The sequence below is a fragment of the Eretmochelys imbricata genome, chromosome 6 (genome assembly GCF_965152235.1).
Source record: "Eretmochelys imbricata isolate rEreImb1 chromosome 6, rEreImb1.hap1, whole genome shotgun sequence".
NCBI lineage: Eukaryota > Metazoa > Chordata > Testudines > Cheloniidae > Eretmochelys > Eretmochelys imbricata.
Window position 1 is genome coordinate 51,994,737 of NC_135577.1, and position 212,692 is coordinate 52,207,428.

Genomic DNA, 212,692 nt, shown 5'->3' on the forward strand with positions numbered 1-212,692 from the left:
TGTACATGGCACTGCAAAATAGGTAAAATGGAAAGAAAATGTAGCACAATGGCTACCTGGAATACCTGATAGTAAGAATGGAATTCACTGGCTTGAAACCTGGAATAGCCACAGCATAATTGTGACATAATGAAAAGGAGTACTTGTGGCACCTTAGAGACTAACCAATTTATTTGAGCATGAGCTCTCATGAGCTACAGCTCACTTCATCGGATGCATCCGATGAAGTGAACTGTAGCTCATGAAAGCTCATGCTCAAATAAATTGGTTAGTCTCTAAGGTGCCACAAGTACTCCTTTTCTTTTTGCAAAGACAGACTAACATGGCTGTTACTCTGAAACCTGAAATGTGACATAATTGTGTTTCTGGATGTATGTTACAGGCACTTGTACCAACTCCACAGACTTCCTGAAAGACTCTCTTCCCATCATCTTAAAACTCATCCCACCCTACTTCTCACCTAAACGATAGCCAAAGGGTTAAGGCATGCCATCTGTCATGTGGGATTTTGTACCCTTGGGGGAGTTCATTCCTGCACTGTCATGCTTTCCATGTGTTCCGACAAGGAAGTTACAGAGTGTCACTGGACTCCTGCTAACAGAATTTGCTGCACAATTTCTATATTTTGAAGCTGTGTTGGCTAGCTCTGGGCTTCTTGGCTGAGACAGGCTTGTGGGCACTAGACAGTGCTGCTAACTGTAGCTAACTAGTGCCAAACAATGACTCGCCTCCTCTCTCAGAAAGGGCCCTATGAATAAATGGTTTAATCCTATCCTGTTTTGTTCCAAGGGTCCTTAATCCATTTTGTATGATCTGTTTTTCATGCTATTAGAGAGCATCTTCCATTATCTAGACTATGGCATACAGAGTTCATTGTAGCACCTGAACTGATAGACTAAGAGGACTGTTTTTTTTCCCCTCAGGGAGATTTTTTGTTAAATTCATACAGTAATTACATAAAGCAATCAGGGTGGCAACGTGGTTAAATAAAGCAGTCTGGGTGGAGTATGATATGCCAGCTTAATCTCTCTATATGTATAAAGGTCTTTATTCTAATGTCTTCCTCAAGGTAGGGAGAGAGGTTTTCTAAAAGACAGTGACTGCAGATAAATTTCAGAGATATCCTTGATTACTCTTCTCAACCCCCTTAGTATTTTACAGAGATCACTGAAGTGGTTCTCACACAATATTTTTGGAAAAGTTGATGACTCAGACCTGGATCATTTCTTGTACATTCAGCATGGATAGGCTACAGCTTTAATTTCCTGAGGAGTTTTAATAATACTAGATTTGACATGTTCAAAATGCTGTACAAACTTGAACTATTTTATCCTTCCAACACCTCAGTGAAATAGTTACAGTAGGTAAGTAGCATTATTAAAGTCGAACAAATAACAGTAACTTATTAATTGCCACGTTCCACCTCTTTTTCTGCAAATGAAATGTTCATAAGCAAATTGTAAATTTTTTCGGGCACTCATTATTCATTTGTAAATTTCTTAGCATATATTTTCCTCCATACTAATAGCTCAAAGTAATGGGTTGGAAAAAAAAAAGAGGGATATGCAAACATCCCTGTTCCCCCTGTTGTATTGCTTAGCTATCCAGGTCACATGATACTGTTTCTGTTCCCTGATTGGATGATTTACATAATTAACCAACAGGGTTTTTTTGTTTGTTTGTTTGTTTTTTACAACTCAATAAAAAATGAAATTCACTTGATGGCTATTGGAGCATAAAGTTTACTTTCTGTGTGTATATCTGCTGATAATGCCTGTAAGCTCAAATGTCTGTAAAAAGCAAACCTAAAGGTTGCATCCACAATTGACTAGAGATGCATTTTCAAATTTAAATTAATATTCATAGGAAATATTTTCACTCTTTGCTCTGCTATAATTATTATCTCTGTTTACATGTGGGGAACTGAGGCTGACTTATCCAAGGCTACAGAGAGTTGGTGCCAAAGCAGAAACTGGAACTCCAGCATTCCTGGCTCCTATTCTTGTGCAGTCCATTGTGGATCTGGAACTTGCCCCTCAAATTCAAACTAAAATTTAAAAGGGTTCTGCTGTCCCAGAGAACTAAGAAAAAGATAAGACAGGTAAAATATAAGCTTCAGCTTCTATTGAGAAGGACACTTACTATAACAGTGCATTGAAAATGAATGAGGTATAGTATGTGGCTGAACTCTTTCCCATCATGGTATCATATTGCACAATGAGGTGCAATATGAGTGTTTTCTTCTCTCTCTGAAGTATCTGGCACTGGCTATTGTTTAAGGCAGAACCTTGGACTAGAGATATGATTGATGTGTTCTGATGTGGCAATTCCTGTTTCTAAGATTAGTTCACCATCTTATGATAGTATTCAACTCTCACTGTCCCCACACCTATTTCTCTACCCGTCTGCAAAATTATGTGCAAAACTGTGGAAATTCCCTCCACTCGCATAATTTCATGCCACTTGTTTTTCTGCCCACCCACCCAATTTAACAAAACACTGTCTTTAGAGACATCCACAATTATGCAGTTTTGTCTGTTTACACAGTGAAAAAAATTCACTCGTCAACCATATTTATTTCCTCCCAGCAATTTCCGTATCAAATGAAGGTTACAAATGTGTGAAGGTTACAAATAAAAAGATGATTTTCTGAGTTGCAAACTCAGACTTGGCTATAAGAACCAGGTTGGGTTCTTTCCATTTTGTGCATCATCTCCAATAATAAGGGATGGGCCGCCTGCAACATCTCTGCAGGCTCACTGCCTTCTAGTTGGACTTTTGGAGACACCAGTGCAGTCCCATTGCCCTCAGTGGGTTTTCAGAGGTGTAAATGATTAAAGCTAAGTAAATAATCTCTCATTGTTCCACAAGAAGGAATAGAATCTAGCTCACTCAATCTTAGCTGTGTTAACTCTGCAGGGCTAATAGGAATAAAAATCTGGACAACCCTATTGTCACTAGAGTCATCAGATCTGACTCTGAAAATGAAAAAGGAGCTGTTCTGGTGAGGAAGAAGCAGAAATGCACTCTTCTAGTGGACAGCAAAATGGTTTAGGACACAGGAGACAAAATTGCTGCTGGCCTGCTGGGTGACCACAGGCAAATTACTTCATCTTCTTCATCAGTTGCCCCATCTGTAAAACAAGGATAATGATACTGCTCTTCTTTATAAAGCACTGAGAGATCTCCTGAGGAAAAGTGCTATATAAGAGCTACGGATTATTATTATTCTCAGAGGAGAACCAGACTGAATGTAAGAAGACAGGCATATTTCCTCACATTAACTTACTTGGCAAAACATAACTGTTCCAAACCAGCAGTCAATGACTATGCTTCCCGCAGATGCTGTCTCTCATATGCAATGCACACGCCTGCACCTTCCCTCCCAATTCCCACATGGAACCAGCTATTACCTTAGTCACTGAAAACAAACACATGCCTATTATGGTCTATAAAAATATCATGCTTTTCATTCATATTTACTCTGCACTGGGATCACGTACTGATGGTTAAATACAGGTTGGCAGCCAAACTGCTATTGTGCCTGTTTATATACAGAGTATGTATGGTTTAGGACAGGGGTTGGCAACCAAAGATGGCACGCTAGCCGATTTTTAATGGCACGCTGCTGCCTGCCGGGTCCCAGGCGCCGGCCCCACTCAGCCTGCTGCCGAAACCAGGCCGGGATCCCGGCAGGCAGGAGCATGCCATTCAAAATCCTGCCCGCCCCAGCCTGCTCTTCTGCACCCCCCACCCCCATCGCAGGGGCAGGGTGAAGAAGCTTGGTCCTGCTGGCTGCTGCTCAAGGGCAGGCAAGCTCCCCCCTCCCCCACCTCTTCCCCCAGCGTGCTGGGTTCCTGCCCCTCCTCCTCTCCCTCCCTGCCACCCATCAGCTGATGGCCCTTGCGAGGGAGGGGGACAAGCGGAGCTGCAGCACACTCACTGCTCCAGGGAGGAGGCAGAGACGAGGTGGGGATGGGGCCTTGGGGAAGGGTGTGGAATATGCCCTCCAGGCCCCTGCTGTGAGCCGCTCTGGGCAGGGGGCTGGCAGCACCCCCATGACCCTAGCCCACACCTCCAGCCCTCTGCCATGACCCCTACCCCCCCCCACACCTCAGCCTCCTGCCCTGACTCCTGCATCCCCCCAACTCCCAGACCTCGTCCCTGACCCCCGCACCCTGCCACAACCCCAGCTTTGACTCCAGGACCCTCCACACCCCATGCCCTGACTCCTGCACCCCCTCACATGCCCCGAGCCCTCTGCCCTGACCCCGGCACCCCCCACACATACCTAGCCCCCCCACACCCCATGCCCTGACTCTTGCACCTCCCACATTCTCACCCGCACCCTGAGCACCAAATGGGAGCTCCTGCACCCCTTGCACCAAATGAGAGCTGCCTAGGTAAGCACTCCACACCTAAACCTCCTGCCCCAACCCTGACCCCCCTCCCTCATTCTAGCTCCTGGCCAGACCCTACACCCCAACCCCCAGCCTGCTCCTTCACCCCCAGCCCTGTGCACAGTGCACTCCCACCCTCAGCTCAGTGCAGAGAGAGAGGACGAGAATGGGCTAGAATCAGGTAGAAGGTAGGTACCCACTCCATGTGGGCAGGGCTGGGATCCCAAACCGGCAGTGGGCGGAGCACGGCCGGCAGCCGTGACCCTGGCTGACAGGAGCCAGCGGATGGAACCCCTGACCGGCAACGGGCTGAGTGGCAGCGGGCTGAGCCGCTCAGCCCACAGCTGATCTGGGGTCCTGGCCACTGGCCCCACTCAGCCCACTGCCGGTCTGGGGTTCTGGCTGCCCGGCCCCTTGCTAGCTGGGGTCCCGGCCGCAGGCCCCGCTCAGCCTGCTGCCGGCCTAGGTGAACGGAACCCCAGGCTGGCAGTGGGCTGAGCAGGCCAGCGGCATAAGATCAGCATTTTAATTTAATTTTAAATGAAGCTTCTTAAACATTTTGAAAACCTTGTTTACTTTACATACGACAATAGTTTAGTTATATAATATATAGACTTATAGAAAGAGACCTTCTAAAAAACGTTTAAATGTATTACTGGCACGCAAAACCTTAAATTAGAGTGAATAAATGAAGACTCGGCACACCACTTCTGAAAGGTTGCCGACACCTGGTTTAGTAGGTTGTTTGTTAATGGAAAGGAAAGACTTGAAAATTCATTCCCGCATGTTTGTATTTGGTACACAACATAAATGTTGCTGTATAAGTAACAGGGGCGGCACACATCCAGCAGTGTTACTGTGCAAACAGTAACTGTCACACAGATGAATCCAACATGATTTTAGCTTCTGTTTTTTTAAAGTAGTAACGTATTTTGTGTTTATCACTGGCTGTGAATCTGACCATGCAATGCCACCTCTACTCTCCACACAGACAGAGAAAAATGTTCATGCAACAGGTGAGCCACGCACAATGCATGTGACTGGACAAAAACCCACATTTGTGCCAAAACCTGGATGAACATATGGCCTGATCTAAATCCCATTTAAATCAATGGAAAGATTCCCTTTGACTTCCAAGGGCTTTGGATCAGGCCCATACTAGGCAACTGAGGACAAAAAACACCTATTTGCACATGCAGCTAACATTTTGCATATGCAAATGTAGAGTTTTACTCAGGCAGCAGGAATGTGTGCATTTTATTTGGCTCATCCGTTGTGCTAGGACTGTATAATTTTGGCCCATCCATTCAAATACACAGTGTACAAAGGAGGAAGGGTAGATGAGAGACAGGACAGAGAGGTCTGGGAGAGGGGAAAGAGTATGAGATGGGGGGAAGAAAGAGAAGAGGAGGTAAATGGCTGAGGGCTGGAGAGGCTATGGGTGAGGGAGAGAGGAGGGTCTCAGAGGAGAGGAATAGAAAGGGAAGAAAAGGCAGAGAGGGAAGGAGAGAGAGAGACAAGGGATAGAATAAGACACATTGAGAGAGAGACCCAAATGTGCATGTTCCACCTATTACTAAGCTGGAAAGGAAAGAGGGACAAGAGGATTATGCAAAAAGGAAAGAAGGACTTGTGGCACCTTAGAGACTAACAAATTTATTTGAGCATAAGCTTTCGTGAGCTCAAATAAATTGGTTAGTCTCTAAGGTGCCACAAGTACTCCCTTTCTTTTTGCAAATACAGACTAACATGGCTGCTACTCTGAAAAGAGGATTATGGCAGTTTATACCCTGAGACATACATTTTCAAGTTCTCATTACTCCACATCAGGCTTTCCCGAGGTGGCAGAGGGAAAGATTCCAACCACCTACAGAGAGAGCTTATTTCCCCCCTTCCCCCGAAACTCCACATAATGTTGACTTGGTTAATAACTAATGCATTCAGTATGACTCTGCTGCATGCTAGCACACACTTCTGGCTTGTGACTGCATCTCTAGTGTGCTTTGTGTAGATCTCCCACTATGCATCCCTGTCTCAAACACACATGTAGGAAGTGGTAGATGGTGGGGAGATTATAAAGTGGGATGGGCAATCTGACTACTCTGTGCAGTGCTGCAAGCTCTATGGGCTGGCCAGGGACCAAATGCTTTGATTAAACATTAGCTTAAGGAAACTGGTGGAGGCACGTGTTCTAAAGTAGAAGGGCGTTTGTAAAGTGTCCTTGATAATAAATTTGAATATCTGAAGCCATTGCGGTTTTTGCTCTGTATTGGTCTAACTTGTGTTCGGGAGAACTGAGGCAAAGCAGCAACACAGACTGAGAGCTGAGGAGGCTGAACATGAAGGTACCGTTCTGGGTTGCTTTTCTTTTTAGAAGTAAACGGCTGGGGGCCATTGTTCATCTTCCTAATGCTGTGCAGGACACAGGCTGTAAATTACATCTGGGAACAAAAGGTTGATGGGAATAGAATCAGGTGCCCAACTTCCCAAGGGAGTGCTTTGCCCTCAAGCCAAAGAAGCAGCTTCTCCAACTACTCAGCACAGATTCTGTTATTCCCTCCCTGTCAGCTCCTGGAGCCCAAGGAAAGGTGCACTCAAGCAGTGTTTGCTACCAGGAAACTTTAGGACCATTTCCATTATAAAACCTTGTTTCAGGATTAGCCATGACAATTAAAGCTAGGCTGAAATTTAGCAAACAAGATTTCAGAGTGGGAACAGAGGAGCAAAACAGATTAACCATGAATGATGAAACAAAGAATGAGTTATTCAGGTGCTCGAATGAATGGTAAAACTTCTATCTATACCATATTCCAGATGTTTTACAGAAAAGCCATTTTAGAAAAAGTTTGAGAGAGTTTAACATTTTTAGTTGTGTTATTTTTGATGTTTTTCTGACTTTGTAGCCAAGTTCTTTTAATTCCATGAATCCAACTGTACAGAGGACTGAGGGAGTAAAAAAACTCTAAGAAATATATTTTAGAAACTTCTAATATTTTCCTATAAAAATATCCTTTTGGTACCTAATAATTTCATGGGTCCAAATCCTCAATTCTGGTAAATCAATGGCATTGTGCTGATTTACTTCAGTTGAGGATCTGGCCGAGGGTTTTTATGTGCCTATGTCATGGTGTTGTCTCAGGTTAAACATAAGTGCTGCATGTTCCACTAAAACGATAGGCAATTCCTTTCTCCAATGTCATAAAGCTCCCTTTTCTAGCCATCTAGCATTGTGGACCCTAAATCTGAGCTAAATTATGATCAACCTACCCCTCAGGCCAATGTATTTTGGGGGGAGAAATTCCACATTTGGGTGGAAAAGGAGGAAATAGTTTTGTGTCAGGTATTGTTTAAAGACAACTGTTTGAAGCTGCTTAATAGTTTGGAATGTTAGAATAAGTCCTAGGGAGATGAATTAGTGGGCAGAGGGCAGGTGAGGTGGAAAAAAGTACATACTAAACGCAATTTATCACCTGGCTCTGCAGTTTATCACATGGGGTGACATCCATGTGATAAATTGCGTTTATCATGTACCTCTGACTGCCTCTCTTGAACTATGCACTAATCCATCTATGCACCTGGACTACTACTAACATTCCAAATCCCTGTACAGTCCCATACAACAATCTACCAAAGAAATATTTTCTAACCAAACCCCACCCCAATGTGGAATTTTCCCCAAAATTACACTATTTTGAGGTGCAGGATTATATTCAGTCCTGGATGAGTGACGGGTTTATGATCTGTTGCCTTGGGACCCACAGAGACTAGAAGTGGAAGCTTTATTCCAGTAGAAAGCCAAGAATTCCCATTTCCAGAGGGGAAAGGCTTTTGAGAAAGATCCTCAACCGCTGTAAATGGGCATAGTTTCTTTTAAGTCAATGGAACTCTCCAATTTACATCAGCTGAAGAGCTGGCTTTTTGTTTCTAAAGCTGGTTGGGCCTTAAAACAGTGATGTCTTATGTGTAAAAACAGCTGTTTCATGTAGTTTTTTAGAGTTTTACAACACTGGTTACATGTTTTCCTTCCAATGAGTGAAGTCCAATAGACACATATGGCCAGATTTCTGAAAATCCCAGTAGGTGCCTATACACATCCTAGAACACCTAAACCTTTCATAATCTGGCCCATAGTCCAAAGGTAGTCTAGCTTTACAAGTGGAGAAATATAGGCTATAATACACTCACAATAGGCTATAAGCCTATGAACAATACAAATTTTCTTTTGAAACAATAAGGAGTAGAGAGGTTATTTTACCTCTGCATTTGATACTAGTGCAACCACTGCTGGAATACTGTGACCAGTTCTGGTGTCCCCATTCAAAAAGGATGTTGATAAACTGGAGAGTGCTTAGAAAAGAGCCATGGGAATGATTAAAAGATTAGAAAACATGCCTAAACGAAGAGAAATCATTATATCCACTCAGTGAATATGTTTTAAGTGTGACTTTGAAGTTGTAAGCTACATAAGAAACAAAACTCTGCATGATTTGAGGAAAGGCTTCCACTTTGACCATGTCCCATTAGATATTCTAGAGCTGCTGCTAAAATTGGGGCTAGCCGAGGAAGGGGGAGCCAACCATCTTTAAGTATGATTTATTAGAAATGTTTACAAAAGCAGTCACTGCTCTCAGTAGATTCATTATGTCTGCATTGTAAATACTCCCAGAACCTAACTTCACTCTGGATTTTCTATTTCATATAATGGAATTAGATACTGGAAAGACCTATTAGATGATCCAGTTCATCCACTGTCTCTCACCATCCTGGCCTAATCCAGTGCTTTATAATACATTTCCTAGAGATTTGTCCAATCAAGTTTGAAAGGTGCCCCAGATTGGGACCTTCCATCACTTTCCTTCAGAGACTAAGAGTGTCCTTGAACCCGCCTCTATTCGCCAGTTGAAAACTTACTGTTCCCCTGTATGTGAAAGCACTGGGTCTCCTGCTAAGTTTTACAGGCACATCCTGAAACACTATGTGTTATTTCCCAAATCACATTCAAAAGTGAAAGTCCTGAAATTTCCTTAGTTGTGTAAAGATTTAGTGCCTGTGGCTGGGAGAACCTGTGCTCTATACTTTTCCATTGTTTATCTTATGCAAAACTAAAAATGTATATAAAAGATCTTTAATGTGTGGAACGGATGGTTCAACAGTATCAATAGTAAAATGATATAGAAACTTTAATCTGTAGGTTGCTCATTGAAATCTAGCCCTGATCAATCATAGAATCGTAGGACAGGAAGGGACCCCGGGAGGTCTTCTAGTCCAGTCCCCTGCACTCAAGGCAGGACTAAATATTATCAATAGTGACTGAAAGCCATTGCCATCTCCTCGTTGTTAAAGGTTGATGTGTAATGGGCACTGTGGTCTCTGTCCAGTGCCAAGTGAAGCGATGTCTACTTCATGTAAACCACCACTATAACTGACATCAGCTGGGATGTCGAGGTATGGATGGACCGTGAAGCATGAACAGGACAGGGCAGGATGGCGGGAGTTTACACTTTTAGTGCCCATGTTGTACCCGCCCATGCATAAGCAGTGTCCAAGTCTTTTCACTGGCACCTTTCAACAGCATTAAATTAACATAAAACCCAACACTGCAATGAATATATGTACATATAGAAAACAAAAAATGTCAAACTTTCACTGACTCTTACATTGTCTTTTTGGAATAAAGTAAATAAGTCCTTCCCCTCTTACACCATAAAAATAAGGAATCATTGGTTTCAACCCAGCTCCCAGTGAGCATCTGATGTCTCTGACACAAAACAACCCACCATTATAACTGGTGCTATTTACCTCTCTTGTTGGTGATGTCTGCAGAGAGGCCACGAATTCAATGGGCCATGGAGACTGAGCTGTACCCTCATACTTACTGCAGTGGTGGTCTCTCCAGATCAGAACAGAGGCATGTTGCCAGAAGGTAAGTGTGAAGGAAATCTAATCTACCTGTGCTTCACCTGGACATCGTATCCCTGTGCTGTCACTGTAGTGCTTTTTCGCCAGCGCTTAATTCATTGGAAAATGAGGGAGAGAAAATGGAAAGAGAAAAATATCATTTAGAAATGTTTTTGGAGAGTTGCGGATGCTTTGGTGGGTTTCTAAAACTCAGATATTTTATGTTCTCCTGTCTCTTATAATAAAGAGGCTTTTAAACAGGCTAAGGGAGTGGATGCTGATAACAGTCAGTCCCTTTCTAAGCTAACTTGTGAGACGTTGCAGAAACTTTCCAGCGAAGAAGCAGTAATATTACACTCATGAGTAAAAGAGTCTTGGTGCCTCTTAAAAACCCTGCTGTAGCTGCTTACTCAGAAGGAGTAGCTTCCCCCCACCCCCGCCCCTTGCTCCCTCTACTTTTGTTTCGACATGGGTGTGACTTTTGATTCAGCTCCCCCTCCCTGTTATGTCACTGTTTCAATTTCTTTAGAATCGGAATAAAAACTGCAGCAAACTTCAGAGCTCATTGACTGCAGGCTGAACAAGGCTTTTTTGATTTGTGCACCCTTCAAGGATCTCCTTAGTTTTGGCAAAGTAACTCTAAGAAACAATGAGCAAGTTTTTGTTGTGTGCAACTTTTGGATTATGCTTGCTGCAGCTTTGTTTAGCAGAGACACGTAAGTAGTGTATGAATGAAAAGTCTAATGTTTGCTAATAAGTTTATGCTTCAAACAGCAGCTGCTATCCAGCCAGCCAGCTAGCAGCCTGCTTGTCACACCAGCGCATTTTTGAGGAAAGTTTTATTATCTCTATGTTTTTTTTCCAGTGAAAATCATACCAAAATATACTTGTGCTGTTTTTCTTTTTAACATGCAAGGAAAAAAAGTGCATGTTAAGTACAGCTACAAATACTCGAGAGGTTAACTGTAGATCGTCAAAGTTAAGTTTAAACTAAGAACTGAAGTACAACAGGCAACTGAGCTTCAGCAGAGCTGTTCTAAATTAAACTGTAGAAACAGCTATTTATTTATTTTGCTATACCAATGCTGTAAAACAGACAGTTGGTGGTGGTGGTGGGGAGGGACCCAACCCTCCTGGCGTACAATAGCTGTATTATTAGGTTCACACAAGCTGAACTAAAGGCTAATGAATACAGGGTTGAGATGCAAAAACTAGGACAGGCATGCTGAAAAGAAACTTAACTGCTATGAACTGTGACTGAAATCTGGAAGAGCTTTATGGCAATGGTGCATTTTTCTGACCTATCTTTAAAGCTTTCTTTTGGGGTTTTCTTTTGTTTTAGAACAAACAAAGGAGTTTGGAGATGAGCAACCCGCTTTCTATACTTGTATAGTGTAACTACCAATACCAGAATAAATAACTTATTTTCAGAAATAAAAGCACTAATTTTTTCAAAATCGGAAAACCAGGTGCCCAGGATGACAAAATGACCTTAAAATTTGGTGTGGTGCAGGCACAACAGTGTTTGGGGAAAATAGCTGCGCCCGTAACAGAGTCTCATTGTAACAGCAATTGCCTTGAGTTGCTTTGGAGGGAAACGATTTATCCTTCCACCTCAGTTTTCTACTAGCCAGTTCTTGGGAATCTAACAAAATCCATTTGTCATGGACACTGTCACCTCAGTGCTTTTATGTTTACTTCTTGTTTACTCGAGCACCAGTACATGGCTCCAATTGATGGAGTGGTGCCAGAGATCTAAGATGCAAAGAAAAAGGAGAGCTGGGAATGTCATTGAGAGAGAGAGGCAGAGTGCCCATCGGCGTAGAAGTGGTGGCCAAAGTTGCACCACAAGAGGAGGTGAAAAGAAAGGGATACTATAATTTATCAATCAGTCAACGAGAGAAAGGGATCCTACCTGCCATTTAGGCTACATATCTCTTATGCAAACCTGTACGTAAAACAATTTGAATAAGCCTTTTGTGCTAGTTTATTTCAGAAAGGATATAACATTGTATACGTTGGCTATTCTCCCAAAGCTCTCAGTAACTAGATTTTAATAAAGATTGGCTTGAACTGCTATAGTCGTTTAATGGAAAGGTACAAATCTGCCCTTAGGCTCTCTGTGCCAAGCCAACAGACTGCAGTTGGGGATGGTATTGCATTGTCTGGAGTGGGTGCTGTTAGTTCTTTGGCCAGTGGTGGCTTCCGCAGTGGCAGCATATACAGAGGGAGCGGGAGTGAGGCTTAAATGAAGGGGAGGGAAATGGCATCACAGTGCTGAAAACCCTTTAAGCTAAGCTCTCTTATACACATGGTGTGTTGTTGTGTGTAGTGTTGTTGAAGCAACTCATCATTTCAGTTAAGATTAAGTGAAGGATCAGAACCATATCTGAGATATGTCCTCCTCTGTGGGACTACGCCCTGCACTCTTAAGGACCTGGACTTGAAACATTATTATTATTAATTATTATTATTATTGCTGCTGCTATTTATAGTGCACCACAAATGGACACAGGGTTCTTCAGTCGTTAGAGTGTGCCAAAAAATGCTCAGAATCCTTGTGCAGAAGAGCTTCGAGACCATACAGAACAATAAGGTGTAGACCAACATACGGCCATTCCAGCAAGTTTGCTTTGTGGAACAGATCAGTTCTCAGGCCTATTTTCAAGGAGCAAAGGGAAGTGGGTTGTTGTCCTTAGCAGTAAAATAAGATGGATAAGAGGGATGAGAAGCAGAGTCCAGAGAGAAGAGAGGTTGCAGTAATACAGCTGGGATATAGCTAGAGCATAGTCTACAGATTTGACAGTTGGGTTAAAGAGAAAAATATTTTTTGTAGACACTGGATTTGGTGAAGGTCCGGATATGAGCAGATTCACAGGCAAAAACTAGGTAGTAGAAAATGTTCGTGTTGTTGCCAGAGAAGAGATGGTTTCATGGAAACATAGTTAATTTTGAGCATGTTAAGCTTCAGAAAACATCAGAGAAAGCGGCAGACTAAACAGAGTGGAGAAAAGTAATCGTCAGCAGAGAAGTGATGCCCATAGCTTTGAAAAAGATGGAATCTACAGGGACAAGACTCTGGGGGATTCTGACAGTTTTTTAGCAGCCCTTTTCCATTCCAACTACTGTTCTCTTGTATATTCTGTGTTTCTGGCTGTGATAGTGAGTGATCCTTTCAAAATACAGAATCAGAATTGGGGAAAGGAAATCTATACCTTAAACACTTGCGTTTCCATTTCCTATATCAATATGTATATCTATCTATCTATATTTAACCTAGACTTCCATTTTAATTGCTTTATACATGTCCATAATTGAATTTGCATAATTACCTACTGTGTAATGTAATTTCACAGAGAGGATAATAATGTAACAGGCACTGCCCACTGTAATATTCTTTCCTAAATTTAAAAAGAATGCAACAGTGCATTGGCCCGAGAAATCACAATTGTCCGTCACCCATAAAGAAGCAATAATCCCTCCAAAGCAAGCCTTACCACCTCCAGTAAGTTGGTATGTAATTTATAATGGCCACTGTGGCTGTTGTTACAATCCTAGTAGCAAATGTAAGTGGGGGAATGGTCGCGCTATTGTGGGGAACTTTCTGACTTCTGCACTACCCCGGTGAAATGGGCTAGCAGAAGGATCTGAGTCCTCGCTCCCACTTCCTTTACCCAGAGGCCTCCTTGCCCTCGAGGACTCCCCTTCTACTCTTTTGTCTGGGAGAGTCCTTGTAACCCCAACAAGGCTGGGCCCAGGATTCCTGGGGGGCTCGACCCACAACCTTGCTGTGGTCACCTAGGACAGGGGCTAGTGTGTCCCCACTCCGGGGTACTCTCTCTGCAGTGGACACTTCTCTGACCCACTGATCATTACATATGATTTAAAGCAAATACAATTTATTTAATCAGCAATTAGTTTAAAAAGGAATAAGAAAAATTGGAAAGGTTAAAGGAAAACACATCACCCCGCTCTGTGGCAGGGAACATTACAAACAGTGTCTCTGTAACGTCAGGGCAGTTCACAGTCTGTTCCTTGTAGGTCCCAGGCCTTCTTCTCAGGCCCTGGCTGTGCAGCAAGGATGCTGCAGGTTGGACACTTGCTCTGGTGGTGGCCACACACCTCCGGGCTTTGGGTGGTGGGACCCTTCTTCCCAGCGTCAGCCCCCCATTCGGTTAAGATCCCTCTCACAGTCTGGCATGCAAGGACCTTTGGCTGGGGGTGTCTTTCTGCGCTGGGCCCTTTGCCCAGGGTCCCTCCTTGGCTCTCCCCAGCTGCTCACAGCACCTGGCTCCAGACTGCTCCAGCCCCAGTTCCACCACTCCGTCTCAGCTCCAGCTCCACTCTAACTCAGCACTGCTGCTTCTCTGGCCCCTCTGGCTCTGGTTGCTACAGCTCTGCTCCCAGGGCAGGTCTGCTCTTTCTGGGCTCTGTCTCTTGCTCTGTGGCTGCAGCCCTGCTCCCAGCACAGGGTCTGCTCTCTCTGGGCTGCTTTTCTGGCCCCTCTGGATCTGGTACATCTCTGCTCCCCAACTAAGCTAAGGCCCCTGCTTTCTCCTTAGCTCAGCCCCACCCTGTCTGACTCAGGCAAATACAGCTCACATGGAGGACGGGACCCACCCTGGCCTCCTGACTCCCTGATTAGCCTGCCCGCCCTGTCAATGAGGCTGACCTGGAGCGTTGGCCTCTCCCCATTGTTCCTGGGGACTGTCAGTCTCAGGGTCCTGATTACCCATCAACCCTTCCCCTTTTAGTACTGGTAGCTAGTCAACCAAAACAGCCCCACTGAATGTCAGTAAGGGGACAACAGTCCCTTTACACAAGGCAGTGAGGGTCAGATTTGATTTCTTGTCACTTCCTTACCCTTCAAACCACAGTCTCCCTTGCAGTGGTATCAGCTAGAACAGTAGCAGCTGGCTGTGATTTTCCTGTGCCTACTGAAGCAGACCCCACCCAAAGCATGAAAGGGGAATTTCCGCATATGAATGAATTGGAGAAGAGTAACAAGAAATGACACAGAGAAGGAGGTTTCTTAGAGGAGCTTCTCTCAAATTGAAACCCCAGCTAATTCCAGTGTATTTGGTTGATGAGTAGTTCCATGACTTGGTTTCCTTTCTAATGATGTCTGCATCAGTATTTAGGGTCTGTGGGTAGTATTAACAAGGGAATTGAACTCTCTTATGCACCAAAGAGATACAGATCATGTCTCTGGGGTTTTCCAGTCAGTCTTCGTTACAATGTCGGTTATGTTGTACAATGCAGTTTAACTTCTTTGTGTACAACATCCTTTATCCACTGTGTCACAAAGCAAAAAAGACAGAATTAAAACAAGTTAAAGGGCAGGCTGTAATTTTATTATTCACTCTGAAGCTGAAGCAATCACACCAATTCAAAGTAAAACTCACAGGGAAGACCTGAATTTTAAATATATCCACAGCTGGAAAGTATCTAGGTTGGCTTTTTTTACTCATGACTGAAGTCATCTCAGTAGGCTTGGAATCTCTGTGATTGTTGGAACTCCATGCATTATCAAACTACGGTTGCACACTGATACGCTGTGCTGTGTGTTTGCAAAAATAATATCAGACTGTGGTAAAACTTCCATCTCTGTTGCTGCAAATAAAGCTGTTTGAAAAGCAGCTAGTAAGCAGTGATAGTCAACTACACCAGTGGTTCTCAACCAGAGGTGTGTGTACCCTGGTTGGTATGCAGAGGTCTTCCAGGGGGTATGTCAACTCATCTAGATCAGTGTTTCTCAACCTGGGAAGGTTGTGGGACTGGTTGGGGAGGGGGAGGGGTTGCAAGTGCAGGCTGGAGTTGGGGGGTGGAAAGCAGGGCAATTGTGTGTGGCCCCATGCCTCCGGGGGCCCTGTGAAGCTAAGATACATGCTTCAACCCTGGGTGACAGGGCTCGGGCTTCAGTAAAGGTTTACAGTGGTCTGGAAAGGTTGAGAAACACTGAACTACACCATTAATGTCTGGTTTTGTAAATATTTAAATTGCCGCAGAATAAATTACAGTCAAGTGCCTGTTATAACATTGTTTTTGGAGACAGGTATATGTTTCACTTTGGGGAGCTGCTGAACTGAGTGGGCCCCAATGGGAAATGCATTCTTGGTACTGGATTTCCATGGAATATTTTTGTGTTATTGGATGGGTGCCTTTAAATCAATAGGGTGTGGCATATGTGGGTAGATGTGCTAAGTATGTTCTTTCAGCGTATTCACATTCAGCAGTGAGCTATTTCCAGGCACTTGGGGATGCTTAGAATGTGACCTGTATTTGAATAGAACCCTGTTATCCTTTCTGTGAATTTAACAATAATAACGTTTAGGGCTTTTCATCTGATCTCAAACCACTTTACACAGATGGGTAAGACTTAATAGCCATCATTTGCCATTGGGAACATTGTGATTACAGAGATGTGAAGTGACATGGCAACTCAGTGTCAGACAGGAACAGATCCCAAGTCTCCTTACTCACATTCCAGGCCTCCACCTACTAGATGAAGTTGCCATATTGGGAATATGAATAGTTAGCAGGGAGGGTTCAAGGAAGCGTGTCATTATGCAAACTGTAGAGGGAAATGATTCATTAATACTGAAAACAGCTAAGGTGTGGCCTGGTTGCTTCTCCCTTTCATCTTCCTTTCCCATTTCACTTTCACTCACTTTCCTGTTCCTCCTCATCCTCTTCCCATTAGATAGCTACTGTTAATTTTTCTGTCCCTTCCCTTTCTCGTGGTTTATCTGACCAGTTATAGAATGTATAGAGTACTTTAATGTTCCTCTGTTTTGCTGAAGCTTCTTCAAATTTTCAGTAACCGTTTTTGTTATTCACCCTTCATTAATGTTTTTATGCATAAAATGTAATGATAGGAATAAAGAATATATTTTTAACAGGGAAAGAGAAACTATATATATTGTGAAGTCAATTCAGATTAATTTCCTCTGCAGCAAATTTGTAAAAAAACACACTTTGAATGAAGCGTTTGTCCCTTTTGTTGACATTGCTGTCCAATTTCCTGTTTCATTGCATAAATGCTACCTGCACATAATCCTAAAACCTTTCAGCTCTTACCATTCGCTGTCATTCGATTTTTCTTAAGTAGAAGTGGACACAGGTTGCAGTTTCCTATTTAAAAGTGTTCAAATCCAAGGTTTTGATTCAGATTTGTCATTTTTTTTTAATTAGGGATGTTCAAAACTATTTGAACAAAATAAGAGCTGACCCAAACCTTTGCCCCAAATTGATGTTAAAAAAATCAGTCTTAAAATTGATTTAAATTAATTTTAAAATCATGTATTTTTTTTTATTTTTCATTTTCTAGTCCAGATGACAATTCCTAGAATGTTACAAATGTAGCAGCTACTTATATTGTTTGGTACTCATGGATTTTCATGGGTAAATGACATTAAAATATCATGCCTCCCCAAGCAGATTAAAAATTGCAAACCTTGTCCCTCCTAGACTGCAGACCACCATTACATGGGCCTCATTATTCTCAGTATGCAGAAACATCTATCTTTAATTTTCTGTGCTTCTTCAGAGTAACTTGCAGCTGCTGTTGGTATTCTGTTTAACTAATTCCTTTGTATATGATGATCCCAGAAGTCTGCTTCCTTTACATTTCTTATTTCCATCATTGTCATTATGTTTTCCTCCTTTGTTCATTTTCCCTCTCTCTGGTATCTGGCTGAAGCAATCTGACAGTCTCTGTAGGTTCCTATCTGTCTAAATAGGTAACAGAAGGTTAAATCCAATTTGTCTAAATTTGGTCAGTACTCTCGTCATCTTCAGAAGAAATAAAAATCTACCCCACCAATTGCTCTCAAGAAATGGGCCTTGGGGGACACTTGAATGAAAGGAAAGTTTACAGGAGCAAATATGTTCTGGTTCTGGACTATATTTTTGTCCCTCACAACAAATATTTCTGTTCCTTTTAATTTCAGCCATCCTGTCCATGTAGCTCTGACTTGCGTCCCTGTGTTTTTAACCATACTGATGTCATTCTGGGATCCTGGCTCCCAGTGCTGTCATGAGAATGGTACTAATGAAATGTCTGTGTCAGCCAGGGCAAGGAAGATCAGAGTCGTTTTGGACACCTTTGGAGATAAGTGAAATTTGAACACTTTCAGTTTTTAGTGCAGGAAAAAAGATCCTTGTGTGAAATAAATTCTTCAGTCTCTGACTTCATATGTGCTACCAACCTGTAATGGTGCCTCTCTTCATAGCCAGGATGCAGACATTTCATTTTCTAACCTGCAGGGAATAACTTTCTGGAAGTTACAATTAACCACCAGAGGAGTGCAGTGACCTTTCAGGTGAAAAGACATCCAATGCTGTTGAAGAAGAAATCCTTCTTCACCTCTAGAGCGGTGATGCTCAGACTTAATGAGAGCCACTTTCTCACTGAATGGAGAAACAATTACAGCAGAACATCCTTTGTGCTTTTGTGATGTGTGTGTTGTGACAGCATCATCCTACACTGAATCCAGCATCACGATGACAATAGTGGAATCCTTTGTCAGCATGTTGCACCACGCTGATTTTTGTATCTCACTGCAGTTCTCTCTTTTCCCTGTAGCCCCATTCCCTCTGTGCTTGGTGGGATGGGAGATAACCTTAGCATCGCTAATCTATTTTCTTAGTGTGTTCCCCACTCAACAAGCTTCAGACGTGTTGTGTAGCAGTAATATGAGTAGTGTTCTCCATGAGATCAGGCAGACTCAGAGGAATGCCGCACAGATCTAAGGATTCTAGGAGAGCTGCATGGAGGGCCCTACCGAGACTCACGCAGCTGTTGGGCACAGGTTGAGTATCACTGCTATTAAGTCTCTTTATATCATCCCAGGGCTACTGAATGTAGCAGGCCATTCTCTTTTTCTAGTCTGAAACTATTCAGTATATGGATTGAGGCAGACGGCCTGGTCCCTTTCCTTTCATAAAGAGGCATGCTCCACAACTTAGAGGTTATCCACATTCAATATGTCTATAACAGAGTGAGAGAGACTGTGTCCAGTTTGCAGCACATTAGTGGTTTTGTTCTCTATTAACCTTTGACTGAGAGTTCAGTTTTACCTGTACAGTTCATACCTCAGGGGGCTGGGTTGAACAAAGTCTTTATTACATTCAATGAGTATTCACTTGGAGTCAGCACTGTAGTGGTAATTGTCGATGAAAGTGTACCGTAAATACATATACTACAGTTGAGCAAACCATTGCATCTCACAGCAACCTTCCCTCACTGTGCAAGCAATTAGTAAACTTGGAAACTGGAAGCCATCTTTCTGTCTACTTATACATTATTACAGTGCCTGTTAATATAGAATATAAGCCAGAGTGGCTTTCCCAGCTGCTGCTAAGTGGGCACACACTTGCTTCAAACATATAGAATGGCCACACACAATCCAAGATCCAAGACACTGTTGTGTTGATATGGGGATGCTTTGGGCTCAACAAGGGATAAGTTAATATTTACTTCATACAACAATATTTGCTGATATTGCCAAATAGATGTAATCTAACCATATCTCCCAAGGTAAATGGGCCGGAGAGCTCTAGCAGTGTGCTAATAACAGAGCTGATGATGAAGTAACACACCCTCAGTGTATCCTATTACACCCAGAAAATGTAAACTGTACACTACACTACATCGTGCATGATATGTACTTAGCCTCACCTGTCTTGATCCTCCCTGGAACCATACATCTGAAGGAAAAACTCAGATGCCTGTACTTTCTTAATGGACACAATATGATATCTCCTCAGAAATGGCTGGAGTATAGGATGCAATTTTGCTGATATGATCCAATCTGAAGTCAGCATTTGGATATTTCCTCTTTTTTTCTAGCACTATAAGTGATTCTGTGTAACTGTTACATCATTTGAGCTAGAAGGGAAACTCTGACACAATAGCAGGGTTGGGACCAGGTTGTAGGTGAATAAAGTACCAAGGAGCTTGGAATTTCATCACTTAAGTATACACATATCATTATGTAACACAACACAGATGAGCCTAGACAATGAGAAGCAAATGAATTAAACTGTTGAAGGATGGCACATCATAATACCTCTCTCTCTCTCTCTCTCTCTCTCTCTAATGGCTTTCCATCAGTAGAACTCAAAATACTTCACAAAGCAGATCAGTATCATGATCCCTGTTTTACAGGTGGGGACACAGAGGCACAAGTGACTTGCCCAAGTTCACCCAGCAGGCAAGTGTCAGAGCCAGGAATAGAACCCAGGTCTCCTGAAATCCCAGTCTAGTGCTTTATCCACTTGACCTATTTCTTTTGCCTGTTTTCACAGAGGACAACAGTTATGAATTCATATAGCAGCTGTTTCAGAAATATGAGAAGGCTGTGAGGAAACTTCCTCCTAATGCTCTCAAAGTCAACAATAGCGCATAGGGCCAGGGATGTTTTCTGGAATGTGGTGTCTTAAAAAAATTCAAACTAGGAAGGAATCCAGGAAAAAGATCTATATTAAATAGATCTTTATAACCTTTTTCGTTGGCTTGATTATGCAACCCTTGCTGATTTCAGTGGGACTATTCGGGTGAGTAAGTGTCCACCAATGTAAGTAATTTTTTTTTCAAAAGCAAGGGAAGTGCAAGCCGACATTCAGAAGCAACTCTACAATAACAAGCTACTGGTTGTAGACCAGCACTTTAAGTGTTAGCAATATCAGCCAGCTAAGTTATTAACAGACTTTATCACTTACACTGTGGGAGTTCAGATTAAACTCAGTTTATCAGCATTACAGCACACTATCATCTACCCACTGACTCACACAGGAAGTTCAGGTTGAACTTCTGCAAGATGACTCATTAACCCCTGAAACACACTGTTTTTTCCCAAGAGAAAGGAATATACTCAAGACAAACAACCCCCTACAAACAACAATAACCATGGTAACACATGACTATGCCAAGGTGAGACAAGGTGGGGTGCGTGAAGTAATATGTCTTTTCTTGGACCAACTTCTGTGGGCGAAAGAGACAAGCTTTCAAGCTTACACAAAGTTCTTCCTTCACTCTTTAACTTACTGGTTTGGTGCATGAAGTTGATGAATGCCCATTTAGTATCTTCCAACCTTGCAGAATAGAGTTAGTCACCTTGATTAGGAATTTTTTCATGCATCTTCACTAATAAGCAATTGTCTGAGACAGACTTTCAACATGTGTCATTTCCTGGTGGATAGGCAAATCTTTCCCATCTACAGTTACTGATCTTGGATCCTCTGGATTGATTGTTGTACTCTGAATCAGCTGTTTCTGTAGGCCCGACAAGATGTCTCTGGTTTCTGTGAAGAACTTGCCCTTGCTTTGCAAGAACCTGACAGGATCTTGTCACTTTCCTTTTAAAACTCTTTCACTGACTTCTTCTCCCCTTCAGCATCAACATGAAACTTCTTGTCCTCACCTTTGAAGCTCTTTATAACTGTGCTTGACTGCGTCTCTGCTCAGTTCCTCCTTCCCCCCAAAATCTCTTGAGTCCGTCTAAACCTCTCGCCTAACAACTCCCTTCTCCGACTTACTTTTAACTTCATGCTTTTTTCCTATTTCATCCTCCTTTACTTCTGGTGGATGTAGGTGGATGTGGCCCATTCCCAACAGTTGACAAGAAGGGGTGAATATCAACAGAGGGAAAATTACTTTTTGAAGTGCTAACGAGGCCAATTCAGTCATGGTGGATGTGGTACATGCCCAACCGTGGCCCATTCTCAACAGATACTCAGAGACTTGTCAACTGTTGGGAATGGCTAAAATCCACCCTAATTGAATTGGCCTCGTTAGCACTGACGCCCCCATTTGGTAAGGCAACTCCCATCTTTTCATTTATATTATTCCTTCCTGTATATTTATTCCTTCCTTCTATATTTTCCACTCCATGCATCTGATGAAGTAAGTTATAGCCCATGAAAGCTTATGCCCAAATAAATTTGTTAGTCTTTAACGTGCCACAAGGACTCCTCGTTGTTTTTAGATGAAATTGGTTGATCCTAGCATTTCCAAGGGACAACAGTGGTTCTCCGTTTGCCGATCCCTATATTTGAAGCAAATAGTACATACTCTTGCAATAGTTTCAGTGTTTGTTTCCATTTGTACATAGCCAAAACAAAATTTCTGTGCTCTCCCGGATATTTTAATCCCAATGTCCTTCATGGACAAGCATTTCCCAACATTTAAGCAGAATATTGTCATCCTAGATAATTCTTCAGAATATGAAGAGTCAGGGAGGGTAGCACTTTGTTTCTACAGCAATTCCTGATTACTTTGATCCATGTTTAAAACATGGATTGCAGCAGTTTTAGTTCTCTTTTTCACTTAGTTCACTTCCACATTAGCTGAGAATCTTGACTTAATTTCCCCTTCAGTTGTCAAGAAGTCAATTTAACTTAAAATATTGGAAAAACTAATAAAGTTTAAAAAATGAAAAAAAAACCCCTGAAATAAACAACAACCCAGCATTGTATAATTATGCCTGCATATTGTAGATGGGCAGAGTGTGAGATGGGGCTCTGTACTACTACAGCAAACCTGTACTGGTGTAGGGTCCCACAAGAATTTTTCCATTGACCTCAGTGAACTCTGGATGAGGCCTTTATTCATCAAATTGAGCTAATACACATTATGTGATACATTATTTGTTTACTCCGCAATGCCTTTTTCTGTGACTTTCTATACTTTTAGGTCCATCAACACCAGCTGAATTCAAATCAAGACTTTTAAGCTGCTGAAAACCAAGTTTGTCTTTAAGCACTTCTATAGTTAGTTTATGCTCCATCAGCAGCCAACACTGACACGTGTATTTCACATGTTTCAATTTTAAGTGGTATGCGGTGTGCTTCCAGTTGTCCTAAAGAAATATCATTGTTTCCTTCCCCAAATTGGAAATGTTCACATGACTCAGCACCTCAAATATCTTGGCTTGCTGTGGTGAGAAGCAGCTTGACTTTCAGCCCAGGCTTCGTTTTTGTGACTGCAATGGCTTGTAGGTACATCTGGAAATCAATCTTAGCTTTTCCCCAGATTCCTTTAAGACTGTCTGTGAGCTTGGTTTCAGAGTAACAGCCGTGTTAGTCTGTATTCGCAAAAAGAAAAGGAGGACTTGTGGCACCTTAGAGACTAACCAATTTATTTGAGCATAAGCTTTCGTGAGCTCACGAAAGCTTATGCTCAAATAAATTGGTTAGTCTCTAAGGTGCCACAAGTCCTCCTTTTCTTTTTGTGAGCTTGCGCTCTGAGGGGACTTCTGACCTTTTCCATGATCTGCACCTTGGGAAAATGCTGTCTTCCCTCCAGTATCCCATTTGCTTATTTTCTCTTCTATGTCCAGCATTCCTGATCTCTGCAAAGTTGCCATTCCTGGTAACATGTGTTGTTAACAACAACCAGACTGCTAAATTATTAGCAGAATTTATTTCCCAAAATCAAAGGACTCAAAATAAGCAGAGCTTCTCAGCATTACTCTACACAGACAGCTAACTGCCTGCTGCTGATAGGCAGGTCCCTTTAGTTCCAGATCAGAACTGAGCTGATGCAAGCTGAATCCTGCACCCCATAGCCACATAACACTCATGAGAGTCCCTACAACAACAACACAGTGTGCCCAGCCCAGCATTCACAAGTCGCCTTTAATAACAAACCAGCAAGTATGAGAAAACCTACAATAACAAATCAGGGTGCGTATACCATTGTTCACAAGCAGCCAGCGTATGTCGCCCAGAGCTCAGTCACAAGGCAGTATCCTCACAATAACAAACCAGTTTGTGCAGCCCAGCAGTCTTGAGTATCTGTGGGGTAATAAACAAGCTTGCAAAGATCTGTGGCCATGAGCAACCTTACAGTAACAAATCTGTGCATGCATGGAAAGAAGGGTAAATGTTTTGGTAAGAAGAAACGTAGTGGTTTTACATTTCAAGCTTTGAAGGAGCAAAAGTAACAGTGAGGCGGAAAATGTCTTTTAAAGACTTGCTGATAACTTGCTTGTGTCTCATTTTAAGACATGGTATCCAGATAATATTTTCTTCCCTTCCTCAGGTTTTGATAACATTCATTTCTGGGAAGCCAGGGTTTAAACCATTAAAGGTTGTAGTGCTGAGGTGCCTGGCCATAAATCGATCCAGTAATTTATTGGACTTGTAGCTTCTCAAGTACACAAATAGAGCCATGCTTATTCCTCCTGTGTATTCTGTACGAGACAGGAATGCAAATGTTGCCATACCTATATCAATGGCACATTCAACCTAGTATTTTGCCTCTGACACCTCTGAATCTCCTGACCACTACACATATTCATCAGGCCAGTTGTACAATATTATACAACAGAGAAGATTAATTTTTTTCTGGTCCTAGTAGGTGACCAGCATAAACCCTAATGGCATAGATAGTTTAGTATACAATTTAATATTTTTGAATGATAAATGATTATTTGATTCTCAAGTGAATTTTTTCTCTCATATTAAAAAAAATAAGGGTGAAAATTCACAAGACCTCCAGACCCCAATGCACTTCAACTTCAGGAATGTTTGGATCGGAATCTAGACTGTATCTCTCACACCCAACAAATATAATGTTGAATCTAATTATTAAACTTGGCAGTTCAATCCCGCTCCCAATGAAATCATTTGATGACTTCTATGAGAGCTGTAGCAGGTCCTAAGTCAGGGCTTCCAGTTGTGAACTTGGGAGCTCCGATTGATCCTTTGGCAACTAAATTAGATCACTGGGCACCTACGTGCTCAGATGAGCACACAGATGAAGAACCAGATTCTTAATTTCAGTGGATAATTCTGTAGTAGATTGCAAGAAAATAGTACAAAATGGGTTTTGATTTCATGTCTTTATTTTCCAGACACTTGAAAATAGGAGAGAGAGAGAATTAGTCTGTCCATGGTGGACAAACTGTGTTTGGAATGAAAAATTTTAAAATAGATCTGTTGTTTTGGGGGATTATCTCTCTTCCTGCCATTACTTGTTGGTAGGAGGTCGGAATGGGTTGCTTGTCTTTTGGCATGTCTTCCTTTGTTGGGCGTAGTCTAAGCAGTCTTGCTCTACTTAGTATCAGAGGCACCAACTTCCTGAGTTCCTGGGGGGTGACTGACCTTCGCTCAGCCCCAGGCCCCACCCCCACTCCACCCCTCACCCAGACCCCCACCTCCACCTCTTCCTGCCCCTGCTCCACCTCACCTCTTCCCACCCCTGCTATGCCCCACTTCTTCGGGCTCTGTTCCATCCCCTCCCCTCCTCATCCTGCCCATGCTGGCCTGCTCCTCCCTCTCCCCCCCCCAGTGCCTCCTGCACGCTGCTGAACAGCTGATCATCAGCAGGCGGAAGGCGCTGGTGGGGAGGAGGGTTGATCGGTGGGGCTGCTGGTGGATGCTGAGAACCCATTAATTTGTTTCCATCGCATGGAGTCAGCGCCTATGCTTAGTATAGTTGTTACCTTAATGTTGTGTGAGTCTATGTTAATTTGCTGGTTTTCAGAATGTTTAAAAAGCTTCTTGTGGTTTCCTTTTTCTGTTGTTATTTGTGGTAAAATGGCTCTACCGTTAAAGTCAACAGACGCTTTTGTATTCAACTTTTTTTTTTTTTTTTTACTGTTGAGTTTTCTTAATAAACTTTTTAATAAACCTGGTTTTTCTTAATAAACTTTCCACTTAAGCTAGTTTAAAACAGGGAGAATGGTTATGAGAGTTTCATGTAATACTGGGAGAAAAAATGTAGTAACTAATGTATTTTATTGATTCTAGTTTGGAAATTATCCATTAACAGATCATGATTATTTTAAATTTATTGTGTCAAATTAGTGGAAATAATTCTTAGTCTCATCAACTGGAAGCACACTGCAAGTATTTGGAATTCATAATCTGTGCCATTTTAATTGGACATGTGGATCACATATCTCACATGGCATGATTCTCTTATCTGACTGAATGAGCATAACTCTTTGGTTTCTCATGTGATCAACTTATGATTTGCATGGAAAGTGGGGAGAACACAATAAAAGAGGATTTGTTTTAAAGTTCAAACAGACATTGACATGTTTTGCATCCCCCTGCCATTCCCTCCCAGTTATTCACCCCACTCTAGTTTCCTGTAAATATCTTCACCAGGACTGCATGTAATTAACAGCAACAAATGTGACCTCCCTTATTCTACCTTTGGGATTACAATTATGTTTCTTTCCTCACGCCGTTGAGTTATTCTAGTGTCAACATTCATGATTATGTTTTGCTCACCTCAAGGTGGTGTATGGCATGGTTGTCTAATTCCAGAACAATGATTTCTCTGCCTGAGCTTTTTGGTTTTCTATTGAAGTATTTGGCTCTGCTGCACAGCTGTACCACATTCTGGTGCAGGCTGAAGACTGTCATTCTGCTTTTGGGTGAAGCAACTGAAAATAAGATAATATTTAATGTAGAGAGTAAGGAAGTTAAACATGAGTTATGACAGTGTACAGACTATCTCCGGATGTTTACCACAACAACTGTTGCCAAGCAGATAAACGATGGTTGGAAGTTCCATTTGCAGCTTTTTTTTGCTGCAGCAGCTGCTGAGGAGTGAAATAAATGGCTTGTTCTGACTTGTACTTTCACAGCGAGTCTAGCCTGCTCGGTTCAACGCTATTCAATTTATTCCTATTTTTAATAAAACTAATTTACTCATCATGAAAGTTGCCAAACTAAGAGGTTGAAGCTTTCTGTCTACCTGCAGAACAGGTGCACAACAATGGCTTTGGAAGCTGGTGGGCAGATTCCCTAACGAGGGCAGACCATATAGTCACATGCTCAAGTCTCACTCCACATTCCCTTCTTCGAGGTGGGCTTATTAAAAAACAGAATAGACAAAAGGCTCAAAATAATGCAAAACAATGAGAAATACTTTTCTGCTTTCTTTCAGCTGGACAAATCCTTCCCCTACTACATAGATCTTCCTCGCTAACACCCCATCTAGGACCATTCCTGCTCCTGCCTTCCCCTGCTACTATTTAAAAGACAGCTCTATTTGTAGCAGGTGCTGCTTGCAACATTCAGTCACATGGCCAATATCACATGCTCCCTGAATTCAGTCCCCTCAGTTTTAAAGGGTCAGGCCAGGGTGCAGAGATAAGAACATGAGAATGGCCATACTGCAGTGGGTTCCCAAACTAGGGGCGCCGCTTGTTCAGGGAAAGCCCCTGGTGGGCCGGGCTGGTTTGTTTACCTGCTATGTCCTCAGGTTGAGCTGATTGCAGCTTCCAGTGGCTGCAGTTCACCATTCTTGGCCAATGGGGGCTGCGGAAAGCAGCTCAGGCCGAGGGACATGCTGGCTGCCCTTCCTGCAGCCCCCATTGGCCTGGAGCGGTGAACTGCGGCCAGTGGGAGCTGCTATCGGCTGAACCTGCGGACGTGGCAGGTAAACAAACCAGCCCAGCCCACCAGGGGCTTTCCCTGAACAAGTGGCACCCCTAGTTTGGGAACCACTGCCATACTTGGTCACACCAGTGGTCCATCTAACACAGTATCCTGTCTTCTGACAGTGGCCTGTGCCAGATCCTTCAGATGGAATGAACAGAATAGGGCAATTATTTAATGATCCATCCACTGTCATTCAGTCCCAGCTTTTGGCATTTGCAGGTTTAGGACACCTGGAGGGTAGGGTAGAGTCCCTGACCATCTTGGTTAATAGCCACTGATGGACCTATCCTCCATGAACATATCTAATTCTTTTTTGAACCCTGTTATAGTTTTGGCCTTCACAACATCCCCTGGCAATGAATTCCACAGGCTGACTGTACATTGTATGAAGAAGTACTTCCTTATGTTTGTTTTAAGCCTGCTGCCTTTAATTAAATTGGGCGACCACTGGTTCTTGTGTTATGTGAAGGGGTAAATAACACTTCCCTATTCACTTGCTCCACAACATTCATGATTTTATAGATCTCGATCATATCTCCCCTTTGTCGTTTCTTTTCTAAGATGACCTTTGCCAGTCTTTTAATCTCTCCTCATATGGAAGCTCTTGCATACTCCAATCATTTTTGTTGCCCTTCTCTGTACCTTTTCCAATTCTAATATATTGTTTTTGAGATGGGACTACCAGAATTGCATGCAATATTCAAGGTGTGGGCATATACCATGGATTTATATAGTGGCATTATTATACTTTCTGTCTTACTATCTAGCACTTTCCCACTGGCTCCTAACATTCTGTTAACTTTTTTTGACTGCCGGTGCACACTGAGCAGATGTTATCAGAAAACTATCCACTCTGACTCCAAGATCTGCTTCTTGACCCCATCGTTTTGTAAGTATAGTTGGGATTATTTTTTCTAATGTGCATTACTTTGCACTTCTCAACAGTGAATTTCATCTGCCATTTTGTTCCTTAGTTCCCCATTCTGAGAGAACCCTTAGTAACTCTTTGCAGTCAGCTTTGGACTTCACTATCTTGAATAATTTAGTATAATCTGCGAACTTTGCCATTTCACTTACCCCTTCCAGCTCACTTCTGATTATGTTGAACAACATAGGTCCCAGTACAAATCTTTGGGGAACCCCCTATTTACCTCTTTCTAGTGTGAAAATTGACAATTTATTCCTACCCTTTGTTTCCTATCTTTGAACCAGTTTCTGATCCATGAGAGAACCTTCCCTCTTGTTCCATGACTGCCTATTTTCTTAAGAGCCTTAGGTGTGGTACCCTATCAAAGGCTTTCTGAAAGTCCAGGTAGATTATATCAACTGGATCATGCTTGTCCACATGGTTGTTGACTCCTTCAGAGCATTCTAATAGATTGGTGAGGAATAATTTCCCTTTGCAAAAGCCATGTTCACTTTTCCCCAACATATTGTGTTTGTCTATGTCTCTGATAATTCTGTCCTTTACTACAATTTCACTAATTTGCCTGGTACTGAAGGCTTACTGGTCTGTAAGTACCAGGATCGTTCTGGAGCTTTTTCAAAAAATTAACATTACATTAGCTGTTCTTCAGTCATCTGGTACAGAGGCTGATTTAAGTGATAGGTTGCATACCACAGTTAGTAGTTCTGCAATTTCATATATGAGTTCCTTCAGAACTCTTGAGTGAATATCATCTGGTCCTGGTGAGTTATTTACTGTTTAATTTATCAATTTATTCCAAAACCTCCTGTATTGACACCTCAATTCCTCAGATCTGTCACCTAAAAAGAATGGCTCAGGTTTGGGACTCTCCCTCACATCTTCAAATACAAGAATTAATTTAGTTTCTTTGCAGTGGCTTTGTTTTCCTTGAGTGCTCCTTTAGCACATTGATTGTCCAGTACTGTGAACCCACTGATGGTTTGGCAAGCTTTTGATAAATAATTTGCTGTTTTTGCGTCTTTTACTACTTGCGCTTCATATTCTTTTTTGGTCTGCCTAATTATACTTTTACACTTGAGTTGACCAGAGTTTATGCTCTTTTCTATTTTCCTCACTAGGATTTGACTTGCAATTTTTAAAGGAGGCCTTTTTTTGTCTCTAACTGCCTCTTTTACGCTTCTGTTTAGCCATGCTGGCATTTTTTGGTCCTTTTACTAACTTTTTTTTTATTTGGTGTATACATATAGTTTGAGGCTCTATTATGGTATTTTTAAATAGTTTCCATTCAGCTTACAAGCATTTCACTCTTGTGACTGTTTCCTTTTAATTTCCATTTAACCAACTTCCTCATTTTTGTGTAGTTAAATGGTATTGTGTTGGGTTTCTTTGGTATTCCCCTCCCCTGCTAAAGGATGTTAAATTTAACTACATTATAGTCCCTGTTATAGAGTGGTTCAGCTGTATTCACCTCTTGGACCAGACCCCATGCTCCACTTACAGTAGCATGCATGCATGTGCTCCAGGGTTAGTATCCTGGTACAGGCAGGGCTGCATGGGAAATGGTTTTCCTGTCCCTGGAGAATTTTTGAGATATTGAAACATTTTCCCATCACAAATGGGACAAAAAGTTGAAATGTAAAAAATTTCACAAAACAATTATCTGATAACAATTTCAGCTCAGGTCAATTACAATGTTTTTGTTTTGATGTTCAACCTTTATTTTTAAACCTTTGTTAGTATACATTAACAAAAATTTCTAATTGAAAAGTAGTTTCGAACTAAAAAACTTAACTGTTTACTTCTGAAATGTCAGAACAGGATGTTTTTTCAATTTTGGAACTTTTTTTCCAAAATGTTTTGAATTGACCCTTTCCCACAGTTTCAGTTTTGACAAATCAGCATTTTCTGCTGAAAAATCCGTGACCAGGTCTAATATAGACTTCCTTAAACTCATCACACTAGTGGACCCAACTCTGTCCTGGTGAGACCATCTTCAGGGTAGAAAGGTAGATCATTTTACAGGCTTATTAAGCCTGGACGCTTCTGGCAAGACTGTTGTGGTGTTTTTTTCTAGTAGGTACTAAACTGAACCTACCAACTCATTACACTGAATCACTATGTAATATGCTAGATTGTCTAACTGATGTTGCCTATCTGTTTCTAGATCCGTGGAGATGATAAGGGACCTACATTTGTTATCTGCTAAAGGAGATCTCCTTAAGTCTAAGCGGTAGAATTCAGTGATTTTGGAACTAAAGGGACAGAGTTCTAGAGTTGGCTCCCCAGGTTTATACGTATGATTTACGTAGTAGCTATACAAGTTGTCATCAACATGCCTAACAACACTCAGTCCTTAATACTGACTTGGTTTGGATTTGAACCAATCATTCAGAACAAAAATATCAAACTTATATAATCCCTCAGCCATCTAAGGAAGCTACTCTGTTATGTGTCTATCTGTGAGTGGAAAATTCACAGGCTTATTTTTTGTTGTTATTTTTAAAGCTTAGGAGTTTTTCATTTTCTTTTGAATGTGGGTTGCATGCTTTTCAAAGATTTCCGTGCCTCATCTCATCTTGGCTGTACATCTAGCACGGAACAACGTACTGAAACCCAGTAAATCTGGTACCTCTTAGAAGTCCAACAAATGGAGAGCATCTCATGAGTAAAATATGGCTGAATTGGCACCTACTGTACAAAATCTTTGCAGGGAGCGCTTGGACTGCTTAACAATACTTTAGTGGGGCCACTCCCTAAGGAAAAAGCTAAACTCTGCTGGGCTCCCTTTAGAGCTTGAAAATCATATAACTTCTGCTTCTTTGAAAGAATCTTTTATGTTGCTCTATGATATCAGACTGGTATTTCTCTCTGTCTCCCATTCTCTATTGTCTGACCTTCTGCCCAGCTTTTTCCTATTTATTATTTTTCCATAATATTTTTATTTTAGTATTTTGACTTTACCTAGGTAGCTCCCACGCTTTTGCTCTACAGGCAAGTATGAAGACATGGTCCCTGCCCTAATGAGTTGCAATTTAAGTGTAATCTTGCTGTCTTCTTGGGCTAGTATATCACTGATAGTGTTGTTAAAAGATGGTCTTTCTGATCACACAAAGGACAGAACTTCTTGTGTCTTGGTGCACATATTTCACCACTTTAAAGTGCTGATTTAGCAAAGCACTTATGCACCTACTTAACTTTAAACAGACAAGTAATCCTTTCTCATCCCTCTTCAGCAATGCATTTTAGTGCGTGCTTAAAATTTATTAGGATTTATGCAAGTGGTTTAACCATGTGCTTTAAGTGCTTTGATCAGGTCCTAACTCAGCCCCATAGTCTTAGGTAAATTTGACACTCTTGTACTATTTTGGTGATACCAGTACTGTACTATGCCAGTCATTAACTGAGTCACAAATATTTGTGAAAGGTGTATTTCATCATAATAACAACACTGCACTGATATAGTCCCTTTATTAACATTAAGCCTTACAACATTCCTTTCAATTATGTTAATATTATTATCCCCGATTTTTGGATGGGAAAACTGGGAGAGAAGTTAAATGCCTTATCAAACACACAGTAAGTTAATGGCAGAGGTATGGGAATAGAACACACATCTCCTACCTCCAAGTCATCTTCACTGTCCTCTAGGTACATTTTGTTTTTGGCAATAATATGTAAATATTATTATTACTTTTCATGGGGATTTTTAAGTGAGTGTAATGCTGGTGAAAGTTGACAGATGTACGGTCCTAGAGTTGAAGATCTCTGTTTCTCTTCAAATATCACAGTGATGGGAGCAATATAAAGATCTAAACAGAACAGAATAGCTACAGGCTAGGTGCAGCATAGATAACAACAGTGAAGCTTCCCACATATTACCCTACTAGTGTGCCTGTGTTGTCTTCTGGAAGGCATCTCTCGGAGTCAGCTGGTGTTTCAATATTGAATCAGCCTTGTAGTGAGTAATGAGAAAGGTGTCACTTGTGGTGAAGCTGAATTCTTACGTGGACACCAGTCCATCAGTCGCTAGATGTAGAATGCCAACTCACTTCATATAGGCCCCTCTGAGTCCTACAATGAACTGAACCAGTGACCTAGAGATTAAAGCCTCCTTAGGCCTACCCCAAGGCACCTTTAATTAGTTGAACTGAAGTCAGGTACTGAATCTATGAAGGGTTTCTCTATAAAAAAAGTTCTTTGAATTTGTTCCCTTTTAATTCTGCTCTGCCACATTGTAGATTGGCAATTGGGATACTGGGAAACACTGGGTTTTTTTCTGTTGCTGTCCTGAATGACAGTTTAATTACTGATCATAGATATGAATGCCAAACTGTTCACGCAAACAAAGCAGATTATATTTGTTACATTTTTAGTGGCTGATAAAGGAAATCTGCTTCTTTGACATGTCCTTGTTAAATTATTGTGGGTTCTGCAGAATTTGACTTTTTAATGTTGATCAGAATTTATTCATCCTAGTAAATTATTTCATTCATCCCACTATAGACTGTAGTGTTCCAACTTTCTTTGGCCACAAAGCCTCAAAGAGTGTCCGTGTTGGTGTGGTTTAAAAACATGGACTCTTGTCTACTACTAACTACTTAGACTAATGACTCATTTTGCATAACTTGACAGTCATCAGTTATTTTTCGGGCACTACTGACCTGGGCTTTATTCTAGCCTCTGACATAGAGGTGGAAGCCTCTGTATTCTATTACCAGTTGGCTGAGCCATACATTCCTCTAGTGCATATGTTTTGATAATATAATTTAAAGAAATACTGTGTTACTCAGGAAATAATAAGGTAAAAGGTAGTGAAATGTCATGATGTAACCTTGCCTTAACTCCACATCTCAGTCTTTCTGATCTTAGTGTATTAATAATCACTGACTGATGGAGTTGTTTGTTCAGATTCTGCAGGAAGACAAAACTAGCTGACTTTAGAATCTCTTAGTGTTTGTCTTCTAATAATTCTTTGATTTTTTTCCTTAAACATCTAATGCATCCAAATAACATGAGATCCCGACTTCCAATGGCATTTCCACCAGGTAGGTGTGAAATAACCATTTTAATTTGGTTCCATAACTGATTCCCTGGTGTATTCTGACATTGTATATACCCTTGAAAAATATAAACACAAATTAGAGATGGGTTTGAACTGGGAGCTCCGCTCTGAATCCTGAAAACTCTGGGGAAGTTTGAATCTTGTCTGGCCCCATTTCTATAATTGGCTGGAGAGAAACCCTGGTCACAAAAAAATTGACATTTGAGGAAGTCTGAATATGGATCCAACACCCCATTTTGCATTTTAAGTCCTCCACTAGTGCAAATAAACACAAATACTTGAAATACAAATGTGAAAGCTGACCCCGTGCATCTTCCTTCTAGTATATGAGAACAAAACAAAATGATGTAGGGTACTATGACAGAAATGAAAACAATTATTCTCATAAGAATTTTGTATTTTTTTAAATAAAGAGATGATATTTGAACATGTGCAGAGCTGCATGCAATGAAATAACACAATCAACACAAGGCCTGTTTAATAACTAAGGACAACATTTGTAGCCATAGAACCTGAATCCTCTTGAAGTGTGTAGAAAGAAAATCATTCGTGCCATCAAAACCCTTGCTTCATGTCTTCTCACAGTCTTCATTCATCACGTCCTGGTTACCTGTCAATCATCTTGAACCACAAACCCAAAAAAGAAAATCCCCAAGAGAACAGTGAGCTGAGCACTTCCTGATTCTCCATGGCAATAAACATTGTGGTTTTACTGAGCAGACTTCCTGAAGACCTTGAGTGTCTAAACACCGTTTCACTTCAAGGTTTTCTGTGAAATGAGGCAAAGTTCCTGCAAATGGGTTGCTGCTCCTAGTTGCTTCCATGTGTCTGCAATTATCAGCATGATGTTTTACAGTATTAAACAATATCCCAGCTGACTATTACACTGATAGGAAGTGCATCTTGAACAGTAAAAGCAGAGAAAAAATAAAACTTCTACAGGGTTATCAATAGGCCTTATGGAAAAGAGACTACATCAGCTCACTTGCATGAGGAAGTGCTACTCACGGTCAGTAAGGGTTGTGAAAACAGGCTCAGATGTAAGACTGAACTTGGTTTGGTGGTTGACTGCAGCTAAAAAGCCTGTGGTACGAATGACTTGGAGGTATATCAAACCATGAAAAGGCAGAGCTCCTTAGCCTAGCTCAGCCCATTAGATCACTGTGGTGGGCACTGGATAACAGTGTGTGCTTATGGCTTTGGCTAAAGAGGTTCAGCTCTCACTATGGGCAATTGGTTCCAGAGATAAGCAAGCAAGGCAACTGCTAAGTGAAAGGAACAAGGCTGAATCAGATATAAGTCTTCTTGACAGGGTATGCTGACATATGGAGTGACAGGAGTGGTTTAGATTGGGATGGGGGGTAAGATTAGGAGAGGAGGGCTGATCAGGGAAGAATTTGCAGCTGCTTTCTCAATGCCTGTGGATGACAAGCAGAAGACAAAGGCTCCCAGGAAAGGCAAGGAGAAGAGTATCTGAGAGGTAGCTGTGTTAGTCTGGATCTGTAAAAGTGGCAAAGAGTCCTGTGGCTTAACAAACGTATTGGAGCATGAGCTTTCGTGGGTGAATACCCACTTCCAAGAGTGTGTGTGTGTGTGTGTGTGTGTGTTAATGTTTTCCATGCTCATTAAATCAGAAACATCCTTGGGGCATTCCATGTCTTCAAGTTGAGTCACCAAAGTCTCGTGGTCTGGGTAAGATTAATGATGATGACAATTAAGGCATGTTGTGTAATTTTTGCCTCTTTTAAGAATGATTATTAAACAATATTGTCTTTCAGCTATAGCACATCACATGGGTGTCACGGAAAGAACGTGGTCATGCCAGCTCTGAAGGGCAGAGTGAAAGGAAATATTTTGGTATTGATTCTGATCCTAATGTAAGTGGGTTTAGAATCAGACCCTTTGAGACTTCAGGCAAGTTGAAAGTGTTAAAAGTAGTTTGATGCACAGCATGAGTTACATGTTGGTTGGGTGGAAGTGGGCTAGAACTGAGGGCAAAATTCTCTCTTGGCCAAACACTGGTAAAGTCAATAGAGTTTTACTAACAAAGAATTTGACCCCAAAACTCTGGATCTGAACAGCCCTGAACTTTGGAGAAGGTGGAATCTCTAGATTTGGGTCTGGACTTGGCATTCCAGACTCTTCTTTAATTCACAAGTAGACTGGAATCTTTCTCACCATTAAAGAAAGATAAGGCCACTGTGTTGGTTTAGTTTAGAGCCTACATTTTATTTTCAATAGGGTTTTACATAGGCTAGTACGAATAGAAGCATTTTTATTAAATCAATTATTCGCTACATAAAGGGCAGCATTATCTAGAGATTAGGGTTTAGGATTGTAGAACAGGACCTGCTGAGCTCTATTTCTGATCCAGCCACTGACTTTCTGTGAAGCTTTGGGCAACCTTTGGTGTCTCCATTTTCCCATTTGTAAAATGGGGCTAATAATATTGACTTCACAAAGGTGTTAAGATAAATTAATGCTTGTACAACACTGCAAATGTAAAGCATTATGTGAGTGCTATATATTGTTTGTTTCATGCATAGTGTCTCCTGGGGAGAGATGTCTGCAATGCTAAGTAAAGTTGGTCTTCTCAGCTTCTGTAACAACATATAGAAGAGATACAGCAAAAGTAATATGGATTCCATTATGGGAAAGTTCTTTAGAAGTTAATAGGGATGAAAACAGTCCTGCAAATACACACATGAGTAACTTTAGGCATGTGAATAGTCCCGCTAAGTTGAACTGGGTAGTTGTTTGCAGGATCAGGGTCAAAGGGTTTCCAATCGGAATGAAATGAGTAGAGTGTTTAGCAAAATGAGGTTCCAAACATAACGGGGGCTTCTGGGTGCTACTATAATGTAAATAATAATGATCTGAAACAATAAATTAGCCCAAATTTGCTCACATCTGGGCCAAGGTTCACACCAAAGAGCTGTGACTTTACCCAACATTTCCGTGAAGCTAAGCTGAGTTTCAGGTTTGTAGCACAACCCAAAACCAGGCAAGTTTTATGTGATTTCTGATTTCTTAGTGAAAGTTTCCTATAGCCCCGGAAATGAATCCAAAATTAATAACTAGATCCAAAATCTCCAGGTTTGTTGTTCTTAATCTCCCTAATAGTTCTGTAGGATATAATAGCCCAATTTATTAATGAATCTTAGAGTTGATGGAATGTGTATTATTCACAGATTTAGCTAGCTCATTTGTGGAGGAAACTACTATAATTTGGCAGCTTGTGCGACAACTCCCCAAATGCTTTATCAAGTTTTGAATCCGGAGCCCTCAGATCCAAAGCTCCATTAGCTGATTGCAGTCGTAGGCTGTTGCCCTCTATGTGGGCCAGTCACTAAAGGGAGATGTAACACACACTTTGTGTTACGCCTACATCCTAAGAGCTCAAGGGGTAGAGTGGCAAGCAATGCCATTTCCCCTGATCACGCTGAAAGAAGCATTTTTCATCTGAGTGGAGTGAATGGCTATGGCCACATCTCTTGTTTTCAGCTAGCCTCAGGAATCAGCGCTGCAGAGCACCTGGGGAGGCATTATGCCTGTTTCTGCACTCTGTAGGAGTAATGCCTCTGACTGCCACTTCTAAGGCAGCCCCCCAGCTTCTCCCCTCCCAGCACAATTCAGGTGCCTTGAGCCATACTGGGAAAACGTCTTTGCTTCTTCTCCCAGTCTGCATCATATACAAGCGCTCATTCTTGCCATCAAAGGCCCACACATCATGGCTACCATTAAAGTTGGTTACAAAAACTTACATGGAATCATTTTCTGTCAGAGAATGCAGTCTGTCAAAGTTGAAACAATGCAAAATCATGTCTATTTTTGTCATTATTTCATTTATGAGAAAAACTGATCAAAATGTTCCGACAGTGTCGAAATCTCTTGTTTTGATGTTTTCAGTAAAATATTTTTGAATTTTTGTTTTCAAACAACTTTTGGTTTTGAATGTTTACAACTTTGAATCACATATAATATAAAAATTAAAAAAGGGAGAATTGAAATGAAATACTGAGATTGAACTGAAATACATTTTTTTTTTAATTTTCTGTTGTGGGGAATTGGAACCAAGAAGGTATCAAAATCTCAAAATCCTTCACCAAATGGAATTGCAGTTCTCCACACAGCTCTAGCTGCCATTTTGCTCTGATCTCATCTCCTTTCAAGTCCTTCTGCTCTAGCCAAGCTGAATAGCAAACCACCATCTTTGTTTGCTTCTCCCACTCTGATCGTTGTGCCTCCTTCTGGGTGGGCCCCTGAAATCAGCTTTTTCCTGACTAGTCTGCCATTCCTCCAGTCACCCCTTCCTGCTTCAGGTCTAACTGAAGAAACCACAATGCCTTCTTGTTAAAAACCACATCCTCCCTTTCTCCACCCCCTCCTATCTCCAGGATTTGGTCCTAAATTTATACATGAGATGAAACATGTACTACCTGGTGCAATGTCTGCTACCATAATTTAGTCCCACTGCCTTGGTAGTAAGTGTCTGCAGGATTGAGCCCATAGATTCTAAACTCTTCAGGTCAGGGACATTGTCAGTGTCACGTACCTTTATGGTGCAGTTACTCTTGTATAAATAATAAAAATCCTTTTACATACATACAGTCTGAGTCTGATTTACTGTTCCATTTGCTTATTTGTTTCCAACTTCCATATGGGAAGAAATATTCCATGTGGTTTACAACAGTGGTGATTATGCAGTACCCTTTGATTACTATCATTTATTTTGATGTGTGTGTTTATAGAATAACATCGGCTGTCTAGCTCATGGCAAAAGACAGGAGTTAAAGGAGAGTGATTGCCAATATATCCAGAAGAGGTGTCTATACAAATGTTTAGGGCTTGCATTCTGGAGCTCATAGGGGAGAGATTATTATGTGGTACCTTCTAGTTTTGTAGGCACCAGAGAGAAACAACATTGCAATGTGTGCAGGAGATTGGAACTGTTTTCTCCCTATGCATGTTGGAACTCCCACTAATGTTAATATGAATCATGCCCTGCACTTCACTGGGAAGAATAAACTGAGTTTTTGCATGATCTGGGATTGTCATTTTAGTCTGGGGCTGCAGTCAAGTTTCCTCTTGAAGGAAGGGTGGGGTCGGAGCTGAGTTAATTATTTTTTGCTTTGAAGTATATCGAGTCTTTCCCCACCTTCCAGAGCTGTTATTTTTTTTCCACGCTGTCAAAAAAGCAGTTCATTGTGTATGTTTGCTTTCTTCTTCCCCTCGCTCCTTTTGTTGTTGTCTGTGGGCATTCTTCGGATCATACAGTCTTTTCCGTGCTTTACCATCCATACCGCGAAGCCTCTAACTTGCCAGGCCGAAGAGGAAGGGAGAGGTGTTCTCTTTAGAGCCGCTCTAGTTTTACGCCTTTCGCCATCTCATGCAGCCTCTACAGCACAATTTGAGGCACTTTCCTCCCTTAGGAGCTGAATGTGTTACTTGTTCAGTGGTCCCAGGCCAGAGGAATGATCGAGGCTTTTAGAAACGGATACCTAAAGTTAGGGTCCTACATCCATATTTAGGGACCTAAATAAGTGTCCTCATTTTCAAAAGTCCTACAGTACCTCTGAAGCCAATGGGAAGTCAACAGTAGGGGAGACTGAGTGCCCACAGAAGAGATTTATGTTTGTTTGAATTTTTTTATTTTTGTTGTTTGTTGTGCCATTAGGCTTTCAGACATTTAGATCAAATTCAGAGGTGAGTCTAAGGGTTTGCCTACATGAGAAAGTTAGCGTGCAGCACTCTAAATTGTGACTTTTAAGTGCACTAGCTACTCCACACTAAGTCCCTGTGTGGACACTCTCGCTGTGCATTAAAGGGATGTCTATACTTGGAGCTAGGGTTGTGATTCCCAGATCATGTAGACACACTCACTCTAGCTCCAGCTGAGACAGTGCGCTAAAAATAGTAGCGTAGTCACAGTGGCATGGGCAATGATAAGTGGTGGTGCTGCCTAGCCTCCCTGAATAGAAACCCGCCTGGACCACCTGGATACGTATTCAGGGCAGCTAGCCTATGCCAACGCTACCCCTGCATGAGACACTGTAACCACGCTACTATTTTTAGCATGTTAACTTGATGAGAGCTAGTGCGATATGTATACATGCTCTGGGAATCATACCCCAGCTCCAAGTGTAGACATAGCCTAGGAGTGCTTTTGAGCTTAACACATCGCCAAAGTTCATTAACTAAACTGCACAACGGTACTCTTAGTGAACAGTGAGAGGGTCCACATGGGGAGCTAGTAAGGAGTCGCTAGGCTTACACTGGCTATTGCAGCCTTTTTCCTATCTAGACAAGCCCTAAATGACCCTCCCTTCAGACTAGGTTGATATAACTTAAGTGCTGAGAATCTGGAAGAAGACTTACATTGCACCAGAACTCACTCCTGACTTTTGCCCATTTGAGTTGTCACATAACAGTGGCACCTAGATTTTTCAATAATACATAATTGTTGTTGATAAAATTACTTAGTTCTAACAAAATATAGTGCTTTTCATGGGCAAAGCGGTTTATGATATTATTAAATTTTTAACATCCAGCATTCTTTACAATATTAGTTACATTGTTGTGTTGTATGCTGACATTGATATAGTGGTTCACAGTAGAAAACCACAGAGATGTTGACCATATCTCTGAAACCAATGTCCATAATGTGCTTCCAAATGAAAGTGAGTTAGGTGTATTCCAACCATTCCTAGCTGGCTGTATGGTTCCTTAGAGCTTGCCTGCCAGGGTATATTTAGCAGCTCAGCACTTTTATAGTTAGAAATACTGTTGCACACTGCTTACTTGCTGTCTACATCAGCTGTGGCATATGATATCAAACTAGTCTAACTAGTCTGCCCTGACCTAATAGATGCCAAAAGGAACCTATTCCTTGTGCTGATGCTAAAATAGTTTCAGATGTTATTTCTGCTTTGATGTATGTTTTCATGAAAAATGTTAAACCCTGAAACAAACAGAATGAGGTCATTTAATACAGGGACTGTATATTTCAGAAATGGTTAGATTATAACCATTTTCACCTTTTCTTGTTTATTCCCTTTATGAATGAGGTACTTAGATGGACCTGGATGGTTGGACACTGTTTCCTTAGATATAGGACTATGGCTGCAAAGACTCAAACAGTGTACTTTCTATATACTTTATACCAATGTCAGTGGAGCACCACTTATTTATGTGAATCTGGCACACATTGTATAAAAACTAGGGAAATCTGCAAGACTGCAGTTTTGAATGTGGTACATATTTATTAACAGGTTAGTTGCTAACTACAGCAGTTTGGAAAATTTCATTGACAAATGTTTACAGTGAAGCCAAAACTTTTCCAGACAGATGTGTTTCTAAAATATCTTGGCAATCTTGTCCCATTAGATCTTCTGCACCAAATTGTTGTTGTTGTTGATGATGGGTTTTTTTTGCATGTTCCCAAAAGTGCTAGGCACTTCACAGAAACACTATGCTACTGTTCTTGGACATTAATGTGATGTTTGAGCAAAAAGGATCTGAGTGTAGTTTGGAAAACCAGATTTATTGTGCAAGCCTTCTCCCCTAATGAACTGGCGGATGTTGATGGTTTTCTGTAACTTCATTGTACTTGGAAATGAAATCTTGCTAGTGTTTCAGTGAAAAAGCATGTATTATCATTGTAATAATTTCTGTTTTTTTTTCAATCAACAGAATTTAATATAAGTTGCAGATATGCAGGGGTTTTCCATGTTGAGAAAAATCGTCGCTACAATCTCACACGAAGTGAGGCAGTTGAACTCTGCAGAGCTCTCAATAGTACCCTGCCAACAATGGACCAGATGAAGAAAGCTCATGAATTAGGATTTGAAACTTGCAGGTAAGGAAACTCTAAAGAAGATAATATATAGTGAATATGCATAGCTATCTGTCTGTCCATCTGTGACTATGTGGTGTGCCAACTGCAATTACTTTTAAGTGGCTATTAATTAGATGGTCTATGAGTAGAAAAGGATAACTGAATTGTAGTTGTAAATGAAGTATCATAATCAAGCAGGTGTATTTCTAGTGGGATCCTGCAGGGACTGGCTCTTGGCCCTACACTAATTAAATTTTTTCAATGTCCTGGAAGAAAACATAAAATCATTATTGATAAAATTTGCAGATGACACAAGGATTTGGGAAGTAGTAAATAATGAAGTGGGCAAGTCATTGATTCAGAGTGATATGGATTACTTCGTAAGCTGGGTGCAAGCAAACAATACGTGTTTCAATACAGCCAAATGTAAAGTCCTACATCTAGAAATAAAGAAAGCAGGCCATACTTATAGGATGGGGAACTCTGTTTTGGAAGCAGTGGATCATAGTGGATAATCAGTTGAACATGATCTCCAAGTGTGGCACTGTGGTGAAAACGGCTAATGTGATCCTTGAACATATAAAGGGGTGAGATATTGAGTAATAGATGATATTACCTCTGTATTTGACACTGGTGTGACTGCAACTAGAATACACTGTCCAGTTCTGATGTGGACAATTCAAGAAGGATGTTGAAGAATTGGAGAGTGTTCAGTGAAAAATTGCATGAATGATTAAAGGGTTGGAAAACATGCCTTATAGTGATAGACACTAGGAACTCGATCTATTTAGCTTATTGTGAGAAGGATAAGGGGTGAATTGATTAGTCTATAAGTACCTACATGGGGAACAAATATTTGATAATACAGGACTCTTCAGTCTAGCAGACAAAGATATAACAATAGGAAATGGCTGGATGTTGAATCTAGACAAATTCAGATGGGAAATAAGGTACAAGGTTTTAAACTGAAGGTAATTAACCATTGGGACAATGGATCAACAGTTGTGGTGGATTCTCCATCACTGGAAATTTAAAAATCAAGATTGGATGCTTTTCTAAAAGATATGCTCTAGTTCAAACAGGAATTAATTCAGGGAAGTCCTATGTATGGTCTGTGTTATGCCGGAGGACTGACTAGCTGAACACAGTTGTTCTTCCTGGCCATATAATCTATGACTCTATGAATTATCCAGGTTATCCCAAACATGCAGCTGTAGAAAGGAGACAAGATTCAAGTGCAGCAGGAGCAGAGGGGATTCATTGTCAAGCAGTATAGACTCATAGCAATAAAACTCTTATTTAAGTCAAATGGATCAACTAACTTCAGTGGGATTTGAGCTTTAGTAGGAAGTGAGTAGGGATTTCAGGATTCATCCTGAAGTTTATTGGGGTAGAAAGCTCGGTGGGCATCTCTTCAACTCTTTAAATTTTGCCAGCTTGTACTTTTTATCAGTCCTCTAAAGAGAGTCCTAATATTTACCACCAGAAAAATTAAACCAAATGACACTGTTTAAAGTTATTATATGCGAAGGTGGAATTGTCTGTTGTAAATTTGACTCAAGGCTGTTTTGTTTTTCAAAAACCAGTCAGAGAACACTTCAATCTCTTTGGTCACTCGATTACAGACCTAAAAGTGGCAATTCTTCAACAAAAATCTTCAAAAACAGACTCCAATGAGAGACTGCTGAATTGGAACTAATTTGCAAACTGGATATAATTAACTTAGGCTTCAATAAAGACTGGGAGTGGATGTGTCATTACACAAAGTAAAACTATTTCTCCCTGTTTATTCCCCCCCCCCCCCCCCGGTTCTTGTCAACTACTGGAAATGGCCCACATTGATTATCACTACAAAAGTCACCCTGCCCCCCCTCTCCTGCTGGTAATAGCTCACCTTTTCTGATCACTCTTGTCACAGTCTGTATGGTAACACCCATTGTTTCATGTTCTCTGTGTATATAAATCTCCTCACTGTATTTTCCACTGTATGCATCCGATGAAGTGAGCTGTAGCTCACGAAAGCTTATGCTCAAATAAATTTGTTAGTCTCTAAGGTGCCACAAGTACCCCTTTTCTTTTTGCGGATACAGACTAACTCGGCTGCTACTCTGAAACTTGTTTTTCTCAGTCTTTTAACTGTTTTAATTTCCTTCCCTTTGCATTAGTCTGCAAATTCATGAGAAATCGGTAAAATTGCTTTCATGTTAGTGTAGTATCGGCAAAATCATATCTATGGAAAGTGATTAGTTTAATTAGTATCAAAGTAATTAAATTAGTTCATGTTTGAGCAGTGCTTTGAAAAAGTTTAGTGTGATGCTGTATAAATGTCACGCACTGCTAATATTAATTGCAAATGCGTGGGCAGATAATCTTTAAAGATCTCCTGCAGCCCTAGTTGCCCTTACACCAGGACTGTGCCTGTGCTCATTCACTGGTATAAATCAGAATAATATGTGTGCCTCTGCAGTGGGAGAATGATGCTCGCCATATTCCCAGGGAATATCAGGCAAAAATTCCCGATGGTGAGCGTTACATAACAGTCTCCCAAGTGAAGTGGAGGGATGATTTAAAATGCTGCCAAATGGAAGACTAGACTGGGACAGTCCTGCAGTGGTGGGGAAAGTATTGAAAGACCAAATAGGCATTTTCTATCTCTAACTTTTGAGTCTCATGCACTGGACAGAGTCTCTTATAGGTAAGATGAGAAGAAAATGGAAAAGAACTTAAAGGGTAAAAGAAATAGAGGGAACTATTTTTCACATTGGAGGAGAGCTGTGGTTTTGCTTTCACTGCACTTTCTCCCCTTATCCATGAACCTAGAAGAGGACAGATATGGAATTTGAGATATTTTTTAATAATTTGTGGGTGCTGTGTATTTGTATTCCTCTGGCACAGTACCATAAATCCAACTGTATGGGCTTGAGGGGAGACAAAAAGAAGAACTAGTACGTTATATATAATAGTCAAAGCACACAAGGAGTAGAAAGTGAATATGAATGAGTCAGCAGGCCATAAAACAAGAAAGATTTTTATTATAACACCGCCAATATGATAGTCTTAGCAATAGGATACCGGATCTAGGACTAATAAAAAATATGGCTGTGCCAGTGAAGTAATCTATTGTTCCACCCATATTAGAGATTTAGAATTGCAAATATCATTGCCATGATTTGATCCAGGTGGACGTGAATCATGGATGTGGACTGTAACAGGGCTTGGGGAACCACAACTGAGACAGAGTCCAAGCAGCTAACATACCACGCCTGCCCCTCCCTGACAAGTAGCAGCTCTTAAAACAATCCCCAAACCCTAGGGCTTTTTAACATTTAATCACCACTCTCATCTAAATAGATTTCAGGGAAACCAGTACCTTCACAGGAATTAGTCATTTGATATGAGATTGCAAAATAGTAATAACTTGTTACATAATTTTGTTAATCACAAGCTCACTTGAAATTTCAGCCTGATTTATGTGCCCCATACTCAAATAGCAGCATTATTTGCAACACATATTATCCAGGGGGATATTAAGTATTTTAGCTAACATTCTGTAGGCGAAATATTGCTACATTTGAACACTTTATTAAAGTTTTGCACTTCGCAGAGACTGGCATGTTATCAATCATCGCTGTACATCTTTGCTCACGATCTCCATCCATTCTTCAGATTTGTGGCATGCAATTCCAGTGCAAAATGGTACTGTGCAATTTATTAGGCTAGAAGTAGTGAAAATGTAGCTCAATGAAAGAAAATCAGAGCCTTGATCCTCTGTGTTCTATAATACACAACCCAACTGAACGAGAAGTGTTTACCCTTTTTATCCTTCATTTTCATTGCATCCCCATGCAGAGCAGTTGTCTTATTGAATAATTCACACTGCATTGCAATGGTTATTAGTTCAGAGATTACATGCAGAATGATTTTGGAGGTGGTTGCTGGTGATGTTAATGTGGATGTAAAAAAGGAGTAATCTCCATGACCAGATTTGGGATTATTCTTATTTCATGATATGAAATGCTCTGTCTCCTATTTGGCCTATTTGGCGGTATTGAAAGTCCTGAGGAAAGTATCTGTTGTATGCTGTGACACATAACATGGTGTTTGTCCGCCACCGCACATGGGGGTCAGATCTGGTGGTGGACATGCCAAGGGTCAAAGCCAGAGTCAGGAAACAAGCAGGGGAGCAGGGCCAGAGCAAGGAGGAACAAGGCTGGCACAGGAGCGATTGCAGCTGTGGGCACAAGCTGTTGAGCAGCCAGCAATCTTCTGATGTAGCTGGGTTTAAGAACATGCCCGCTGGTTCCCCTCAGCTAGTCAGGCAGGTTGATCAATCAGCCAGTTCTGCTTTAGTTGTGGTCATTAGTCAGCCTGGAGACCGAGCTAGCAGGCTCAGCTGCATGCCTTCCTTCCTGACAGTGTTGTTCACTCTGTATTCTTCACAGGTATGGTTACATAGAAGACAAAATTGTAATCCCACGAATCAAGCCATATTCTCTTTGTGCAGCAAATAACACTGGAATTTACATACTCACTTCAAATGTAACAGACCGGTATGATACATATTGTTATAATGCATCAGGTAGGTATTTGCTGTACTGTGTAAGTGAGAATTAAGATATTTAACAATAACATATGCTCTCTCTCCTTTAGGTTACTCGAACCAGAGCTTCCATATTAAATTGTATGTGTATTGTGGTCTTGTTTTCGCATTTGAAAATAGAACACATTTTGCCAGTCACTGGAGCTGCACCTGCTGATGCTATCAGTGACTTTGGCCCATTGTATTTTGAACTAAAAAAATGTCTGAGTTCATATTTAACTTATGATTCTAACCTCAAGAATTGTCATTTTAGTAGGGAAGTACCACAAGTATGGATCCAAAGAACACAGAATTGTTGAATGTGATGATTTCTACTCCTCACATTCTTTTACTCACATGTTTTTAGAGCTAATAATAGTGAAGTTTACAAGCGCTGAAAGATCAGGGACCCTGAAGACTCTTAGCTTGCTTTCTCTGCTTGCATGAGGCCTCTGGCAAGCACAAATTCAGGTGTTGCTTAGCTACATTAGTATTGTAGGTTCAAAGGCAGGCCACTTCTTTTGTGGAATTCTTCCATTATATGGAGTTACAGTTCTTAATAATAATTTTAAATGTTTCTGATTTTGTTTATTTTTCTATGCCACATGAGGACCCCTGCAAAATTAAAATTTTCAGAGTCAAATTGTCAGGGAGCCGTGGATAATTTTGCTCAGTGTTTGTGCTGCAATAACTGGGCACAGGAAATGTGTGAAGAGTAAGAGACTGGCTTGATTCAGTTGCCTAGATTTTGTTAAATTAACTGGTCATATTCAGAGCTGGTTAGATAGAGGCAACCCCACAAAAATCCTTAGGCCAAATTCAATGGTGATTTAAATAGAGGTGACATTTTGAAATTACAATTTGCTTTGACATAGAATATCTGAAGCTTTATTCCACTCTCTGGAACTCAAAGGGCTTAATCCTGGGTTGGGGTAGAGAGAGGCAAAGGGCTCTTAGCTACCAGCTCTGATACTGGAGCTGTCGGAGGGAGTCAAACTGGACCATAGAGGAGTTCTAATTTATATTGATTGGAATGATCCCTAAAGGACTGTTCCGCCAGCCCAGGATTAGCTTTGTATTCCGTAATAGATTTCCAATGTTGCCTAAGTGCTCTACCCCGGAATGCCCTCAGTGCAGAGGAATCATACAGTCCATCCCTTTGGCAAAATGGGGATTTGTCCTGCGTTGAGGATCTGACTCAAATTGAGAACACTGAGAGTAACTTTGTGAAATTTGATTAAAATACACCAATTTTGTCCCTTTAAAAATGTTTATAAAATTCTTAGTTTTCTCAAAGCCACTTTCAGACGAGACCCCAAGAAACTTTTCTAAGAAGTTGTTGTTAACACTATGAATCTAATAAATAGGGCAGAAAAGAATTTTTCTCACCACCCTTTGTCAAATTAACTAATTATTTTCTTCTCCTTTCAGAAACTAGGGATATGGCATGTGAACCAATCATAAAACTAAATGATTCTTGGCATGATAATCAAAGCCGAATAGGTAATGTATTGCATAAGTGAATGATTTAGCATTGATTCCATTTTCAGCTACCAGTTTTCTCTTCTGTATGTGAGTAATGCAAATGTTCAATATCACGCTACACATAAGAAAAGCAAGTCCAGAGATGGTAATATACTGAAAGTGAAGCAATCAGACCTCCATCTGCCACCTAGAATTAGGCTATATGTGACAGCATTTATCTTGAGGTGGTTCTAGCGTAGTAAATTTTCCATATTGACACTAGATTGTTTTTGATAAATAGAGGACTGATGTTGCTTCTTTGATGAGAGAGCTTTGTTGAAGCCTTCTATGTCCTACAGTTATTATGTACCTTCCACATCATGCCGAAGCCTGCTAGCCAGGCAAGGAACTAGGGATGGAACCGGGCTCTCAGAATGAAATCCTGGCCTCATTGGAGTCAATGGGAGTTTTATCCTTGACTTCAATGGTACCAGGATTTCACCCTGAAAGTTAATCCAGACTTTGGCCCACTTACCAGACTGGGCTCATTATGCTGGTGCATACACAAATTAGAACTACAATAGATAGATCAGTGAAGGATAAAACAGACAGACAGAAAACAAATTGCTTGATATCAGGTCTGACTACAACTGTGGCCATAGCCCTTTAGCCTCACCCCACAACTCCAACATTCATGATGCCTCAGCTATTTCAATTGATCTCTTTCTCCTTCCAACAGTCATAGATAATGCAGATGGCTCACGTTACGCTGATGGTGTGAAACAGCCTGACCCAACTCCAGTTACAGATGATAATCATGTGGGTAGTGGTTCAACATATGACGGAGATACAACAAACCCTACCATCATCAGAATTCACACGGCTGGTGCCCCATATTATGAAGATACAACCCCAGATGCACTGTCAACAGATTATTCTTCTGTGTCGGGCAGAAAGGAATATCATTCCACAAGTACCAGTAAGAATAATGGATTATATACTATTGTAGCTTAACTTGTCCTCTTAAAATAACTGTATGAAAACATTGCACTGTGATTCAATTCTTAGAATGCTAAGGGGCATCACTGGTGGACACAGTGTGTCTTAGGGCATCAAAATCTGCAATGGCTTTGTGACCACTATAGCCATGGAAAAGAGAGAGCACAATCTCTGCCCCATATTCCTAGTGCTCTTGAGAAAGAATTGGACGGAAAAAAGTTGTGTGTCTTTGTGATCATAGAAACTTTTCACTTTCCAGAGACATTTCATAATAACATGAGAGTGTAAAGCAATCACAAACCAAAAAAGTTCTGCTTTTCTTCCTCCAGGAATAATTTCACAGTATGTGTGATGATAGATCTTTCTAAGAGCCTGGTGTTGTGCCTACTGCAATCAATGGGAATATTATGGTTGATTTCACTGGCAGAAGGATCAGGCTCAATGAAATCTAGCAAAACATTATTTGTATAACAAAGAAATATCACAGGTGCAAAGGATAAACATAATTAAGTATTTTACCAGAAGAATCTGGAAAAGTAAGTGCAGAAAGATAGGATTTCAATACCTAGAGATCAAGCTGGAATAGTCTTACCTACCTAATAGTCTCCGGTATGATCATATTTGTGGAGTCCATATTAAATAATACATGCATAAGAAGAGATTTACAGTACAAATGCAGTTGAATCCCTTCTTTGCAAACTGTATGTTGTAAACTGTATTTGATAAGCATATCACAATATGCAAAAACAGTAAAAATGTTGGTGCTGTCAGCCTTCCGTTTATGGCTTTTCTTTTTCCAGGAGATAGGGAAGGGCTTTCTGTATAGACCAAAAACCATATTCTGCCCTGAGCTACATCCGGGAAGCCCTAGAGGAGACAAAATTGGGTCTGGGTTAACCATGGAGTTGTATAGGTGTGACCTAGGGCAAAATTTGTGTAGGTGAATAGAAGAGAATTAAATTGTTTCATTTTCTTGGTTTTCTTTTTCTTTTGACTTCAGGGCACATGTGGTAGAAGATTTTCTATTTAATCTCTTTATGCTGATGGTTAAGTACCTATTAGCTTTCATATTTGTAAGCACTTACATGGCCCACATCCTCAGAGTACGTGCGGGTCTCACAAATATTAATAAATTTGCCCTCACAAATTGGGAAGTGCTGTATGATCTCCATTTTAGAGAAGAGGAACTGAGATACAGGAAAACTAAGTGACTTGCCCAAGATCCCACAGGAAGTGTGGATTAAGCCTAGGTTTCCTTAGTCCTGTTTCAGCAACTTAACCACAAGATCAGCCATCCTTCTTCTGTAGCAGAGAGCATTCCTCTGGGCTGTGGACACAAGGTTTTATTTAACCGTTCACTAACCATTTACAAGTAGAGGATACCAAGAGATCATGCCATTGTCCTACCCATCGATGTTTAGTTAAAATGTTTAGTTAATTGTTTGTTGAGTGGAAGTGTTAGCAGAGGATAAATTTGATTTGCTGGTGGTACTGTACTTGTGGGACTTTGGGCCTGCTTCTCCACATGGCTTACCAGTGACATCAAAATACTATGGCAGGGTAATGGGAATTAATGTTGGAACAACACTCTTCTCAAATTTCATGAATTGTCTTTCCAAGAGGAAATTCTCCTCTTTTCTGCTTACAACTGTAGTCTTTGCCTGGACCAAAGCTCATAATATGTAAAAATAATGGCAGCATTACAAAAGGCCTCAAGCACTTTTGTAGGTTCCAGATCCAGAGTTGCCACAGCTACAAGAACATAAATCCAGGCTTCGGTGAGCAAGTTGTTGTCTTTGCCACCTTAGCTGCCATGCTCATTATCATTGGGCTGCTGCAAATTCACACTCCCATGAACAACCAGTGTTAGTGATTAGATACCAAGATTAGAAAATCAATTATATTTAATGACGAACTAAACAAGGACCCCAGTCTCCTCTCCTTTTATCCTTCCACTGGACCAACAAATGAAAGACCTAGGCTTCCTATAGTGTGAAAGCTCTAACAATGAGAACAGCAGGAGAGGTGGCTCAGCAAATGAAAAGTTACAGTTGATTCACCCTTCATCACACAGATGATATTGCAATACCTTTCGATGACAAGCGGGGTGAAGATTCAACCATGATTTCACTGATAACTGATGGTGCTCCTGGAAAAGACAGTGATCATCCTAGCAAAGGACAGCATCCCACAAGTACTAGTAAGGCTAATGAATTGTAATAACTTTGCCAACTGCAGACTGTATTTAACCTACTCTCTTATTCTGGCAGGATATTATGATAAGTAGCCAAGTACTTATCTTCAGCATTGGAACAACATTTCAGAACAGAGCTTTCTGGGGTAGTTAAATCAGAAATGAGATCTACAGCAGTCACTGGTGATCAGAAGGGACAAGTGGAGACAAGGGTTGCCTTGTAACCTGCGTTTAAAGTTAAGAAGTGATTCGTGGACTCTTTGGTGCATATCTCTCATGTTCCATTTCATCACACCTATTCACCCTATACCAAGCAACATAATTTAATTTGTTTTGGGCTACAGGTACCTCTGTGCATCATCACGTGCAGACACTGTATATGAGAATTAGAAGTGCAATTTCTGCCCCTTTATGCAGCATATGTGTGCTTTGATACTTGATTCATCAGTGTGTGGTTTTAACTCATTCATGGCTGTGAAGTAGGTAGCACAGATCAAAATCCTGACTTAACTCACTAAGGAGTACTTTGAGGGAGTGACAGAGTTAAGGTTGGAGATGCCATCTTGCTTGTGCACTGCATATAGGAATAGATTGTATTTCCAAGTGCTTGTTGTCATTTGCAGCATGACCACAATGGTACTGTGCTTACCAGGCTTCTTGGGCTTTGGGATACTTGAAGAGACATTAGGTGGTGACCTTTCCTCTAGTATTCAGTAGAACTCTAGCACTGTTTCCTGCCCTCTTCCTGAATAACTGTGCTAAGGTGTGTAAAAAGCAACTCCCTGTGATATCTTCCTCCAGCATCCAGTGCACCTGTGCACCATGGGGTAGGATCTTATGAGTAGTGGGACAGCAACATTAAGTAAAATCAACTTAATTTTTTTAAAATGGGTCTTTAAATATATTTGATGGAATTCTTCATTTTAAAGTTTTGGGATTTTTCTTTTGTGTTAAGAAAGTTAGGAACCATTAGGAAAGGGATGCCACAATGCCACTATATAAAGCCATGGTACGCCCACATCTTGAATACTGCTTGCAGTTTTGGTTGCCCCTTCTCAAAAAAGATATATTAGAATGGGAAAAGGCACAGAGAAGGGTAACAGAAATGATGAGAGGTATGAAACAGCTTCCGTTTGAGGAGAGATTAAATAGACTGGGACTGTTCAGCTTGGAAAAGAGATGACTCAGGGGGGATATGACAGAGGTCTATAAAATCAAAAAAGGTGTGGAGAAAGTGAATAGGGAAGTGTTATTTACCCCTTCGCATAACACAAGAACCCAATGAAATGAAAGGCAGCAGGTTTAAAACCAACAAAAGGAAGTACTACTTCACACAACGCATGATCAAACCTATATAGGGTGACCAGATGTCCTGATAAACTTGGGACTGTCCCAATATTTAACTCTTTGTCCTACATCCCGACCAATGTACGATTGGGATGCCATTTGTCCCGATATTGTAGGGTTGCCAGGCATCCGGTTGGTGCAGGGATGGCAGGCTCCCTACCTGGCTCTGCTCAGCTCCCTGGAAGCGGCGACATCTCCCTCTGGCTCCTAGTTAGAGGGAAGGCCTGGGGGGCTCTGGATGCTGCCCCCACCATGAGCACAGGCTCTGTAACTCCCATTGGCCAGGATCTGTGGCCAATGGGAGCTGCGGGGGCGGTACCTGCAGATGGAGGCAATAGTAGCGCATGGAGCTGCTTGGCCTTGCCTCCGCCTAGGACCAAGAGGGAGATGTCGCCATTTCCGGGGAGCCACCCGAGGTAAGCACACCTGGAGGCTGCACCCCCTCCCGCTGGGGGCTGGAGCTGGGGCTGTACACCCCTGACACGGGGCTGGAGCTGCTCGGGCCAGCCGGCCTGGGGTTCCTCTGGTACTGGGGGTTGGGTGGTTTGGGGTTCCAGCCACGGAGAAGGTAGGGGAGCTCAGGGCTCCTGCCGCGGGAGGCAGGACCTTGTGTAGGCAGGGGCAGGGCCATGGGGGTAGCCTTCCCGAAGGGGGGAGTCCACCCACCACCCATGCCCACCCATGTCCACCCATGTGTCCTGATATTTTATTCTTGCGATTGAGTCACCCTACACCTCTGGAACTCATTGCCAGGAGATGCTCTGAATGCCAGAAGTATATGTGGGTTCAGAAAAGAATAAATTCATGGAGGATCGGTCCATCAATGGCTAGTAGCCAAGATGGTCAGGGATGCAACCCCATGCTCTGGGTGTTCATAAATGTCTGACTGCCAGATGCTGGGACTGGATGACTCGATAATTGGGGATGGATATTCGATAATTGGCCTGTGCTGTTCATTTCCTCTGAAGCATCTGACATTGGCCACTGTCAGAAGACAGGATGCTGGGCTTAATGGACCATTGGTCTGACCAAGTGTGGCCATTTGTATTGTCTTATGTGTCCTTGGAAGGACATAGATGTTTCTGGAAGGGGAAACGAATGCAGTATAGGAGTTCTTGTTGAAATTCCCAAAGACTTTTTCCACTTGGCTCAACCAGAACACTGTGTCCAGTTCTGGGAGAACACTTTATCCAGTTTTATGGAATAAAAGAAATCAATTCAACTCTGGACTCATCACTAAGGTTTCTTTATTCGCATACAGTTAAACTACACTTCAGTTGATCAAGCTCGAGAGTAGAGGGCGGGTACAGGGTATACCACAAACCCAAGATACATAATCATGAATTAGCTTATCGACATACTTACACTAAATACTATTTGTTAATACATTATATCATATATTTTATGATTGATGCACTAATTTTTATAATTGATCCTGGTACAGATCATGAATTGTCCAAGAGCTACAAAGTATGCTAGTAAGCAAAGCTGCAGCTACAAGCTTATCACATGTGACTCTTCTTACAATTTCTTTATCAACTACCTATATATTATTGACAAGGCCACTTGTGAACTTATGCTTTGTCCATTGTTAACCTCTGTTTCCTTACCTCTCTTTCTTCATTCCTTCTTGCATTGTTCATGCAAGGCCTACATTTCTAATGGCTTTTTGTGGTAAACTGGTGGAGAAAGAAAATAATAGAATGATTTCTTTCTACCATCTCTTGCTTCACATTGATGCCAACGGAACGTAAGCATGCACCTAAAGTTAAGCATATGCTTAAGAGCTTTTCTGGACAGAGATAAACGGATGAAGGAGGCCCTGATCACCATAGGTATGGCAGATATTTCCCCAATCACACAGGTAATATAGCAGAGTTAGAAGAATAGGATTCCTTACAGTGGTATTAAAAGCTTTATGAAGATGGGGAGGCTTCTTATGTAAACAAATGTGACCTTCTGCCTGAGAAAATGTGAAAGAGGTTCACACCTTATGGACATCCTCAGATGGAGACATAAAAGATCAATAATATTCAAAATAAGAAACATGACAGTTAATTTTCTAGTTGTAGGTTTGGATGTGGAGCAAGACTTTCTCTACAGCATGGCTTCTGGAAACCTTAGTCTTGCTAGGGCCTAGTAGGGAGAAAAACAGTTCCAAAATGGCATAAAATCTTGACTTGTTTTGCAATTTTGTTGTCTGGTTGTTTCTACTGGGATTTTTTTCTTCTTCATTTCCTCTTTCTTTGCATGAATAGTTTTGTGCTGTTGCAAAATCTGTGTATAATCTTGGACAGGGGCTTCGTGATGAACGTTTGGTTTTCTTTTCCTTAATTGTTTATGAAATGCATTGACACTTAAGGCTGATGTCTTGCTCGTGTTCTCACACTCCTCCTTCACTGGCATGACAAAGTTTTGGGGTGAAAGTTAGAGTGGAGTGAAGTTTCAATGAAAAAAATGATAAAAAAAATCCAACAATTTTGTGCACATGTGTGTGAAAATATGTTGCTATTTCTTGATCAGTTGTCGTGTGAAAATATTGGCAGGATTGCTTAGTAATATATGGTGATGCAGTAACTCTTCAGGTAAATCTGCTGTGGGGATGCCACTTGTGGATTTTCCTGACAGGAACTATCATCCATTGTTCAACAGCATCTTCTTTAACTGAGAGCAAGGCATTGTGCGAATTATACCAGCAGGGATTTCATTTTACTGCATTACAAACTAGCAAAACCAATTTCAAAATAAATTGTTACATTTATGCTATCTATCTCCCTGAACAATCTTCTCCCAGATAATTCTGTGACATGGGAAAAATGACAGTTACAGAAGAGAAATCTAAGGATTGGCTCCCATTATGTAGTATTCAGATCACGCAGACACTGAGGCTTATTCCATAACCACGATTAGGGTCCCAGGGCAGGATCTCACTGATTGGTAAGTAAATCACACGGCTTAGGGTAAACAAAATGGGATCAGCTTTATTCCCATTAGGAGTTAAGCCCCAGAGAGAGCCAAAATATAGTTCTTAGGTAGGATGGGAAAATCGTAGCCTAGATATCACAGTAGCTGTATAGATACACGAGAAAGAGAGACCGAGAACATCGCAGGGCTAGCCAACAATACTGCATTAGTTTAGCTAATCTGAAGGCTTAAACCCATACAGTTATATATGGGTAACAAGTCACACTCTAGCTCTTCCAAGTGGATCTTTACAATGCATTTGAAATGGTCTGCCATTATTGCTGCTATTTCCTCGTCTGTTGCTGCAGCTGCATTGCACATTATCACTGGGATGTCCTCCATCAGTTTCACAACCCTAACCTCAGGATGTCGTGAATGAATGGATGAGGGAAAAAACAGTGATAGTGTTGAATAGAGCAGAGGGCTCTGTCTGCTGTCCCCTTTCTTTGCCCTTTGCACAAGAGAAAGAAAACGACCTGGTGTAAGAGGAACAAAGAGGTGAACATATTGTGAATAGTGGCTCATTAAATAAAATGTCGATAATTCATCCAGCCATCATCACAGCAGATGAGGACTCCCTACGTGGGGCACATCATGAAAACTCTACTCAAGGTCAAGAAATTCCTGGATTTATTCCTTTGCAGTGGCACTCGACAGATCACAAAGAAGAGCATCCCACCACTGCTATCAAGGGTAATACATTATAATCATTTTATCTAATGTACTTCTGTAAGATCTGTTAAGTAACCGGTGGAAAGGAACCTGGCAGACAACCAGCTTTTCTCTTGCTCACTGAGTTTACCATCTATTCCCAGGTTTTATTTCCCATTGACCAGATTCTGAAAGGAACAAAGCATCCACAGCACTCTACTGAAGACATTCTCCCATCATTTTCTCTCTCCAAGCCCAACTAGGCCTTTTGCCGGATCCTTTAGGGAAGTCATACTCTCCCTGTGGATGCGCCAGGGTATCAGGATAGCCCGGCTCTGCAGGTTCAGTGCCTTCACTGATCTCCGAGTTAGAGAATCCATTGATTGCTGCTACTGATTTTTTGCTTCCACTTTAAGTAGACCATTTTGTGCTCTTGTAGCTTCTTCCTTCTTCTTTGTTCACAATATTTCCCACAAAATCATGTCACCGAATAAAAGCAGCTTATCAAGTGCTGGTATGATGGTAGGCTCTCTTGTATATAAAAGAAACCCCTAAATATCGACTGACTGCTAAGCTAAATAAATCATTGAGGTCTGTTGTTAAAACAAAGAGTAAAGATGAGAATTATGCTTTGTGTTGGTACTAACTCAGAGGAAAAGTTCAAAGGAAATTAGCATATTACAACAGATGAGACTCACATGACAACGATGCTGCTGCTGAACACTCAGTACAAGAGCCACTAAAACCTAGGCTCTTTCCTGAGTGGGACAACAATGAGAACGATGATTATTAGTGAGGATAGTGATTAATTGTCCATTTATCTCCTATACTTCATTTAAGCCCTATAGATATAGCTTAGTGAAGAGTAGCATTGGGATGCCATTCACAAAATTTACCATATTTGGAAAGATGACATGTGATGGATGATGGCATTTCTGGTGATGCTGTGCCATTGCAAGACCATGACTTTGTGTGGCACTAATTTCAGGAATGGCATTAGCAACATATTGACCCCTATGATCGCTCACGAATGGGAACAGGGAATGAACATCCCTGCTCTACACCTGGTTTTCAGGTTTTAAAAAGCATTATATTCGGAGTTCTGTAATTTTCCTGAATTTGCTGGGTCCCCTACTATAGTGCACCATTTACATCATTTAAAAGAAATATATCAAGTAATTATCTCCTCTGTGAAATTATGTGTTCCTCAACTGAACTTGAAATGGGAGATGGGGTGTTCAATAGATCTCTACAGATCTTTATATATTTTCTTATATTTTCTTATTGTCTGACGTTATGGACACCAGATTTAATGAATAATTAGGGCTTATGATTTTAGGATTTCACTGATAAATGCTGATAAAACATGCCCAATGCAATCAATCAATAGGTGTTTATCCAATGAACATGGGAAAAACACCAGAAATGGTAACTTGAATCTCAGGGCTTATCTACACGGAGCTGTAATGCGTCCTACAGGGGTCTGATTTCTAAAGTGCACAAAAGTGTTGCACATTAATTGGTCCATGTAGACCCTGCTGGTGCTCAGTAAAGGTTCCCTAGGTGCTTTAACATAGTGCTGTTTGAAATAGTACCACATTAAAGCGCACTAGGGAAAAGCTTACAAAGAGATTACTCATTACAGTCTATACAAAGAAAGAGCCCCAAAACATCCTAATTTTTGGACATCTACATGAAACTCAAAAATTTCCTAAAAAGGGTCCCAAAAAGAAAATAATTAAACCATGATAAACAGAAGTCCGATGAATAGAGTTAGGTTTCAGAGTAACAGCCGTGTTAGTCTGTATTTGCAAAAAGAAAAGGAGTACTTGTGGCACCTAAGAGACTAACCAATTTATTTGAGCATAAGCTTTCGTGAGCTACAACATTGCATCTGATGAAGTGAGCTGTAGCTCATGAAAGCTTATGCTCAAATAAATTGGTTAGTCTCTAAGGTGGCACAAGTACTCCTTTTCTGAATAGAGTCAGTAATTAGTAGAAATGGGCCTCAGGACAAACTCCAGATCGCAACCCCCTGTACATTGGTGACACATGACTCCAAGAACATATCCAAATATGAATGCCCTGGTTTTCCCCTCTCTCAGTACTGGGATGAACCAAACGCTACATATCTCAACAACCCTGCAATTTGAGGAAGTAGGGATCTGTAGCTAAACATTGCCACTCCAGCCTGTATCTCATGGCTATTTGGGTGATAATCCTTCGCACTGATAATGAAGAGCATCTGAAAAGATAAGCATTTCTATATGAATTAATGTGATCTCTTACTTAAGAGACTATCGGTTGCTAAGTGTCCGTGTGGGTAGCATCACATGAAAGGAAGGCCAATAACTTATAAAATAAGAATTGTGGTGTTTTTTTTTAATGTTGATTGCATTATTAAAGTTGATTTTGCTGGATTAGGGGTGTGCATGTGCAGAAAGTTTTTCTCTCTGTCATTGGCATCATAAGACTTAATCAGGACATGATAGGAGACAAACATCTAATATTACTAGAGACCAAATTCTGCTCTCCTTTCTCAGTTATTACCAAGTCCGCTGATATATTTTTCCCTGAGGAAATGAATGCAGGATTTGACCCTAAAATCTTACTTTGCTTTGGCAGTTTGTTTGCATAACAGCTGGGTGTTTCTGGTGGGAATTCCCCTGCTTCATCTCTCTTTTGGCAATTGACTTTATGCCCATTGCCAATATCCTAGTCAACCTCTAAATCATCCTCTGGCCAGGGGCTTTTGTTCTCCTTACACTTATTGTTTATATAATAAATTAATACCAAAGGCTCATGTCCTTTTAACGTTCAGTGCACTACTGACATTATTATAGGCCAATACATAAAATCAAAACTTCAGTTGAAAAGCTGTGGTGGTGCTTCTTGTGACTTTGTTTTAGAACATGTCTGCAGTTCAAAAAGAAGGAAAGAACAAGAAGAAACAACAAATGGAGAATGAAAACAAGAAGTAACAACAATGGTTCCTTTAATGTAGAGCAGGGTTCTGTCTTTTTTACATCAGATGAGATATTTTATTTTGCTGCATCATAAACTAGATAAAGAAGTTGACCCCAATTCCAAATTGTTCTGAATGATCTTTTCCCAGATAATTATGTGATGTAGAGAGAGAATGTCACAAGTGAGTAAACTAGTGGTCACATCCCATTACATTGCAACCAGATCATGCAATCTCTGCAGATTCAATGTCATTCCTTAACTATGATTTGGAACCATAAGCAAGTCAGTCACAGTGCTCAGAGTATTTTCCCTTTAGAAGCTCACACAGAGACTTTTATTTCCAGCACACATCTTTGAGATAGGGATTATGGAACTTGTAGCCTGGATAGCACATGTTCCTTTGCAAGTGCATAAGAAAGACACACATGGCTAGAAAGCTTAAAGACACATGGATAGGGAACTCCACAATAACAATATATGCACTTCACTAATTTGCCCCTTGTGATATGTAGAATAAACAATTACCCTCCTGCGCTCCCAAGTGACTCTTTACAACATGATGGAAATGACAAGTTTATGCTGCTGGTTGGTCTATTGCTGAATCTACTTCCTCTTCTGTTACTACTGCTGCTTTGCTTATTATCACTGGGATGCTCTCCATCAAATTTACATCTTCTCATCCCAAGACGATGTGTCTGGATGAATGAGAAAAGAACAGTGGTAATGGTAAACAAAACCGATGGTCTTCTCTACTATCCTCCTCTTTCTTCACAATATTCACCAAAGAAGGACAAAGACTGTGGGTTTGACCGTAGGGGGACAATCAGGAAGGTTAATCCAAGTTAACTAAAGGAGTGAATTGAAAATGGATTAGTTAAATTGCATTAAACCCCTGTGTGGATACTCCCATTCAGAATTAATGTGGCCTTAATTTGGTTTAGTTTAATTTATTTAATTCTGAATGAGTGTCTGCACAGCAGTTTAATGCAATGTACTTAATTCACCTTAAATTCACACCTTTAATCAATTTGTCTTAATTTTCCCAAGTCTCCCCCATGTAGAGAAGCTCTGAGTGTCAAAAGAGCAAAAGTTGAAAATAATAATGGGGTGGTCTCATAGCAAATAATTCATTAACCCATCATCACAGCAGATGAAGATTCACACGATGGGGCAAATCGTGAAAACTCAACTCAAGATCATTGGATTCTTGGATTTATTCCTTGGACATGGCACTCTGCAGATCACAAGGAAGAGCGTCCCACCTCTGCCAGCCAGGGTAAAACCTTACAACAATTATAACTAATGTCCTTCATACAGAGTAACTTGCTAACACTGATAAACAGCAGCACATAAGAATAAACTCTCCACTGATAGGATCTGGCAGCTAATCACCTTTTCTCATGTTATCTGAATTGTCCATTTATTCCCAAATTCTGTTTCCAATAGGTGAGATCCTGAGAGGTGCTGAGCACATGTAATGTCCCACTGAATATTCTTCATCATTTTTCTCCCTCCATACTCTGTTAGTCCCACTTTCTCACACATAAATTAAATAAGTCCCAGCAGGACAGCTAGGCTTACTGTAAAAACAATAGATAAGAATTAAACCTTTGGTGGCTCAATAAATAAAAAGTTCTTAGTGTATTTAACTTCACTGTGACAGATATAGACTCACACAAAGATGGTGCAGCTGGTGAAGATTCAGTGCAAGATTTATTAAAACCTGGATTTTTTCCTGCAGGGGAGAACTAGATGATAAGGAACAGCAACCGCCTCATAGTAGTAAGGATAATAATGGATAATCCTTCTATATAATGAGTTTTATTTTAAGTCTATAGATATATCTAAGTAAAGAGCCACACTGGAATTACGACACTATCCTTGGAAGGATGACGTATGCCAGCTGGTCAGCCTTTCAACTGATGGTTTGTCATTCTGGATCAGGTGATTATGTTTGCCATTGATTCCAGAAATGGATTAAGCAGCATGATGACCTGTATGGTTGCTCGGAATAGGGAACAGGGAAGAGATTTCTCTGCTCTACTGTAGGGTTTTCATTTTGGAAAAACCCTGTATTCAGAGTTCCAAAAGTTTTCAGAACTTGCGGCATCTAGCTTTACTGGTGCACCATTAACGACATTTTAAAGAAACTCTCAAAAATATTTCTCATAAAACCTCATTGTGGTTCCTTAGTGTGACCTGAAGTGGGAGGCAGGGTGTTCACTAGATTTCTACAGACACAGCAGGCATTTCCTTTATCTCTGAGTTTATGACCACTTGATTTCATGACTAATGTAGTTAAGAGAGGTGGGAACCATCCAAACCCTCAAATCTGAACACCTCTGTTTGGTGAAATTTGATTTCAGAGTGGGTTTTAAATCTGAGCTTCATGGCTGACTTTTATCTGTATCATCAGCTTACCCAGAAGCTGTGTTCCAAACTTCCCCAGACTTTACTGGAGGTCAGATCTGAAATCAAGCACATTTTGACTCAATATCCATGAACAGACTATGATACCATATTAGATTTTCTGGCTCTGAGAGGAGCAATATACTCTTGGAGCAAAAACTCAGTAACATATCAGGTAAGGCAAACGTGATTTTTCTTTATTGTTATGTTAATACATTAACAATGTGGCTTTTGCTGAGGTAGGGTTTTGTGGAAACTGTAAACTCTTGCTCTGTGTACAGATCTCTGGCAACACAAATGTTTAGGATTAGAAGATGGAAAATATATTTTAAATACATTAGGGTATTTCCGATATTTTTGTTTTCTTGAATTTATTGGTGTTTGTGGTGATATTTTCTCTGGCTAAACTTCAGTTCTAGCAGATGGCTTTATGCCCATTGCCTATACTCTAGTTCAGCATGGTATATATTCTCTGGGCAGGGACTTTTGTTTTCCTTGCACTGGTAGTCCATTGTACCCTAGCTCATGTCTTCATCCTGCTCTCATAGATATGGCATGTTACTCTTGCTACTTGATCTGCCATTATTACTGCTAGTCCTTTTTGCTGCATCGACTTCCTTTTCTGTTGTTGCAGCTGCTTTGCCCATTAGTGCTGGGTTGTGCTCCATCAATCTCACTCCTCCTGATCTCAGGATGATGTGACTGAATTGATGAGAAAAAAAATGAACAGAACAGAAGGTGCTTCTGGCTGTCATCCTCTTTCTACTATGTAGAAAGGGAAAAGACAAAGATGTATAAGAAGATCAAAAGGTGAAAAAAGTATTGGAGGTGGTGGGTCAGTAAATAAGATGTTCAATGATTGATTCATCCAACATCGCAGCATACGATGACTCTCATAATGGAAACTCTACTCAAGGCCAACAGATGCCTGGATTTATTCCTTCACGGCAGCACTCTGCAGATCACAAGGGAGAGCATCTCTACACCTCCACTGCTGGCCAGGGTAATCCATTATAATAATTTTATCTTATGTGCTCCATCTACTGCCTGTTGAGAAACCTGAGCAAAAGAGGAACTCCAAACGGCAAACTCCTTGATGGCAAATGGCAATTAATTAGCTTTTCTCATCCTATTTGTGTTTTTTATTTATTACTAACTCTATATGGAATCCCCTCTTGCTGGAAGTTTTTAAGAACAGCCTAGACAAACACCTGTCAGGGATGGGCTAGATGTACTTAGTCTTGCCTAAGCACATAGGGATGGACTAGATCAGTGCTACTCAAAGTGGTGGTCCACGGACCGGTGCCTGTCCACAAGCCATCGGCTGTCGGTCTGCGTGCACATTGGAAAAAAAAAATTGCCGGTCCCCCACATCAGATAGCTTGAGAAGCACTGGACTAGATGACCCCTTGAGGTCCCTTCCAACCCTATATTTTTATGATTCTGTGATTCTATATTCTATGGCCAGATCCTGAGAGGATGCTGAACACTTGTAACTCCTTAATGTAGGTCCTCAGCGTCTCTCAGGATTTAGCCGAGTACAAGCAACCCAAACTTTATCTATACTTTTATGCTATCACCCATTCGAATTAATATGGTGAATTCATCATTAAAGGGATTACTCAAAAGGGGATGACTCATAGACAAAAGTGGTATCTCGGTACCATAAGCAATTTTCTTTATTAGTTTGTTTCTGGCTGAGTGAAGAAATATTTTGTTAGTGGATGACTTGAATAAGTGAACAGATTTAGTCATTTTAAAAAATTGTAAGTTATAGTAAGGTATTTATTATATTTATCCTGCTGAATCATACAGACAAAAAGAGAGGAAAATTTGTACTTGGTCTGCACGGTGGGTTTTTTTTTTTTAATTCTCTGTCATTGAAGATATTTTAGTCATGTATTTGTCCCTTCCAAACTATTCTCTCCTCCTTCTTGATCCTACAATTAAATCTTCATAATCCTGTACATATGACAACTGTCATGACTATCTCTTGACATAAAAATCATAATTATGCCACAAATTCATCTTTATTTCAGAGAAGGATCAAATCCAAGGAGGCATTATTTTGACTTTCTTTGCTAGTAGAATACAGTAATTTCTGTTACTGTGAATGCTTCACCATTATTCAGGGATAATTTCCAGCAAATCACAATTTCTTCCAGTAAAAGCATAAAATCTGTTGTAAAAACAAGAAGAGATGAAGATATAATTGTCTGTGTGCTGGCTCATTATCCAAAAGTTCATATCAGGTTTAACATCATCACAGCAGATGAGGACTCACAGAAGAATATTACACGTGGTGAAGATTCTAGGCAAAGTCCCCTAAACCGTGGCTCTCTTCCTGAAGGAGACAACAATGAGGCGAAGGAAGGACATCCCACAAGCACCTGTAAGGATATTGAATTATAATCCACTTGGTTAATTGATTTTATATAACTCTTATGGACCAAATCAGCTTTAAACTCATAAAAATAGCACTAAGCACCACATTTGTCTATAATAAGCATAGGACCAAATCCGAAGGATCTTAGTCTATTTTTTCTCAGACCTTACTTGGGCAAAAATTGACTGATTTTATAAGTCCCCACCCTTGACAAGATGTCAAAGGCCTCTTGCAAAGTACTTCTGGTGCAGAAGTGTCATTCCTAGAGAGATGACTTTGTGCTGTGCTTAGTCCAGAAGTATCAATGGCAACACAATGACAATTAGGGTTATTTATATTGGCAAGCAGGGAGTAAACTTCTCTGCTTTTTACCTGGGTTGACATTTTAAAAGCCCTGTGTTCAGAGTTCCATAGCTTTTCTGAACTTGTTTCGTCCATCTCCGACATGCACCATTTGTAACATTTTAAAGATGGAACTATAAAATGATTTTTTGTGTAAAACATTGTCACCATTTTTGAGAGAGTAATTCTGTAGAAGAGAGTTAAATTTGCCACATCTCCACAGATGCCGGAGGTATTTATCTTAACAGTTGATCTTTATTAGTGCCATATTTTTAGCTTGGTGGTATAAATCTCAACTGTAATTAAATGGTGTATGAGGAAGGTGCGTCTCTCGACTGAAATCAGTGACACGCCCTGCTTCAGAAGCTATGTCTTTTGCTGAGTGTTGCTGAGAAAGTCCGTGACACTGTGTTTAACTCATTTCTAGCTGTGAGAGGGGCAATAGCAGATGAAGGGTGTAATAAGTGTCTAGCACACAAGTATCTTCGTAAGAGACTGGTTTTATTTGCTGGCCTCAGTCACATGATATAGGTCAGGTTTACATAGCAGAGGTGGGAATGCCATGAGTCCACTGCTTCATGTTATGAGTGGGATGGAATGCATAAAAAAATCTGTAATGTTTAAAGTCAGATGCTGTTCAAACTTTTTTTAAAATTGTTTTTAAAATACTGAGTTTGATTTTACTGGCATAGAGTTATGTGTATGGAGATGTGGGTGTCCAATTTTGCAGTCTGGTCTTTGACAACATAACTTGAAGGGAGAAAATTATCTAAAAGAACTAAAGGCCAGATCTTGCAGTCCTTACCAAAGTCAGGGGCATCTCGCTTACATAAAGACTGCAGTATTTGGCTTTAAAAGTGTAACTTTGGGGTTTTTTTCTTGGTTTCTTGCTGTTTTGTGGTGGGAATCTTTGTGTCTTCATCTATCTTTGAGCTGATGGGTTTGCGTACAGCACTCTTCGCACATACTGTATATTCTCTGGGTTTCCTTGCACTAATCTTTTACAACATGCATTGATGCCAGATGCTCCAACCTTTATCTTGTACTCATATTCATTTCAATATTGTCATATTTATTGGCCAGTTCCTCTTACCATTTAATTCAGTGGCTGAACTTGTATTGATTTCTATTGATTTCAAAGGGAGCAGGATTAAACCCTTTGTTTTTTGATGGAAGTGTGCACAAATTTTTAGCTTCTATATGTAAGGCTGATATATTGGTAGTACTTTTGTACTTTTTCCTGATAAGCATATCTCTGTCATCCAGTAGTGATGGTGCAGTGTTTCTGCTATACTTGGAAGGTTTTCATTTCATTAGGTGACAAACTAGCTGGAAAAAATATGTTTTTTTGAATCTTTTGAATTTTTTTGCATTGCAGAATAAACACTCTTCTGTCTGCTTGTTAGAATTGGTTAGTTGTAATTACAAAACAGTAAGTGAAATACCACTGTGACTTATAGCGATTTAGTTTTTGAAAGCAATACAGTTTCAGTGTCATTAACAAAAGATGAGTTAGAGGAACAATCAAATAACAGAAAGGTTGCTGCTATGTGGTCTGCCACTGCTGCTTCTGTAACTTCCTTTGTTCTTGCTACTTTGCTCTGTATTACTGGAAGAAATTCCAGAAAATTCACATTTCCTGTTACCAGAAGTGGATGGATGGGAAAACCAGTGATACAGCTGAACAAAGCAGAGGGTCATCTCTATTTACCTCTTCTTTCTCCACTATATACACGAGTAAAAAACAAAGCCCACGTGTAGAGAACAACAACGAATGGGAATCATGTAAGTTAAGACTCATCAGTGAAGTGCTCTACATTGATTTCACTATTGTCCTAACAGCTATGGATCGCCACCATTACACACATCATGAAACCACCACCCACGCAAAACCATTTTTTTCCCCATGGTGGCATTCTGTAAGTTCCAAGGAACAGCACCTGACAACTGCCAGTAACGGCAAAGAATTTATATAATTTCACCTAAGCAGCTTTGCTTAAAGTCTGTTGATAAAGCTGAGTAGAAGGCAGCATGGAAGTATATATTGAAGTGGCAGCCAAACAGCCTTTCTGATACTGTGTTGGCTTCTTATGTGTTTTTCCTGTTTCTGTTTCAAATAAGAATAACTCATTCTTTTATATTCACTATGTATTCACTGGAACTAATCTGTTGCGTCTTGAGGTCCTAATCTAGTGCACTTTTATATAGCATGTGCAAAGGGCAAAGTTTATTGGAAAAACACAAGTGAAAATGTGCATACTAGATAGCTAGCTGCTGGAGTGATAAAAACATTTAAAATGTACATAATAATAAATATCTTGGCTTTAGAACGTAACTTATTTTAAATGCATATGTGGCATATCTGTAGCAACATAAACCCTTGTTTCTTACTGAGAAAGAATATATTTTGTTGGTAGCATCACAGGAATAGAATAACAAATATGATTATGTTTACAACTACAAATTATGTGAAAGGGATTTCTTAAGATTTCTTAATTGGAACTGTCACATTGAAATAGAGAATATATATATTAAATGTACTTGGCCATTATTTTCCTTGGTTTCCTAAGTTAATTTTTTAAATGACGGTATTCTTCCTCTAAGCCTGGATTCTCCATTGGCTTGATCCTACACTGAAGTCACCATAATCCTATACTTGTTACATCAAAGTCAGAGCAGGATTAAATTCAAGGAAGAATATATGGGTTGTACGAAGAAAAAATCCTTGATCAATCACAACTAGTTTTTAGCATAAGCCAAGATCTATTAGGCTTTGTTAACAAAGGGCCACACGCAGAACAAGTAGGGCTCTCAGTGACACCCGAGAGTGTATACTGATAGAGAAACTTTTCTGGTTGAATGACATCAGCCATCTCTTAGAGTGATAGGCTTCTACCTATGTTGACTTCCATTGTTAGCAGGATGCTTTCTCTTATTGTGGTTTATTGGTGGAGGAGTTTGTAGTGATTTTATGCCTGGTGAACAAAACTGTGATGTTAATGGATGTTTTATAAAAAAGTTATGTGTGCAGAAGCTATTTCTGTGCATAAAAAGAAAGGTCCCCAACTTTTCTTCTCCTCTTATTAGACATGTACCATTAAAAATGAGACCATTGTAAATGGCAGGAGAAATACAAATGAAACTGATAATGGATAGTAGTTTGGCAGATGAAAAGTTCACAGTACATTTAACATCATCACAACAGATGTGAACTCACATGACGGTGGTGCAGATGATGAAGATTCAACTGAAGAAACTTTAAAACCAATAGTACTTCCTGGATGGGACATAAATGATGTCAAGAACGAGTATCCTACAAGTACTAGTAAGGAAACTGAAATATATATCTGTTTTGCTCTATGTGCCCTATTCTTTATAGCTATATTGAAGAAAGAGTGGTAATGTTTTCAGTAGAATCCAACTCTGGAAAGTTGTCCTTTGGAAGGAATCCACCTGAAAAGAATTTCTAGTGCTGCATATTCAGGACAAATGACTATCTGTAGAATGAATAGTAGCCATCATTGCTCGGAATTGGGAACAAGATGGAACATCTGCATTCTACATATGGATTTCATAAAAATAATACTGTGTCCAGAAGAGGTCCTGAAGTCTGCACAGTTACTGTAGAATTATATGATTTCTACAGATGTGCATACTTGACTGGCATTATAGATCAAATGGGAGAGGAGTGATTTCCAGTAATTTACATGATGCTCTGTATGAAAACGTATTTCCTTTTTAAAATGTTCATGAGATCTGTATGGAATAATGATAGTTTATGTCTTGCTATTGGAGGACAACATTTTATGCATTGCATCAGCCAGAGGAAAAGTTCAATAACTTTTACTAAAAAGCGTTTGTTTCTGAAGTGGATTTTGCTGGTGCTTGTTTGTGTGCAACGTGGCTCTTGCTATAGGCCTGGTCTTTGGTAACATCAGCTTAATCAGGATCTCCATGGACAAAGAAGCTAAATTAACTCTCAGTTTTCTTGTGGGACATTTTTTCCCTTTCTCTTATCTGGATGGTTTTTTGTTTGCTTGGTTGGTTGGTTGGGTTTTTTTGTTTTTGTCTCTGTTGCTTCATCTGTTCTTGTGCCGGTGTTTGGGTGCTGGTTCCAACTGTGCTTTTAGTCACACTTATGCAGCCCAATGCAGACTACATGGACTTCTGTGGTGTTTGCAAGGACATGTAATTGATCTGGGCCACTGTAGCTGAGCACTGTGTATATTGTTGGGACTGGGACTATTGTTTTTTCTTGCAGCTAATCAGTTAGCAAACGCACTGATACCAGAGTTTTATGTCTTTAACGTGCACTCATATTCAGCTTATTGGCATGAGCATATTTATGGGTGAGAGTGTTGATGGATTTTAACTTTGCAAGGAAAAGGTGGCTCAGCACATAAAAAAGATCACCAGTGATTTAACCATAGTCTTAGCAGCTGTGAAGCCCATTTATGAGGAAACCTCTACCCAACCTCACTGGAATCAATTTGCTGACTCGTGGTGGTGGTGGTCCCATCCTGACCACAAGGAACAGCAGCCTACTCAGGCAACAGGGGGTAAAGATTTTAAACATTAAATCATGTACTTTGTCTACAGTCTGAATAAATAGCAGCACAGAAATACCAGCTCCACAAAAATATCCAGTCACCATGAATTTGTATTTCTGATGCCATATGAGTTCCATCTTTAATCTTAAATTGTATTTTGAATGGGAAAATATACACCCCACCCTTGCCTATAACCTGTAATATTACCCAGATGACCCTGGAAGACTTGATCTTGGCTATGAAGTAGTCATATCTTAAAAAGAAGGAATTCTGTATAAATTAAAGTGATATTTGGACTTCAGAAGTTCTCTTCTTTTCATTGTTTGTGACATGCCTGTGATGATATTTTTTAGCTTATTTCTAGCTGACAGGATAAATATTTTGTTCATTGCATGAACAAAGAAACAGAAATAGTCTTTTTTAAAATGTACATTGCAGTAAAGGATTTAATCTGTTTTTATATGTCGACTTTCACCGTGAAGATGATTTGGAAAGAAGAGAGCATTTATACTAAACTAAATGAACTTGAAACTGTACTTTTCTGCGACCCTTTGTTATTCAAGATAAAACTCTTTTGTCCTATCACCTCCACTGTAACCCAAGAGAATTAGGCCTTGCTAAAAACAAGACTATATACATCCCTTTAACTTTTATTGACATCTTGGAATATTTGTTCATAGCTCCAGAAACAACTGGTTGTGTTGGTTTTATGTCATCAATTATCCCTGATTTTAGGGGAGCATTTAAATGCTCTTGATTAGTTTTTACTCCCATAATCCCATTTCTTGTAGAACACATTTCCTTCTGCTGTTGTGGCTGTTTGGCCAATTGTAGGGGGTAATAATCTACATTCAGAACATTGTAGCTGCTAAGGGAAAGTCTGATGTTACTGAGCAGTTTGCCAGATTGAAAAATGGATGTTTTGTGCATGAGAAAGAAAACCCTGTCCCCTTTGCTACATTTCTTTAAGATGAAAGAGCTGACATTAGTAAAGACAGGAAAAAATAAATTTGAAAATGATGTGGATGGTTGCTCAGCAAATGGAAACTTCATAGTACATTTAACATCATTATAACAGATCTCAGCTCACATGATGATGGTGCAGATGGTGAAGACTCAACACAGGATCCGTTAATACCAGTAATTTCCCTCGGAGGGGACAACAGTGATGACAAGGAACAGCACCCTCCAAGTAGCAGTAAGGATAATGAAATAATATCACGAATTTAGACCACAAATCAGCAAAGCATTTATATGCACATGCTTAACTTTTAATATGTGCTTAAGTCCCATGGAATTCAATGGGAGTAGTCATCCTCTTGAAGTTTAGTATGGTGAACTTCTGTCCCATGAAGGGAAAAATTCTAAACTAACACAAACTCAGTTTCCTTTGGGATTTTTCTTTCCTTAAGGTCTGGAATTTCCTTTTGCTTCATATCTCTCTGTTCCCATGTTTAGTGTACATTCCACATGCTTGGCCAACTCTGCTCTCACTCTTACCCATGCAATTTGTGTGGACTTCTTTGGTGTTCTGTGGTGATTTCACAGGCACGTAAGTAATCTGGGCTATTGGAATTGAGCATTTTGGCCTTAAATTTCAAAAGTGACTGGTGATGGGAGGTTTCTCCATTTTTCGGTGCCCGATTTCAGATACCTTAAAGCAACCTGATTTTTAGAAAGTGCTGAGCAGTGCAGATCAGACCCCTGTAAATTGATACCCAAACTCACTAGACACTTTTGAAAATTTAGGTCATGATGTCTTTTTCTGGACAGACTATTTTGTTTTCTTGTACTAGTCTTTACACATGAATTGATGCCAATTCTGCACACACATTCATGTTATTATTGGCATGATTCTACTTTCAGGTGAAGGTGTTTCAAAGCTTTCAGCTTTGTGGTATGGTTTTGGTGCTGTTACTAGTTGGATTTTTTGAGCATTATCTCTTTGTGGTTCAATAACTGCACCTTTAACAGGAAACGTGGGATGTGCCATACTTACAAAGTATTTTACTAAGCACTGGAATGAGATCAAATTACATTTTCCCTCTCTATGTTCCTGAATTGGCTAACTACCTAATTCTCTAATATAGCAAAAAAAGGATACAATTACAAAATTAAATTAATGTCCCCACCTACAGTTAGATGGATCAGTGTAAGAAAATTCTGTAAGTTCATTGGCTACAGTCAAACCTCAATTAAAAGTGCAAGTTGTTGCTTCTGCCTGTTCAGTTACTGCTGCTGCTTTGCCATGAAGACTGTGGTATTCTGTAGCAAGAACCTACCTTCCAATACCAGGATGATGTGGAAGAAGTGGATTAGAAAATCGATTAACCTGTCAACAAACCAGAGTTCCCTCTTGACTCTGCTCCAGTTTCCTTGCAATCTGTATATTTGTAAAAGAGATATATTGGGTATAGAAAAGAGAAGAACAGAAGCTGAATATATTTAGGTTAGTGGCTTAGCCAGTAAAAAAATCACAAATGATTGAACCATTGTCCTAACAGCTGTGAACCCGGATCATGGTGCACATGAGGAAACCTCCAGCCAACATGAGGGGAATCCGTCCCCTGACATTTGGTGGTGGTCCAATACAGATCACAAGGAGCAGCATCCAACCACAGCAACTAAGGGTAAATCATATGTCTTTTTAACTACTAGTGTTTGATTAAGATCATCCAATAAATTAAGTAATAAGCCACTTTACAATTCAAATAATGACCTATTGATGTCTGGTGGCTGTTAAACAGCCTTCTTAATGCTCCATAAGGGAGAATAATATATTTTCCTTCAGAGTCTACTCTCTTAGAGCAGGACTGTGTCTGGAATGCACAAGTCCACACTGGGAAAAAGTGAAGTGACACTCCCCAATGAGAACACCTGAGTAGACCCTTCCTGATGAGGCACATACCCACTGCTATTCCCGTGCTCTTGATTTAGAAATCTCTCTTTGGCACATCACTTGTTCACTCCCAGAAACTCTGCAAGGTTTATGTGTTCAGTTAACCCTGATTCTATGCTCCTTTTTATTTTGACCCCCATTGTTAGCAGCACACAATATTTTTTGCCTTAATGGCCCCTTGGTCCGTTATAGATGGAAAAAATTACAGAAATCTCATGCCTGCTAAATAGAATCATGATGTCAACAGATGTCATAATGACCTGAAAACCCAGAGCTGGCTGAGGGTGAGATGACTTTCACTTATTGTGTCATGTCAGAATTACATTGTGGGTTCTTCAGGGAAGGGAGCATGTCTCTAATTGCTTTATGAGTTTTTGGCACATTTTGGGGTGCTCAATCATAAATGCTATAAATAAGATAAACAATAATAATAATCATCATCATAAACAGCAACAGATTTTCTTCCACAAAGAATGCACCTCTATCACATTCTTTCTTCTTTGCTAAATAAATCTCTAAAAAAGCACAGCCTATTATAAAGGCAAGAAAGAATAAAGATGAGAATTATTTGAGTGATGATGGTGGTGGGTCAGCAAATGAAAAGTTTACAGGCGGTTTAACATCATTGCAACAGATGAGGATTCACAAGAAAATGAAACAGATGATGAAGATTCACTGCAAGATCCATTACACTCTGGATGGGACATAAATGATGACACGGAACAGCACCCTCCAGTTACCAATAAGGGTAATGAATTCTAATAGTTTTATCTAACTTACTATATTTAAAGCAAAATGACATACCTCAGTAAAGAGTGGCATCTGGTGCCATTTGCACAAGTAAGCTAATATGTCACATAGACCAGACAGCTCAGAAATCTGTCAGGTGCCACCAGAAATGCAGCTATAGTCTATTAGTGTTTATGGAATAAAGGGATGAAACATCCCTGCTGTAAATCTGTGTATTCAGTTATCTACTGTGCAATATTTACAACAGTGTAATGATCATCTATCACATAATTAGTTCTCCTGTACTGTCCGTACTTTATGCCATGAACTAGGAGATGAAGCTTATATTTTACTGGGAGAAGACAGGAAAGTATAGGTGTTGAAAATAAAAAGCTCAGTTATGGTTATCAGTAAAGAGTTTTGTTGTTTATTTTAAAGATCTTATCAATATTTGTGTTTCTGAACTTGGTTTAGGTGTGTGGAGAGACTTTCAGTGGGTTCTTTTTTCAGCAGGGGATTTCATTAGGAATTCAATAAAGAATGCCTAATGAAAAACTCAGTTTGCTTTGGGATTTTTGTTGTCTTCATTGGCCTGAGTTTTGGGAGTTTCTGGTGTTATTTATTTATTTATTTTTTGCTTCATCTCTCTCTGTGCTGACTATTTATTATATCCTTACTACGCCTTCTGCCTTCTGTGATTTCAGTGATGGTTGAAAAATTGTGTCCCATTGCAACTAAGAGCTGTATTTAGTCTCTGATCACCTTGCATTGACCATTTATAAACTGCATTAATGCCAGAGGTCTCTGTCCTTATCTTGTGCTCAGATTCCTCCTAATTTTGATATTGAGCTATTGGTAGATTTTAACTCTTTTGGCTAAAGTTGGTGGTGGCATGTTACTTACGGACTTTTTGTTGACTGCATAGCTCTCTGGCTCAACAACAGAACGTTTCACACTAATCTCTGAGCTCAGTATTAGCACTTGGCAAGGATGCATTATTCAAATCCAAATCCTTCATGTTATTTGTTGCAGCATTATCCTTCAAACTTGAGTTAGAGGGGCAAGTTGTTACAACAACTGCGTTAGTTTTGTCACTGTTTCGGCTGTAGTTTATTCTTCTGTTGCTATTGTTTTTCCCAATATCACTGGGAAACTTCATAGAAAGAAAACAGCTCCTGAACAGTGGTGTGATGCAAATGGATGGATGAGAAAACTAGTGATACTACAGTAAAAACTATGCATCCATCTTCAATGCTCTTCTTCTACACTATGTATATTAATAATATATTACTGATGCATAGGAAAGAAAAGCAAATGGCTAATTGAGTGTGGGTGGTGGCTCAGCAAATATACATATCCCCTTTGAGACATCCATTGTCCTAGCACCTGTGGATTCCTGACATGCTGCAGTCCTGGAAACCTCCAGCTACCCTACTGAAAAAAATCCTCGTACATTTCCATTATTAAATGTCTGTTATAAGATCAATATAAACAAATGGTGAGAAAATGTGGTTGGTGGCTCAGAAAACAAAATATTTGCAATTATCCAAACAAATTTGGGTTGTCCATTACCATTGATATTCTTCTCAGCCAAATCATACTTCCTGAACAAAAGAAGATCTTGTTGGTTAGGATTAAACCAGAGGGCACCTTTTACTCTTTTCTCCTATCCATTGCACATTACACATATATAACTACACAGCTTCTTGCAGAAATAACTGGGACAGGAGTTGAGAATAATGTGAGTGGCAGCTCAGCAAATTTTAAGTTCACAATCTATTTCAAACATACCCTAAACAGATGTGGATTCCCATCGTGATCCCAAGCGTATAGAATCAACCCAAGAGCCTTTGTTGCATAATGTTTATCATGGAGGGGACAAACATGAGGACAAGTATCCCACAAACACTACTGTGGATAATGTGAAGCCTGAACTTTTCCCTACAAAGGAAAGAGATCATTCCTCTTCAAGTGAGATGGTGAATAATGAAATAGGACTCAACACATCTACTCCTACAGGTATCAGTCAGAATAATAAACTGTAATCATTTTATCTCCTTGTAGGCCAAACTCTGGGCCCAGATTCTCAGCTGGTGCTAATTGGCATAGCTTCATTGACCATGATGGAGTTATGCAAGTTTAAACCAGTTGAGGGTCTAGTCCCTAATGTCCATAATTGCAAAGTGGACTTTTTTGTGAAAGAGACTTTTGCCAGACTAAGGACTGACTATCAACAGAATAAAGACTTTAGGACTCTCGTCCAGTAGTAGCAGAGATACTGTTACTTTCACATCCAAGTCATTATACTACAAGATGTTAATTAAGTTTATTACTAAATTTGGGTGAGGGAAGTACTCAGATTTCATTTGCAGAGTTTCGGCCTCTGGAATTGTATTTTGAATTGGCCTATTTGGTGTTAGTGATGGTGCTATCCCAACCTTTGGCATATGTCTTTCAGTAAGAGTAACTTCAGAATCTGAGCATTCTTACAGGTGTTCAGAAAGGAGAGTAGAGGGAAATGTTACTACCTGAGAGTCTGAAAAAACTCCACGTTCTGTGTTCTTAGATACAACTGAACCTATTTGGGTTGTGGCTTTTGTACACTTTTTGAAAAATTTGATTGATGAATTTCAAAAAGCTAATTCTCAAGATCATTCAGTGTCAAAATTCCAGTTGCAGTCTGAATAGAAAAGTAACCACCAGGTCCTATGTTGTGAGCGTATACCTAGTCCCTTATTCTATCACCACTACTATTAGCTTGGAAGCAGTAACCAAATGAATCTCAAAGATCAGCAAAAAGGAGGCACTTTCTGCATCTATCCACATGTTCCTCTCCCTCAGAAACAGTTTCTTTGGCTAATTATACATTAAATGTCTGTCATCTGATAGGTTGTTCTAGGCTGTGAGATGGCCGGCATCATATGGATTGCATCAAGTGGAAACAGTGTGCATTTGATAATACTTTAAATATGAAGTTGTGTGATATATTTTACTGTATTATTACAGTTACTTTCTTTTAGTGAAGGTTGTGTGTTTGGAAAATGCCTCCTCTATGGTGTCTTGATTGCTGACAACATTGTGCCGGCTTAGAGAGTGAAGGGAGAAAAAAAATCTAAAATAACCAAAAATACACACTTTACTGTGTGATTTGTTTGTGTGCTGCTTTCTTGACTCAAGGTTATGTTTGGTGGGATCTTTTGTTGTCTGAATTTCTCTGGTGTGATTTTCCTGCTTATTTCTTTCTGCTGCTGCATGGGTACCTAACTGCATCCGGTGCAGTGGACTTTTATTTTTCAGTGGAAATGATTTACAAAATGGCTTTGTAAAGTGCCTTCTCCCTTTACTCTGCAATCATATTTAACTTGCCCTTGCAATCATGTTTTCTGGTGAAATGGTTGGTAGTTTATACTTTTGACATGGTGGTGGTACTCATGGACTTTTCTGGCTGCTTTTCTCTGTGGTATGTTTAATAAGGGGTAGGACACTTTCTATATTGCCTCAATGATTGGTTTATTTGTCTATATCATCAACTATGAATAAAACTATGATGTAGATTTTCAAATCTTCCCTCTTTTCCCACAATGCCTCAGCAAAATAACCTCTCTGCGTAGCACAAATATGAGCAGCTGTACGATAGTGAAACCGATACAACAAAAAATCAAAAAGTTGTTGGCACATCCACTTTTACCAATCCTTATCAGGGTCCTGGAAATGGATGATTGAGATGGCGGTGATGTGGCAGAGCAATAAATAGGGCTTTACTCCTAAAAGGTGCATTAAGGAGACAAGAACTGAAAGTAACGGTAACGGTGTAAGTGGTTCTGCAGATATTAAATTCAAAATTGATTCAACCATTTTTACAGCAGTTGTGGTCTCCAATGAAGGTGCCAAAAATGAAGATGCAACCGAAGATCCTTTCTTATATAATGTTTATCTTGGAGGGGACAAAGATGAGGACAAATATGCCACAAACACTTCTGTGGATAGTGTGAAGCCTGAATTTTTCCCTGCAAAGGAAAGAGATCATTCTTCTTCAAGTGTGACAGTGAATAATGAAATAGGACGCAACACATATACTCCTACAGGTATCAGTCAGAATAATGAACTGTAATCATTTTATCTCCTTGTAGGCCAAACTCTTGACCCAGCTTCTCAGCCTGTGCTAATTGGCGTAGCTTCATTGACCATGATGGAGTTATGCAAGTTTATACCAGTTGAGGGTCTAGTCTATAGGCGGGAAAACTTTTTGGCCTGAGGGCCCCATTGGGTTTCCAAAATTGTATGGACGGCCGACTAGGGGAGGCGGTGTTTCCCCAGATTTTCAGGTGTGGCCCAGCTCCCGCCTCCTATCCGACCTCCCCTGCTTCTTGTCCCCTGACAGCTCCTCCGGGACTCCTGCCCCATCCAACACTCCCCTTTCCGCTTATGGCCCCCCGGTACTGCTACCCCATCCAACCACCCCTACTCCCTGTCCCCATCCAACCCCCCTGTTCCCTGCTCTCTGACCGCCCCAACCCCTATTCACACCCCCGCCCCCTGACCAACCCCCTCTCCAACTCCTCTGCCCTCTATCCATCCCCTATGCTCCCTGCCCCCTTACCGCTTTACCTGGAGCATCAGTGGCTGGCGGTACTACAGCCATGCCGCCCAGAGCACTGGGTCAGACCACGGCTCTGCAACTGCGCTGCCCGGCCACCCATAAAATTGTGCCGGCGGATCAGTGCGCGGAGGTTGTGGGGATAGGGGGACAGCGGGAGAGAGGCCAGGAGCGAGCCTCCTGAGCCAGGAGCTCAGGGGCAGGGAAGGAGGATTCCACGGTCTGGATGTGGCACACGGGCCGTAGTTTCCCACCTCTGGTCTAGTCCCGAATGTCCATTACTGCAAAGTGGACTTTTTTGTGAAAGAGACTTTTGCCAGAGTAAGGACTGACTATCAACAGAATAAAGACTTATGACTCTCGTCCAGTAGTAGCAGAGATCCTGTTACTTTCACATCCAAATCATTATACTATACGATGGTATTTAAAGTTTATTCCTAAATTTGGGTGAGGGAAGTACTCAGATTTCATTTGCGGAGTTTCGGCCTCTAGAATCACATTTGAATTGGCCTAGTTGGTGTTAGTGATGGTGCTATGCCAACCTTTGGCATATGTCTTTCAGTAAGAGTAACTTCAGAATCTGAGCATTCTTACAGGTGTTCAGAAAGGAGAGTTGAGGGAAATGTTACTACCTGACAGTCTGGAAAAACTCCACATTCTGTGTTCTTAGATATGACTGAACCTATTTGGGTTGTGGCTTTTGTACATTTTTTTCAAAAATTTGATTGATGAATTTTAAAAAGCTGATTATCAAGATCATTCAGTGTCAAAATCCCAGCTGCACTCTGAATAGAAAAGTAACCACCAGGTCCTATGTTGTGAGCATATACCTAGTCCCTTATTCTATCACCACTACTATTAGCTTGGAAGCAGTAACCAAATGAATCTCAAAGATCAGCAAAAAGGAGGCACATTGTGCCGGCTTAGAGAGTGAAGGGAGAAAAAAAATCTAAAATAACCAAAATACACACTTTACTGTGTGATTAGTTTGTGTGCTGCTTTCTTGACTCAAGGTTATGCTTGGTGGGATCTTTTGTTGTCTGAATTTCTCTGGTGTGATTTTCCTGCTTATTTCTTTCTGCTGCTGTGTGGGTACCTAACTACATCCGGTGCAGCGGACTTTTATTTTTCAGAGGAAATGATTTAAAAAATGGCTTTGTAAAGTGCCTACTGCCTTTACTCTGCAATCACATTTAACTTGCCCTTGCAATCATGTTTTCTGGTGAAATGGTTGGTGGTTTATACTTTTGATATGGTGGTGGTACTCATGGACTTTTCTGGCTGCTTTTCTCTGTGGTATGTTTAATAAGGGGTAGGACACTTTCTATATTGCCTCAATGATTGGTTTATTTGTCTGTATCATCAACTACGAATAAAGCTATGATGTAGATTTTCAAATCTTCCCCCTTTTCCCACAATGCCTTAGCAAAATAACCTCTCTGCGTAGCACAAATATGAGCACTTGTACGATAGTGAAACCAGTACAACGAAAAATCAGAAAGTTGTTGGCCACATCCAACAACTTATCAGGGTCCTGGAAATGGATTATTGAGATGACGGTGATATAGTAGAACAATAAATAGGGCTTTACTCCTATAAGGTGCATTAAAGAGACAAGAACTGAAAGTAAAGATAACAGTGTAAGTGGTTCTGCAGATATTAAATTCAAAATTGATTCAACCATTTTTATAGCAGCTGTGGTCTCCAATGAAGGTGCCAAAAATGAAGATGCAACCCAAGATCCTTTCTTGCATAATGATTATCTTGGAGTGGACAAAGATGAGGACACATATGCCACAAACACTACTGAGGATAGTGTGAAGTCTGAACTTTTCCCCGCAAAGGAAAGAGATCATTCTTCTTCAAGTGAGACAGTTAACAATGAAATAGAACGCAACACATATACTCCTACAGGTATCAGTCAGAATAATGAACTGTAATCATTTTATCTCCTTGTAGGCCAAACTCTTGGCCCAGATTCTCAGTCTGTGCTATTTGGCATAGCTTCATGGACCATGATGAAGTCATGCAGGTTTAAACCAGTTGAGGGTCTAGTCCCTAATGTCCATAATTGCAAAGTGGACTTTTTTGTGAAAGAGACTTTTGTCAGACTAAGGACTGACTATCAACAGAATAAAGACTTATGACTCTCGTCCAGTAGTAGCAGAGATCCTGTTACTTTCACATCTAAGTCATTATACTACAAGATGTTAATTAAAGTTTATTACTAAATTTGGGTGAAGGAAGTACTCAGATTTTATATGCAGAGTTTCGGCCTCTGGAATCGTATTTTGAATTGGCCTATTTGGTGTTAGTGATGGTGCTATGCCAACCCTTGGCATATGTCTTTCAATAACAGTAACTTCGGAATCTGAGCATTCTTACAGGTGTTCAGAAAGGAGAGTAGAGGGAAATGTTACTACCTGAGAGTCTGAAAAAACTCTGCATTCTGTGTTCTTAGATACAACTGAACCTATTTGGGTTGTGGCTTTTGCACACTTTTTCAAAAATTTGATAGATGAATTTCAAAAAGCTAATTCTCAAGATCATTCTTTCTCAAAATCCCAGCTGCACTCTGAACAGAAAAGTATCCACCAGGTCCAATGTTGTGAGCGTATACCTAGTCCCTTATTCTATCACCACTACTATTAGCTTGGAAGCAGTAACCAAATGAATCTCAAAGATCAGCAAAATGGAGGCACTTTCTGCATCTATCCACATGTTCCTGTTCCTTAGAAACAGTTTCTTTGGCTAATTATACATGAAATGTCTGTCATCTGATAGGTTGTTCTAGGTTGTGAAAAGGCAGCATCATATGGATGGCATCAAGTGAAACAGTGTGCATTTGAAAGTAGTTTAAATATGGAGTTGTATGAAATATTTTTACTTTATTATTACCGTTAATTTTAATTAGTGAAGGTTGTGTGTTTGGAAAATGCCTCCTCTATGGTGTCTTGATTGCTGACAACATTGTGCCGGCTTAGAGAGTGAAGGGAGAAAAAAAATCTAAAATAACCAAAAATACACACTTTACTGTGTGATTTGTTTGTGTGCTGCTTTCTTGACTCAAGGTTATGCTTGGTGGGATCTTTTGTTGTCTGAATTTCTCTGGTGTGATTTTCCTGCTTATTTCTTTCTGCTGCTGCGTGGGTACGTAACTGCATCCGGTGCAGCGGACATTTATTTTTCAGTTGAAATGATTTAAAAAATGGCTTTGTAAAGTGCCTTCTCCCTTTACTCTGCAATCACATTTAACTTGCCCTTGCAATCGTGTTTTCTGGTGAAATGGTTGGTGGTTTATACTTTTGGAGGATGAAGTTGATATGGTGGTGGTACTCATGGACTTTTCTGGCTACTTTTCTCTGTAGTTCAAGAATGGCATGTTTAATAACGTGTAGGACACATTCTGTATTGCCTCAATGGTTGGTTTATTTGTCTGTATCATTAACTACGAATAAAACTATGATGTAGATTTTCAAGTCTTCCCTCTTTTCCCACAATGCCTCAGGAAAGTAATCTCTGTGTGTAGCACAAATATGAGCACCTGTACAATAGTGAAACCGGTACAACAAAAAATCAGAAAGTTGTTGGCCGCATCCACTTTTATGGATCCTTATCAGGGTCCAGTAAATGGATGATTGAGATGATGGTGATATGGTAGAACTATAAATAGGGCTTTACTCTATGAGGTACATTAAAGAGACAAGAACTGAAAGTAAAGATAACGGTGTAAGTGGTTCTGCAGATATTAAATTCAAAATTGATTCAACCATTTTTATAGCAGTTGTGGTCTCCAATGAAGGTGCCAAAAATGAAGATGCAACGAAAGATCCTTTCTTGCATAATGTTTATCTTGGAGGGGACAAAGATGAGGACAAATATGCCACAAACACTACTCTGGATAGTGTGAAGCCTGAACTTTTCCCTGCAAAGGAAAGAGATCATTCTTCTTCAAGTGTGACGGTGAATAATGAAATAGGACGCAACACATCTACTCCTACAGGTATCAGTCAGAATAATGAACTGTAATCATTTTACCTCCTTGTAGTCCAAACTCTTGGCCCAGATTCTCTCTCTGTGCTATTTGGCATAGCTTCATTGACCATGATTGAGTTATGCACGTTTACACCAGTTGAGGGTCTAGTCTCTAATATCCATTATTGCAAAGTGAACTTTTTTGTGAAAGAGACTTTTGCCAGAGTAAGGACTGACTATCAACAGAATAAAGACTTTAGGACTTTCGTCCAGTAGTAGCAGAGATCCTGTTACTTTCACATCCAAGTCATTATGCTATAAGATGTTATTTAAAGCTTATTGCTATATTTGGGTGAGGGAAGTACTCAGATTTCATTTGTAGAGTTACGGCCTCTGGAATCATATTCTGAATTGGCCTAGTTGGTGTTAGTGATGGTGCTATGCCAACCCTTGGCATATGTCTTTCAGTAACAGTAACTTCAGAATCTGAGCATTCTTACAGGTGTTCAGAAAGGAGAGTAGAGGGAAATGTTACTACCTGAGAGTCTGAAAAAACTCAACGTTCTGTGTTCTTAGATACAACTGAACCTATTTGGGTTGTGGCTTTTGTACACTTTTTGAAAAATTTGATTGATGAATTTCAAAAAGCTGATTATCAAGATCATTCAGAATCAAAATCCCAGTTGCAGTCTGAATAGAAAAGTAACCACAAGGTCCTATGTTGTGAGCGTATACCTAGTCCCTTATTCTATCATCACTACTGTTAGCTTGGAAGCAGTAACCAAATGAATCTCAAAGATCAGCAAAAAGGAGGCACTTTCTGCATCTATCCACATTTTCCTGTTCCTCAGAAAGAGTTTCTTTGGCTAATTATACATGAAATGTCTGTCATCTGATAGGTTGTTCTAGGCTATGAGAAGGTCGGCATCATACGGATGGCATCAAGTGAAACAGTGCATTTGATAATACTTTATATATGGAGTTGTGTGATATATTTTTACTGTATTATTACAGTTATTTTTTTAGTGAAGGTTGTGTGTTTGGAAAATGCCTCCTCTATGGTGTCTTGATTGCTGACAACATTGTGCCGGCTTAGAGAGTGAAGGGAGAAAAAAAATCTAAAATAACCAAAAATACACACTTTACTGTGTGATTTGTTTGTGTGCTGCTTTCTTGACTCAAGGTTATGTTTGGTGGGATCTTTTGTTGTCTGAATTTCTCTGGTGTGATTTTCCTGCTTATTTCTTTCTGCTGCTGCATGGGTACCTAACTGCCTCCGGTGCAGTGGACTTTTATTTTTCAGTGGAAATGATTTACAAAATGGCTTTGTAAAGTGCCTTCTCCCTTTACTCTGCAATCACATTTTACTTGCCCTTGCAATCGTGTTTTCTGGTGAAATGGTTGGTGGTTTATACTTTTGACATGGTGGTGGTACTCATGGACTTTTCTGGCTGCTTTTCTCTGTGGTATGTTTAATAAGGGGTAGGACACTTTCTATATTGCCTCAATGATTGGTTTATTTGTCTATATCATCAACTATGAATAAAACTATGATGTAGATTTTCAAATCTTCCCTCTTTTCCCACAATGCCTCAGCAAAATAACCTCTCTGCGTAGCACAAATATGAGCAGCTGTACGATAGTGAAACCGATACAACAAAAAATCAAAAAGTTGTTGGCACATCCACTTTTACCAATCCTTATCAGGGTCCTGGAAATGGATGATTGAGATGGCAGTGATGTGGCAGAGCAATAAATAGGGCTTTACTCCTAAAAGGTGCATTAAGGAGACAAGAACTGAAAGTAATGGTAATGGTGTAAGTGGTTCTGCAGATATTAAGTTCAAAATTGATTCAACCATTTTTTTAGCAGTTGTGGTTTCCAATGAAGGTGCCAAAAATGAAGACCTGACCCAAGATCCACTGCTGAATGGGGCTCATTCTGGATGGAGTGATAAAGTCAAGTATTCCACAAATGCTACTAGGGATGATGTACTACCTGGAGTTATTCCTTCACGTGGAAGTGAACATTCAACTACAGGTATCAGTAATTAAGTGAGAACTTGAGAGTTTTTCTTTGGCATTGAACATTATTTGTGCTTTCTGAACTCAGAGGCTAAAGGCCAATAAGTTTATTAGGTGTGGATACTCCTACGTGAACAGGAAGCATTGTTCAGGTGTCGCTGCATGGTGATTAAACAGGTCTGAGTTATAATTAGGTTTAAAGTACAGCTGGGTCTGAACTGTAGAGTTTGGAATATTTCAGATACATTGTTCCATTTCTTTCCATTAAAGAGAGACACCCAAATCCACAAAGTCTGGATCCAGAACCAACTTGCTGTTTCTATTTATTGTCTGTTTTAGGGACAGATGATACCAGATAAGCAGTACTTTTTTATGGGGCTTGTGGAGAGCCATCTCCTTCTCTCTCTTCCCCCAGCTTCCCTGCTGGAAGTTTGGGGATTAATTGTAACTCATACAATCTGGCATACAGAGAGACTATGCATGCTGCACCATCCATTTAGATGTACATGAGATGAGCCTAACACCCTGATAGCTTCCTTTTTGGTTGTGAGATAGTAAAGTTGCTTTTTTCTGGAAGTGAAGTATTATGTGAGTGGCATCAGGTCGGACAACTACTAGAACAATAAACTTTTCAGTGAGGATTAGTGTGTCAAGGTTTATTTTGTAAATATTTTAAAGCTGTTTTATTCTTAGATTTTAAGGCCAGAAAAGACTCTTATGAGCATCTTCTCCTTCCTTTGGCATAACAGAGGACATAGAATTTAGCTCAGTAATTCCTGCATCAATCCCATAATATCAGGGTAAACTAGAGCATTAGTCAGTGCAGGTCGTGTAAGTGTAAAACGGCCTTCTCTATGAGCATTGTATTGCTTGCAATGTGGAGCTTGTTTAAGAATTGAAAGAATAAATGCCACCTTCTCTAAATAAATAAATAAAATCCACACTTTCTTGGGTTTAGTTGGTGTACTTTGCTCTTGCTGTCGCTTTGTGCTGATGGTCATTGCTTATTGCAAAGGGTTGTCTATAATTTTTTCATCCTCTGGATATGGGCCCTTATTTAACCATGAGCGTTTCACTCATGGAATGCACCGATATCGAAGGCAATATTCTTAGACTGTGTTCTAAATCATCCTAATCTTACATACATCATGTTTGCCAGTGTGTTTTCTGAAAGGCTTTTAACTTTGAAGGGTAAATCTGGTGTGGTGGCGGTGTTTCAAGACATTTCTGACTGCATCTCCTATGTCTAAACAACAGCACCTTGAATAGCGAACAAGACAATTCATTTACTGTGTCAGCTGACATTTTAATACAGCACAGAATACCAATACGAATATATTTTCAACTTCAAATGTATATACACAAGTACTCCAAATATCCAACCATAGTATCCTATACCATTCTCACAAACAAAGGCAACTGGAGCCAAATCTATAATTATTCAGAGAAGTAGAGTAAATGGTGGATTCTCTGTAACTTGAAGTCTTTAAACCAAGATCTGAGGACTTCAGTAACTCAACCAGAGTTTATGGGCCTATTACAGGTATGGGTGGGTGAGGTCCTGATGGCTGTGATGTGCAGGAGGGCATCATGATGGTTCCTTCTGGCCTCGGAGTCTATGAGATACTATCTAAAAAAAATAATTTCCACTTATATGAATCCAGAAGCCACAGATTCTGCATATTAATTGGCATCTATCAAAGATGAGTGAGAGAGGTACAAGTTGTTGTTGTTACTTGTTCTGCCACTGCTGCAACTCTGACCTTTTCTGCTGTTGCCAACTTTCATTGGGACAATCTCCAGCAGACTTAAAGCTTGTTACTTGTATTGTTGTAGCACTTAGAGCCCCCAATCCCTCCAGAGATTGGCCCTATAAGTACTAGAATACCTAGTTTAAAATCTATTGATAAAGCTCAGTTTAGCATGTCAATATGACCTGGTTGCATGGAATCATCAGGTCAAAACTTCCAGTTTTTTGGCTTATTTTGATTATTCAGTTTATTATTTTGTTGTGTTTTCTTTTGGGTTTTTAAAGGTGTTGGTATTTTCTTTGGCTTCTCCGTGCTTGCTGAATAGAATAAACCAGGATTAACAAATGTTAGCAAAAATAATTATTCACCTGAAAATTCCCACTGGACATTTATTATTTGCTATTCATTTGACCCACCATTTGAAAGTTTCTGTGATCCACCCTGGAAACAGAAAGAACACCATGTGACTTATAGCCATTGATTATTGACTATTTTTTGTGTCATGTGGTTTGATATTCACAAACATTTCATAGATTCATAGACTTTAAGGCCAGAAAAGACCATCATGATCATCTTGTCTGACCTCCTGGATATCTCAAGCCACAGAACCTCACTCACCCAATCCTGTAATAGACCCATAACCTCTGGCTAAATTATTGAAGTCCTCAGATCATGATTTAAAGACTTAAAGTTATAGAGAATACACTGTTTACTCTAGTTTAAACCAAAAGTGACCCGTGCCCCATGCTGCAGAGGAAGGTGAAAAACCCTCAGAGTCTCTGCCAAACTGATCTGGGGGGAAATTTCTTCCTGACCCCAAATATGGTGATCAGTTAAACCCTGAGCATATCAACGAGATAAACTGTAATCAGAATAGGATTAGTTCAAACAATTCAATTAATACTTAAAATAACTCATATATTTGACAGGTAGCAGTTGTGTTAGTATCTATTCGCAAAAAGAAAAGGAGTACTTGTGGCACCTTAGAGACTAACACATTTATTTGAGCATAAGCTGAAGTGAGCTACAGCTCACTTCATCAGATGTATTTATTTGAGAAAATTGAAATGAAATGGCTTGTCTCAATTGTCAGAATCTGCCTGTCTGGAGACAAGCACTGTAATATATATAAAGCACTGAAATCCCCAAAAAAGAAAAATTATTCTACCCTGCCATATTTGTGATTCAGTCTTCATGCCATGTAACTGAGCTCAAACCTGAGTTACAAAGGCAAGCTGATACTGCTATTTCTTCTCTTCTCGCTGTTGCTTTTACCTCTGTTGTCAGAGGATTTCTGTTGAAAACATTGCCCCTGAACAGGAGCATGGCCAGGGATGGTGATAATGTTATCAAAAATAAAAAGGCCTCTCTGCTTTTCTGTTCTTATGCTCTAAAGCCCCATTCAGCAAACACTTAAGAAAATTCTTAACTTTGAATATGTGAGTAGTCTCTCACTGAAGTCAAATAAGCACATGATGACATGTTTGCTGCAACACCACCTAAATACAGCAGGATATCAAATTAAATATTGGCCATTTCGTTCCATCATTTTCTTACAAGTTGTTATGTGCCCTTTATGTTACAGAAGCAGGTTTTCTCCCACCCGTGATCAGACTGTACTTGTCTGGAGGGAGTGTAACTAAATAAAACAGTGAAATCTTGAAAGAGAAAATTAATAGTTGTTGTTAATGAGACATAGTCCTCATTCTGAGTGTCTGATCAAACCTGAATTATGGGACCAAATTCTTGGAGCTACTTCTTCTTTGTTGTTCTTGCTTCTGTGCCCATTTCCACTGCGTTTATGGTCAGCCAGGATACAGTCTTGAAAATTAGCATGGTGCTGGTAAAAAGGTTTAGAAAACTATTGATGTATCTTGAGTCAGAAGAGCATTTAAGTGTGAATTTAAGTCCTGTTGATGTCAGTGGGACAGTTTTCTGAACTGAGATAATAAAGAGGAGCAAAACCTTTATACTCCTTCTATACTACTAAGTGTAGTAAATATATAAAAGGACGAGGCCTGTTTTACAGAGAAGAACTGAAGAGGAGAATAATATAGAGTGGTTCTGTGTGTATTAATTTCACAATTGCTTCACCATCATCATAATAGCTGTGGTCTCCAATGGCGGGACCAAACATGAAGACTCAACCCAAGATCCACTACTGCGTACTGTTCATCCTGGTTGGGGCAATGCAGACAAGTATCCCACGAATGTCACTAGGGATGATGTGCTGCATGGAATTATTCCTCCAAGTGAAAATGATCAGGAAAAGGAATCTTCTCATACAGGTACCAAAAAGAATAATTAATTATGCATGAGAATTTCAAAAGCACTCTGCATTGACCTAAATCTGCTCTCATTGAAATAAGTAGGAGTTTTACTATTTGACTAGAGAAGAGTTTGACCAATGCTGAATTCTTTTCAAAATCCCACCCTATAGTCCATTTACTCCCTATTTGGAAGGAATAACACTACTTCTACATCTGTGTAATTTCATTATGATACTCTATTGAAAGTCTATTGATAAAATTTGGTTTAGAGTGGTACTGTGATAATCATTAGCATGGAATCAGCTGTCTGAAATTTCCTAGGTTGTGATTTCTTGTTTGCATTTTTCTGAGGTGATAGATTGGGGGTTTTTCTGACTATGCTGATTAAAGCTTGCTGAATAATGAAAAATAAGATTCACACATAACTTATAGGTAAACGCGAAATCCCAAATGAGAAAATTATTGGTCACTGTCATATTAATGGTCAGTCCTCAAACTCAGTAACTGAGCTAAGACTTGGATTACAACGGCAACTTGTGGCTGCTATATCTTTTCTTGCCATGACATCTATCTGTGTTATCAGCATGGATAAGTTCAGCCACATCATAGTGCCCAAATAGCAAGATGGTGTTGGTTAAAAGTTGAGAAAACCAATGATAATGTGGAGCAAAATAGAAGGTCTCTGCTTTCCTTCTCCTACAAACTTAATACAGTAGAAATATAAAACTGAATCCTGCCTCCAGATAATCAACCAGGATTGGGCAGTGAGGACAAATATCCCATAAATACCTCCAGGGATTATGTCATACCTGAAAATGAAAATGAGTCTTATACAGGAACCAGTAAGAATAATGAATTATATTCATTTTACCACCTTGTGTGTAATGAGACATTATTTCTTCTGCATACGATTTATTCACTCTCATACCTTGTTGGAAATCTAAATTCTCAGCAAAGAGGTGCATTGGTATATCTTTTTGACCTTATTGCATGGAAACAGGTGAACAAAAATTTTTATTTTTTAAATGTTCTTCTCTCTGTTTTTTTCTGGGTCCGTATATTGAACTTTCCTCTAGCTTTTTCTGTGTGCTGACTAGACCATATTGAATAGTGAAAATAAGATTCAAAAATGTATTTGTGAATCTGAGACTTGAATTGAATTTGATCGTATATTTTGCTTTCTCCTTATTCTGTGATGACCAGGGATTCACCTAAACCGGGGAAATCCCTAAATGTCTTGGCAGGTCAGGTTGCTAGACATATGTTGAACATAGAGCCTGGTAATTCCAAAATCCCATTTTTTTAATCCTGTACTACCAGCAGCCTAAATATTTTCTGTCTCGTTGTGCTTTAACGACATTCTGATTTACGGAGATAAATTTGGTGAGGTGCTGCTGTATTTGTGAGCTTATCTGACTGCTTCTCCCATTGGCTGAGATCAGACCTGAGTTCCAGAGACAAGTAGATACTTCTGCTTTCCCTGCTCAGGCTTCCATGTCCATTATCATTAGGGTTCTGTTAAACCACAGTAATCCAACAGTATTGGTTGAAAAGGTGAGAAATGTGGATCAAAAGCATTCTGTGCTTCTCTCCTCTGATACTCTAAATACAGCAGAAATTTTAGAGCAAGGCCAGGCATAGAGGCAAACACTGAAGATGAGACTAACGTGGCTAGTGCTTTTGCAAATATTAAGTTCCCAATTGCTTCACCATCGTTACAACAGCTGTGGTCTCCAATGATGGTGCCACACATGAAGGCTCAACCCAAGATCCATTGTTGCACAGTGTTCATCCTGGCTGGGGCAATGAAGACAAGTATCTCACAGCTACCTCTAGGGATGATGTGCTACCTGGAATCATTCCTCTAAGTGAAACTGAACATAAAAATGAATCTTCTCATACAGGTACCAGTAAGAATAATAAATTATAGTCTTGTTACTTCTTTTTTGGATGAGATCATTTTAATTGTTATTTCACCATTTATAATATGCTAAAAGTCTATTGATAACTCTTAATAAGTTGTGGCATGTTGTTGTACCTGATTACAGGAAATCAGCTAATCAAAAATTTCTGTAATACTGTGAAATTATTTTTTGTTTTAGTTTATTCTTGACTTGTTTCTTTTTGTGTTAAGAGTTTCCTCTTTGTGTTGTTGGATTGGTACATAATGAGCTTACATGAGGGCTATTCTTGTCTCCTTAGGTAATGCTAGGTGTTCTAATCATCATTCTTCTTAGCACTCTATCATTTTGCAAGTTGTACAGCTTGGTTATGCCAAGCGCTCTCATTTTTGATCTTGCATTCCTGTTAACCTTTAGATTATCATCTCTGAGTTTATATTCTGGTGCGCTTGTAATTGTGGGATATAAATCTGGTGCGGTGATGGTGTTTTTGGTGAGATTTTCTGTTGGCTTGCTCCTGTGGCTCACCAGTAACCTCTTTATAGAAGAGCACTGTCTAGAGGATCAGGGACAGGATTTTACAAAATAATTGCAATATCATAAATGCTCCATGCCATTCCATCAGACCTTCTTATGTTGCATGCGTCTTTTATGTCACTGAAGCCTGTTCTAAGCAGTATCACTTAAGGACAAGAACATAAAAGAAATTAGTGAAATTTCTAAAGAAAAAATAATTGCCATATTTATTGGACATAGTTCCAGTGCTCAGCATCTGTAATCACTCCCGATCACTCCTGGCTGCTTCTTGCTCTTGGGTTTGTTTGTTTTTTTTGGGTTGTATTTTTTTGGTGGTCTTGCTTCTGTGTCCATTGTCACTGAGACTGCTCTAAATTAAATCATAACCCTGAGGAACAGCAAGAGGGTGTCAGTTAAAAAGTTGAGAAACCAGTGACAATGTGAAAGAAAGCAGAATACCTTCTCTTCTTATGCTCTTCTTATGCTCTAAACACAATAAAAATGTAAAAGATCAAGGCCTGTTGTAGAGGAAAATAATGGTGGTGGTTCTACAAATATTAAGTTTAAAATTGATTCAAGCATCATTATAACAGCAGTGGTCTCCAATGATGGTATCAAACATGAAGACTCAACTAAAGATCCACTGGCACCGAGCATTCAACCTGGAGGGGATAATGAAGACAAATATCCCACAAACAATCCCATTGATAATTTGATACCTGGAGTTTTTTCTGACATTGAAAGTGGTCATGGCAGAGGACCAGCTTCTACAGCCACCAGTAAGAACAATGAATTATAATAATTGTATCTTATCCTTCACCCCTTTTTTAATGTCTCTGGATATAAAGGTAAATTTGTAAAGTATTGGGGGACATGTTATGATCCAAAAGTTTTTTCTTTTAACTGGAGTTTTGAAAGCTAGAAAATAGCCTCCTACCAATGTACATGAAAGAGAAAGTGTTTTAATTGTTTTAATTTAAGTGTTTTAATTTAATTAACTATGTGGAGTGGGATGATTTAACTCTAGTGTTTCCAGCAATCTTTCTTCTCAGAGAAGATGAGTAGCATTTCTTCTTTTCACCAACTCTGGGGAACCTCTCTAGAACATCAGAGAAATAAATGCATGAGAAAACATCTGATTGCAATTGCTAGTGTTCCATTGTCAAGCTGTGGAGATAGTATTTTCTATACTAGAGACTCAAACCACAGAACATTTTGTTCCATCTTCCTGATCATTTTATTTATTTTATTCTGTGTCATCCAACGGCAGTTATTTTGAATGCTAGCAAAGTAACACTTAGTCCAGCCAGCCCTCACCCCACCCTCCTGATATTATGGACATGTACCATGGAAGATAATTTCCAGTATGGCTTCCACCCTCCCCAGTAATTTTTGCTGTTAAGTAACCCATCAGTGATTATTGACATCTACGGGTGCTAGGAAGCAACAGGCTTTTCATTTCTCAGCTGCTTCAGTTTTAAAAGCTTGTTTCTGATAGAGCTAGTTTGCATAAAGAAATAACATGCATTGATCACAGTGTGAATTTTGTTGTTCCATGTTGCAACATGCAAGTAATTATTTTTTAAAATTAAGAGGCTTTCCTTGTGCCCAAATGTACTTTTCATTTAAATTATCAACCCAGAGGCTAAGGTTTTCCTAAATGGTACACCTTCTTATTCATGCTGCATCGAATTACCTGCTGGTATAACTCCACAGAAGTCAATACAGACATGCCAGCAGAGACTCTGTCCAACAATCTACAGCCATTTGTTGCACACAACCAAGAATATGAACTTGTATTAATACCACATCTGTCATCAAAGTATTTTAGAAGAGAGTCATGAAACATTAATAGTTTAAAAGAGTTAGAATTTGCATCAAATGAACTCTTTAATTTGATTTTGAAAGGAGCTTTGAATATGAAAAATGAGTTGGTTCTACAGTGGAGACACACTGATTTCGTTTCTATAGTTTCTGGACTCTAGCTGGGTTATATTAAAGGTTCTGGATGTTACTCTCGTCTCACACCAGTTTTACATTGGCATAATTCCATTGGCTTTGGTGGAGGCAGTGTTATTTACATTGGTTTAAGTGAGATCAGAACCCAGCCCTCATCTTTTCAGATCTTAATGAACAACATGATACAAACTCAGCAAAATAAACCAGATCAAAAAACTGCCTTTACAGGCCAAATTTTGTAGAGTCTAGATGCCTCAAGTATTATAAATTTAACAAATATCTTTTGAAAACTGCTATTTTATTTTTCTATTCGTAATATTTAAATGTGTAACTTGCAAAGGGGAACTCATGTGTCCTGACTTCCAGTCCCCCATTTTATTAGGCTGTCTCCCTAATTTACTGTGTGTACATTCGACGCTGTGTAGAAGGGTTTGGTTCCTTTCCTTTTTTGAATATGTAAAATCTGACAGAGCTGGTGCTGAGGTGACTTTCTGGGATCATCTGCTTAGATTCTTAGCAGAATCAAAGATGTGATGTTAACGGAGCAACGGAGTTCATGAGACCCAAATTTTCCCAACATTTTTCCGGCATGGCATGCTGTGTGTCTGTTTCTTTTAGTGCTGTGGCATCATAGCAAAGCAGAGCGAATGCTAGGTCACAACTCTACCACAGTGGAAAATGTGTGCACACGTTGAGGGAGGGAAGGAAGGTCTTTTTTTCATAAGATGGGCCCTGTGAAGCATGAATGGGATGACAAAGAAAGTTCACTTCACGTGTTAATAGAACATATTTAAAGGCTCATTCTGAAGAAATTCTTTGTTCAGTCTGCTATGCCTCATGTTTTGACTTGCTTTCCCTCTATAGTCATGTTCAGCTGTGGTCTGACATCATACATATGACTGATCTTTTGCCCAAAAGCCACAGTGGGATAGTGAAACCATGCACTGAAGAAATCCAACTACATATTTGATTCTTCACAAAGAAAGAATGTGGTTAAGAAGTCATAAGGTGAACCTCACGGAGGTCCCTAGAGCCCCTGTCTGTCTACTTACTGCAAGTGTCTCCTATGGAGTGGATAATCTGGGACTGTGATGTTAAGTTGCATAGTTGAATCCTAGATATTGTGAATATTTCTGTGGTGTTGATAATATAGTTCTAGACAGCTAAAATCTTTAGTTACTATCTGGGCTTTATTGCTAAACAAAAGTTAGCTGTTTAGTTCAAAGGGGTTGGAATATCATGCTAGGGCCCTTGATCAGGTAACTATGTCTCTTGAAGTCTGTGGGTACACAATCCACCATAATAGTCTAACCATCTTTGTCTGTTTTCTTGGAGATCAGGTCAGATCTCCCAGTTGCTAAATTCAGTGCTCAGTTCTTGGTGCTGAGCTATGAATTTCCCATGAGATAGCATGAAGTAGCCCATCAGACATAAGTAAAAACATCTGGATGTTTCACGAAGAGCCTGTTAACAGCAAGAAAAAAATGTGCTTCTTAGCTCTGTGTTTGCCAGCTATTATTAGGAAATGAGGTCAGAGATTCTGGCCAGAGAGGAGTCGTGAAGTGCCTTGAAGGTGAGGGAAAGTTTAAACAGGACAAGGGAGAATCTATGAGGCATTCAAAGGGTTTATAGGTGTATGTGGCGGGGTGGCTTGACTGGAAATTGGCACCAATGTGGGGATAGAGATGGCCAAGATGTTACCATACTCAAGAATTAAGTTGATCGGTGCATGGCCCAGCAAATGTTATTTTATGAGAAATAGGTCAGAGTGGGGGTATATGGTTGAATTGCAGACCTAATCCAACTTCACAACTCAATGTCAAGACAACTTGTCTTCCAGAGGGTTTCACTTCTGGAACATGAAAATTCTGAGAACTGTATCCATATTGATACCTAAACAGAGTCCCTAGGGTCTAGAAGGACCATTCACAAAACCAACACCAACCGACACGGTGATGTCGTGGTTCAGCACGAAAGAGATACCTGCTCCAAGCTTAACCCACTGGACCTATCTCTATAGTGTGATCAGTTGATGTCAATATAGCAATGTTTGTGACCTTACAGATTGATTTGGCTAACCCATACCAATGTAAAATCCACATGTAGCATGGATTATAAACTTACTCTGATCAGTAAATTGCTGTGTGGCTGACTCCACTTGATTCATGAAATCATGGAATCACTTGGGTCCTAGTACATCCAGTTCTTCTTTTGCTCCCCAGACAGAAGGCTTTGAGAATGCTGAGAGGACCGCGTGCTTGGCCTGATTGGAGAGAGTACCTAACACCTTGTCCAACAGCATATCCACTGGTTGTTTAAGGGCAGAGTCCCATCCAATATAAGGCCAGAAAAAAGTTGTAGCTGCATGATGGTGATAAAAAGACAAAGGGATCTATCTGCTTGTGGCAGAAGACAATCCTTTCATTAGAAACAACATTCTGATGTTTGAGACCTCTTCATGATAGTAGCTATCAGATTTAGAGCTGGCCAGTAAATGACAATTCTGTTTCATGAACATTTGAGGTTTTCAAATGTGTTTTTGTTGCATATTGGAATGAAAACAAAACGTTTAGAAAGTTTTCATGGAACAGATTTGTGTTGAAACCTCCATTTTTGGATCAAAAAGGTCATGATTTCAATTTCTCTCTGTCTCTGTCTCTCTCTCTCTCTCAAATTGACCAGACAGTCCTTCCTGGACCTCAGAAACCTTACTGTCAGAAATTTCATCAAAATCAATACATTTCTGCAAAACATTTTTATGTCAATGAAACAGCATTTTTTCCGTGGAAATTTCCTGACCAGCTTCATATTTTAACCCATGAAACAGTAGCATGATGAAAAGTGAAAACTGCCCAAAAACAACAACATGCTATTGTTGAGAAAAATGAATCATATTATTCAAGATAATGAGGCCAGCCCTAGTTATACTGATTATGAACGTATTTTGATGAGCTGTGGGCTGTGCAATGTTTTTCTATGCTACTTTAGTCTGAGATTTTGCAGGGTAAACTCTTTGTTTCTGGACTCAAGGTGAACTTTGTAGTCATATCATCCTTTTAATTGTGAAAGGGCAAGTCTGTAGTGTATAGCTTCCTGTTAAGTATCCTCTAGGCTTGTTGGTCATAATGGATGTTTTTGTTGTCTAGGTTCTATAACTAACAAACACGGTGGCAGAAGAGCAAATCCATCTGGACAGGTCACATCACCAAAAATAGCTTCACAGCCGAGATCAGCCCAAATACCAGGTTGGTATCTGAAGCGATTGCCTTTGGCAGGCTGATCACAGAATTAAAGAAATGGAAATGAAGAGGTTATTACGGGAGATCATAGCTAATCCACACTCCTGTCAATGAATTCAGTTTGTCAGCTCTGAAGCAAAATATTCAGGACAGCTGGAAAGGTGAAAATAGAGATCTAGAGCACTGGGAGGTTCTGCATATGCCACAGATGCTTTTTCTAATGTATTGTCTACAATGTGTATGATTATGTGTTAGAAAGATATCATACCAGATTCTACTCCCATTGTATCATGCCTAACACAATATCAATGGAAGTGATCCCATAAAAGTAGCTTCACTGTTGGGCCTAATTTTGATCTCACTTACATCTCCATTGATGGAGTGGATTTACTCTCAATTTACACTGGGGTAAATGGATTCAGAATAAGGCTCAGAATTTACAGTCAATGTCAGGTTCTCATGTACTAGCTCTATGATGCAATGTTTGGATTGTAAACAGTGTAGGGGAATTTATTTACTGGAAACAAACAAACAAACAAAAAAGCCAAAATATGCTGTTTCCATATTTCCATATTGCTGCTGGTATGATCCATTTTTTCTGAAACCAAAAACGGAGGGCAAAGTTTAGGATCTCACTTTAAATGGCAAAATGAAGAAAAATGTAGACCCTCCACTCTGCTTTTAAGTCATCTCTGCATATTGTTTCAGATATCTCAAAACCAGACCCCTCTCTCCCACTGAAGAAGTAAACAACTAATGTAAATCCTTTCCCTCGCTATAGGCCCAATCACTGTCTCACAGTATAGAGTTTCCAGATGTTAACAGTCAGCGACAGTTTCATTTAATTTGACATGCGCATAATTAAATGTATTTCTCATTCACATGCTCGGTAACTATCGGTAATATCTTAGCACAGTATTACTTACACTCTTGTGTTAGTACCGTATTATATTTACATCCTTGCATATTAGAAAAAACCCTGACAATAACAGGAGAGGTGTATTGTAAACGAATGCAAAAGTGTCCAAGTTCCTGCTATTGTGTCAAATTGCAAATTAGAATAGAAGATAAATTATTTCCCAATTCCACCCACAGAATGGTTGATCATAGTGGCTTCTCTTCTGGCACTGACATTGATTCTGGCAGTCTGCATTGCTGTCAACAGTCGGAGAAGGTAAGGAAGCCCATTTCTAGCTTTGATTAGAGGAGGTCATTGTTGGAGAGCATGCTGCTTTGCTGTCTTTATTGTTGGGACATCTGTGAAGCTTCTGGTAGCTTTGGAAAAGTACAGAGAAGAGTTTCTGCCAAAATGGCAATCTCTGTGAACAGCACACCTCTTCTTTTGTAATAAACAGTAGTTATTAGACTTGCTGAAGTTTGAGGCTCTGGTCCTGTGCTGAGCACTGTGAAGTGAACCCTTGCACTTAGGTGGAGCCCTATTGAAATCAGTGGGTCATTATTGTTCGTTTTCACAGTGACAAAAACTGAACTTATGCATGGCAGAGTAAGGGAATAATTTCTCTCTGTGTCTTACATACTAATGGCCTGATCCTGCTTCTTCTGAAGTTAATGAAAGTTAATAATATGCTAGATGGATGTGAACAGAAGCATGTACAGTAAATAACAAGCTGGTCCCCAGGTTAACTAAATATAAGCTGATGATGTGCATTGTATAGGCCACAAGAGTACAGTTACTCTGTGTGATAAGCTGTATACACCCCATCCAGAGGACTGTAGAGACAGGATTCACCTGCTCCCACTAGCTAAAGGAAGGGTCACAGCTGCCAATCCTGATTGCAGGAGTTTGCCGTGAGCCTGGCTGGATCAGCTGCAGAGAATCAATTCCCTAGCCCCTCCAGCAGACTATAAAGGGGTTCTGCTGTGGGGAATTTGAAGCTGGTGCTGAGGGCTGGAGGAAAGGTTCTTTAGTTAGAAAGCTGGAACTGGGAGAAGAATTGAATGGGAGAAGGGAGAAGGAGGTCCTTTGGATCTTGGCTGACATGAGCCACGGTTTTGACCTTTGTTTTAGGAGTGGTTGAGGGAAACCCTGTAGTAAGCAAAGGGTCTAATAATTTAGGAGAAATCTTTTAAGTATTCAGAATATTCCTTGGCAGTGTCAAGTTCACTACTTTTCTTCCTTGTTCTTTTTAGCTTATACTGTCATTTCTACAGCACCTTCCATATGAGGATCTCAGAATGCTTTTCCAAACATTAGTGAAAATATTCTCACAACACCACTGTGAGATAGATAAATGCTATTTGCCCCCATTTTACAGATGGGGAAACTGGGGCACAGAAAGGTGACATGACTTACCCAAGTTTAACCAGGAAGTCTGTGGAAACCAGGTCTCCCTATTCTAAGTCCTAAACACAAGACTGTCTTTCTTATCTTAGTAAACCACAGAACAGTTACTAATATTTGTTAGTAACAAATTGCGACTTTTATTTTAAACCTGAACTTTTCATCAGTGCAAATATTCCCATACACTTTTGTCATAGTACACAGTGAGCTAAATTAGTTCCTGGTTTACACTGGCCCTCCTCGAAAGCACTGATTACTTCGCCTCTGGGGCCTGTATGCCCAAGAAAGTGAGTGATGCTTAATAGGGAGGAGATATAGCCAGATTGGCCATTGAAATGTGATCTCCACTAGCAGGATACCATAGTGTAAATTAAAGCTGGAGGGAGGGAACCTTTGGTTAGATCCTGCACCAGACTAAAGCAGGCTTATGTGAGGCAGAGAAGTACAAATTGGGTGAACTCAGATTGTGATTTGAGGGTCAGGTCCTCAGCTGGTGTAAAATGATATAGTTCTGTTCAAGTCAACAGAGGTGGTGCCGATTTACACCAGTTGAGGTTATGGTCCTATGACTATATCCACATTAAATGTGCTCCTTGGATAGTTTAGAGTAGCAATTTCTCTAGACTATGTCACATGGTAAAACACACAAGAATCTACAACCTCCCTCTTGTTAGTTGATCTAGAAATTATAGTGTGAATGTTATGGTTTATTGATTTGTGTCACTCTGCTATGTCTACAAAGCTGAGACTGCCTTCTCCCCTCCTCCCCCCCCCCCCCCCCCGCCCCGCAAATCACCACAGAAACAGACAGGTCCATCCATGATCGAATACAGATTGTTTGTTTCATTTCTGGACAGATTCTATCAGAAAGCTATAAATTATGAACTACTTTTTTTGATTAAAAACATATTTTTAACTATGAAATTCAGGGACTTAAATGATATGTACAGCATAACACTAGGTGGGTACACACGCACACAGCCCCCTGCTAATTTGTACTGACTGGGAGGAAAATTTTGTGAACTAGAAAGTAGGGGTCTGCTCCAACACACATTGAAGTGAAGGGGAATCTTTCCATTGACTTTAAGGGACACTGGATCAGGCCTTACGTTAATAAATACAGGGCTTTAAAAAAGAAAAAAACAAAAAAAAACCATGGGTAACTTTTTGCTCATCTATTTGACAAGTGTAAATTAGTTTTAATTACTTAGTCATTTATACTACCTGATAAGTATACTGTAGACTATTTTCCAAAAATTATAAGTCTTAGAAATATGAAAATAGTAATTTATGATCTCACAATAGCAACTTTGTTGTGAGATCTTTGCTGAAAAGCAGGATGAAGTAAACTGAGGGTTTCGTGAGTGGGTTGTTAGAGAGTTAGAAAGTAGAATTTGGAAGGCTTTCACACATATATTTTTAAATGACCAGCTAAATTATGATGTGTTTCCAATACTTAATTGAACTTTTAACCAACCAATCACATATATTTTCAGTCTCCTCCTCATACACACTGGTCAGGATGGGCCCAGGAAGTATATATTGTAATGCTTCAGAATCCAATTTTCACAAGAAATCTTTGACTTGCCTAAAGCACCGAAATGTTTGATTCATTGCTCAAGAGACTGAGCCTCTCTAGTTGGGAGGTTTATGTGACACAGAATGTCTTAGAAATTCTAACCAAAGAAGTAGATCATTTTGGCGAATAGGGAATAGCTTTATCTTATTTAAATTTTCCTTTTTTCACGATTCCTACCTGGGTTATATTTTGAAACAGTGTGACCCAAGGCCCAGCATGGCTTGTGGAGCCCCAACAAAATGAATGAATATTTTATGTAAAGAATCCACCTTTCTAGTCCGAATAACCCCTCCACAATATTCATGGATTGTGGAGGGTCCTTCCCTCCACAATCCATGATGGGATGCAGCACAGTTTAGATATCATTTTGGAAAGAAATTATGCTCTGCCTTACATCCCATGGAATCCCATTACTGTGTACTATTTTCTGTACTGGTGTTGTGTGGGTGTAATTCAGGGCTGAATTTGCTCACATGTGTTGCATAAAGTAAACATAGTGAAACTGAGACAAGGCGGATCTGCTCTCTGTCACCTTGGCTAAAACAGCTGTCGTATGTCTGTCTGGCAAAAATATATATATATACTTGATTCAAACTAAAGATGGAGAAATAATTTAACTGCCAAATTAGTAGTTCAAATGGAATTCACTTAGCCAAAGCAGGAAGCATTTTAAAAGATGTTTGCAGAAACATTGTAGTTGTTTTCAAAGAATAGTGCTGCGTGTGTATGTCTTTAATTAATTATATTTAGCTGTGCACATCTTATACTTAACTGTGCATCATAACCAGAAAGCCAGTTTAATCAGCTCCATGAGATATCCCTGAATGGTATAGAACCAGCACAGCTCGCTTCTATGCCACTCCTCCTACAGCATAACACAGGGGTGTGTTAGGGGGAAGCAGTGACTGTTCCCACCCCCTTTTTCCAGAGTTCTGATGCATTATAATGAATGTCAGCTGACATATCAACCCCTTGGGGCCATAGTCTGCAGGTATAGTTTGTAGCTGTACTAAGGCTGCTCAGAACTACATGAGGGATTGGTCAGCATAGAACCAGTCCCAGGATCAGAAAGCCTCAGATGACTTACTTGTGACCTCACCCTTAGCTGCATCCAGGATGCAGCTAAGAATCTGAGGCATAATCTCTAAGCCCAGTCTTTATTTTCCATCCTCAATATAGCCTTTAACAAGCTAAACTGTTGATGATAGCATTGTGACCCCTTCCATAGCATGGTCAGCATGGTTCTAGTCCAGACACACGAAAAAGAGAACAGAAGAGAAAAAATGATCCTCTGAGATAACTGTAGATAGGTTGGAACCCTGGATTGAAATATTACCAGTTCCAAATGTTGAACCTTCAGACCTAGTTCTAAAAATAATTGAGCAATATATGAAGGAAGGGATTGTCAAAAGAACTGTGTTCCCACTTAAGTCGATGGGAGTAGAATAAGGGCAGTGGTGGATACTTTTGGATATCCCACCTGAAAAACTTAATATATCCATTAAAGACAAAAGCTTTATGTATTATATTTTAGCTTTTCTCCATTGACAGACTCAAGTTTTATTTCCTTTCCCCTCTTTCTAGAAAATCTACTCTGTATGTTGTGCTTCCCAGTTCCATAATCTCCATTTGTGTTGCTTATTTTTTCTAGATGTGGGCAGAAGAAAAAGCTAGTGATTAACAATGGCAAAGGGTCAGTGTCAGACAAGAAGATGGGTGGACTGAATGGAGAAGCCAGCAAATCTCAAGAAATGGTGCACTTGGTACATAAAGAACAGCCAGATAATCGAACAGGACCATGTGATGAATTCCTAACCACAGATGAAACGCAAAATCAGCAAGAAGCTAACATGAAGACTGGGATGTAGTAGTGTTGGGCCATCTTGTAGATCGAGAGTTGGGGAAATCAAAATCACATGGAACTGGGCCTGGAACTCACAGATGCAATGTGCTACTGATGTCTTTTGAGCATAATTAAGCGTACATTTTATTCTTCTTTTTAATATTTTTAAAAGTCAGGTCCAGATTTTTAAAAATTGACATTGCTTTCTGATATAAGTGCCTGAGACTTGCATAAATTTGGCAGTTCCCATTTCCTACCTGGAAGACACTTATATGTAAGGAGGGATGCTAGTTGAAATCATATTTTCCCCAGTTGCAGCACCTTCACTAAGTGAAAATACAGAAATATCTAGTCACTCCATCTCAAAGGCATTTATGGTAATAAATGTCTAGAGAAAAATAGAGTTAAAGAAAAAAAGGGCTTTGGTAGAGTCTGTATTACACCAGAATCTTTTAAAATCACCTTCCAGCCCTGAGGAGTTTGTCAGGTGCATTCAGGATCTGCAGGTATAGGCAAACTGTGACATTTTAGAATGATTACAACTAGGGTTACAATGAGAAACCCCAAAAGGACAAAACTATTTATCTCTGTTTTTTTAAATGCCCATGGATATATAATGCCAATAATTTTTATTGGAGTGAGTGGGAAAAGATACAAAAACTTGAGCTGATACATAATAAATGTCTGTTCTTTATTATCTTAACAATCTGTGCAGTTATCCTTCAGTTTCAAAACTGTCTGTTGCTGTTCCCCGATCAATCATATTTTGAGTAAGTTCCCTAGTGAACCTTGTTAGTTAAGTTGACAAATAAATGCAGTGACCACAACTCAAACACATATTTCAAAACCTAGCAGTAGGAAATGATCAAACAAGATGGCAATATTTTGTTTCTTACAGAATAGGGCTCTATCTATCCCTGCTCTCAGATATTATCGTAAGATGTTGAGCTTAGCACAACCTGTTTTTCCCCATACTTGTTGCATGTTACATTATCTTGCTGATATTTTAACAGTCAAATTAAAATTATGTGATGTTCTCTTTTGGATTCCATTTCATCCATCTTTTTGTTTAATCTCTGCTTCTTAAAAATGCCAAGAGAAATGTTATTCACTTGTTGAAACAAGAAATTGGAAAACTATATAAAGATCAAAGAAAACTATTCAAACAACATAAAATAGCTGCAGCTGCATTGCCTCATCTTTCCCTCCCTTTTGTACACCCCATTTATGTAAAGTATCTGTGTAAACTAAGATGGCGTGCAGTAAGGTACACTGAATTGATTGTACATATTATCAGCAAGAAATTGAATTACCAGCAATAGTCTATCCAACTTCACTTTAAGGAAAAATCTAAGTAAAAACAATTCATTATGTAATTATGATCAATGAGGACCCTATGCACCAGGGGATGGGAATTGTTAAATGGTTAGTCAGTTAAGCAAAATAGTCCCATTCACTGACCATGGATCCTTAATGAACTGAGACGAGCCCGCTAAAGTCATTTATTTTAATTCATTTTTAAAGAAACTTCAGCAGTTAAAATTTCAGCTAGAATTGTCTAATATTTTGCTTTATTCATACCACTATGCATGAGATTGCTGAGGTTGTGTTTCTCAATGTAGATCTTTAGCAGCTCACCGTAAGTGTTTGTTTTAATGACATACTGTAACATGGTAAGTTTTCTCAGGCAGATTGACATTGATGAAATTCACCCTTGTGCAAGAGGGCCAGCAAAGCGTGACTTATTTTGACTGCTTAAGTGGCATATGTGCTGGCCCACTGAACAGGGATGTTTCACACATAGAAAGTCACACGTTCGTGGGCTGAATATGATCATACGCTTTGAAGTCAATGGAGTTATACCTGTTTACATCATCAGTAAATATGGTCCAATGTCAACATTCTCATCCTGTCATGAACATACATAACTCAGTTATGCTGTGGGAGATCTGTTTCCTTCAGGCATTTTTCATTCCTGAAGTAGTTTTTGACAATGTTTTCCATCAGCCATTGTAAATCAGAATGGTTGGTCTCTTGAAGGATGCATTGAAATGGGCACTGTGCATAAAATTTGATCAAAGCAGAGGTTCAGAACAAGGCCTCTTCACCTCTTGAGTCCTAGCTGAACATAGGGTCTCTGAAAAGACCTCTTTAAGTACAGGCTTTGGCATGTTACACATTAGAATTCTTACTCTAAACAGGAGTATACCTATTCAGATATTTAATGGGGAAATCTGCCATCTCCTTCCCAGATTACTCAATTTCAGTATCTAGTATGGCAAGGATATCATGACTTGACTTCTTTGGAGGGGTTTTTGGTTTTGTTTTTGTTTTTTGATAGGGTGGCATGCAATCTCTCCTACAGAAGCCGTGCCATTATTTTATATCTGCAAAAGTGATTCTATATTAGATGTCATGTGCCACATGTGTAATTAATTTGCATTATAGTTTCATGCATATAACAATCGTTTGTACTGAGGTGGGGTTTTATTGTTTGGGGACTTTGTTTATTACAGAGCACCCTTGGTATATTTGTATATTTATTAACAGATTAATTAGAAGGAAGAAAGAATCATCTCTAAATTGTATCCAGAAACCTGGGGGGAAAAGTAAATTGTAAATTGAGCTTCCAAAAATAAATTTAATTCTAAATTAAGGGAAAAGATAAGACTGGTATTATTATTAGCTAGGGTTTTTTTTTGTTTTTTGCTTTGTCCCAATGAGCCACAGATCTATTTACCTGGTTGTAAACACTAGGCTACACCCAGCAGAAACTCCCTGTACTCTTGCATGCTTTACTAACATTGTGTGTGCGGTTTCCAAGCATTCATTCGTCTGGGGGAAAAAAGTCAGCTTGGCAGTTTGAAATGGGTGGTTTGGCTTCTCTAGAAATTGGATGATGAGTCTAATTCTCATCTCACCTAGAGCTGAATCCTGTAAGATACTGACCTCCCATTGAAGTCAGTGGCAATTGAGGGGGCTCAGCACCTAATGGAATCAAGCCCTTACATCTTTGTCTCACCAGTGAAATTCCACTAACTTAGACAGATTTGGTGTGTGCATGGACCTGATATTTTTTGCTGACTCTACTTAATTTTCCAGTGGGACAGGTTTAACTCAGAAAAAGCAAGGGTAGGGCAGCCTTGTAAGCAGCATATGGTGTTAAATTACCTCAGACAATGCTGAAAATAAGAAATATAGCCAATACTTGAATTTACATGGAAATATCTAAAGCACCGAGTGTATTAAGAGTGAGACGTGGCTGTAATCTCTCTTTTTCTGATCAATGACTTCACCCCTGTTTTCTGGATGATTTATAAAGAATGGTTTATTGAAGCAGAGAAGTGAGAAGAGTTACATTATGTTAAAAAGCTTTATGGCAAGAGAGTGTTTTAATATTTTCCACAAAGTCAGTGGGAATTGGAATTCCAGTATGATATTTCTATGGTTTTTTCTGGCATCTCAGGGATGTTCTGTGTGTGTAATTTGACAGTAACACGAACCTACCCCTGTATTAAGTAGTTTGGAAGGATTTAGCATGCTGATGGAGACTTCCAAGGAGATCATTACCAGGGACCTGATTACTAGAGAGTAATGGAGCTGTGCAAGACAGAGTCTTGCCCCTTGGTTAGGGGAGTGCCTAATTATCCTTTCTATGGCTCCAGGAAAGTACCTATTTCCCTCTCAGAATTAGCTGTTGGACCCAGGAGACTTAGGACTTGTCTACACTTACCGGGGATCAATGCTGTGGTGTTCGTAGTGAAGACCTGTTAAATCGACCACAGATCGCTCTCCCATTGATGCCAGTACTCCATTGGAAGAAGAAGAGTAAGGGGATGCTCTCCCGTCGACATAGTGTAGTGTGGACCCAGCGGTATCTAAAGCTTTGTCGACTTGAGTTACTCTACTAACATAACTCAAATTGCGTAGCTTAGATCGTCTTTCCCCCATAGTGTAGACAGCCTCAAAGAACTTAATTGAGCCAGCGGTTGTGGGGACTATTTTGATTTAGATTGGCTTCTTGGAGGAAGTTATTCAATATTGCAGCCAAAAGCTTTTACTTCATCTTAGTAAGCTACTCATCGCTCCTACTACTCTAGTTGAAGGCGATTAGATTGAATTAGATTTGATACTTTATATTTATCTAAATATAGACACAGGAGATAGATCTGGATATTGATTAGCTTTCTGATGTAGGGAAGAAGATGTTGAAACCTGAAGTTGCCCGGGGTGAAATCATGCCTCCATTGAAGTCAGTGACAAGTCTCCCATTCACTTTAATGGAGTAAGGTGTTTTGGGGAACAGAGCTTAACATGATGAGGATGGGAGAGAGAATGCTTTAGGCAGCAAGAAGTTTGTGAGAGAGTTAAGAGAAGGGGTGCAGTGAGAGTGAAATCTCTGTGTTACTCACTAGGAAAGTCCCTTCCCCAGAACTGGTACTTAGCATCTGACATTTGAACATGCTGTAATTCTAGGCAAAAAAACCTGAACTGATCTTTCCCAATGAGCTTTCCTCCCACTGTCTGTAAGCTGAATGTGAGATCTCTCCCACTCACAGCTCATCTAGTTATTACTATGCCAGGTGGCAAGTAGTACATACCCAGTGCACATGTCTGCTGTTAAGAACTGCTTTCCCTACTGAAAGTAAAGAAAACCAGAGTGTGAATTTGGCAAAGAGGAACAATGATGCCCGTTAAATATGGTTCAGATTATACTTTTGTCTTCATTATCTCTATTTAAAGCTATTGTTAAAGATGTACTTTCCCAGTGCTTAACATGAGGCTTCTGGAACTGTCCTATTGGCACCTATTATTATGTTTTTAAAGATTACGCAGGCTAAGCAGGTTTGTGGTTGTTGGTTTTTCCCTTTTCATGGAGGAATTATGGATTTTACCAGTTAACATGGAATGAAAATCCACTTTTGTATGCAGGTACATTGCTCGCTTTCAAGTCAGCTGTGAATATTGAATATTTTCCGGTACTGCGATTTTTGGAAAGTAGTGATGATAAAAAGTTGCTTTTTATCAAAAGTGTCCTCAGTCAGAGGTGGCCTTCTGTCCTCAAGAATGCTGATTGTTTTTTCAAGGGGAAAGGCAACTGAAGTCAATGAAGTTCTACTTTTGCCCTTACAGTCAGCGTGTGTTCCATGGTGACCTGGAGAATGTCTAACCAGTGGTATTTGCACTGCTTAAAGGGAAGTCACCATTTTATATTCTAACCTTTTCCCCTCTTTTCAAATTTTCTGTGGACAAGTGAATCCCTTTTATCTAATTTTGAACCCACTGGAATATGGAGGTTTGAAAGTTTGACTTAAAAATCACTGAGTTCTGCTTAGGAAAAAAGGAACAGAGAAGAAAATCCAATGATAAAATGAAAGTGAAAAATTGACGAGAGAGCAGAATGAAAACCAAAGGCAGAGAGACTGACGTAATGAACGAAGAGGGGAATGAAAAAAAATTCTCATAAAAAGTAGACATAGTTTTAATGCCATATATAGGAACCTCATTGTGACAGAATATATTTTTGGAAAGTTCCTCTATTCCTTATACATAGCACAGGCTTTCCTCTACCTAGGAAACAAATAGTTTCAAATAATTGCAGCATCTCTGGAAAACAGCATGTATTTTAACTTTCAGGGAAATAAGACTTGTGAATTAAAATAGGTTTTGAGTACCTTGTAAAGCTCAGTACAACTGTTTAAAAATTTCACAAAACTACCCTCCATAATGTTCACTAATCCCTATTTCTAGCTCAACCATAAAAATTTGTTCTGGACAGAAACTTGCTGAAAAGAAATCCAGAGACAATTAGAAGTTCTGCTTATTCCCCCACAAGCTTTTGAGAGGAAAATAATGTTTTAGCAATTTTAAGATAGAATTGTGAAGTTAAAAACCATATATATTTTTGTACGTATTTTAGCAGTTTGTTTCTTTTGGATTGCTCAAAATAAAATGTATTATTTCTTCCAGTAAAAAGGCCAAATTCTGATCTCGTTTAGGCCTTGATTCAGGAAGGTATGTAAACATTTGCTTAGCTTTAAGTGAAGAGATTTAAGCAGATTCTGAAAAAAATAGTTCACATTGAGCTTAGTTGTGGAACTGGACAGGTGTGTATGAACTGGGGATGGAATGAGGCATCTAATTTCTTCCTTACTTGGTTCACCTATCGCTAACGCTGCCTTAAAGAAGGAACTAAGCTCCCCTGCCCTGTGTAGCTTTAAGGGTCTAAGGTAAAATAAGATTACAATACCAGGCATGTTCAGAGTTCATGCTGAAATAATGGACCATGGAATAACAACTTGATAAAATTGATCTATTATCATTTATTCACTCTCTATACACCAGAAATGAGAGCCTGGTTCTAGCTCTGGTTCCTTTATACCAAGTAAAGGGCCAGTGTGTTGTAAAGGGGACCTAAAAGCCCTGGTTCTGTCTAGGAAGAATTTGTCTGGTGCAGAAACTGAGACAGACAGCCGTAAGGCTGCCCACGGGTGGCCCTCTTGTAAGTCCTGGCATAGGGAGCATAGTGGAGTGGGTTTGGAGGCAGGAGAGGTGTATTGGGAGTACAGATTGCAGACATGGGAGGGTGCCAAAAGTTAGACAGGCCTCTAGGGCTAAATTATGTTTGGGGGGGCCCCTCCAGCCCTCAGAGCAGCTCAGGACCAGGATGGTGCGAAGTTCACTTTAAGCCATCTTAGCTTCACTTCCCCCTGGGTTGTGAATTCTGTGCTGCTCCTCTTAGAATCTCTCTCCAGGACACCAGTTTAGTAGTAGGTTCCAACTTCCATACATACCAGAGCACAAGCAAGTTGGGTTAAGGATAGAGTTTCAGCTGAATTTTCTTGCATTTGTTGGTTTAATTGGAGCCATTGGCATTATTTTCTCACACGGTTTTCTTGGTGCTTTGTTTTCCTTCACTGGCTTAACCTAGAAAACACTTAGATCATTTTCAGTGACCCCATTTTCTCTGCAAGCAGGACAGTGAACGCAGGCTTCATGCCTTCTTTCTACCCAGAGCAGCCAGGGCTGAACTGAATACTTTTTACTCCTGTTCAAACCTTTAAACCTGGGGCTGTATTTACAGCTTTTGTCCACCTCTGGACAAACAGAAAGCACTTAGCTCTGGAATAGAAAGCACTTGGCTCAGGGCTGCTGTTTCAAGTTTCTGTCAGTGCCCTCACTGTGGATCCTGGGTGAAAAGTTTCCACTCCCAGTTTGTGGAATGTTTCTTCCCCACCCCCAACCCCAAGTTGACAGTGCTTGCCTTGGGTGGAAACAAGCCTCTACATCATGCCTTAGCTTCCTTCAGTGTCCCAAGTCAAAACGGTCCCAACAGACATTTGCTATGATTCCACAAATCCTGGGAGTGGGAGAGAAAATTCTTTTTTGCAAGTGCTCTGGATTAGAACCCTAAATGATGAGAGCCTCACCACAAAACTCTAGAGCAATGGGGTGGTTTGTTTTCCTTTTCAGATCCACAAGAGATTCAGTGTTTGGGCTTCAATCATGCAGTGATGCTTTGTGTACAAAACCTTTACTTGTCTGTTGTAGTTTGCAAATGTGGATGGTTTTTTATAATAAATGATCTGTTCTCAAATTATTAATTAAAATAAAAAGCTGGTTTTGTTTGACTGAATTGGCTCATCTTATTCACCAGAGGAAAAAGTGAAATTTGCAGCTAGAAGTCTGTTTCTTTTTCTCCTCTTTCCTTTTCTTCTTCTTTCTTTTGCGATTCGTTTGCTAATAACACATCTTCCATTAGCTCCAAAAAGTTGTGAATGAATTCTGTTTCATTTTTCTAAAAGCCAGTGATATAAACAGCAAAGTAGGTCAAAAATCACTTGTTCATAAGAGATTAAATTCACCTTTGTGCAGAAGGGCAATACAAGGCCTATGTTTCAGTTAGAATTTCCCTTATGTCCTGAAAATAGGGTGTAAATAGGATTTAATAATGGTAACACCACCTAGCTCTGATATAGCACTTTTCATTTTTAGATTTCAAAGTGCTTGACAAAGGAGGTAAGTATCATTATCCCCATTTTACACCTGGAGAAACAGGCATAGGGAGGGAAGTGACTTGCCCAAGGTTACCTAGCAGGCCAGTGGCCAAGCCAAGAATTGACTAGGAGTCTCCCAAGTCCTAGTCAAATGCCCTGTCCACTAGACTATAGTGCCTTCTTTTGTGGTGGCCTTCTGTAAAGGGGTGAATTTCACCCATGAGACTATTAATCATTTCTCGCTCACAAGGAATATTGTCTTTGAGAAATAATGTAAGATGACAAAGGAGAGAATGAAAGAATTCAAATCACTCACAAAGGCCATGTGAGGCCCAGTCCTGCAGCCCTGACTCATGGGAGTAGGTCCTTACTCAACCAAGTAATTATGGCCATGAGTAAGGATTATGAGCCAGATTTTCAAAGATATTTAAAAAGCCTAAATAGGGAGATAGGCACTTACTGGGATTTACAGAAGGACCTAAGTAGGTTAGGCACCTAACATCAATGATGCAGGTGCTTAACATGCTTAGGTGCTTTTGAATCATCAGGTGCCTGCCAGTGTCTTTAGACAGCTAAATACTTTTGAAATCTGGCCCTAAAGGACTAGGTTTGTGTTCCCTCTGGCTGAATATAGCTGAGGGTTGAGGGGAACGTTTTGACCTGAGTAAGCCAGCCCTTAATTTCCCTCTGCCCCAAATCCTGCAGCAATCAACACCACAACAGTTTAAAATCATTACCGCCATCATTAAACATTATTAAAGGCACTCCATATTCTACCCTTTGTGCACCTGAGCATCAGCCTCCTCCCGTCAGATCACAGCGGATGTTTTTCCAGAGGATGGAAGGGTGTAGGCAGGCAAGGAGAGCAGTGTATGTGTGATCCCTTTTCCATTTCAGAAGTAGTAACTGGCCTTACCTGCTTTTGAGCTAGTGACCAAGAAGTGAAAGGATAAAAGCTTACCAAGACATGGCTACCTTATGCACTTCCCAAATCCAGGACAGTCAGTAAAATCACCTTCACAGATACTGTATTACAATACACAGAGATGTCAGTAGCCAAACAGTGTTATTCCCAGGTTAGGTCCATCATACCTGGAAGATAGCCATACCTGCCTATCATCCCAGTGATAAAGTGCCACATCTGGAAATTGATGGTAAATATATGACAATGGACACACTGTATTTAGGTGTATGAATAATACCTCATTTATGAAATGCTTTGTGTTCTAGTCCAGGATGTTGAAATTTTTGCAAACATGCTCGCCTGTCTACAGTATCACATGCAAATTCTGTCCCTTGGACTAGACTTAAATCATGAGAGCAAAATCAGTTTCTATATTTGTTTAATTGTTTTCCTTAGGATAGCTGTAGCCCTCTCAGACCCTCTTGGAGTTTGAAGAGGGATCTCACAGATGTACCCTTTTTAATATTCCTCTTCTCCTTTTCCTCCTAAACCTCATCAGCAATCTTCCCTTTGATGGAGGAGGGCTGGAGCATCGCTCCTTTCAGAGCTTGTCAGTACAGTTTCCTGTGGGCAGAATTCAGTGTTCTACTTTATCTGTCTGTACATGTATGTCACGTGCATTACTGCAATACCTGAGTGCCTTACAAAGATAACTACAACCACAAGATGCAGACTTGCACATAGTCTAGTTTCCTCCCTACTACTTCTAATTCAGATGAGACATTTAATTTCATTCTCTCCACATAATGGCAAAGCCAAATGCCTCTATAATTCTCTCAACTCCTGGTAGCCCTCAAAACTGTCACCTAAACTCAGATGTCCCACTTCATAACAGAATTACTTCAGCTCCTGAAGTGGGGCCTCAACCCTGATTGGGGCCTTTGGCTGCTGTTATAAATAAATATTAATAATACTACTAGGCCAGTATGAGTGACTACACTTGGATCTATTATAGCTGACTAATTCTGCCTCAGGTCTCATGGTCACATCAGTTTTAATATTTTTCCTAAAGGTGTATTAACTTTGGGTGCACCAGTTTCTTTCAGTATGATGATGACTTCTCCTCCTGTTTACACAGCATCTAGTGCAAAGTGCATGGTAAAAGGATGTACATAAGATCAGGGAATTGCATGACATTCTCATTCTTTTCTGAGAACCTCCTCTTCACTATTATTTTCTTACATGCCCTCAGGGGATTGGGGGAAAAGGGATTAAAAAAACCCTCTTTTGTTGTTAGTAAATGATCCACAAGATACCCTTTTTTACTCTACTTCATACTTAACTCACCTGTTTCCCTGATAAAGAAAGGAATCACTCCATAAACAATCAGTCATGTTGGAAAGGAATGCTCCTCTAAGACTGGGGATTTTGGGGGCTGGGTTGGAACTGTGAGTTTTCACCTGGAGCACTTAGCTAGGCGTGTCCTCTGTTCTTTCTATATTTTTTCTTCTATGCTTCTAACATAACAAAGCTTTGGAATGTAATCAATGTAGATCTTGTTACAGTTCCTTTGATCCGAAAGGATCCCAAGTATAGTCCAAGCTTATCAAAGTGAGGTCCCAATATGGAGAAACCATCTCTGGGTTGGAGCATAAAAGGGGTGTAAAAGTGCACGAACACACCAGATTAGGCCAGAAAGTGAAGGAGAATCCTGAGTCCAACTAATCTCAAGAGGAATTTTAGGGGAGCAGAATGATTTGATACCCTTAATTCTTGTAAAAAGTGTTGTCAGGAGATATTTAATGACAGAGCAATCAGGACTTCTGTTTTAAGTTTTGTCCAAAAAATCCCCTTTGTCACCATATTGGGGTATTGAATCATGACTGACTCAGAGGAAAGCATGCCAGCTATTTGACTGCCAACACCACTTTCTGCCATACCCTGGGTTTTCCTTAGCAGTATCCCCCTTCGTAGCTTTGTAAGAGTTAATAAGATCACAGCCTGCAGGCTATTAAATCTCACAGATTAAAGGACTGATCATTTCATATGATAGAAATAATATAACTAACTGTAATTATTCCCAAAAAGAAAAGGAGGACTTGTGGCACCTTAGAGACTAACAAATTTTATGCTCAAATAAATTTGTTCGTCTCTAAGGTGCCACAAGTCCTCCTTTTCTTTTTGCGGATACAGACGGCTGCTACTCTGAAACCTGTCATTATTCCCACTTTGACTATAAAGATTTTAGCTTCCCCATCACACTTAGCAGCTGCAGCACCTGTGATAGTGAGTCATTCCATTGTCATCTTCTAATTATAACTCAGATATTAAAAAGAACAGAATGACTTGTGGCACCTCAGAGACGAACAAATTTATTTGAGCATAAGCTTTTGTGAGCTACAGCTCACTTCACTGAATGCATCGGATGAAGTGAGCTGTAGCTCACGAAAGCTTATGCTCAAATAAATTGGTTAGTCTCTAAGGTGCCACAAGTCCTCCTTTTCTTTTTGTGAATACAGACTAACATGGCTGCTACTCTGAAACCTGTCAGATATTAAACAGATTCCTCTGCAAAGAGCTCCAGAGGTTCAAAGGTACCTCTTATTTCAGCAAAACTAAAAAGGCAGGATTTAATTTTTAGTAGACAGCAGAAGGAGGTCAGGTTGCTAAAGCAACTGCATGTGTTCAGTGTTCGCCTTTATTTTGTAACAGGACTCTCAGGCTTCTCTAGAATTAGAATTTCAGTTTAAAAATATACATTGAAAATAGGACATAAAATATGCCACTGGGCTTCAAACCTCCCCGCCCCCACCAAGACATGCGTGTATCTTGGTATAACTCCACATTCTGCAGTGTGATATCAATAAAATAACACTCATGTTTCTTTACAGTTAATTACTATTTATGTACTACAAATATTGGGAGTATACAGCTCTGGATTGATATTTCTGATGCTTAGACAAATACAGATCCAACCTCTACAGTTTAGAATAGAAAGCCAATCAGATCAATCAATTTTATTCAAATTCATATCCAAGAAATGGTAAATAGTTCAGTAAAGGAGTAGCAGCTAGCAGAGGTGACTAGCAATAAAAATTGATTGAGCACTCAAGTCACATGGCTTTTTTTCTGTGCCCTGCAACACACAGCAAGAAGGCCACAAAAGGATTCCTGGCACCAGGTGAGCACATTCGCACGAGCACACAACTTTCCACCAGTCAATCGTTTGTGCAAACAAAATATCACTTGCATGAATGCTCCCTGAAACAACTCTAAAGGAGTCACGTCATTTCAAGCGATCACAGCTCCGGTGACAATTTTGTCTTAGGCCTTTCTATAGCTCCATGGCTGTGGTATAGAGACATTCAATTAAAAGAATAAAAATCACATTATTTTTTGCTCAAGGATTTTCAATGCTCCTGAGCCCTCCTAGATTTAGCAAACTGTAATTGAATTGGGGGTTGTTTGTAGTGGCTGATCTCAGTCCACCGCCTACTAAACAGCTGCCCACATCATGAGAATCACCTTCACTATTAACATTAGCATCTTAACCACACCCCTTTGTTGGCCAAGCATTGGATTAAATGGGCATGGAGAGTGAAGTTCAACCATAAAGATGACGAGTCCAGAGCTGGATGAGATGCATTAGCAGGGCAGGGAGGAGCTTGCTACTACCACTGTGCTATATCTGTTCTGTGCATTACTGGAGTACTTCAGATTCAGTTTGGTATTCTTTAGTGGAAAGGAGGAATCCTTTAGTCTGTGGTTTCAACAAATGAATTGGTGTGCGTTATATACAAATATCAACCATGAGAATTATGAATCAACATTTATTGAAGATATATACATAAAAGGTACAACACTTAGTGAAATATTGTATTCACGGATTATTTCCAGTATATAAAGAATGTCCAGTTTGTTTTATACATGAAAGTTACAGAAATCAGTTCACACAGTAAGAAAGCATTTAAAGCAAATGGCTAAAGTATTACTGTAAGGAAGAGAAGTTCTGAATTACTTAGGCATTCCTACTACACTATAAAAGAAAGGGGGAGCCCAGAGTTAGTAGAAATTTTATCATCTGCATCCATTAGTCTTCAAACAAAATGTGCTACAGATACTGTACAATACGTCACTTCAAGTCCCAGATAAACATTTACAATCGAAGGAAAAGATCAAGCTTCTTTTGTTTTGTTTCTTTTTACATGAAGGAGCCAAGCTAGTGACTGGGCCTCTCTTGAGAGGAAGCACGTGAGGAAGCACGTAAGGCCTAGAAGTAAGCAGGGAAGACATGGAGTACTGTGGAACATGCAGTTTGAATGGAAACATAATACATCTCATAAGAAACCACACATCCCCCACTGGTTGGGCCTGATTCTGAACTCATCCCAGTTTTACCCTGGTTTAACTCCATTGACTCTAATGGAGTTATTTTCAATTGTGAGGAGAATCAGGACCATTGTCTCCGGGAACTAATTGGCTTGATGCATCTCTCCCGAGGTGTCTCAGATCCACTGAGCATCAGTTGCACTTCATAACACTTTCAGTTTTCAGTCCAGAAATGAGGATTTCTTCCTTATAAGCTCATGGACATGACTTATAGCACAGGTTTTACAATATCCCTGCCATTATATATTTGCCCTATATGCATTGTATGGATGTATAATTCTGCAAATCAAATAAGCATAAATGAACACCAAAGACCATTTTTTGTCTTTTTTGCATAACTGACATGCATTTGGTTTTGTGCTTAATTCTCAATATCTATTAATATCCTTATTTGATAATGGAAACAGCATTAGTCAATCCATTTACTTATGGTTCTATAAATCTTATGCAGATTGTTTCTACAGAGGAAATTAAATGAAGGTTCATGCTTTGCATTCCAGGGCACATAATAGAGTAAGCAGTCAAGCATGTGCTTCTGTTTAAGACTAAATGTCAGGCTTAGTCATGGTCTTCTGACTTTAGTTTCTTCACTGGAGTCTGCAGTCAATGAGTAACTGAAAGTGAGTCAGAGGAATCCTGAAACTCTGCTGTGTGAATATGGATTCCTTGTTGTAAGCTACACATATTGCCAAAGATAGACATGGTGCCGAGAGGGAGAGTAAAAGTTAATTTTTCCTTCTGACCATTGTGCTAATTTACACAGTGACTTACTAACCTTATGTTGCTACAATTCCAACATGTCAAGTGTACAAGAAGCATCTACTCCTAAACTAAATGAATCATGCACATGCACATGAATTCATAATGTATTAACTATTGCATTCACGGTGCAGCATATCCATACTGCAATCACTTTCACTGAGGGCCAGGGAATTTCAGATGCAATGCCAGTTAGATAGTTGAAAACTCACAACATATCTACGAGTGGGCTGCGTATAGGATTTGACCATTATCAAAACAAGATATGCATTGACATGTTGTTTATATACATAAACATACAAAGCCAGTTATCAAGCTATGGAAATTATTCAGTTAAATGTCTAAAATAAACACAACACAGACAACCAAACCAAAAACAACCAGAAAAGAGGTTTTCAAAACAGAGATCAAATTTTCTACTTTATCTCAATGTACATCAACAAACTAAATTACATGAAAATACAGCTACCTGTACTGTATGCACCATTTCACTGAAATTACACATAGATAGCTATGTTATCTACGCAAAATGGGGAGAGGCACTGATCATCATGCTTAAGCAATGAGTAAAAACTGGTATTTATAAGTATGCCATGCTTTGACAGCTATTAATACTTCAGCTACACACTACGCTACCTTCAACTCCAATTAAGAGAATACCTGGTATGACTGATTTAAAAATATAAGGAGATTAAAAAATAAGGGCACATCAATACATAAATATATATCTTTTACCCACATAAACCTCAGGAGACTATCAGGGCCCTACAACAAATTTCTGAAAATGTATCTGCTTTGTGGACAGGTGGCATTTTCAATTCCATGTTCTTTTTTGTCTTGAATTGTAGGTCATGTGGTTGATTCACCACATAAGGAATTTTCCTTGATGTAATTTTTATTGTTGATTTTAACTAAGCAATTGACTGTATTCATTTTTATTTACTAATTAAATATGCTTCATTAATTTCATGACCTTAAGTCCAACAGGTATTTGCCTACCAAGAATTGATTGTTATAAAAGAAAAATAAATCCCACTTGTCCTGGTCAAAAATATATGGTTTGTTTTTCTTATAAATGTTTAAGAAGGCAGGAGGTATTTCTACAGTGCTACCCTATTAAAGTGGTCCCATTGTTGTGTCATTGGTCCATTTACATGAAGGCAAAGCTAAGAGGCCAAATACTGAATTCTTTACCTAGGCCAAACTCATACAAGTTTTGCCTGAGTAAGATTGACTGACTGAGTGGCTGATCCTTTACTCCTTGCACATGCAGCTCTCCAGCTCACAACCCAAGCGTTGTGGGTAAATCAGTTATTCAGGATCTGACCCTGAGAAACAACTAAGGATTTGGCCCAGGTAAAACCATGCCAAATGTCACACATAAGGGATGAGCAATCCGTAAAATTGTCAATCTAGAAGATTGTTTAGGATATAATAATACAGTGTTCCATAGTGAACTGCAGCATTTAAGGACACCTCGAAATTCTTAATTCCTAATTGCATTTTGTGCTTTGCTTATAATTCATCACTAAATTGCTTTTCTTAGTTCATTAAACAAAATACAGAAAAAAAAATATTAATCCTAAAATGTTGTTAGAAAACTGGTTTTGCTCTAAGGTATGGATCACCTGTAAGAATTTTTTCCCTTATCTTATATGGTCATATATAAAATATTATAAGAAAATATTTGTGTGTCTGTAAATTACAGATACTAAGTAATTTAGTTCCATCTACATTGTAGTTCTTTCTGGTTTCTGGAGAATAGGTACCCACCCATAAAATCTGTATTAATGGCTGTATCAGTTTTGAGCATATCATATTTAACAAGTGTAATTACATGTGTAATTCTTTTCTCATGCATTCTATAAATTACAGTTCACACTAGAGTATTAACTGAATACATTAAGAAAGAAAGCAGGATAGGTAAGAAAGAAGTCTATAGATTTTTGTTGCAATATTCTTTAAGAAAGAAAGACAACCTGCAGTTCATGAGAAGTTACAAGCCTACATGAAGCCAAAAATGGAAATACTTGAATCTATAGTATTGACTGCAAAATCTGTTTGTAAATATGCTTTGCAAATGGTCTTCCAAAACTCTAGAAAAGAATCATACAAAAATCCCCATGAAGTATCCTATTTATGTACAAAGCACTACGCAGTAATTAGACCATCTAGGTTATGTGATGCTATCTATGAAACACAATTTTGTAAGTTTCCTCTCTACTTAAAGGTGTATGTCTCAGAGTATTTATTGAAAATATTGAAGACTCTGCTGTCTTTAGTTACGAAAATCAGACTAGAAGCATTAAATACTCCAACAACGGCAGGTGACCGCTCTGTATAAGAACCTAGAATGACAAATACGTGATTTGGGGAAATAAACCAAAAAGCTGGGTGATGTCATAATATTATACCTCCCTGCCTCTCTAAACCCTTCATTAGCACATTGGTGAGTGGCATCTTTAACTAGCAGAAAACCTATGTAGTGCCTCAACAGTATGCTTAAACAATGTTACCATATGGAGTTCAGAGTTTATAAAGGACCATGGCTTTAAATGCATCACTGCCGTATCCATTAGGAACTGTAACTGTGGGTAGCAGAGAACTGCCAGGTTTCAACTTATCAGATGAAGATGTCTCTTGGGTAGGAAGAAAGGCTGGGGGTTGGGTCTAAAGAGTCTTGTGTCACTAAACCCACGCATTCCACAGATAAACAAGTTCTCAGTGCCTTGGCATTAGTGAAAATTAGCAGCATTGTGGCTCATTACAGCAACAGATTTCAATTCAATACCAAACAAGAGCCTAGGAAGAAATAAGGGGAAGCAAAGGGTAACTATTAGTGTGGACCCAATTCTGCAGTCCTCTCTCTGGAACAGCTCCCATTGACTTTAGTGGAAGTTTTGCCTAAGTAATGCCAGGATGGCAGAGTCTGCCTGAGAACTGCAGGATTGGTCCCTGCATGTGTGTGTGTAGGGGAAATGGAAGATTACTGGAGAAGTGAAAAATGTATGTTACAAAATATTGCTTCTAGTGAATATTGAGCAAGAATTTAACACTTGTGGAACACCATCTCAGGGCAAAGTTCAGCAAATTCGTTTCACATCTCCTCCTTATCCTCCCTTCCCTTTCTCAACCTTGCTGTGCAGGACAATTGCTTTTTGTAATGTCTGTAGCTATAATCTGTACGTCACTCTTCTGCAAGACAAAACTAGATAAAAGTCTTTTCTTCAACATCATCAGCATGACTGAAAAAGATCACTCTCAAACCTATGTTTTTTCAAAATATATTCTATGTGTAGCAGTAGTGTCAACACAAGATGGCCTAAAAATTAATAATCATGCTACTGCAGCAGGAGCAGAATTGCTCCCTGGTGTAACTCCATTCAGCTCAGTAGAGTTACACCAGAGAAGAATTTGTCCCAATGTGCTATATGCTTATGACAATAACCCACAAGGCAAATATTACAGTAATGGGCCAAGAATTCACAGTAATACGATCAGCTGTAGTCCTCTGGCTCAGTACAGTAGAATACTGCAGTGTATTTTTATAAGTTGCCTTTATTTATTATTCTGTGCTTCCTGGAGTAAAACCAAATGCAGTCAACAAAAATGGAACAAAAGGGACTTAATCTAATGAGAAGGAGATGTACTTTTAAATATTCATAATAGGGTTTTTCAGGCCTGGTACTGAAGCTCAAAGCCTTTCTAAAGGCATTCACAAGAGGCTGTGGAAGTCAGAGGGTAGACTGGCAACTGATGCTGTTTTCAGAAAACGGTTTGCTTTCCCAGCCTCATGCTGCTGTATGATGCCTGTTGTAGCAGCTCAGCAGCAATCAAAGAAAAGACAGGCAGTTGCTAGTGTAAATTAATTTGAGCTCTGTTGGGTTTTGCTGCCGCTTCTATTGATAAGACAAGTAGTTTGCTCTGCTAAACATCAGCATCCATCAAAGTACCAACCCAAGGATTGATGATGGAAAACAAATCAGAACTCTCTGTTGCTCATAGATCTTTAAAAACCCGTAATGTTTGGAATTCTGTGTTCCCAGAGGTGTTGGCAGAGTCCGCTTACGAGGATTCTAGACAAAAATGGACACTAGCTATATGTCGGGGTATAAACAGAGAAGAAGCTTAATGAGAGTGGTCTGAATTCAGATGCAGAGGTTTAAACTCACTGCTGGGATGGGAAATTATTTCCCTTTATTGGCAGAGACCTTTTGGATGGGGGAGGCATCGTCAGCTAGAGAACCAAGAAAAGATAATTCACTGGGATCAGACGGAAGGAATTGCACAGTATGTTTCCATTGGCTGAAGGAGGTGGGAGGGTCCACTGTTGGACCTTGACCCTTCTTAGATTCTTCTATATTGCAAGAGTTTAAAAAGCTTTCAAAAGGTGACAACACAGACCATTCAATCAGTTTAATCAGAATCCATATTATTGTTTGTTGCTTACCTGCCAGCATTGCCAAAACAAGCTCCCACAATAGCCCTATTTATGAACAAATTAATCCCTCATTATTTTAGCTTACAGCATTCATTGATTTTCTTCTGTCTCTGATGTTGTGGCCCATATTTTGGTCTTTGCAAGTGGAGGAAAGATGGTGTATTTATAATTATAAATGACTGAGATTGCTATATGTACAGAAACTGAAAACAGACCATTTCAAATAAGACAGCATGGGCCTCAACATGAAATACAGGCTCTGATGCTGCTCCCACTGAAATCAGTGATGAAACCCCACCTGCTTTCCAACAATGCAGGACCAGGGCTAAAGTCTCCAGCTAGCACTAAGAACAGACAATGTATTAATAGCAACTTCTCTGGAATGGTGCAGGCTGAAAAATAATAATCCTTCTCCATCTTAAAATTAACAGGAGTTTTTAATGTATATAGTTGGGTTGATCAGGCTCTGTACAGGCTGCCAGGTGCTAAGTGCTTCTGGAAGGAAGCATACATCCTCAACTCCCAAAGGGAATTCAGAGTGGTCCGCAACTTGCAGGCTGTTTTCAAAGAAACAAAAATAGTCTCTCTGTTCTCAATGACAGGGGCCCCCCTTACTGTAATACTGTCTAATTGGCATAAATATAGGGGCATCTTAATGCATGAGACCTGTGTAAACTTGTTTTATACAAAGTGCTGGTGAAGTCTTTGTTTTTCTGGAGGAGGAGTACAGAAGAAGGAACACATTCAGAAGCAAACTGTTTCCCCAAGTTAACTATAATGTGCACTGGGCCTTGAAGACTAGCACCAGAACAAACCCTAACAGAGTCATGGCCCTCATTCAGCAAAGTTCTCAAGCAGGTGCTTAAATACAGTCCTATTCAGAAAAGCACGTGCTGCTAAATTTTAACCTAAGGATGCTTACCAGTATCCAGGCTTCCCATGTTCCACTGATGATGTCAGTGTTCTAGAGGGCACATATATATCCTACTTCTATAAGCAGCAGAGCAATAGCTAAGAGCAGAGCAAAGCAAATGACTGTAGAAGGGAACTTCAGTTCATATGGAAATAACTCCAAGCATGTGCTGCTTTATTCTGTGCACATCCTTGAGTTTTGTCATCCAAACAATGGGGAAATGAGTAAAGGAAGAAAACATTCTGAAGGCCACATGCAAAATAATGAGAGTAAAGGAAGATGTGACAGTGACAAGCATTATCCACTCAAATGTGAAACTTGCATTAGCTCGAGTGGCCATTTCTTGGGTTTTTGTCTTGTTTGTTTAGTTACGCAGCAACCCAGCCTCATGTGGAATGAACAAATTACCAACTACAAGCCAAGTATGAGTTACATTTCCCCCCAAGAAAGCTTTTTGATGGTTAAATTCAGTACTGTGCCAGAGTAGCTACATGTTAAATATTACATGGGAGAATTCAGCCTGGCAGATAGCCAAATTGTTTCCCATAAGCAGCACATTTCTAAGTAGAAGAATAACATGATAATTATCTTTTGAAAGTTCCCTGAGTTACTGCAACTAACAAACTATAAAGTCTTAAAAGTCCTACAGTCTGCTTTTTTAGTCAAAACTAAAGCCCCAAATTTGCTCTCTGTACGTGGGTAGAGTTACTCTAGATTTTCACCTCCTCCTCCTCTAGTCCCATCTGAAGAATCACTTTTTAAAGGGAAATCTGGCCAAAGCCAGATACTCCATAGGTGTAAGGAAGGATGTCTGAACCCCTGTTTCTCAATAGGTAACTGTGTGGAGCGGCTTAGTCACATGGTGCTGGCTCTCCTACCTGTTTTCAGCTATCATATTGCTTTAAAAGACAGCTAAAAATAGACTAAACACTTTCCTAATGTTACCTTTCTCTGTAAGCAGTTGGTGTAGCTGCCACAGGAAAGTTAGATTATTATGAATAGGGTGGAAGTGGTTTAGGAGATCACCTCTCTAAAATATGGGCCAGGCTATGAAAGTCTTTGAGAACCCAAGCTCAACACTACAACAAACACTATGTTCTAGTCTGGTACGATTGCAGGGTGATCATATGTCCCGTTTTGGCTGGGACAGGCCCTTTTTTAAGCCCTTTAAGCTCTTGGCTGTCCTAACTTTTTTAAAGGAGGCATTTATCCCGTTTGCTCTTGATGACTTGATCAGTTGGCACGAGCAAATGGGACAAATGCCCGTTTTTGTCCAGAAAAAAAAAAAGCAGGGTGTGGTGCAGAGAGGGTGAGCAGAGATGCCAGTCCCCGGTTGTGGCGGGAAGGCAGAGCTGGGGGGGAGACAACATTCCAGCATGGGGGGGGCACCAAGGTTCCAGCATGGGCAATAGCCTTCTGAGTGAGCCCTCCTCCTCACAGGGTTCCAGCAAACAGCTTCCTGAGGGGGCCCCCGGAGGGCACCAATGATGGGGAACAGCCTTACGTGGTGGTGAGGGGGAAGGGGCTTCAGGTGAGCAGCTGGGGGTGTCCTGTTTTGTCTTTTGGAAATATGGTCACCCTATACAATTGCTACTTAGCTCTCAGTGACTTATGAGATGAGCCAACAGCCCAAATGTTAAATAGAGTTCATTTTAGAGAGTGTTAGAGCTTCTCTTGGGCAACTGATCCCTTTCTGTGGGGATCAGGGAAGTGAACTCTTCCTCAAATCCAGACTAGGTCCCTGATCCTGAGTTCTGCGTACCCACAATTTCCATTAAATATGTTGAACAAGATGGAACAGAATTCCATAGAATGGTACAAAAGACCTACAGAAAAGAACTAAATTCTCTATTAAATTCTTTAGGTTGTCAGAATAATGTCCATAGAACTCACAGTAATTTAATAGCTATTAAATTCGTTAGGACTTTTCATTTAGTGAGGCAGCAAGGGGATGTCAAAAGAGCACTAATATTCCCAAGGAAAATACTGCACAGCTACAAATATTTGAATGGTGAATTTGTTGACTATAGGTTTGATTCTGCAAACCATTAAACAGGTGAGTAGTCCTTACAAGCAGGGCAGGGGCCCATAGTGACTTCAGTGGAATAGCTAACACGAATACAAATTAGCAAAACCAGACTGAATTATTGTTTAAACTCTACATTCACACATGTTGTTCCTGTTTACGTCCATGGTAGCATTGCACTGTGCATGGACAGAGAGAAGCACATGTGCGTCATTTCCCATCTCACCTTGTAGGTAGGTTCATTATAAGCTCATAGGCTGGACAGCTCAGAGAACATTTTAAGAAACACTCACATCACAGAAGGTTTGTTCAGTGGGCAGGGTTTCCCACAGCTACCTGGCTCAGCTTTGCTGTAAAACATTATTAATTTCACCTATGTCTTTACACGCACTGGTTTTTAACAAGCACCTTTTAAACAACCTAAGAGAATTATTATTGCACCTCTACATCTTACAGATGAATGAGTTAGTTATACCGTGTCAACAAAACTCTGCCTTGTTCATTCATATGCCATGTGGACTAGAATCACTGCTTGTCTGACATCAAAGACATTTATACAAATTGTTGCTTCACAATAGAGAGATGGGGATTCAATTTATTGGACTGAATCCTGAAGTCCTGGTTTACTTTTCACTCAGTCCTAACTCTGGCAAAATTCCCATTGACTTCAATGCAAAATTTGACCAGGTAATGACTTCAAGATTTAGTTCATTGGCTCAAATCTAAGACGTACTTGAGAAGAAAAAATAGTTATCACTTCAAATTAAGTGTCCTAAATATACATTTAGTTTAGCGTAGTTAATAAACCGACGCATGCTAAGCACCATTACATTTTAACACGCTATTAGATATAATTGCTCGATATTGAAAAAGAATGTTCAATAACCATTTGGGGACAGATTCTGGTGCTCTTCCTTAAGTTAAATAACACCATTCTCCTTGAATAGTTTCAGTGGGACTACATGGGCTGTAAGGTCCTATTTGATGTGAAGAGAGCATCAGAATCTGGCGCTATCTGAGAGAGGCCCAAAATCTGGCCCTTTGTATTTACTCCACTGATTTTAATGAAGTTATGCCTGGGATGAATTTTGCCCCCAAAATCTAAATGAAATATTTATTTGAGAAACTTAATTTAAAGCGTACCTGGTGAAGATAAAAATTCTGAGTCCCCCCCATGCCAGCTGCTAATTATCAATAAAACTTATGGAAAACCTTTAGAGACACTTACAATAAATAGTGTAGTTACACAATGTTGACTGTACCAAAAGGTACACTGCAGTACGGATTTGTACATACATCACAAGAAGAGACACTGAGAACAATTTAAGGTTTATATGATACTATATGTTCATTACCCTGAGTCCCTGGAGAAAGCCATACCAGCTTTTTGATCTTTCCATTTTGCATCATCTACATTTTCTGCATTTTGAGCAAAAGGGAGAGGCTGGTGAGAATATATCTCTTAACTCAGAGTGTTCTCCAGCTGCATCCATTCAAACAGTAAAAGTGAGACAGATAGTTATGGATCACTGTTTGGCAAAAACACGGTAGCTACAATGACTTGATGAGATCATTGCTAAGTTTCAGTTAAATTAAATAAGCAGAAACTTTAGATGTTAAATAAATAGAGAAATATTCTTTAATCTTGATATCTTTTACCATAAGATAGCTTCAGGGGTTTATTAATGATGGAGATGGGACTCGCTTTCCTTAATTTTCAGGTTTCCAAGGCTCTTCCTCAACAACATTGAAGTCTGCAGATTTGCCATTGGTTGCCAGTGTCACCTGCAAGTAATTATCATTGACATCTAACTTAAAGGCCAAGGCACTTTGACAAGATAAGTTATGAGTTATATGGAGAAGCATGATATTTATAGGAATAACATACTCCATGTGTGAATATATATGTATTTTATATTTATTTATTCATAATTCACAGTGTCCCCAAAGTGTGGAGAGGTGTGCGGGGGGAGGACGGTAATTTTAATATTGGCTAGAAAACATTAGTGAACAATGAGCCATATTTTTTGGATTTTATTTTCCCTTCACTGTTTGAAGTCGTATAGTTTTCATAAATATTTTGCACATATAGACAGTCCTGTCACTTTCAGATTTTTCCTAATTTGCAAGAAGAGTTTAACTTGAACTAAAAAATTTTCCTATAGAACTCATCTGCATTTCAGGACATCTACTTGAGGACATTGAGGAATGTGAAAGGGACAGAATGATAGAGAAATGTGGATACATATATACACACACATTACAAAAACTTCAAAGAAAATAGCAGAATAGTTGCTCCACAGACATGTTGTAAAGCATCTTTCATTGTGCCACTATTTCTACTCATGCATGTGAAAGGTTCAGTTACAATCAGGCCAAACAATTCTTATTAATACTATATTTTATACACAGAACTACAAAAAGATCATTGTAGCATTTCAAGGTTCATGCTTCAATATTAATTTGATAAGTATACTGGAAGACCAATATTGGTTTATCAGTTCATGGGAAATGTTGGTCGCCAACAGTCAATATAAAAATAGCCATGTGAAATCCTTAACAGGAGATGTGTGGGGCTCTAGCTAAACTATTTTGTTTGACTGAGGAAAAATTAACTGGACCTTTACATAGTATATGAACCTTTGGTCTAATTCTAAATGGATGGCCTATTCTTTCCTAGCTTACCTTCCAAGTTACTGTCCTCAGCTTCATATGAAAACTTAAAGACAGGACTGATATTCCAAATGATGGGTAAACCATACGGTATGGAAGCATTGGGACAGGGAAACATTACAAAAATGCACCAATGTTTAAAACAAAGCCAACCTTTTTCACAGATAATTGGAAGGGAAACACATGCAGTTACAAGAATAAACAGCATATTTGGAACTGAAAACCACAAAAAGTTATGTGAAATGTGATCATAAAAATAGAGAAATATCATGTAATAAGAGCCACTATACTCCAACATAAAAAAATAGGCTACTTATTATAAATATACAGTGGCTGCACAAGACTATAAACTACTTGAATTATCTGGAGTATATTAAAGGAAGTAAATAGAGATGTCATGTTAATATATTAGCTTTTCAAAACTTTGATCAGAGTTGCAGCAAACTTTTCTCCCCTTCAGTGAATTCTGCAGGATAAGGAAATCTCTCTTCAAGCTCAAGACCTTGGTATTTGGAGCCTGATATGGTAACACTACATCATCATCATCACCACCAAAATATTTGGCAGTTGTAGAGCACTTTACATGTTCAAAGTGCTTTCCAAATATCAGCTAATCCTCACAACACCCCTGTGAGGTAGGTAAGTATTATTATCCCCATTTGGCAGGTGAGGACACTGAGCCAGACAAGTATTTGCCCAAGGCCAGTCCTGTGTTTACTCTACAAGGTCAAGGTTCCTCTCATACACCTGAATGTACTAATTAGGGTCCTAATGAAGAGCAAGCCTAAAACAATGACAAGTGTCAAATTTTGCTAGCTTAAGAGTCAGTGGTATCCAAACAAAAAAGGCCTGCTGATATAATTCAAGAATTGTGTTAAATTCATGTCTGGTAAACAAGAACAGTGTGGGACTGGAAAACAATGAACCAAAATTGGTGTGTTTGAAATTAGAGCAAACTGGTGAACAAAATAACGAGGGGATGGACTAGTGCATCCATCACTCCCTTTTGAGGTTCTTAAAAAAGACTTGGGGGCGGGGGTGAAAATTAGCTGAGGGAAAAACCTGGCTAGCTCAGCACTGGTAGAGTGCAAGAAAGGGGAAGGAGCAAACGTCACCATTATGAAAGACAAAATTAGGGAAGTTCTGTTTCCCTGGGTTCTGAGAGTTCCTGTAATGAGGAACCTTTGTAGCTCAATCCAGTTTCTCTGTGGATCTGTCCAACAAAAATCCCACCTTAAAAAGTTCCTGGCAGCAGTGTCACCAGAGCATCATCTGCAAGTGATGACCTAAACCTCAAAATCCCACTGTGTTTGGGACAATTTTGGCGATTGTAACACAGCCAGTAATTTATGGCTTGTTGGTATCTTTTAAATGAAAGAGGGACTGGTCCTGAAAAGTGGTACAAGTTCTGAACTCCTTTTAAAATCAAGCCCAGAGTGTATCTTCAGGTTAGGGTGACCAGACAGCAAGTGTGAAAAAATCAGGACAGAGGGTGGGTGGCGGGTAATAGGAGCCTATATAAGAAAAAAATTCCAAATACTGAGACTGTCCCTATAAAATTGGGACATCTGGTCACCCGACTTCAGGTGCTTCCTAGTAGCACTAAATCCAATAGAATCAGCCAGTAATTGTCAGGCCAAAAAACCCAGGACTGATTCTAACATCAAAGGTAATTGGTTCTTTCCACTTCTTTAGGAAGAGGAACAGTTTTATCAGACTGTGAAATGGTTTTTCAAAGGAAGTGATAAAAATCCAATCAATTCGGTCTAGAACTGGTAAAAAAAAAAATAGATTTTTTTCATGAAAAATGTCTTTTTAAAAGAAATGGATATTGCCAAACAATTTCTTTTCCTTTCAAAAGAAAAACACAAAAAATTGTATAAAAAGTTCATTTTGTTTCAATTTTCAAATTTTTATTTCTTTCCCTGCACCCTACTTCCCCCATTTCTTCTTGATTTTCCAGTAGAATGAAAGGGAAGAGAAGAGAGAGGGGGGAAATATCCCCCAAAATTGAAAACCAAAACAAAATGATTTTTTCATTCAAAATGAAAAGTTTCATTCATCTTAACTTCATCAAAACAAAAACCTGAAAAATTCCATGAAAAAAAAGTTGAACAAAATGAAAGCTTTGGTTAATTCAAAATTTTTTCAAACAAATCATTTGACCCTGGATAGGGCAAACCTCTGAAAAAATGTACTGTGAAGAATGGTCTTTGGCTTAGGGGTGGGGACAATGACATCATAAATCTTTTCCATCTCCATTGTCTACGATAATTTAGCAATTGGATTAGTAGAGATGGGACTCATGTCCATATTCTAAATCTGTTGTGGAGACTTAAAGGTGCCAGAGAAACCACAAGCTTTCTCTTTCTTTCTGTAGACAAATATCTGGATGTGGTTGACTCACTAGCCAATCTAGACATGTTTTGGTAAAATATGGAACAGGTCACTTGATATACAATCAGGTGGGAGGAGCAGGAGAAGCAGCTAAAGAAAAAATTGGCCATAACATGACAAGTTTTAATTTGGTTTTGAATTTTTCCCTTTTCAATTAAATATTGTCCTTTGACTTTAATCAGGCCTGTCTGAGTCCTGGTTGCCTTGTAAACCTTTATACACAAATCACTCAACCTAGCCTTTCATTCAACTGGTGGGGTTTCTGAAGTTCGCTTCACTCTAATCAGACATTTTTTTCTTTTTAAAATCCAGGTTAGTTACAGTGAAGATTAGATAGAAATTGCAAAGTTTGTATTTTTACAATGACTACCAAGAATGATGATGAAAGAAAAGCATACATGTGCTGTATGAGTGCTGGAGCGATCAGCTGATATGGTGCATTTAACACGTGTGTCTCTTTATGGCGTATCATGGAAGACTGCCATCAAATAACAATACTTGCACTTGGTTTGCAGCTAGCCTTCATCTGAGCAGCAATAAACTCTCTGTTAACAAAGGAAACTAAGTAGATAGCCATATTCTGTCTGTCTTGGAATATTCCATAATACGCTGCATAATCCCTTAGTTTTTGATATGTAAACATTGTATATGATTTTTCACCTCAAATACCATGTTTAAGAAGAGTGCAAAAAATCTTCGTAACTTTTTAAACTTACTTAATGTCTGAGATTCACAGAGACTGTCACATTTGTGAAACAATAAAAAAAAAATACATGCAGGTTAAAAAATGAAGTAAAACACAGCATGCACAGCTATATACAAGTCTCAATATCCATAAATGTGAAAGGTACCTTGCATTCATCTACTATGACAGAGTTGTGAGCTGCATAAACACATTGGTTTGAGTTGTTTTCCCTATGATTTTTCATGTCATCATAAATTGACTGAGTCTTGGTCATTTCAATGTCTTCATGCCCCTTATGCTGGGAATCCAGGTTTTCCAGCTCTGCCTTGGAGAGGTGATACACAATGCCAGCACCGAAAGAATCTCCTACAACATTTACTGATGTTCTCATCCGGTCTCTGCAGAAGGAGAGACAGACAGGTTTGATAGTTAATGATAAATCAGTCTGGAGTTCACTATTAGAGAAAGCGGAAAGTTCAGGATGAAAGGAGTGCCTAATTTTGCAGGTGCTGCTGCTGCTGTCATTTATCCTCTACAGAACGTTTATGGGATCTTTAGAGTGGAAAGGATTTTAGCTTTCAAGAGAAGTTGAAAAGAATTGCCTTCCCAGGGGACTATTCAAACAGAAACTATATACAAACTTCCATGGCACAGATGTCCACAGTCACAGATCTGGTTCCCTGATGTGGCAGAGTGATTGTCCAAAGAAACACCAAACTGTATTTTGTATTTTGCTGAGATCTGTAAAGTGCCTGCTTCTTGGGTTGGAGATTTCATATCGATATGCCCTTCCCACCTCACTGTCAGTAAATTAACCTGAATTCATCAGGGTCACGAATTCTCTTTACACAACCAGGGGAAATGATTTTTAGATTTAGTGATGTATTCCAGCTCTCGGGTGGTATAAATAAATAGCCTCTCCCCTTTATTCAAACTCAGGAAGCTATGGGAAGATGATGTGAAATCTCGCTATGGGACTCAAACCTTCAATGCTCCTATTGGATTCTGGTCACTTCGCACCATACAGACACACGGCCAGCTGTTACAGTGGCACTGTGCCCATTCATACTGTACTGCCAGTATTGATCGGGTGTATGTGCCAACAAAATATAGGTCATAACCTGTGAAATGATAAACCAGTGTCACTTCTTCAGTAATAAGAGCCTCCGGGTTGCAAGTTGATGCCAAATTAGGCCCACATGCTTCTTTACAAGGAAACATATTTGTTGGCACTTGCAGACATTAGACCATACAGTGGAGGCCCTACCTTTCTCCAGTATCCTTTTTACACTGCTGGTGATTCTGACCATGAAGGAATAGATTCTCCCCCACATCAGAACCCTGATGAGGTGCAAGTTTTTAAAGGGAGGTTGTCTGAGAACAGGTTTCAGGGCTCTGATTCCATGCCTCCTGCCTATAGCAGACACTAGAGCTGCTCCATTGCACCTGATGTAGTCATTTATGTCAGTGTAAATTAAGTGCAAGTAGATGTAAAATGCTTTCACTCTGGTCTGGTGCCACTTTACACTGGTTTTACACTGATGTAAATGACAACAACAACACTGTGGGACTGTTAAAACGTCACATTTCACCCCAAGAGGCAGCTGTGGTTCCGGGGCAGGGGAAGTGATCCATGTATAGTATTGTGAATGTCTATTTAACTTGAAAGGTGCTTTGAAATTCTTTTAGCGTCCAAAATATAAAACATAATAATAATAATAATAATTAATAAATCTGTAGCCCTCTACCGATATTAGCTGGACAGAAGCATCCTCAGAAAACTCTGTTAATTCTAATCTAACAAACCCACAGCAAGCAAGGGAAGAATCCTTGTGGTGTCCTGGTTTCTGCTTCATCAGGGAGTCACTCAGAAATGGGAATACAGAAAGGCTGAGGTGTATTTCCAAAAAACCCAAGTCTACTCAGGAAGATTGAGCAATATAAACTTTGATCAAATGACAGAAAAGCAGGCATGTACAATTCCATGCTGGTAGAATTCCTTTCCACATGACAGTCATTGATTTGACAACATTGCTTTTTCCCTGCTCTTTCTAATATTGCTGGTACTAGGTTTGCATTGTACTGCCGCTCAGCACTGTGCTAAAAGTTTAAATCTGATTTACAAATCAATTAACTACTACTAATCATTTTATATCCTTATGAGTGAAACTTTTGTTTAGTGCTTTGACAAAAAAATTCAGTGTAAACATTTACAAAACCCAATTGAATCTATTTCACAAGTGTTTTTCATTATTTTGCCATTGTATCTGACAATTATGGTGGAATTTCACAAGCATATCAGCAAATTTTTTGCAAAATATTCATCAAAATAGTACCAAAGTGTGAAAAACATTTTTCATTTATGGCCAATACTCACAACAAAACATTATAGAAGGAAAAATCCCTCCAGTTTTGCTTTGCTTGAGTGAAAGTTTTTACACAGTTATGTCATGCACGTATGATCCTAATTCTAGTGGAAGTGGTAGACTTGGAAAATATTACTTGCAGAGGGTTCATTTTTTAATAAAACCCATCAAATATACTGTACTCAGCAATAAGATCTCCATGGAAACATTATAGAACGCCTGAATAATTTTGAGTGAATAGTGTTACATCTTGAATGAATTCATTAATGCTGCTCCAGGGTGCTCAGAATGCCAAGACAGGAGGTGGAGACCAGAATCCACAAATATAGTTCCAGTATTTTTTATATTTAAAAGGTGAGGAGATGCCTCAATCTATCTGTGTCTGTTAGTAGACAAGAAAAGACATTCAACTAAGCAAACGGCACAATGTTTCAGAACTATTCACTTTAGACTGGGCTAGATTGACTTAACGGAAACACGGAGTGTAAAATCCTGGCCCCACTGACTCCCATTGACTTCAGTCAGGATGATTACATCCAGAGAGGAAGGATGGGTAAAGAGAGAAGGTTCCATTCATTCTTTTCTTAAAAACAATAGACCAAATTATGTTGATTACAGTGGTACGACCCCACTGAAGTCAACAGGGTTGCATCAGTGTAAATAAGAGGAAAATTTGGCCTAGTAAATTATTTGTGCAGCATATCGACTTCAGTGTAGCCTGAAACATGAATTCTGAAATGAAGACTGAGAAAGGGAGTCAACCTGGCTTCTGCTGAGATACAGCAAATATTTTGGGAACACAAGGAGTCTCTCTCTCTTCCAACTACCCAAAATACTTAGTAATGTCAAGATCAGAAGAATCAACACATGGTTGATGGCTGGGTCAGCAATGATGAAACCCAGAGATCTGAAGAGGAAAGGATTTCTCATACTTATGTTATTTCTCTTGTAGAATCAGATCCAGCTCCCATTGACTTTTATGAGAGTTGGATCAGGCTCATAGGGTCTGACTCTGTATTCCACTCACTCCAGTATAAATCAAAGTTAGCAGCACTGGAGGCAATAAAGTTATACCACTATATGAGTGAGAGGAGAAGCGGGTCCACCAAGTGGTGTTGGGTATTATTATTAATACTAGTATGTAAAAAGACGTTGTCCCTTCCAAGGAGTTTCTTGACTAGATACTCTAGATCCTAGAAATGATCCTAAAAAGGAGATTAAATAAATTCTTCAAGGCTCCCACTGACTCAAAAAGTGACATGCTTAACTTGCCTTCATCTTGTTGGCACTTAGGGGAATAGCTACTTCTGTTTTTCATATTTCATTCTACTTGAGTTTACATTCTAGAGACAGACCTAAGCAATAACATTCAAATCTCAACTTTCCCAAGGAATGTGGGCCTAAGCATTTTGAATTTAGACCCATGTTACACAAGCTACAGAAAAGATTCAGATGTCATGCAGACTTTACCAGTTGTGTTTCTGAATGTAGGTGTCTGCTTTAGATGTTGGATCTGAGCAGTTTTCCCAGTGCAAAGTACTTCTGCACCTGGGCCCATGGTATGGCATTTGCTAAGCTGGTCAGTCTCACAGCTGGAAAGTAGCCAGCTCTTGGCTACAGCTAATGATGCTGGATTCATTCCAGATGTTGGCATATAATGCTTTCCTATTAAATGTCACCACTGTGTTTTGTTTAGTTTTAAACTGAGAGAGTTGTGAAAGCTTGGTAAATTTGCCTGATAAAGTTCTGTGTGTCTGTCTTTCTACCCAATCTCTCTGTAAAAGAGAGGGACCAATGAGGATATGATCTGCTCTAGATTCAGAACTCCCTTAAGCCTCAATTTGAGGGGATGGAGAGTCAAGGCTGAGATCCAGTCAAAACTCAGGTTTGGATGTGAGTGTTCTGAAATTGTGAAAGCTGTTTTCTGTGAGATTTCAGCCTAATCCTGTCAAATCAGGTTATTTTGTGATCTTTCCTTTCATCTTGAACAATAAAAAGCTCACAAGATGAGCCATTTTTGCAAGATTTTTTCTAATTTGACCTGAAATGCCAGGATAATTGCTATTCTTAAAAGATTTCTACTGTATTGATTTGCATCCAGTTCCAAGACAAGTTCCAGATATCAGGCTCATCATGATTGTTTGTACCTGTATCCATCTCCTGTATTTATATCTATCACTCAGTCAGTTAATAGAGAGCCTGATTCTGATCTCACACAGAAGTTAATGGATTTACACTGGTGTAAAACTAGCATAAGCGAGGTCAGAATCAGGCCCTGAATGTTTCATTAGCTTTATCAGCATGACAAGATATACAGAACTTGCCTCCTTTTTTTCTCTCTTGAGCCTTGACACTAAGCCTGCTGAATTGGAATTAATTTGCAAACTGGATACAATTAACTTAGGCTTGAATAGAGACTGGGAGTGGATGTGTCATTACACAAAGTAAAACAATTCCCCCCCCCCCCCCCCCCGCTCCTCAGACGTTCCTGTTAACTGCTAGCAATGGCCCACCTTGATTATCACTACAAAAGGTTTTCTCTTCCCCCCACCCCCCACTCTCCTGCTGGTAATAGCTCATCTTAAGTGATCACTCTCCTTACAATGTGTATGATAACACCCATTTTTTCATGTTCTGTGTATATATAAATCTCCTCACTGTATTTTCCACTGAATGCATCCGATGAAGTGAGCTGTAGCTCACGAAAGCTTATGCTCAAATAAATTGGTTAGTCTCTAAGGTGCCACTAGTACTCCTTTTCTTTTTGCGAATAAAGACTAACATGGCTGCTACTCTGAAATAAGCCTCTGATATTATCACTATGGATTCCACTGTTGCTTTTCAGGCCAAAGAACCCCAAAGCCCTCCCAGTCTGGGAGAAGGTTCCAGGCTTGTCTTTCACTTGGAAACAATCCTGTAACATTCCTTTCAGAGGTTCCTTCTCTGACTCTGGCCTTGTCTATACTAGCAAGCTTCATAACTGGGATTCACCACCAACACAGCTTCATGGCACAGGCATTGCTACTCCCCTGTCGTTTAACCCTCCTCCGAGCAGGGCTAGATGACACAGAGGTAAAATCGTCTGAGCCCTGCCCACACTGTAGCTCCCACCAGTGGAGCAGCACTACTCATGAATTACGGCTCTGAGGTTCGCTAGTGTAGGTAGGGCTTAAAATGACATTTCCCTAAGAACCCAAACAAACCACATGCTGTATTTACGCATCCTCCTACCAGTAGCAGAATGCTATCTACTTGGCCTATTTTGAGTTCCAATGAAAACATATATTTAAAACCTGAACATGGACCTCTGCTTGTCCTTCCGCTCCTAGCTGCAAATTCCTACGCCACTTTCCTGTTTTGAGCCATGACTTCACCAATATATTTAAAACCACATAATATCCTCTTTTCCCTTCGCCAGCTGCCTGCTGAGCCCCACCCTGGTTCCCCATTCTGAGCTATGATTTCACACAATTACAATATATTTTTAAAAATCATGTTTTCCCTTTGCTTGCCCCAGCTGTAAATTCCTGCCTCATTTTCCCCTATAACTGGGACTGGAGCTGTGAACTGTTCTTAGACACTGGTGTGTCACAGACAGGGTGATACGCTGGCTGTAATTGAAGAAAATCCCTCATCTCAGATCTAGCAGATATATCAGAGAAGGATGGCTAAAGGAGCTATGTTACGGTGTGGATTGAGACCTTGAATGCTTCCCAATACGGCAACAAGGGCCAATGGCAACAAGGGATAAATAGCATATTATGTCACTAAAGTTTCAAAGCCAAATACTCAGCTCTGCTAAGCCCCTTCTGCATAACTCCAATGGCACAACACACTGAAGATGCGTCAGTTGGGCTACTGGGGATTCCCCTGGCCTGGGGACATCAGTAAGTGGTATAAAGCTGCATAGCTAGAGTTACACTTCTTCCCAGCATTACTGCCTGTAACCTCATAGCTTAGGCTGTGTAGTGGTGTGCTGAAGCAGGAAAGGCAGTGACCAGAGAGAACTGTGCTCCAGTAATTCAGGCTGATGTAAAGGTTTCTAGGGGTCTGTCACCAATCAGTGCAACTTAGAGGAGCCCTGGGACTGCTCTAAGTTGTGTTGATGGGCTGAACTGGTCCCTGGGAACTCTGTGGCAAGGTGGCACAAAGATATCTACACCTCCAAACTAAAATGCACCTAAGGATCTAACTCTGGGTGTATTATTATTGTTATAATTATTAATGGGGCTTCTAAATCCCAGAGGTGAGGGACAGAAAGCTCTGGGAGAAGGGTGGAACAGGTTGATGTCTCTTGGCTGACTATCTGCAATGGCACTGAAAGGACTCTAACTCCAAGACCCTGAGGTTGATAGGTAGGTAAGGTCATATTTTAGAGAATTTCCTGGTAAAAACTGACCAGGAATATCCTTCCATTTTCCAGTCTGCTTTCTCATTTCATTCAGTTTGTGGGCTCCTTTAGGACATTCATCCTACAGTGTCTTTGTTGAGAAGAATTTTATGAAGAAACCTGATTCTATTAGGAATGTAGAATTTGCTATGCTGGATCGATCAGTGGTCCATCTCATCTGTAGCTCCATAAGTACCTGATGCTTCAGAGAAAGATGTAAGATTCCTATAGCATAACAGACAACTATTATCATGGGGGTAGGGTGGGAGGATTTCTTCCTAACCTCAAGCAGTTGCCTGAAGCACTTTCATTCTAGCTAATGTAACTGGAGATTATATTATTAATACAAATGCCCAATGCCATATAAAATCCTTCTGTTCTAGACAGACATCATTGCCGTGTAATTCACAGACTCAGTACCCATCCCTCAATTTAGACAAGAATTATAATAGGGAAACATAAAAGCAGAGATGAATAACTGTTATTGAACTGTGTTTGTAGTTTGGAACAACAGCTTGGAAGGTTACATATCTCTAGGGAATGTAGTGGCTTTGGCAGGAGTCTGTGAATCAAGCCTCTTAGGGACAGAACGTCAGCTGGTATATGTTGTCATAGCTCCACTGAAGTCAACTGACTTCAATGTAACTATGGCAAGTTACATCAGCCACAGTTTAGATCTGCCCTTTAGGTTCTATTTCTTGTTCTAATGCTGACTTAAGTGGCCCGTATCAAACCACTTCACCTATCTGTGCCCCACTTGCTCCATCTGTACAATAGGTATATTGTAGAGTGCTTTGAGATCCAGGATTGAAAGGTAGCAGAGAAGAGTAAATCATTATTTGTTACTTGAAGTAAGTACATGATGACTTCTTCGGAATCATGGAGTCACTATTACTTACAAGAGCCAGTCAACAGCAACAAGCAGACTGATGTCCTGAGTGGGGAGACCCACCGCGGTGAGGATGAGAAGCATGGTGACCAGTCCTGCACTGGGTATACTGGCAGCTCCAACACTTGCTAAGGTGGCTGTCAGACTGTAAGAATAAACACATTATTGGGTAACAACAAAGAGGGTGTGACTTTCAACGTGTACTCACTTGATCAAAACAAAAGGTTGGTTTTCACTGACATTTCCCAGAAAATACAGGGCTGCATAACTACTAGAGATGAGATCAAGCCACAGTTTGGAGGATTCTGTTCCTCCACCAACTCCAATTTAAGAAAGTTCAGATCTGGGGGTTTTGTTCGGACTACTATAAAGATAAAGTCAATTTGCAACATTCCTACTGTTAGCCTGGTTTTGATTTTCAACCTTCTTCCCTACATTTCAGGGATGTTTGAATCCAGGGCTTTTGCCCAGATCCACATCCCCATTCCAACTGGAATTTCTGCAGTGTAGGGGCTGCAGGCTGAATTTCCAGTGCAGTTCATTAATGTTAATTTATGGAACTTGCAGTTTGTATTGTGAGATAACGGCGTGGGGGAATTGGTTGTTATCAATAAGGAAATGGTGAAAGACTATGTCTCCTACAGTCACATGCTCCAAACTCTGGGAGCTTGTGATAAACCAAGCCCAGATACAAAGCTCTCTTGTTCTGGTTTGCAAAACCAACATTCAGCCAACTAGGTTTTGCAAATCCAAAGCCATGTCTGCTTTTGCTCCAATTAGTAGAATGTGAAAGTCAAGTACAGTGAATGTCTATGCTACAAATGCTGGAAGTTTGAAAAACCAGGTTACAGAGACACTGGGCATTCCTTTGTAGAATGGAAAATACATTAGGCAGTGAGACAGCCAAGGAACAATAAAAAATATAAAAGAAGTCTCTGTCTTTCTGAAATAGATCACACAATTTACTACTAAATTTGAGATGCTGTGAGTTCACCAAGGAAGATTTTAAAGTGCTTCCAATAAAGGGGTGGGGGAATAAGTGCCTCCATGGGGTAAATACTTGGCTACAGCCATGGTGCTAATGTGAGGACACAGCATTTGAGCCCCTACCATTTCCAGGATTATCATCTCCAAGGGGTAGGTTGCTTTGCCAGGTCTGGTTGTTGGGTTAAAGCAGAAATGCCCAAAAGGACAGATATGAGGTGCAAAAAGGAGAATTGCTAAGCCTGCCTGAGCCTGCATTTGGGTCATTTGAACCTAACCCCAGCATTGCTAGTTGGGTTTGGCAGATATAAGAGAACAACCTTCTAGCCATTTGCATTGTCATATCAGGACATAATATGAGTGTCACAACACAAATGTCATCCCATCATATTGCACCGGGGAAAGAGTTGCTCTCTGCCAAACTCATTCAGATCTCAGACCAACATACATCAAGAATCATTCTGGGAAGTTCAGGGGGTCAACTGCACTAGTGTACAAATGGTGCAAGATCTGAATCAGTCACAGTGAGTCAATTCTTTAGAGTAGGAGCAGGAGGAATAATTCAGGTTCACCAAGACTTGTGGTCAACAAGTTCCAGAACTTCCTCTGGCAGCAAATATTTTATTAGCAACTCACCACTAAAAAGAATGTTCTTATTTCTAAAAACTAAATTGTATTATTCAAGGTCCAACTTTGCAGCATCTGCCTTTGAGAGAAGCAGCCTAACCCCTTTAAAACCATATGTTACTATTGTAAGTAACCTGCAGGAGGCAAAGAACTGGAAAATATGTTACTAATATAGTTGGGCAAGAAATGCAACACTAGAAATTCCAGTGCGGGCACTTCTTTATCCTGAAAAGGGGTTAGCTAAGACGAAGGTGGGTGGATTAGAGACACAAGGAAAAGGCAAACTTGGCAGCATTCATGTGTGGTTTGAATTATTATGATTCAAAATGTCAAGCTTGGTGCATCTGTCATATTTTCCATTGTAAATGAATTCAGCAGCAACAGTCATAACTTTACCATTCTCTTTTTTTAGTCACAGGATCAAATATGACTTTAAATTGGGTTACAGTAAAACATGCCAAAATTATACTAACCTAATTTAAATGTGTGTATTCCTTTGAGCTTCCAGATATTTCAACGTAGTTCTATATGTACTGATTTGACATAATAGGGATATATCTACTGTACTCAGGGTTAACGAAAGCACACTGAGGTAGAATTTAAGATCTACAATCTCCAGTCTATTTTGCTGTAATGGTAGCTCAGGGGTGTCAAACTCATTTCATGTGACAGGACTGATCTGATACCCTGCCACTTGGAACAGTCAGCAAAAGTTATTAATATAGAAATAGATAAATATAAAACATGTTGGTAGTTACTTACATCCCCCCTTAGACTTATCTGAAGTTTCCTTTTCTTTGACTTGCCTGGTTGGGGTACCTATTCTCCAACCAGCAGGTAAGCTGTCTTCAGTGCCACTTCCCCTCACCCAGACATGTTCCAGCTTCTACCAGACTTGTACCCCTCTAGTGCCTCTTGAACATGACCAAGTGGTTTTACACCTGCACGTGAGATTTTGCTGGATTGCTGTGCCAGAGTCTGGACTATGGGGATATGAACTGAAGAGCACACAAGTGTTTTCCTCTCCAACTCCCCTGAGTGGACCCTGCTGGAGCACACTAAATGTCCCTTAGTGAGCATTGATGTAGTCCGGATGGGGAGGACTGAATTAGGCCAGGCAGACCCAATTAACCAATTAAGTGGAGAGAGATTTAGGCTAGGAGGCAGCCACTAATTGGAATCTAGCTCACCTGTGAGGGAACAGATGGGGCTTACATAAAGCCAAGAGACTGGCAACAAAAAGGAGGCTGTGGGGTGAAGAGTGGTGGTCTCTCTTTTTGAGAGAAAGAGGGTGAGGAATCCCTGAGACCTAGTAGACCCTAGGAGAGAGGGACTTGACTAGTATGGGTGGAAGCAGAGTAGGAAGTAGTCCTAGGGCAAGAGCAGTAACGTTAGGGAAGCTGCAGACCTTGACTGCTTGGTAAAGAGCCCTGGGCTGGAACCCAGAGTAAAGGATAGGCCTGGGTTCCCTTACCAACTAATCCTGCCAGAGTGGTATTGCCAGGGACCGTGAGTTAGCAGACTGTTACAGGGGTAGGGCAGTGGATGTGAGGATTGTTGAATGCTATTTGTCTAGAGGTACCTAGAAAGTATCATACCCCGGAAGGGAAAACCACTTAGTGTCCTGTGCAGGAGGCTGAATCACAAAGGGGAAGCAGCAGCTCCTGGAGCAACAGAAGTGCTGCAGACAGAGAGTGAGGGAGTGCAGCTGCTGGAAAGGGGTGTTAGCTGAGCAGAACTAATCCCCAGAACAGCCTGGAGGAGGAGCTGTCAAGTGATGAGTAAAGTACCCTGTGACTCCTAGCCTTGCCTCTAGGAACTCAAGGGCTACATCAGTATTTGTGCCACAGCAACACTCATTGTAAATGTCGGCTGGGGAGGCATATATGGCCCTCTTCCCCCTAATCAAAGGGGCTGCCCAGAGCCAAACTGGCCCTAGGACAAGTTTAAAAGTGCATAAGGGCTGCTCTCATGTCTACTGGCAGATCCCAAGAAATCCCTCTGCTCGTCTGGACTATGCCAGAATACATTACACAGCAGCCATCTCTCTTTGTCACCATTGCCCACTCAGTCTGAAAATGCCTTGCACCAAGGCCATTATTTTTATTATTAATTGGCAAAATGAGAGGAAATAACACAAGCTAACCATATGCATATGGATACTTTTTATGGGAAAGTCTTTTTCTATTAGTACTCAGATGGACTTTCTAAATAATTAATGTCCTGTACCTACCTTGGAGCATCCCGCTACATTTAATTAAGTTTATTATTATGTTGGACAGACAAGACCATTGCCTTGCTCCTCATGTTGTCATTTACTCCTGTGCAAAATGAGTTTAAAATGTTACTAACCCAGAAGTCACAAATGATGACACACAGTGCAAGGCAGTGGAGAATCTCTTTGGGAAGTCTTATGGCCTGTGTTAATACAGGAAGTCAGATTAGAGGATCACAATGGTCCATTCTGGTCTTAGAATCCATGAATTGAGGCCATAGCTATTTAACAGTCTTATCCATTCAATACCACTGTGAGAAGTCAAAGTCCATACATTTCACTGTATAAGAATCCATAGGCATTCAGAAGCCATCACTGCATCTTCATACTATACAGCCTTCTAAATCAAAGACCCAGTTTGCAGAAACATATAGAACCCACCTCACAGTGACTATCTGCCCACCATCCAACACAATTCCATTCATCTGTGCTATGAAGATGGCAGCAACTGCTTCATACAGGGCCGTCCCATCCATGTTAATTGTTGCTCCAACAGGCAGGACAAATCTTGTTACACGCTTATCAATACCCAAGTTTTCTTCAAGACAACGGAAAGTGACAGGTAATGTACCAGCACTGAAAAAATGAGCAAAGACAGGGTTACGTGGTACACAATATTCTTGCATGATGGTCATAGCAAAATTGCAATAGTTCTGGTCTTGTTCCATTTCCTTTCTCAAATTCAATACATGCATTAAAGAACGTGCAACCAAATAGAAGTTACTGAATTCCATAGAAAAGACAAGCACAGCGCTTAATACGAGATTTTTAGTACCTAGAAAGCTGGCAACATTACATATTTCCCTTCCTTTGCCAAATTTTGGTTTTTTCAATCCTCCTGTGGCCATAAACCTTTTTTCAATCAAGACATACTTCAGTATTAACTGGAGGTCAGATTCTGGGTCACACAGGGGCTAGCTGGACTTTCTACCCAATGTATGAATTATTTCTTGGATTTTTTTTCAAAGCACAGAGCCAAATGGTTTTTTGCAATGGGAATTAAAACCAATATTGAAGAGTCAAATTCTGCATCTCTTCAGTTGAGGAGGTGTTCTTTGCAGAGGAACCAGTGGCCTGTGTACTCCTCGTTCACAGAGCTTGGGGGACAGCAAGGTTGGCATTGAGGAACAGGTGCTTGTGTGGATCTACCCTGCCACCCCTCTGTAGGGGGCAGAGCAGGCTATTTCACCCATTAGGCCTGAGTATCCTCAGCAGAGTAGTTCCATAACCACTCTTTCTGTCTAGTGAGTTGAGATTCCTTCCTCTGCTGCCTAAGTGTGCTTAGCTCAGCTGAAGGATCTGCCTCTAAATTAATGAATCCAATTCAATTACATATATTGATGTAATTTTCATTTTCAGTGTTTGACTCTGGTCCAACCCTTCACTAAATGAACTTGGTTACATCCTGACCAGAGTCAACTCTGAAAATGAACACTGTTCTGGGGAAATTCCTGTAGAGCAGTTGCTCAATATAAAGATAGGTGAAACATGTCTGTACCAACTCATTTGCATACCCCCAGATGAGCTAATGGAAATTTCTCAAAGGTCATCCTGACTACTGTACCAATACTAGTTTTGGTCTGACAAGAATGTTTACTATTGCTTATAGTGAGCAGAACAAAGGGCTGAATTCACTAAAATATACTACAATAAATCCTTACTGCATATTGCATATACTGCCTTGCAACTTCAGTTTTTAACATTCAGTACTTAGTCCCCACAGTGACTCTCTGAAGTACAAAAATATAGATATCTCCATTTTACAGAAGGATAAAATGAGAAACCAAAAGATTAAGTGACTTCTTCAATATCACAGATGGAGTAAGAGTCAGAGGTCAATTTGGTTCTTGTATTCCTGGCTCACGGTCCTGTGCTTATAATGCCACTCTGCTCTTCTCACTTGCTGAGGGTTTTTTAAAAAGAGATCCATGAACCTGGTAAATAGGTTCAGCCAACTCTGTTCCGGCACCCATGTGGTTTAGTTATAACATGCAATGTTTTTTACCACAGCCAATCAAATATTCATTCTGTGATGTGACACAACTAGAGTATATATAAAAAATCAGAATAATCTCACTTCAAGATGGGAAATGTAAGGCATGTTCCCCCATGAGCTGCTTTAGTAGTCCATGTATAAGACTGTTTGCATGTATGGAGATGGCTGACTGTATAAAGGAGTACTCCCTGTTTTTTCACTCTGCTATGCTGTGCTGGCTTCCATGACAAAGGGATTTCCATATCTTACTCCTTAGAAAGGGAAAAACAGTTCTCTGACACACCATTGAAGTTCAGTTAAATAAGCTTCATTTTCTCCTCTATGAGTCACTTTTCACAACTTGGAGCAGAGATGGAAGTGTGTACATGGTAGTGGCCTACCTAGGGCTGCTGTAATTGACTCCTCCTGGTTTTGCCATTTACACTGAGGTGTTGCTTTGTCATTTGGAGGACAAGCAAGCCTTTTTCCCCTTAATTTTACTCTCTTTTTTAGCATAGGTGAATTCCGTGCTCATGAATGGTGCCAGATTGACTGCCTCGGGGCTGGAAGTGATTTTTATCATCTCTGGAAGAAAGTGCAGGGTAGGTAGAAGCAGTACAGGATTCCCCATCTTGTCCTAACAATCTTAATCATGGTATGAGGAAGTGTTTGATTGTCCAAGAGTTTTGGCTTCTCAGTGGGGACCTCAAACAAGAGTGCCAGCTGCAATACTGTGATGTGATGTGGACACTTGTCTATAAGAATTTGGACTGAGAACTACTGAATCATTTCACACAGGCTCTGAATAGCTGTCAGATGTTAAAGACTTTCAATCACTGCTGACCCAGGTTATATGTGAACCAATGGGTGAGATCTGGCTGTAACACAGATTATTTTTCCTGTGGAAAATTGTGATTGTTTTGGTGATAAAACAAAACATTTTGGACATAACACAACAATTTTCAGCCAAAAACTTTTGGTTGAAAACTGAACATTTTGATTCAGAAATGCTGCCTGAGTGCCACATGGCTCCCAGGCCAGATATCTCCCATGATCCACCACAATCTCCTGTCTTGTTGAGCCATTGCAGTGCATCATAGAAGTCACCGGCTATGGTGCATCATGGGAGATGCAGTCTGGCTCTGGGGAAATAGGGACAAGACTTTATTTTAGTCAAACCCAATTTTCCATTGAAAACCAATGATCCCTAGCAAAAAGCACCATATCTTATTACCGGTTCCTGAGTCATCCAGTGTCCTACTCCCTTTCCGTTTACTGATTCACAGATCTGTGCTCGATGAAGGACTAAACAATTCAGATCCTTATCCAAAGCCCTTTAGCCTGCCAAACATGGCCAAAAGACACAGAAAAATAGAATTTTCAATGAGATTTTGAGTATCTCCTTCTTTCTGATTGGGCAACATTTAGTTCCCAGTCCTAATTTGCAGAGAGCTCATGGGATACCTGTTGTGTCCTTTTTGGTAGAGAAGAGCTGGGAGCTGAGTTCTTAAAAATATAAATAGAACTTTATTTAGGTCAAAATGCACAGACAAACTCTGGTTCTCTAGGTCTCAGACTAATTAAACGGCTTGTGCTATTCAATACCATCACTCAGGGTATTCCTAAATTCCAATCTGGAGGAAGCAGGCATGGGTGGAACTGCTGGTGAGAGTGCAGGACCTTCATCTACCTCTTGTGTTCCCTACTTGTAACCTAGCATTGCAACTTCATTTAGAAGCAGCAATGTGAATATTGTGACAAATGTGAGACCTTGAAAACGTGGAAAATTCAAAATATTTCTATATTGAGATGTGCCATAAGCTATGAGCAAAGGGATTACTCATAAATGTGTGTCTATATTTACCTTCATGAGATGGGGATTGTATGCTAGCTCCAAGGAGAAGGGTTACTGTGCCAGCCCAGGGAACTAAAATCAGCAGGGGTAACCACTGCAGATCCTGGGACAGATAAACAGCTCCAGAGAAGTACCATCTCTGGGGCAAATTGCACATACTGGTTCAGACCCAGTTCAAAAGGTGTGGCAGACAAAGTAAGGGCTTTTGGAACAAAGGGTCAGCCTGAACTGGCTGGGGGAACCTCACTTTGATCCTCAAACTTTCATGAAACTGTAACCAAGAGGCAAAAGCCCTGCTGGAAGAGTGGGAAGCAGTGGAACCTGCCAGGGTCTTCGTGTGGAAGATGGGTAACACCTAGTAAGCTTAGCTTGCATGCAAATTGTTTGTTTCAGGATATATTTCTCTAATGCTTTTGCCCTAAAATAAATGTACTTTACTTTGTGAAAGCTGGCTAGTGATTGGTAAACACTGTCATAGCCCCTGAGAGACAGCGGAACTGCAGGTGCTAAACTGAGATCAGAGCTGTTGGGATAGTCTACGTGAATTGCAGGGGAACAGCAAGGCTAAATCCCTGGTCTGGAGAGAGAGGGATGTGGGTATCCACCCACAGACAGGTGCTTCTGGAGGCCTGCAATGTAAAGGGGCGTACACCACAAAGGAGGGCAGAAGTGCAGTTAACCCCAGAACTGTGACAAATATGTAGCCCTGTGACAATTATGGCTCTGTACATTTCCATTTAATAACTAATAACACTCATAGCATTTCATCCACAGATCTTAAAGTGCTTAACCAAGGTGGGTAAGTAACATTATCCCTATTTTACAGGGCAGGAAACTAAAGCACAGATGTTACCTTGTTTGCACAGTGAGTCAGGGGCTACTCAGGGAACAGAAGTCCAGTCCCCTGACATTCAGCCTGGGGCCACTATCCAGCCTCTATGCCACTATCCATACTGCCTCTCTTTAAGTCTAGAGAATGTGAGGTAAAGATTTTTTTTTCAAATAGAAATAAGGTGATCAAAAGCTGTTTACTGATTGGTATTAATGACAAAATAACTTTCTGGTAAAGGTCAGAACAGCAGCTGCATAATGTCTAAATGGCAGCTAATGAGCTGCTAAAATATAAATAAGGTGGCAGTTCACATGGAGTACCTGGAAGCTGTGCCTAGAGCTGTGATCCATGCCTGGAAAATGCCAGCAAGGAATGTGAAGGGGCTTTTCCTTGTTATCACGAAGTACAGTGAAGGCAAGAAGATCCCACCGTGGATGAGAAGGCCCACGATCACTGTTACCATGTACATTCCAAGTTGCCTGGCAACCACTTCTAAGTCCTTAATTGCAATGATTTTCCCGCAAATAAGGCAGGCAATGCCGAAAGGAGAGTACCTAGAAAAAAAAAACAGAACAGATGGAACTGATCCTTGCAGCATGCAGCCATAAAACCTGTGCACAAAAACACGTGGGACTATGGAGAGAGATCCAGGCTTCTAGACTGAACACTTTGAGATGTGAAGAGGACACAGAACTACTGAATGATGGTGGTTCAGTGGCTGTCCTTCATGCCTCTCTTAATATAGTATGAGTAAAGCCTATACAGAGGAACCTGTCATACTACAATACTTTAGGGGCCAAATCCTAAGGTTTTTACTCAATTTCTACTCAATTTTTTTTTACTCACCACCATTGAATTCAATGTATGTTTGCAGAGTAAGGCTTTGGCCCTATAGTAATATCCCATAAGCAGGTAGTAACTGTACTATACATGCAAGTGTTTTGGATCTTTACTGAAGAATACTGTATTTTGGTTAAAATACTTAACTATTATGTAGCATTTTTCATCAAGTTCAGGTTTGAAATATTTGTTGAAGATAAATGATCTGACGTATCTAGCCATTTTTGCTGTGAGCCAATCTATTTTATGCTCATTGAATGGTTTCGACAAGCAGTTTTCAATCTATGGATTGTTCATTAACTATATGCTTTTGATGGGGGGAGGGATAGCTCAGTGGTTTGAGCATTGGCCTGCTAAACCCAGGGTTGTGAGTTCAATCCTTAAGGGGGCCATTTGGGATCTGGGGCAAAAATTGGGGATTGGTCCTGCTTTGAGCAGGGGGTTGGACTAGATGACCTCCTGAGGTCCCTTCCAACCCTGATGTTCTATGATTCTATACCTGTGGTGTGTGATTGGTCACCTAAGTTACATGGTATTTCTTCTGTTCCTTGATTTTAAATGAGAATAACACATTTTGGTACTACATAATTTATAAGAACATAAGACTGGCCATACTGGGTCAGACCAAAGGTCCATCTAGCCCAGTATCCTGTCTTCCGCCAGTGGCCAATGCCAGGTGCTTCAGAGGGAATGAACAGAACAGGTAATCACCAAGTGATCCCATCCCCTGTCATCCATTCCCAGCCTCTGTTTGCCAGAAGCTGGAAATGGACAAGAACACCATCCCTGCCCATCCTAGCTAATAGCCATAGATAGGTTTATCTTCCATTAATTTATCTAGTTCTTTATTTAACCCTATTATAATTTGGGCCTTTACAACATCCTCTGGCAAAGGGTTCCACAGATTGAGTGTGCATTGAGTGTGTTGTTCATTTATTATACTTCTAATAAATGACAAATAATGTGGATGAGGAATGCCTTCATGTCATGTGAATGTGAGTTCAGACAAGGTAACATTTACTCCACCTCAGGGGGATCAGTATAAAGTTTATAAGTCACTTCCATACATTTTTACCCTTGTTAGGAAGGTTTAAGTGGGACATAAATGTTGCATAGGTTTCGGCTGGGCTCCACTGCACAGGGATGAATTTAGTCCACATTGAAAAGCCTTTCCAAAACATTCATGTAAACAGTCACCGTTTGTGAAGATTCAATAAAGGGGATTTAAGAAAATCCTCATCATGTTTGAAGCAAGGAGACATTTTTCATTGTAAAGAATGTTTGCAAATGCTGGTTTGTGGTATTCATCTTGCTCAGCTTCTTTTTATAACATTCCTGCTGTGAGGAAACTGCACTTCTAGAGGAAGAGCAAACAATAAAATGTCCCTCCTGAATAAAATAGGGAGGGGTCTAAGTTTTCAAAAGTGGCTAGTGATTATGGGTGCCTAACTTGAGACGATTTGAAGGGATTTGAGGTTTCAGAGGGCAGGTGCAAAGGGCTTTCTGAAAATCATGCTCTTTCAGTTTTCTCAGGTGTCGCACCCAAAAAATGACACCCTACTTTACTAGTCACTTAAAAATTTAGGTGTAATATTTCAAACCATTTCACCAGTTGCTGTGTAGTCTGTTTTTTCTATAAGATTCACCAAGGATAATCCCTGTAGAGGAATATACAGCATCACCACTGTAGTAAGATGTGGCCCTGAAACATAAGCCTTGTATCAGAGGCCCAGAATGAGGCCTGACGCCCCAACTAATGTAATGGTCAAGACTTTGCTAACATAAAGCAAAGTTAAGCTCTGAGCCAGAGGCAGGCCCTGCTCACAGAAGTTGGCAAGAAGGTGGCTGCTAATTGCACATATACAAATCTATAAGGTATAAAGTCCTAAAAGAATGAACGTGTGCCAGGATGGCACCAGAACATTCTGGTACGAACACATTCCACAGAGATAACATGAGGAACAGGCTGAGCCATCCTAAGGACAGGGTCAAAAGGATAATATAATGGATAGAGTTGTTTGTTCGAACCATCATGTACCAGGAGAGAGGCAGCACCCTAACACATAGAGGGGTTGTACCTCAATACGTCAGGAGTGATGCATAACTTGTTTGTACCTGTGTAAAAGAATGCATCCCTGAGTGGATGTCTGGAGTGTCCTGCCACTGACTGAGCTGCGTCCATTGTCAGGAAGCACATATGTACTAGCAGAACCGTAGACATCTGATCGAGGGAGTTAGAGACTGTGTTTCGTTTGGCAATAAACCTGGCTGGGCGCCTTTGCACCTTATTGGAGTCTGTGGTCATTGGGGGTTCTCTTGAGATCTGCTGTGTCAGCTATCTGCTAGGGTAGCACACAGAGGGAACACACGCATTCAGCCGACTGTTATCAACATTGAACAGAGCAGAGCACCACAATGGTGATGTCTGACAACACTGGTGACTCCGACCACTGATCTGGTGAGTAAGCGAGCTGTCCGCTATAGGACTCGTGATCTAAGATGACAGAAAACCGCGAGCTAGGGAACCCCCTTAACCTCTCCCTGCAAATCCCCACAGAGTTTCAAAAATATAATGGGGAAGAAACATGTAATATAATTTGTAAGGCTAGGGCAGAGACTGTAGCCTTAAAATGTAAAATATTGCAAACTATAACCATGGCTGTTAAATGGTTAAAACAGCATGCCACAAAAAACACTGCATCCTAACTGAGGCACATGTTATTCAAAAACATTTTGTTCAATTGTCAGAGGTCACCGGTGTGGTGCTCTGCTCTGTTCAATGTTGATAACAGTTGGCTGTATGTGTGTGTTCCCTCTGTGTGCTTCCCCAGATATGTGTATATGTGCAATTAGCAGCTGCCTTCTTGCCAATTTCTGTGAGCAGGGCCTGACTCTGGCTCAGAGCTTACCTTTCCTTTATGTTAGCAAAGTCTTGACCATAACTTTAGTTTGGGGCCTCAGGCCTCATTCTGGGTCTCTGATACACAACTTATGTTTCAGGGCCTCCTCTAACTACATTCTCCCACTTTTTTTCTTTTTATGAAGAGGATGTTTACCTATTGTCCTGGAAAAGCATAATGCATGGACTAAAGATAACCCAGTGGGCTATTATCTGGTTACCTTATTTTACCATCCATACACTCATGCCCCACCTGTCTTTTTTAGTCTGCACATTCCCTCGTACGACTGATATAGAGATTTTATTATCCAATTATTTTTAGTCCCTTATGGTAGGCCTAGGAATGTTAGGCCCGGGACCATGACTGAGGAATGTAGTATGATGATTGAGCCTTAGAGGCACTCCCAAATAATTAATATATATGAATAATATGGATATGGCGTACATATTTGTAGTGTATATTTGTATAGTATGTATGTGTACATATGACACCACCTTATAGCCAAGCATAACCGTGTTTTCCAGTCTGGCATTGAACTCTGGCCCTTTTACTTTGGTGACACAGATAGAAACACACTCCTGTTACGGCATTGCAGTTATCACCAGTATCATCATTAGTAGTAGGCTGAGTGTTTTGAAAAACTGAGATAGGCATTGTTATAGTGTGTTCCACAGTATTATGTATATGAGAAGTAAAAACAGAAATTTGGAGTAGGGACACTACAAATGAGGCCTTTATATATAAATGTCTTGTAATTAGTTACTACCCAGTACTGTGCATTCATGTTATGGGTTACCCTTACTGCTGGCTGTCACCCTCTGGTAAGCTATGCTGGGCAGGAAACAGGAATGGCTAGCTTCTCTGTTCCATGGATTGCATTGCCCCTTGATACACCAGTAGTTGATGTATATCCAGTTGTTTTTATGGATGTTGTTTTTCAGAAAGCCTACTGAATGGACAGTAACCAATTTCTCAAATATTGCTGTGTCAGGATTTAGTATTGGTACCCAGACAACCAGATGCCCAACTTTATTTTATGTTCTTATGGCTCATAAGAGTCTCAAATCACTGGAATTGCTCGAGGGCCTGGAGCTTTCTTCACAAAGAAATTTTAAATAGCTGGCATGACGGCACCTCTGTATAAAGGAGGAAAGTTTTTATCTTTATGAACACAAAAAGCTGATTCTCGTCTCCTGCAACAATAACTTTAAAAATTCTGGGCCAAGATGAATAAGAGGTACTGCTGGTATCGCTCAGTCTCCCTCCTCTAGGACAGAGGAACGTGCATTTCATCAATGAAAAACTAATGTTGTTCTCCTGGTAAGGCTCTAGTTATTACAACCCTGAAACCAACAGAAGCTTTACATTACTGATTAGACCAACATAAGTTTTGCCCTGGGTGTGCTGGCCAGTACTGCTTAAATGGAATATTGGTAAACCCGGTTTCTTGGAGAATTTGAAGAATTATATTCATTGCTGGTCTATACATTAGAGAGCACCAGATTATAATAAATGCTGCAATCAAAATGTCTTTCCTCGCAAAAGCTACACTGTCGATTTGTGGTGAGGGACCAGACTGAAAAATAGATAGACTGTAGGAAAATGAGCCTGTCATTATCCACCGTCTCACATAGATAAGCATCATTCTTATATAGTGCCTTCCACCTGAAACCTCAAATCAGTTACATTCCAGGCCCTAATGAATAGCACCCCAATGAGCTTAATTCATTTAAACCACATAGGGAGGCATATTTTAGTGCTGTGACTAAAAGGAAGTCAAACTTCCAGGGGCACCAGGGGGTCATGGGGAGCAGGGAGTCTTGTTGCATATGTTGCAATGGTGTGGCCAGTTCTATTCTTGCACTTCACAGCGGCTGGCAGTCAGTACATAAGGGACATGGGACTAATCCTGACACAAACAAATGCTAACCCAAAGTGGTATGTGAATTAAAGCTGCCAGAAACCCTAGAGTGTTCGCTCCTGGCATTCCCCACCACTGCTAGCCAAGGTATGACATTGTCCTGTGCTGAGTGGGTGAGTGAAGGGGCTTTTTGCTTCCTCTCTCCCTCTGGTTCATTAGTGCAGGACCCACAATGTACCAAAAGCAATAGGTTTTATGCCAAATGCTGTGGAGCATGTTCTGATCTGAAAGGCTATCTGTAGATGACACAGGCATGCCTGGCACCTGTATATAAACAGTAAATAGCTCTGGGGCAATTCTCAAATAAGTGATACAAAAGGAAAAAAATCCTGCTCAAGAAATGTAAACAAGGTCTCCATCCCAACTGGCTGGAGTCACTCTGTTGCTGGGATGTGGAAGGGAAGTTGTTCTGAATGGGCAGGCCACACACTTTCCTAGCGAGACAACTCAGTTCAGTGCCTCTTATTCTGCTGATTTTATAGAATGCAAACTTTGCATGTGGACTCAGAGGCTATGGGAGGAGACTTTCGTATATTGACGCAAACCATTGGAATCTCATTTTGGTGGAATGCATATTTTGGGCAAGCCAATTTTGCTGTAGAACACTGGAAATAGAGCATGCCTCTTGGCTCCTCTGTAATTATACCTCTGAGCCTACGGTTTATTATTATGCTAGACTCACAGGAGAAGCTTAATGTTATGTTTTGAAGGGATGTTTGTTTTTTACTGTAGTGAACCACTCGAATAAATGTGATATTTTTACACTAGAGCTAAAGGTCTTAAGCTGGTGCCTGCATGTCTTGGAGCCCTGTATGCAGAAAATGACAGCATGCCTGTCATCTTCAGAAATGTTTCAAAATGCACCTTAATTATCACCCCACCCCACACCCAAAAGGAAACAATGTTATTCTAGTGGTGCCGTCTTTGTCATGGTTTAAAGAGCCAACCCAGTGAGCCGAAATCTTTAGTTGTACGGATTGCCAATAAAGTATAATGTGTCCAGTCTGTGGCAGGATTTGTCTTGTGTGTTTTTTGTATCTTAGAAGTTACGATATTGACTTACCACATGATCATAGTCACTAGTTTCATTACAATCTCATTCAGGATGCTGAAGAAATCCACCATCATTTTGGCCTGCTCTCCCATCTTCCCCATAGCAACGCCAAAAGCAATGAAGAACCCTATCAGGCCTGTCAGAGGAATCACACCACAGAGAACCACCAGTTAGGACGTATGTTTTTTGGTCTGAGTCTCTGCAGCTATGTCAGAATAAAGTCAATAAAGTCAATGTTAATTCAACCTTCAACCAACTGCACTGTATTTCATAGCTGAAATGCTTTATCTCTTGTTAATGTGATCTTGTGCTAAACTTCCACAATGAAAACCAGGAAGTATTCTTCATTTTCTACTAGCCTATACATTCCAGGGCATAGAGGTTGTTTTTTCTTATGTCATAATATAGCACCTAGATTAATCAAATAAAATAATAATTAATTAATTTACAGTATTTGATTTGATTCAGTTTGAAAGTAGGGGTACTGAGTCTCCATTGCATGGCCCCTTTACACTGCTCTTGTCTGTTCCTTTGGTTGACCTGTCCACCAAAGGAACACTCATAACATACGCTTCAGTATGCCATACAGACTGCAGAGGCCTCACAGGCCTGGCAAAGGGGTGTGGCCAGACTCCGATTAGCTCTGGCTGCCATAATACCTTCTAGGTGCCATGTCCAGCTTTACCTAAGTTTAGAGCAGCCCTGATGCGGTTCTACCTTGTACAGGGGCCAACCTCAGAATACAGTGAGGTTCAAAGGGAGCATCCCTTCCCCATATCTCAACACACACAATTTTTGTCACTAGTTCAATCAAAAGGAAAAATTGGGGTTTTATCTTTCCCTGTCTTAAAATATAGATATACATATTAAGGGACTAATGCTGCTCCAGATGAAATGATCGGGAGTTTTCCCTTTAAATCCAGTGGGAGCAGGAGCAGACCCTATTGTAATATAACAAAGGAAATTGTAACTGTTTTAAAAAAATGGAGGAAACTCTTGGATATTAGAAAACCAAACAGAGAATCAACTGAGTGAATGAGTATGCTAGGGACTATTTGATGATCTATATATGCTGTTTAGGATTAGTGTGCTCTGATGCAAGGCTTTGCTACCTGGGAATTTGCAGGGATCAAGAAAAAGTTCTGAAGCTCAGCAATCCTCAAGAGATTGAGCTGTGAGACATGATGAGAGTTTAGCATTTACCTAGTGTGTGAGCTCAGTTGGGAATTTCCCTTGTCAAAAAGCTAAGTAAGTCCCATTAGGATACAAAAACAGAGGAAGAAAGTGGTTGCAGATGTCAGAAATGACCAACTTGGCTATCTAAAAAAACTTACTCATTACTATGCGGGTGTTGTACTTGAGTATCACGAGTAGAAATAAAGGATGCATGTCTGTGTGTGCTGTAGAGCATGGAGGGATGTGTTGCTGATAAACTCTTAAATAGTCACTGACCAAGTAATTTCCTGGAATCCCAACTGTGGTCAGAAAATGTTAGTAGGGTTTTTTTGGTCCACTTAATGCCAAACTGGCAGTCACATTACTCATAGCACTCAAATTTGTTTGTGTTTGCTCGAATTTGCCCAGCAACTTTAACTCATGCAACTATGAGGCCAATCCCCCTACATTTTCATTTTCTTATAACCCCCCCGACATATTATGTCATCATGGGCCAAACTACTGTAGTAATGGTATCATGTAAGCTAGTGTTATTGGACCATTACTATATAAAACAGTAGTAGATTTATTTTCTTCTGCTTCAGCAATGTATTGGCCTTTCGGTCCCTCTTGTTGTTAATAAAAAGAACAGGAGGACTTGTGGCACCTTAGAGACTAACAAATTTATTAGAGCATAAGCTTTCGTGAGCTACACCTCACTTCATAGGATGCATTGTCAGTAGGATACAATTTCCTCCAAAACCTAGTACCAAATCTAATGTATCTCTCATATTATCCCTATTGTCTAGTGACCCCGGTAGCATTCTGGCTTGGAATTATATGTACACATATATAGTAAGTGTGGATATGTGTTCAAACAGCACACATTTATGGCTGGGTTGTTATCTGGACTATACACAGGGGAATAAGCAGGAGCAGGAACCTTCCTTAAGCCCTGGCGTGGCTAATAGGACCACGTGTCTCGGTGCATAGGAGTACGTAGGTGCAGGATGTCTGCCCCCTCTTTCTCTCCCACAGATGAGGTAAGCGGGCAGAGATGGGTGGGGAATGAGCAGAAACTTAACTCCATCTCTATTTGCTGGCCAGTACAGCTGAGATGGCATGCTGGGGGAGGTTTGTAATTTAGTGCTTTTAAAGGTTACTCTCCCGTGAACAAAGAGGAAGCAGGGAGGGAATTGTGACTCCGGGAGGAAATTATGACTCAGATGCATGTCAATGTCCAAGGGATTCTCCTCAACTGGTGCAGTTTACAACGCCCCAGACTCCTTGTTTAGGGCTGTCCCTAAAGTTACAACTTAGAACAAAGTGCCCAAGAAAGGGTGCCCAGCAGACTGAAATTCTTTGTCTCCATGAAACAGTTAAAGCCGGGGGACCAGCTGTTCAAGCTTTCCCCGTGCATAGGATATTTTGGGTATTCACAGAGCCTAACACATTAATAGTAACAATGTCTTGATCATTTCTCAGCCTTTCTATATGGTTGAGAATTAGTGATACTTGTGGTGGTTGAATCTGTGATGTGGGCACATGGGCACTAGGAACAGGACTGAGACCATCAGATTTGTATCACTTAGGCCAACAAACAGTCAGCAAGTGGTAGCCACTTTTGGTGATGCACTGCGTAGGCCAAATCTGGGCTCCAGAATGGATCAGACCAACCCGGCTACTCACTGAGTGTCACTGAAAAGCAAGAGCTGGTATGTTATCAATAGAAGTTTCAATAGGAAACAAAAAGAAAAGGAGTACTAGTGGCACCTTAGAGACTAACCAATTTATTTGAGCATAAGCTTTCGTGACCTACAGATCACTTAATCGGATGCATTCAGTGGAAAATACAGTCAAACAAATAGGAAACAAGTTTCTTTACCTAAGACATTCATTCCATCTTTAAATTCAAGCCCCTTTTTAATGACCAGCTGGGCTTCTGGTGGTGCTTCAGTCATCGTCTCGTTCATCAGAGCAAAGACAGAGTCAGTGACGTTAGCTGGTTCTTCAGTTTGTGGAGGCACCAACACTTTCTTAGTGACAGTTTGGATCTGAAGAAGTTACAAAATGGGATGAGAATGGAATCACAACTGGATTTAATACATATGGGGGATTAGAGAATAAAATAATACTCCCCTTTCCAAATAACCCCAGGCAGTGCTGTTTTTAGAGGATCAGACTATGCAACCCACCACCTCTAACCCCTCTTCCAAAAATAAGTTAGTTTATAATACTTCCAAGTTTAATTAAGTCCTGGAATCCTATTCCAAAACAGCAGCATAATGAGGATGGCAAACACCTTCGTCTTAATTGTTAATACTGTGACGGGGCAAGGCCAGATGGCTATAGAAAAGTAGTGGGAGATAGATCTATTAGCTCCAAGCTAAACAAATCCCTGGTACGAGGATAAGTGAAATGGAAGCTGCTCCAGGTCAATTAAGACACCTGGGGCCAATTAAGAACTTTCCAGAAGGCAGGGAGAATGCTAGGTTGATTGGGACACCTGAAGCCAATCAGGGGCTGGCTGAAACTAGTTCAAAGCCTCCCAGTCAGTCAGGTAGGTGTGCATGTCAGGAGCTGTGGGAGGAAGTTGTGCTGTTGGAGAGGCTGAGTAATACACACCATATCAGGCACAAGGAAGGAGGCCCTGAGGTAAGGGTGAAGTGGAGAATGAGGAAGTGAGGGCTGCTGTGAGGGAAGTAGCCCAGGGAATTGTACATGTCATGTTTCTAAAAGGTCAGCTACCATAGCTGATACTATTAGGGTCCCTGGGCTGGAGCCCGGAGTAGAGGGTGGGCCCGGTCTCCCTCCCCCACCTTTGCCCCCTGATTAATCACTGAGACTGGGAGACAACAGAGACTGTGCAAGGAAGGATAACTTCTCCTCACCTCCCTCGCTGGCTTATGATGAAAATGGCTCAGTAGACTGTGACCCTTGTCTCTAGAGAAAGAAGGGTTACGTGGAGGGTCACAGTGAGCCTCTGAGGCTAGCGAAATCCGCCAGGAAATGTGGGACCCATGAAGGCAAGGACAGAGCTTTGTCACAATACATAACATCTTACATATAGGCCCTTTCATCCAGAAGGATCAAAAAGTGCTTCAGGCACTGTATTCCGTACAGACGTTTGGAACAGGTGATAGCAGCAATTCTGCCTCAACAATGCTATACAACAAAGACTTTTACCCAGAGGGGCACCTCCGATCTAAGGTACCATGGTAGTTTGGTTTAAAAACATGTTCTGATATTTCTAACACATCTCCACCCATCATGTGGCTGGTTCCTTTCTAGATTGGTTCAAAGTTCCTATCTAGGAGAGTTCAAATAAAACTAGTATACATAGAGACCCTCCTGGCATGGTAATTAATGAATCTGAGAGCTGGACTGCAGAAGAAATATCTAACCTGCCACACACCTGTTGCTAGCACCACAGTGGATAATCCAAAACATCTTACCACGGCAACCTGGAAAAGCATCTGCTATTTCTATATGTAGAGATAGTAGGATCTCATTAATGATAGCACTCAGAAAAAACATTGCTACATAACAGCTGGATAAGTTACGGTGAAATTAAATTATTAGGGATATAGATGCCCAGATTCAAAGCCTTAACATCTTATTTTACCCCTGTTTAAAAATGTGCCTCCTCTAAATATAGAAAATAAAAATATTCAGCTAGAAAAGTACACTGACAATGTGTGAGACACTCTTCAGCAACCCTGAAGCCAGTGGACATTTTTTATCTGATTTCATTTTTATCTTGGTAATTTTATTGTCCTGTGACTTTTATGTGAGATAGATGTAATGTCAAATCTGTGTAGAGCTACAGAAATAAATAGGGGGATTCTGAGCACTCACAACTCCCACTGGAGTCAATGAAAGCTGAAGGTCCCCAGCACTTCCCAGGATCAGACCCATAATTACTAGTGCAGGTTCAGATAAGCATCTTGAAAGTAAAAAATGCTTATCTGGACGTTAGTCATCATTCTAGAGCACACATTTAAGTGAGATGTTGTAACGCTTTTTAGAGGTACATAAACTCACAAACTAAGCATGGGTGGGTAGGGAAATAATGGGTTTCATTACAGGAAAATGAGGTTCACAAATTGAACTGTTTTTAAACCCAAAAAATAATAATTCAAGAAGTTCACAAAAGTCCCAAACTCAATCAGATTCAACTCTCCAACCAAGCTGTACTTTCCATGCAACCTGAGAGCCTTTACTGTCATCTACCTGGCAGCAAGGGAAACTGTCTCTCTTCCTGGTGGATCATTACAATTCAGTGCTACTGCCATTAACATTACAAAATCATTCTAAAATACCTGGCTGGAGCTCTGCAAAAAGACTTCTTGCATCCAAGGCCACCAGGACATGTTGAATGGCCACTAAGCTATTCCCAATAACCATAGGAAGGGAAAGCAGCTTTTGACACCACCCAAACTAGGTGTGGAGGGGAAAGGACCCCAACCTCCCCGGTAACCAAGAGAGAAAACAGGTAGAGGCCAACTCCAAAAGCTGGTATGTGAGGGGCTACAGCTGAATAGTAAAAGAGGTGTGGCTTTATGGCAGAAGCTTTGGTGGAGGCTAGTTTGGAATTTGTTCAGATAAAATACGGGAACACTAAAAAGCTCATTTAGGCCCCCATCCAAAGCCCATTGAAGTCACTGGGAGTCTGTCCATTGACTTTGGTAGGCTTTGGACTGGGCCCATATGGGGCAATGTTAAAAAAGGGTCAGAGTGATAGCTGAGTCATAGGTGGCAAGATGAACTGTGCACACTAGCCATTAACACTATGCCGACTGAACAAGTCCAAGAAAAAAAAGTGTTGGATATTAGCAGCTTAATTCACCCTCACTCTTTCCAACTCATTCCCTGTTCCTACCTATGGATATTTGATCCATTTCCTATAGATCAAGGGCTGAATTCTCTTCCTCTCTATGATACAAGTAGGAGCAAAGAGGGAAAAACAGAACCCCACTTATTTTATGAGGACACTTCTCAATTTTCAAACAAAACATTGTGGTTTTTAGCCAGCCACGATTTGGCCACATGACCTCTATCTCCATGATGATTTGGGAATATTCTGAACATGCTCTTTTTAAACGCCAAGGACTCTGTGTTTTTATTTGAGAGTATGGGGAAGAAATAAAGCTCTCTGGGTCCTTTTGGCAGCTTAAGTCTGCCCCCTCTGTGTTCTCACTTTACTCCTCGCCCAATCCTCCCACCTGTAGCCACAGCTCCAGTTAACATTCTATTTCAAGTAGTACCATTTAGGAACTTCTAATAATGGGTTTGGCAACAAATCTTGTTTGGTTCAACAAAAATAGACTGCATGATTGCCAAACAATTTAACTTTAGGAAAAAGCATCTCACACACAAGAAAGCTGCTGACAGAGGAACTGGGAAGCATATGTTCTTTGTAAGCATTTCTTTTATCTCTTACCAACACTGTGTTAATTTAATGCTGGTGAAAAGTGATTAGAGACTGAAGTATTTAACTCCAGAATAGGCAACAGCAGTATAAATCTCCTCCCTTCCCAGCCACTGCCCCCACAAGATGCCTTACAGCTGACATTGTGGAGCCCTCTATAGGCAGTTCAGCCATTTGTCTCCATTATCCATATAGATCTTGGTCTCCAGACAGACAACGAACTTGTGGTATGGGACAGTGGGTTTTGTGATGTGGACACCTGATCACTGGGAACTGGCCTGAAACCACCAATACATTTCACAGAGGGCATTGGACAACACTTAGCACCCGGACTGAATTCAAATTCAACTAGCAGCTGAGAGGTGAAATGTTCCATGACTCAACCATCCAGAACCCAGCATCTTTCTAGAGCAGGGGTAGGCCACCTATGGCATGCCTCCACCAGCTGATTTTCAGTGGCACTCACACTGCCCAGGTCCTGGCCACCAGACTGGGGGGCTCTGCATTTTAATTTAATTTTATATGAAGCGTCTTAAACATTTTAAAAACCTTATTTACTTTACATACAACAATAGTTTAGTTATATATTATGGACTTATACAAAGAGACCTTCTAAAAACATTAAAATGCATTACTGGCACGCGAAACCTTAAATTAGAGTGAATAAATGAAGACTCGGCACACCACTTCTGAAAGGATGCTGACCCCTGTTCTAGAGCATTAAATGTTGTACATGAAGAATGAGGTGATTTTAAAAGATTACTTACTAGTGAACTGAAAAGACCTTTTTCAAAGAATTGATTCAAATAAAAGTGCTCAAGAACTGAAATCAGGAACAAAATTACGACATAGTAAAAGAAAATAGTTATAAACTATTTCCCTTCCTAATTTACCTGCCCAAAACTATAGTCCTGTATTCTCCCCATCAGTAATTTAATGCCTTTCACGAGGTGAAAGACAGAACTCTGAACACATATCTTGGAATGTAAAAAGGTCTTCGCATTTAAAAAGAATGTTGTGAGGAATAGGAATATTTACCTGCTGGAAGCATGCTTGGACTAGATTTTCAGGGAACAGGTTCCGGATGAGATCCAAGAAAGCATCCAAACTGGATACTTCATCATTTTTCTTTCCTTCTCCCAGCTGCTTCTTGAGTTTTGGATTTCCTGGGTGAATGGCTAAAACCAGAATCACCCCTAGCACAGCAGCAATGATAGTAGTAGACATGTAGTAGACCATGGCTCTTGTGCCCAGTCGGCCACTAGCTTTAGCATCCAAACCTGACAGTCCTGTGTTTAAAGAAATATGCAGTGGGACTAGTTATTATACAATTCATCAAATTATCACAAACCATCTGGAGACTCTGCCTATAGTTATTTCCATTTTAGTAACTATCTTGAGATGTTTTTTCTCCCTTAGGAATTCTTCACAATGTAGATGGTGCCATGAAGAACTTCCAATTTTTCTCCCATCTGAACAACACGTGTTTAAAGCTCCTGCTACCTGTGGAGAAATGGCTAAGACTGAATTCAACTGAATCCTTAATTGAGGGGTGTTATTGAGAAACACTAATCATGTTCATTAGGGCAAAGCAAACCTTGTAGTGATATCCTTTTGCCATTTATTTCCTGGAAGCTGGCCATTTCAAGGATGAGACACAGCTTTGAGCAATCCATGCTGTCCAAACCTGTGCTACCATTCATACCCACATCCTTAAGTGGGATTTGTAAGACAGTATATTAGGGAAATGGTGACATTCAAGAGAGTAGCACATGCTTATTTGGATACAAATTGGTTAGCAGCATCAACTACTGAAATCAATGAAGTTACACCAGAAACTGACTTCACCCATGAAATATGAATCAGCTATTATTAATTGCAAAAGACTCACTGCATCACATAATTATTCTTCCCTTCTCACTAAAGATGAACTATGTAATGTCTTTAGCTAGCATTTTAAAGTATTTATTGCTAATAGATCTCACCTGTGATTAAACTGGATATAATTAAAGGTAGGATCAACATTTTTAACATCCTCATAAGGATATCACCTGGAAAGGCTATTAACATGATGATGTCAGGATCAATAGGAGTTGCCAGACGAAGAAGACCCCCACACAATGCACCCATGATGACACCTGAAAGGAGAATTAAAAAGGAAGGGTGGAGAAAGGAACCAGAGTCATAGAAGTGGAGCACTGGAAGGGACCTCAGGAGGTCTAGTCCAGTCCCCTGCACTCAAGGAAGGACTACGTAATAAGGAGGCCATTCGTGACAGGTGTACATCTAACTGTTCTTAAAAACCTCCAGTGACACAGATTCCAGAATCTCCTGAGACAATTTCTTCCAGTGCTTACCTAACCTGACAGGAAGTTTTTCCTAATGTCCAACCTAAACCTCCCTTGATGAAATTTAAGCCCATTGCTTCTTGTCTTATTCTCAGAGTTTAACTAGAACAATTTTTCACCCTCCTCCTTGTAACAATCTTTTATGTACTTGAAAATTGTTACTATGTTGCCCCTCAGTCTTCTCTTTTCCAGACTAAACAAATCCTTTTTTTTTTTTCAATCTTTCCTCATAGGTCAGGTTTTCTAGACTTTATCATTTTTGTTGCTCTCCTCTGGACTTTCTCCAATTTGTCCACATCTTTCCTGAAACACAGTGCCCAGAACTGGACACAGTACTCCAGTTGAGGCCTTATCAGCATGGAGTACAGTGGAAACTTGAATCTTTATTCAACATACAGAAGAACAATCTTGAAGAAAAATGGTTTCAGAATGATCCTACTACATTCTGTCCAGTGTTATCTTTCATCTGACAATCCCACAGTAATTTGCAAATATTAATTAAGCCACAGTGCCCTGAGAGGAAGGTAAGTCTAGTTAGTATAATCACTGCACAGGTGGCTGAACTGAGGCACAGAGAGGTGAAGTGAATTATTCAAGACTATACCAGCAGTCAAAGCAAAATACAGTCAGTAGAAGAGCCAGAAATAGAACCCATCAGTCCTGAATACCACTCCTCTGCTTTCACCACTAGAACAGCGCCATTTCAAAACTCCAGTGGTATTACTTTGTCTTACCAAGCATACATTTTGCTTTGAGCTCTCTTCCTACAGAAGAATTGGCAAACAATATCACAGCTCAGCGAGAGATCTGATGGGAAAACTAGCAAGACTTTGTGATGAATATACATTCTACATTTTGTTACCAATATATTTAATATTAACGTTGAGTTCTCTGAATGGATTGCTATTAGTATCCAGTTCACAGACATACAACAGAGCAGAAAAGACCTAACAGATTACCCCCTATCAGGATTGCAATACACACAGTGCATCTATTCCAATCTGAAATTACTAAGGCAATGGGGCTGCCACTATTCCCCATCAGAAACTATTCCGTAATCCTGCACATGTCACTGTTAGATAACTTTTTTCAATATACAGCCTAAACCTTTGATTGCTGAATTTCATCCCATTGTTCTTAGTCTCACTATCTTAGATCGTCCTAAACAATTCCTTTGATTAGTTATTACTATTATTTATTTGTATTGCAATACTATCTTGGAGCCCTAGTCAGGGACCAGCACCTCATTGTTCTAGGTGCTATGTAAACAGAACAAAACAGTCCCTGCCCCAAATAGCTTACAATTTAAATACAGTGTTTACGTCTTTAAAATACTTGAATTTCCCTTTGCACTGTTACTGCATGTTTTTATCTCAGCTGTCTCTGTCTTTCTGATCTCAGGCCCTGTGTACAATCTCTATTGTAATAAGACACCACAAGACAATCTGAATTGTGCTTTGAAACTATTGTTGGAATAACTTATGGTTCTATGGTGATATCAGGTTGGTTCAATGAGAAATAAACTTATTTTATCATTGTGATCCTCTTGGAGAGTGAATCAGGCATCTTGGAGGTACTGGTCCAAGCCCAAACTTCTTGTCTATACAATTTCAGCTATGGGAAGGTTGAAAGTTGCACTACTTTTGAACTAAAGCTGCAGTTGGTCATTCAAGCAAAATGGACTGGGTCCATGAATTCACTGCATTTGAAAAAAAGTAGTGGACATGGGCCCAATAACCCACAAAAAGATGTCAAACTGATCCATATTTGGAGGGTTCTAAAACCAGAAAGCACTATTTCAAACTAGGTCACTGAACCCAATGTCTGTGGCAAGAGACACATAGGAGATAAAGCTTGAGTCTCAGCCAGGCTGAGTGGAGGAAAGTGTAAAAGATCAGGTAAAGGGTTTGTTTTTATATTTTCAAAGAGATTGAAAAGAAAATAGAGATTTTCTCTTTTTAGTGATGGTGAAAGACATCACTTAAGTCCTATTACAGCCACAAAACACATGCAGCATGGACATTAGCTCTTCAGGATTCCTCCATGCTACTCCATCCATGTGCCTTTTCCCTGAACTAACAGAACCATGCTTACTGGGGGAAAGGGTAAATTCAGTCTCCGTTGCCCATTCATTCCTTGGCTGCCCAGCTGAGATTGGCAAACTTGTAGGCATTGCTGAACACAAGTACAGTCTGTACACAAAGAACCATAGGATGCATACAAGCAGAGTATATCTTACCAAATACAGTAAGAGACAAGAGCAGGTTTTTTCTGAGTGATTGGCAGAACCGCAGGCATACATTCTTGGGCCTTGGCTCCACAGGGCTCAGTTGGCTTTCATGCATCCGCACTTCTACCTGCTTAGGCATATTGTTGGCACTAGAAGAAAAATGAATACCAGGTAAGCAGCTATAGTACCAGGTGCCAGAAGTGGGAGAAAACAGTTGAACTTTAAATGTACCACTGTCACATGTGTCTGGCAACTCTGATTCTGATAGCAAGATTTGGAACGTCCCATATCTTTGTAGGGTTTGAGTCCCAAAAGGCACAAACAGGTCAGCTGAGGTGGTAGTCTGGTATTGTCAAGGAAGTTCCATACAAACATGGCCAAATGCACAACAGCTAAAGTACTACGGCATTCTCAGTGGGGAAGGGGGAGGGGGCAGGGGAAAAGAGGCCTAAGCTCTGTCGATGGTGCCTTGTGATGTGCAGTGCCCAAGCAGCAGGGCTCTCAGTGTGTTGGGTGGATCCAGGTGAAAGACCACAAAGAGAAGCATGTTGAGCAGTGACCCCCACACTGGCGGCAGAGAGCTGCAGCCCGTGCTCTCTCTTGGAGGATGTGGGGCCCTGTATAACTGCCTGGGAGGAAGTTGCACACTAGCTCTGCTGCGTCTGTGCTCAGAGAATGAGTAGCAACAGTCTGCCCAGGTTCTGAATGGCTATGCTAGAGAGCATCCACGTAGGACAAGACAGAATGTGTCCCTAAAAATATTCAGATTAAAAGCTAGGTCTATATAGAGTAGACAGAATATGCTTACACCGTATGCAAAAGCTGGTGCAGTGCCGGAGCTACTGACAGTAAGACAAATTCCCCTTTCTGCTCCAGCCATTTTGCACTGCCCGCGTGATGCTAAGTGCTTGGTTCCTTGTGAAGACTTTCCATGGTAGAGTTCGATTTCCCCACTGGTGTAAAGTTAGCACAGCCAGCACAGGAAAGGCGTCAGGGAGGCAGGTGGAATGCCAAAGTGGGGGATCATGGTGGAGCAGAGCACTGCCATACATATGCTTCACTGGTGTAAAGTCCCTTCCACCACTCTAACTAATGCCAGGTCAGGTGGCGCCAAATCAGAGAGCTGCAACTGGCTCCCTCGGGCCCCCAACTCTTCTGTGCTGGGCACAGCTCAGGCACGGGAAAGAACTGGGAAATGCCTTTTATTTATCCAAAGTTTTAAAAAGTCAATTGTTTGTGCATTATGGCCCTCATTCTGCCACCCCGCTCACATTGCATGGTACCTTACACGCTGAGAGGCCCATTGAACTCAATAGGCCTACTCATGCAGTATAGGTACTCCTACTCAATATAAGGAGGGCAGATTATCGGGGTCCATAATGGGTCACATTCTGCCCTCAGTTAGATGTGTGCATCTTCCATTGATTTCCATAGAAGTTCCATACATTAGTGTGAGAGCAGAATTTGTATAGGCATTAAGTCCCAGGTCACTCTGGAAGACCAAATATCATTTACAAGGTAGAAATGGTGTCCCAAAAATTATATAAACAAATAACTCAGTCAGTCAGTCAGTCAGTCATCAGTCCATGTCAATGCAAATGCTATGATTCATAGAGAGAACAGATGTTTGGTTCTCAAGTAACCACAGAAAGATAACAAAAGTTGAACACTGCACTTGGGTCGTGATTTTATCATGTGCTACACAATCTATGTTTTGTTCCGAGATGTCATATACTATATGCAGCACACTGAAAACACTGGGGCAATATTTTCTCTGTCTGACGTGTGGATAAAAATCTCACGTCTAACAGCAATGTTAAAAATTCAAATGCTTAGATCATTATCCTTTGTGGCCTATTTTATTACATGCCGATTGTCATATAGCACCACGGCTTTTAACAGATATTTACACCTTACAAATTTTAGCAACAATGATTATTCTGCCTTATACAAGACTTATTGGTTAGAATTTCCAGAGTCAATGCATGCTGCCATCACACTTTTCACCCTAAGACATAAAATATGTAAAGCTTGTCTTCTGAATGCATTGCAAAGGCCTCAAGTGAAGCACAGGACACCAAAGTGGGACTTGATCCTGCTAGTTACTGAGAACTCCTCTGAGGTGTTTGCAATAATGTGGGGGATCTTTTCTTTTTGATTTTGCCTAAAGTTTCCTGTCAATTTATCTTCAAGGTTTCACAGGAATATAGGGTGAGAGAACACTGGGTGTGGGGTAGATATTTGGTCTAAAGTGAGTGACACATTCCATTTGGAGGTGGAGTGGAAACCAGAGATGAACCCTAATTGTAAAATTTGAGTCAGAATTTTCTCAGGGTGTTTGCACTTGGAGTTTTGGTTCAAGCCCCTCTCTAGCTAAAAGCTGGTGATGTGCATGAGTATCTGAAATTTGCAAACACTGGCACACCTTCTTTCTAATAGCTTCTCTCAAACAGACAATTCTGGCATACCATCCCCTGAAAGACAACAAGTTAGTGCAGGAAGGGGAGGTAGTGGCTGGCCCTCTTCCTAGTACAGAACAGAATGAATGCCCCAGCATGGTGGTACTGGCTACTATACTGATATTTTTGATGAGACTTGAAACTGAGACAAAACTACTTATGGTCAGCAAAGACCCACCATAGCACTTTGCACGAGAGTAGAGGCAGTAGGATCAATTTCCTCACTAAATTCCTATTCAAGTGTTTATTTGATAATAAAATTTGTTTTGGTGGTGGGGGAAAAACCATGTTTCCCTTTTATGAGTTAGAAAAAGGAAGAAAAAATTAAAAAGTGAGAAAAAGTGGAATTTTTCCCACAAAAAGGAAAATAAAAACTTTCAAAAAATTATACCAACTTTTTTGTTTTGATACCAATGGGAATTTTTGTGCAACGTTTCAATTTCACTGACCTGCTCTAATATAGTAAGGAGCACCCGCCTGGAGAGGTATATCTGAGGCTTCCATAAAGGCTCAATCTAGCCTTAATCTATGAGTTTGCTTTGGGATATTCATTTACAAAAAATAAAGCTAAACATTGCTATATATTCTGTTAAAACTTTTCTAGAAGGACACTTAGTAAGAGTCTGAAAAGCAGCTTGCAGTCCTATAAATCAAAGAAAAAGCCTACCACAAGACATTGAGAAATCCAACAATTCTGCTACATGTTATTCCAACTTCAGCAGCATGACTTTGTATCTGAGCCCAGCACTGTAAAATAAATGCATTATTTAAAGAGCTGTAAAATCAAAATCACATTTTCCTTTTTAAAAAAGTTTTGCTAACTGATTTTAGGTCAGTGTGAGCTCTTCATACAGTGACCTTGTGTTCAGCAAGCATTCTATTTTGCTTTGAATGAGATAACCATGAATGTATTCAATGGTTGATATTATTTGCAACCTAATGACCTACTTTTATTAGAGTTTCAATTTTCAACACTCTGCCATGAATTTACATTAAGAAGACCATAAACTGTCATGTATCTGATTTAGAAATTCTTTGCTTCCCTGGACACTTCAGCTTTTTGCTATTTGATGTTGTGGTATTTAACATCCTGACAGTGATATGACCCAGGGAAACCTAATATGCAGTAACAGGACCTCTTAGAAAAGAGCCTGCAAAGGGCTGTTTGTTCTGTTAGTTTTTAAACGCTACATATGTGTCCAGCAGTATATAAATGATGAGCACCAGTAGTCACCTGTGTATCTATCTTTGTTCTATAACACTCATCACTCCAGTATATAAACACTGAACAGGCAAATTTTATGGCCAGGATGGACTTTTTATCATAATAATATATTTGTCAAATGAATGTTAAGACCCAGTATCTGAGAAGGGAGTCACCCAATAAAGATTTCTTCTGGGAGGGAAAGTGGGACATCCATCCTAGCATGTGAGAGCTCTTTTCCAGAGTGTCTAGAGAAGCACAGGACTCAAAATCCTGTGTAAAATGTGGTTACATGGATATACAGTAGAGCTGGTCAAAACATTTTTCTATTAGAAAATATTGATTTGATAAAATCAAAATGCTTCTTGGGAACATATTGATTTTGTCAATATTTTTATGGGAAATTATCAAAATATTTTGTTTTGTTTTGACTTTAACATGCCAATTTGTATATTATTGTATCACATTATATTGAAATTGAAACAATAAATCTGAACAAAATGTTTTGATAAGGTGAAAAAATATTTTGGAATCTTTCATTTTGTGAAAAATCCTGAGATTGACATTTTGTCCCAATCTGGGACAAAACCAAATTTAAAAATCTCATCTTTTCCTATGGGGTGGAAATTCTATTTTTTGTCCAGCTCTAAACTATAAAAAGAGATGAACCCAAACTCTAACCCCAGGTACAGAGCTGTTTCATTGCTGTGTAGACTTCTGGGCTTGGGCTGGTGCCTGGGCTCTAGGACCCTGTGGGCATAGGCTCTGGCTTCCTCTGGGCCTGGGGGATGCTCACCACAAGCCCTGCCCCCACCCAACACCTTCCCCCAAGTTCCCACACTGTCCCACCTCTTCCCGCCCCAGCTCTGCCCCAAGCCTCGCTTCCACCACACCCCTTCCCCCAAGTCCCCACCCCCGCCTCACCTCTTCCTGCCCCATCTCTTCCCTGCCTCTTCCTGCCCAGTTCTGCCCCCTCCCCTGAGTGCACCCCATCTCCTCTCCTACCCCCCAAGCCTCCTACACGCCGCAAAACAGTTGATTGTGGCAGGTGGTAGGTGCTGGGAGGGAGAGGGGGAGTTGATCTGCAGGGTTGCCAGCAGATGGGAGGCACTGTGGGGAAGGGGGTAGCTGGCTGCCAGTGGGTGCTAAGCACCTGCTAATTTTTTTTTGTGAGTGCTCTAGCCCTGGAGCACCCCTGGAGTCGGCGCCTATGCCTGTGGGATTTGCAGCATTAAGGATATTATCTACAGTAAATATAGGGCAGTATATAAAGCATTATTGCAGATATGCAAGTAAATATGTCTATTTAGCTTAGGTAAATTGCAAATTTTAAATGGCAGTTTGTATTACTTTCTGGTTCTCATGCACTAATACACAAGTGCAAAAATGGTTTCTTGCTACCTCCCCATGTGGAAGGCTTCTATTTGCTCTCATTTTCAATTGTTTCTTTCCTTCTTGCATTTACATTAATGGGTATATACTTGAAACTAGGGAAAAGCTGCTTTTTCTGAGTCATCGAGTCATTACCAGCCCCACAAGTTAAGGGATAACAAATTGCATGTTGCTGAGAGTGACAATTACCCTGTTCCCCAGTCATGGAGAAGGGTTCAGTTCCTCAAAAGTATTTATGTGCCTAGCTCCCAAGAATCTGAGCCAACATATGAGTGCTCATACAGATGGCAGAAACCTAGAGTGGATGCACATGGAGAAGAGTAAATTATAATGTAACTGAAGCCTATAAACCAAGATTGTGATGAGGCTAGTAAAAGTAGATTCTGAGTGCTGGGTAAATTAGCAGAGGCTGCATTTAATTTAAGGAGCTAGTTCACCTGGGTCAAGTAAGCAATCAAGTATAAAATTCAGCGCTGGCTAAGCATGACTGTACCTATTGAGTTCCTAGGGGAAAGGGCAGGTATCTGAGGGCTGTAAGGGAAACTTAAAGCTTTTTAATAGCATGAATTATTGCTTTAGCATAGCAAAGGTTAGAAAGAGCACAGGAGTCAACTGACTTTAGTGGGAGTATTGGTTGTAATATGTTTGAAGCCTGATAGTATAGGCTTGCCTAAGGGCTTTACTACAGTATTAGCTTTTCTCTGGAAAGGAAGATAATAAAGAATTTAGGGCTTACTGAATTTTGTAACCGTTGTCATTTCAACTATCAGGCTGTTATGTTTATTCTCTAGAGGCCATTTGCAGATGATATGGTATATTCTGTTGGACTCTGAACTAAAACATCTCTCAGCTTAGATGCCCGTTAACAAATCCAGCGCCTTCTGATGCAGTCAAATCGTGTAAATGCCATCCCTCAATCGCAGCACTAGTTCAGGCCCCCGTCCTGCTTAAAAATGAGCCTAGGAAGAGGCTTTCTTGAACCCCAACACTTCTACTGGCAAAACAAGACATGTGAGAACAATGAAAATTTCCCAGTATGTCACCAGCTATCACTGGCTAAGAGGAGCAAAGTTAATGTGCACTTCTGCTCTGAAAAAAATCACTGTAAAAATGGCATTGTAAGGTTGTGTGTCTACTAGAGCTTAGTGATTTCAGGCCAAATTTGATCACTCTGACTATCAGTGGAGTTGTGTGTCTGCTACTGAGGACTTAATTTGGCCTGTATGATATTTATTAGTGGTATTAAGGCTCTTTTCCCACTTATCAGTATTTTGGCTTACAAATCCCAAGTGGAAGATAAAGGCTACAAGAGAAGAGCTCTAAAGTTTGTAGAAGAATGAGTGAGGAAAAAAGTGACTTTGCTCTCAGGGTATGAGGGTATATGGCAAATTTCCATAACCAACAATAATAAGTGACTAAGAAATTAGGGCTCAAGCACCACAAAGCCTGCTTATAGCGCAACTCCACTCTGTAGCTGAAAAAAAGTCCCAGACTGTTTCAGTGCATTGCAATGGTGTGACTACAGTTCAGCTTCTTTAAAGAGATGTTCTGTGACCAAATGTAATTTCACTATTGGGATATACACCATTGTCCTGTGTATATTTTGCTTTAGATAAGTTTTTCATTACTTTATGATTTTTGGAAAATCCATTGGCGCAGCCCCATGATCCTTGCAGGGGAAACTGAGCGCAGAAATGCTATTGTGTCTGTTTTCAGAGTAGCAGCCATGGTAGTCTGTATCCGCAAAAAGAACAGGAGTACTTGTGTCACCTTAGAGACTAACAAATTTATTTGAGCATAAGCTTTCGTGAGCTACAGCTCACTTCATCGCTGGATTTGACTATCACTGTTGCTATGTGTTGGCCAGTTATCAAACAGTGGATTATGTACTGCTAAAGCACATGGGTCAGGTTTAAGCCATATGCCTCTTTGCAAGTATCAAAAATAAAATAAAAACCACCCACCAAAACAAAAGCAGAATATAAGCATTAGTCTGCATTAAAGGATTTTTTAAAACCCCCTATGCCGTCACTGAAGACCTTGATGGAATTGCAATCTTATTATGTATGTTATTCCTTGTTATGTTTATGAGAACAAATAAGCCATGGCCCAAATACAAACCTCTGTTAAAGCACTTAACCCAGGGCTGGATCGGGCCCAGACGATGGCATTACCAGTGACACATTTTGAAACGTGACTTGTTTTTCATAGTGGGAAGAAGATCTGCTCTGTTTGGCTCAGCTTAGGAGCTTGTTCTTTCTTCTTGGTTTAATCTTTTCTACAAGCGTAATGTCCCACATGTAAAGCAACTAAGCTGCAGCACACATGGGTGCACATGGGTGTTTCCAAGGGACTGTGCAGTCATTTCCAAACTGAATTGCTACATCTGCTCACTCATCTTTTGTTTCCTATTGTTTCCCTGTAGAAAAATTAAAAAAAAAAAAAAAAACTTATTTGCAAAAAAGACTTTCACAATCCACTTGAGTTGGCAACGTTTGAAATGAAGCCCTGTTTGTTTAAAATCCTAGTGAAACTGCCAGGAGATTTTTTGCTGAGCGAATAATTTCTTTAACAGGTTCTCCAGCTTTTGAACCTGACAGGGAGTTTTGAACGCAGAGAATAAAATATTTTTAAGAGAACACTTTTTAAAGGAACAGAGAAAGGGGATGTGTTCTATGATTGCTTGCTGATGAGAGTGGCCTCCCTGGGTTTGACAAAAAACTAGAGCACATTGAGGTAGAATTTGGGAGGAGTCTATGGGTATGTCTTCAGAAGTTCACAGACCGTTGAGGAAAAGGGAAGATAGTAAAAAATTGCAGAAAGCTGGGAAGTATCTGATGCATTATCCTCATCGCTGGCTGAGTGCCAACAACATGGCACACCACAGAGCAATGGGTCTGCAAATGTCATACCATTGATTCATGACTTCTGATCCTTAATTTCGGGGCAACACTGAATATGCTGGAATCATTGTTTGTGCTTGTGTTGTGTAGCCATAAAAGAGCTAATGATGAAATCTCTTAAAGGATTTGTGTGTAAGTTTCTGGCATGGCAAACCTTGGTAGAAGTGAGCATGTTGTAGGGTTAGTTCCTAATGAACAAAACACAAATACCTAAGAACTTTACCATACTGAAAATTGACAATATGAAATGTGCCTGTTGTAGAACCATTTAAGAACCGATATATCCATGTTGTGTCTGCAAACTGCGGCCAGTCCTAGAGTGGCCTTAACTAACAAACGAATTATATTGTATACTCCAGTCTCTGTGGTATGAATTAAAGGTGCTTTAGTAGAAGCCACCTACCTCTTTTAAGAGACGAGAAAGTTATACTATATTTCACATATTGGTACCCAATGGCAAAGCTCCTATTGACTTTAATGATCCAAGATCAGGGTCTCATGAGTCACAAAGTATTTAGATGAACTTACGAAAGGTACATATATACATGAGGGATCTATGCTGTTATCTGCTAGCATAACAGAGCCTTAAATGATGATCAATATTATAGTTAGTGGGCCCATCTTCAGATTTCTACTTGCTGAAGATCTCACCCTTGGTAATTATTTAAAATCTTTAAACGTGACAGTGATATATATGTGTGAAACTCTGGGGATGCCCTGTTGTCATATCATATTTTCACTCTTTTTCCGTGAACCTTGTGCCAGAATGACTTCATATAGGAAATCCCAGTGCGATACTGCAAAGGTCTGCTCTGAACTCCAGGTCCTAAAGTGACTCTCAGTTCTGTTTTTTGTACAAGCAGGGTACAGAGCAAACTATTTTAAAACACACTTTGCAATAAATTGCAATAAAGTTTATGACATGTTTTATTTATTGGTGCATGGGTGGCATTCCCTTCTTACTGCCAGATTTCTGATGAAGCTTTATTATAAATGGTCTAAAAAATTAGGCAACACTCTACCACAGAAGATCAGGACCTAATGCTTAATTACTGTGGTAATTAAGCTTTGAGATCAACATGGAGACCAGAAGAATTAAACATGAATCATGTTATGACAAAAGGTGTAACAATGATGTGCCTCTTGGTGCAAAAATTATATACTCAAAAACTCAAAGGCAAATAGGTTCATGATGTTGCCTTGGCTTCTGAGGTGTGCCAGGTGGCACAGAAGAAAAGGCAGTGATATAATGCCTTATTGGTAATGTTTTCAAGAATAGTGACCGGAGCTCCTTAAAATAGTTGTGAGATAGGAGGGAAGTCAGAAATTGTGGAAACTCCTGGATATGCCCGTTGTGGATGGTCCCAAATTGTAGGCACTAGAAGCAGTGGTGTGGGTTTAAAGAGTCATGATTAAAAATGTTACAGGAAAGATGGACTGAGGAGCAAGGAGCACCTCTTGCTGTGGCCTATAATGATTCATTCTCTGACCATGAGTGGACACTGAATAAGAGCTCAAAGTTCTAAAACGTTTTTAATTCTAGAGTGTATGATGATCTTGACAGATCTAGACTGAGGAGTCCTTAGCATGCCTCTGGCTGGACACTTTGGAGTAAAGAAGATTGAAACCCAGTTGATCAAAGCTTCTTCTGTCAAATGTATAAAATGGCAGATTATTGCCAGATGTTTGATATGTGTCAAAGAGTATGAAAAATAGGGGCTATGGGGGAAACTGTCCTTGTTCTTACATTACGTGCACTGTTGGTATCCCTTTTCAGAGGGTATCTATGGCTGTCATAGCATCGCTGAAAGCCCCATTGAACTCAAACTATCCTTATACCTTAGTCGTGCAGTCGTCCACTATGTTGTGAGGTGCTGTGAGCTGGTGGGAGGTTTCACTAGCCAAGGAAAGGAAATAGAGGCCCAAGTATTAATCTTTTTAAGGCCCTTTCCTTGAGCTTGTTTTACTGACCTTAGAACAAAATAAAAAACAAAACAAAAACCAATCAACTGAAATAAACTGGGAAATAATGTCCAGGACCTTTTCCTGCTCTGACCAACCAAAAGGACAGAAGTACATCCCTTCCTTATCGGGGGGAGGAAGAGCTCAGTGGTTTGAGCATTGGCCTGCTAAACCCAGGGTTGTGAGTTCAATCCTTGAAGAAGCCATTTAGGAATCTGGGGCAAAAATTGGGGATTGGTCCTGCTTTGAGTAGGGGGTTGGACTAGATGATCTCCTGAGGTCCCTTCCAACCCTGGTATTCTATGATTCTCTTACATCCATCTTCCGCTTCCCTTTATACAGCAGCCATATGTCCAGCCAGGACCTATGATTAACCCTTAGCAAAGAGCTGCACCTTTACCTTGTCACAGGTACCCTGAGCCTTCTATGTGAGTATTTTTCCATTGTTCATAGCAATCTACCAGCAAAACTAGTAAAATTCAAATAGGGCAACACTTCAGGGTTTTTTTGCTACTGATATAATCCCAGAGAGAGCTGGACCTTTCTTGCCTATATAAGTGAAAACAATACTGTTATAGTCAAAGCTAAACACTGATGTACTCATAACAGCCCAAAGACAATAGCCCTTTCACAGAGTTGTTTAGAACCAAAGCATGCTCTTGTTTTTTAAAAGCCACATGGGTTAGGCTCTTAAAAAGCAAGAAACTTCATTATGAGAAACACTACCTTCCTGGAATATGTTAAAGGGATTGCAGAAATTAAGTGTAGCATAATAGAATCTCTTGTGACAAATTATTTTAGGTCCTAAAGCTTAGCATGTCCTGTTTTATCTTTTTTGACAGCTGTTCCTTGGAGCAATATTTATGATCACAATGCAGCATGCTTTGATGAGTGCATGCCATCTGCTGGAACCAAAAAGGCTTTTTACAAAGAAAATCCTAAAATGCTCCACTAGTTTTCACCCAATGCAGGGCATTTTTTTTCTGTCTGATTGTACTTTTTAATGGTCTCATTTTCTATAAACTCCCTTCTGACACAACAGAATGGCAGCATATGCACTGCTGATCATGCTGGAAAAGGAGAGAAAAGATGACTATCAGGATAGACAAACATTTGTTTTGGGTAGCTGGGTGAGTTAGGTTGGGCATTCACATAAGTAGGTTGTCCAGGTGGTCTATTTTTATCCATTCCTTCTGTTAGACATGTCAGAAATACACCCTCTAAGAACAGCAAGCTAAACCGGCTAAGGCATCAATATTTTAGATAGGAGTGTGTGAATGTTGATGTGGAGTGAAAATCTTCTGTTGTACACAGGTGTAAAGTTTATGATTTTCTATATATCTGTATATAGCTGGATGGTGGTTTGTTATTGTTACTCCTGTTTGGTTAACCAATATTTGGTGTGTTGTGCGTTTTTTCTATTATGAGAAGAAATTGATGATAGTCAGGTGTTCCTTTGATGCAATCCTCTTTACTTACAGAGGATGTCCACACAGTCCTGTTTCCCTGAACACAGTAGGAATCGAATAACCATTTCTTTGCTCACAATTCCAAGCCTCTTTCCAGGCAACACCCAAAAAGTACTCTTAGCTTCTTCTCAGGGCCCTGCTACAAGTGCTTCTCTGTCTGTCGGGCTTCCTTGCTGCCTTCTTTTTGTGCTTCTGTGGTGTTTCTCCTGCTTTTGTCTCCTGGTCTCTGGCTGCCTTTTGCACACACAGAGTATGTTTTCACTGCACAGGTAACCTGGGTTTTTACGTTGGTTTTTATCCCAAATATGCCTCCCATTCACACTGAAAAACCACTTTCAGCTCATCTGGCTTACTTGGCTGAGGGGTGGGTTTGAACCCATGCTCTGCTTTCACTTAGGCCATGTCTAAACTTACAAACTTACAGCAGCACGGCTGTACTGATGCAGCTGTGCTGCTCTAAGAGCGCTCATGTAGCCACCCTACGCTGATTGGAGAGAGCTCTCCCATCGACAGAATAAAGCCAGCTCAATGAGTGGCGGTAGCTATGTCGGTGGGAGAGCGTTTCCCATCAGCACAGCGCTGTGCACACGAGCACTTATGCCTGCAAAACTTATGTCGCTCAGGGGTGTGAGGTTTTTTTCACATCCCTGAGTGACAAAAGTTTTGTTGACATAAGTGCTCGTGTAGACGTGACCTTAAGGCTGGAACCTGCCCACTTTGCAGTAAGTTTCCAGGCAAAATTGCTTGAGTGCTGATAGTCATTCAATGTCCTTCTCACAATTCCCTTTGAAGGATAGACAACTTCTCTCACAGCTGACTAGGAAAGAATCCTAGAGCTTGTCTGTACAAAGAACTGTGGAATATTCCCCCAGCTGTATGTGGGCAAGTGCAGAAACAGTCAGTACACAGTAACGCAGGCAAGGCTTTGCAGTGGGAACCCCAGACCTGGGGTATGCTAACGTGGAGGTTCACACCCATGTGCCAATCACCTGAGTTAACTGTGTACTAAAGACCTATCCCCAGGCACACAGCTGAAATCAAATCAATGTCCTGCCCCTGTGTTTAGCAGAGCCCTGGAAACTTTTTGGACCATATGGCTTAGCCACTGCCTAAAGTGGTATGTGGTCTAATCTTTGGGGTGGTTTTTCATTGTTGCAGCTATCACTCAATAAAGAGACATTTAATTGTTTCCTCATTTAGCCTGAATGGAAGGCAGCTATCACTCCCAAGAGCTTCAATGAGGTGGTATGATTACCTAACCCCAGAACAACATTATACATTATTATGTATTATTTACACAGTGCCTTACTTCTGCTAACACTCACTCTACAACCTATCCTGGAAAACGATCCCTTACTCTCACAGACCTTGGGAGACAGGCCAGTCCTCGCTTACAGACAGCCCCCAAACCTAAAGCAAATACTCACCAGCAACTACACACCACATCACAGAAACACTAACCCAGGAACCAATCCCTGCAGCAAACCTCATTGCCTATTCTGTCCCCATATCTTCTCTAGTGGCACCATCAGAGGCTCATTCACCTGCATGTCTACTAATGTTATATATGCCATCATGTGCCAGAAATGCCCCTCTGCCATGTACATTGGCCAAACCGGACAGTCCCTATGTAAAAGAATAAATGGACACAAAGTGGACATCAGCAATGGTAACACACAAAAGCCAGTGGGAGAACACTTCAATCTTCCTGGACATTCTAGAATAGATTTGAAAGTAGCTATATTTGAACAAAAAAACTTCAGAAACAGACTTCAAAGAGAAACAGCAGAACTAAAATTCATTTGCAAATTTAACACCATTAATTTGGGTTTGAATGGGGACTGAGAGTGGCTGGCTCATTACAGAAGCAGCTTTGCCTCTCCTGGAATTGATACCTCATCTATTGTTGGGAGTGGACTACATCCACCCTGATCGAATTGGCCCTGTCAACACTGGTTCTCCACTTGTGAGGTAACTCCCTTCTCTTCATGTATCAGTATATTTATGTCTGCATCTGTAACTTTCACTCCATGCATCTGAAGAAGTGAGGTTTTTACCCACAAAAGCTTATGATCAAATAAATCTGTTAGTCTTTAATGTGCCACCAGACTCCCTGTTGTTTTTGACTCTACAAGAAAGAGTCTCTGTGTAACTTATATGCTGAGGAGGCAAGAAAAGGTTGTATCTTACAGTACAGGGCAGGCTATCATTAAATACCAAAGTTTTCCTGAAGTGTGAGAGAATTCCCAGCTTTGGTGGGAGCCAGGTGATTTCTGGCATCAACCTTCCCCAAATATCCATCCATAGTCAGACATTTTTCTGCAGCCCACAGACCATTGTCCACATTCCTACTGTAAGTGAGTATGGGTGAGCACACTTCTTTGTGAATGTTTGACAGTATCATAAAACTCCTGCAAACTTGGCAATCTTAGCCCAAGAAAAGCCTGGCAGTGCTTTCATGGTTCAGGATGGAGGCGCACTGGCTCAACTGTATGAGAAACTGTGTTTGTGGCTGTTCTTGTCCCATATTACAGATAGCTCCTTAAACCATAATACTGAGACCCAATAGTGAGATGCATAACTGTGAGCTGCAATGATTGATTACTTACACTGTATAGATATTCACACAATGCTGACTAAATTCCTAGTCCTGTCTCAGCATGGAATAAGATCTGTGGAAAACCTGGGATGGATTCCCTGGGCCAAGGTGTGTGTGTGTGTGTGTGTGTGTGATGAAGTGTTGGTGAGAAATTTGGAAGGGCTAATATACCCAGAGACATTACCTTGCCCTATAGTGTGTGTGTGTGTGTGTGTACATACACACACAAAGGCCAGTATTTGATCAATAGATACCTTCAGATTAGTTTTGATAAATATTATAAAAAGTCCCTATGCATGAAGCACTGAAAACCTGTCTTATGTAATGACTATTCTGATTGCCACCACTTCAAAATGAGGCTGCAATGTGTGACCCATGCACTGAGTCATGGAGTAAATACGTAAAGCTCAGAGCTCACTACAGCAGATGTCACAAACAGATGCATTTTCTTCTCCTCTGATCCCAAGTACTGTGAACTCTGGTGCTGCTGTAGCATGTTAGCTTTTCTGCTCTGACAGCATTTCAGCCCTGATATAGCAAAGCACTTACGCGTGTGCTTAACTTTAAGGACATGCTCAAGTGGTTGGCTGAATTGGGGACTTAACCAATGGAAACACATCAGGGTAAATATCAGAATGTTTTGCCAAAGAAAGGACCTAGCATCCTTGTGGTAAAAAGGGAACAATTTAATAGCTGTTGAATTATTCACAAAATTACCAAGGAAAGCAGACCTTTAGCCAAAGGCTTGGACACACCTTTGCCACTCTATTGTATGATAGGCTGAAAGCTTTGTGAGTCCTTCATGCTTGAAAGCCATAATACTGTGAACCATTGATATATTGATTAGCTAGGTAACCATGAACCTTAGCAGGATAGGAGCTGGGTTTTTGTTGTTGTTATATATAAGGCCATTATTTTGGTCATTTGAAAATGTTATTGGCTGAAAGAATATTTTTGAACAGTGCTTAAAAATAGCGATATCGGAGCAAAGAAACTAAAATTCTATTTACTGGTTCTGTTGCAGATTTCTAATAATCTGACGAAAGCTCTAGTTCCAATGCACCACACTCCAGACATTATTCAGTCAGAACAGAAGACCTCTGGATCATTTACATTTATGGTCATTCCCTGCCAACGGTTTTAGGGAAAGGATTATTCTGTCAAAAAACATGGTGCATGGATACTATGATAATGGACACATTAGAAATGTGATACATTAGATAATGTTGTGGTAATACCCACATTTTGGAGTAAGATTAATGCCCAAGTTAGGGTAAAATTTGTGGTGTCTACCCTTTTTTCTAGTTAATAGTTGGGTGGCTTTCCATAGAATCACTTTCCAAGTTTATTTTTAAAGCAAAATAGGATGACTGTAGTTTATTTAAATCTGTCTCACTGTAGAGAAAAACAACCCAGTAAATGACAGTTTATTGCTGATTTTGCAGCGGATATTATTTTATGTATTTAAAAGTCTGTTTTTTTCTTTAAACTCATTAAGAATTGTACAAGACAAAGTAGGATGGGGGTAGGGACGAGTTAAAGTTGACATTGAAACAAACAGTCTGATCTTTGAATATTCTAAAGTGACTGTCCCAAAAATCCTGCAGGTAATGATGTAATCAGCCAGTTTAATCACTGTACTTTTCTGCCTTATTAACTAGAAAGTTATACCAATCAAAGGACATCAGCCTATACCTGAGACAAGCTTTACATGCCCTGGGGCTTGAAGAATTTGCAGCCAGGCATTTATTGTGAACTATCTTCAGTTGTCATAGATATATCTCCTTCTAAGGTCAATGCATAACTATCAACCTATAAATCTCATACTCACTTCATTAGCTTCTAATACAAAGACCCTCTCAGTTATAAGGCTACAGATGTAGAGCTCTTAATTCTATAAGGACTGTGGTTACATTTCTGCTATAAAACCAATTCAATAAACAAGTTCTTGCTGTCTTCGTGGAATGTTTTAATCCGGCCACTTCCGCTCTATTATGTGTCTAACATGTCAGTACTGTCCAAGTTCCGTCACATTCTTCTGCTAGTGCGTAGCAGATCATTACCCGAGCCATTCTCTCCTGAGATAGTATGCATTTAAATCTGTGCTTCATGCACATAACCTATCTTGCTAAGCATTACAAAATAGGCAAATGTGTGTGCATTTAACAAGAGAACTGTGACCATTACCAGATGTGACAAGCAAGCTCCTTCAGCTGGAGGAATGGAATGGATAACGTAAAATCTAAGCGTTCCCCCCACAGGAATTACTTGAAGTATCTGATTTGAAAAGGAATGTTCAGCAGTTTCTTTGAAAAATCTTATTTTTTTCCCCCGCATCTGTTTCAGTTCCGTCTCATCTAATGCAGTTGTTATCAGTTTCTCATTGCTTGGTGGCCTGAAATACTGGGAGATGAAAAGTTAACTGCATTGTGCTGCACACTCTAGCTGTACTCCTGCCATTTAAAAAAAAATTAAAAATGTAAATTTCTGGATTAGTATAAAATCACTGTTCTGGGAAAATGTCTAAACCAAGCCTAAATCAATCACTCTTTTCTTTAATTTGATTAGATTGAATTAAAATAAGTTACATTTCTTGCCAAATTCACTTGACCTTAAGGGGATTTAGGAAAAGAACCGCTTAGTTCAATTGGTGTCAATAAGAGTTTCTCACCAGCCATGTAAGTGTGAAATATATTTGTTACAATACTGTCTGCTTTCCTGTTTAAATTGCAGTTATGCTGTTCTGAATTCAGGACTTGTATGGTAATTATCTAACAAAGAGAAAATCTCTTCTATCGTTTACCATATATTAGAGATGAACCTAAGGGGGTGTGGGGACTGATGTAAAATGGAATTGTACCAATTTATCCCAGCAGAGAATTTGGCAAAATTCTGATCCAACTTCCCCTCAAAGCCTACGGGGAGTTGGGATTTTGGATCAGAGATGGGAACCAGCCAGAGCTTCCTCCATTTTTGAGGTGTTCAGCTTTGGGCTTTTGGTTTGGGCTCTTCTCTATCACGATGTAATTAAACTATAATCACTCCATCCACTTTGTTTTAATAATGGGATCATGCTGACTCCGACCCCTCTTTCCCTATCCCCTGTACTTGAAACTTGTGAAAATGAATTTTAGAGTGAGTTGTAAAGGCCTTTCTAAGTCAGACAGTGTAGAAGCCAAGTTTCAGAGGGAAGAAAGCCAATCTGAACTAGTCACGATGCTCTGAAGTCATGCTAAAATTTGGCTTTAATGAGAATCCTTTCTATTTCCTGCTCTGTTTTTAAGTTAGTTTTGGAAGCTGTATGTTTAAAAGAGTAGTTCTGGAAATCCTTAAAATCCCCACTCCTAGTGTGGCTTCATTCTGATGTTTAGCTGCCTTAACTTCATTGACTTCAGTGGGGTTTTGCCTGATTTACACTGGTGTGAGAGCTCAGACACCATGTCCCTGTCTCGAGTGCTGAACACTTCCAGCCTGATTCTCCAGTTGCCATGCATACTGTGGAGTAACTTACGCCCACTTCCAGCTCTGTGTAAATGCTACCAGCTCAGAATTCTCACTTACATCAGTGATAGTGTTTTACACCCACTTTTCACTCATGCCAGTCATATTGTTGTGTCCAAAAATGTAGCAGGATTAAAAAAAGATGAGACATTTCTGTGAATAATAGGAATATCTACAGTTACTTTAGATAAAAGAATTTTTAGAAGGGACACCCTCATATTTTGGGGCATAAGCCAACCACTTAGAGTATGTCTACACAGCAAAGAACAATCTGCAGCTCCTTCCTCTGAAGCAGCTGCTAATGGCCACTGTCAAAGAGAAGGTACTATGCTAAATAGTCTGTTTTACCCAATACATCTATTCCTCTGTTCTTAGGTTCCATTTTGCACAGATGGAAATGATCTAATACATGCAAGGCAGCAGGGAAACAGGCCTTGACTGTACATTGTCTTTATTTATTTCTTCCACGCCCACTGGTGTCCTAGGTAACTCACAGAAAGACAGACAAGCATGGTACCTGCCCTAACAAGTTTACATTCTAGAATTCTGACAACAAATGAAAAGGGAGAGCTACCTAAACAAGATTACACTGTGATTCTGTTTCCTCATGTGTTCTTCTTTGTGAGCAGAGCTTTCTGTGGGGGGTGAGGGGTGTGGGAGGTGAGTAGTGAGTCCAATTCTACATTTCCTGGCAGAAGTTTTATTAAGTTATTTGATTTAATTTTTACATTTACAATGGTTGTCATTAAAATCATAACAAATATCTTTGCAAATCATTAATGTTACCATGGTATTCAGGATGCTGCTTTGGTAATTCCTATAGTAAGTCTAGTAAATACCGTAAGCACCATGGTAATATTATAGATTGCACTTGTAAAAGTGAAGCACAATGTATTTACTGGTGACCCTGTCACCTGTGTTGTTCTGGTATCCAGTTAGGAAAATATCTTGCAAGATCTTTAACATCTGATTTTTCCAGGCAAGCAAAGGATTCCAATGTTGTTTCTCCTTCCTCTGCTCTCCCCAAAACATCCTTATAATTGTGTAGGGAGACCAGATCTTGCTGTTTGCTACAATTGAGGGTGGTGAGAATGGGCAATAAGGCAGGAGTTGGTCAGCTTTAATCAAGTGCTGTTGATTTGAAGGGAATGGATATAGATAGACCGCATAGTGTTTACAGCTCCAGAGCCATCTGGGATTCTACCATACTGTGTCTATATACTGCATGTTCTGTCTGGCACTGGAAGAGTTTAGCTAAATTCCAATATTCATGGCCTCAGCCCATATTTTGAATGCAAATTAAAGTACTCTAGTCTCAGAAAATCTTCTTAGCATTAAGTACCATTGAAGCTGTCTTTGTTCATTTTCTAAATCCTCTTTCCACTCTCTGGGAAGGGTGATATGGTTTATTCTGGCTCATTACAAGAGACTAGAAGACTCTTTACTGTAGTCACAAAGAATCCTGGAACTGTAATAAACTTGGCAGACTTCACAAATGAAAAAAGTGTACTCTAGTGGGGGGGTGCCAAGGGAGGGAGCTGAAATACATAATGTCCAGTTTTTTATGGTGAGTGTGTGTACAAAAAGTGGTTGCTGAGTGTGATTCTCCTACTTGAGGTGCAATACTATTATGATACATCAAAATAATTATCACCTGGAATTACTACCAAAACCACTAACAATAAACCAGTGATTAACAGAAAGAAAGTGATCTTTCCACAGAAGAAATAGCTGTATGTAATACAGCACTCTACGACGTTCAATACATATTAATAGCAGATAGTAAGTTGATATATTTTCTGTTAACTGTACTTTTTCCTGTAACAGTCATATTTCACCTGTAGCTTGTTGGCAACATATAGCTTGTGAGCTTGCAGTCTAAGACTTCCCTAGATTGCAAACCAGGCTTCTTAAAGTATCTCATTAAATGGATTTTTAGTACTGTTGAAGACTCAAGAAATTTGAAGCTGTGGTCTGATCTACACTAGGGAATTAGGTCAACAGGAGGCAGCTTAGGACAACCTAACTATGGAAGAATCTACACTTTGCTCCTGCCAATGTAACTGCCCCGCAACCCCAACTTAATAACTCTACCTCCATGTCCGGTGTAGAGTCAAGGTCGAAGTAGTTACGTCGATGCAGCGTCACTGTAGATATGGCGTTGCTTTTGTCGACTGCTACTGGCTTTCAGGAGCCATCTCACAATGCCCCACGCTGACAGTACAATCAATACAAGTGCTCCTGATGAGGTCATGCCTCACTGACATAAGGAGCCACGTGCAGACACACACAAGTGATGTCATTTCTGTGGCGGCTGTATGTAGTTATGTCAACTTAATTTTGTGGTGTAGGCATGGCCAGAAGTTCTTTAACCACACGACAAGCACAAGACAGATGTAGGCTCCTCCTTGCCCCTGCCCTACAAACTCACTCAATGCTTCAGTCATCTTTTTTGGGTAAGACCTAAGCTGAGACCCATGTTGATTTGATTTTTGCCCTCGCTGCTGAAATGGCTAACAAGATTTTTACTGTCAATGCTGATTTTTGAAGGATGTGGATATTTGTTCTCCAGGAAGTAGACCATGATCAACTCTTTTCACATGGGATATCAGACATCAAAAATGTTTGGTCACTCCTGATCTGTACTAGATTTGAACCGCTGCCTGAGAAATGAAAAAAAACTCTGGGCTTGTTTACATGAGGATCTTGACCAGAATAGCTATTGTGGAATAGTTTATTCCACAATAGCTATTCCAGTCAATTTCTCCATGTAGACAAGCCCTCTGTATTCCATTATAAGCACCCACTAGTGACATCTACTATCTCCTTATCTATGCTTGTTTCTGAATTTGTATTTAACAAAGAGCAAAGCGAGCATCGCTATATTTATAGGAGTAGGATAAATTCAGATAAAGAGTGAGAAATTCTATTATCTTATACACATATGAATGGCATTCATTTCAATGGCAATTTCTTCCAGCCTTATGTATGGGTACAGGACTCAGTCACCTAACCAGCAGCTTTTTGGTCAACAGATGATCACAAATATATTAAGGGCTAGCATGAGGGAATGGACAGCTCAGTGGTTTGAGCATTGGCCTACTAAACCCAGGGTTGTAAATTCAATCCTGCAGGGGGCCATTTAGGGATTGGGGCAAAAATTGGGGATTGGCCCTGCTTTGAGCAGGGGGTTGGACTAAATGACCTTTTGAGGTCCCTTTCAACCCTGATATTCTATGAATACTGGTTCATCCATGGCTATTCTTGGCCACTGAACTGTCATATCAAGACCCTTTGCTTCCACCTAGAAAAACACTACTGGAAATAAGAAGAAGCTTATTTCTTCATAATAGCATACTGTCCAATAATTTCCCACACTGGTAATAAATCTCACCAAAAAGAGCTCATGTTCATGTTGAACTCCAAACCATACAATATGCTTTTCTCCTTCTTTAATAAGCTTTCCCAAGTTAACCAAGGTCAGTGCATGTCTCTCTGTCTCTTACTTGCGTGCCCCTTTAATCTCCTTATGTTTTCTCAGCTGCTCCATGTCACACACAGACACACCACTGGTGTAAGTTTCTTTTAAGGCTTCAGCATATCATTCAGCCCAGCTATCTTCTGCTGTCACTTCCCTGGAGCAAGAGCTCTCCTCCTCTTCCTCTCAATTATGCAGGTGTGTCTAAGATGTGGAGATCTGGCCAACTGATGGACAAAAGATAGGAATACACAAACGAAAGGACTCCAGTCCACCAATGCTCACCTTCCCAAAATGGAAGGGAAATGATTGTGTGGGATATGACCACTCATCCCGAATGTATGACTCCTAATTCATGTTCTCTTGATTTAGTGCTCTGTTACAAATAAATGACTAGAGTCGGGCGGAGAAAGGTCACAACTAAAACTGGTCAAAAATTTCCATTGAAACAATTTTTTGATGGCAAACTTGGGTTTTTCACAAATTTTTCATGAAAAGTTTGTTTTCTGCAAACAAATTTTGATTTTTTTTCTCCAGAACCAAAATATTTCCTCTTGAAACATATTTTTATTAATATATGCTGCAGCCATACCTCCTCGGATTTATTGTTTGGTTATCTGATCTCCGCATTCTCCTCTATGGTATGGGCTCCCCAGCCAGACTACCTCTCCCATGGTGCACCACCTGCCCTCACCAAGAGATGTAGTCTGACCAGGGAGCCCAGCCTATAGAGTAGAAGGAGGGCATGAGGCACCACAGTTAAGTTCCCAATCAAAATACTTTGGTTTTCAGCCCAAATGTTTCAGGTTTTGATTTTTTTCCCAGAAGCCAATATTTTCCATGGGGAGGGGAACTTTTTTCCCAACCAGCTCTAGTCAGAACCCTCAAGATCCCTGCCCACATGCCTTGGAAGTAAATGCCTTCCTCATGCAATATTTTGCCAGCTATTTCAATCTTGTGCCATATGACCTGGAATGACCATGTTAACATTTTGGATCCCATTTGGAGAGGTGCTCCTGAACCAAAATCTCAGATCCAAGCATCTTAACCAAATCTTCACAATTCTACCTTATCTCTAGGATAGGTTGAACCATAAGATGGTAGCCAGATGTCCTTGAATTTTAGGAAAGTTTGGATTATAGTCCAGGTTCAATTATCCAAGTTCAGCTCAGTCATAACCTGAGATCCCTCCATTACTCATTTAATGTTGCCTTTTTTCCTTGAAGCCTAGCCATGCGGATTATGCCAGTACCTCCTGGATGCACAGAGTGACACACATGTGCACTGCATCTTTCCTTTGCTTAAAATCTTGGTAAAAATATGTTAAAAGAAATCCGAACCAATCAACCATCCTCTGAATGTGCAAAAGGGACTACTTACCCCATCACAACTCACCCAAATTCAAACCAGTCTCCATCTGAACACTCAGAGTCCCACCTCCTGTCTGAGTGGCTAGTTCCCTAGTACATTTTAAATTTTCTACTCCTAGGCTTCATAGCTAGAAGTTGCCAGACTATGGTAGTGGCCAAAGTGTAAGGCTTTTTCACACTCATACTAAAAAATGCTTTTGCTCAAACTTTCTAGAAAAATTCACTTTTGGGTGGAAACCAAAGCTCAAAAATTTCAGCCACAAAGGGTGAAACTTATGAGCAACTGAAAACAAGATTATAATGGAATAGTTTTAGTTATCCACCCATAATAAATATTGTCACTAATTCTCCAGGTATAACACTGAGATAACCAGCAATAGAGATTCTTAATTATTATGATATAATGTGATAAGTTATGATAAATTTAGGACTTATAGAACAAATTTAAAAATTAAAACATATATTTTGTAATTTAAACAATGTGTTAATAAGGATGTCACAATGACATCAAATTATACCATGAAAAATATATTTAGGAAGAATGCAAAATACATATTTACTCATTAGCTAATGCAGATTCTATAATAAAAACAATCCTTTGGACTTCTACAGGATCTCAAAATGCTTTACAAACATTAAGGAACATAAAGTATCTATTGAAAATTTATTCATTTTTCTGTTGGTGAAAATGAGCCATGGAGAAGCTAAATCATTTGTACAAGATCATACAGAGAGTTAGTTTCAGAACCAGGAATAAAGCCTGCATATCATGACTTCCATTGCAATATTCAAAAGACTAGACATTTGCTATAGCAAATGGTTCAGTTATGTTATATGGAGTTCAAGTTATCCAAGTAATTAATAGATCAGAAAACTTTTCTTCTGTTTCCACTGCTTCCAGCAAAGTATTACATAAAATTTTCTAAGATTCAGCTATCTAAACCAAGAACAAATAAATGTTTCTTTAAATCTCCTTAATTCCCAAAAGAAATCTATAAACCTGGGGTTTTAAAGATAACCTGCTAACAAGAACAGTTATTCAGACTCCACTGATGTGATTTATTTGTTATTGTCGATCTATGAAAGTACTCACTACCCCTCTCTATCTCTTCTTTGCAAAATGATCTTCAATGTGCTATGCCTGACTGTATTCTTGGTTTTAAAAAAAATTACAGTGATTGGCTTAGAGATCTATGTAAGCCCTCCCATATGCTTGATTTTTCAGGATTTAAGGCTCCCATTGACAATGCAACTTGTTGCAAGTCCACAGCACTCCAGAACAATCAGAGTGGTTTGCACAATAAATTCCATGGACCAAATCCTGACCCACACTACATTTCTTTACAACGATTACACAGACATTAAGCTGCCCCAGGTGGGCTCTTGAGGATTTTCCGAATAGGAGGAAATTTCCAGGTGGCTAAAGCTGTGTTTGCTGGCTCTGAGCTCCACCTCCAGATTCCTCCTTCACATAATGGGTGTGTCATGGGTATGGCCAGAATGCTGCTGCACTCTAGCAAACCACTGGCCTTAAATCTGCCCCCAATTTATGCCAGCAGCCAAAGTGGCCCCAATAGCCCCAGGGATCTGAACAGCATGATGGTAACATATAGCCCTCTTTGATTTGTTCTCTGAGGTCATATGCAACAATCACACATCCTCTCAGCCACAGTCCTCAGACTCAGTGACAACACGTTGCATATTTTGTATCATTCTACCATTTGCCTTTGTTTATTTTGTAACCTCTCCCTGAATGTTGCAGGTTCCCCCCGTCCCCTTACCCCCACTTACAATGGGGAGGGAAAATATACCAATCTCAGCTAAAAATAGAGAAGGATAATTCCAGAGAAATCTGGTCTGACCACTGACATTTCTACTTACCGATACACAAACATTGGTTCCATGACTTACAGCAGAGAAGGTCTGACTCATCTTTAGTATTCTGATTTGTAAGAGGCTTTTAACTAGACTCTCTTATCAAACCTCTAGTGTTTATTCACTCCATTCATGATGTCATGTCAAAGACTAATGATGAGGAATTCCTATTGATTACTTTCCTGGCTTTGGAGCTCAAGGCTGCTAAATGATTATTTGGGCAGTGTGTAATGCAGGCATGGCAAAATCATCTTACTTCTTCATCATTGTTTTAAAGATATAAGGGCTAATTTTTCAATGTGGACATCTGAAGTTAGGTACCCAGAACACCGACCTTTAGAGGCTCAAAACTTGAAAATTTGGACCACATGACCTTCATTCCCTTTGTTCAAGACCATTCCTATCACTTTGGTTGAAATGCACACCTGTCCTCTATGTGTAGGTTGCAGCCTGCAGAGCACATGGGCTGGGTAATAATGGCGATTCAGCAACCTACATATGAAATTATTTTTCCTGGATCCTTAACTTCTCTTCTGAGGCATTCAGAATATTGGCCTATTCCTGACTCATGAGATGACTACCCAGTTAATGGAATGCCCCATAATACCTGCTTAAAGAGATCACAACTTATCAAAATAAAAAAAAAGTACAACTTGTATTATTTTTAATATAAGCAATTTGGAGCCTGAAGGTTCAATCAGATTAAACGGAGGATCAAATTAGTCAGTGATTTAATTACAGCAAGTGGAAGGCGGAATAGATCCATGGGATCTCACCTCAATTTCCCTCTTAATCCTCCTTTGTCCCAGAAAAAACACTCATGTTGGAGGGATCTCTCCTTTGGGCTGGAAGGCTGGATGAGGCTGTTTTTCGGAGCTCCTCAGTAGAGGTCCTGGCTCATTCACTGGGGATTGCTGGTACACCTCACCCCAACCTACATGTATCCTGGAGCTGAATTAGCTGTATCAGCAGTACTCTCAAGAACTGAACTCCTCTGAATATGCACCATCTTAATGGTGCTGGAGTGAAATTAATCAGAGCAATAATTTAGGGGAACACCCTCAATAAAAAAAAATGTTGCCTAAAATTTCTGAAAAATCAAAAGAAGATGGAGAAGGAAAGAATGGAAGTATACATGGAGCTTTTCCTTACACCTATGGAAAGCAACCTTCCTGTTCAGTACTCTCCCTGCTATACATCTGCCTTCTCGTTGTGTAAGTCACACCCATTTGCGCACCTATTGAATATCAAATATGCACAAGTTGCACCATCATTCACATTACCAGTGAATTTGGGCCCACATGACTACCTATAAAATACAGAAGAGAAACCATGCTATTCACAAGGTTGGGTGAAAAGCCATGCGAAAAGACTTTCCAATATGTAACTTATATGTAAACCAAAAGGAAGTATTTAGCAATCAAAAGCTTCTCATCTGCTGTTATCACCACATTTACTTTAGTAAAGTTCAAAGTGATGAATGCCATATCATCTATCTGGCCTGAATTCCACTGAGGTTTATGGTTTGGAATGAACAAGGTCTTATCTTCAGGACCAGTCACTAAAAGCGTTCCTTCTGAAACCTCCACTTATTACTGGGGTTTACACTGTAGCCAGGAGTGCTGCTTCCTTTCCAGCAATAAAGCTATACAAACCCTAGACTCCCTGCAGTTTGTATCCAGCAGCAGAGCCCAGACAAGAGATGTTGCCTGTGTTCCGGAGTTAAGACCTATTTCCTTATGCTTCGTCACATTTCTTTGCCTTGAATTGGTCCTATCATGTACTGCTACCCTCACGTTTGGCAGGCCACTGTCATGATAACTTTGAGAAGATGAAAAGACAACTAATAATGGGAGAATGGAAGCAGAATGAGGATTTCCATCCACCCAATAGCTTTCTCCATTCTCCACAGAATGCAAACTATATCCCTGTTGATAAAGCTGGAGTTGTTGAGAAATTTATGAGAAACCATACTGCTCTTCTGATGTTGTTATGCATTTTCCAAGTGTCTTCTATCTGAAAGTCCTCAAAGCACCATTCGCAGGCATGAATTAATTAAGGCTCAGTTCACCCTATGTGAGACACTGGTGAAATTCAGAGCAGAACTGGTCCCTCTGGGTATCAAATACAAAACCTATTGCCCATGTGTGATTGAAAATGCTTTTTCTATTATTTTGCCTGTTATATAAAGTTATATCTACCCATTATCCATTTATTTTGAAGATTGCAGTTAAACTTACACAATTCTAATAAAAGAGAGATTCATTAGTCCTTTGTTTTTAAAAGAAAGCCCTATCTTTTGTCTTCTTACATTGAAAAGACCACTACTTATTGCCTAACTTCCCAGGTCTCTGCCTTCCATCCTATGCTTGCAGTAATGATATCTCCACCAACCAATGGGGCATGGAGATGACAATAGGTTTTTATCAGGTTCTTTTCTTTTGAAGTGGAAATTCTAAAGCTTTAACAATGTCAGCACAAACTGTGGTTAACACCCCTTCTGTCTTTCCCAGGGCCCTTCATAAAATGGGAAGGACAATGCCAGGTATCAGAGATTAGTCCTGACACTGGTGAACTTAATCCTTGACAAATGACGAGTTCCAAATGTCTGTTGGGCCTTCCAGTATGAGGACAGTGTTGTATCGATATGTCGGCCAGCATTGACCCAAAACTCTGAAGTGAATATTTGTCCCAAAGGATCAATTTAAAAAGGAATACCAAGCCCTCAGGTCCAACAGAGCCACATTCAGCAGTAGAACCTGAGGAGAATGCAACTGTATCTTAAAGCCACCTTCGTATTCCTCTGATCTTATGAGCAGTCAGGGCTGATTCTCCCCCAAACACAAATTATACTTTGCTTAAAGTCTGTGGGCCAGAGTCTGTTCAGCTTCAGGTCTGCTCTAATTTATGTCAGTAACTGCCTCCTATGGATCATTTTATCAGCCTGGGAATGCCAACAATTCTAACCTCATCCCCTCTTGCCTGTTGCAAGTGTGTGTGTGGGGAGGGAGAGGTGAGGGAGAAGGGGTAGGGAGGAGGTGCCATACAGCAAGCTCTGCTAACTCTGGGCCATCCAGGACTTCCCTGATACAAAGGCAGCATTCCATCCTCTTTGTGCCACGGGTGCAGCAGAAAAGGGACAGAGCAGAGACAAAGGATTGGCCACATTGAATATCAAATCTGTGCAAGTTACAGCACTTCACCACTTCCACTATTATTTTTATCCCCATTAAATAACTCATATTCATAGGGCTGTTTCTAAGGCCACAGGAAAAGATCTTGCAACATTTCATTAGGCGTAAACTAGAAAAAGAATACTCAGGCAGGAGTTTCCTATCTGTTGCCCTTTTACTTGGCTGCAGTTCAAAGTCTTTTACTTGGCCTGACTTCCATTGGGTGAGGTTTTGATGGGGAGTGGATGGGATCTTATCCCGAGGCTGTCACTGGAAGGGGATTAGAGGGTGACACCGTAACATTCAAGAGTAGATAAGTAGCAACGGGCAAGATGTGAAGGGCAAGAAAGACTATGGATACTGCCACCTTGAATAGAGGCTCACAAGTACGGTTGGGCTTCATGCCTTCATGGGAGAACTCAGTAAGGATGAGTCTCCTTGTGCCTCTCTTCCCTGCCACACCGCCACAAAGACTGAACATAATAGAGAAAGAAAGCCCCTCTTGAAATTGACTTACTATGGTCCTGATTCTGCAGCCCTTTCTGATGTTGAGCAGCACTTACTCTACAAGAGTAGTTCTATTGACTTCAATTGGATTAGTGCTTCTTCCATTTAGTAAAGGTTGCAGCATTGGTAAATGTCCTAAGGAATCAATAAAATGCACCAGACCCAGGATCCCATTTAGTTCAGTACCAAATCTAAGTATGGGAAATGTTGGCCCTTAACATTTAATATTAGCTAGTGTAACGCATCATAAAAATTGAGTGGTCATTTTTAAAAACTATTTAATGTCCAGTAAACGTGCACTAGCTCTCAAGCTGCCTGGCCCAAATGGAAAGAAAATACCAAATGGGGTGAAGACTCAAAATGAGGGGGAGGAGAAATCAAAGCATAGTAAAGTAAATGGTTCTGGCAACTTAAATCAATGCCTCCTTCACTTCTTTAGTACAGGCTGACACACACATATCTAACTTCAGTTTCACAATTTAGCTTTTTGACATAAATGACTTATACAACAGAAAGGAGAGAAAAGCACATTCTGATGGAATACATTTAGATCTAAAAGTTAGGAAAGTCTGTCACTAATATGAGCACTAAAAAGGTATGAAACTCTCATTAATATGAAGGTAGAAGCATTGGAGCTAACAAAATGCAATTTATTAGTCATATGGAGTGGTTTAGGCTTTGATAATATCCTTTTAAAGATTCAAGAAGCTTTTCTGTGACCTGAATGGGAATGAATCATGGCAGACAACAAACAGCCAGTGATAACTACTATAATCTCTTTGCAAATTTGCTCTGCTTCCCAAAGCAGATTTAACCATTAATTGGTTACTTACAGGGAAATTCTGGCCAATCAGAATGAGAAATAGGTGGTGTGTGGCCCAGTGTCCGGTCACATTCTGTATTAGTTGTACATTTGTGTTCAAAACTGACCTATGTTCACAGCTGAAAAAACAAACAAAAAAATCAATCCCAGTTTCAACAGAATTGCTGGCTGCCATGTGACCTCTGAGTTGCTGATAATAAGGACAGATCTGGGTCTGTCCAAGTCCAGATTTGTTGATCTTTTGGACTGTAAGACTCACCTTGTTTTTCCTGGCTTATATGGGGGGAAGGAGGCTGGATAGGATTGTCTGGAGAACGGAGAGAGGATGGGAAGAAATGGAGAGGTCTTTTCTCTATCGTCTATTTTTATATACTTTGCTTGAAGCCTGTGGGTCAGATTCTCAGCTGACTTCAGTGGAGCCATGGTCATGTACGCTAGCTGAGGATCTGGCCCTGTGGATGAAATTCACCCTACAAACACAATGAAGCATGCATACTGATAAGCTGGGGAGACAGAATTTGGGTTTCACCAGGGGACAGCAGATTTACATTTCCATGGAAAATTAAGTCATATCCCAGCTGGCCTGGTCCTGCCCCTTCTCAGTTCATAGGTTATGTCCTGGGCTCCCCAATGCAGCAGGGATATATATGTATATTGTCAGCTGTATATGCCACTCTCCACCTACCTTGTCAGACTTTCTGCTACTGAGGGTGTGGGGTTTGAAGCCCAGGTTCTTGGGTGAACCAAATCCTGAGTTTTTAATTTTTGTATCGCACTCAGGGAATTTGAGAGGCATCATTGAAAACTAACCTATTACCTGACAGTCTGGATCCTCCTTATGCTACCTCATTCACAGACTGAGCACAACAGGCTGAGGGTCCTGTGTTGGAGCAGCTGGGCACCCCATGTCTCTAGCAATAACATGAGGACTCATGTTACTGTGACACTAACTCACAGGCTTGTCTGAAATGAGAACTATGAAGACATTGGGGCAGCTTTCTGCCATTTCACCTGCACAAAGTTGCCCTAAAGCTGACTTAACCAGCTCTCAGAGAATCTCCCCTTCATAGCTGGATCCTTGGGTGACCCTTTCTGAAGTCAGCCCAGAGACCAGGGCCAAGGGAAGTGGGGGTAGCTGAGTTTCCCTTGGGGCTCATTGAGAGTCAGCATAATTTAGAATTTCAGACAGATCCAAGTTATGCCAGGGACCAGCACTATTAAGTGCTTCATCTGTGCCTTATAGGGACTATCCCTTGAGTCCATGGCCTACTCAGTGGTTGACATCTTTTCTGAGACTTCTATGTAGGACCCTGCCAACCCTTAGGGACAAGAGGCTACATGAGGCTAGTGTTTCATGGGCTGTAAGCTCTTCAAAGAGTTGGGGAGAGACAGCTATGTAACCTTTCACCCTTCTGTACTAGCGCACAGAGCTGCCCAGCCCAAGACAGCAGTGCACACTGCACCCTGCTAAGTAATAGCACAAGGGCTGTGTCTCCCTGAAACACATTCCCACAGAACCTCAGGTCTGTGCTACGTGACTTGTCCATGGTGAAGCAAGTCAGGAACAGCACCCAAATCTCCTCACTTCCACAACTGCATTGTTCTTCCTCCCTTGGGGTCTGATCTAAAGCCCATTAAAGTCTATGATTTCCGTGGGCTTTGGACCAGGTCTGCAGTCCTGCTTAAGAGGGTGATGGGCAAAACATAAGCTGAGAGTCAAGGAAGGAATTAGTTTTAAGGGCGGGGAGGAGAGGAGCTTCCCCTTCATGTGCTATAGGATGTAAATACACTATTATGCCACACTCCCTTTTTGTCACTGTTTTGCTGGCTTATGCACAAACCATGTCCAACTGCTCAAACAGAACAGCACAGCTGGTGAAATATATTTCTTTTTATAACTCATTCTGGATATGTACACAGAAAACTGATGCAAACACTTTGAAAATGCATGCCCCATCTCACTCCAGGAGAGAACCAAACTACAGAAACTAAAGGCAGAAAAGACTGCTTATAGATCAGATTGTGCCCGGCTGCTCCCGGGGATTAGGGGAGAGAAACAAGGGAGAGAGGAAACAAAGAACTTCCTCCTCATCATTTTTTACCCTTCACACAGGCTGGGTAACCATTGCAGTCCATATGCATCTCTCTCTTGGTGCATCTTCAGGCACAAGCCACCCAAACAGGGGCAGGCAAGTTGGGGAGCCAAGGTTTCTCCATCCCTTCCATACTGTGATGGTACACTCAGATGGAACCACAATGCCTTCCCTGAAAGGAATACCCCCTCTGGGTGCTGAGGAGCTCCAGGAGGGATTCCCAGGCATAGTCTACCCCAGAACTCTCCTGGTATGGGGTTGTTCCACACCATCCCCAATACAAGCCAGTGTCTAAAAAGAATGGTTCAGTTCTGCACTAGGATCTCCACCTACTCTATTCCTTCCCACTCCACCTCAGCCTTTCTCAAGGCTTTTCCTACTGTAACTCTCCCCAGTTTTCTCTAATGCAGTTTTAAAGGACTCGAGTGACAATACATACATTCTTCAAGGAGTCTGTCCAGTGGGCGGTTTAAACTTTTTCAAATATTAGTTTTTGCAAAGGCATCAAAGAGTACTCCCATTCCCAAACTCATGTTACTGCAGCATGGAAATAATTATCTATGAAAATTCCTTTGGGGACACTGGAAATGGATGTACAATCTGGTGAATAAAAAATGCACCATATGATACTGTTTCTTCCCTATCAAACACAAACACATGTATAATTATCGTTCTCAACTGACTGCCATCAGACTTAATTGGAGTCTATAGCTTAGTGAGCTTCAAACAAATGACTAGACTTGATTAAAAATAAAAGAGCAACATCTAATATTATATGAGCTGAGGTAAATTACAAGAGCAATCAGTGCTCCTACTTCAGGGCATATAGTTATCATCAGCAGGGCCCAAGAAGAAATCCCACTATGGTAATTTCAGGGCAAGGTGCATTATTGGGGTTTAAGTTGGATCATCAGGCATTAAGTGCAATAAAAAGCACGTTATTAGACCAAACTAGTCCAAAATTTCACTTGAAATTTTATTCACAAAAATGGCCTTTTTCAAACCATATATTTTTGCTGGAAATTTTTGTTTTTCTAATTTTTTCATTTTTTAGATTAAAACTCATAAATCAAATTGTTTTTCACTGGAAGGCCAGAAAGTTTCTGTGAAAATTTTGGGGGGGAATTTAAAATTTTTCATTTAAAATCTTTTTTCACAAAAAACCCCACATTTTCTGACCAGCTTTATTAATAATTTTAGGGAATAACTGATCTGTTACAGGATGGCAATTCCTTATGTTCTTAAACTTATGCACATACTGATTATTTTACTAATGTCTTTCCATCTGTGATCATTGTTCTGAATTTTTGAAAACATAAATAGCTGATTGAGGGTCACATCACGGGCCTGCTGAAGACAATGGGACTTTTACCAGTTGGTTCAGATTTTGGACCTTTAGGTCTAGCTAGGAAAACTGATAATGCTAAGACAAAAAGGACATCAGAGAGGAGTTGGGTAGCAGACTTAATAGAAAAGCTCTTTGGACCTAAAACCAATAAAAGACTGGTATGACATCTGGCAACCATTTGAAAGGTCTGTTAGAAAAGAATCCACAGCTCAGAGACTGAGAGGAATGACCAGATATTCAGTTTGGCCAATGGAAATAATTGAATAATGAAGATATATAGAGGTTTGTGTGTGTGTGTTTACTTTTACTTAATCATGCAGTTGGGCCAGGGTGGAGACTAGAAGGATAATTAATAAGATGATTTCATATGTATTTCTAAGGCCAAATTTACACTGAAGTAAGCTGGCTCAGTTTGACTGAATTCAATGGGGTTAAGTTTGCTTCTGCTAGTTATGAATTTGACCCCCAGCAAAAAACAAGGACATGGAGTCAAGACCCCTTAGTTCTGTTCTTAGTTCTGCCACTGGACTAAAGTAGTATAATGGTTAAGTTGCTGAACTGTTGTACGCCTCAGTTTACCCTGCTGTAAAATAATATTAATATTACCTTCTACAGAGGTGTGCTATGATGTTTAACTAAAGCATTTTTTAGAAACTAGTTTGAACGTCATAACAGAAGTACAAAGTACTGCATTACTATCATCATTTTATCATTAGCACAGCAAAAAAAAATTTACATTTTAAAAAAAGAAAAAGGAAATTCATCTACTGGCATGAGAAACCGCTGGAGCGTACTCTAATAAAGAACTCCAGAGGAGAATCATAACACAATTACTCAAATTGTCTTACTAGCCACATACCCAGCATGCACCTCTCATTGGTAAGCTTACACACTGTCTGTCATTTTCTATTCTTAGAAAGACTCTGGAGTCTGGGAATCACACAAACTGTGGCAAAACAGAAATCTAGAAGAAGGCCTCAGGGAGTCCACAGCAACCTCTCTTATCTTGTAACGGACTGGTCTTGGCAGGCTGGGGTGCCTCTTCAGGTAATCCTCAGACAACCCCAGAACTTTCCCTGGGCTAATTTAAAATGGGGGTAAATACGTCCTTATGTGAACTTTACATTTCTGTTCCTTTCTACCTTGGTTATTATTCAAGACAACAGAAGTAGCGAGCTATTGATAAAAAAAATACATAACCATATTTACAGGTTTCAGAGTAGCAGCCATGTTAGTCTGTATTCGCAAAAAGAAAAGGAGTACTCCTTTTCTTATAACCATATTTCGGACAGTTGCAGAGTATCCTCTTATGATTCCAATTTTATAGTCTCCGCTCCCAATGCATTTTACACCCCCCACCCTGCAGATGTCTCTACGGGAGCCAATGAAATGATCTATGTTTCAAGTTCCTCATTACAAGCACAGTTACAGACTTAGCAAATAACAGCCAAGTCACTTTAGTCCATGTGTCTTTTGTCTAGAGTGTAAAAACAGGATTAAAAAATAGTATAGAAAACAGTAAGACTGACCCACTGCAGAGCCTTTCTGATGTATGGTAAGCACAGTTGTACTCCATCATATGTCATTCTGAATCTGATTTTTATTTCATTGCTTTTGATATCTCAGTATCATGTTTGTGAATCAAAAATAAATGCACTTAGACCCTCATTATCCACACATTCCTACTTTATTTAAAGCTGTGCTCTATCTAGGGTAGAAAAGGCAGAAGGCCAGATTCTGATCTCAATTACCCCAATGGTAAGCAGGAGTAATTCAGTGAAAAACCAGTGAATTCAGTTACACAGTTGGTAATTGGGAGACATGGGAGTTACATTTGATTTTCCACCCACATAACTGAGATCAGAATCCGGGAGATAACTTTACATATATATAGAAGAGTGGGCTAAACAGGAAATTTATGTATTACACACACACACACACACACACACACACTGGTCTCTCTTATACCAGTTTTACAGTAGTGTAACTTTAAGTCAAATTCTTCTTACATTTACGTAGTGCTGTTCCCATTGAAGTCAATGAAAGTTGCATGGCTGTAACTGAGAAGAGAATTTGGCCTATTGATTTCAGTGCAGTTACTCCTGGTATATAGAGGCTTAAATTAGAATCAGGGCATGATTCTGCAGCACTTTTTGGACCTGATTCGCCACTGGCACCATTCCTCTTTTACACTATTACTCTATTAAATTCAATAGTTAAAATAGTGAAAAACTAGATTTTAACTGACAAACATTTTGGTGTCTGCTCACTTAACTTAGTTTCCCATGGATGGATAATTTTCTAAATATTTCTCTTTCCAATGTTCTGGATGACTCAAACCTTTGGATTATTAATACCAAATTCCATGACAAATGTGTTTGAAAAGCAGGGAGTTTTAACGCAGATCATGCACTCTTTGTTCTAATTATACCTCCCAAGTGACCTCTTTGGAAAGAGAAAACAAAGAGGAAGCTAATATCTCTTACCATATTAAATCACTTTTGCGTTTCACAGAAGAACTACTACAAAATATTTTGTTAGAGAAACAAATATTCCATCTCATTTTGCAAAGAGCTTATTCTGGTGATAGATTCTGATACCCTTACTCACACTGAGTAGCACCAGGTGTTATTCTAATCTAAGTGTATCAGGATCTGGCCTTTTATATTTAAACAGTTACATGTCATGTGGCAGGCTCGTCTCAAAATGCAGCAAAATGTTGGACACAGAAACTCTATAAAATATGGTGCCAACCAAATAAATCCAATACTGAGAAGCAAAGTAGAAACCCCATTGGTCTGATTGTGCTAAAATAGTTTGAATCACTATTTTCATTCTAAATATATGTATCATGTGGTGTATGTGTAACTGTATTTCATAACTCACTGACCAGTGCAGTTGCTTCCATCTTGTAAAGCTAATAACTTTCAGTTTTCTGACACATGAAAGGAAAGCCCAGTGCATTTTTGAAAGCATAAAACACTGTGCAGAAAGCAAACTAAGCCAGCTTTTCATCCATAACCCTTGTTTCTGCTTATTCCAAACTGCAGCTCGAGTATTAACTATTCTAAAAAATATATCCTATGGTTGCTCCTTCTCCAGAGGTAAAGCTGAAGCTGCTAGAATGCTGCAGGAAGAACAGTAATAAGGCAAAATCTGCCATTCAGAATAATGGCGGAGTTTAATCAATTCATCAAGATCTAAGATGACATTTTAGTAAAGCAACCCATCTGTCTACCACATCCATAAAAGGTCACAGTCTAGGGCAAACAAATAGTAAAGTATTAAGTTATCATTTTCCAGGATCCTTATTGTATGTGATAACAGCATTTCTGATTTTCTTAGATCTAATGGGAGGAGAAATGGGTCACCTGATTATAGTCCTTGACAGATCTGATGATAGAATCTCAGGTAAAGTGTTCAAACGTGCCTAAGTGACTTAGGAACCTAAGTCCCATTGACTTTCAAATCTCTCAGGTACTTTTTGAATATTTTACCCCTCCCCCATCTGACTGAATCTCATGATTTGATTCACGTCTCCTGGACAGTGAGCCAGCCCACTCATAAATCTACCAAAGACGTAAGTGGAATACAAGTCTCAGGTGCATGTCCAACACATTCCCCTCCATTCCTGATCCTATTAATAAACTTTCCCAAAGACTCTTCTGGGAGAATCAAGGGATCATAGTCAGACTGGAATAAACAGTGGAACTTCCATGTAAGTTTGAGCCATCTTCCAAACATTGATGACAGTAACGTAAGTAGCACATCAGGTGCAAGTTATTCTGAAAATGGACAGGAGTGTGTTGAACCATTTGTTATGGAATGGGGCCTTGATCTTGCAAAGGAAACCATTCCCATGGACAGGTTCCCATTATTAAAGTCCGGTTCGAGGCATGTGTGAACTTCAAAGAGTGCTTTGCTTTACCTTAGTTACTTTTCTTGCCACATCCTCTCCATCTGCTTGATGTGTATATTACACTCGTTTTGCACACCTACTGAAAGCCAAATTGGTCAAGTCATTTTCTGATCATCTCATACCAGACAGGGCCCAACAGTACCCCCTGATCAGCTGCCAATGATACTTCACTTGCATCTTTGTTTACATCACCAGTGAACTTGGCCCAAGGTGCTAGATCCACAAATAGCTCAAGAGACTGCAGTAGGCATGTGTGAAAAGATACCTTGCTGATATTCTTAAATTTAAACAAATCCTACATTTGCAATTTGGGAGATTAGCAGAATTTTCTGAATTGAAGAAAAAGCCAGTGATTTTTCCACAGAACGACATGATCTGATGTATCTGATCCTTTTTTTTTTTTTTTTTTTTTTAAGGAGACACACTCTGTCTTCATTTCATCCGTGGATGGCAACAGCAGCAACTTTTGGTACATGTAGGCTATGGAATTCACTCATGCTGAACAGTAAAATCCACCATTAAAAACTAAACTTAGAATATCACCCAAAACAAAACAGGTAATGTTTTCCTATGGCAGGTGCAAATGGAATATTCACTATCCAAGTATTACTGTAGAAATATTGGTGCTCCAAATAACTAGTGTGTATGTTTTAAGGACTAGAAAATGTGTGTTTGTACAGTGCGTATCACAATGGGTATTTGGTCCATGACTAGGTGTTATAATGCAAATATAGACTTAATGGGTTGCTTGCTTTTTTTAATTGTCTCCACTAAAACTATCTAATGTCACGTTAAATCTAATAAACTTTACTAAAAAACAAACAGTAAAGGCCTCGATTGCCTTCAGTCTTGCTAATCATCATCCTTCACAACAGCCATTTGAGGCTTGTTTTAAATTAGTGTGTGTTTTCCCCATTTGTGCTGACTTGAGAAGTCATACTGTTTACTTTTCAAACTCAACTGGCAGAATCATTCCATCTCCTATCCTCCCCTTTAATTCATTAAGGGGTCCCCTAAATTACAAATAAATGTAAGGATTTGTCAAATTTACAGATTCACAGATTCGGAGGCCAGAAGATCAGGATTTTCGTCTAGTCTGATCTCCTGTATAACACAGGCCACAGAACGACTCCAAAATAATTCCTGTTTGAAACCTGATTCAAAGAAAACTACTGTGGCACCCAGTATATTTCAATATCTTGTTGCCTTTTTAATTGAAGAGTTCCACTGTATGCTTACTTGTTGGTTGGTTGGGTTGTTTAATGACAGAGCACCAATTAACTTTTGGAAGTAGCCTTTAGAGTTTGTAAAATATGTCACTTGAATATCGTGAGTACCAGATTTCAGAGTAGCAGCCGTGTTAGTCTGTATTCGCAAAAAGAAAAGGAGTACTTGTGGCACCTTAGAGACTAACAAATTTATTTGAGCATACGCTGATGAAGTGAGCTGTAGCTCATGAAAGCTTATGCTCAAATAAATTTGTTAGTCTGTAAGGTGCCACAAGTACTCCTTTTCTTTTTATGAGTACTGAGGGAGCTAGCCCATTGGGGTCCTAAACAGCAATATTCCCCCCCGCTCACACACACACACACAAACACAACACATAATAAAAAGTGAATGGCAGGGGGGAGTTTATTTTTAGTGAACTTTTTCAAGGAGTTTTATTTTAAAGCCTGGCTAATCTTTGCTGTTCCATGGACAAGGCTGATCTCTTGATAAATCTTAGCTCAGATTTGTGGTGAGCTGCAAGAAGATACCAAATGGCTTTTCAATTAATCCTCCTTTACATGTACCCCATTGAAGAGAAGACCTATTGTAAATGAACTACAAAAAGTCAACTGGAATGATTGTGACACTTCCCTGTTGAAGATTCTAGTGTAATCTTAATAGTGTCTGGAGGAGGGGGGCTTCGCCCAGCTGTGTTTTTCTTAGTTTGTTTCTCTCTCTTTCTTTGGGTATTTTTAGACTCATGAGGGAGAAACAAATTCACACAGCTCTGCCTGTAATTACTCACTGTATTTTAAGGAGGCAGAACTCACACCTGTCTCTAGTTTTCTTGCATTAGGCATGAGATTTTGTTTCCTTTATCTTAGCCTATATAACTACCAAAGGTCTCTTTTCTCAGCTATTGAAGAGGAGATGAACTTATGGCAGACTTATGGGCAGCCATTGATATTATATTGTGTTATAATGTATGAGAGAGGCTCCCTGGCAAAGGGTGGGCCCCTATAGATTGGAAGATTAATACTAAATCATTCATATTGTTTACAGCCTCTGTATTTGACTCTATGCCCCGTTGGATAGAGCGGTTCCACAGACTTCCACAGCAGTTCCACAGTCTGAGAATATGCTGTATGGAGACTTATTTCCTTTTATTTTTCTGTTCTCAATCTTCCTGCCATTAATTCTGAGTGCTCTCTTCCCTTGTACTGCAAGAAAGCCTGATCACTATTCACTGCATGCACCAGGGAGCCGTTTCCTTGCCCCAGTCCACTTCCTTCATGCTGATTTGATGGCACAAAGGGAGCGGACACTAGCCACAACCCCCTGGAGACCCCAGTAGGCAGAAAGCCATCCTAGCTACTCTCCCTGAAGCTCCCAGTGCAGTGGGCATGCTGGAAGCAGAGAAGGGCATGTTAAGATCAGGGAGAGGTGTGGAGGATGAATAGCCAGAGTGGGCAGTGCTCTTCTATCCTCAGCTGGCAGACAGCTCTTAAGGATTATTACTAGTGCAAGTTAGAGAAGCCAGGGTTGGCAGAGCCTCAGCCAAGAAGCTATAACAGGCTCCCTCCCAGGCCCCTCCCTGCTTCACCAAGCATCAACTCTGTGAGGCAGAAAACCTGGCCCTACAATCTTAAATATCTATAAAAGGCTCAATTCTGCAACTCTTATTTATGCACGTAGCCCTATTGGCTTCAATGGGACTCCTTGTGAGAGTGTCAAGAATCGGGGTCTGCAGCAGAGCTAGTCTCCAGGAAGCCTCATCAGTACAGCTGTCCTACAGCAGACTGGCCACACCACCTGATTGGCAGCAGGGGCAAGCAGGCCAGCTCTTAAGCCAGCAGGAGAAGCAGCTTGATGGTTTCTCAATGCTCTTACCCACCACTGTGCATGTTCCTGCATTACCTTGTTCTTTCTGCTCCTGCCTTGCACCCAGCCTTGCAGCTGTCCTACCCTTGCCTTAAACTCCTCCTTGCCTGCTACCCTGCCCACTCCAGTTACTGACCTCCAGTTTGACCCTCACCTCTGGCTCTTGACTACAGATTCCAGCTTGACCCTGGGCTCCGGTTCTCAGTTTCTGCCTTCTGGTTTTACCCTTGGTTTTGGCTCTGGCTGCCCACTCTGGCCACTTGGCTACACCACTCTCATCCCGGTCAGATGACAGAGAGCAAACTTTGCACAATTGGGCTATAACTCTTCTCTTATATGCTACATAATCCCAGCATTTTCATCTTCATTTCAGAGACAGAGATACAAATACCTACAAGAAAAGACTGCAGACTTTGCAATTTTTCCTAAAATGAGACACCAATCTGCTGCTAAGCTTGGGATGTTTGTTGAATTACAGGGCAGTTGAGTGTCTTGTAAATACAAGCAACTATCTCAGTAATACTCCACTAGAACTCATAAATGAGACTGTAGTGGTAGTGTTTTTGTCCTATTTTGGGCATGAATTTCAGGTCTTAGATTCCTGGCAGCAATTCATACCATCTCTGAAGGGGAAGTTAGCTTGCTGATTATGGTAGGGTTTAACTCCTGCCAGTCTGTGCAAAAAGAACCATGGATAAAGTTGTTGGAACAACAGATGACTTGGCTGCCTGCTAACTGGAAAAGATCTGAAAGTTAGTAATAGGAATGGGTGGAAAATATCAGCAAGAAGGGGAATTATTTTTGCTAGAAAGAAAGCCCCTAGAGCTTGCAGTAACTCACTATTTATCTCATTCATGTGAAGCAAAGAATGTATGCAAAAAAAAAAATTGTACTAATCACATCAGCTGAGAGACCTGGCCCGTTCCCATTCACCTACATATTGTTGCATTAGAAGGATTTCTGGAGCATTAGCCAGCCAGCCATCCTTTAGACCCATTACATCAGGCCCCCTGGGCTTTGCATGGTAATAATGATAGAAGAGCTGAGAAAAAATTCCATGCTCCAAAACCCCAAAGGCATTTCCTGAGTATTTTATTGCATTTCTTGCTATTTGATTGGTAATGTTTCCTTTTACAGTGATGAGGAAGAGGGAGTTGTCTGTTATTTCTGAATCATGATTACTTCTGCCTTTACTGAGCAGTTAAAACATCCCCTAATGGCAGTGTAAAGGTTTGGACTCACCCCTGCAGCACCTCCTGTTGGTTGTTGTCAGGAATTATCTCATCCAGCCATCAGAGTACCCTCTGCAGGCCAGTGATCCACCTTACCACCAGCCTGATGTCCCTTCCAGGACCCAGTGCCCCTTTCTCTGGGGTGCTGCCCCCCTGGCAGTACCCCCACACTCTCAGGTTCTGGGTCTCCCCACCCAAGGGAACCCCCACCCTCTAACCCCACCTCACTTTGAGCTACTGCCAGTCCCCATGTAGCCCCTTATATTGGGGGCAGACTGCAGTGTATATGTCACTCATTACAGGCAAGGGGGTTTGGACCTGCTGCCTCCACCTACCCATGGGCTGCCTCTCCACAACCCTGCACCTATTCGGCCTGTAGTCAGGCCTGCAGCCTGGGGCTTTCCAGGCCAGAGCTCCCAGCTCCTCTGGCCCTTCCCCAGCCCTGCTCCAAACTGGGTGTCCTGCTCAGCACCTTGCAGCTAGGCCCTTCTCCCTCTACAAGCAGAAGGAGACTGACTGGGCTCCTAGCTCACAGCCTCTTATAGGGGCCAGCTGGGCCAGATTGAGCTGGCCACAACTGCAGCTGCTCCCTTAATCCGGCTGGGCTTTTCCCCACAGCCCCAGCCCTCTCCCCGGGCTGCCTTCAGCCCTGTCTGGGCTGCAGCGGGTAACCACCCCACTACAGGTAGCCTGAGTGCGGGTATGATAAATCGCACACACTGCTCACATGTTGAGTCTCTTTTATCCCCATTGTTTAGAATCCATTGACATATGGTTCAGGATCTCCCATGGTCCTAGTCATTAGGACGCATTTACCTCAGACTGGCAATCTGAGCCTTTTTCATGCACATAGTGCTAAAAGACATACTTTTCCTCCTAGAACAAAGCTGGCCTTTTGAAAGTGCTCAGACATCATAGCGATGAGCATAGACTATGCAGGTGGATAGGTGATCCTTCTCCATCAGTTGTGCTGTGCCCACTGAGTGTATCCCAAAAATATCCCCAAAACATTCCAGATTTTAAAGCCAGTTAGACTACCCATCTCCTAAGGAGAATTGATGAGAGGAGGTGGGCTCCTAATTTCCATTGTGCCCTTGAAAATCACCCCCCAACGAAATAAGAGATAAAACAGACACACGTTAGGCCATCTATGCCATCACACATGACAATCTAGGATCGTTCCCTATAGTATAGTTGAGTGATTTGGCCAGTCCACTGTTAAAGGATGAAGTAATGGATCTTCTACTATTTTCCCTGGGAAACTATGCCACAGCCTAATGAATCTCATCATTAATAAATAAATACAGCCATTCATTAGGAATTTTTTCTGGATACTCAACCTAATTTTCTACTTTGTTTCATTCTATCTCACTGTTCCTAATTATATCTCCTTGGAGAAAGCTAATTAATTCCTTTCCCTCCGTATGTCTCCTGAGTGCTGGCAGACGCGGTACTGCATTGCTACACAGTAGCAGCAACCCATTGCCTTGTGGCAGCAGACGGTGCAATATGACTGGTAGCCGTCCTCGTCGTGTCCGAGGTGCTCCTGGCCACATCGGCCAGAAGCGCCTGGGCAGACATGGGCGCAGGGACTAAATTTGGAGTGACTTGACCAGGTCATTCTCTTTAGTCCTGCAGTCAGTCCTATTGAACCATCTTATGGTGAGCAGGCAGACGATACGGATTGCTAGCAGTCGTACTGTACCATCTTCTGCTGGGCAGGCAAGAGATGAGGATGGATAGCAGTCGTATTGCACCATCTTCTGCCGAGCAGCCATGAGATGTAGATGGCATGCAGTCCTTCTGCACCGTCTACTGCCAGCCAAAGATGTAAAAGATAGATGGAGTGGATCAAAACAAGAAATAGACCAGATTTGTTCTGTACTCATTTGCTTCCCCCCCTCCCCTGTCTAGGGGACTCATTCCTCTAGGTCATACTGCAGTCACACACAGAGAAGGTGCAGCGAGGTAAATCTAGCCATGTATCAATCAGAGGCCAGACTAACCTCCTTGTTCCAATAAGAACAATAACTTAGGTGCACCATTTCTTATTGGAACCCTCCATGAAGTCCTGCCTGAAATACTCCTTGATGTAAAGCCACCCCCTTTGTTGATTTTAATTCCCTGTAAGCCAACCCTGTAAGCCATGTTGTCAGTCGCCCCTCCCTCCGTCAGAGCAACAGCAGACAATCGTTCCGCGCCTTTTTTCTGTGCGGACGCCATACCAAGGCAAGCATGGGGACGGCTCAGCTCACTTTGGCAATTAGGAGCACATTAAACACCACACGCATTATCCAGCAGTATATGCAGCACCAGAACCTGGCAGAGCAATACCGGGTGAGGAGGCGACGTCAGCGCGGTCACGTGAGTGATCAGGACATGGTCACAGATTTCTCTGAAAGCATGGGCCCTGCCAATGCATGCATCATGGTGCTAATGGGGCAGGTTCATGCTGTGGAACGCCGATTCTGGGCTCGGGAAACAAGCACAGACTGGTGGGACCGCATAGTGTTGCAGGTCTGGGACGATTCCCAGTGGCTGAGAAACTTTCACATGCGTAAGGGCACTTTCATGGAACTTTGTGACTTGCTTTCCCCTGCCCTGAAGCACATGAATACCAAGATGAGAGCAGCCCCCACAGTTGAGAAGCGAGTGGCGATAGCCCTGTGGAAGCTTGCAATGCCAGACAGCTACCAGTCAGTTGGGAATCAATTTGGAGTGGGCAAATCTACTGTTGGGGCTGCTGTGATGCAAGTAGCCCACGCAATCAAAGATCTGTTGATATCAAGGGTAGTGACCCTGGGAAATGTGCAGGTCATAGTGGATGGCTTTGCTGCAATGGGATTCCCTAACTGTGGTGGGGCCATAAACGGAACCCATATCCCTATCTTGGCACCGGAGCACCAAGCCGGTGAGTACATAAACCGCAAGGGGTACTCTTCAATAGTGCTGCAAGCTCTGGTGGATCACAAAGGACGTTTCACCAACATCAGCGTGGGATGGCCGGGAAAGGTACATGACGCTTGCATCTTCAGGAACTCTGGTCTGTTTCAAAAGCTGCAGGAAGGGACTTTCTTCCCAGACCAGAAAATAACTGTTGGGGACGTTGAAATGCCTATAGTTATCCTTGGGGACCCAGCCTACCCCTTAATGCCATGGCTCATGAAGCCGTACACAGGCAGCCTGGACAGTAGTCAGGAGCTGTTCAAGTGCAAGTGCAGAATGGTGGTAGAATGTGCATTTGGACGTTTAAAGGCGCGCTGGCGCAGTTTACTGACTCGCTTAGACCTCAGTGAAACCAATATTCCCACTGTTATTACTGCTTGCTGTGTGCTCCACAATATCTGTGAGAGTAAGGGGGAGACGTTTATGGCGGGGTGGGAGGTTGAGCCAAATTGCCTGGCTGCTGGTTATGCGCAGCCGGACACCAGGGCGGTTAGAAGAGCACAGGAGGGCGCAGTACGCATCAGAGAAGCTTTGAAAACCAGTTTCATGACTGGCCAGGCTACGGTGTGAAAGTTCTCTTTGTTTCTCCTTGATGAAACCCCCCGCCCCTTGGTTCACTCTACTTCCCTACAAGCTAACCACCCTCCCCTCCTCCCTTTAATCATTGCTTGCAGAGGCAATAAAGTCATTGTTGCTTCACATTCATGCATTCTTTATTCATTCATCACACAAATAGGGGGACGACTACCAAGGTAGCCCAGGAGGGGTGGTGGAGGAGGGAAGGAAAATGCCACACAGCACTTTAAAAGTTTACAACTTTAAAATTTATTGAATGCCAGCCTTCTTTTTTGGGGGCAATCCTCTGTGGCAGAGTGGCTGGTTGGCCGGTGGCCCCCCCACCGCATTCTTGGGCGTCTGGGTGTGGAGGCTATGGAACTTGGGGAGGAGGGCGGTTGGTTACACAGGGGCTGTAGTGACAGTCTGTGCTCCAGCTGCCTTTGCTGCAGCTCAACCATACACTGGAGCATACTGGTTTGGTCCTCCAGCAGCCTCAGCATTGAATCCTGCCTCCTCTCATCATGCTGCCGCCGCATTTGAGCTTCAGCCCTGTCTTCAGCCTGCCACTTACTCTCTTCAGCCCGCCACCTCTCCTCCCGGTCATTTTGTGCTTTCCTGCACTCTGACATTATTTGCCTCCACGCATTTGTCTGTGCTCTGTCAGTGTGGGAGGACTGCATGAGCTCAGAGAACATTTCATCACGAGTGCGTTTTTTTTTCTTTCTAATCTTCAGTAGCCTCTGGGAAGGAGAAGATCCTGGGATTATTGAAACACATGCAGCTGGTGGAGAAAAAAAAAGGGACAGCGGTATTTAAAATGACACATTTTATAAAACAGTGGCTACAGTCTTTCAGGGTAAACCTTGCTGTTAACATTACAAACATAGCACATGTGCTTTTGTTACAAGGTCGCATTTTGCCTCCCCCCACCTCGTGGCTACCCCCTCAACCCTCCCCCCTCCCCGTGGCTAACAGCAGGGAACATTTCTGTTCAGCCGCAGGCAAACAGCTCAGCAGGAACGGGCTCCTCTGAATGTCCCCTGAAGAAAAGCACCCTATTTCAACCAGGAGACCATGAATGATATCTCACTCTCCTGAGGATAACACAGAGAGATAAAGAACGGATGTTGTTTGAACGCCAGCAAACATACATTGCAATGCTTTGTTGTACAATGATTCCCGAGTACGTGTTACTGCCCTGGAGTGGTAAAGTGTCCTACCATGAAGGAAGCAATAAGGCTGCCCTCCCCAGAAACCTTTTGCAAAGGCTTTGGGAGTACATCCAGGAGAGCCGCGAATGCCAGAGCAAAGTAATCCTTTCACATGCTTGCTTTTAAACCATGTATAGTATTTTAAAAGGTACACTCACCGGAGGTCCCTTCTCCGCCTGCCAGGTCCAGGAGGCAGCCTTGCGTGGGTTCGGGGGGTACTGGCTCCAGGTCCAGGGTGAGAAACAGTTCCTGGCTGTCGGGAAAACCGGTTTCTCCGCTTGCTTGCTGTGAGCTATCTACAACTTCATCATCCTCATCATCATCATCTTCTTCGTCCCCAAAACTTGCTTCCGTGTTGTCTCCATCTCCATTGAAGGAGTCAAACAACACGGCTGGGGTAGTGGTGGCTGAACCCCCTAAAATGGCATACAGCTCATCATAGAAGCGGCATGTTTGGGGTTCTGACCCAAAGAGGCCGTTCGCCCCTCTGGTTTTCTGGTAGGCTTGCCTCAGCTCCTTAAGTTTCACGCGGCACTGCTTCGGATCCCTGTTATGGCCTCTGTCCTTCATGCCCTGGGAGATTTTGACAAAGGTTTTGGCATTTCGAAAACTGGAACGGAGTTCTGATAGCACGGATTCCTCTCCCCATACAGCGATCAGATCCCGTACCTCCCGTTCAGTCCATCCTGGAGCTCTTTTGCGATTCTGGGACTCCATCATGGTCACCTCTGCTGATGAGCTCTGCATGGTCACCTGCAGCTTGCCACGCTGCCCAAACAGGAAATGAGATTCAAAAGTTCGCAGTTCTTTTCCTGTCTACCTGGCCAGTGCATCTGAGTTGAGAGTGCTGTCCAGAGCAGTCACAATGGAGCACTCTGGGATAGCTCCCGGAGGCCAATACCGTCGAATTGTGTCCACAGTACCCCAAATTCGACCCGGCAAGGCCGATTTAAGCGCTAATCCACTTGTCAGGGGTGGAGTACGGAAATCGATTTTAAGAGCCCTTTAAGTCGAAATAAAGGGTTTCATCGTGTGGACGGGTGCAGGTTTACATCGATTTAACGCTGCTAAATTCGACCTAAAGTCCTAGTGTAGACCAGGGCTGAGGCAAGCAGCATATGTTGTTATCTATAAATTCCTTAAGTCAAACTTAAATGAACTCCATGTTCCTCTTTAAGAACAAATGTTCAATATTTTCTCCAATAATTTGAAAATGTTACTGTGACAGGAGCCATCAATGAAACACTTCAGTGTAGATAAGAAAAGACTCAGTGCAAAGACAAATTGGCTAATCAGAGAAACCTATTGTCCAAACTCTGAGAACTCAGTGAAGAAGGATCAGGCTTCATAATGAAGCCGATGAAGTGAGCTGTAGCTCATGAAAGCTTATGCTCAAATACATTTGTTAGTCTCTAAGGTGCCACAAGTACTCCTTTTCTTTATAATGTTTTAAAGGAAGCCTACAGTATTCAGTCACTCACATCTTTTGAAAAGCTTAACATTCTGATATCCAGTTTTGTAGGTCTTGTAGGAATAGTTCTGGACCTTCCAGGACAACTGGATAATGTGTCTGCGATAACAGAACAAACTTACATGATTTTAAAGGTAAGGATAAGGCCTGCCCTCAGAGCTATGCCTGTGGTTCCCTTTGATTCCATTTTGAGATGTGCATCAATCCGTACAAAAATTTCAGTTTTAAGCCTCTTAAAAGATTTTTTGGAAATTTTGCAAAACAGAATGTTAGGAGACTCTTTCTGAGGAGAATGAAGATGAGAAATATATTATTTAATTAATAAATAGTTCAACTAAAACTTGAACCTGAACACTCTATTTACCCTCACTTAGATAATCCAAACATCACAGTTTATCCCTACCTGTATACTGGCCTGGAACAAATGCCTGGATCTGAGCATCAGTGAACATCTGGAAAGTTTTAGTCTACACCCAGATCCAAGCTCGGAGTCTTTCAGACTCATCTCTACAACCATCCCATTGCTGCCAAGAAAAGTTGTGTAAAAAGCCAGGAAATGCCAGCAACATTATTTCTTGAATCATCATTTCTAAAATTACTGATTAGATTATAATTTAAAGTATTAGTTTATTAAAGGACAAAAAGTATTTAGACATAAAAATACTCTGATTTTTTAATGAAATTGGTTATTTGGTTTTTGAAACTTGAGGAAAAAATATGAAAGAAATTAACTTTAAAACATAGCCCACTCTTTGTGTTAATTAGAGGGGATAATGGATTAAACTGCTGTGGCTGCTTAAAGGCTCTGAAAAATAGATCATATAGTTTGTGGATAAAATAAATAAATAAAAGAAAGAGGCTTATGGCTTACATAGCGCAGTGACCTTTTCTGCTATAAAAGTCTCCTAGTGTTTTCACAACGAGACACTCAACATCACAGTCCACAGCTACAATGAATGTAGTATTGAATTTTCTGTTGCTGAAAGCCATTAATAATTCACTCTTGAATAATCAACATGACAATGTTAGGTTGCCATGGTAAGAGCCCTATTTATAAAAATGTATTTGGGCCATTTGAGCATGAATGCTGCATACTTGTCAAAGTGTGCAGGGGTGTGTGTGTGTGTGTGTGTATGTATGTACAGATAGTTTCAGTTGGGGTTGCCTCCAAATACACAATCTGCAACTCATTAAATATTGTATTGTACTTTTTTTTAACAAATCAGCAGAGCTCCACTGAAGTTAATGGAACTGGAACAATTTACCCTGGTAGAAAATTTAGCCCTTAAACTGCAAGGCAGTTTAAACTTCACCAGTTTGAATGGAGTGAAGTGAAGGATTGTATTTTACATGTATCTTCTAGTTGCACTCATTTGTGGATACTTGTGAGTTTCATGTTCATATTGTAATAGACCAATGAGAGAGAGAGGGTGACCATTTGTATATCACTGCCCTCTACTGTATAGAATCAGAAATGCTGAACTGTATGTCATTGGGCCATGAATTTGATATATACTAACATGTGCTGCTGTAAAAAGGTCCACGTCATATTTTTGTGTGAGCTGAAGATAATGAACAGATACCCAAGTAATCACAAAACACTACTCTAAACAGTACCCACCTGGGCAGTCTCAGCAGAGAGACCCCGGGCTGAATAGGCTATAGATACTGAATTCCCTCATGCTCCTACAAAACAGCTAGGGAAGCAGGGGTTTTCAAAGGCATGCTTAGAATTACAGACAAAGCTACATTTTAAATACATTGGGTCCAATTCTGCACTTTGATACATCTGTGGGCAGAGTGAGTTTTGGATTTTTATCTTGACAGTGTCCCTTTAAATACAGGGAAAGCAATACTCTACAATCATTACTTGGAAATGGTAGAGTGTCTGTTATTCCCTTAATTGGGCTTTATTATCTTACTTTATGGCATTTTGTAAACAAAACGTCCACTTGCCATGTGTGAACTCTCTCCTCACAACCTCATAAAGGAAGTTTCTGCTTGGCTTGCTTTGGCTTTCTCAATCCATCATTTTTCATGTTAGTTACACACTTTCATATAGCTCCCATATGTCACTGAAATTATATTCTGTTCATATGGCAGTATTCATCACTATCTGAAGGCCATGTGATGGCAGATCTGGGAATATTGTCATTTTTAGCATCAATTCCTATACACAGCATAAAGGGTTGCTGAACAGTACACAGGGATGCATGTTACCTTTCCAAACGGCCATAAGCAACTGTGTGCTTCTGCTTTCTCAACTTTTGATCTGTAGGTAGGGTCTTCCCATGACTGGAGAGATTCAACTGTGAGATCTCTATCCTGTTCCTTATACACCCACAATAGGGTGTGTAGTAACCACACCATAGACTGAACAAGCAAAGGCCTGTTGTTCTGACACAGAACTGAACAATCTTTGTTTAATAAGTAGGCATGAGTCAAATTCATTTTGGGTACTGGAAGTTTCATCCACCAGGTTCAAACTTGCAGAGCATTATGTATGCCAGCTGATACCCAGATGCTAAAATGGATTTGACCATTAGTGTAACCCCAGTGCAGGTTGGTGAAACTTCCAGCAAGCTGTAAGAAGGTGTAAGTCAAAGTAGTCCTGCCAACTCCTTATCTTGTAAGTTACACCACCTTGGATTCCCTTGGACAGTGGCAGAATGTGTGTGAGTATTTCTAAAAGAGTCTCACTGAGTGTATGGAAGTTAATAGAAGAGGACCTGACTTACACATTACGTCTGAATTTGTAGTGTGTTCATGTCTTGTGCATTATAACTGCTAACACTCGAGCAGGGACCAGCATGGTCCACTGAAAGCAACTTTTCCATGTGAATGCAATAGAAGCCTCTCTGACTGAACCAGAAAGAGCAGAGGGGCAAGTAAAAGTCCTCTCTGTGAACTTAACAGAGCTTTGTGGTTCAAATGTGGGGGAAAGTTCAGCTGTGCATTCTGAGAGAGTCTATAATGACAAACCCAATTAAGTAGTATGTAGCTGGCCATTGAAATAATGGTTAGACATGTACCACATCCCGCACATTCCTTTCTAAATCATTCTTGTGAGGAGTAAATATAACACAAATGTAACATACTGGTGGAAAACATAAATTGCAGCGATGAAAATAGGGATATGGGAAGCACTGTAGAAAATTTGTAATGCCTTAATTGAGTTTATTTTAAAACAGACCCCTGCATTGTTAGATATAACCCTGATATATTTTTAGCACTAATCCACAGTCATGTGTGACTCAGATATATTTATATTTTAACCATTGTTACTACAGTGCATGAACAGAAAAGATAAGAGAAAGAATCACTGTGTAAAGCACAAATATGATTAGCAAGTCTGAAATACTGATTACTGTACATTAGCACAGGCTTGTGGTGGAAATAGTACATAGGACTGGTAGCCAGGATTCCTGAGTTCTATTCCCAGCTTTGTAGATGACTCACGATGTAACCTTAGTCAAGCCAGTGAGGGGCACGGTTTCAAAAGTAAGTGTGCTAACCTGCACATTGACTTTTAACAAACTTTCAGTGCATGCACGCAACCTTGATTTGTACATGCATAGAGATATTTTTACCCACAAGCCACGGTTTGTACATACACACAAACACCAGCTTTTGTTTAATGACCCCACCATGGATCATCAGTGAGAATTAAACCTAGGACCTTCAACACTGAAAATACAAGCCACCTCCACTCGAGCTATAAAAGTAACTACATTAGGTTGAAGCAGTAGTAGACTCCAATCCGCAATGGACACCAGCCATTAGAGTAAAACGCTTAACCAATGAGCTACATTTGTATGCTCACACCTAGCACATTTGCATGTGTGCAAGTGCCTTTGAAATTTTGTCCTTCAGATTCTGTACTTTAGTTTTCTTCATAACGCTTATCTATTACCCAGGGATGTTGAGAGATTTAGACAAGATGTATCAAATGCTCAAAGATCCTCACATGAAATGCACAATTGAGCCCCAATCCAAAATCCATTGAAATGAACAGGAGCCCTTCCATTGACTTGAATGGGCTTTGGATAAGGCCCTAGAAGGGCAAGATGTTGTTGTTGTTAAATACCAACGGTAAGTCAGAGTGCTTCTTTTCCACCTCGGAGACTGTTTAATCAATAGTTCTTTGCTTGTGTTTGTTTGTTTGTTTGTTTTTGAGGATAGTAGGGATACTCAATACATTATTTCAGGTCAAATATTTATGCACCAAAATAACTAGACTAGCTCTTTGTATTTGCTTTTACAATGGAGAATTATACTAACTTCCCTAATTATATACTTAAATCCCTGATACAACACAAAGATCCTTCTTGTCTGCCTTATTACTGCTTTCTGACTTGTTTTCAAATAATCCTACAAAGCTCTGCTGTACCTTTTGGCACCTAATGAAAACAAACACACATCCATCTAGCAAAGTATAAATACTGACAGCTTGGAAACATCTATAATCATAGACAATGGAATAACTTGTCATGGAATAATTTATGGCCACATGGCATTAAAAGGTTTTAAAAGGCGACTAGATTGGGGCCAGATTCTCTGGCCTGCTCCTGTGCTAAGGGAATTGAGACTGCCTTTAATTCTCCTGCTACAGGAGCTCCCAGTGAGCACAGAGATGTCATAGGCCCTGGACTCTTTAATTCCCCTCTCTGCCTGTGCTAACATTATTCTTCAAATGGATATTTCTTCATTATGTACAGTAAGCAATGTTGGGTCTAGTCATGATCGCTTTAAAGTCAGTGAGAGTAGCACAAATCCTTTCTTGCAATGGTGTAGAGCTGGCCATAATTACAAATATTTCCTCTAGGCTTCAGTAGAAATCTGGGTCCCCTCTCCAAACAGGGAGAACTGTTTAATGCATAGCGCCA

The 212,692-nt window shown here is 40.5% G+C and overlaps 2 protein-coding genes across 2 annotated transcripts; one reads left to right on the forward strand and one right to left on the reverse strand.

Annotated features, from left to right (window-relative positions):
- Positions 1-6,739: 6,739 nt before the first annotated feature.
- CD44 (CD44 molecule (IN blood group)) lies at positions 6,740-101,004 on the forward strand. Its single transcript, XM_077819965.1, has 21 exons — positions 6,740-6,745; positions 10,224-10,323; positions 41,387-41,552; positions 45,974-46,110; positions 47,542-47,613; positions 48,314-48,553; positions 50,648-50,773; positions 69,462-69,581; positions 70,888-71,013; positions 71,917-72,030; positions 73,812-74,030; positions 75,875-76,096; positions 78,301-78,522; positions 80,390-80,611; positions 82,453-82,623; positions 86,467-86,646; positions 88,353-88,532; positions 89,639-89,824; positions 94,151-94,249; positions 95,339-95,417; positions 99,776-101,004. The coding sequence occupies exons 1-21, from the start codon at positions 6,740-6,742 to the stop codon at positions 99,990-99,992; spliced, it is 3,204 nt and encodes a 1,067-aa protein (XP_077676091.1). The 3' UTR covers positions 99,993-101,004.
- A 22,102-nt stretch (positions 101,005-123,106) lies between these two features.
- SLC1A2 (solute carrier family 1 member 2) lies at positions 123,107-163,357 on the reverse strand. The gene is made up of 11 exons (XM_077820183.1): positions 163,342-163,357; positions 161,233-161,382; positions 158,631-158,783; positions 157,684-157,934; positions 153,100-153,268; positions 150,069-150,195; positions 143,665-143,898; positions 139,064-139,258; positions 134,807-134,941; positions 127,318-127,549; positions 123,107-123,181 (listed from the first exon to the last, which is right to left on the reverse strand). The coding sequence occupies exons 2-11, from the start codon at positions 161,360-161,362 to the stop codon at positions 123,107-123,109; spliced, it is 1,701 nt and encodes a 566-aa protein (XP_077676309.1). The 5' UTR covers positions 161,363-161,382; positions 163,342-163,357.
- Positions 163,358-212,692: the final 49,335 nt, after the last annotated feature.

Bases quoted from the DNA above. Each gene is read 5' to 3' on its own strand.
- CD44 (XM_077819965.1), top strand. The intron at 46,111-47,541 runs GTAGGTATTTGC...TTCTCCTTTCAG, and splicing joins ATATTGTTATAATGCATCAG to AAACTAGGGATATGGCATGT. The intron at 94,250-95,338 runs GTTGGTATCTGA...TTCCACCCACAG, and splicing joins GAGATCAGCCCAAATACCAG to AATGGTTGATCATAGTGGCT.
- SLC1A2 (XM_077820183.1), bottom strand. From the start codon at position 161,362: ATGCCTAAGCAGGTAGAAGTGCGGATGCATGAAAGCCAACTGAGCCCT. The intron at 143,899-150,068 runs GTAAGTCAATAT...TTTTTTTTCTAG, and splicing joins CTAGTGACTATGATCATGTG to GTACTCTCCTTTCGGCATTG. The intron at 123,182-127,317 runs GTACCTTTCACA...AATTACTTGCAG, and splicing joins TCATAGTAGATGAATGCAAG to GTGACACTGGCAACCAATGG.